This window comes from Cupressus sempervirens, chromosome 7, assembly GCF_028749045.1.
Source record: "Cupressus sempervirens isolate cs-2001-9-10 chromosome 7, ASM2874904v1, whole genome shotgun sequence".
NCBI classification, from domain to species: domain Eukaryota; kingdom Viridiplantae; phylum Streptophyta; class Pinopsida; order Cupressales; family Cupressaceae; genus Cupressus; species Cupressus sempervirens.
This window is the reverse complement of record NC_143124.1, coordinates 287,195,972-287,484,329: the sequence shown is the minus strand read 5'-3', so window position 1 is coordinate 287,484,329 and position 288,358 is coordinate 287,195,972. Positions and strand designations below refer to the sequence as shown.

Here is a 288,358-nt window from a genome sequence, read left to right as displayed (position 1 = left end):
ACTACAAAAGATTGACTAGATGTTCATGCTTTGCCTTTACTCTCTAGCAGTCAAGACATTGAGCTACAAAATCAAAAACATGATACCTCATCCCTACTTAAAAGTACAATTGCTTAAGATTGGCATGCATCTTCTTGATATTGGGATACATAGAATACGGTGCACGATGTGCTTTCAACACAATCAAGGTATGAAGATCATCCAATACTAGTACATAGATACACACTAAGTGTTGCAATAGTCCAATAGAATCAAGAATATAACCTAAAAACCTCCCCTTAAGGGTGCATTCAAACTTAATCTCTACCCTCACCTCTTGATACCATGTGTCACCAGGAAAAGCCTCAAAGATTTTCCCTCACAAATCCACTCCCAATGACAATATGAATATCTCATGTCACCTCCTACCCAAGGCATCCACAATGAAATTTTCTTTCCCTTTAATGTAGTGAAAATCAAAGTCATACTCACATAGGAATTCTATCCAATGATGTTTTCATTCATTTAGGTTTGGTCAAGTAAAGATATATTGCAAGCTCCTATGATCACTAGGCAACTCAAACCTGTGTCCCAATATAAAATGTCTCCAACAAATGAGAGCATGCATCATAGTAAAAAGTTACAAATCATGAGTGGGGTAGTTAAGCTCATGGTCCTTGAGTTTTATAGACTCATGCATAATCACTCGACCATCCTGCATCAACATTGCATCCACACCTTCCAATGAAGCATCCATGTAAACCATAAAATTGCCTCTAAGATTAGGTACTACAAGGACTAATGCACTATTGAAACACCCCTTAAGACCAATAAATGTTGCCTCACACTCATCCAATCAAACATACTTCTTCCCTTTCCACTATAGAGAAGTGATGGGATGAGCTAGACATTAAAAATCCTTCATGAAGCGATGGTAATAACCCACCAATCCCATCAAACTATGAACCTCAAAAAAATTTGGGTACTAACAAATCCATCATAGATTGGATCTTCTCTAGATCCATTGCAATACCATCATCATTGATGATATTCCCTAACTACTTCACCATTGACTAGAAGAATCCACATTTACTAAAGTTTCCATACAATTGATGGTCATGCAAGAACTACAACACTTGGCATAAATGGACCTCATGTTCGTCTGTAGTATTGGAATGGATCAATATGTAATCCAAGAATAAAATGAAACTCTAATTGAGGTACATGAAAAATAATTCATTCATCAAACTCATGAACATTGATGGTGCATTGATCAATCCAAATGTTATAACTGTGAACTCATAATGCCTATATTGTGTACAAAAAGTTGTCTGATGAATTTCAACCTTGTGAATACAAAGCTAATGGTACAGTGACTTAAGATGAACCTTCAAGAACACTCATGCTCTCTTCATCTGATTGAACAACTCATCTATCCTTGGAAAAGGATGTTGGTTCTTTACTGTTACCTTATTCACCTATTGGTGGGCAATGCATAAATGCAATGATCCATATTTCTTCTTTATGAAGATGACTGGTATACCCATTGTGGATAAACTAGGAAGAATATGGCCCTTGGACAATAATTACTCCAACTATAATTTTCTTTCACTCAACTCCTAAGTAGTCATGCAATAAGGAGCTCATGAAATCAGCCTCACTCTTGGTATGAGATCGATCCAAAATCATGAAATACATTGACATACTCATGAAGGAGTGGGTGATCATTAAGTGTCACTTTATAGCTCTTAGTCTCTTCAAAATCAATGATAGAAACTACAAACATCTAACATCCCTTCTACATACTCCTCTTCAATTGATTAGCTGAGATCATCCCGACTAAAATTTCCACCTATCCACTTGTGTCATCAACAAATTGTACCAAATTATGATGGAAATATATATTTTCCTAATGGGGGGCTAGCCAATCTATGCCCAACACAATGTCATAATATCGTAGAGGTAGGATGCAAAGATCCACTATGGTGATGAAGGTATCCAAGTTCAAAACACAACCACTAACCAAGGAGTCCACAACCACTTTGGATCCTATGATTAACTCAACTTTCCACCTATTGACCTAACCTATTACCATTAGCCCACATCTCTAAACAAGAGATGGTAAAATAAAATAATCTGATTCATTTGATTCAAATAATATTGAAGAGGAAATACCATGCAATGTACCTGTAGCCTAGACTATGATACATTGATGCTCATCTTGATAGTTATTAACCACCACAAATACTTGATGGCTTCTATCTACACCTCCCATATTAGGATCAAATCTAGATGCACCTTTACTAGATCCTAAAGATGTCTTTGGAGGACATATTATTTCCCTATGGTTGAGTTGGCCACAAGAAAAGCATTATCCTAAAAAGCTATCTAGGCCAATGCTAACCCTAAGTAGCACCAGAATATGGTACACTCCCTTTAATAGATTTTTGTTGACTACTTTGGGAAGGATGATCCTACTAACACTTGTGTCCATAGCTCTAGTCATCCCCTTTCTTTCTTGAGGTACCTGAATTCTGTGTACCCTTTGACCAAAACCCCTTTTGATTCTTGTGACAAAATCTTCCCTAAGAGGGTGTTGACTTTTTTTTGGCCCTTTCTTGTAGACTCGAGAGCCTATAAATCCTACCCTAAAGTTGTACACTATGGTTCTAAGAACCTGATTTTCCATTGAACCCCCTTGCCACATTTTTCTTAATAATTATTTCCTTCTCCATGACACGTGCAAGCATTCTTGGCCAGTGAATATGGACATTTGCAATAATAGATTCCCTATGGTCCCTAACAAAATTTTGAGTGAGGAGTGCTTCATTATTTCAATAACTCAAATACCACCTTAACCTAAGAAATTGCTTCTCATACTGATCCAGCATCATATTCCCCTGCTTGAGCTGCTTCCATAAGGTAATAAGGAAAAATAATTCTCCATAACCAATTACCATGTCTCACCTTTGAGCCCTATCCCTTGACCATCAAATAGTGGTGGTTTAGACCTTCAAATTTTCCACATCATCTCCACCTAGGTGAAGTCATCATCATCCCAACTATGGGCACTCAATTGATGCCCTCTACCACCAGGTGCTATATAATAATGAACTCAAGCTCATGGCCAAAATCCTCTTCCTCCCTATGATCTGACATATGGAAATATCCATGATGAGCTCCCTCTTCTAACCATAGTCCTATTGGCATTACTCTACATGAGGCCCTAACTAATAAATATGTAAGAAAACTTGCAATAAAAAATATAACCATTTCCACATAACCTGTAATAGATCTAAAATAAATATACAACTAAAATCCAAATGCGAGAGAATATGAAAACATACTCACAAGAATTGTGACACAAGATATACCTAGGAAAACTCTCATTGAGGGAAAAACTCACCCTCCAAAATCATTCATCACCATGTATTATTTAGCAAAAACACCATTGCAATGCAACCATGGAAGCCTTCAAATCTATTTCCATAACCAAGGAATTCATGTGAATAAGCATGAATCCACAAATCTCGTGCCATGCTTCCAACCTTCACAAATGCTCCCTTGGCTAACCTTTCAAGCCTTGTCCCGCTTGACTCTTTCCCTTTTTGCCTTTTTGTCTTCCCACACCAACAACTAGCCTTGTGGTTGCTTATATAGTAGCAAGTCCCACAAAACCACCAAGTGGTATTAAATGAACCATGTGCTACTTAACCCATTGAACCCACATTTAATATTGAAAATTTAATTCTTTTCCCCAATATTACATGAAATATTATCACAATGTTACAATACAACTCATCAAGTATATCCCATGGGAATCTTTACATGTTGCAAATCCATCTAGGTGAAACATTACATAATAAAATAAAATAATACTATATAAAAATACAATGCAATGTGTGCAAAACCCATTATCTCAACAATCTCTCACTTGTTGCATACATTGCAGAGAGTCAATCTATATCCACATAAATGAACAAGAGAACAATCCCTCCCAGCACATCCACCATCATGGATCAAATTATACCATGTGCTCCATCCTAGTACCCATAGCAAAATCAAAGTATCCCGCATCTCAAAACATGAATGATCTGACCTCTTATTATGACACTGCCACTGGTGACATACATGTAGAAGCCATCCAACCTATTGCATTAGAAGATCATAAAATCATGTATCATCCAAAGGTAATCACATTTATTTTTAGTTTTCAAAATATCCATAGCTAAAATAGCACCCACAACAACTATCAAACCCATCCAACTATCCATACCTCTAAAGATATACCAAGTGAATCTCACATCATCAACATATCAAATCTACAACCTTCAATCACAAGATTTCAAGAGAAATACCTGCCACGTATATTCCAAGAAGCTCCCACAATAAAAGATAATGTCAAATCTATAAAAAATTCATTCATAACATCTCAAAGAAGTGAATTCTGTAGAACAAGAATTAGTATGCAAAGAACATTAACAAATAAAGTAAATATTCACAAACCAAAAACTAAATTCACATATATGCTTAGACAAAGAAAGAAAACAAGAAGTGAAAACCTCACAAGAAAAAGTACTCCATGCTTTCTTGATTCTGTAGATGTGTCCTTTTGCTGTGGATGTATGCTCAAGATGCTCAAGATGCTCAAAAGCTGCTTCAATGGAGATGGGTAATGGAAAATTGGTAGCTTTGTGAGCTCTCAATTTGGCATTATAAGGGTATGGTTGATGGCTTTGGTTCTCAAAATAGCATGGTAACTTTAGCTCAAAGATTGTTGATGAAATGGCTTGGGATGGGATTCAATTTATAGGCTAAGGGGTAGAGAGATGGAGGGCTTAGATGCAATGATGGATGAAGGCTTAAGGAGGGCTAAGATGCACTCAAAGGGGAGCACATGGATTGTGCTTGTTTAGCACCAATGGGAAGGTGACACTTGTCATAAGGAGGATGAGTGTGAGAGGGTAGGGTAAAGGGTTGGTTAAAGGCATGATGAGTGGGGTTGAGTATGTAAGAGGGATGTAAGAGGAATGAGTGTGGAAGAGGGAGAGTGTGGAAGATGGGTGTAAGAGTCATGAGTGGGCTTGTAAGAGTCTTTATGTTTTGTAAGAGCACTCATGACTTAGTGGTTGGGTTTTTTGAGGGGAGACTTTGGTTTAGATTAGGAAAGTCTTAAACTTGTTTAAGGAATGTGACAACATTAGGGGGTGGATTAGGCTTGGGTTTAGGATTAGCTTAGGGATGTTAGAGATGTGCAAGTGGATGGCATTAATGAGGGTGGGTGAGTTAGTGGCTAAGCTTGGTTAGTATGGGTGGATGGGGTGGATTAGGCTAAATGGAGGATTAGAGATAGGTTAGGGGTTTTTGAATTTGAGGATTTTATTTATCAAATAGATTTATTTAATAAATGGGGATTTTTGGAATTAGATAGGAGAAAAGGATTTAATTGATAAATAATAGATTATTTGATTTATCAATTAGGACTATAGATGATTAATTAAATTAATCAACTAGGGGATGACAAAGGATTAATTAAATAGAAATTTAATTAATAATGCCTTTTTAGATAACTAAATAGGATTACTAAAATAGTGTAATCAAATTTAGGTGTCTACAAATTCATCTAGTATCAAGGACATCCACAGCACAAATACCAATAACCTACAAGAACAAATCCCATAACAAGTCTCCAACACTATCTCAAGTTCTCCACAACCAACAGAGAAAAGAGAAAAAGGAATAACCATGTCACATCTCACACGACATACATGAGCACAAACCAATAATCACAATCTCTAACCAATCTTATATCCAATGTAAAAAAAACCAAACATCCAGGAAGATGATCAAGACCAAAGAGAAACCATGCAAATCATAACCTGTAACATGTCCTTCCACACACACCTCTAGATGTAAAATATGCAAGTATGATCTCCTCCATAAATCTTCAACAAGAAACCTCAATAATACCCAAACCATACCATATAACTAATCATGAATGTAAGACTCTCACAAGAAGATCAAACCATTCATAATCCAAGGAATATTCCCAATATAAAACCATCTCCCAAATGCAACTAGCATAAAAACATATGCAAATAGAGATAACCAATGCTAAAAAATCTCTCAAATGAACCCTCTAGAACTAATTCATGTACCATAGCTCAAGATCTATATCCATGAAAGAAAACCATAAATATAATGCACCTGGGCTATACCTCTTAAGTAGCAAACTGTTGAGTAGACCAAGAGTGGGGAGTGAGAATGCTCATCAAGATATCTAAGTCTCCAACCAAGATTCATCTAAGAACAATCTCCTCTCAAGTCCATATTAGGTGACCACCCCTCAAACTTCCTATAGAAACCATCAATTATCCCAACAAACACATCTCTAATTCAAGAGAAATCAGCATCACCACCATCTCTAAGTATCCATGAGCACTTGTAACCAATCAATCCATGCCAATTGGAAATGCAACATAGTAATATCATGAATTATCTAGCTTATGATCAATATACTCAATACCAAGAAACTAAACCAAGATCATTGTCAAAGTTTGAACCATGGTCTTAGGAACATAAACATGACAACATGATCTAAACCATCTCAACCAAAGAGATAACATACTCCATATGAACATACTATAATATGTCAAAACTCTAAATGTGTATCAAGAGTATATCATGACATAACAATGAAACTATCCTCACACCAAGGATAACATGTCAAATGAAAGAATAAACTACACCTTTACCAAGAACCCCATTAATCCTCAAGATGCAACCATCTCCAAACACCATGAAGATAACCAAGAACCCCATCACTATCAAAAACTCCTACCAAACCATGTATCCAAGCTATCCATGATATCATGATGAAAAAACCATCCTCTAACCATGAGAATCAACCAAGGCATCAAACCATGAAAGAACTCAAAATGCTCCTCGAAAGAAACTAAATAATCATGATCCTGAATCAAGAAGATATACCACCATAACCAAATTAGGTATCCAAACTAATGAACATAAAGGATGTACCTATATATCTAATCATGTCATGCCAAAATCCATGACACCATGATCACATCCATGAACTAAGCATTTGATACTCAATATGTCCAACCTGTTAGCATAGACAACCCAAATCCAAGACATTTATCTGAATATGCATCAATAATGAAAGGTGAATGGCTAGAGATAACCCATAACCAAGCAATAAATGCAACCTATAAATATAGACCACTTACAATACTGCATAGCTTGTAGACCCAACAAGTCATCATAAATATTCAAACAAAACATTGGTAACCATATCAGACCAATCTAAAATATGAACTGGGTATACAATGACATCAATTCTTAAATCTATTAACATACAATGTCATAAACCTCACAATGCTACCATAGTCAATATATACCATAAATAGTTTAGATTAATATATCAGCAAATAAACCATGCCAAACCTACACCAAATCTAAACCAATATGTAAAGCTCTCCAAGAGGATTTTGTTAACTACTCAAAGTCCAAAATCTAACTTTGTATGCCCAAGTTACACCTTAATCTATGCTCAAAATAAATAACATCTAGCTTTCATACTCTTAAAACCTACCAAAACATCAAAATCACAAAATTAAACGTACATCAAGTTGTAGTGCTTTGAATTAGCTTTCCAATGCCTATAAGAAGTCTAAAATATGATATCGAAGAGAAATTTATGGCCATTTTACTAAGACAGTCTTTTTACCATTTTCATTGTGATTTTTTTTTGTTGGAACTTCCGACGGGATTAAATTTGACATCCATCATGGGCTGAAACTAAAAAACTCTTTCATTTCCTCTAAACATGGCCAAACTAGGGCATCTTATATATCAAAATTTATGGAAACATCGACCCCAATCCAATGGAGAGATTTTTTTTTATCTAGGAGGTCATTTCTACAAGCTCCCCCTAAAACCCTCATTTAAATGAAATATCCAAAAAAATCCATTTGTCCAGCAATTTCTCATGCCCAAAATATACCAATATACCATTATAACAACAAACCCCAAACCCTTAGATCTATAATAAACAACTCATATATCTTGCCCACTATTTTCTCCTCTCAATAATTCCGATGGATTCAATCTAGAGTTATTATAATAAAATCATAACTCTAATACCACTTTCAAGGAAACTTGCAATAAAAAAATATAATTGTTTCCACATAACCCATAATAGATCTGAAATAAATATGCAACTAAAATTGACATACAAGAGAATATGACAATAGTGTTATAATTCTTTAGAATAAATGAGTGGGGGGGGTGAATTAGTTATCCAAGGTCCAAATGCCCTAATAATACTTTTTCTACAAATCCTTAATGGCACATAACTGAAATTATCATGCATGCACTTGAACATTAAGCAATCATGAAAAGTAAACATGCATCACACCATAACACTAAGAATTTGATAACCAAAAACCCTTTAGGAATAAGAAGGTAAAACTGGAGCGGGGATGATACCCACAAAATAATTGGGCAATTGATTTTAACCACTTTTGATGGTCTGCCCTATTAAAAGCCTGCCCTGTTAAAGGCTACAACACATTATTAAATGTGACCTTATTAGAGGATTTCACCATACTATTAGGAATAGGCCTGGTTAAAGGACTTTGGTACATTCACTTGGAATGTCACCCTATTAAAGGATTTACAACATGGCTATCAAACCAACATAAGTCCATAAGATTTATTTTAACTGTTACAATTGCTAGAGAGTAACAATAATGGCTTTTGATCTGATACAACTTACAACATATCTTGTAGATTATAGATCACACTTTAGTTCAATCCTTTGCTTGGCTTTAATCACTGCAGCTCTGTAAACTTGTCATCTCAAGCTTCGTCACCTTGAGTCTTCTTACTCATCATACCAATGCAATTATATCTATGGTCACCTATTGAAGCAGAGTATCTGTGCTCTCTTTCATCTTAGCACCTTCTTTATCACTTCATGCTTGACCCTCTCTCTTTGCTTTCTGAACTTATGACTCCTTAAATAGAAATTTAGAATACCTTTCCTACTCGATTCTCCCTCTCCGAATTTAAGGTTTTAATAGATTAGGTAAAATACAATGTATCTATCCCATATCTTACTCTTATCTAGAAACTTTGTCTAGAATCCAATTATATTTGTCAAAAAAATTTTACATAGTGTTCTGTATCACAAGCTCATCATTCTTATCTTCTATCTGATTCACAAAATTCTAGATAACAACCATGTTAGCTCAGATCTAGTGAATCTTTGATTTTCAAAATAATGCAGCAACTCGGCATTATTGATTTACTAATGCTTGGTTTCTTCTGTGTTACTCAGCACTTGTATCTTGCTCGGAACTTATATCTTGCTTGGCACTTGTATCTTGCTTGGCACCTGTATCTTGCTCAGCACCTGTATCTTGCTCGACACCTGAAGACTACTCGGAATTTGAAAACTTACTCGGCACCTATTTCTTTTCTGCTACTCGGCACCTGAAGACTGCTCGGTACCTGATCTTTACTTGGCACACACTAAGTTGAACTTTTCTCAGCTTCAACTGACAATCTGTTAAGCACTAACTAGCTCACTCGGCTCTTTCTAATGAACTTTGTTAGGCTTTACAAATGACTTAGCTAAACCTTACATCTTTGATGTGTTTTAGTGTGCTCATTCTCTATGTCTGATATCAATGCACTATTTCATCAATGGCTTAGTTGATCCTTATACTTCATTACAACATCATAACTTCAACCTTTCTCTAGGTACTCTAGTTACATCTTATTGATTGCCACCTGCTTGTCAATCAATCAACTTATAGTATTTGGATCACTAAAGTAATTGTCATTCCTGCAAGTAGCAAGTTTGACATCAATGACAAAAGAATGATTGAAAACATTCTTTACCAATTCCATTACTCTTCATTCATGAGCTTTTCAATCATTTCCAACAAATAGACCCTCAAAAATTGTGATACAAGATATACCCTAGGAAACCCTCATTAAGGGAAAAACTCAGCCTCCAAAAGCATCCATCATCATGTATTATTCAACAAAAAAACCATTGCAATACAACCATAGAAGCAATTAAATCCATAGCCACCACCAAGAAATCTATGTAAATAAGCATGAATCCACATAGTGCATGCCATACTTCCAACCTTCACAAATGCTCCCTTGGCTAACCTGTCAAGCCTTGTCCCACTCGACTCTTTCCCTTTTTGTATTTTTATCTTCTCACACCAACAACTACCCTTGTGGCTACTTATATAGTAGTAAGTTCCACAAAACCACCAAGTTGTATTACATAAACCATGTGCTACCTAACCCATTGACCCCACATTTAATATTGGAAATTTAATTCGTTTCCCCAGTATTACATGAAATATTATCAATATGTTATAATAAAACTCATTAATTATATCCCATAGGAATCTTTGCATGTTGCATGTCTATCTTAGTAAAACATTACATAATAAAATAAAATAATACTGTATAAAATACTATGCAATGTGTGCAACACCCATTATCTCAACACAAGAATCTCTTGTAGCAATAGCATCAATGCCCCAATGCCACCCTAGTATTTGTTACTATGTTCTTCCCCACCAACCCAACATTCCTCCTCTCAGTGCTCTTCTTCATTAACAATAAGCTTTTTATTACCCCAGCCACTAGGTTTACATGCAGGAGGCATCACTAAGGAGTCACAAGATAAGGATCAAAATCATGTGTCATTATCATAAGAGTCACAAGCATGAACCAACAAGATATCAAAATAGAAAACACAAGATCAAAATATACACACTAAAGATGATAACTTAGTGGAAGCATAACACAGAGATCCCAATGTCGAAACATGGGCTCTAATAACAAATGTAATGCCCCACTCAAAGATCCTTGGAACAAGGATAAATATAATCCAAGATAATTTTATTCTTTTAAACAAGTATGGATACACATGAAAATAAACATACAAGGATCACAAGGATTGCAATGGAAAACTAAACAAACATCCAAACACCAATAAATCTCCAAATGCCACTACCAACCAAAATGACATATCACAGAAGTTACAAAACACACTCAAACCTCCCTGAATTCAAATTTTGATTCCTAGAGATTCAAGAACTCCATAGAGGGTAGTCAAAAAAACTCTTGAAAACTTTTGGACAAACCAAAAAGTGCTTGTTATCTACCCAAACAGGTTTTCCGATGACCAAGTGATATTTCCATGTAGCACTGGGCAATAATTTGCAGTATCATATGACATTTCTTCAATGCATGTATGATACTTTCAAGGTTTGAGTGATAATTTTACTAAGGCCATGAGATACTTTTATACTACTGTATTATGTTTCTCCAATGAGCATGCAATACTTTCTAGTATTGTGTGATACTTCTTCTTTAGATTTGCGATAATTTATAAGCATCTCCCAGTACTGGAACATTATCATCCAAGAAATGCAAGAACATATCAATTAACATTTAGAGGGGCAAAAAGAGAGTTATAACCTCCACACTAAGGATTACTAGATCAACAAGTCAATTCTTGGACACTCATCATAAGAGAAACATGACGGAACATAAATAACCATCAAAATTAAGGCAGCAACAAAAAGTACAGAAATCAGCATCACAATGTACAAAGAGAACTAAACTATGTGGTTCCTCCCAAATGTAATATCATCACAAGACCTTGAAGGTCCTAGCCATCCCCCACGTATAACATCCCAAATTTCCAACTAGATAGTCAAAGTTTTCATATGAGGGTGTCACTACTAAAACATAATAACATCATAAGAAAAAGAAAATCTAATAGAATAATCCATAAAAGAAATAGATATTGCAACTAAGTAAATCACACCATGTAATCATATGCTAAATATCATAATATAGGAATGTGTCAAATAAACTAACATCATCTAAACATGATATCCAAGCATTCTAATGAATACATAAATCACAAGGAAGCAAACTCTAGAATCTTGAATATACCAAGTGAAACATCAAGCACTGGTTGTACTAGAATAATAGATCATCTCTGTACATCAGTCCCTAGTAGTGGCATAGGTAGGTACACCTCCCAACCACATGGATCCCATAGGTCAACTCTTGTTGTGCTGATAGAGACAACGATCCAACCACAAACAGACATAAAATAAATGTCCATGGTTAACACTCATGCTAGATAATAGAGATGACTAAAACCAAGATCAGGAGATAATGCAATTACAATAGATCCTAGTTAGACTCTTAATGGGTCAACTATGTAGGGACTATAGTGGACAATAGTGTGCTTTGGACACCCAAGCTAATATAGTGTGGAAACACTCTCAAGGGACTCCCTTGGAGGCCATCACACTAGTGTGAAAATACTCACAAGGGAATCCCTTGGAGGCCATCATTGAGTGTTCTTAGAATCAAACTGCAAGATACTTACCCTTGAATAAACTATAATGGCATCTTATTTTATTATCTTAGTTGTATTACCTAGTATATTTTAGTAAATTTTTGGGCACAAAAGCCACAAGGCTGAGAGAGAAGCAACTCCACTACCTACCCTATATACCCATCCTTATCACATGGGAGTACCCTCAGGCATGCATATTCCCAACCCAAACCCAATGTACATAAATCACCAAAATACAACTAGGAGTTCAAGCCTCGCAAGTCACCTAACAAATGCATGTGTGGTACACTTGTTAGAAACAATAATTCACCAAGATAACTGAGAGGGCAGGGGGGTATGAATTAGTTATCCAATAATTACAAAATTTATCTTCCTTAAACAAACTTAACTATTCAAAAAAAGTAAACAAAACCATAATAAGATGCACATAGACAATTACACTAGATATGTTGACTAGGGAAACCCTTGATCAGAGGGAAAACCCTAGTGGGAATGATGCCCACAAGATGATGTACTAATATAAATATTCTTTGTTAGAGGATGGACCCTGTTAGGATTATATTACAACATTTAGTACAATGAGTCCCTATTAGGAGACTTTGAATCCCTTTTAGGAGATTCCAACCCTATTAGGAGATGTGGTATAGTGTATGCAAGAAGATCCCACTGCCCAAACATGTAATTTCAACTACAAGAAGAGTGCATTACTCAAAAAAGTAATTTACTATTTTCTTTCCTTTCCTTTCTTCTCTTTCTTCTATCCTATCAACTAGAAAAATCACTATCAGACCTTGTAAAATAGGTCACAAACCTTGGATCCAAATACTAAACTTCAGATCACTCAGCAAAACCTCAACAATGAAGTTTCCTTCACTTCTGCACTGCTCTACACAACTTCGCATTTGGCACTCTCTACTACTTATTATGGATCATAAAATCATATCATCTCATGCCATGAATAAGGAAAATATCCTTCCTTTATATGGAGTCCACAAAATAATTCTTTGAGTTGGTTGTTAGACCTTCTCAATTAATTGTACTAGGACCACATTAAGAACATGTTACACTTAGCGATAAAATTAATCTTCTGCCTTGAAATTTGAATAAGTTTTTTTACATGCAATATTATGATGAGCAAGCATAGCCATGTCATCCTCAACATTTCTTCTTCATGTCCTCAACTTTGATCCTCAAGATATTAACTCTGATAAGATATAACAAGTTTACTACAACATGCCTCTATAAACTCTGTCTCAAAACAGACATCACCAAAACTTATATAACCTCTTTTAGACTTATCCTTTCTTCTTTCAATGTTAATTGCATATACTAAATACTTAGAAGTATCTCCCATAACTTCAGATAGTTATAATGCTCAACTAGTCATCCATACTAACTTGATCTTTTTGTTGTTGTTTTGTCAAATACCATTGGAAACTACTATGTTGACATCAATGAAAAACTTAGTCATGAATGTAACATATTATCATAGTAGTCCCCCCCCCGCCCATAGGAATATCATCATCATTCATGCTTCCAACCAATCTTTTAATAATCTCCCTAATCTTCCAACAATCTCCCCTTTGGCATTAACGGCAACATAGATGAAAAACATCTAGTTCCAAGAATACCAACAAAAGACTGTTCATCTTCAAATCCTCTTCATTAATTATATTCCCCCATTGATATACCTTAGTGTGCTTAATATCAAACTGTTATTCTACATACTATACTTATGCCAAACATCTTCCCATAGCATAATGTTTTTCATGCCAAACTTCTCCCCCATTGACATCAATGTCAAAGGTAACCAACTCTACTGCATCGATCTCTACAACAACTTACTAGCTCAAGTTTCAAAAGACACTGCTCAAAATAACATCAACAAGAGTCCTAGATGACTTTGTCCATCACAGATACTCCCCCATACAAGAAGCATCAGCATTCAAACCAAACAATAATGGTGCTTTGTTACACTAGAGTAATGCACTCTTTCATCTTCTTACTCTAATGTAGGAAGGGGCATAACCCCAAGCATACCTTGCAAATACTCAAAAGTCTCTTTGGGAAGAGGCTTAGTGAATATATCTACAATCTACTCTTTAGTGCTTACATACTCCAATCTGATTTTCTTTTCTACAACTTTTTCTCTCAACATATGATAGTTAATAGAAATGTGCTTAGTCCTCAAATGAAACACTAGATTTTTAGACATATTTACTATGTTTGTGTTGTCACAATGTATAACAACAAGTTCACTAATTTCTATCCTTATATCCTTCAACATCTGCTTCATCCAAATGACTTGATTGTAGTTATTTATTGTTACAACATACTCTACTTCTGTTATATTTTGAGATGTACAATCATGCTTCTTTCTTAACCAAGAGACCAATATTCCTCAAAGAAAGAAAGCTCCTCCACTAGTGCTCTTTCTATCATCCATACTGCCTACCCAATCTGCATCAGTATAAGCACTTAGAGTAAAATTATTAGATCTATCATACAATAATCCAAACTCAGATGTTCTCTTTAGATATCTAAATATCCTTTTCACTACTACATAATGTGCTTCTCTGGGATCATCCTAGAATCTTGTAACAATTCCAACTACATTTGCTATATCTAGCCTTGTGTGAGTTAGATATTGCAATCCTCTGATCATAGATCTATACCTATTTTGCTCAATAATAGGTGTCTCATCCTTTGTAGATAACTTGTGTCTAGTTACCATAGGTGTTCAAACAGGTTTACATATTTCCAAACCAAACCTTTTCAATAAATCCTTTAAGTACTTAGTCTGAGAAATAAAGATTCCTTCTTTATTCTATAAAATTTGCAACCCTAGGAAATATTTCATCTCTCTTATCATATTCATTTTAAATTCTTTCTTCATTTCTTATACAAACTTCTTACTTTCTTCATCATTTCCTCCAAATATGATGTCATCAACAAATATTACCAAAATCATCAAACTATCATCGATTTATTTCCAATGCAAATTGCTATTTGCCATACCTTTGTTATATCCAAGGTTTTTCAAATGGTTGTCCAACCTTGCATACTAGGTTTTGGGTGCTTGCTCCAATCCATACAATGCTTTCTTTAGTCTGCATACTATGCCCTTGTCACCTATCAAAGGACATCGTTCAAGTTGCTCAATGTGTACCTCTTTTTCGAGTTCTCCATTCAGAAATGATGACTTGACATCCATCTGATATACTTTGAATTTCTTTTGTGCTACATAGGCTAAGAATAATCTTACTACTTCTATTCTAGCCACTAAAGCATAAGTCTCCTCATAATATATTCCTTCTTGTTGTGAGTCACCTTTATCTACCAATCTTTCTTTGTTTCTTACAACTTCTCCTTACTCATCCATCTTGTTCCTGAATATCCATTTAGTTCCTATCACATTCTTGTCTACTAGTTTAGGGACTGATTCCCATGTCTCATTCTTTACTATTTGATTCAATTCCTCTATCATAGCTTGCTTCCAATAGTCATCTTTACATGCTTCACCTACATTCTTAGGCTCAACTTGAGATATCAAGCATAGTTTTTCATTTATTCTACTTCTTTTCATCACACTTCTGTCCTTTCTTTTGATGATTTGTTTGCATGGATGATTATCATGTTCTTTCCTAAAGTAGGATTTGCTATCTCAACTCTTGTCTCTATTGAAGGTTTTGAGCTTTGTTCTTGCCTTAGCTCTGCTTCATTATGCAAATCATTGATAGTCTCAAGAAATACCTCATCATTCTCTGGCTTAGTAACAATATCATTATGTGAGTTGTAATTAACTATTCTCTCTTGTATTCTAAACTTCTCATCAATTCTCATATTTTTAGTTTCCATAATAGTCTTAGTTCTCTAATTATAACATCTATAAGCCTCTCTTTTCAATGAGTAACCAAGAAACATACCTTCATCACTTATGGAATCAAACTTGCCAATGTGTCATCTATATTTATGTAATAGTTACTTCTAAATATTCTAAAATACTTAACTGTAGGTGAGTGACCAAGCCATAGTTCATAAGTGTCTTCTTTATGTCCTTCCTGACTTGCACTCTGTTCATAGTGTAGATTTTTGTATTCAAAGCTTCTCTCCAAAATGTCTTAGATACATCATTTTCTACTAACATAGCTCTTTTAGCTTTTGTAACTTACTTGTTCCTTCTCTCAGTAATGTCATTCTATTCAGGGGTTCTCAGATGATAGCTATCTTTTAACTCCATTTACTTCACAAAACATGTTATACTCATTTGGAGTAAATATTCCTCCTCTATCTAATCTTAAATATTTAATCTTCAAACTAGATTCATTCTCAACTCTATTCTTGAATATCTTGAGCTTGTGAAATGCCTCATATTTCTCTTTAAGAAATGCAACCCATGACATTTTAGAAAAATCATCAACTAAAATCATGAAATACCTTTCACCATAGAGTCCTTTAGTCATTGTAGGACTATTGAGATCTATGTGTACAATATCTAACTTTGATGTAGTAGTGAACTTCTTGCTAGGAAAAGAAGTTATGTTATGCTTTGCCAAAACACACTCCTTGCAAATTGTGTTAGTAGGCTTTACAATCTTAGAAAAATCGCTAACTACAAACATTATACTTGTCCTCACAATACTGTCAAATTTTATATGAAAAAATATCTTATGCCCTAACCAACTATCATCTACCTTTACAACCAAACATGTTATTTTAGGAGGATTCAACTGAAATACATTACCTATAGATTTGGTTCCTATTCCAATTACCTTTCCATCTTTATCTTTGATCATGCATGTCTTTTCTATGAATTTCAACTGATAACCTTTTTTTGCTAGTTTTCCAACACTCAAAAGATTGTGTTTTAATCAATCAACAAAGTATACATCATTGGTGTTAGGTTTACCATCAAGAGTTAGAGATCCAATAACTTTTGCTTGGCATGTTGCATTGTTTCCAACTTTGACAATTCCTCCATCCTGACTTTTGGAGTTGATAAACTTATTCATGTCATAGTCATGCGATGTGAAAAACCATTTTCAATTATCCAATTCGATTCTTCTCAACCTATGATACTAAAGCTACCTTCTCTATAATTTCTTCTTTAATTGCCACAAATTAGATTTCATCATCACTAGAACTTAATGCTTGTTCATCAGAATCATTATCTTCATTTTCATACAAAAATTCTCTATCTTTTCGAGGCATATGATTTCCCTTATACTTTTTCTCACTTTTAGGAAACTTAGATGCATAATGACAATATTCATCACAAGTCCAACATTTAAAGATTTTCTTACCTCCTTTTTCTCTTCTTACTAGAAGGGCTACTACTTCTTCAATCTTTCTGTCTTCCTCGGATCTACTATTGCTAGCAAAATATCCTCTATCAATTTTGCTCCTTGATAAGTTAGCTTGAATATTCAAGGCACTAAAAGCTATCTCTATTCTAGTCAATTCTTTGGACTATCTAAGTTCATTCATAACTGCTTCAAATCTTTCAAGCAATGTCTCCTTTTTGAAATCTTTGGTGCATGATATCAACAACTATATCATTTTAACTACTAACTTAAATGGTGGTGTTAGATTCTTCAATATCTTCCATATAACCTCATCATCTTCTTTGTTCCTCCTTGAGCTTTAATGCATGCAGTAATTTCTAATATCTTGCCTGTATATGTTCTTACAGATTCATCTTCCATCATTTTAGCATCTTGAAAAACACAAATCCAACTTTGTAACCTTAGCTTCTTAGAACGTGCATCACCTTCAAAACTATTTTCCAAAGCTTTCCAAATCAAATGTGAAGTAGCAAGTGATTTTACCTGATTGTACTCAATTTCAAGAAGTGCAGCCAATAATGCTTCTCTAGCTCTCATGTCACACAAGAAAAGATCTCTTTCTGCCTTGATGCAAATTTCCAAATCATTTTCATCAATTATTATCTTTGTTCATATTGTGAAGATCCAATAACCCAGACCCATACACAAAAAATGTTTCTTCATCTTTCATTTCTAGCTATCATAATTTGTTCCATCAAACTTTGGACTATCTTTTCTAAACATGTTCACCATGGATCTCCCAAAGTTGTTAGACTTTTTCTTCAAGGACCTAATGCTCTGATACCAATTGTTAGAAACAATAGTCCACCAAGAAAACTAAGAGTGTGGGGGGGTGGTGAATCAATTACCCAACAATTAAAACTTTTATCTTCCTTAAACAAACTTAACCACTCAACAAAAGTAAATAGTAACCATAATAAGATGCACATAAAAAATTACACTAGATATGTTGACTAGTGAAACCCTTGATCAGAGGGAAAACCCTGGTGGGAATGATACCCATAAGATGATGTAATAATATAAATATTCCTTGTTACAGGATGGACCCTATTAGGAGACTTTGAATCCCTATTAGGAGTTGTGGTATATTGTATGCAATTTCAACTACAAGAAGAGCTCATTGCTCAAACAAGTAATTTACTATTATATTTTTTTTTAATCCACTCTTTCCTCTATCCTTTCAACCAGACCAATCACTATTAGAGCTTGTAGACTAGGTCATGAACCTTGAATCCAAATACCAAACTTTGGATCAATCAGCAAAACCTTGACAATGAAGTTTCCTTCACTTCTAACTACTCTACACAGCTTTGCATTCCATACTCTACTACTTATCATCAATCATAAAATTGTATCATCTCATGCCATGATAAAGAAAAATGTCCTTCCTTTATATGGAGTCCACAAAACAATTCCCTAAGTTGGCTTGTAGACCTTCTCAATTAATTATTATAGGACTACATTAAGAACACGTTACAATTAGCGATAACATTAATCTTCCACCTTGCAACCTAAATAACTTTCTATACATGAAATGTTATGACAAGAAAGCTTGGCCATGTCATCCTCGACATGTATTCTTCATGTTCTCAACCTCAATCCTCAAGATATTAACTCTACTAAGAGATATAACAAGTTTACCAGAACATGCCTCTGTAAACTCTATCTCAGGGTAGACATCTCCAAAACTTATATAACTTCATCTAGACTTATCCTTTCTTCTTCCGATGTTAACTACATATACTAGATACTGAAAAGCATTTCCCATAACTATGGATAGTTATAATGCTCAACTAGTCATCCATACTAACTTGATCTTTCTATTGTTCTTCTATCAGATACTATAAAAAACTTCTATGTTGACATCAATAAAAAAACTCAGTTATGAATGTAACATATCATCATAGTAGTACTCCTGCATAGGATTATCATCAACATTCATGCTTTCAACAAATCTTTCAACAATCTCCCCAATCTTCCAATAGTACCATCATCATGAATATCATAAAATAGGGGGTAGATGAGAACACAAGCAAAATAACACTCAACTAAATCCAAGTCCAAGAGGACAGATGCAACACACATCCCAATACAATATAAAGGTGCAAAATTGGTCTTACTAACATCCTATAGATAATCAAAGTCCATGACCAACATCATGCTAAGAAAACCTGAGAAAATAAGGCAGCACACAAATTGAGGTAAAAACTTTTAAAATTAAAATCTTCAAAATTAAAACTTATTTGATCTTAGGGCTCAAAAGAAATGAAAATCCAATAAAAATGGGTTCGGATACCATATGCAAAAAGGGCTAGCATAACGGGGTGAAACACCAAACCCTCATCCTAAAAATTAGGAAAATATTCATACTCATCCAATTGGGTAGAACTAGCTAATAGGAAATAGAAGGGAACACTAGTTCTCATCCTCCTAACATACAGCTACTAGAAACATAAATAGAAACGAAGCCGAAATGCAAAAATGAGAGAGCCCTACCTGACAAAAAAGGGGCAGAAATGGAAAACAAACCAATAAATAAAAACTCGTGGAAGCTGCTAAAAGTCATGAAAAACCAAGGTTTTCCTGAGCTAGATCCAATGACACTGATCTCGTGAAGATCCCATGCCCATAGCTCTCACAACGAACAAAAACATAATCCTTGAGAAGAGGATTTTGGAAAAAGCTCTCAAATTTCTAATTTCCAAAGGTGAGAAGTGAGGAATAAATTTCCTCTTTGGATACTTATTCACTTTTTGAGTGAATAAATGATTAGGATAAATAACCAACTAACCTATTTAAACCCCAAAATAACCCAAACAAAAATAGGTTATTCCAAGTAATTGGAAGTCATTTATGGCAAAGCTACCAAAAATTAAAATAAATCAATTAAAGCCTAAAATTCCCTCAAACCAAAACCATAGAATTTCTTAATAACCTTCCTAGTAATGTGAAACTATAAATGCACAGACACGCTCATAGATCTAGTCACATAATGAAAACGATTCTGAATTTAATAAATCATCAGAAGGTTTCATTTAAACAATAAATAAGATATGTTAACCATATAGGGATGACATTGGTAACATATGAATAGTTGAATCACTAACTCCATGTGTCACTACCAGGGATATAAATCTTGCACGCTAAAACACATGATCAAATGCAACTGCATATAATAACATTGCCAAAGTAATAAATGCATTAAATAATCTAACTTGACCATTTATTTAATTATACTAAAATAACTCATTTACATCACTCATGTTCTCATAACAATAAAAAAGCAAGAATGAAGTAAATTACCATAGCATTGAATCCAACATAAAACATAATCAGAGATATGTCCAAATATTAGATAACCAGATATCATCACAAAACATATTGTCATCTCAAAATGGCATCATCATGCAAATATGATCAACTGAACAACATAGAAATCTAACATCTATTTATACTGAAAATAAAAGTATAACATCTAACCATCAGGTCATCTCAATGTACAACTAATATGAGTAACAAGTATCTCTTAGATCAAAATATAACAAGGTACAAACTACAAACATGAGAGGCACTACACTATCCCCTAATCAAAGAAAAGGGAAAAAAACAAAAAATTACTTCAAAAAACATTGTACTTGTAAACAAACCAATCTTCACCTTTCCTAATTGAATTGAATGGTTTGATCAACATCTTCAAAGATTTTTGCCTCTCAATTCTCCTCTCTTTGTATATGCATGTAGCCTCAAATCGAGCACATCTTCAAATATAGAAAAATAAGAAATTATCATGAGGACAGTGGTGCAATCCATGCCCAGAGATATTCATCCCTCTCATGGAATCACCCTATGCTCATCTAGGATTGAATGAAAATATGTATAGAAATAGTTTGTGTACCCCTTAACATTCAATGTTTGTAATTTTAGAAGAAGCCTTGGTTGTTGCATATATACATTTACTATATCGTCTAAGCCTAAGCCAAATGTCTTCTACCCCTTGTCTCAAATTCAATTCCACCTATTGTTTTCTATCCATTCTCTCAACATATTGTACAATAGTTTTCCAAGAAAGTAGAATTCAAATCATTTTGATCAACAACTATCCTGAAATTTTGCTTTATTGATTTGCCAAAAAAAAAAAATCAAGAATTTTCATGGTATTTTTGACATTTGTTTATCTCCTAAAATGAAAGCGAAGGACTAGTATAGATCATTGTGGCGGGATGATTTAAAGAAGAGGAATTAAGTATTTAAAGAAGATATAGAGCCTCACTAGGCTAAAAGAAGGAATTAATAAGAATAAAGAATGACATCATAGTGATAAAAATAAAACTAAATATGCTAATGTTAATAGATACTTCTTGTTCATATTGAAATAAAATAAATCAATAAACAAATTCTATTGCAAAAACTTTGCAGCAGATTGCACGAAGTAAACATAGGTCAAGACAAGGATAGGCACCAATGTGAGAGAGATTTGGGTGGTCATGTTGGGCATTCTGAAACTAATTTTTTTGCACAAAAGTCAAATATAAACTAATTAGTATTATTATTTCTCTACTTAACCTCTATGAATGCATAATAAATTGGATTTTTAATATTGAAATATATTTTATTATTTAATTCATAATTTTCCTTTTATACCACTTTCATACTTGGTTCAAATTAATTAATTCATCGAATTTTTTCTTGCATATTCTTAGTCTTAGTCAAATCAATCAAATCATAGAAATTTTCTAATTTACAAAATTAATGTCATTGTAAACAAGACATTAATGCTTAGTGGGTGTGGAATGCATCTTACAAATCTCTAACGACATCCTTATTAGTAAGAAAGTGATTATATTTGATATTGAAAATATATTTTCTTGGTATTTTAATATACTAAATGAATTATGCTAAAATCCATACAATTTTAGAATATTTTGACATGCTATACATTATTCAAATATTTCCAATCTTAAAATGTTAATATATTTTATTTTTTAAATTATTAAATCTATTGAAAGTTCAAGTAAAATATTAATTTTGTTGAACAATTTGTAAACTCTTAGAAAGTGCATTGTTGTTTTCTATTAGCATTGATGGGCTTCCCTTGAACAAATTCAAAATGAAGAGACATAAATGAAATACAAATTATGACATTTCCTTCATTGCACTCATATCTTCTCTTTATATCTCTAAGCTAGACAATAATGTCTATTGGTTTTCATCAACAACTAAGATAATTAGTTCTCTGCCACTATCAAAACTTATCAATAGGAGAAAAATAGTCCAAATAAGTAACAAGTATGAAATGGGAGTTGTGTTGATACAGTTGATGGAGATATAAATGGAGCATATTTATAGAAGTGAGTTGGGTCGATCATTGTGTGAGAAATGTAATGAATAGGAAATGCAAAGGTGAGATACTAAAAAGGATTAATGGTCAATTTGAGCGAGGTGGGGTGAAATGCATTTTCCCAAAACTATTTTGAGTTTGCCAACCACTTATGAGTTTAATCAAACACCATATTTAAGTCTACCACTTATGAGTTTTGAGTAGGTTTTAAAAGACTAATTTATTCAATAATTCTACCATCTTCAAAACTGTATGTGTAGATATAAACATTAAGTACAACATGTCCAATATTTTTTCAAATATACACATTAATTACACTAAAATTTTCTTTAAAAAACCATATGTGTAGATATAAGGGTAAAATTACACACACATGTCACCCTTTTACAAAGGAAAAAGCTAACATCAAAAAAAGTGTTAAATTTCAACAATGTAAAAGTCATATTTCTGTTTTGAATTTTAAGTTGGTGTAAACTGATGAAATGTGTATAAAAGGATAAAGTTTATGTATGTTATTTTTTAAAATTTTAAAACATAAAAATAGTATGTTTTTATAAATTTCAATGACCTTTTTTTACAGTGTTAAAAATCAAGCAAATTAGGGGTTATAGTTCCCACCACATAAATAACTACAAATAAATGTATTTTCATCTAAGTTGGGTTATAGTTCCCATCACATAAATAATTGCAAATAAATGTATTTTCATCTAAGTTTGAACTACGTTGTTGATGACATGTGTACCTAGACCTATCAAAAATAAATTATTAAAAATATTGTATATTTTGTCTATTATAGCTATTTAAAGTTGAACTTTTCATAATTTAATGATTTTTCGTTCCCACCATCTTTTGCCTAGTAAATCTATGTTAACAATTACAAATGTGATATATTAATGAAGAGGACCCTCTCCTCTAGAATAATTAACCATTTTTAAAAAATTCGTTATCACCTACTAACTTTTATATTTTTCCGAATGTGCATCATCTTTAATGTTGAAATACCTACTTGCATTATTTTGTAATTATTGTAATCGATATTGGGTCACCTATAAAAAAATTATATTAGCATAATTTCAACTACAAGCTCTATCTAGTAGTATTTTTTATTTTTTTTGAAACCCTAATTTTGATGATAAAATTGGCTTCTGAAGTGTTAAGTTCTTCAGAATTGCAAAAACCATAAAAGAAAGTGCCACATCGAATGACACCTAAACAGTTCTGGTCGGATCATGTCAATACAAAAACCCACTTGCGCAAGGTTGCCCATATGAATTGGTTGGTAAACAATTGAAATAAAAAATCTAGATTATTATTTTTTTTAAATTCTAAATTAATTATAGTTAAATTAATCAAATAACAATATATCTTTTATTTATTTACATTGATTTATAATGTAAGTATTTCATCTGTGTAAGTATTTCATGTGTTATTTTAAATATATTTGATAAAAATAAATCAAGATAAAAATATACAAAATAAATATATATTTAATTAATATAATCATTTATATTTTCTAATTAAGAGATATATTTTTAAATATGTATTTATTTTGAATAGTTAATTTAATTTTTATTATAACAAGGCCCCTTGTATTGTTTTATTTTTTTATTAATTCAATAAAATAGAGTTTGAAATGTATTGTTTATCTTTTATTGATTCAATAAAAATAGATTCTTTTATTTTAAAGGTGAATTTTTACTTTTAAATTGTTAAATTTAATTGAATAGAGTCTAAACAATAAAATAGGTTTTATATTTGAAATGTAATGTTTTACTTTTTTTATTATTATATTTAATTCAATAAAATATGTTTTCTTATAAAGGTAAAGTTTTATTTTTAAATTGTTATATTTAATTGAATAAATTTTAAATAATACAATAGGTTTTCTATTTTATTTTTTCTAATTGTTGTATTTAATTCAATAAAATATGTTTTTTATATATTTAAAGGTAAAGTTTTATTTTTAAATGGTTATATTTAATTCAATAAAGTTTAAACAATAAAATAGGTTTTCTATTTGAAATGTAATGTTTTATTTTTTTTATTGTTATATTTAATTCAATAAAATAGGTTTTTTTATTTTAAAGGTAAAGTTTTATTTTTTAAATTATTATATTTAATTCATAATTACATTTGTAATAGTAAAAAGGTAAAGTTTTAAATGAAACTTTTATTGAAGAAATATTTAGAAATTAGATTTTAAAGTTATTTTTGTGTTGAAATCGATTAAGTAAATTTATTGTTTATTTAAAGTTTATTAATTAATTTGATTTAAATAAATTACTAGTATAGATATCTTAAATAAATATATCTAAAGAAATGTCAATAGATATCCACTGCAAAATACTTATAATTTGATTTACTAAATCTAAAATTATTTATGTTTTCTTTATCTCCATTTAATTAGCTTTTACTAATTTAAGCTTTTTATTTAAACTTCTTTAAAAAATGGATGATTTATATCTGCAATTATTATTTTAAATGAATATTTTATGTTCTATTTATTAAATTATTTTTAAAAGCATGTTCTATTTATAATAAGATTTATACTTTTGACATGTAGATGGTTGTCAAATTTAATCTAGAGAATAAAAATTAACATTAACATGCTCACACCATCCCACTCCCTCATTTTACCATTTTAGAATGCCTATCAGCATTAGTTAGAATGAATTAAGGTGTTTTAAAATATCATGAAAACTTTTAAAATCTATTAAATAGTTAAATTATTTAATTTATTTAATATATTTAATAAACTATTTAATCTAAATTTAGCAATGCTTTAATGCAACTACTTTGTAGTGTTACAGACAATCAAATATAATAACCTTCTAATGTTGATTTTTTTTTCTAAATTGTCTATTATCTACTAGTATTTATATGTAATTGAATTTGGAAGTCTTATGTAGGTGATATCAAGCTCTCTATTTGGATTTTTATGCAAAGCAAAAAGAGAAAAAAGATATGATCGAGTTAGAGATGACCAGAAGAAAGGATGGACAAAAAGTAATATAGAGCCACCAATTGAAGATCCATTGGTTGAAATTGAAGAAGATCCTATTGAAGTTCTAGGAAGTAGTAGGACATTTGGAAAATATGGTTTACGGTTGCAAAATTTGATGGAGATGGATGAAGACTCTCTTTCAAGAGAAATTGAATCATCTGAACACATGATGCCTAAAAGTACAATTAAGCTACATCTGAAAAATATGTGGGAAGAATTATTTGAAAATAAATCTCTGATTGGTAAAGCACAATTATTTGTCAGATTGTTTAGGAAAAGAGAAATGAGTCATGTCCTAGAGTTGTTAGGTGTGAACAATAAGAAAAGCTCTGGAGATAATGTGAAGGCACCAATAGTTTAGAATTTGAGAGATGCATTAAATGCTATTGATAACAGAAGTCAAGTAGCTAACTTAAGTGTTGCATTGAGAGCATTAAGGACTATGATTACGAAAAAGGACTTGTCACAAAAAAACCAAGTTCGAGCAATTTCTAAAATGCTCAATCTATCTAGAAGAACTATTCAAAGATACATATAAAGAAGAAATTTGCTTGATGAGAACATTGAAAAGAACTGGGCTAATGTTTGTCAACTTCCTCAAAAGGATATAATTTTTGAAGATGTTAGAAGACAAGTTGTTGAATATTGGACCAACCAGTCATATGTTTCTTCCAATAGAAGAGACACTATATAAATCAAAGATGAAGAGACATGTATGAAAATTGTACATCTAAAACACTTTGTAGACACAACACAAAGTGAATTATTTGAAGCTTTCAAAAAAGAATTTTCAAATGTGAAAATTTTCCAAAGAATGTTTGAGAGGTTGCGCCCATGTTTTGTATGCATAAATAAGGTATGTGAAATTTGTTGTTGTCAAAATCATGTTGAGTCTCATCTTTATTTGCAATCTTTTAGAAAAACTATGGCAACACTTTAGCCAGATGTGATAATTCCTAAAAGCACAACACAATTTTTCAAGTCTCTATTATGTGATAATGTTGAAGAGTTAGATGAATTCAATGTAGAATGCATAAAAAATGCATGCACAAACTTTGGAGAGTTGCAAAATTTTCTATATGAAATGGACAATATTAATGTTTCAACACCAATTGTGTGGAATAGATTTGAGGATGAGATCTATCGAACAAGGAATGGAGAAGAATAAAAAAATAGCTTTGAAGCAGAGAAATTTTCCATATGGTGAATTTATGGATAAATTCAAAACTGTGATTTATCCACACATCCAACATTGTCATGGTGCAATATGGCAAGCCAAATAGTTTCAAGATTCAAAAAATTGTTTTCCACAAGGATGTATTCTATCAATTATAGACTTCTCTGTAAACTATACTTTTTTCCCTCAATCTAAAATTCAAGCTAAATATTATCGCTTAGATCAAATTGCAATTTTTGTACAAGTTTCCTATAGACATGCACAATTTGAGCTGGATGGGGTAGAAAATATCAATCTGGATGAACACATTATCATCAAGGAAGTCTATTTTTATCTTAGTGATGATAGGGTTCATGATAAGAGCTATGTAGCTCATTATTTTGGAATATTCTTTGATGATCTCACAAATCATGGGATAAATGCTTCAGAGCATTGAATTTGGCCTGATGGTTGTGTTGGTAAGTGTATTTGAATGTTAAACTCTAAAATTTCATGCACATATTTGATTAACTAAATAATTAATTATATATAGATTCGATTGCTCATAAATTTATATTAATTTTTTTCCTAGGGCCATTTAAGTTTGCAAAAGCGTTAAATTGGCTTACAACACAACATGTGAGACAAAATGTCAAGTTTCTTTGGAACTTTTTTGAAAGTGGTCATGGAAAAAGGAGAGCATGATGGAGCAGGAGCCTGTGTAAAGCATGCACTTCACCAACATGAACTTTCAGGTATAATATTGTTATGTACTAATCAAATTTGACGTATATGACCATTTGCTAGATAATTCTTTTATATTTTGTTAAAATTGATCTACAGTTTTCTTTCTTATATAGGTGCAAAGATAGACAAAGCAAATCAAGCTATTGAATGGTGCAAATCTCATTTTTCTCCTCGTGATACAACATATAATAAACATTTTTTTGGAAAGTGAAAGGTAAGATTTTCATTTTTCTTTGACATGATTACTTTAATATTTTGATTGACATAGATACTTACCAATTTAATGTGTTATAGATATTGATCGATTGAATACTTACAATTGTTAACCCATTGTTGGAATTAGAAGATTGCATCAAATGATGACTACTATACAACATAAATCTCTAGTAATTCAAGCAAGAGAAAAATCATGTTTTTGTGATGTCTGCATTCAAAACAATGCAATGGGTCAATGCGAGAATATTGTGACTAGCTATGTCTCTGAATGGACATAGACAAACATAATCAGAAGTACCCTTTTATGAAGAAGATGACAATGGCATAGACATTCATAATCCTATGTATTCAATTGATTATTAATGTGTTTCTAATTTAGTTGTTCTAGGTGAGTTTCTACAAACATGTTTCATTTTAATATTAATTTATCTTCATATTTATCTATTTATAGTTTCCATTATTTTTCTACATTTGTAGGTGACATCTTTGCAGTCAATGTGGATCCTCAAAATGCCGAAGGTGTGGATTATTATTTACTTAGATGCACAAAAGTGAAAATCAAGTTGACTAAACCATGTACAGATGATGATAACTAGTCTTATCCAATTGGTTTAGTTGTTATAGAAGGTATAGATTATATTCTTATGAGATGTATAGAACTAATTAGAGAGTGATAGATTAATTGTAAATAATTATTTCTTTTTTATATTATTAAGAGTAATAAATGACTTGTATAAATCTTATTTTGTAGGCACCTATTATCAGCAAACAAAAATTGACCACAATGGTGTTCAATTTATTAAATACATGCCTAGCCAAAAAGTTTTGCATTACAGCCACTTGGTTTTAGCCACAAAAATTCAATTTGACATTATGCTAAAAAAAGATGTAGCAAACCAAAGTGGAGGTTAGATATCGAGCACCATGAAAAATTGTTGGAGATTATTAAAGATAAAGAAGATTCCAACCATATGTATCAACAACTTATTGATTGATCTAGATAGGTTTAATGATTCATAAAAATATTTCAAAATTATGTATACATTCATTTTTTTCAATATAGTTGTACATGTTTTTCATTTTCTATATTTATACACTTTTATAAAACACCTGAAAAATTATGTAAGATGTATTTTCATTAATTTATAGAACATGTAAATTTATTACACATTAACAATTATCTAAAAAATAATGTATTTGTTTATAAATTTACATGTACATTTGCTATATATACTTTTACAGCACACCTAGAAAATTATGCAACACATATTTTCATTAATTTATAGAACACATAAATTTATTACACATTAACGATTATCTAAAAAAATGTATTTATTTCTAAATTTACATGTACATTTGCTATACACTTTTACAACACACTTACAAGGTTATGTAACACATATTTTCATTAATTTATACAACACATAAATTTATTACACATTAACAATTATCTAAAAAATAATGTATTTATTTCTAAATTTACATATACATTTGTTATACACTTTTACAACACACCTACAAAATTATGTAACATATATTTTCATTAATTTATACAACACATAAATTTATTACACATTAAAAATCATCTAAATAAAAATGTGAGAGATATTTTAAAAATGTCTCCACATTTATGTAAAACATATTCTATAAATATAAATATCAAATATATCAACTACATATAAACATGGTCACATAACTCATGAAAAAATCTTATATGTCAATTATAAATGTAAATGTTCACATAACTCATCAAAATATCAAATATGTCAACTATAAATGTAAATGGTCATATAACTCATCAAAATATCATATATGCCTACTATAAATGCAAATGGTCAGATAGCTCATGCTAATATGAGATATGTCAAATATTAGTGTGTTGCAAATTTAAAATGTCCCATAGCTGTAAAGCTAGAAATGATATCATCATAAATCAATATCAAAAATCATGTATATGACATATATGAATATCAAACATGATCACATCATGCTCTACGATGTGATTGACTGAGACAAGATCGTGAACCCTGTGTTTAATATAAGAACAAATGAATCATGAGCATGTGTATAAATTCAATTTAAATAATAAGATAAGTACAATTAAATTTACTTGTGACTGAGGATGACTAGGGTTGACAATTGTCTGTCCATCTCCACCCTCACAAGCTGCAGATGCATTCTATATGTAATAGAAAAACAAATATGTCACAGGGTATACTTTACTAAAGTTTTAAACATAAGATCTATAGGTCCAATTAAATAGACAGTTTGTAAAGTTTTACCTGTGTCTCCTTTTACATAGGATGCGTAGGTGTCTGCAAGACCCCATATGCCATCGTCATCACAAATATATGCCTACCTATCTCACTCAAGTCTATATCACTAAAGGTCACATCTCCGATGTCAAGTGTAGGATCTATGAGCGTATTTGCGAACAATGAACATCATAGTGGGTGAAAACCTGCCTCGGTAGGGGAGCTGCATCCTCCTCAACTGTGGTTTGTGGTAGAGTTGTAGCTACAACATATTTTTTCTCCTACCCCTCACCACCTTGTGCCTCCAACGTACCTCTGATGATACTACCTACATATGATGGCACTGCACTAAGTGACTGTTCGGTCAACAACTGTATAGCTTGATAGGTTGAAAGAAGATCATTGGACAAACATGTATTCATAGCCCTCAAGTGGTCCACTGAAGACTCCACAAAGACATCTACTAGAGATTGGATGTTAACCTCATGATACATATCATCACCTAAAGATGATGTAGTAGTATGACCACCTATAGATGCAAATCGTGACCGTGTCATGTATTTGTGCACTTGGTCAGAAGATATCTCATGCACCTGGGTAGCAATAGAGGCAATACTCTCGTACACAGATCTCTATGTGTATCATCTACCACTCCATCTCTAGCTACACCTAACTCCAAATGTTTTGGCATCACCAAAAGGTTCGGATCAATCAATGCTCATTTATCAACGGGTGCAAGAGCATCTGGGTGTCTGAATTTATCTGAGAACCTGCCCTAACCCTTCCCAGCCTGCCCAAGGATATCAGTGTAATCAACCTCTCGATGAAGATGAAATTCTGCAAATAATTGTTTGCAGAAATATAAGGGGAACTCATCCTTTTGGGGTCACATGTGATGCAGCCAACGAATGAGGATACATGAAAGGTGCCACTAATGGATCAGTACACCTCATAGCACGGTACCCTCTGACCTTTTTAAAAGGTCAATAATGTGGGAAAATGTTCTTCACACTCTCCACTGAGACCATATCATCTATCTCTCTCCATCACAAACTACCACCAAGAGAATGGGAATAAAAAACTAACACTATCATAAGGGTTAAAAACCTCAACAATGTGCTAATAAGCTCATCTCTAATTGCAATCACCTTATCCCTATGTTGTAGGGTAGGTGAAGCCTGTAGACTCTGATCAATAGTATCAAGTGCACTTTGTAAGTGTTGAATAGTATCACTAAATAATGTCTCCCTATCTTGGGTACTAGTAGTCGATCTATGGGATGAACCACTATGAGGACGACCATGTACATTAGCCTCTCTAGAATCAGTACCCCCCGATGCCATAATGATGAAAGATATAAACAAACAAAACTAGATAGATGATAATAGATATCTACACATGCATACATATCCATATATACACAGATTATTATATAAACTAATTGAGTCAAAACACAATAAATGAATTTTTCTAAACAAACCTATTGTACAACATATAAATAAATGTTAACTACATTATATTTTTCAGGAGTTAGAGAGCAATTTAGGGTTGGGATAGATGAGGTTATGATATATATATATATATATGAAATTAGGGTTTACAAAGATGGGGTTTAGGAGTTCATGGGTGGTTTAGAGTTTAGACCAATGGAGTTTACGAGTTAGAGAGTGGTTTAGGGTTTAGAGAAATAGGGTTGAGTTAGAGAGAGATAGAGGGGAAAGATGGTCATGTTAGGGATTATGGGTTAGGGTTGGGATAGATGAGGTTATGATAGAGAGAGAGAGAGAGAGAGAGAGAGAGAGAGAGAGATATGAATTTAAGGTTTACAAAGATGGGGTTTAGGAGTTAGAGAGAGATAGAGAGGAGAGATAAAGTTATGTTAGGGATTATGGGTTATGGTTTAGATAGAGGAGGTTATGATATATAAATATGAAGTTAGGATTTACAAAGATGAGGTTTAGGAGTTAGTGAGTGGTTTAGGGTTTAGAGTGATGGAGTTTATATATATATATATATATATATATATATAAAGTTAGGATTTACAAAGATGACATTTAGGAGTTAGTGAGTGGTTTAGGGTTTAGAGTGATGGAGTTTAGGAGTTAGAGAATGTTTTAGGGTTTAGGAGTTAGAGAGAGATAGAGGGGAGAGATGAAGTTATGTTAAGGATTATGTGTTAGGGTTGGGATAGATGAGGTTATGATATATATATATATATATATATATATATATATATATATATATATATATATATATATATATATATATATATATATATATGAAGTTAGGGTTTACAAAGATGGGTTTAAGGAGTTAGTGAGTGGTTTAGGGTTTAGAGCAATGGAGTTTAGGAGTTAGAGAGAAGTTTACGGTTTAGAGCAATAGGTTTTAGGAGTTAGAGAGAGATAGAGGCAAGAGATGAAGTTATGTTAGGGATTATGGGTTAGGGTTGGGATAGATGAGGTTATGTGAGAGAGAGAGGGGGAGAGAGAGAGATGAGATGAGAGAGATAAAGTTATGTTATGGATAAAATGGGATTAGAGAGCAGTGTAGGGTTTAGAGAGATGGGGTTTACGAGTTAGATAGTGGTTTAGGGTTTACAAAGATGGGGTTTAGGAGTAAGAGAGAGATAGAGGGGAGAGATGAAGTTATGTTAGGGATTATGGGTTAGGGTTGGGATAGATGAGGTTGTGTGTGTGTGAGAGAGAGTGAGAGAGGTATGAAGTTATGTAAGAGAGAGATAGATAAGGTGGGAGACATGAAGTTACGTTAGGGATTAAATGGGGTTAGAGAGTGGTTTAGGGTTTGGAGAGATGGGGTTTAGGAGTTAGAGAGTAGTTTAGAGTTTATAAAGATGAGGTTTAGGAGTTACAGAGCGATTTAGTATTTAGAGAGATGGGGTTTAGGGGTTAGAGAGTGGTTTAGCATTTAGAGGGATGGGGTTTAGGGGTTAGAGAGTGGTTTAGGATTTAGAGAGATGGGGTTTAGGAGTTACAGAGTGGTTTAGGGTTTCCAAAGATGGGGTTTAGGAGTTACAGAGTGATTTAGTATTTAGAGAGATGGGATTTAAGAGTTAGAGAGTGGTTTAGGGTTTAGAGAGATGGGGTTTAGGAGTCGAAGAGATGAAGTTATGTTACGAATTATGGGGTTTAGAAAGTGGTTTAGAGAGAGAGAGAGAGAGAGAGAGAGAGGTTTTTATATTATATGGTTAGAGAGTGGTTTAGGGTTTAGAGAGCAGTTTAGGTCAACGTATTTGGATTTAAAGTTCAATGTAGGAGTTAGAGTCTAATTTGATTTAATGTGAGAGTTTGAGTCCAAATTTGATTAGGTTTAATGTTGTGATTTAATTACATTTAATGTTAAGTTTTGCTCCTGCTTAAGGTTCAATGTTAAGGTTTCAATTAGAATTTATTTGTGTTTACGGTAAGAGGTAAAGTCTGATTTAGTTCAATCTGATGGTTTTAGTTACCAATTTACAATTGTTTCTAAACCTTTACCTTTATAACATTTTCTAATGATTTGTAATAAAAATATTTAAATTTTCTAATTTACATCTAACTAATTTTCTATGTTTTTAAAAGTTTCAAAAATTTCTAATTATTGTAGCATTTTCTAAATTTTCTAATATTTTATAAAGTTTCAAATTTTTCTAAGTATTATAAACTAATTGAATCTAAATTTTCTATATAATTTCTACTATATTCTATAAATAACATTTTACAATTTCTTTAATAATTTATAAGTTTTACTAAATTTCAATACATTTTCTCAATTTCATTTCATATTAGAGTACTAAAAAATTTAAATGTATAATAATATTTAAAAATTTGAATTCTTTAAAACAATCTACATTAAAAACCATATTACTACCAAAGAAAACATAAAATAAAACAAACATATTAAAATATTAGGGGGATTGCTAACATGCCTGATCTGGCTGAATGTCTCCTATAGCTCTTCCCACTGTACAGTTCCCGAAAGCTCATATGATGAAAATGATAGGTGGATTTATCTTTTCTTAGGTTATATAATTTACAAGTTTTCAGTCAGATCCCTTTTGACCAAATCCATGCTGAGTTGTACATGCCACTTGGTGCACAGTCGACGCCACGTGGTTTCGATCGAATTCAGTCCCCCCGAAACTCATTCGACTAGATCTAGTCTGAATGGAGCTTAAAAGTTAGCCCCAAAGGTGATACAGATTTGTACTTTCACCCAAAAATATTAAGATACAAATCATACACAAAGTGTACAAATATATGCATGAAAACATGAAGTATGTGCAAAGTAAATGCATGAGTGCTTGCAGACAAAGATCATACACAAAGAAGACATGTTAATGCATAAAGAAGTGAAGCATACATGATGCATACACATATTTCAAGAATTGTTTTATTAATTAAACCCTATAATCCAATAAGTTGAGATTTATCATTTTCTTTTGGCCAAAATCATATAAGGTTTTATATATACTCCTATATTCCTGAAGATTAGAGCTAGAAATCATTATTTCTCCATTAATGAATACATTACTTGTGTTTATTTCTTATAAGATTAGTATGTATGTATAGGTTAGGTCATCTAGGGTTCACCAAGAAGACCTCATTAAAGCTTGGGTAGAACCTTGGTCCATTGTCCAAGGCTTCCCAATCATTCAATGGGTGCTCTCCTTTCATGCCTAAGTGGTCTACCATACTGGAGTATTTGGATGTTGTAGTGGGTCTCATAGCTTGATAAGCCTATACCCAAGGGTGGAGTACATACCCCTCTAACCTTAGGGATAAACCCTACCCTATTTAAGTGACGATCTTTTCTATTGATGATAATTATATTTTTTCTTATAAGAACAATATGTATATGTAGGCTAGGTTATCTAGGGGTGACTAAAAAGATCTCACTAAATCTTTGGGTATAACATTGGCTTTTCATCCAAGGCTTCCCCTATAGTGACTTCAATGGGTGCTCACCTTCCTTGATCATGTTTAGATGTTATACCATACCAGAGTATTTTTTATATTTTAATATTAATTTTAATATAAAATTTTATTATCATTAGTTATTTAATAATAGTCTATTATCTAATTATTATTTAATTATTATTAAAATTCTATCTTAAAATAGGGACATGCAATTGACCACCCCCTTTTAAAATAGATGCTAAAGATATTTGTTACCATACTTTTATTTATGTGCTCACATGGAACATGATTATTTTGACTAAATTGGTCAAGACATCATATATGTGGTATTGCTATAATATTTAATGATAAAAATAGGCATAAAAGAAAAATTTCAAATTGATTCTCCCAATTTCTCCTTAATTTGTTTTCCATCCAAATATCGCTTTAGGTCATGACCTCTTTTTCTCCATTAACAAATAGGATGAACGAATACAATTGTATGGCAAGCTATTATAGGTGATTAATACATCAAGAGGTGGATTGTGTAGAAACTCAATTAACTACATTGTATGATACATGGGGATGCATCCCCTATCTTTTCATAAGTATTCTAGATACTAAAATATTTTTGAGGATTTTTATAGGATTTAGTAGTAGCCTAGCACCATCCCCTAACCCTCAACTTTGCTCAAAATCATCACAAAAAATGTTATTTAAGTTCTTACAACTATTGATGTTAAAGATGTCCCTTGATCATATTGGAGACAACTAAATGAAATCCCTATGAAAAATAAAGTGAATAATATTTTTGGAAAAAATGTTCTTTTCTTTAAGTGCAAAATCTATATGAAAACAAAGCAAATAATATTTTGGAAAATCATCAAGTTAGATGTTGGAGATGATATTCAAGAGTTTTTATTGGAAAATAGAAGAATATTTTCATTTTAATTTAGAAACATTCAAAATTATTATTATATCATTAAGTTCGTGACAAAAATCAATATGACTCTATAACGAAGAATTTGAATTATAATAGCATAGCGGAGTAGAATGGGGGGTAATTTTGAATTGGAGTTCGAACATAAATAATGCCAAACTAGGGTAGGGCTACCAGTTTATGGGCCTCAAGCAGGACAAGGACAAGTGGAGTGGGAGGCTACAGAGGATGGGGACCCACGTGCTTTGCAGTCACACCTAGGAGAAAAGATTATTCATGTTCCATTACCAAGGACATCAAGAGGAGGGGCCCTAGGGGCTTGGGGGAGATGGAATAACCTATTTGGAGTTAAACTCTCAGGTAAATCCTCTTTCCCTAAGATCATTGATAAATTTGACAAGGACAAGGGGGTTTTTCCTTAGAAGTTCCTTCCAAGATTATTGACCATAACATTTTGGGTATGGCTACTACCCTGGTGGGCAAATTTATTGGCCCCCGACCTAATATAAATCTAGTTCGAATTTTTGCTAGAAAAAAATGGGAGTTGAAAGGGAAGGTTAAAGTAACGACTATGGTGCCAATAGTGGCATGTTGTGATGTTTAAGTTGTTGAGTTGTTATCCTTGCCATCAAGGTTCAAATCTAATGGGGATGAGGTCACTCGTTTGTTGCCTCAGTGGTTCATAGCTCCATGTCAAAGTGTTTACCCCTTAAAAAAAAAAAAGTAGCAGCTATGGCAAAAGGATTTATGTCTTTTGAGTTCACATGCTTAGAGGATTACTGCAAGATTCTTTGTGCGAGCAACTGGACTATGGGTAAATCTACTCTTATCCTTCAAAAGTGGGCATCCAACCTAGACCTAAATAATGATTTTCTAACCTAGGCCTTGTTCTGGATTAGGCTAACAGAACTTCCCTTATAATACTGGCATGAAGATGTTCTTGTTGGCATTGCGAACTCTTTTAAGGAACTACTTTCTATTGATCATGTCACTGTAGCCAAGAAAAGAATCACATATGCTAGAATCTATGTGGGAGTGGTTGAAGGACATGATATGCCTCAAGTGATTGAGTTTTAGTCTCTAGGTAGACGGGTGCAACAGATTGACTATGAGAATGTTCCTTTTGCTTGCTTCCATTGCAGAAGGGTAGGACATAAAGCGAAGCCTTGCCCAATTTTTAGAGAAAAGGAGAAGGCATGCAAAGCTCAATAAAAACAAGGGAAGCATAATGACAACCAACACAAATCACTAAATCAAGTTAAAGCACCTAGAAAGGTGTGGAAGGAAAAAAATTTACAAGGAAAGGCCTCAAGGGGAGAAGCCATCGACAAGAAGGTTCCCCCAGTGGAACATAACACTTTGGTAGGAATAAAGATTCTATAAAGGAGGTACATCAAAAGGTTCATTTGACAAATAAAAATAGTGTCTTGATAGATTTTGAGCCAATTCCCAAAATCACCTTGGAGGAGTATGGAGGGAAGGATGTGGTTGGTAATACAGTGGAAGTTGGAAATAAGTTCTTTGTGGAATCCACAAAGGTGGATACCAATGATGCCTTTTGTGTTCCTGATTCTCATGACGTGGCTCTTATGGAGGGGCTAAGACAATCTCTTTCACAGGTTTCTAACTTTAACACAAACAAAGTAGTCTCCCCTTCGATGGTCAACAGATTCCTCGAAAGGGTCTCGACCACCTCTCCTAGTCACTATTCCCATTTGGAGGCCCTTCTTGATAGCTACAAGGAATCTAATGAGAATCCATGGATGTCAATCACTCATAAGACAAAGAAACACAACAGAGATCCTTTGTTGGTATCACATGTAGCCACGAGGAGAAAGGTCAACGCTGATATTGGAAGAAATTCTAGTACCCCAAGGAGGAAGAATAGGAACCAAATCAGAAAGGAAGAAACAAGGAGGAATATTTTGGATGGGACTCAAAGAACAACCATCCAGGAATCATGCAGCCAAAATAAAGCATGAAGACCATTTCCTGGAACATTCATGGACCCAATGGAATCCACAAACAGGAAATTGTTAGGAATATGATTAGGGATCATAGGCCAAATTTATTTTTAATTCAGGAAACTAAAATGAAGAAGGAAAAAGTTGAAAAGATAGAACACAGCTACTAACTTGGATGGGGCTTTAGGTGGTCTACTAACAATATGGAAGGAAGCCTTTGAAGCCAACATCATCTTTGATGAAGGTAATATTTTTCTCATGAAAGTTTATGACCCTAAGACTTTGGGTAGATGGTTTCTTCTGAACATCTATGCCCCCAATACTAAGAATACTAGAATAATTTTTTGGATTTTTTTTTTTTTGATTTGGTTACCCAAATTGGAGAACATAAGGGCATTGTGATGGGAGATTTCAATACCTCTCTCTTGTCTTCTGAGAAGTTAGGAGGGCTACTACCTCATGTGGATAGCAGGCAACACTTGGCAGAAATTTACCTAGTGTAATAGGAGAATTGGTCTGGAGTGCATCTAGGTGAGATTGGATAGAGCCCTTTTAACTTTGGATTGGATGTGTCAATTTCAGTGCACACTTTTGTCTTTGGTTCATCTTGGATCGGACCACTCCCTATCTCTCTTACTATTGATAGAGTTAACAAAAAGAAGGCTTTCCCTTTTAGATTTGAGAAGATGTGGTCATCACAGCCTGGCCTTTTTGAAAAAATCAAGGAGTGGTGGGGAATAGATGTTGATGATACAACCATGTACAAGGTAGCCAAGAAACTTAGATTCATAAAGTCTGAAATTCAAAAATGGAACAAAATGGACTTTGATAATATTTTCCATACTAAAGAAACAATTGTGGAGGAACTTGCAGAGGTGTAGGAAGGGATCTAGACCTGGTGTTATGATGAAATTAAGATGAATTCTAAGAAGGAAATCCTAGTTGATCTTCACAATATAGTTGGGAAGGGGGAAATATTTTGGAGGTAGTAGTCTAGGTCGATTTAGCTTAAGTAAGTGTATAAAAACTTGAGATTATTCCATCTATCCACTATGAAACACAGGGCTACCAATAGAATCAGTGAGATAAAAAGGGGGAATGACACTATTAGGGAAGACAATGAGATCACGGAGGAGGCTATCAGGTACTTCTCCTCAATCCTTACTAAAGATCTTAACCTGGTTGAAGAGGAACAAAATGTTATTCTTAATACCATCCCTAGTGTTATTAGTGAGGATTAGAATCGGGCCTTAGTGGCTATGCCAAAGCTAGAAGAAATTAAAGATGCAATTTTTTCTCTCCTGGCTAAGAAGGCCCTCGGTCCTAATGGTTTCCCCACTTTTTTCTTCCAAATGTATTGAAAAATTATTCAATTTGATTTGGTTAAAGTTGTTTAGGAATTTTTTCGGGCAAGAACCTGCTGAAAGAAATCAATGCAACTTTTTTGGTTCTAATCCCTAAAGTCACCAGTGCAGATTCTTTTGGCTCTTTTAGACCAATTAGCCTCTGTAATTCTTTCTATAAGATTTTTGCAAAAGTTTTACCTAACAGAGTTATTAAATTACTCCCGGAGATTATTACACCTCAATAATTGGGTTTTGTCCTTGGTAGGAAAATTTTGGACTCCATCATTGAGGTTCATGAAGTTATTCACTCCCTTGAATTTGGCAAACAAGAGGGTTTTCTGCTCAAACTTGATCTGTCTAAGGCTTATGACAGGGTGGATTGGGGGTTTTTGGACAAGGTTTTTGAAGCATTTGGTTTCAATGCCAAAGTGAGAATGATTATATCCCAATTGATTTTCACCCCTACCATTTCAATCATGGTTAATGGGACCCCCTCAAACTTCTTCAAGTCCTCTAGAGGCCTCTGTAAGGGGCCCCATTATCCCCTATTCTCTTCATCATTATGGCTGAAGGTTTTGGCAAGCTCATAAATTTTAAAAGATGCAGAGGGGATTTAGTTGGTCTGGAACCTTCTTCTGGTCCTTTGGTTTTCATTCACCAACATTTCATGGATGATACAATTTTGGGGGGTGAGGGCTCGATTAGAGAAGAAAGGAGTGTTAAATGCATCCTCAATACCTATTCCAAGGCCTCTAGGCGGCTCATCAACTAGGATAAGAGTTCAATGTTCTTTCTCAACACCCCTTTAGATAGACATAAGAAAATTGCTTGCATTTTGGGATGTAATATTGGGACTCTTCCTTCCATTTATTTGGGCCTCCCCTTGGGGACTAAACCTCCTGATAGCTTTTGGGACAATCTCATTGATAAATTTAATGGAAATGTGGTAGGATGGAAAGGCACCACTCTAAGTCAAGCTGGCAAAGTGTTGCCGATCAAATCCACCTTGCAAAACTTGCCCACTTATGCTCTTAGCCTCTTCTATATCCCTTCTAAGGTGGCAAACCATTTGGAAGCTATTCAGAGGAATTTCATGTGGTCAAGCATCAATGATGTAATATCCTCCCCTGATTTGAACTTTGACTTGTAGAAATTTAACTTAAGGAATATTGTCAAACACTTTGTATGCAAACTCATAAAGCTGATTTCCTCAATAAATTGCTTTCCAATGAGTAGATTTACGAACAACTATGAAGTGACATTAAAATGCATAATACACATCATAACATTTTCACAAACACTTGGCACACATTCAACAATATATGAAAAATCTAGAAACTCTTTCAATCTGCTGATAAAGGGTGATTTTTAAATGTAGATGTGCACTTACAGCTGCCTTAAAGGTTGCAACAACTATTCAGACTTGTATTCAACAATTATTATGCAAAGTATCAAAATTTGACTGAAGAAACCTGGAATTAGTTGCTGTAGTATTTTGCAGATGTAGTCGGCAGCCTTCCAAACTTCTAATCAGCCGGAAAAACAAGTAAACTTGATACCAACACTGTTCACGCCGTACTGTAGAAAAATATTGTTCATGCTAATTGTAGCAAAATACTGTTCATGCGGCACTATAGCAATAACTAACTTCAGATCTGCACCTCAAACCCTCGTAAATTTCTTTATGCGAACGCCCCAAATGAAACCCAGTGTATTTCCTGAAGTGAAAACACCATTGATCGTCTTGACTGTGTCTTCCAACAGCGAAGAGAATGCTAGCAAAGAGGGATTCCGTCCTCCAAGCCCGATAATCAGATATCCAGCAACATAACATTAGTCTTCATCCAAGCATACAAAAAAAAAGCTCTTCCATTTCTTTTATAGTGTTCTCACAAGAGCTCAATCCTTCGTTTTCTCAATGTGGGATAAAACATAACTCCCTTTATGTACCTTATGTCTCCAATGTGTTATAAAAATAAAGGGAACTCTTTTAATTTAAATATTTCCCACAAACTATAGTCTATGCATTAATAAAGTTAAATATTTAAATTTAACTTTATAAAATGGCTTTATCAATGCATAACAAATCTTATCAATGATAAATAAGTCTTCCTGTCGATTTTAAACAATTACCATCGACATACCACTATGACTGAATGTCCGGCCATGTCCAAGATGACTTACTATAAATAGTAAGTATGCCCAAAGTTGCCTCAGAACCCCTCAGAAAGACCTGCAACTAAAACTGTCTAGGCCAAATGGCCTCTAAGCCCCTTTAAAGTCCTAGTTAGCCTACAGGCCTGTGGGAAAATAGGCTAACGACAACATCATGCTATGAATGCTAGAAAGGGGACATTACAGTCTGCCCTTCCCAAAATTGCTTGTCCTAAAGAAATTTCAGCTCTGGATGCTGCAATATCTGCTCATTTTCCCAAGTAGCATCCTCGACAGGTAGGTTCCTCCACTTCACTAGATACTCCCTGATAGTCCTCCTGCGAAGCACCCTCTCGCTGGAGTCAAGTATGGCCTCGAGAACCAAGATATGCTTTCCCTCATCATCAAGAGGTGGCAATACTACTAAAGGCACCACATTGTGACCCAATGCCTTCTTAAGGCATGACACATGGAACACATTATGCACTTTACTGTCTGCAGGCAACTCCAACTCATAAGCTACTTCGCCCACTCCTAATTACTTTGAACGGTCCATAGTAGCGTGGTTTCAATTTCTCTGCTCCACTCTTCTTGAGAGAGGACTGTCTATACGGCTGTAACATGAGGTACACCATATCTCCCACCTCAAAAGACCTCTCAACCCTGTGCTGATCAGCATATTGCTTCTGGTGATTTTGTGCCTTTTGCAAATTTTCCTTCAAGGATCGCATAATGTCCTGACACTCCTGCAAAGTATCCTTGGCCTTAGGCACCCTGTTGTCCCCAAATAACAAATCCAAAAAATTAGGAGCATCATACCCGTACAGTGCCATAAAAGGGGACATTTGAATGGACATATGGGAAGAGGTATTATAGCAGTACTCCCCTAGATGTAGCCACTTCACCCAAGCCTTCTGCTCTCCTACAATGTAGTTTCGAAGGTACCCCTCAACCCATTTGTTCACTATCTCTGTTTGCCCATCAGTTTGGGGGTGGTAGCTGGTACTCGGAGTGAGCTCTGTTCCACATAACCTGAACAACTCTTGCCAAAAGTGGCTCATAAATCTGCTGGCTCTGTCACTGACTATGCTCTGTGGTATCCCATGTAGTCTGAATACCTCTCGAAAAAATAGTTCTGTTGTTTGTGCTACTGAATATGTAGACGAAATTGCAAAGAAATGTGCAAATTTTGTCAATCTATCTACCACAACAAAGATACAATCCTGACCTTGTGCCTTGGGGAGGCCTGTGATAAAATCCATGGAAATGCTATCCCACTTCTTCTCTGGTATGGGTAGGGGCTGTAGTAAACCACCCGGAAAAGAATGTTCCTATTTGTTCTGCTGACACACAGAGCATTCCCTAACAAATTGAAGCAACTCTGATTTGAGTCCTTTCCAAGTGAAGCGCTCTCTCACCTGCCGATATGTCTTAAAGAATCTGGGATGTCCTACCATTGGTGAATCATGAAATGCCCTCAAAATCTTCTGGTTCATAGCAGACCCGGGTACTAAATAAATCCTTTCCTTGTAGATGATCAGATCATTTACGATAGTGTATCGACTATCTAGAATAGCTCCCTCAATAATGCTAGATGCCCAACTATCCTTAGCATATTCTACCAAGATCATCTCTCTCCAATCATCCATGACTATACCAACAGCAAGCAAATGAGGCCTTCTAGATAAAGCATCTGCAACAATATTTTTCTTCCCTTTGACATAGGCTATGTCGAAATCATAGGCCTGTAATTTACTCACCCATTTATGTTGCCTGTCATTAAGGTCCTTCTGTCCAAGGAAATGTTTCAAGCTATTATGATCTATTTTTACTGTGAATCAGCTTCCCACTAAGTACTGCCTAAACTTAGCTAGTGGGTGCATGATTGCTAGCATCTCTTTGTCGTAGATGTTGTAGGTTCTCTCCACACCTCGTAATTTTCTACTCTCATATGCGATGGGAAGTTTTTATTGCATGAGAACAGCTCCTATGCCCTCTCCCGAGGCATTACACTGCAGCTCAAAAGACCTGGTGAAATCTGGAATGGCTAAAACAGGACATGTACTCATCAGCTCCTTAAACCTGTCAAAACAATCCTGAGCCCTCTTTGACCACTTGAAACTATCTTTCCATGTCAAATCTGTAAGTGGTGCTGCTATCTGTGAAAATCCCTTCACAAATCTGCGGTAGAACCCACAAAGCCTGAGAAATCCCTTGAGTTGTGAAGTGTTCCTCGGTGGTGGCCAATCCAGAATGGCCCTGATCTTGTCTGGGTCAACCCGAACACTTCCTGCACTAATAATATGCCCTAGATAGAGCAACTCTGTCATCCCAAACTCACATTTACTCATCTTGGCATATAATGACTCCCTCTCTAGAATACTGAGCACTGTATCAATATGCTTCAAATGTTCCTCCCAAGTACGGTTGTATATCAGTATATCATCAAAAAATATCAACACAAACTTCCTCAACTGATCTTTGAACACTCTATTTATACAGGACTGGAAAGTGGCAGGGGCATTTGTCAACCCAAAGGGCATGACTAAGAACTCAAAATGTCCATAGTGGCATCTAAAAGCTGTCTTCTCCACATCCACCTCTCTAACCCGTATCTGATGGTAGCTGGATCTCAAATCAATCTTGGAGAAGTAGCATGCACCATGCAATTCATCAATAAGCTCATCGATGTGCGGGATAGGGTATCGGTTCTTGATTGTCTTCTTGTTTAGCTCCCTATAATCAATGCACATCCTCATTGTACCATCCTTCTTCTTCACCAATACTACTGAAGAAGCGAAAGGACTTTTGCTTGGCCGTATGTGCCCCATGTCAATCAAATCCTTAATTGTCTTTTCTATTTCATCCTTATATCTCTTCGGATGGCGGTAAGGTGTGATGATAATTGGCTTAGCCCCTTCCTCTAATTCAATAACATGCTCGATTTCCCTATCCGGGGGTCTCCCTGGAGGTATCTCACCAAACACCTTAGTATGTTTGGTTATTATTTTTTGTACATCAGGTGAATACTCTAGTTTATGTTGCTCTGTCATCTCAAGCATTACTCTAAACTCTGCTGCCCACTGCACCTAATCATGTCTAAAGAAACTCTGCATCCGCTTGAGTGACACCACTCAAAGTCTCCCATCTGACAAACCTCTGAGCACTATCTTCTTACCATTTGCCTCAAACCTCATTTCCATTTTCTCAAGGTTAAATGTAAATTCTACCAGAGACTTCATCCAGTTCATCCCAAGCACCATATCCTGATCAGCAATGTTGACCACAAAGAAATCTCCTGTCATGTCATAATCTCCCAAACGAAGCTGCAAGTTGGAGATTTTCTTGGTACATTCAATTTTGAAGCCATCGGCAACCATCACCTTAAATCCCCTATGCTCCTCTGTATGTAGCCCTCTGCGTGTCACAAAATTCTCATCAATGAAGTTATGTGTCGCCCCTATATCAATGAGTGCCACAACTCTCTGTCCATCCAAGGTTCCCCTAACTCTGAAAGTGACGGCCTCTTGTATACTTGACAACTGAGCTATCGTGCTATCACCGCGTGCTTCCTCCTATGAAGAACTATCATCATCTCCATCTGATTCGGATGACTGCTCTGAATCTCCATCTACTGACTCTTCAGCTGAAAAGTACTCCATCTGCTTAGCTTTTGCTTTCAATGGACACTTATGTGACAAATCCCAAGGCTCCTTGCAATGAAAACAAAGCTTCTTCTTCCTGAGATCATTAAGTGTCTCATTGTCCAACCTCTTACTTTCCTCCTTAGTTGGTTGAACCTCTTTATGAAAAGGTTTCCTGTCCTTATCTTTCCTTGGAGGGAAACTCTTTGCCTGGAATTTATTTTTTGAAGATGAAGAGGAATCCATGTCACGAGCTTTCTTAATGGCTTCCTGCAAAGTGGGATGGTTGAGAGCTTTAATCCACCCTCTCAACGGATCAGCTAACCCATCCATAAATAGAACTAGTATCCCCCGTTCAGATAAATCTGTTACTAACACTGCAAGTTTCTGAAACTCTGAAATGTATGTTTCCAATGATCCCCACTGTTTAAGCTGAGCTAACTCCTTGAAATGGAGTTCTGGATCCTTCCTATCAAAACGTTCAATTAGCCTCTCTGTAAACTCCACATATGAGGTAATGTGTGCATGTCCCATAGTGACCATACCATGATGTCACCACTCGTGTGCTAACCCATCCAGATGAATTGTTGCATACTTAATAGCTTCTTCCTCGGGCATAGGGTTCAATTGAAAGTATGTGTCAAGCTTTTGAACCCAAGCTCTTGCTATAGACTTTCCTGAGCCATCATAATATGGTAACTCAAGTCTCCCTACTTTCTTTCGTAGCTGATAGCTCTGGTTCCTGTCATGTCCACGTGGCATATGTTTCATCCGCACATCCATATACTCCCTAAAGGTAATTGCAGCAGTAAAATCTAGCCCTCCGGCTTCCCAATCTCTCCTCAACTGGTCCTGTATATCAGTAATTTGGGGCTCTGGTATGAGCTGCTCTGGAGCTCTAGGAGGAAATGCATGAAACATGGGCCTTGAACTCACTGTCCTAGCTCGCTGGGGTGCATGACCAAAATTGTTCCCAACTTGTTCATCTCCATTATGTGTCCCATCCTGATCATTTCCATTCTGATTGTTACCATTCTGATTATTTCCTCCACCCATGTTAGCATTCAACCCCATTTGACAAACCATCATCTGCATCATAAGATCCAATCTCTGATTCTGTTCTTGTGCCCTTTGTTCTGCTACTCGCTGACCCTGTACCAAGGTCTCTAATAACTGTAAGAATCTTTCCTCTCCAGGCTCTAGACCGGCATTCCCGCCTCCACCTAATCTTGTATTCCTGTCATCTCGATCACCCATATTGCTGTCTTGATCAAAGAATACCTTCGCTGTGTCTGTATGACTGGATTCTATACCCCCCTGTACGGATGAACTAGACTGTTTTCTTTGCAGGTCTGAACTCCTACTTTGCCTTGCTCTTGTATTGCAGAAATTATAAGGCCCCTATCGCATGCTCAAACATAAATGCTCTGATTTTAGTGTTTTGACATTTCATCAAACACTTTCCCCTCTATCCACCAGTTCCAAATTTCCTATAAGACCTCCACAGGATAGCAGGACTTATAGCTCTGATACCACTGTAATATCCTCCCCTGATTTGAACTTTGACTTGTAGAAATTTAACTTAAGGAATATTGTCAAACACTTTGTATGCAAACTCATAAAGTTGATTTCCTCAATAAATTGCTTTCCAATGAGTAGATTTATGAACAACTATGAAGTGACATTAAAATGCATAATACACATCATAACATTTTCACAAACACTTGGCACACATTCAACAATATATGAAAAATTTGGAAACTCTTTCAATCTGCTGATAAAGGGTGATTTTTAAATGTAGATGTGCAGTTAAAGCTGCCTTAAAGGCTGCAACAACTATTCAGACTTGTATTGAACAATTATTATGCAAAGTATCAAAATTTGACAGAAGAAACCTAGAATTAGTTGCCGTAGTATTTTGCAGATGTAGTCGGCAGCCTTCCAAACTTCTAATCAATCGAAAAAATAAGTAAACTTGATACCAACACTGTTCACGTCGTACTGTAGAAAAATACTGTTCATGCCGACTGTAGCAAAATACTGTTCATGTGGCACTATAACAATAACTAACTTCAGATCTGCACCTCAAACCCTTGTAAATTTCTTTATGCGAACGCTCCAAATGAAACCTAGTGTGTTTCCTGAAGTGAAAACACCATTGATCCTCCTGACTGTGTCTTCCAATAGCGAAGAGAATGCTAGCAAAGAGGGATTCCGTCCTCCAAGCCCAATAATCTGATATCCAACAACATAACGTTAGTCTTCATCCAAGCATACAAAAAAAAAGCTCTTCCATTTCTTTTATAGTGTTCTCACAAGAGCTCAATCCTTCGTTTTCTCCAATGTGTTATAAAAATAAAGGGAACTCTTTTAATTTAAATATTTCCCACAAACTATAGTCTATGCATTAATAAAGTTAAATATTTAAATTTAACTTTATAAAATGGCTTTATCAATGCATAATAAATCTTATCAATGATAAATAAGTCTTCCTGTCGATTTTAAACAATTACCATCGACATACCACTATGATTGAATGTCCAGCCATGTCCAAGATGACTTACTATAAATAGTAAGTATGCCCAAAGTTGCCTCAGAACCCCTCAGAAAGACCTGCAACTGAAACTGTCTAGGCCAAATGGCCTCTAAGCCCCTTTAAAGTCCTAGTTAGCCTACGGGACTGTGGGGAAATAGGCTAACGACAACATCATGCTATGAATGCTAGAAAGGGGACATTACAAATGAGAACAAGAAATACCCTCTGGTGGCTTGGGAGAACATCTGCAGACCAAAGAAAAAAGGGGGTCTGGATTAGAAAGTTGAAACAGTTTAACTGTGTTCTTCAAGCGATTTTTTTTTTGGAGAATCTTCAAAACCAAGGGTGAATAGAGAGATATTCTAAAGCTAAAGTATGCTGCTAATCTCAATCTCAAACAGTTCATCAATAGGGATCCTGACCCTAGGGCCTCTTATATCTAGAATGGTATCCTGAGAACGAAGAGCTTAGCTTTTGACAAAGCTAAATGGAAACTGGGTAATGGTGAAGATATTAATTTCTGGCATGATGACTGGCTTAGATCTGATTCTCTTTGGGACATAGAGCCTTTTAATAGATGGGCTAATATTTTTATTGAAAGAATTGGGAGCAGGTTGAGTGACTACAAGGTCCATAATCAGTGGATTGATCTAGCTGAGCGGTCCCAAGAGCTCAAGCCATTTATGGACATGATTAGGCATATTCCTTTATCACACAATAAAGACTCCATTATCTAGAGGGAGACTGTTAATGTCATTTACACTATGGCCTCTGGCTATGAGAATCTACAAATCTTTGGTCCGACCCCTATGTGGGCCAAAGCTTGGTACTTGGGGCTCATCCCAAAAATTAATATTTTCTTCTGGATTATGCTCCAAAACCATATTCTAATGGTGGATAATTTCACCAAGAGGAGAAATATGATTCCCAAAAGATGCATTTTATGCAAAAATCACTGCGAGAGTGTTGAGCATATTTTTATCCACTACCCTTTCATCAACACTGTGTGGTCTCTTTTCTTGTCTTTTCTCAACATGTCTTGGTGTTTCGCTCCCAACATGTTGGATCTCTTTGAAAACTAGCACCATGGGAGGTTAGGGAGTGACATCATTGATCTATGGAACTAGACCTTACACCATGTGTGCTGGGGGGTTTGGAAAGAGTAGAATAACATCATTTTCAGGAATAAGGAAACCAAGGTAGATATTGTTTACCACAAGTGTCTTAATGCCTTAATGGAAAACTACACTAATATAAAAGATCCTATCCCCTCTCTTGGTACTAAGGGTAGGGACAATAACAAGAGGGATGGGTGCAGATGGATGCTTCTGCTTAGGGGTTGGTATAAGGCTAATTTGATGAGGTGGCCAAAGGCAACCTAGGAAAGGCTAGGGTGGAAGGCATTATCAAAAATGTTTTTGGTAAAGAAATTATTGCAGTTGCTACTTCCCTTGGAATACAAACTAATCATTATGCAGAGGCTATTGCGGCTCACCATAATATTAAACTGGGAAAAGAAATGGGCATAAAATATCTTTGGTTGGAAGAAGATTCGAAAAATATTACTGACTACCTAAATGAGAAGAACAAGCCAACATGGATGACAAAGAATATAATTGGTGAATGCATTCATCATCTCAACATCTTTCAAAAAAAATCTGTGGCACATAAGTATCAGAAAGCTAACCAAGTGGCGGACAACTTGGCTAACTGGGCAGTAAAGTACAATGGAGTGGCTAAGTGGACAAATGATCATAATTTCCTATAAAAAATTAATGAGTTGATTGAAAGGGAAAGGATCCCAGGTAAATTGGGTATAATTAAAAGTCCATTATGATTGCTATTAAGTTATGAGGAGTGGTCGGAAATATTATGTGTAAATTTATTATGATTGTTAGTGTTTTTCTGGGGAATGTGCAAAAATGTGATGTGGAAGTACTATAGCACTCGTAATTCTCACATCAACCATATCTATCAACAGAGTTCTATGATCAAAATTCAGGCAAATTATTCATAAGGAAGGAAAAAGGTCCAAGAAAATGAGGAGCACCATTTATTTCTTGACTTGAAGGGCTTTGAAACTGGTTATTTAGCTTACATAGAGAAGGATAACATGGTAGGGTAGAGACACAGGAGGGAACCAGAGAAAGAAGCCCAAAAATGGTGTAGATATTTCAAGGTGTGGAACATTTTGAAAAAGGGGAAATCACAAATTTCATTGATTGGCTCCATAGTTGGACACCCTCTATTACCAAGAGTATGGTTAAGAGTTGGAATGACAATCTAGTCTTTTCAAGTATGAAGCAGATTTTGAAAGTTGTCTTTGTGTACCAATTTTTGACAACAAAGTTTTCATTCACACTCTTGTTGTGATTCCTCTGGAAGGAAGCTAATCTAGTATTTACTGATGTGATTCCCCTTTTCAAATTTAAGATCTCATTACGTTGAACAAAGGCCATTTCCTTTGCAACTTTCACTGCCTTTTCTTTAGAATTCCATCTCAAAGAAGTCTTAAACAGCTCCTGATGTCTTTTCTGCCTTCCACTGACCCTTTTGTTATGTCCATCTTCAGTCTCCAAAACGTAAGAGTTGATCCAATTAAAATCTAGTAAGTTTTCTATGTTGTTCCTAATCTCATTCTCATTTGGTTCAAAACATGCTTTATTCTTGGCACCTTCAATAGTGTTTTCTTTACACTTCCCTGTCTGAGGGGTCTTTAATAGTTCATAGTGTCTGGTCTGACTCTCACCAACCTTTTCAGTAGGTCCATCTTCAGTCTCTAATAAGCAAGAGTTAGTCAAGTTTAGACTCAACAAATAATCTGTGTTGTTCCTGTTATTCGGAACCTTCTCAGAAAATTTCATTTGTCCAGAAAGATGGTTCACATCATTGTGTTGTGTTCGCTGTGCTTGCATTATCTCTGTAGATTCTGCTCTGACTATCTTAAATAATCTCTTCTTTGCTAACAGCTGCAAGGTTAGACCAGGCAATTTTGGGTTACATTTGCTACTTGTGAAGTTGTTTTGTCTCTCCTCCTCCCTGTCCATCCCTGTTGATACATGTGCCATAACTGGCTCTGCTAATGCTGAAGGGGTAGAAATATTGCCAATATTTTGCAAAATCTCCTTCCCTGGAATTAATCCATAAACAGAAATAAGTTTCTCTTGATGCACTGGGCGAGATATTTTTGAATATTGTCCTTCAGACAACTTTGGATTTGATTCTATAATTATGGCGTTGCTTTGTAGAACCTCATTTCTTGGAAGACCTGTTGAAGTACTTGTTATTACTGGCCCATTATGAGCTAAAGGTGTCACAATATTGTAGAAAGTATGCATAGAATCCTTCTGCAGAGATATATGAGAAACAGACAGATATCTTTCTCTGTAGGCACTTGGAATGATTAATGGATCTTCTCTCTCTTTTTATAGAAGAAACAGATAGGTCTGTCTTACAGTAAACCTGGGGAGAAGCACAATTTTCATTACCAATCTTGACTCTCTGAATTTCATCCCGGCTTTCTTTTCCTTCTACATTTTGCTTCTGATAAGGAAGATTATGAAATACAGCAGTATTTCCCACAACAGGTAATCCCCTTCTTCTGGCTAGTATCTCTGCTCGTATGGTAGCAGCTCTTGATAAAATTTTCAAGCCTCGTAAATATTTAGTAAATGGAGACTTCTTATACTCATCCTTGTACCTTGAAATTGTTCTATTCTTTTCACCTTGTAAATCTTCCAAAAGGCTTTTATTGTGCATTTCCTTCTGAGAATTATAGGCAGAATTCATCTGTGACAAACTGAAATAATGCATTAAGATTTGAGAATTTATTTTAAGTTGAACAGTACTCTATACAAAACGTTTTGAGGGTTCAAGGCATTGCTAACTTCTCAACTTGCTTGTCAGTAATCTCATAGTCCTGTAAAAGATAAAATCCATCGAGCTCTGATTTTTATCCGGGAAAAGAAATAAAATTATGCATGAATTAACCTGTACCAGTGCTCAAAGACTTCCAAAATCATCAGATAAGTTCAATACTTGAAACATTAATATGACTTATACTCTAAAAAACCTGTACATCAAAATAAACTGCATGATTACATTAAACACCTTGCATATGTTCATTTCTGTTAATGGAAAATGCACCCAACATTTAAAATAACCAGCCAAAAAAAATTGAAATATAGGATTCACAGTGCTCAAGAACTGTAAGAAGTTTTGATTAAGTAAAAACAGGTTTTAAAGGACCCAAAACCTTTTACATAATAACAAGAGTCATAAAAGAGAAGCGTAAAGCTAACATCAGAGTATAAAAGCACAGATCAACAAAAGACAGACCTCCTAAAAGAGCAAAGAGACAGGAGGCCTACCAGAAACAGAGCTGAAAAGGATAGCAAAAAGACAGCAAAAGACCAGCTCCGGAACAGCAAAATAGCCTTTATCAGGTCAGCAGCCTGGTCTACTAGAATGTGCATATTCTCTGCAGTGGCCTTCATCTCTTCCATCTTGTTCATTTCCTCATTCTTCTTAGAATAAGCCCGAGTGTGTTTGCTAGGACCCTGCTTGTCAACCGTTGAAGTGGAGTCCTGTCCTTTATCTTGCTCAAGCTTTTTCAGGAGACTGCCCACATTATCTGCCATAGTCTTTAAAGAGTTGCTATTATTGTCTGCCATTTGCTTGATCATCTTTTCAATATTATTCAGCTTGGCCTCCAGTCTAGTCACCTTCTTCTGATTATCACTATTAGCCTTCTCCAACACCTTGCTGTTAGCTTCAATCTATGGAATCTTGTGCATTAGGTTTTTAACCTCTTCAGTATTTCCAATTACCTTAGAGAGTCGGTCAATATGTTGACCCAAAGTGCGCTCCCCTCTGGCTAGTTTGCTAACCTGCTCAACTTCCTTTCCAATAAGTTGCATTTGTTGTTTCAGAATTCCAATCTCCTTCAGAATGGTCCTAGGATTTCCTAACAAACCTTTGGTAGAACCAATATCTCCCTCGGTCTTATCAAAATCTGGAATTTGCTCATGATCCCCATCTTCCTCTCTTTCTGACTCCACATTCTTCATAGAATTCTAAATCTTCTCCTCTTGAAGCCTCAAAGATTTTCGCTTCCTCTCCATCCTGTGAGCAAGGGGTTAATCATCTGATGGGATCAAAACCCTATCATCATTGTGACCCTTAATTCCCTTTCCCTTACCACCACTCCTCTTCTTCTAGTAATCTCTCACCATTTCCTCCAAAAAATCACTTTCACGGTCAGAGTCACTCCCTTCAACAATCTTCTTCTTTTGAGAGCTACACCAAATACCCCCTTTCAAACTCACATTACCCCCTTCTGCATCATCTTCAGTATCCAAATTGTAACCTTTCTCTGAGAGACTACCCTCCGTATCATACTCCACAGCCTCCAAGTTGCCCCTGGGTTTCTCAGCCTTTTTGGATTTTAACACATTCATAATAAGAACCATAAAACCCTCATGACACACATGTTCTCCATTTGGATCATTTCGAATTTTTCGAATAGAGAAACTTAGAGACTGCCTCAAGTAAAAGGGAAAATTAATCCTTACATCATGCCTAAAGTGATTAGCTAACATAAAATGATACCCATATAGCTTTGTAAACTGACCATCTAGAGTAAGGTACTCCATAATAACAAACAACACAAATCTCCAAGGTCGAGAAACAGAGGCAGGATTGAAATATGATTTACCAATTTTCACCAGTCGGCTTCTCTCTTTTGCTAACTCCACAAATTCATCAATGGCCCTGTCCGACAGCTTCCTATCCCAATAGAAGTTGATGCCATCCATATCCAGCCCCATAGCCTCCGCAATCACCTCTTCAGTCATGTCCATTCGTTGATTTCCAACCAGGATAGAGCCATCATTCCAGGTTTTGATGAATTGTTGAGCAATGACAGGATTGTTACCTTTGAGCCTTTCCATATAACCAATAAAATTCTTGCGCCTTAAAATGTCCCAAACCTCCTTTTTCTTCATCCATTCCTTGCAACTTGCAGGTTCCTCTCTCTTCCTTTTTCCTCCCATATTCTCCCCTTCAATGTCACTAGATAGCTCTCTCTGTAAAACCCTATACACACTATCACCAATATCAATACTGCATACGAAGGAAAAAATGGTAGCAACAACCCATAATCCATGTGTAATAAAGCTCGACATTCTAAAAATCATCACCCACCATAACCCGAGTGTGATCAACACATAATTACCAATCTCTAACATCATCATTATTAAAACATTTTTGCCTACATCTCAATTTATCATAATCGATAAATTGGTGACCATCAGTAGGTAAAGGATCATTATTGTCCCAAATAACTTTATGCTCACTTAGGCATGCCACGTTAGCAGCCCAATCAGCAACACAATTAGCTTCCCTAAAGTTATGGGTAACGATACATATATCAAAAGATTTGATAATATGAATAGCTTCAAGAATAATATTACTAATAGTCCATGAAGGCTTAGTAATTTTATTAAGACAATTAATGATGTTAAGAGAGTCTCCTTCCACCCAAATCTTCCTCAAATTCAAACTCTCAGCATAAATAAGACCATGAAGTGCAGCACAAGCTTCGGCCACATGATTAGTTTGACTACCAATAGGAATAGCCATACATCCCACTTTGTCACCATAACAGTTCCTAATAACAGCTCCACAACCAGCAATGCCCGAGTTCCCTTTTGAGGCCTCGTCAAAGTTTATCTTGAACCAATTCGCCGGTGGACTGTCCCATCTAGCACTATCCCTTGGATTAGGGTCCTGCTTATCCTTACACAAGCTCCTAAGGTTCCATTTATGAAACACCCAATCTTCCCAATCATTATCAAGTTGCTGTCCAAAACCATTGGCTTTAATATTCTCTATTATTAGAGCCTTTATTTTACAAAACACTTGATCTGAATTGGACTCCACTCCTCTAAAGACCCTGTCATTGTGCTCCTTCCAAATACCCCAACAAAGATAAGGAAGAATAAAATCCCACAGTTTTAATATCAGAGCATTCTTGGAAGGAGGTTTCCAACTACTAAAAAACAATTGAATAGTGGCAGGAAAGAGCCAATCCATATTCAACAAATTATAAATCTTATTGTTACCAATTTAACATACCTCCTAAATTGCTATATTATATACTGAGCTAAGTGTGTTTTAGCTATTGAGAATACATATTACAGAATGAAAAGAACGCAGAAAGTAGAGTACAAGAATCAATAAATGAGAAAATTGATCATTTTTATTCAAAATACAAGTACCAAAACAGTACATTTTTTATTGAAATATTCAAAACTATTTTGATAAGGTACAAAGTGTTCAAGTTTTACACAGTACTTAAATACAATGCATTTAGATATCACAAGCATCCTCAGCTCCTAACATAATATCTAAATAAACACATTATATAAACAAAAAAGTACTAAAAAACATAAAAGGAAAGGCATCCATTGCCTGAACGGAAGATTTGTTGTCCTGAATGTTGAAGGGTTGAACCCGCATCTCCATCTAGGAATAGCTCTACAAAAAATAAAAGAAGAGAAGAGTTAGTTCATATGAACTGAGCAATGGAAATCATTCCAATCATCTATACTCTACTGTTCTTACAACATGGTTATTTAGATAACTATATTAAAAGACAAGAAGACAAGAGAGAAATTTGAAAAAGTAAAACATGTTTATGTTAATGAATTTGTTCCATGTGCAGATACAGGTATGAAGTTTGAGGTTGTTGAACGATCTTGCATAGATTACACGCTTGAAGCCTTTCGACTGAATCATGTAGGGGCCAAGACTGAAGGATTGAGGAGGCTGTTGAAGGGACACGCATAAATTACAAGCGTGAAACCTTCTGGCTGAATCATGTAGAGGCAAAGACTAAAGACATGGGGAGACTATCAAGGGCGCACATCTAAATTACAAGTATGGAACCTTCTAGTTGAACCATAATAGGAGATTGAAGACACGAGGAGATTGTTAAAGGGACATACATGTATTACAGGTATCAAACCTTTCAGTCAAATCATGGAGGGCATATAGAATTCTAAGTCTACAAGCTAAAAGAATTAGATCTTTACAAGTATACATTAAAGATAGATTTCCAAGCATGAACAAAAGAGAATTTAATAGCAAAGGGTTATGCTGTAGCTGTAATATGAATGCAAAAATGACGAATTGATAAGCGTAATACAATCTACAGCATAAATAGAAAGATGTTTATTTGTTGTTATTAAAAAAAATCAGATAAACAGAGCATAAACACAAATGTGGAAAAGAAAAATTTAGAAAAATAATACCACCAGAGTGAATGAGTGCAGTAATGTTCAAAAGCTACAGGATGAAAGGATGAAGGTTGTCAATACAAAGCTGCAACATGAGCGGGAAGATGTATAATCAATGATATGAAGAACAATGCATACATTAAGGCCATGTGTATAGAAGCAACTCAAGAAAACACAGGAATTAGATTTGATTAAAATTCATTCAGATGCAAAAGAAGAAAAAAACACAATATAATTCTAGGACTGCAGGATGATCATCTACAGGAACAGAATTTGGTATGAATGAAAGATTACACCTCACAGATATGTGCATGAGATCTACAAGATTATAATGTGAGAAGATGAACCTTTCAAGGCAGCAAAGTATACATCAGGTATTTTCATAAAGTTTAAATAAGCAAATAAATTGTGAGCAAGCATCAAATGCTAAAGCATGATGGATAGCTACAGCAAAGATATGGTGTATGAAAATGCAAATAGAAGTAATGTGTATTCAAAACGAAGTATAAATGCAGCCCAGAATCAAATGATACAGTAAGCAAATGAAAAGACAAGCATAATAGATGTGAGATGATAAATGAAGCAAAATGACAAGTAGCTTTAATGCTGAAACAAAGGGAAGAGTAGCACTTCATGTATATGATAATGTCAAAGAAAACAACAAGTCAAGGACAATCTACGATTATTCAAATGTTTTCCAGTCACAAGTGTAAGTACATATATATATCTGAATGAGCAACGTGAAATTCTCTAACAATAAGCATTTATCAGCAAGTAGAACGTATCAAATGGAATTATGGATTAAAAGAAGATTCAGATGTGACTGTGGGAATACAAAGTTTGGTGATAACCATTGCAAGCTACTTGTAGATAAAGATAGTAAGAATGATAGAAACAATTACAATCAAAACTAGAAAGGTTTGTACTATCGCCATGTCATGCCCATCACAACTCTCATCCCGAGGTGTCAAACCGTCCCATAACTGATGACAAGCACTAGGAACCAAAGTACATCTCTGTATCATCATCTCATCAACATGGTCATCAAAGGTAAATTGATGAGCATATCTCACAGTGTAATGCCGATAGAATGCGCCAATCTTAGTCAGTGGCTCAGACTGCAATCGATCATTAACCATGTTGGAACTGACTACTACCTCCGAAGACAACACCAAGGGAGTAGTATTACTAGCAGGAACCATGCCAACTATCGGCTCGCCAATATCACACATTATCTTTGATACAACATCTCTAGTCTCCGTGCCATCAGTACTAGAGGCCACCACCATGTCAGGCATACTACAACAATCTGCTACAACACCCAACTCAACTGATCTTGACTCTAGTGAGAACGAACCCGATATGCCAATGTTAGTATCAAGGATGGATGCATTCCCATCTCCACTGTCTTTGACAATCTCGACCATGGACATCCTCGGATCACCAGACACCACAGCTTGTGACTATACAGAATCTGGTAAAGATTGCAGTCGCTCTAACTCCATGGTCACCTTAGCCAAATGAAATTGTGACTCCTCGAAAGCCAACTGTGTACTCTCAAGAATCTCAGAAGTCACCTCGAGCTGCTGAGTAAGCTCACTCACCTCATCTTCCTTGGCCAATAATGCTTCGTATGCTATACTCCCCCACTCCATAAGATAATCTCTGCTGGCTACCAACTGCATATAATTCTATCTCAGAATTTGAATAGCCTCCCATAAAGAGTGGATATCTGTCAAGGAAAGATAACTGCCTCCCTGCTCATCACTAGTAGGAGAACCCCATCCATAAATTGCTAACAACTGGCGAGCAGCATCAAAATGTTCGCACGCAATAGCAATGTCTCTCTTGCCAACTCTCAGCTGACTAGACACATGATTGTGCCAATTGGTCGAACTCCTATACTCTATCCCTAGTACATTGTCCAAAGGAGTAACCTCAGAATAGCTATCATCTGTAATACTCAGATCTTGGGACTCTCCTATAAACTCTGTCATCTCTGAGAAATCATCAACACGTGACCTGACTGTAAGAGAAAACTGAGTCCCTGCTATAAGCGCTAACTCCCGAACGGAGCTAACCTCAAGACAAAGCTCATCCACATGTCTCTCAGAATCCTGGAGAGCCAACTGAATACACACCAAGGAATTTCGAGTATCCTCTAGCTCATGAGAAAGCTAGTCAACCTCCTCCTCCTTCTTCTTCAATGCATCTAAATAGATCCCTGCAAGATTAAGGAGATGATCGCGAGCTGAAATCAGTGTATGTAACTTACCTTCATTGCCTCCATGCCTTCCTTGATCTGCTGTAAGTCGTCACAAGAAGAACCTGTTGTGACTCCTTTCTGTCTCTCCTGCAGTTGAATCATCCAAATGTGATTCTCAATCAATCCATACATCCTGTCATGATGAGATAAAGCTGCGACAATATCCTTGTCCCTTGTCTTCAGCTGGCTTGCCAAACCAAGTGAAGAGCTACTAGCCTCTATCTCATGTGAAGAAGCATCCAACTGTGCTTGATACTCATTTTTTGCAAAGTCCTGAATGCTCACTTTCTGATCAACTGTACTATCCTCAAACATGACAGTATCCTCAACTGCTGTAACTTCATCCAGCCCAACTGTACTGGAATCACTATCTGTATCAATCATGCAATCTGGTGTGCCTATGATATCACCTTCTGATGCAACTGGCTCAACCTGCACAACATCTGAAACCCGTTCTGACTGTGAAGATGATGCAGATAAATCATTACCTGAAGATGTTGTGAAGTCTCCTTGTATCGAATATGCATGTCTGTTAAACTCCTCATACAAGTTTCTGCCTGTCATAGGGAAGGTATGATCCTTAGGCCTATCAAAGCGTTCAATCAGTCTCTCCGTAAACTCCACATATGAGGTAATGTGTGCATGACCCATAGTGACCATACCATGATGCCACCACTTGTGTGCTAACCCATCCAGGTGAATTGTTGCATACTTAATAGCTTCTTCCTCAGGTATAAGGTTCAATTGTAAGTATGTGTCAAGCTTTTGAACCCAAGCTCTTGCTGTAGACTTCCCCAAGCCATCATAATATGGTAACTGAAGTTTCCCTACTTTCCTTCGTAGCTCATAGCTCTAGTTCCTGTCATGTCCACATGGCATATGCTTCATCCGCACATCTATATACTCCATAAAGGTGATTGCAGCAATAAAATTTTGACCTCCGGCTTTCCAATCTCTCCTCAGTTGGTCCTGTATATCAATGATTTGGGGCTCTAGTACAGGCTGCTCTGGAGCTCTAGGAGGAAATGTGGGAATCATAGGCCGTGAACTCATTGTCCTAGTTTGCTGGGGTGCATGACCAAAATTGTTCCCAGCTTGTTTGCCTCCATTATGTGTCCCATCCTGATTATTACCATTCTGATTATTTCCTCCACCCACATTAGCATTCAACCCCATTTGACAAGCCATCATATGCATCATAAGCTCCAATCTCTGACTCTGTTCCTGTGCTTTCTGCTCTGCTAATCACTATCCCTGTGCCAAGGTGTCTAATAACTGTAAGAATCTTTTCTTTCCCTGATCTGGACCAGAATTCATTTTGTCAAACATTTTTCTCTCTATCTGGCTAATCTAAATTCCCAATAAGACCTCCACAGGATGGCAAGAAACCGCTCTAATACCACTGTAATAACCCTCCTCTAATCTGCTCTCAAAAAAATGCTGATGAAAGCTCAAGAAATTTCATCAAACAATTCACATGCAAGGGACGTATGACTGATATAGTATTTTAGTGAGCTTCAAATGACTTTTTTTTCAATTTGCATCAATGAGAATCTTGTGCTAGAAGACTACAATGGACTACACAATGACCTAACATGAGTGTACTACTAATTTTGACAATATTCAGTGCATATATATGATCTAAGCATGAGAAATGAACACCTACAGCCAACTAGCATTTTTACAAACAGTTGGTATGCAAACTAACTAGTTGATAAATAATGATATTAAATTGCTTAAATGACACCAGCAACTATTATCTTCTTAATTGCAATGAAAAATACAATGCTCATGAAATATGGCCAAGACTTTGGCATTTACATGGATTACAAAATGATAATGCTGGTATAATGCACACTTACAACTGAAAACTTATAACACCCTAAAAAGCAATACTAACAAAAGAACCTGGTTGTAGATGGCTGTAATAATTTCCTTCAATGCTGCCCCTTCTGCTTTGCTTTTTTCGAACTGCTTTTTTGGCCTACTTTTTCCGCTCTGCCTTTTTGGACTGCTTTTTGGTACCCATTTTTTCAGCCTGCTTTATCAGTTCCGCCTTTTCAGACTGCTTTTTTCGTACCTGCTTTTTTAGCTTGCTTTTTCGGTTCCACTTTTTCGGACTGCTTTTTCATATCTGTTTTTTCAGATTGCTACTATGTTGAATCTCAAGACCATATCTTTCAATGGCGTCAAGATTTCCAGCTTGAAGGGATTTTGTCCTTCAAACTATTGAGACATAATCTCCAGAAAATTCCTCAATTTCTTTGATATTTCCAACCATGTTAAAAAGAAGCTCTTCCATTTCTTTTATAGTGTTCTCACAAGAGCTCCATCTTTCGTTTTCTCAATGTGGGATAAAAAATAACTCCCTTTATGTAACTTATGTCTCCAATGTGTTATAAAATAAAGGGGACTCTTTTAATTTAAATATTTCCCACAAACTATAGTCTATGCATTAATAAAGTTAAATATTTAAATTTAACTTTATAAAATAGCTTAATCAATGCATAACAAATCTTATCAATGATAAACAAGTCTTCTTGTCGATTTTAAACAATTACCATCGACATGCCGCTGCCACTGGATGTCCGACCATATCCAAGATGACTTACTATAAATAGTAAGTATGCCCAAAGTTGCCTCAAAACTCCTCAAAAAGACCTGCAACTGAAACTATCTAGGCCAAATGGCCTCTAAGTACCTTTAATGTCCTGGTTAGCCTACGAGACCATGGGGAAAATAGGCTAACGACAACATCATGCTATGAATGCTAAAAAGGGGACATTACATCTTCATGTGGAGAAGACATGCAAGTTCGTGCAGGCTTTGGAGGAGATGTGACTCTAATTTGTCCTTCTTCATCTGAATCTTCTTTCTCGGATTTTGTTTCTAATTCTTCTCCTAATTCTCTCACTAATTCTTGAATTGGTTCAGGAACTTGAGATGATTTAGTTCCTTTTCCACCCTTTAATTTGAATTTGAGAGTACTCTTGATATTTGACGATGAAGCACCATCTTTCCCTGTAATTTCTAGTTGTGACTTCCTACCAGGAGGACCAAAGCTTCCACAATTCAGACCCATCTTAAGATTTACTCTTTTTAGGCCTTTACTTTTCAACCACTTGTTAGTGTTTGCTATGATGGATTGAAACCTGTCCATAATAGATGTACCTTCCTTTTGGTTCCATTGAATAAGAAAAAGGGCACATTTTTTCAAAACCGACTTGATGAAATTCCGGATCAAGGATGTTGCGGTCATCTTCAACATCGAAATCTGGAGGGATTTCCAACATATTAAGATCGATTATTTGTTGCAAGGTTAACCTGCAATAATCCATCTTCATAATATCAAGTTTTGTTCTCATGTCAATCCAAATATCTTCAATGCAATGAACATGAGTGTAGGCCCTCTTTATCCGAGAGTTCATCTCTCGATAATCAAAATCAAATCTAGCCTTGAACCTCCTCAATGTAATCAATTGCAACTCTGCTTCCATATTCTTCTCTTTAGGCACAGAAACAATTGAATAATTGCCAATAGATAAAGGCCTAGCCGAGGTGATGCCAAATCCAAGCCTATGTAACACATGTTGATCACTCTGCACGTCCATGAGTTGTCTGGCTAACTCCATTAGAATGATTTGATCTGTGGCATACCTAGGTAGGGTATACAACTCTTCTTTGAAATATCCAACTCTCAAGTATGTGAAAGTGGGAAATTGAAGAAAAATGCAGCCGTATTGATTTACCTTTTCCCATGCTACATCAGATACTCTTTTGATACACAACTGTTTGTCAAACAAACATTTGTAATGTCCAAAGAAGGCATCTTGGATTCTTCTGTAATGGTATTTACTATTAGCCAAAGTGATTTGGTCATAGTGTTCCCAAACAGGTACTTGAAGACAATCACCTTTGGTGGAAAGACCCGAAAAAAATCCCATAGCAGCAGCAATGTAAACTAGATATGAATTCATGTAAAAAGGTACTGATGTTCCTACATTGCATATCTTTTGACAAAGCACAGTAGTGATAACCTCTCCCCAAAAGATGTGTTCTTTGTTCTCTATAATTTGAAACATAAATTTGTACATCCATGGCTCAAAATCGGAAGAATCCTTAAGACCATAGATCCTGTTGACAAGGATGATGAAATCCTTGTATTCCTGTTTAAAATTGGACCAATGAAGTCTTTGGCCACCTGGAAAAATTGCTTCTTTTGTTGTCTAACCAGTAAAGATTGACATACTTCTGATAGTTGTTTTTTTGTTCATTCCAACAAGCCAATGATGATTCTTTGGTCAAATCAGCACATTCTAATTTTCGAGGAACATTGAAGATTTGTTCAATCACTTTAGGATCAAGGCTAACGATAACCTTGCCATTAGCGTCTTTGATATTCCTTGTCTTAGGAGTGAACAGCCGAGCACATCCATAGACAAAATCAGGTTCTATGGCCGCCATGGGAAATGTAGAAACCAAATGAATATTGCTTTTTTTAATATGTTTCATCTCATGTGTAGTTGGAGCTTCAATCCTTTGTAGAAAATCAGCTACATCTATGTGACCAATCTTGGTGTCTAGCACATTATCAAGAACAGATGTTACTGAAGAAGGAACTGCATGAGCCAATTCTTTGTCATATTGGTATTTCATCTTGCCCTTGGATTTGGATGGCGAGGACATTTCCTGTGTTCGTACTGCAACACAAAAATCCCAAAACACAAATACATCATCAAAAGGAATCTCCATGTACGTGAATTCTGGAACAACAGTGAATATTCAAAAAGGAGCGACTTTCGAAGAGAAAGCATATGCATATGCAATGGAATGAAAAGTGAAATGGAATGAAATGAAATGAAAGTGTGAATATGGAAAATGAAATGAAATGAAAATGTGCGAAGGTGAAACGCATGGGAATGTGTGCAAAGTGAAAGTTGCTGATTTTAAAGATGACTTAAAGTTTTCAAGGCTTTATTGAAAGAAAGATGCATATATGTAAATGCAATATGTAACGGAAGGTGGAAAGTGAAATGAGGTGTAAGTGCAAATGAAAGGTACACTTTACGTGTATATGCGGATGAAGGGTAACATGTAAAACATGTTATGAGGTGGAAACATATATGGAAACATGTACTTATTCATGTAAGTGCGAATGCGTATATGAAGATGGAAATGAAACAATGAAGGTGAGATAATGAATTATATAGTCATTTTTTGAGGAAGAAGTCAAAGTACACGGAAAGCGAAAATGACATCTTTTTGTCTTTTCAAAATATGACTTTTGATCAAAATCGGACCTTTGGATGCAATTACACATAAGGCATTTCGTGTAATCGTGTCATGCGAATGGAAGAAAAAAATGAGATGGATGAAAATGGAAATGGAAAATGGGATTATATGCGTGTGCGGATGGCGAATGAAGTGAAAAACATGTAATCGCATTTGTCAGATGAGATGTGAGATGTAATGACACGGAAACAGAAGGTGTAAAATGGTAATGCTTTCGCATGTAATGAAGGAAAATCAAGTTTTTGGGAAAAAACTTGCAACTTCTCCAAATGGAGAAAAACCCACAAAAAAGCACACAAAACCAAAACAAAAGAAAAAACATACCTTTGAAAACAACTCAAAACATGCCAAGATGCAATGCACTCCAAAGATGAAATTCGAATTTGGAACTTGGGGAAGAACCAAAACATCAAATTGAAGGAGAAATTCATATTTAAAGGAAAAATGCACATTCTAAGGCAAAGATTCTTACAAATGGCATCCATTCAACGATTTCATGCATAAAATCAGCAAAGATAAGCATGAATTAAAATGCAAGAAAGAAGAGGTCCACTTATATGAAGAGTATGTGCCAAAAAAGAAGGAAAAGATGCTCTTCGTTAGAAATCTTCTTCAAAAAATGGTGAGAACTTTTCAAATCTTCAAAATTCGAATGATGAAGGGCAGCAAACAAGGAGATTATTGTGCAAGATGCCAAAACATGTCGTAGATTGTCTCCTTGCAACATTTTTTCAAAAACGTGATTCTCCAAGTAAAACGATTTGATGTTTTAACACCACAATGATGATCACAATATGATGTAATCAGCATATAAGGTAAAAACGAATTGGTTGCAAGCAAGAACATGATCAAACTTTGAACATTTATGAAGTTTTATGCAAACTAGTGCCCTAGATTGGGAGTTTTGAACACGTTTTTGGGTGCAATAAACTAATTTTTGATCAGAGCAAAATGATCACCACTCCAAAATGTTTTGAATGCAAGTGATTTCATCCAAATCCATGGAGAAAATCAAGAGTTATGATCAAAATCAAAAGTTTTTGGAGCAAGAACATGTTTTCTTCACACAATAGGACATTTTTACGTTCATTACATATTTTAAAACATGTTGGAAGGAAAAATTGGACTTTTTAGAGTCCATTGCATGTTTTAAAATGTCTTTAGACATAATCTCACTTTTTGAAGCTCATTGCATATTTTAAAATGTGTAAGACTCCAAAATCGGACCTTTTGGAGTCACTTACATATTTTATAAACATGTCTCACCTTTCTGATGCACAAGCATAAAAATGCAACTTTTCATATCTTTGCATCAAAAAGGTCCACTTTTACAAGCTTTTAATGTAATAGCATGAAAAATGTCCTCAAAGTGAGTTTTTATATGCAATAACATGAAAAGTTTCCACTATTCATAGTGTTTTTTACATGCATATGCTTTTAAGTTATGTATTTCACTTATTTTTAAAAAAAATGTCATCAATATGAGTCAAAAAAATTATTTATGCATCATATTAATCAATATAATTCATAAACATTAAGTTAAACTGACATTTATATAAGTATTTGATTTAAAAATCAAAAATTTAAAAAGTTAACTATATAGTTATATAGTCACTTTAAGTGAAAAATCAAAAAGTAACTCAACTTAAAATTATAACATAAAGTGCACTATAGTCACTTTAAGTTATAAATTTAAATGAAAAGTAACTTCAAAACATAACAAAAAGTGAGTAAATGTTATATTTTTGAAAAAGTGAATGTCAAAATGAAAATATAACATCATTTTTTTAATTCATGCCATTGCACCTAAAATGTCCACTTTTGACACACTAAAATGACCATATCTCTTGACTGACAACTCCGATTGACCTCTAGGTTAAACCGAATCAAAGGTGAGAACGAAAAGCATGACATGAAAAAATCCAAAGGACCAAAAACAAGCAAACGAAAATTGAAAAGCAAAGAACGGACTATGAAGGCTTCAAAAATCAAGCAAAGGCTCAACAAAAAGAAAAACAAAAACGACTTGACGAAGGCCTTTAGTAAAACAATTTGATATTCGAATTGAAATGGATAAGTCGATCAAAATTAAGCAATTGAATATCAAATTCAAGCTCAAAGAAACGGGAAACTAGCTTGGAAAAGTTTCGTGTTGTTACCTGCATTTTGTGGTGACAAAATGCAGGACAATAGGCTTATTTGACTTAACTTCCCCGTTTTCTACTATCACATCAACTTTGCAAATAGTTGGACGGCTTGCTGATTTTAACTCAGAAAGCTCACAATGATTGTGCTCATCCAACTCTTGGCAAAATGAAAATTCATAATTGTGGGTCTTCATCCATTCTAACAAAATGTTATTTTCAAGGTCAATAAGTAGCTTAATCCCATTATCACAGGAGACAGAAAACGGAAACGAAGAAGGCTTGTTGGAAACTTCAGCAGATGAATGTGGACCATACTTTTCCTAACTTGACCATTTCCTCTGCATGATGGAGGTTGGTTGCATGGTTGATCATGTTTCACCACTTTATCATATATAACCATTTCCTTTGCAAACAAATCTTTTCTGGCATCAGTACTAAGCCTCTAGCTATTATTTTCCTCAACAGTTCCTCTGCAAGATGGTTGATTGCATGGTTGATCATGTTTCACATTTTCATCATCTATAACCATTTCCCTTGCATCAATGTTAATGTGCTCCTGGCTATTCATTTGTTTATCATTATCAATGTAATCCTCCAGCCTTTCACAAGATAATGATAGTGATGGAACTATATCATTTTCTTCCTGATCTTTTGTGTTATTTTCCTTATCATTTTCTCTGCAAGATGATGGTTGATTGCATGATTGATCATGTTTCACTGTTTTGTCATCTATAACCATTTCCTTTGTATCAACGTCAATATGTACCCGGCTATTCATTTCTTTATCATTATCAATGTGGGTTTCCAGCCTTTCACAAGATAATGATAGTGCTGAATCTATATCATTTTCTTCCTGATCCTTTGTGTATATCTCTTTCTCCTAAAATCCACAAGATCAACTAACTAAGAGAAACAAAACCAACAAATTACCAAGCAATATGAGAATGAGGTTGCTATTGTTTAAATATTGAGATACCAATACTGCAGCCACTATGTTATCTGACAGTCAAAAAAAAACCAGAATATGAGTTCAACAGGAAGTTCATACCACAAGGGAAGCAGCACAGTAGCATATCTCCCTTGCTATATACCTTACCTGATACAAAAGGTCCACTCCAATGTGAATTGACCTCTCCTCATGATCAGGGGAATTCTTGTCTTCATGGGTGTCACCCACATTCACTACCAGACAAGGAGAAAAACTAGACATGCAATGCAGGCATTCTTCATCAACATTTCTGGTAGCATATTTATCCTGTTGACAATGTTTTTCCTGATCATCAACAAACCAAAGGAGATATGTATAACCATTAAAAATGGCTGATGTCTAATATTCAGACCACTGAATTAGCTTCAAAAATAAATCTGCTGCACAAGACAAAAATGTCACATGATCATATCATCAAACAATGTTGTGGTCATAAGGACAAGAAGGAAAGATCATATTCTGAAGAAATAGGAGATATTTCTATTTCTATACAACTCACCTGACCCAAATGATCCACTCTTTGCACATCAATTGTTGTCTATTCATCATGAGTATATATATATATATATATATATATATATATATATATATATATATATATATATATATATATATATATATATATATATATATATATATATATATATATATATATATATATATATATATATATCAGCTTGATCGATATCTCATAAGTTCTCTTGCAGTCTTTGACTTCATCAAATTCAGCATAACTAAGAGCAGATGCAATATCAATCATCATGATGTTATGATTTTGGTATCATGTTCTCTCCTGTCATTCACATCTTTACAAAGAGAGGAATTGGACGTGCAACACAGTGGACATTCATCACCCTTTCTAGTAACAAGTTTAGCCTATTGGCAAAGTTCCTCCTAATCATCCAAGAATAGGAAAACATGGTTAGGAAAAATATGACCAAACATTATGAAAGGATCACTAGATTTATAACTTCAAAAATTAATTTACCACAAAGACTGATGAAATATTCTCAAAAACTCAAAGGGCAATCAAATGATATAAAACTATTATATAACAAGAAAATCCATACAACACATTCTCATAAAGGGAAAAGGAAGAAGAATAAGAAGTAAGGATCATATTCTGAACAAATTGGAGATACTTCGATTGATATGCAACTCACTTGACCCAAATCATCCACTCTTCGGACATCAGTTGTTGTCTTCCAATCATGAATATATGTTTTGGTATCATTGTCTAGCCTATCATTCACATCTTTACAGAGAGTGGAATTAGATGTGCAACACAGTGAATATCCATCACCCTTTCTAGTAACAAATTTAGCCTATTGGCAAAATTTCTCCTGATCATCCAAGTAAGGCAAACATAACGAGGAAAAATACAATCAAACTTTATGAAATGATTGCTAGCTTTATAACTTCAAATATTGATTTACCACAAAAGACTAATACCACATGATCAAGAATTCAAAAGGTGGCCAGAATATTTAAAGATTTTATCTGAAATGAATATCATTACCAACACATCTCCATAAAGGGCTATAGAAGTGTCTGGACTAGGTTCAATTTTCTGATAAGCATGATGGTAAACTTCTTTTCGATCATCTATTCTCATTAATGAAACATGCAATAGAGCTTGTTCTACTTCAAAGGTCTCGGTTGTATCACTATAATCATTTTTTTCTTTTTCTCTCTTCGATTTTTCTCCAATCGAATTATCAGTATGGGTGTCCAATGTTGAAGTGATAGCATCTTCCTCAATCAATTGTTTCCTTTGAGATCGAATTTTCAAAGAAACAAGCGTACTTCCATAAGGAACTTTTGATGCAATGAGATCTCCCCTATTATTCTATATTTTTAGTGTAGAAGGTACGGATTTGTTCCCTGCAAGTAAGTTTGTAGGAGTTGCTAAGCCAAACTTATTTGGCTTATCAACCTTCAACATTGAAGAGTTAGATGCATAAGTATTAGATGACTAAACAACCATATCAATGAAGCAATATTAGATAACTGAACAATGTTTACCGTATGGTGTAAATGAATCAATGCACATAGACAATAGATAAGAACAACATAACTCCTATTATTCACATATGCCAAAGACATTACATTATGCTTCCAATGACGAATACAATCCATCCTGGATGGTGTATATATACCTACCAAAAGGCCTGCCAGGAGGTTCCCGAAGGGACCCGTTGGCTACATAACAATTAATTCACGCTAATTTACCCGTCGGCTGCACAACATTTACCAACGCCATCATACCCCCCAAAAGAAAAAGTCGTCTCCGGACGACAATTACAAAATATCCGAGACAAATTAATAACCGATATACATTGATTGACTAACTACAACAAAATAGATCTGTTTTGTCATCTAACTCACATTCGTCCCATGCCTGCACCAAACTAATCTCCAAACCACGTTGCCTCTGTAGCCTCTGCTAACACAATACTGTCTCCTTAGTCAAGCTGACCTTGATAGCCACCCGTGCCGCTTTCTTTGCTTCCAACTCTGGGTACACTGAGCCAAGTGTCACTGTACTGCCCTCAACTGAATGATCAACTCCTCTCGAGCTCTCTATGCATCCACCAAGACAGCTTCACATCCAACACCTACTCCAAGTGTCTCACAACATATCATCAACTGGTTATACCTCCCACGACTAATAACTAAAGCAACTGGGGGTCTCGCCCACATCGGGGTCGAGGGGCAGCGCCCTCGCGGGCGCCTCAAAGCGTATCACCCCTCTTGAAAGGCTTGCTCTGCTATTTTCACCACCTTTGGTACATAGACACTACATGCCTGCAGCAGCTCCAGGTCTCATCAATTGGTCATACTTCCCACGACTGATAACCGAAGCGACTGGGGGCCTAAGGGCCAACGCCCCCAGCAGGGTCGAGGGGCAGCACCCTTGCCACCAAGACCAAATTAGCACTCCGAAACCCACACAAAACTACATGGAACACACTATTTTTGTGATTTTCTTCTAATCCCACACTTTCTAGCAACCACTGATGTTTTACTACCTGTTTATGTCTTTCCCTTTGCTTGGGCATCATGCGTTATTCATTCTAAACATTTTTTATTTGTCGTCGTTTTTTTGGCTCCTTCCTCTTCTGACTGCTTCCTTCTGCCTTCTCTTCACCTGTATTCACCACTTCAAATCCCCTACCATGCTCTCAAAACAAGCTCAATCAAAACAAAAATGCAGGTACGAATCGCCCAGGGTTTGAATCCAGTTGCCACAACACGCAACAAAATCCTCTGCAAAGCTTCACTCGGCCAATCTTCCTCTCCCAATTCGTCGTACGAGCATTATAAAATCCATAAGGGAAAGCTCTCTATCGATCCTTCAATCCGTACGGTCACAGCAACAGAATTATCTCCCTATTTCAAAAGCCATACAACTGCTATCACTAATGCCTTGTGTGCATTTATCCTAACTCCATACAGTCATGAAAAAAGTATAGCAAAATTGAATCCGTACCGTGTCTACCTGAGCAAATATCATATGGACACTTGGAAATTCTTCAAGGTCCAAATTCGTACAGTGTCAAACAGTCCAAATCCGTACGATGCCAAAAGAGAATTCAATCTCAAAATCCGTTTGGTGTCAAACAGGGAATTTAACATTTAAAATTTGTACGGTGCCCAAACAGAGAATCTAACCTTCAAAATCCATATGGGTATATAAAACATGACAACAATTACTAGTGCCTTCTCTGTGCGGTATGAGGGGTTTTGTAAAAGACCGTACGGCTACAAAAATCTTCGTACAGTGCCTTCCAAGTGAGCTTAAGTTTTTGTACAGTGACTCTCTCCTTCCTTTTCTCTCTCTTTTTTTTCTTTTTTCTTTTATAAGCTATTTTTTCCTCCGAGTTTCATCATTCTGTAATGACAAGGGATTCGTTCTGGCATGGTACATCTTTAGCTTCAAACCATTGACTGCCTCTAGTATTTCTTGTCCATCTAATTTTCACAACTTTATTGCTCCGTTATCACTTACCTCTCAGATCTAGTATGGCCCGACCCATTTGACTTTAAACTTGCCTGGTTTGATTTCGTTCCATCCGTCATACTTCAACATCAACTATCCTGGTCAAATATTGTTCAGTTTCAGGTGTTTATCATGCCACGCTTTGCACCTGTTCTGTGTTACCTCCATGGCCTTTTGTGCCTGCAATTGTCGAAGTTTATTTAAGTTACACGATCTCTCCCTCAGGTTTTCCATATCGCCCAATTTGTTCTCGAAACTCGGTACCATGAATCCTGTCAGCTGCCACTCCTTGCCGTCAATAATTGTATTCTTGATTTTAGAACCTTCACTCCGTATTGTTAAAGCTTTTATTAAACCCTTCCTCTTTGTTTCTTGTATAGACCGTATGATGTGTTTTCCTTACTGCCAGTACCTTCCTACTATATCCGTGGTTCAACATAACATTTTCTTTCTACGCGGTCCGTTTATTGCGTACCATATGGTGGAATCTTTCTTTTTTTTGGGTTCGTACTGTATGTTCTTCCCTTCAGCTTCATTCCTAACCATCTTTCCTTCTTCTGCTTCTCTGTATTCCTTCAGACATTCATTTTTCTCTTCTTTCTCACCTTCATGGACCCTTAACATATTACAGCTCAGAAAGAGTTCATAATCTTCCATCTGCCAGTGAAAAAGGTCGTTCAACAAGTCTAGGTCATCCTCATTTGACCCTCCTTCCAATCTCAATACTCCCTCTTCATTAGGTTCCATTCTCTTCTTCCCCTCGTCCTCTCCTCCACCTTCACCTTCAGAATTTGACAACGCTGCCTCCTCACCTACCATTTGTGTGTGCAGGTCAATTATGAATCTTCTACCTCCACGCTCCATTAATAGGGTATTCTTCTTCCAGTCATGCTTAACCTTTTCTTGTACAAGCCATCCTTGGCCCAGAATGGCGTCATATCCTCTCCTCTTCAGCAAGATGATGACGAAGTCAAGCAGAAACGATTGTTCCAATAGTCACCGGTTGTGTCATCAGGACTCCCAACGATTTGATCTCATGCTAGTCTATCGTTAATAATTGGAACATAGGTGGCCACAACGTCGACTGTTCCAACCTCTTCCAAGTGTCTTCAAGTAAGACATTCACGCCTAACCCACCGTCCACAATTGTGTCTCTCAGGACAGTTCCCAAAATTCCCATCTCGACGACTGTCGGATGTCGTCCGAATGAGAGGGCTAACAGCATTGGGTCCGCTATAATTGCTCCACTTTCCTTCTCCCTTCCTTGTTTTGCTGGCAATTTAGCAGTTGGAGCGATGTTTGTGAGTGTCGATCGGAGTTGAGGCATTGTGAGCAGCAGATCGTTTATTTTGACTAGTATCTCAGTTTGTAATATCTGTCATACGATGTTTGGTTCCACAGAATTCCTTGAAGAGGTAGCAATAGTGTCCTTCAAGTGTGCTTTCTCCGCTTGCGTTGCTTTCTCAATTTTCGTCTGCACTTCCTCCAGTCTCTTCTTTTCTTCTGTCGAGTCGAGGTACAGTTTTGCTTGCTTCCGTGTGATTGCTAGAACCTCCTGCTCGTCTGTCCCGATGCTGATCAAATTTACTCTTGATTTAGAGCACTTGGCATCTTCATGATCTCGTGGACCGCACCATCTCCATAATAACTTTGGTCTGTTGACTATTGCACAGTCTCGGGCAAAGTGGCCCCACAAATTGCATGTCCGACATTGAACCATCGGCCGTCCGTTCGCATCATAATGAATTCGACTACGGCTCCCATTATTATTGGCATTGTTGTTATTGTTTTGCCCTCGTCTATTATTGTTGTACCCTCCCGTCCTGGCACCCGCATTGCTTGTGTTACCGCTTCCTCCTGACGCAGAAGCCTCCTACGTGAGGAGCACTTGCTGAGGTCCTCTTGTTTTCATATTGAAGGGGCATTCTTTTGTGGAATGTCCCATGATCTGGCAGATCTCACAGAATTAGTTCTTTTGACAGGACCCTTTTGTGTGACCTTTTGTCTTACATTCCGTGCACCATAACTCGTTTCCCTTTGTTTCTTTTTGCACATTCTTAAATTCTTTCATCATTCAGATCATATCCTTTTGAAGAGCTCAGACCTTCTTGTTGCTCTTTTCGTCATCGCTGCTATCTTCTTTCGAAGACGCGTCGCCATCTGAATCGGATGAGCTACTCTTCTTCTTTTGTTTTGTTTTCTACTCACTTTCCAAATTCATTGCCTCACTATATGCTTCAGTGTATGATGATGGCAGTACAGTCTTCATCTTCTTCCGCAATTTCCGGTGTAGACCTTCAATGAACCATTGTTTTTGCAGCCCATCAGCTGGCTTACTTTCCATTTTATTTATCAAGTCTTTTAATTATCTAGCATATACTCAAACTATTTCATTTTTCCCTTGTTTTGTGTTGTATATCTCTGCTACAATCTCATTGTCATCACGCAGTAATTGAAATTCGGTAGTAAATTCCTTTTTAACATTGTCCCAATTGGTTAATTTTTGGGGATCCGTATCAGCAAACCAATCAATTGCTACTCCCCTTAGGGTTCCCGAAAATTGTCGAACCCATTCATTTGTATCTGTTATGCTATTCGCCTTCCAAATTGTTTCGCATGTTTTACAATGTCGGATTGGATCGGCTATTGCATCACCATCAAACTTTGGCAATTTCTCCTTTGGTCCTGCCATTACTATTCGAGGTTGAGGGGTTTGTTGTGTACCTGTGCTATTTTGCACTCCTATGCTGTTCTGCACACCCGCGTTGTTCTGAACACTTGCACTGTTTTTTGACAGTCGTGCTATTTGGTGAAGAAAGGTTTTCGTCAACCGAAGCTGTCCGTTCTGAAAGTGTATCTTAGATGAAGAGTTCACTCAACGCTCATGCTCCCTCTGCACTCCGAGTCGTGCGAGTTAATCCCCTTCCGTCTGGATTCTCTTCACTTGGCGTATGCAAGTTCAGAAACTCCTCCCTTGCTTCTTCCAACAAATCCAGCCACTATCGAGTCTCTTCCAACAATTCTTCAGTGCTTCAGTGTCTGTCGGCAATTTGCTGAAACCTTCGTCTGCGTTCAGCCTGTTGTGCCAAAATTAAATTTCCTTGTGCGTATTTCATCCATTTCCTTCAGCCTATTCTTATTTTTGTTCAACTGCTTCGGCATTAGTCTTCATTTCTCTACCTCTATGCCAGGTCCATCGAGCAACGACACCAAATGTTTACCGTATGGGGTAAATGAATCAATGCACATAGACAATAGATAAGAACAACAGAACTCCTATTATTCGCATATGCCAAAGACATTAGATTATGCTTCCAATGATGAATACAATCCATCCCGGATGGTGTATTTATACCTACCGAAGGGCCTTCTAGAAGGTTCCTGAAGGGACCCATCGGCTACATGTCGGCTACATAACAATTAATACATGCTAATTTGCCCATCGGCTACATGACATTTACCGACGACAAACAATCCAACCTTTTCCGATGACAAGTGAAATAACAATACAATTATCATTTATACCATAAAACATGTATAATTAATTTCAGACATTGGCTTCAAATAAATATGAGATGTCCAGAAGTTGAGGATTACAATTTTCTGTATTTCCTCAGATATACCCCTTATGCTCCACAAAATTTAAGTTTAAAAAGTATTTCTTTTAGATTATTCAAATAGATTCAAACAGAAATAGTAATGGTAAATACCTTCAAGACCAAAGTAAGAGCATCTGCCATAAAAGAATTTTTTTTATTTGCAGGTATTCCATGTTTCTTACACAGAGTTTGAAGCTCTTTCCGAGTAAGGCTGTAATAATCTACAACTGCCATCTGTGTTAGTGTCCTGCATAGACTTGCAGCATGCACAAACTACAGAGTCTGGAATAATGCAGCCTGAACCACACCAAGATCCTTCCAGTAGACCTTCCTTGAGTGCATACGGTAATTAATGCAACCAATCTGAACTATTGAGAAAATAACATGTCCTTAATTTGTCTTGCAAAATAATAAAACTCAAACTAACAATGTAAAATACGGTATCTGAAAATTAAAAAAACTTATGCTTGATTAGCCACCAAAAGCATGACACTGCAAATAATCATTAACTAGTCATTGAAAGTCCATTGTTTAAACACAAGATGTAAAGTAAAAATGTGGCACCATAACTCATATGCTCTCAAATTTATACTAGAAGGTTTTAATGGACTCTTCAATTTTTATAACTGAATTTGTTTCGCACTTCAACTCTGGCCTACATTCTTTGGAATCTATTGGTTTTTCCCTGACCCACTTCAGCAACTGTGTAAAGCAGTACCAGAGCAGATTGTAAGTGTCTAGGAGTTCTGTTTGGGGTGTAAGGGACCCTAGATATATTGGAATCATGTACTTTCTCAAAGCCATTAACATTTACATGTTCAAATGGAAGCAATGTGAAACTGCCCCAAAAAGAATAGTGTATAAAGATGTGAAACTGCCCCACTCAAATAATGTCTCTCAATAACTAAAATAAATTACCAAGTCTTTGTAGTCTGCCAGACTTTGGTGATTGTTAAATAGAGGGGACATTTGATGTTTTAAAATTCCACTTAAGCTGTTCCAATATTTCAGTCGTGGACGTGGGGCCATTTCAAGTGGCAATTTGTTTTTTCTTCTATATCCACTTTAATCCTTCAGCTTAGTCAAAGGCTTTCTTGACTTGGTGATTGAGAGGTCAAATTAGAAAGTTCCATCAGGTGGACTCCTAATTTGAAAGAAAGCAAAAATCAGTCTTTTTTAGTGCTTGGAGAGAAATGCATATTGCTGAACCTTGTTTATTTTTATTCAGGTTCTGCAAGTTCAAACCAGAATTGTGTTCACAGGACAATACCCCTGCAGGTTGCCTGGACGTTGTGCTCCAGTCTACATTGGCAGACGCATTTATCAGTGAAACAACAAGTTTAGGACAGAAGTAATTTAAGTAAGATTTGAAGTTCATGAGGGTTAGTCTATCAGTTTCTGCTGAGACTCTCAGGAAGATATTTATTTTCTGTAATCAGATCTGCAAGGAAGATTTGAGCATCCTCAGGTGCTGGCGTGCCTGTAGCAGCTATCAAGCTCATCAAATGATGCAAGTATCAAGTTAAATGGTGATTAAAGCAAGCTGGATAATATCTTATTAGTAGGTGATAAATTGTAATTGGTTGGTGGTGTTAACTGTTGGAGACTGATTAGCTAATTTTGGAACAAATCCTATATATGATTAGAAAATGTAGATATCATGTTGCATATGGAAAAATCTTCTGCTTGAAGCTATTCTATTGGAAATTTTAAGTTGTGTGGCTTATATCGATTAAAAACCTTAGCTAGAATATTTCAGTGGTACAAAGCCACCACCATTTTTGCCAGCCTGTGAGGTATTTTTTGTGCATGAGAAATTGAAGGTGATTTAAATGGTTGCATGTTGCTTCTTGCCACTTGCATGTCAGATTCCATGGTTGCATGTTTCATCTAATCATTCGCATGTTAGTGTGAATCAATTCAATGCACTCAAGAGGACCTGTATCACATTGGTACTTCACCAAGAGTAAGGCTGAACAACAGTGGGAAGAAGAAGAGAATCCCTGGTTTGATGAAGGCTATATGGCAGAACAGAGAAATGATGAACATAATGGACAACCAATTTTGCAAGACATCATGGCAGAGATGGAACAACAACAACAACAGATGCTGTAACTGTTCATGCAATCTCAGCAGCAGCTAATTAAATTGGGAATCTGAAGCACAAAATCAAGGAGAAGAGAGAAGTGTTGCCGGGAATAAGAATCATGCCAGAACAGCTTGTAATGCTATTAGGATCGTACACCAGCTGAGGAAGAGGCAATTGAGGAAGTGGAGGAAGAAACTCTTATTATTGATGATGTAATGGCAGCACATGATGAGTAGAGAATGCTCCCTGCTGAAGTCAGGCAACTAACAAACCTAAACCAATTTATGAAGTAAAGTTAAAATTGCCAAGACCTAGAAACAATAATGAATAAAGTCCTTTATCGCTAGCTCGTTGGCATGGAATATTTAAATTCTTAACCGCAGTGACCTAGCTAGCATTAGAACAAAACTACTTACCGCCAAATCTCATAAATTTTCTTTTACATCCACTAACTACCGAAAGTTGGAGATAACCTTTCATCCTTAAACCCTTAGCCACGTGACAAGTACTCACCAACTCTACACCTTAAACATAATTGCCTTTTTATTTGGAGAGCCAATAACAACATAAAACAAAACCTTCAACCAAACGAAATCTAAAACCTTCATGTGACATTCATTTGCCAATTCTCAATTTTAAAATGTAAAGGCCAAACCATCATTAGTCGTAAGAATGAGACATGTGGCTCACTGGCTCGCAACACAATAACACTTAAGACTTCTTAACCTCACAAGCTGGCAACCAAAACAAAGCCACTAACCCTTCACTTGCTAGCTTGTGGCTTAGAAATACTAACATTAAATTGACTAGACACCTAGTGACAACCACATAAAGATAACTACTCACTATTTCTCATAGTTAAAAAGCATAGCATCATTTAGACCGACGACATAGCAGTTAAACAATTTTAAAGGCACTCTCTAGCTCACTAGATAAAAAATTTAACTTTTTAAAAGCCGAAGACAAGACGAATAAACATTTTTGAACAAACACTCACTAACTCTCCAAATTAAAAGATAAACATAAGATAAACCCACGGGCTAGAGGCAAAACCAAAGACTTGTCTTACTAACTTTTTGACCAAAAAGATGATGACATGGACAAAATGTAACACTGACAACTCAAACTTTGAATTTTTGACGACCAACCACCTAGTGAAAAAATAAAACCGATAAAGCGTAAATTCCATGAATCAAGCTTTGTGCATGGGAGAAACCATTATTTCAAACATGAGGTAGAAACTACAACACGAAGCAAGGATTTCCATCATTAGGTAGCCAGATTTTTTACAATCCTAACAACACTTGGAAAAAAATAGCCTATAATGCTATTTAAAGAAAAATAGCATATAACCCTCCTTTAAAAAAAAGGATGCTAATTTTTATAGAAGATTGTATGATTTTATTTTTTGAGAAAAGAGGAAATAGTGACAAAAAATAGTGTATACCTCTTTTAAAATGTATGTATAGCACTCTTTATAAAAATGACTTTTTTCTGAGAAAATAGGAAATACTGACAATTACGTGGAGTGGTAATACATAGAGGATCACTGCTGCCACAATTCTTCTAATACCAACAAGGATCTTCTTGTGTTGCTTATTGTGCAAGACAAATAAAGAAACTATTGCAATGGTTCCAACGATTTCCAGCATGTCAATAGATTGCTACCATTGTTCTTTGTCAATGCACATACAGAAAATTACATACTTTATCCATAAGGTGTCGTCGGTAGATTTTGCATTTTGTAGCCGACTGGGTTATGCCGTCGGAGATTTTGTATTTGGTAGCCAACAAGTAGATTAGGATTGTTTTGTAGCCGACGGACCCCTTCGGGAAGGTTGGGTGGAAAGTATTTATACCCCGTCTGGGATCATTGTACATCATCCTATCTTATCCTATGCTCTATATGTAATCTGTTGGCATATGCGAATAAAAGGAGTATTGCTGTTGCTGTTCGTGTTCATTTTCTGTGTGCATTACTTAATAAATCTATGCAGTAAACATTTGGCACTATTGCTCTATGAACCTGGAAGAAGGGAGGAATGAAGCTTAATGCCAAATCAGCTTAACAGGGATCGAAATAAGATAAAGGGGAAAGATGACATACGTACTGCGCAAGAAAATTTAATTTTAGCACAGCAAGCCGAACGCAGGAGGTTCCAGAAGATTACCGACAGCGGGTGGAATTGGTGGAGAAAGCAAGGGAGGAGTTTTTGAATTTGTATTCGCCGCGGGAAGAGGGTCCAGACGGAAGAGAATTGACTAGCACGGCTCGAAGTGCTAAGGGAGCAAGAGCGTGGAGTGAACTCTTCGTCCGGGATACACTTTTGGAAAGGACAACTTCAGAAGATCCTTCTTCACCACCGTTCACAACTGTTAAGACCACCGTTGTGGGAGAACAGTCCACCGGTGGGGGAGTACAGACTGTCGGTGTGGGAGAACAGTCCACTGGTGTGGGAGTACAGTCCACCAGTGTGGGAGAACAGTCTGCCGGTGTGGGATTGCAGATCGCCGGTGTGGGAGTACACAGCCACAATGTGGGAGTGAACAACGCCAATGTTGCAGGACTGAACAACGCTCGTACACAAAATCCAATAACGATGGCAGGACCAAAGGAAAAGTTGTCAAAATTCAATGGTGATGGTACGGCCGATCCAATCCGACACTGTAAAACATGCGAAACGATTTGGAGGGAAAATGGCATAACAAATACAAACGAATGGGTCCGACAATTTCCAGCAACCCTATAGGGTTTTGCAATTGATTGGTTTGCCGATGCAAATCTGTGATGACCCCTTTTTAATCCTTTAACCTGATATTCAAATTTGGGCATAAATTAGGAAGTCATCCAAATTAAACAAGCCTATGACCCTCATTGCTAATAAACTATTTGAGGAGTTGAGCATTTAAAATTAATTTATTAGTTTGTTTGGAAGATTTCTTCTCATAGTACCAAACCATCTTCTCTCTCCTAGTTACAACCATCTCGAGATAGTAGATTGACGGTGCAGAGGGCGCGTGAAGCAAGCTACAAGCGGTTCCCTGGAGGACATCCATGAGGTGCTCGAATTTACTCCACCTCTCCCTCCACCAACTCCCTATCTTTGGATTTCGTAACTGGGATGAGAGATAGACTCTCTATACTATAATCGAAATGCAATCCAAATGTTCTTAAAATACATATGTTTTGTTATAATGTACTAGTATTTCTTAAACGCAATGTCTATTTATATATCATCTATTCATATCTATTTGAAGACATATATCATATATATATACATTTATATACATATATACACACACGCACACATCTATATATATATATATATAAAATGACATAACATATATTGTGCCTTTATTCAATTTAATGTATATTCCCTTTCATGCGAATTGCTTTAAAATAATCAATTTGAATCTATATTCTTAAATGAATAGAGCTGATGCAATTTACGCATTATGCAATTTACGCATTATGCAATTTACAATGTAGTGACCATACGTATCCTTTTTAATACTGATATCCTACGCAGGAATTTAATTAAAAGATTGTTTAATATCTTTCTAACTTCATCATATAATAGCGTATTGCTGTTCAAATCGTACCTGATAATTGACAGCATTCTATGTTGTCAGTTCTGGGTCAACGCTTGACTATACCTCGATGGGATACTATGATTGACACCGAAGTTTGATGTAGGTATTTAGTCGGATCTCCACGTTAGATATTAAAACGCTTCCTGCACTTAAATTGCTTTTTTCGTGCTTATATATTCTTACTGCACTCTTATTTTGTTGTTGCCCTTTTCACTCTTATTTGTTTTTTTGTTTTTTCCTACCTTACGTATCTGCCCTAACCCTATTAATATATTTTGACCTGGCAGAATGAAAGGTCGTGTCCATGACATTTCCAATGTTATGGAATACTTAGGGTTAGGTTTAGAGTTGTTATTGTTTTTATTAAAATGTTTATAATGTATAGTAAAGGTACAATTAATGTATTTAAAGTTAATATGTAGTTTTATGATGCTTTATTTAATTAATGTATTTTTAATATTCGTTGAAGAAAGCAATCAATTTATAAGATAAGAATCTAAAAGGTAAGGAGTAATATTTAGATTGTAAAAGACGTCACACATATAATAATTTCAAATATGGAATTAATTAAATATATAAAGAGATATTTGAAATGTAAGAATATTTCAAAGGAATATTAATCAAATACATTAAAGAAGATATATATTAATCTTGGTTCATGACAGTTCCCCCTTCTTGAATTTGCTTGTCCCCAAGCAATGCTGAGTGAGAGATGGCTTCTTCTCCAACCCATGAAGCATCTTCCTTGGGAAGATTTTTCCACTTTACTAAATACTCTAGAATAGTCTTGTTCCTCAGTCTCTTATCATGCCTCTAAAGAATAATCTCAAGCTCCAAGATGAGCTTTCCTTCACTGTCTAATGGTGGTAGATCATCACAAGGATTTATATGTTTTCTGAGGACTTTCTTAAGCCTGGATACATGAAAGATATTACAGATCTTACTATTTTCAGGCAGCTCTATCTCATAGGCTACTTCTCCTATCCTTCTTAGGATCCAATATGGTCCATAGAAACGTGGTTTTAGTTTTTCTGCTCCATTGACCTTGAGTGAAGATTGTTTGTAGGGCTGTTGTCTTTAAAAATACTAGATCTCCAACTTGAAATGACCTTTCTACTCATTTTCAATCAGCAAATATCTTCTGCTGGTTTTGAGCATGGTGGAGATTATCTTTGAGAGTTTTCATAATATCAATACTTTGTTGGATGAAAATCCTTGGCTACAGGTACCCTGCTCTCTTGAATGATCTAATCTCCAAATGCAGTGGCCTCATATCCATATAACGCTTTAAATGGACTCATCCCAATTGACATGTGATGGGTATTATTATAACAGTATTCTCCCAAGTATTACCATTTGATCCATGCATTTTATTGTCCCGTCACATAGTTTCTAAGGTAACCTTCTATCCATTTGTTAACGATTTCGATTTGTCCATCTGTTTGGGGATGATAACTAGTGTTGGGGGTTAATTCAATTCCTGCTAATCTAAAGAGGTCCTTCCAAAATAAGCTGAGAAATTTGCTATCCCTGTCACTAATGATATTCCTTGGCAACCAGTGTAGTCTAAAAATCTCTTTGAAGAATAACTCTGCTATTTGTGGTGCCTTATAATGTATGGATATGGGAAAGAAATGTGCATACTTGGTTAGCCTATCTACCACTACCAAGATGGAATCTCTTTCTTGCACCTTTGGTAATCCTGTAATGAAATCCATGGAAATGCTTTCCTACTTTTGGTTTGAGATGGGTAATGGTTGTAATAGACCAACTGGGTAATTCTGTTCAGACTTATTTTTTTGGCATGTTATACATTCTTGGACATATTTCATAATATCCTTCTTTTGGCCTTTCCAAGAGTATCTCTCCCTTATCTTCTTATAAGTTTTGTAGAATCTAGTGTGTCCAGATAGAGGGTTGTCATGATATTCCTTCATAATCTTCCTTTTAACTTTGGAATTTGCTGCAAGCAGTATTCTTCCCCTATATAGTATGAGTTCTTCAATAATTTTTATTTCATCATTGGTTATGTTTCTCTCCATGATCTCCTTAGTCCTTGGATCTTTAGCATATTCTGCAACAATTTCATTTTTCCAGTCGCCTGTGGTACTAGTAAGGGTATTCAGTTGGCCCTGCCTGGATAAAGCGTCTGCTACCACATTATGGGTTCCTTTAACATACTCAATACCAAACTCATATGCTTGGATTTTACTTACCCATTTTTGCTGGCGATCATTAAGGTCTTTTTGATTCATGAAGAACCTCAGGCTATTATGGTATGTTTTAATGTTGAACCTTCCACATACTAGGTATTGTCTGAATTTTGCCAATGCGTGCATGATAGCCAACATTTTCTTATCATAAATTGAGTAGTGTCATTCTGTCTTTGAAAGTTTTCGGCTTTCGAAAGCAATAGGGTGTTTTGCATAAGTACGGCCCCAATTCCTTCACCAGAAGCATCACACTATAATTCAAAAGGTTGTGAAAAATCTAGAACAGCTAAGATTGGGCAAGAACTCATTTTTTCTTTTAACTCTTTAAAAGCCTCCTGTGCTGCCTCATTCCATCCAAAATTTCCCTTTTTTGTTAAGTTTGTTAAAAGAGATGCTAACTTGGAAAAATTCTTCACAAACTGTCTATAATAGCTGCATAAGCCCAAGAATCCTCTAAGTTGAGTTAGGGTTTTGGGTTTTGGCCATTCCCTTATTGCTTTAACATTTTCTTCATCCACGCTTACACCCTTGGCACTGATTTTATGACCAAGATGGAGAATTTCTTCTAATCCAAATTCACACTTTGATGCTTTTGCAAATAAGGATTCAGATTCTAATATGCTCAGGACTTCTTCAATGTGTTGGAGATGTTCTGCCCATGACCTGCTATAGATAAGAAGGTCATCAAAGAAAATAAGGAGGAATTTCCTAAGTTGTTTCTGGAAGATATGATTCATACATGATTGGAAGGTGGTCGGGGCATTAGTGAGGCCAAAGGGTAGAACTAGAAACTCGAAATGCCCATAATGACATCTAAATGCTGTCTTGGGAACATCCTCCTTCCTCATTCTAATTTGGTGGTATCCCAAATGTAAATCAATCTTAGAAAAATACACTACTCCATGAAGTTCATCCACCCTAGGAATGGGATAGCGATTTTTAATAGTTTTCTTATTTAGTGTTCAATAATCTATACACATCCTCATTGTCCCATCCTTCTTTTTCACAAGTACTACTAGAGATGCAAAAGGACTGGAACTAGGTTGAATATGTCCCATTGCTAGGAGTTCTTGAATGGCTTTTTCAATTTCATCTTTATACTTTTGAGGATGTCAGTAAGGGATGGTGATCACTAGTTTAGCATCCTTTTACAATTCTATAATGCGTTCAAATCCTCTTTTGGGTGGTAATCCTGGTGGAATTTCTTCAAACACCCTTCGATGTTTCTTAATGATGGATTCAATATCAATATGCATGACTGATTCTTGTGGAGTAGATTTGTTTAGTACTAAACATTGTGCAACCCATTCTCCTCGACCATGCCGTAATATTCTTTCTATTCTTTTTTATGAAACTAGTTTTGCAAAGCCATCAGGTATTCCTTCCAATGTTATTTCTTCCCCTTTGTGCTCAAAATGGATTTTCAAATTTGGAAGGTCAAACTTAAAACATCCCAAAGAAAATATCCATGGAGTCCCCAAAATTATATCTAAGTCTAGTGGAACCACATGTAGGTCTTCTCTGATGGTGTGCTTTCTCCCTAATGTGATTTCTTGTTGTGGAATCACCTTTGTACATAGTACCAATGATCCTATGGCTTGAACAGCAGTAAAACCTTTGAACTTCTCAGTTTTTAATCTCATTCTGTTAACAAGTTTTTCATCAATGTAATTATGGGATGCTCCACTATCAACCAGTGCAATGACTTTCTGTCCATTAAGAGTGCACCTAATTCTTAAGACCTGATTTTTAGAGGGTTGAGTCATAGTGGCTATCACTCCATATTCTTCTCCCTCTATCTCTTCTTCATTGCTTTTGTTACATTTTGCCTTTTTGTTCACATTTTCTTCCTCAAGATCTTCTTCCATTCTTTGGATGTCGCCTCTCTTTCCACATCTATGTTCGGGCACCCAGTCTATTCCACAATTGCGACAAGTGTTTCTATTTTGGTTGCATTTATGGCCTAACTTCCATGGCTCTTGGCATTTAAAGCATAAATTCTTCTTCTTTAGTTCCTCTCGATCCTTTGTAGGAACGAACTTTTTGTAGGATTTATCTTTTTTGTGATTTTTTCTATTGGGTTTATTCCATGATTTGTTGTTTGTGGTTGAAACTTCCAATCTTAATGCTATTTCAAAAGCATCATCTAAGGATGAAGGTTTTAGGACACTTACTAGACCCTTTAATGAATCTTTTAATCCTTCTATGAACAAGTAGGTAGAGCGTTCATCATCTACTACTGCGACTTGGACTGAAATCTTTTGGAATTCTTTAATGCAATCCTCTATTGTTCCTTGCTGCCTTATTTGAGTTAATTTCTTAAAGTTTTCTTGAGGATGCTTTCTATCAAATCTCTTAATGAGTTTTTGTGAAAAATTTTCATAAGAAGTAATATTTTGGTGTCCTTGAGTAATAAGGCCATGATGCCACCAATCATGTGCCGTGCCTTCTAGGTCAAGGATCGCGAATTTAAGTGCATCTTCTTCCGTCATTGGACTAAGGGTAAGATAAGTGTTCAATTTTTGTAACCAACTGCATGCAGTAAACTTTTCTAATCCATCAAAATTTGGAAGTGTTACTTTATTTACTTTACTTCTAAAGTCTTGATTTGGATGTCTTTTTTCTTTCCTATGGGTTTCTTGCCTGTTGGCTTCACAGAATTCTCTAAATGTTACTAACTCTTTGATTTCTGGTTCAAGGTTGGCATAAACTCTTACATTCTCGATAACAATATTGGTTGTCTATCCCTCTTCTTCCATCAAGGGGCCTTCCCTAGGTAAGAAAGGGGGTTTGGGTACTTGAGATGATGAAGCTCCATTATTTTCTGAATGGTTTGAACTTATGTCTCTTCCACCAGAATTCTTGTTTTTAAGATTATTTATGGAATTTCCCATGTTTTGAAATGCTTGAAAAAGTGCTTGGTTTGATCTTTCTATTTGCTCTGCTAATGTTTGGTTTTTCTGTTCCATAACATTCCTAATTTCATTAGATAATTGTTCGCTCATTTTTGCTCCTTTTTCATTTACTATATTTTCAGGATGACAGGATCAGGGTCTGATACCAATTGTGATGACCCCTTTTTAATCCTTTAACCTGATATTCCTAATTTATGCCCAAATTTGAATATCAGGTTAAAGGATTAAAAAGGAGTCCTCACAAGATCCCCAGAACTTAACCACTTGGGATAACCTGAAGGAGTTTACAGCAGAATTTCAACTACTTCGCGACGACAACGAAATTGTAGCAGAGATATACAATACAAGACAAGGAAAAAATGAAACAGTTCGAGTCTATGCCAGGAAATTGAAGGACCTGTCAACAAAATGGAGAATAAGCTAGCTGACGGATTATAGAAAAGGTGGTTCATTGAAGGCCTTCACTCGAAGCTGCGAAAGAAAATGAAGCTGCGAAAGAAAATGAAGATCGTGTCGCCGTACAACCGGGCACTAAACCTGGAAAGTGAGCAAAAGACGAAAAAGAAGAAGTAGAGTAGCTCATCTGAGTCAGACGACAATGCATCCTTGAAAGAAGAAAGTAGCGATGAGGAAAATAGCAGCAAAAAGGTTCGAGCCCTCTAGAAGGACATGATCCGGATGATGGAGTTTAAGAACATGCAAAAAGAAACAAAGGGCAGCGAGCTATGGTGTACGGAGTGTAAGACAGAAGGTCACACCAAAGGGTCCTGTCCAAAAAACCAGTTCTGCAATATTTGTCAGATCATGGGACATTCCACAAAAGAATGCCCCTTCAACATGAAAACTAGACGCCCTCAACAAGTGTTCCTAGCACAAAAGGCTTCCGCGTTTGGCGGGAGTGGGAATACAAGCACGAAGGGTGCCACGTCCGGAGGATATAGGAATAATAAACGCAAGCAAAACAACAATGCGAACAATAACAATAATAATGGTGGGAGGAGTCGAATTCAGTATGATGCGAACGGGTGGCCGATTGTTCAATGTCAAACTTGTAATTTGTGGGGTCACTTTGCCCGGGAGTGCACAACAACAACCACATCAAAATTATTATGCAGATGGTGTGGACCAGGCAATAATGATGATGCCAAGTGCTCAAAGTCTGGCGTGAATCTGATCACCATCGGGACAGACGAAGAGGAGTTGTTGGCAATCACGCGAAAACAAGCAAGACTATACCCCGACCCCGCGAAAGAAAAGAAGAGGCTCGAAGTACAGAAGGAAATCGAAAAAACAACACACGTGGAGACATCCTAGTTGAAGGCACCACAGGCACCTCACCAAGGAACTGTGTCGAACAGAACATTGTACGACAGATATTACAAACAGAGGTACCCGTCAAAATCAATGATCTGTTGATCATAATGCCTCAGCTCATATCAGCACTCACACATATTGCGCCAACGACAGGAGAACCTAGAAGAGGGAAGGAAATTACCGCCTGTGGAGAAGACCCAATGTTGCTAGCACTTGCATCCGGACGACATCCAGCGGTTGTCGAGATGGGGATTCTCGGAAGTGTGCTGACTGACACAATTGTCGACAGCGGATCCAACGTGCACGTCTTACCCGAGGATACCTGGAGGAAGATGGGACAACTGATGCTGTGGCCATCTACATTTCAATTGTTGACAACAAACCAACATGGCATAAAACCTCTTAGTGTTTTGATGGCGCAATCGGTAACAATTGGCACACAGCCTTTCCTACTTGACTTTGTCACCATCCCGCTAAAGAGTAAAGGATACGACGCCAGTCTGGGCCACGAATGGCTTATTCAAGCCAAAGTTAAACATGACTAGAAGAGGAACACTTTATCACTGGAAAGAAAAGGGAGAAGATTTGTCATTGATTTGCACACTAAGATGGTGGGAGAAGAAGCTTTGTCATCAGATTCCGAAGAGCAAGATGAAGGGACGCAGCGTATGGAACCGGATCAAGAGGGAGTCCTGCGGTTGGAAGGAGGATCAACAAATGATGATTTGGATTCAGTCAACGGTCTCTACCACTGGCAAATAGAGGACTACGAACTGTTCCAAAGTTGCAATATACTAACAATTGAGGAAGGTCCGACGGGAGATGAATTTCCAAGAGAATTCACCGAGATAAAGGAGGGGGGTGCCCCGTTGGATGTCACACTTGCCCATACATTTAGTGAGGGGGAAACAATCAAGTATAATGAAGCCACACTGCAAACTATGAATTTGGGAGACGAAGTTGAACCAAGAAACATATTGGTGGGAGATAACTAGGATCCAGTATTGAAAGCAGCAGCATTCAAGATATTCCTGGAATATAAGGATGTATTTGCATGGACATACAAGGATCTAAAGGGAATACCTCCGATGTTGTGTGTGCACCGCATCCCACTAGTGGAAGGAGCAGTGTTGGTACGGAAGCGACTCTACAGAATGAATAAGAACTATGCGGCACGAGTTACAAAGGAAATCAACCGGATGCTGGAAGCTGAAATTATTTTCAAGGTGCAGACAAGTGAATGGGTGTCCCCTATAGTTATCTCACTGAAGGACACCACCCAGATCCGGATTTGTGTCGATTTCAGATGTCTTAATGCAATTACAATCAAAGATCCCTTTCCGATTCCATTTACAGATAGCATCCTCGAGGAGGTCACCGGACATGAAATTTACTCCTTTATGGACAGGTTCCCCAGATACAATCAGATCTCTATAGCGGAGGAGGACAAGTTGAAGACAACATTTGTCGTCGAATATGGGGTGTATGCATACAATCGGATGCCATTCGACTTGTGCAACACACCTGCCACCTTCCAACGGATCATACTGCACATCTTTGACAAGATGTCCGTTGGCAACTTCAAAGCATTCCTCAATGATTGGTCTGTATTCAGTGCGGAGGACAAACATCTGGGAACACTCGGCGAATGTATGGAGAGATGTCAAAGGGCGCGGCTAGCTTTGAACCCCAAGAAGTGCAGATTCATGGTCTCGCAGGGAAGACTGCTCAGACACATCATCTGTAAAGAAGGATTGAAGACCAACCTAGACAAAGTCAAAGTAATCTTGGAAATGCAGCCATCCACTAATGTGATAGAGGTAAAGTCTTTCCTTGGACATATAGGCTATTACAGAAGGTTTATCAAAAATTTTGCCAAGGTGTCATAACCGCTAGATAGGTTAACCTGCAAGGGAGAATCATTCAGATGGGAGAAGGAACATGATGAGGCATTTGAAGCGCTAAAGGTACGATTGGCTACGGCACCCATCTTGGCATATCCGGATTGGGATAAGGAATTCCACGTTCATGTCGATGCATCCAACTATGTGATCGTAGCAACCTTGGCGCAGACAGGTAACCATGGCTTGGATCACCCAATATACTTTGCCAGCCAACTATTATCTAAACAAGAATAGAACTATAGCACCACGGAACGGGAAGCATTGGGCATGGTATACACAGTACAAAAGTTCCGACACTAGCTGGCGACACCATTTTTGTTCTATGTGGACTATCAAGCTTTGTTTTACCTTGTCAATAAACCTGTTATTCAAGGAAGAATCAGCTGATGGTTGCTTCTGTTGCAAGAGTTTACCTTCAAAATCATTGTACAGCCGGGGAAGAAGCATGTTAGCGCCGACCACCTATTGAGAATCAAAACAGGGGAGCCCACGGACGGGGTGCACGACAATTTTCCTGACGCATAGTTGTTTCAGATTGAAGTACTACCGGAATGGTACAGGAGCATTGGAGAATACCTGTCGACAGGATAGTTTCCCATTGAAATGCCGACAAACAAAAGGCGCAAGTTGATAATCAAGAGCCATACCTTCCAATTGATCAATGGATTGCTCTACAAGATGGGGCTGGATCATATTCTTAAACAATGTGTGTTAGAGGAAGAAATACCGAAAGAACTGAAGGAAGCACATGAGGGACTAGCAGGTGGACATATGGGACCCGACACCGCGGCGAGGAAGATACGACTGGCAAGATTGTGGTGGCCAACGGTATACAACAACGCGCGGGAATGGGTCGTTGGTTGTGACATTTGCCAACGAGTCGAGAAGCTACTAAAGCAAGACTTTATGCCGCTCAATCCCTCACACACGCAGGAACTATTTGAGCAATGGGGATTGGATTTCATTGGACCCTTGAAGGTGAGCAAGACTAGACGGTGCCAGTACATTATTGTCGCAACAAAGTACCTGACGAAGTGGGTGGAGGCATGCGCACTACCAGATAACTCGATCGTCAACACATCAAGGTTTATTTATGAGCAGATCATTACCAAGTATGAAATTCCATTACAATTAACAAGTGATAGGGGTGGACATTTTGTGAATCATGTCATCGAACTACTCACCACCGAATTCAAGATCTGCCATTCATTATCGAGCCCGCACTATCTGAGAGCAAACGGACAAGCTAAAGCTACAAAGAAGATTCTGGTATCTATTATCTACAAGTCTTATGTAGTCGAAGGGGAGGATTGGGAGGAAAAGCTACCTTCTGCTCTATGGGCATACCGTACAGAATACAAAGTGACGACAGGGCATACACATTTCCAATTAATGTTTGGACAGGAGGTAGTAGTACCGGTGGAATTCATGATACCGAGCATGAGGATAGCCCTCGAAAACAAGTTAGGCAACATGGAAAGCTCAAGGGAGCGGTTGTACAAATTGAACAAGCTCGAGGAGAAGCGGTTATTGGCGCATTGGGCCACAAAGGGAACACAGAACAGACATAAGGCGTGGCATGATAAGCATCTGAAACTCAACAGGTTTCAGTCAAGGTAGTTGGTACTCAAGTACGACGGTCGGAATGAAATCAAACCAAGAAATTTTAAGGTTAGATGGCTCAGACCATACCAGATCCGGGAGGTCGGCGACAATGGAGTAATAAAATTGTGGACCTTGGATGGGCAAGAAGTGCCTCAGGCAATGAACGGATCCAAATTGAGGTTATACCACAGAAGGAAGAGTTTGTCGTCGTTAAAGAATGACCAAGTTCGACAGTCTCCCTCGTCATCACAGGTGGGCAAGATCGGGAGGGAAAATTGGGTAGCTGTAAAAGAAAAAGAAAAAAAATTGAAAAAAAAAACAAAAAAAAAGTAGGGAACGGAAGAGTTTCCGCAAGCACAACCCGTGGACTGTTGCTCTGCAGGATGGCTGTCCCGTGGACACCTGTCCTGTGGGTAGTTCCACGGACCCCTCCCCGCGGGTGTTTTCTCCCATGCCTAGCCTTTTTCCACGAGTTTTTTGTTGTTTTCCACGGGTGCTACTTTCTTACCTTCCGTGTACTCCCTGTCTTTTCTTCCCGCTAACCCTCTTACTTCCACGAATTGTGATGTTCTCCACGGACATCTTTTCTTGCGAACATCTTTTATTGGCACTTCTCTCCACGGCTTTAATTGCCCTCCGCTGACTACCTTAATCCCCATGGATTGACTTTGTTTTTTGGACAGGCTTGGAGCTTCTTCTTCCGTGGATAGTTTGACAGCAGCTATCCCCCACGGGTTTATTCCTTCTGTGGATGTTGTCTTCCCATGAGTCAACTCTTGCTTCCGGCTTATCTTTGCCTATAACACAAGCTACAAGCTCCCAAAGAGTGGATTCTTATGTGGATGAATTTGGCCTTGGCTGCTCAAGACTCGATTTTGTTGGTGTTTGCTTGTGTTGTTAAAATGTCAAGGCTTTCCGCGTGACTGCAATAACCATGGGTTATTTGAATGTATGAGGTGTTCAAAAGCAGTGTTATTACTAGATTGATCACATTGTTGTTCAATCTACCGCACTCAATGTATTTTTTTTTAATCCAATTCAATGGGGAGAGAAATCCTTTTAGAAGACAACTCAGCTGTTCCCTCGAGTGTCTCCACGTCATAAGAGGCTTTCCACGGGCCTTTCTCCGTGCATTCACTCTTCTCTATGGGGGTACAAGTTTTGTTGCCGTATGTACGAGAAGATTACTAGACTAAAATCGAGTGCAAGGAAAGACATAGACAACGGAACAATATCTTTAAAGGCAAGGAAGAAGCCATTATTGCATGGAATCGATAGGCAAATGGAAGCAGTGGAAGAGTTAGCTGAAGGCAAGTATGCAGAAGAATGCAAGGGTTTTAGCATCGGGAATCCGAGTTGCAGGGCCATCCGGTTCCAACAGCAAGAAACAGAAAGTCAGGGAGGAACTCACTCATCTCACCGTCCAATTTGAGGGTCTCAATAGCAACGAATGCCAGAAATGGTAGCAGGAAACTCCGAACGCTGACCTCGTTAAGAAAATTTTGGTACGGCACAGGTGCATTGGACCATCTAGTTTTTAGTTTTTTCTATCTGATTATTTGAATCAATTTTGTGGACCATGATAGAAGCATATAATCGGCACAACAAAATGAGCAGATTTTTCTATAAAAAGCATCGGATGACAGTTTCTTTTAAGCCTAGGGATTTCCCGAGGATTTTTGGCATCCCTGGTCTTGGAGGTAAGAAGGTAGAAATTAAGAATCACAAGCTCTCTCAAGAATGGAAGGAACATTGGATTCAATTATTGGGTCGCGATCTTACACCCAATAAGATGAAGTCGGTAATAAAGGGGTCTAAATGCAAAGGACTTCGGCGGGATCTTATTTGGGAAAGCCACTGGAGGTGTATTATGGACGTTATTAAGAGCAAGCTGACAGGGGCAACTCGGGTTTCAGATATAGCGTTGCCGCAAATAGTATTCATGAATGGCACAGTGTACGATTGGGCCACAGTTCTTGCTGATAGGATGGAGGAGTTCATGACACTCCAGCACCGCACATTCTTTATGCCACATCATGCAATTGGCTTATTTTTGGAGGCAGTGGTTAATTAGATACCCATGGATGATTTTGAGGCACCACCTCGGGGAAGCTGGCACAGGGAGAGCCTCCGATATTTTATTGGCGACATCTGGACAAGGGTGGGACAGCAGCGGGACAGAAGAAGGATTTTGGGGACACTGACAGTGGATTTCAGGAGAATTCGAAGAGCAGCGGAGTGGAGTATGAGGAAGAGAGTATTTTCGCGGAGGTTGGCAGCGAACCAGCAGATAATGAGCCCACATTTTTCACCTCGCCACAGTTGTCAACTTCGGCGCACTTGTCCGCTTCCACTTCACACATTCCTCCCTTTGGTCAACGTCATGCACTGGTCGTGATGACCCCACCGACGGTAGTAGATGTCCCATGAGCAGTGGCTGAGGGTGTCCCACTGGCACCAGATGTTGTTGCACCGACGACCACTCCAGGTGTTACTTTCTCCACAGCCTTAGCAGATGTTCCAATTGCACCAATGGAGCCAATATCGCAAAAGGTAGAGTTGCCAGCGCCGGAGCCCGAGCCCCAGGTTCGCTTGGATGTGATTGACTATGATGCAGTTGTCACCATTTTGTCTTCCTTGTTAGCAGCTGCCGAGCCAGTACAGACAGTCCAGTCAACCGAACCAGCACAGCACGAAGAGAGGATGGAGCCCGCATAGTTAGAGTAATCGGAGGTGATGGATAGAGTCAGTGCTTTCTTGAGACAGCAGTTTCGACTCATCCCTACCGAGGTTGGTCCGTCCATCCAGTCCCCCAGGCACCTAGGAGTATCAGCTACAATCTTAGAGCCTCAGGAGGTGGGGGTGCCACAGGTCCAGGTTGCGCCGAGAGTAGAGGAGGCCGCACTGGATATGGGTATGGTCCCCATAGATGAGGAAGAGAATAGTGATGCCGAGTGGACGATGGAGGGTTTTGCAAAGGAAGATTATGGGCTGGATGAGGACAGGTGCATGGACTACCTCAGGGCTATGAAGGTTGTGCTAAAGAAGGGACATGATGTAGCATTGCAGGCTATGACTCGACAGAGGGAGTGTCATTTGGTTCGCGCTTACATCAAGGGGATTTGTCCGCAGCGGTTCCGTTCATGTTTTGAGGAGTAAGGTTGGCCAACAGTTCAGACACTGGAGATGTTGGCAGATTGGGCCAGTGAGCCAAAGTTGGAGCCGTGCAACACTCCATTGGAGAAGCTAGCGCATGATAGAATAGGATAAAAAAGCCATAGAAGACAAGGCCATGATAGAATAGGATAAAAAAATTCTAGTAAACAGACTAGAAGAAAAGTCAACAGAGCTATGCAGGATCTCCAACATGCAATTGGATACACTAAGCCAGATGATGAATGTTCACCATGAGATAAATGTCAAAGACATTGAGATAACCACATTAAAATTGCAGAACGAACAACTACAAAGTGACTTGAAAAGAGAAAAAAGAAATCATTGAAAGCTTCAACAAGCCTAATGAAGCCACCAAGTACTTTGAGCATAATACTAAGATCCCCTAGATCTAACAATGATACAACAAGATTAGGCTACACAAGCACTGAAGAAGGAGAATCATCTAGAGTTGCTGAAGAAAGAGACATCAAAGATAAGAATTCTAAGCCCACTTGTCATAATTGTGGTAAGAAAGGACATATTGCTAATGTGTGCAGGAGCAAGAATACAAATCAGAATGCTAAGCCTAATAATATGACTCATTTTCATAAGTGTAACAAACAAGGACATCAGGCACATGAATGTAGAACAAGGACCATGCATGCACCAAGATTTGAAAGATACTGCTACAACTGTCAGAAGTATGGACATAGAGCCTTTGAATGCAGATCCAAATCTATGTGGTCATCAAACAAGTCAACAAAGGTAAGAACATATAGAAACTCTTACAATTGGGATTACAATGCAAGACATAGCTGTCACTATTGTTAGGAATATGGACATATCCCTGAAAATTGCATCGAGACATATTTCAGTGGAAACTACAAGAGATGGCTGAGCCAAACTACATGTTTTAGCTACTTAAAGATTGGTCACATCAATAAGTATTGTCCAATTAGGTCAAAGGTACCAAGTTGTGAATTTGATAAAGGCAAAAGCAAGGCAGATGTTGAACACATCAGGAATGAGATGAACAAGACATGGAAGAAGAAAGATGGTTGCAATACATCAAATGGAGAAAGGATCACTTCACCCAATGGGTCAGGTGGTCACACCTCATCAAACTAAGCAAACAAGAGGTCTGTTGGACTGACACTCAAAGTGTTATATCATACATCAATTCCAAAAGAAAATAGCACTAAAAAGAATGGACTAGCATGAATAAAGATGCAAGATGTTATGAAAAATTCAAGGTTAAATCTTCAAGTTTTCATGTTGTTGCCAAGCATAAAATGTTCTCTATGTATGCTGAGTGGAATACTAGTTAATGCCGAGCTGCCAAACTGAGTTAGTTGATGCCGAGCCTGTAGTAGCTGCTGAGTGATGGTCATATCAATAGATGCCGAGTGGATTAGAAATTGCGTTGATGTCAAGTTTACAGTTGTACAAGCACCAAGCGTTAAATGCAAAGTTTTGAAGGGTATATGGTCAATTTTCTGTTCATTATTCATCATTTCGAATTCAAGCAAGAGCAAGAGGAGCGAAAGGCGACTCAGAAACTCGTTCAAAGCATTTGTGAAGATATCAGTGACAATTTCACTCCAGTTCTTCGAATTTCCAAGGTATGTATCATAAGTCGAGCTATGCAGTTTGCATTTACATAAACCCTAGTTTGTCAAATGGCATCTAGTTCAAGGAATGTAGAAGGGAAAGAGGTTTTGAATGTGCAACTTGTCAGCAACAAGGTTAAACAACCTATATTCAAAGCCATCCCTGACATAGTGTATATGCAAGACCCCTTAGGCTCACTTTTGATGATCCTGCCCAAAGTGATTATGATTCAAGATGTTAGAAAATGCTACAATTGCAAGATAGGAGGAATAGGTGATATGGAAATTAGAGAAGCCTACAACAAATTATGTGAAAATGACATCTTGAAGGAAGAATTCAAAATTGTTGAAAGGAAGGGTTTGACATGTGCCCTAGGTTTTCCAAGCGTATTCAAAACTGAATGGATTAAGATAGTATTGAGCCAAATACACGACGGATCCTTGTGGCTAGAAGATGGACCGATTAAAATTTCAAAGAGGATAATTCATAGGGTAATTGGCTGCCCAACCCTAGATTGGCCAAAGACTCTGCGGAGTGATTCCAAAGAGGTAATAGAGAAGAATATAGGAGCAAAGTGGAACAAACGAGGAATGACAATAAACACTATCACTGATCCATTACTGGATTTTTCCATTAGGGTAATTTCACATAAGTTCTATCAGTCAAGCAAGTTGAATAGTGTACCCTATATTGTAGTGAATGTGGGATACAAAATTGTGAAGAAAGATCATACTTATGATCTAGCTGAACTTCAATTGCAACAATTAATGGAAAACCTTGGAGCAATTAGGAAGACCAAGAGTGCACAGTGCAAATCTGGAGCAATAATTGTATGTATATTTTTCTATGTACAAAATACATTCCCATCCTTTGGCACTGTAGGATGGAAGAAAAACAAGTTAGTAGCTGTTCAAATCAATGAATACATTGAACAAATGGGAGAAAATTTTGAAACATTGATGATAAGCTACTTTGAGGACTTTAAGAAATCAATGAAGCAAAGAATGAGGATACCTGTTTCACTGGTTGAGCAACACTATAATGATGTATGTTTTCTAGTTGATGTTGATTACACCTTCATACAGGCTGCTATACCAAGGGTCAGATGGCTAAGACCACTTGGTTATGAAATCAATGTTGATGAAGCATCTGCAACAATCACAACACTCCTAGTAGAGGAGATTGATAAAAGTGCAAAAATGTTTGGCAATTATGATGTGATGAAGTCAAGGATTGAGATGGAGTTAAAAACTGCCTCCACATTGAGAAAGAGAGATAAGCTGGTAAAGAATCTTAAGGCTAAATATGGTAAAGGTGCAAGTGAGGAAGAAGAGCAAAATGATGAAGAGGATGAAGAAGAAGAGCAGGAACAAACCCAAGAACCTCTTACATTAACCCAAGGCTTGGGAGAGGACAAGGATGAAGAAGAAATAGAAGGTGCCGAGGAAGAAGTCGAGGAAGCACCAGCACATGCTGAGCCAAAGAAGAGAAAGGCCAAGGCACAGCCTGTGGCAAAGACTAAGGCAAAGAAAATTGCAAAGCCAAGCCCAGCCAAGCCTACTGCCCCTACCACCAAAGCCAACACACGTGCAAGCACACAGAAGACCAAGGAAAAGACTAAGGCTACAGAACAAGGAGGCCAAGCGCAAAAGAAACAGAGTAGAAAGTATATTGCACAACCTGACACAGATGAAGAGAAAACTGAATCTGAAGACACAGGCCAATTCAGATTGGTAAGTCACAAACCACTTTCTGATCATGAAAATATCTATGGAAGTGTCAGAAATAATGCAGACTTATTTGGTTTGAAAAATACTGATTTTTGAAAAACTTGGAAGAGAAGAGAAGAACTTAGTGGAAGAGACAGTATATGCAATGATGTCCAAATTCAAGAACACTCCACTTGAATTTGACAACACTCTACCAAAGTGTCTATATAACATTGTTGAACAAAAGTGGAATTACTGTTTAAATTTAGAAAAACAGATAAGAGAATCCACTTTAGCCCAAGTAATGCCAGAGTTGACAAAAGGGTAGATTGCCAAAGCAAATAAGAAATATGGAGGAAGGTTTACACCTAAGTATAGAGCCTTCAGCATTCTTCAGAATAACATTGAAGATGTTGTAAAGAAATCTACCCAAATGTGGAAATTGATTTATGGATTGACAACTATCAAAAAAGGAGAAGAGGATCCCTTTGAGGTTAGGAATAACAATGGTGACGAAGATGATGACTAGGAGGATGACAAAGAAAAAGATAATACTATTGAGGAGGAGACTCATAAGATGGATATTGACATGGCAACAATTGAACAGCGGCAAGAAGAACAAAGTGTGCAAGACACACAAATGCTGAGTGTCAGTCCTCCTCATGACACAAGTATACCTGCAAAAACCATAAATGTTAAGGATGTCTCTGATGTTTCAACTCAAAAGATCAATCCTTTAACCATAGAAGATTTGAAAAAGATATTAGATCAATTTACCCTAAAAGAAAATTCATGTCAAAATCTAGTATTGGTTAGTGTAAATGAACTTCAAGAGGTAGTAGCTGATATCACAAGGGATAAGGTGAATACACAAGAACCACCTTCTGCCATCCCTTCAGTTACTAGTGATCAACCTTTGATCCAAACATCAACAGGCACATCTATTAAGGTTGACACAAGTGTTAAAGTAGATATAGTTGAACAGAGGCAGATTGTAGACAAAGAGACTACAGCAGAGCAAGCACGACAGATAGATTCATCTGTACCTGAAGAACAAGATCAAGATGCAAGTCATGTTATTGAGCAAGACAAACCTGAAGAGAGTGAGGAAACACCGAAGGTGAAGGAACATGAGGCCATCCAAGCATTGATAACTCTACCAACATCTGACTCTTCACCTACCAAAGTCCTTCAAAAGCTGAGCACGGAAGCTACACTCCTGCAAATCTCAGTGCCAGGCTCAAGTTCTTCTAAAGTTGAAAAGGTAATTCACTATGGAGATGTAACTTTGTATGAAGAAATAGTGATTCCTAAATTTGACTATGCAACAATGACATTAGAGCAAATAGGTATTTTGCAACAAGCCTTAGAGAAAAAGAAGCATCAAGATATACTCAGGAAGGAGTATGGGCAGAAGCAAGCTCTCCAAGAAATTAAAGACATCTTTTAGATGCATTCAGCTTGCCACCTCCTGAAGAAACCAAGCTACTACTGGAACAACTATCAGATATTGTGGAAAAGGTTAATAATGAAGACCTAGATACAAATGCTAAACTTTTAGAATGGTCTTAGAGAAAGTTTCAAGGGAAAGTAAATGAAAAGATATCTAGTGAGATAGCGCAGTCACAAGTTGCATTGGCAACAAAGATTGAAGATGTGAAGAAGGTAATTGAGAAAGTATTCTCATTGTACACCAAATTGTGTGATCCCACACTCTTCACTCAAGAAACCAGACATAGAATTCTGAGCCTAGAGAGGAATCTAAACATATAAGTTATATAGCTACCTCAAAACCCAACTCAAAGTGAGAAGCACTTTCACACATTGCTTCAATCATAGAGTTAATTAGCTGTGTTAATAGCAAAAGAGGCTAATATAAGAGCCAAGTTGACAAATATTCAAGCCTCCCTTACCCCACACATGGAAATTCTCCATAAAGAGCTAGGCTATGCAGAAACTTTATTGAAGAAAGACCCCAATCTACACTAGATAGCCTAGTACACCTTGTAGCAGAGCTAGCTATCCAACTTAAGTCATTGGATGTTGCATGTAACAACTGGGATGCAGCTCCAAAAATCATAATGGAAGTCCATTAATTCTTTTTGGACAAATATACTATAAGTGTATGGCCCATTTGACATGAGTGTCAAAAATGGGGAGATAAAAGAAGAAAAGGGGAGATAAAAGAAAACAATAGATAAAGCAAGGGGGAGAATAACCAAAGGTGAGATATCCATGAAAGGAGATATAAGGAGAAATAAAGAAAAAGGGAGAACACACCAAAGTAGGAAAAGACCAGAGAAAGGATAGAAACAGAACATATTAGATAAAAGAGTATAAGTGCATTGAAGTCAAAGAGTATCAGCAAAGGCAAATCTACTTAGAATGGAGCACAAATTTTGGATACAAAACAGACACATTAACTCAGGGGGAGTTATAACTTTTGAAGTATACAGGTTATTGCAAAATTTTGAAAATTTTGAAGTTTTGTATACAAACCGAGTCATGGATATGTTATACTCGAGAAGATTAGATTGATTATGTATATTCAAATGTTTTTGACACTCATGTCAAAGGGGGAGATTGTTGATCTCAGATTGGTTTTGACAAGTGAGTGTCAACACACTTGAGCCATATACTTAGTTCACGCCGAACTAGTAATGCATGCCAAGTACAACATGAAAATATTAGACCATGCCAAGTTACAATGAGTGTCGAGTCACTCAAGTGTCAAGTAGATAGACCATGCCGAGTAATTCAAGTGTCGAGTAGACAATAGATGCCGAGCAGTTCAAGTGTCGGGTCAGAAACAGAAATACAATGTATGCCAACCAACACAGATGTAATGCCCCGCCCGGAGATCCTTGGAATCAAGGATTCAAATCAAGCCAAGATATATTTTTTTTTTTTACAAGTATGAATGCACAAGACAACATCATACAAGGATCACAAAGATCGCAACGAAAGACTTCAACACAATCCCGGCAACCAACGAATCTCCAAATGCCACTACCAAACTGACACACACAACCAAAGCCAACAGGGACAACACACATGAGGGCACAAGAAACAACCACTCATCAACAAAACACCAAGCTGGGGTAATATGCAAAATCTCGAAATTTGGCTAAGCCTGAAATCCTGAAGCCCTGAAAATTGGCTAAGTCTAGATTTTTGAAGCCCTGAAATTTCCTAGAATCCATAACTTATCTCTGAGAGGTCTGAAACCTATCTCAAACGATTTGTCGCATATATTAAAATATATCTTAAGTACTTAAACGATATATTTTAAACCCCGAAGGACAACAACAGAAACCCAAAAACTGAATTTCAAAAGAAACCTCCTGAATTCAAAATGCAACAACATAGGCTCGAAGAACGCCCAAAAGGGTATCCAAAACCACTCTCAAAAAGATCGGATCACAAAGAAAAGTGCCCGCTAATGGCACGCGCAGGTTTTTCACAAAACCCGTGCGACACTTTTTACTAAGGGAGGGTGATCCTTCTCTTTAAGGCGTGCGACACTCTTCTAGTGTCGTACAACATTTCTCAAGAAGGCATGCGACACTTTTCAGAATCGTACGACATTTCTCAAGAAGGCGTGTGACACTCTTCCAGTGTCGTACGACATTTCTCAAGAAGCTGTGCGATACTTTACAGTGTCGTACGACATAGTTTGCATGGGCGTGCGATACTTTTCAAAGTGTCGCACCATGCTGAACAAATGTCGCCCATAGAAACACGAAAACACTCCCAGAAGCAAAAAGGACCAAAATAGAGCAAAGAACCTCCACACCAGGGAGTACCGGATCCACAAAGGCTCGAGGAATGAACACTCGAGTGCAAGAACAACACAGAATGAAGAACATCTATCCATCTAAACCATGAAAGAAAAGCACATACTTAAATAAACATCGCAAAGAACAAAAGCAACATCGCAATGAACAGAAATACATCTCAGGAACAAAACAACCAAACTAAGTACGCGGTTCCTCCCAACCGTCAATAGCATCATAAGACCATCGTGGGTCCTAGCCATCCCCCGCGCGTAACATCCCGAGCCACCGACCAGATCGTCAATACTGTCGTAATAGGGATGTCACTACTAAAACATGCATAAAAACAGCATAAGAAAATCTAACATGCTAGTGATAACGCATAAGATAATCCTACAGTAGATAACATCACCTATCACATGCTAAGCAGCAATAAGCAACAGATATGCTAATAGAACAATTCACAGCATCTAATCATATGCTAAACATCATAATAAGGGAATGCGTCAAATAAAATAACATCATCTAAACATGATATACAAGCATCCCAATGAAAGCATAAATCACAAGAAAGCATACTCCGGAACCCGAAGTACCAAGTGAAGACATCCAGCAATGGTCGCACTAGGACAAAAGATTGTCTCTGTACACCGATCCCTAGCAGTGGTGAAGGTAGCTACGCCTCCCAACCACGTGGCACCCATAGGTCCACACCCACCGTGCTGATGGAGATAATGATCCAACCACAAACACACATAAAACACAACATCCATGGCTAACACTCACGCCAGACAGTATGATGGCTGAACCAAGAACCTAAGACAATGCAAGGAGTACAGGTCCTGGTCAGACACTCAAAAGGCTACTAAGTAGGGGCTGACATCCTGGAGAGTCGCTTGGCATCCAAAAGCCCAAGCTCGGATCACGTGTGGCAACACTCTCAAGGGACTCCCTTGGAACCATCACACGAAAGTAGATCTTTTCATTATCTTTAGTTTTATTAATTCTCACAATTTTATTTAGTTATCACTTACTTAAAACTTCTTATCCTCCGTCAACCTCCGGCGCCATATGCCGAGCTGCGAGATAGAAGCCCCCTCCAGATGCTACCCTACCCTACCCATGCTCATCCAACGATGAGTGCCCGTAGGCATGCAAATTCCCAACCCAACCCCAATGATCAAAACTTCCAGAAAAGACATGGAAGGTCGAGACTCGCAAGTCCCCCGACAAACGTACGCGCACGTACTCGTGTGTGGCACACCACCATCACGAAGATCATAACACAAGGACAGGAATGAGAACACAATGCAAAGAAAACACCCAACCGAAAGCAACACGGGAAGGACGGATTCTACACGAATCCCAAAGCCAATAAAATCGTACATCATAAAATCACTCAACCAGCCTCAATCCGTGAGTATGGATTCTACACGAATCCCAATGATGTAACAAGACCAAAAGTCATGAACTTACTCAACCGGCCTCAATCCGAGAGTATGGATTCTACACGAATCCCAATGATGTAACAAGACCAAACATCATGAACTCGCTCAATCGACCTCACTCCGAGAGCATGGATTCTACACGAATCCTAGCGTTCATGAAACAGAAGCAAAGGTCCAACAAAAGCATAACAAATATAAAATCACTCAACCGAACACGTCGGGAGTACAGATGCAACACGCATCCCAATGCAACATAAAAGTACTAAAGTGGTCTGACTGATATCCAAACGGATCATCAAGGTCCACGACCCACATTGTGCCAAGAAAACCCGAAAAAACAGGGCGGCACGCAAAACGAGGTAAAAACCCCAAAAAATTGGAAAACTTCAAAATTAAAACCCATTTGGCCTTTGGGTTCAAAAACCCCAAAAATCCAAAAATAAATGAAATCGGACACCGTATGCCAAAACGGCCAGCATAACAGCGTAAAATCCCAAACCCTCATCTCAAAAAACAGAGAAATGTTCATACCCGCCCAACCGGGTAGAACTAGCATACAGAAACGGAGGGGAACACTAGTTCTCAGCCTCCAAACAAACGGCTACCAAAAACAGAAGCAGAAACGGAGCAGAACCAATAAAACGGGAAAGCCCTACCTCACAGCCAAAAGGGCAAAACGGGAATCTGAACCATAAAATAAATATCTCGCAGAAGTAGCTGAAAATCGCGGCAATCCAAGGTTTCTCCAAGCTGGATCCAACGAGCCCAACCTCGCGATGATCCCACGCCCGTAGCTCCCACAACGAACAAAACAGTAAATCCTCATGAAGAGGATTTTGGGTTTTACTCTCCAACTTTCCAATTCAAAAGTGAGAAGTGAGGAATTAAATTCCTTTTTGGATATTTATTCACTTTTTGGGTGAATAATCGATTAGGGCATTTAACCAGCCAATCCAGTTAAAACCCAAATCGATCCAAACGAAAACAGGCTATTCCTATAAATAGGAATTCATCTATGGCAAAGCTGCCAGAAATTAAAATAAATCAATTTAAAAAGCCCAAAAATCCAAAAACACATAAACCTCCTTAATAACTTTTCGCAACAATGCGAACCTCTAAATGCACAGACACGCTTACTGGTCTAATCACATAATGCAAATGAGTTCGGATTTAATAATCACCGAAAGGTTTAAATTAAACATTTTAATAAAGGATACGTCGACCATACAAGGACAACATTGGTAAAATATGAAAGGCTGAATCACTAACTCCATGTGCCACTGCCAGGGATATAATCCTGCACACTAAACAACACGATCAAGTGCAATTGCATATAATAACATAGCCGAAGCAATAATGCGTTAAATCACCTAATTTAACCATTTATTTAATTATATTAAAATAATCTATTTACATCACTCACGTTCGCAAAAGGCATAGCAACGCAGGAATGAAGTGAATAACCATAGCATTAAATCCATCACATAACAAAATCAGAGGTATGTCCAAATACCAAATAACCAGATAACATCACAAAACACACTGTCATCTCAAAATAGCATCATCATGCAATATGATTAACTGAACAGCATAGTAGTCTAATGTCTATGATACTGGAATCAAAGAGTAACATTTGACCCTCAGGTCATCTCAAATGTAAACATAACACGAGAACAGATATCTCTCAGAGCAAAATAAAACAAGGTAAATGTCTGCAGCACATAACCAAAGAATCCAACAAGAATAATCCATTCTAATTACTTAAGCATTTAATAATGATTGATTACTCTGCATTAAAAGGCATTAAAAACACATAAGCAAACTCAGTCATAAACATGACTAACCACTGCTACAGGAACCTAGTCCCATGTAGCATGGTAAAAAGTACACAGTGCAATCTCTGCACACATCTCAGGGTAATCACGGAACAACCTCATGATACCACATCAATCCTGGTAACCACTGGCACAAACCTCAATGAACCAAAAATCACATCATAATCTCAAAGACCAGTCAAAAGCATAATCAAAGCAACTGATATAGAAACATAAATCTAAACACCTCAACGGTGTAGACCACTCAGGGTCACAATCATGATCCATCACAACAAAAGATCAGCAAGGGTGCATCCATCAGGACGACTTACTTAGTTCACGCCGAACTAGTAATGCATGCCAAGTACAACATGAAAATATTAGACCATGCCAAGTTACAATGAGTGTCGAGTCACTCAAGTGTCGAGTAGATAGACCATGCCGAGTAATTCAAGTGTCGAGTAGACAATAGATGCCGAGCAGTTCAAGTGTCGGGTCAGAAACAGAAATACAATGTATGCCAACCAACACAGATTGGACATATTTGTTTGTAATGGCACAAACAATTATGTAAACCATTTCCAAGCCGACCAAAGGATAGATTACGATCTTTTGGATATAAGGACGAATCTATATGTAGAATCCCTATGCAATCACATGCAGCCAATCAAAAAATAGGAAGGTTCAAACGGCTATATAGATGAATCTCCACCATAGATTCATACCTAACCCTAAGCCACCAAAGTCTTTTTAAGGAAGACGAAGCTCTAAACTTTAGAGATGTCACAAAAGGTTATAGGAAGGTAACAAGGGGTGAATGACAGAGTTAAAGAAGCGAACAAGAGAGTCTGCAGAGCATTCAAGGTAACTTAGTAATGAGAGTGAATTGAAGAATCAGTTAGAGGAGAACAAAGGATAGAGAAGGATACAACATTGATACATCTGATCATAATGGATCAAGAAGGACATTGTGTGGATTTGATCTTTGATCAGGAAATCCAATGTCAATCACAAGATATATGCTGAGACATTCTAACAGGTGATTTCAATTAAATCTCCTAGGCGGAGTAGTCCTAACAAGCTATACTAAATCCTTTAACAGGGTGGCATTCTGAGTGAATGACCTAAAGTCCTCTAACCAGGCACACTTCTAACAAGGTGTTGAAATCCTCTAACAAGGTGGGACTTAACAATTTTTGTAAGCCTTTAACAGGGCAAGCCTTTCACAGGGCAGATCGTGATGCATGGTCAAACCATTGTAAGCTTAATTGACTACACTTTATTGTTGTAGGAGTAAAGATTTGTCGGTGTCATCCCCACCCCAGTTCTACCTTCTCATTTGGAGGGTTTCTAGGTGACCATATCTAGTGTTATGTGTGTTTGATTGCTTATATGTCTAAGATGCATTTAATTTACATGTTATTTCAGTATGTTAATGCATGTGATGTTTGAATGATAAAAGTTTTAGAGGTGAAGGTTTACACTTCTAATTCACCCCGCCCCCCCCCCCCCCCCCCCCCCCCCCCCCCCCCACCCCCCCCCCCCCCAGAAGTTTACTCCTTTCCTACTTGTAATTCCAACACGAATCATGTGCTTTGTGATCTATTTGCAGCCCAAAGTGTTTCATAAGGAAATAATGATGAGATATAAACCGCATTTTTGTGTAAATAACTTCAAACCATTTGACTTCTAGGACTCACGCATGAGTGCATTCTACATGTTGCTCTACTTTGAGCATGTCATCTATAGAAAATAAACTTGTCAAACATTACATCACAATGCCAAACTTAAATTTTTATATCAATATGTTTAAGAAACATTAAAATATTGTTTCTAGGCGGGTTTAACCCCACTGCTTGTGGTTGTTGTAGTAGGTCGCTGCCCACCCAACGTCAATGCTACTAAGACCAGTGGTTGTCATTGTCAATATTGCTAGGCATGCCACTTATATATATATATATATATATATTATGATAATTCAAATTAAATTTGTTTTAATAATTATAAAAAATTTAGCAAAACAAAATATTTATAAAAAATTTATAAATTTAGTTTTTTTTATATTGGGGTTTCAATTGGTATATCAAGGAAGAAGGCATTATGGTTTGAAAGTTGCTCATCTTATTCTTTTTGGGGTTTTCTTTATTCTGGTCTTAGCTTTTGTCCTAAAGTTCTTGCATCTCCCTTCGTCCTGACTCTCAACCTTTTGTCCTTTAGTCTTCTAGCTTACAATGATCCCTTCGTGTCTTTATGGGTTCAACAGGTTTTTGGGCTCTTTCTATGGCATTCAAGGGGTTCCCTGTGTTTTTTCTTCTTAGCCCTTTCCTTCCCTTCTATATGTCCTCTTAGCTCGTCTATCAAAGCTTAGCTAGTCTTTCTATTGGTTCATATCCTTTGACTCCTCAACTTGGATACAGAATGTAAATATGTAAATATAAATGAAAGGATAGTTTTATACACATTTTTTGACACTTTAATATGGGTTCAAATTCATCATTATTTGGTTTGGAATTCGTTTATTCTCTTAAATTAGCATGATACACTATATGCTCTATTATGAATTAAATTTTAGATTTATTAAGATCTTTAGAAGAATGGGCTTTGGCTCAAGGAAACTTATTTAGTTCATTCTTATTAATTTCCCCAAATTGTCAAATGGTTTGGAATATGAGATACTGGAATATGGGTAAATTTGATTTTAAGATCTGGACTTTTGAATTGGGTTTGTGTTTTGAATGTTTACTGATCATTAGGTCCCCTCCTTTTCTTCTTTTTTTCTTGTTGCTTTTAGTTTTTGTCCTTTCTTTTTTTCCTTATTTTGGTTTTGCCTGGTTTCATTCTTGTTTCCTTTTGTATCGCCTCTAGTTTCTTTCTCCTTTGGCTCATTGGTTTCTATCATTTGATCTCTGGTGGTTGTTATTCTCTTTGGTTGGTTGTCCCCTTTTGGGCTTCTGTCTGCTCTATGTTTTGATGCTCTGTATTGTCCTCTTGGGTCTTTTTTTTTTGTCTATGATCTGTTTTCTCTTCCTAAATTTATTTTGCTTTTCCAGAGTTGGCTATAGTCATTTCTATTCCCTATTTTGGCCAGGAGCCTGCTATTCTTAGGTAAAAGGTTTCAAACCTATAAGCATTCAGATTTAAAGTTAAATTTAAATCTTTGAATACAGTGATCTCATTATTCAAAACGGAAAATTGACAAGTAATCTAAATTGTTTCTGTTAAATGTTGTTTCTTTTGCGACTTAGTACTAAAGTAAGGTAGACAGTAAAACGGTATTAGTTAATCCTAGATAAATTCCTGAACAGGACTAAATAATTCAGAGTAAATAATTTCAATTTTGTAAATTCAATTAAGAAGTGGACAATGTGGAAACTCACGCCTAATGGAAAACATTCTATTAAATTAGATCAGAATGGAGTGGGCAATTACCTTCACTCTTATAGAATCCAACCCTTATTAGGATCAGCAAAATCTCTTTATCCAAAATCATCTTGTTGTCGATAACATGAATTAGTAGCATATTATTTGGGCCTTTTTCTCTCTTCCAAGCTCTGAGATCAGATTAAATTTTCAATTAGTTCTGACAATTTATCTAAAAACCAGAGTAATTAAAGGGAATTTCATAACAAACTAAAACTCAAGACAGATATTAATATATTGCTAAAACATACTTTGAGATAATAGAATAATAACTAAAATATAAAAATAGAATGCTGATTATCTGACTTAATAAATGAGATGTCAATAGAAGTTAAATGGAAAAGTTCAGATTTTCAGAAGATATTGCTAAGGGAAGATCGTTTTAGAATTGAAGTTATAGCAAGGAAGAGAGCAAGCTAAATTCACTAATAAATGGGTGATTTAGTATTTCTGAAGTCAAAAATCTCTTTGAATGGTCTAAATGAATACATTAGCTAATAACACAAAACTAAAACTTTCTAAATCAATCAAGTTTAAATTATAGCTAAGGCTTATAAGAATTCTCGATTCAATAAATAAATAACTGATTACAAGAAATGGGATTATCTAAAACATAGCAAGAATTTTCATATGTTTGATTCGTTTTTGTACTAACATTTATTGTGAGCTGCAAGTCTTCTTCGTTCTTGCAGAGATTTAAGAAAGGCTTCTAAGTAAATGTCTGGTACTTGAAGCAAAGAGAGGAGCAAAATCAGGATCATAACTCAACTTGTATGAAAAGTATTCATATAATCACTCAAACAAATCGTAAAGGAAGGAATGCCTTATCAAGACCCCAATTATGATAGGGGCCCATGTATCCAAACTTAAGCTTTTCAAGATGGCGGATTTGCCACTCATCAAGATTTAAAGAACTCGTGTATGTCCCTTTTAATTTTGTATTCTTGTATAGGACTTTGTCCGAAGAAAGACTTGGGGTTTTCTCCTCCATTCTTTCCTACCAATGTCTATTTGAATGAAGACTCTGTAAACCTTTCTATTTATTTATTAATTTAATATAATACATAGGGCCTTGGCCTTTTACCGATCAAAACAAAATATTGATAAGAGGCCAAAGCTGAAAATTATTTTATTAATAAACAAAAGAAAATTACAAATCGGTCTTCATTCAGTGCGGGAACTGATAGTAATAAACAGAGTAAAGAACACATCCGGTCTAGCCCAAGACTTCTACGGTCCGGATTATCAATTACATATTTTAACCCTCCCTAGACTAGCGGTTAATTTATGACAATGTAGCCATTTACATATTTTGGTGTTTGTATTACAATTCCATGTTCTATTAGGTAGGGGTAACAAAATGTATACAATGCCAATGAGATACATTACAAAGTCATTGTTACAGACCATTGCATCTTTGGGATTTTATATTTGTGTTAAGAAATTACAATGACAATTATAATTGAACAGCTGATTACAAACTAGTAAATTTTGGAACCTTTTCATTGTGCCCAGTATTTATTACCTTGGCTAAAAGACTTTGCCCTTTCCTTGTTTTTGAACCTGCAAAGTCATATTAAACAAGTTCCTTTCAATTTCCATGTTATTTTATCATATCCTATTGTTAGCATTAATCAGCATGTCATCTCTAAAAACTTTTATTTTTATTCCTACTAAAATGTTAAAATCCTATCCAGCGAACAAAAAGTAGGTTTTAGTTAACAAAAAAGACAGGACTATGCGCATGTGCATAGACTATAAGGAACTTAATAGGAAAACTATAAAAAATAGGTATCCAATCCCAAGATCGATGAGCTACATAGGGCATTATACTTCTCTATGATTGATCTCCAACTCTAGAGATCATCAAATATAGGTCAACGAAGAAGATATTCATAAAAAAACTTTATGTTACCATTATGGTATTTTAAGCTCCTAACCATGCCCTTTGGACTCACAAATGCACCTATGGCATTCTAGACTTATACGATTCACATCTTCCATGATCAGTTAAGGAGATCCGGTATCTTGATCCATAACATGACTTGGAGTGATCATTTGCATCATTTGGATGTAGTATTAGGCATTATGGAGGCTTAGTCGCTTTACGCAAAAGCTTCCAAGTGTCAATTTGGAATGAAACAGATACTATATTCGGGACACATTATTGGTGCAGATGGTGTGAAGGTTCATCGAGAGAAGATACAAGCGTTCCTAGACTGGCCTCCCCCTAAAAAAGTGTCAAAATTGAGAGGGATTCATTGGGTTGTGCTCTTACTATAGGAGTTTTCTGAAAGGATTCTCATAGTTGGCCTGTCTATTGACAAATTTGACTAAAAAGAGAGCATTGCTATGGTCTGAGGAGGCACATATAACTTTTGACAAATTCAAAGAATCTATGAATTCATGTCTAGTGTTAGCATTGTCAGATTTCACACAACCATTTGTTTTGGATTAGGTCAAGTGATCAATGCAGTATTGATGCAAAATCAACACCTAATTGCTTTTGAGAGTAGAAAATTAAGAGACTTAAAGAGGTTGTATTCTACATATGACAAGGAGATGCTATGCATGCGTTATTTATATTCAAACAATACCTAGTAGGATCCAAGTTTGTGGTTAGGACAGATCCCAATAGTCTCAAATACTTCCTTGAGTAGGACCTAAATGAGAAGCAACAGAAGTGGTTAAGCAAGATTAAGGGTTACTATTTTTATGTGAAGTATATAAAGTGTAAGAAAAATAATGTTGTTGGTCCATTATTTAGGCTTCCAACCCTCTATGGCCTCACTGAGATTTCAGTTTAGTAGATATCTCAACTATTGTTAGAATATGCAAAGAACTTCATTGCTATTGTTTTAATTGATGATAAGTAGAAGATGACATGTATTCAACATTGAATGGTATCATTTATTATAAGAAAAGGGTTTATCTTGTACCATATTCCAAATTGAAGGCCAAGATTCTTAGAGCAATGCATGATGCACCAGCAGGGCACCAGGGTTTTCAAGACCTATCACCACATTCACAAGATTTTCTCATGGAACGGGTTGAAAGATAATGTGTTGCAACATGTTCATCTATGTCTAGTTTGTCTGCAAAATAAATCAAAACACACTTTCCTAGCAGCCCTTCTAGTGGAAAGGAATATCTACGGATTTTATCACTGGTCTTCAACAGAATGACTATATTTTGTAGTCCTGGAGAGGTTGAAAAAGTATGGACATTTCTTTGCCATTGTTTCAGACTATATAGCACCCCATGTTGCAGATTTTTTTTCAGAAAGGCGTTAGTTGCATGGTCTCCCCAAGACCATAGTCAAGAATTAGGACAAAAATTTGTCAACATGTTCTTGCAAGAGTAGCTATGATTGGCAAGAACAAAATTGGCGCCAAGAATGAGCTACAATCCTCAAACCGATGGACAAACAAAAATAGTAAATAAATGAACTGAGGGCTATTCAGAGAATTATGTTTTAGGGCAGCAGTATACTTCGGTAAAATGGTTTTACTTTTGTGAGTATTTTTATAGTACAACATTCATATGTCTATAGGAATATCTACATTCAAATCTTTCTAAGTAGGATGCTTTATCATTTGTAAATTTGGCAGTTGATGATGGCAAGGTTCACCATATGAAGGAGAAAATTCCAGATTTCTTCCCTGTAGGTTCATTTTAGATATACCAGCCTACCAACAAAGTTTCATTGCAATATCACGTGTATTTGTTAAGTTATTGAAAATTTTCAATATTACCAAAAGGGTATAAAAACTATGAACTCAGTTTTGAAGGCTTTAGAGGCTCTAGAAAGGGGTCAAACTTTGGCTAACTGGAGCTTGAGCAAATCAAGCGTTGTTGATTGTTGATTAGGTTGTGGCATTTCCGAAATTGGGTCATAAAAGTCAATCGGAGCAACTATCGATGAGTTATGGTATGGAAGTTGAGCCACCTGAAATTGGCAAAAATGAAATTTCTTCATAATTTCTTTTGAGTTCCAAAAGTTATGGCCTCTTCTAATGTAATAAAATATGAAAGATAATAAATTAGGGTTAGTCGGCCACAGGGCCTTGGGTTAAATTTCTAGAACCTTCTTGGGTGGTTAGAAATTGTGTATTTAAAGAAAGCTCGTAGGGTTGTCTAGGACAGTTTTGGGATGTTGGTGGTGGCTCTGGTTTGCAGAACATTGTAAAGAAATCGGCCATGTCGCTTTGCATGTTTTATTTCTGAAATTTGTAATTCCAAACTTTGGAGATGAAAAGAAGCCAACTTTTTGTTCTTGCAGCTTGTTATTTTATCTGCTTGTGTTATTAAGGGGAGTACCCTTCATCAAGGGCACTCAGAGTAAGGAGGGTACAGATGAGGAGGTATTGCCAATCTCAATAACATCTACATCCAAGATGGAGATCCAGCCACAACAACAACACATTTCTAGGGCTAGACTACCTCCCACTCCAGTAGTTTTTATTAGAGATGCTAGATAGGGGAAGAGGAAGTTGTAGCCTATTTAGAAATTGTACTCGACACTTGTATTCGCTTATAGTTTTACAAAGACAATTTTCTATTTTTAGTTTGCTTTAGAGTTTAGACTATCAAGCTACGACTACAATTCATCATCATTCCACTAGTGGATGTGATTTTGTATCCTATTTGCATTTATATATACCTAGATCAGTTTGTTTAGTTTGTTTACACTGAGACTTCTAGGGAAGATATTTCTTCACTGTAATCAGGTCTGCGAGGAAGTTTTGAGCGTCCGTAAGTGCTAATATCATTGTACCAACTATCAAGCTCATCAAACTATGCGAGTATCTAGGGAGCAGGTCATTGAGGCGAGTTGGGTAATATCTTATTAGTAGGTGATAAATTGTAATTTGTTGGTGGTGTATGTGTCGGAGACTAGTTAACTCGCTTTGAAACAAAATCCTATTTGTGATCAAAAAATTTAGATTTCATGGTGCACATAGAAAAATACACTTGTTGAAGTTATTTTATGTTTGTTTCCTCATTTCTTGGGTCTATATCACCTCCTTTGGCATTGTCACATTGAAAGATAAGTATTTCAAGATGAAAACCAATATTTCCCCATAATGAATTCTGATTTGGATATGAGAGCATTAAGACCAGATCAGGTAAGGCTAAAAATCCATGACCAAAACTTGAAAATTGAAGATAAAATCATTGCAAGTACCAAACAATGAGGGAAGGACTTTTTTAATTGAAAAAGGAACAAAAGTTCAAAATGAAGGATCCTTGGATCTGTATCCTAAGGCTGGTTGGTTTCCAACCATGCCTTAGACAGCTTGTGTCCAAGACACCTCCAATCTCTGCCAAGTTTCAATGCAAACTTGAAACTAAATTGCTTTTCCCAAAATTTAATATTTTCAAAGAAATGCATGTCAAAATGGTTTAAAATTGGGCTAAAAGTAGTAATTTTCAGGTTGATTCCAATTATTTGATTTTATAATTTGAGGATGAGAATGTAATAGTTTCATAATCATTCCGTAAACTTAATGTAACTCTTTTTTTTTCTTTGAAGGTAATTGTTGAAGGAGGAGGCTTGGACAGCGAAAGATGGTGGCAAGTTTAGGCTCAAAAACCTCAAACAAGAAGGTGGTCCAAAATCATATTATCAAAGTGGAATTTAAAGAACAAATTTGGCTCGGAAAATTTATATTACATTCCTTCAATAATCATGAATAGCTCCACCATCATAAAACCAAGGTCTTCCTAACAAAACATGACAAGCAGTCATATCTACGACATCACATAATACTTCATCCCAGTACGAAACAATATTAAATTTAACCCAAGACTATTCCTTCACCTTAACCATGTGATCATCTTGAAACCAACTTATCCCATAAGGACAAGGATGCTTGATTCTCCTAAGTCCAAGCTTTTGTACCATTTCCTCATAAACAACATTTACCTTCTAATTTGCCAACAATTCAAAACAATTGTCTCCTCTAGATAGGATTTGGTTCTTTTCTACTCAAGCACTTGTATCTACAACATCACATAATACTTCATCTTGGTATTAACCAATATTAAATTTAACCCAAGACTACTTGTTCACCTTAACCATGTCATCATCTTGAAACCAACTTATCCTATAGCAATAAGGACACTTGATTCTCCTAAGTCCAAGCTTTTGTACCATTTCCTCATAAACAACATTTACCTTCTAATTTGCCAACAATTCACAACAATTGTCTCCTCCGGACAGGATATGCTTCTTTACTACTCAACATGACTCTTCTAAACATCAAAGATTCTCCCATCTTAGGCACAACTTCCTTAACAGGGTTTTTAATTGCTTGTTCCTAATGCACCACAAGGTTTTTGATTTCCTCTGCTTGAACCACCCAAACATTGGTAAGTCATGTGTCCAACATGAAAACATATGAAACAAGTTCCCCTGAACTCTTTGTTGCTACTACCCCTTCCATAAATCTTTTGATCGAGTTTTTCTTCAATTACATGTTTATCTTTCCCTTTGTCACCACCTAGTTTATGTAACTTGCCTTTTTTTAAACTTATCTTCTACCTTTAGAGCATGTTGATAAGTATCTTCAACTGTACTAAGACTTAACATACTCAATTCATCTTGAATGTTAAGTCTTAATACATTGAGATAATTAGCAACCTTTTCTTAGATGCTTCTTGGTGTCGAGATCTAATGGTCATCTTCTAGAATTCTTCGATAAACTCTTTAACTGTCTAATCCTTTTGCTTAAAGTTTGGCGACTTCTTTAAAAAGTCCAACTCATAATATTCAAGTATGAACTTGGATTTATGTCTATAAACATTTGTTAGAATGTTTAGAATAACTAGGGGGGGCGGGGGGTGAATCAGTTAGTCAAGCTCCATTAGTACCAATTGAATAAACAAAACACTTTAACAATTTTTATTCAACTTGGTCTCTACTATAATCTGAATAACAATATTAACTAGTAGTTTACTCTCCTAATACAAACTTGTTGAATGTAAACATTGGATATGTGAAACACCATAAAACATTCAACACAAGTTTGACACTAGGATTTAATGTGGAAACCCAGTTTGGGAAAAACCACCACCAACATGTCACCACTTTTTCACTCTTCTGAAGTGAGCCCTATTAGGAGCCAACCCTATTAAAGGTTACAATACACACTTTTAAATGTGACCTGGTTAAAGGATTTAATCATCCTATTAGGAGTGGCCTTGTTAGAGGACTTTAGAACATTCCATTAAAATGTCACCCAGTTAAAGGATTTACACAGACTGTTAAGTCCTTAATGACTGTTCGGTCAACCCTTGATTAAAAGGATTTTAATAAAAACTATTTACGATGATTAGAAAGAAAATAGTAGGGTTTGATCTATATGATTACAACTCACTTTGCAACTTCAGATCTCTTGTTCAGTTCATGTGTTGAATTCCCAATAAGCCTTCCTTGTCACCTTTGTCCTTGATTTGCTTGGCAACCCTTCAACCATTCACCCTTCTCTTCACAAGAAACTTAAGCCTTCCGCTTAGATTTCCTAATCAACCTCAGCAGCTTTGTTCCATCTCACTGGAAATCTTTTAAACACACACAGCTTCTTTTCTCTCTGTAATGTCACATTTTTAGCATTCATAGCATGATGTTGTCGTTAGCCTATTTCCCCATGGTCCCATAGGCTAACCAGGACATTAAAGGGGCTTAGAGGCCATTTAGCCTAGATAGTTTCAGTTGCAGGTCTTTCTGAGGGGTTTTGAGGCAACTTTGAGCATACTTACTATTTATAGTAAGTCATCTTGTGCATGGGTGGACATCCAGTGGCAATGTTATGTCGATGGTAATTGTTTAAAATTGACAAGAAGACTTGTTTATCATTGACAAGATTTGTTATGCATTGATAAAGCTATTTTATAAAGTTAAATCTAAATATTTAACTTTATTAATGCATAGACTATAGTTTGTGGGAAATATTTAAATTAAAAAAGTCCCCTTTATTTTATAACACATTGGAGACATAAGTTACATAAAGGGAGTTATGTTTTATCCCACATTGAGAAAACAAAGGATGGAGCTCTTGTGAGAACACTATAAAAGAAATGGAAGAGCTTCTTTTATGCATGCTTGAAAATATCAAAGAAAATTGGAAAATTTCTTGAAGATTATGTCTCAATAGTTTAAAGGACGAAATCCCTTCAAGCTGGAAATCTTGATGCCATTGAAAGATATGGTCTTGAGATTCAACATAGTAGTAGTTCAAAAAAGCGGAACCGAAAAAGCAGGCTGAAAAAGTGGGTACAAAAAAGCAGTCCGAAAAAAGCGGAACCGAAAAAGCAGGCTGAAAAAGCGGGTATGAAAAAGCAGTCCGAAAAAAGCGGAACCGAAAAAGCAAGCTGAAAAAGCGGATACGAAAAAGCAGAACCGGAAAAAGCAAGCCGAAATAGTTCGAAAAAAACAAAGCAAAAGGGGCAACATAGAAGGAAATTATTACAGCCATCTACAACCAGGTTCTTTTGTTAGTATTGTTTTTTAGGGTGTTATAAGCTTTCAGCTGTAAGTGTGCATTATACCAGCATTATCATTTTGTAATCCATGTAAATGCCAAAGTCTTGGCCATATTTCATGAGCATTGTAATTTTCATTGCAATTAAGAAGATAATAGTTGCTGGTGTCATTTAAGCAATTTAATATCATTATTTATCAGCCAGTTAGTTTGCATACCAACTGTTTGTAAAAATGCCAGTTGGTTGTAGGTGTTCATTTCTCATGCTTAGATCATATATATGCATTGAATATTGTCAAAATTAGTAGCACACTCATGTTAGGTCATTGTGTAGTCCATTACAGTCTTCTAGCACAAGATTCTCATTGATGCAAATTGAAGAAAAAGTCATTTAAAGCAAGCTGAAATACTATATCAGTCATACGTCCCATGCATGTGAATTGTTTGATGAAATTCCTTGAGCTTTTATCAGCATTTTTGAGAGCAGATTTGAGGAGGGCCATTACAGTGGTATCAGAGCTGGCTTGCAAAGTGTTTGACGAAATGTCAAACAACTGAAGTATAAAATTTTTTGGTGTTTGAAGAAGTTATAACCTATTGGGGTTATTACACTCTCTCCTCTTCTTCACATCTCTCTTCTTTTAAGTTTTCCTCCTTATATAGATATTTCTGGTCCTTTGCCGTTTTTCACAATAATCGTAGATCTTAGGGTTTGCGATCTAATCCAACAAATTCATTGTATTTGTGCATCTCCATCTCTTCTAGAAGATATCTTACCTAATCATCTCCTTGAATTAAATGATCCAACTCATTAATACTTATCTTCAATATGCTTTCCATCTCCCAAGAAATCAACTGTCAATTGGAAATCACAATTTCTCGCAAATAATTAAAATGTTCCTCAACCAACACTAAGTTCTGACACTCGATCATCACTGAATTGCTTGATCCCTATAGAGCTTCTAGCTCGGCATCAACACTATCACTTGGTCAATACTGATACTCACTCAACACTGGATTTGCTTGGTACTTACAATGGCTCAGTTGACACTAGCATCTCTCGGCATAGACCTTAAAATTCCTTGATCTTTTACTTTGTTGCTCGGTCAAGCCTTACATAAGTGATCATCTTGGCTTGCACTGTCAAGACTTGAACATTACTATCTTCTCCTTTGTTAACATGATTTAAAAAATCACTTTGTCTTGTCAAAGTCTAACTAATCAAATGTCCATTATAGATTAATTTTCGTAACTCGACCTTTTCTCTAGATGCTTTTATTATGAGCAACTTCTCAAATCCTCTTCATCCATCAAATAGATATCATATTTAGATTAGACAGCAACATGTCTCATCAGTAGATTTGACATCAATGACAACATAACAATTGTTTCAATTGTACTTTCCAATAATCTCCCTTTCTAGCATTGATGGCAACACCTCAGATATTTTATTTTATGAATACAATCCCCCTCTTTGTTACCATGCAATCCAAAAGAGTTCACTTCCATGAGTAACCAATATCCTTAGTTTCATTCCGATTTTCATCCATGCAATTGCAGAAACTCCCTCTAAGTTCTGAGTTCAGACTCCCTCTATGATAGATATCTCTATCAGTCTGCTTCTATAAATTCTCCCTCTTGCAACTTGTATACATACTCTCCCTCTTTGACAACAATGCCAAAGACACTATCTCTCTTGGCTTCTTTTCCTTCATACATCTTGATTGTGTAGATAATTACATGTCAAGGCTGAATTATGTCATCTATATATGACTGATATGTTGTTTTTTTCTTGTGCTTTACTTTACTTCACTACTTTAGACACCTCTTAAAGTAGAACTATTTGCATAAATGTGTAAGGTATTTTGATTATCACATTTGATGCAATGCCTCTTTATAGCTTAAGTAGCTTTGTTTAGGGCAATCACCTCCAATTTGCCTCTATGATATCCATGAGCATTTTTAGGTAGGGCTTTAATGAATACGTCAGCAATTTGTTCTTTCGTGTGTACATATTCTATCTTCACTTCTTTGTCTTGAACTAATTATCTCAATTAGTGATAGTTGATAACAATGTGCTTTTTTTTGTCTACATCACAAGATTCTGTAATATGTTGATAGCACTTGTGTTATCACAATAGATAACCACTGGATCTGTAATTTCTTCTTTCGTTCCTTTCAATAATTGCTTGATCCACATGATGTTTGAACAGTTCACTGCAGTTGCCATATACTCAACTTCAGTTGTTGATTGGGAAATATGATTATATTTCTAGCTTGTCCATGAAACCAATTTCTTTCCTAAAAAGAATGCACCTCCACTAGTTTTTTTCTTGTCATCAATATTTCCTGCCAAATCAAAGCCAGTGAATACATTCAGTTCAAATCTATCGCTCCTCTTGTAATACAATTCATAGTCTTTTGTACCTTTCATATATCTCAATATTGTTTTCATTATCGTCATATGGTGCTCCTTAGGATTTTTTGAAAACCTTGAAACTATTTCAACAGCTAACACAATATCAAGTTTGCTATGAACAACATATAGCTCATATTGCAGTTTTCTAATAATGGATTTGCAGAGTGTTTGGTTCACATCAGCAGATTCATCAATTTTAGATAACTTATGTCCTCCAGACATAGGTGTGCTCACTAGTCTTGATTCATCCATTCCAAATATTTTGAATATCTCCTTGATATATTTGGATTGAGTAATAAAAATATCAAACTTTATTTGATATACTTCCAAACCAACAAAGAATTTGATTTCACCAAAACATTGACATTTCAAATTCCTTCTTCATTTCATCAAAAAATGGTTTGCATAATGCTTCTTTTCCTCCAAATATAATGTCATCAACTAAGATTTCAGATAGCAGTACCTCATTTTTCTTGCCAATCTTCAAGTGTAGATTATTGTTATCATTTGTCCTCTCAAAACCAATCTTCACCAAGTAATTGTGAAGTCTTTCATACCATGCTCTTCGAGCTTGTTTCAATCCATATAGAGCTTTGTGCAATTTACATACCATATTCTTCTTGTTTGGGTCCACAAATCCTTCAGGTTGTTCTATGTATACTTCATCAATTATACCATTCAAAAATGTGGATTTGACATCCATTTGATATACCTTAAAGTTTTTGTAGGCTAAGTATGCAAGCAGAGTTCTTACTCCTTCCAATCTTGCTACGGGAGAAATAGTTTCTACATAGTCAACTCCTTCTTGAACATATCCTTTGCATACCAATCTTGCCTTGTTCCTTGTAACTTCACCTTTTTCATTTACCTTATTCTTGAACACCCACTTTGTTCCAATTACATTTTTGTCCTTTGGTGTAGATACTAGGGTCCAAGTGTTGTTCTTCTCAATTTGTTCAATTTCTTCATTCATTATTTGAATCCAATCTTCATTATCCAGAGCATCTTTTATTGATTTGGGCTCAAATTCACAAAGTAAGCGTGTATCACTTCTAAGTCTTATCCTTGTCATAACACTAGATTTTGTATCTCCAATAATTTGTTCAGGTTTATGATGTCTTCTTACATACTTAGCTAGCACAGGTGGTTTCCTTCTATGTTCTTCAACAGGTTGATCTTGTAAAATAATCCCAGGCTCATTATCTCTTTCTTGTTCAGGTTCAGGTTCTGGATCTACATGCTCATCGGCATTGTCTACCTGATTGTTGGCATTATCTCTTTGTGACTCGACATCTTTTTCTTGTTGCTCGGCAATCGATTTTTGCACCTCAACATTCCCTGTCTGTTGGGAAACTGCAATTTTGTTTTCTTGTTCGATAGGAGTGTTAGGAGTACCATCATCCTCATTTATAAATGTACTGTAATCTTTGGGTGCTTTCTTACATTCCAGATCATTTCTTTCTGCAAATTCATCAACTTTCATATTTGCAGTTTTCACAACTTTGTTAGTGTTAGAGTTTAAACACTTGTAAGCCTTACTCTTGGTAGAGTATCCTAGGAATATATCTTCATCACTCTTAGCATCAAGCTCTTGATTTCTATTATCTTTAAATATATAGCATTTGCTTCCAAATATTTTGAGATATTTCAAATTAGGAGCATATCCATATCATAGTTTAAAAGGTGTGGCATTTGTACCTTTATTGACTTGCACTCTATTCAAGGTATAGACAATAGTACTGATAACTTCTCTCCAATATATTTTTGATACATTCTTTTCCATCATCAATGTTCTAGCACAGTCCATTATTGATATGTTTCTCCTTTCAGCTATCTCATTCTGAGGAGGGCTCCTTGATGCCGACAATTGTGTCTTAATTCCTCTGTCATTTTAGAATGTATTGAACTCATTGGAAATGAATTCACCACTTCTCTCAGATCTCAGACTCTTTCCTGTTTCTTTTTCAACTCTGGCCAAATACCACTTAAATAACTGAAAAGCATCAAATTTATCTTTAAGAAACATTACAGTCATCATCCTAGAGTAATCATCAATAAACAGAATAAAATACTTATCTCCACAATAGCTTTGAACATCAATAGGTCCAAATAGGTCAATATGAACCAATTCCAAAAACATCACTGGATGTGTATGTTTTGCTCTTGAAACTAGACTTTGTCATTTTTCCCAATTAGCATTGTTTACACATAGCATTGCCATGCTTCTTTAGTTTTGGCAACCCTCTTACTTTCTTTATTTTACTAATGTTCACCAAATTGTCAAAATTTACATCACAAACCTTTCGTGCCATAATCAAACATCTTCTTGTTGTGCAAACAAATATTTCTCATTAAATAAATCTAGATAGAACAAGTTACCTCTTGTCTGATCACCACTTCCAATCAGCTTACCATTAGCATCATATATCTTGACCTTTATGTGATGGAATTCAACTTTGTATCTTGATTTGTTTAACTGTGAAACACTCAACAGATTATAGTTAAGTCCTTCCACCTAGTAAACATTGTCACACTTGAGTTTCTCAATCAATTGAATAGTCCCTTTGCCTTTCACAATACATGGAAAATCATTACCAAATTTAACATACCCACCCTTGTATGGTCCAATATCCTCAAATTTATTTCTTTCACCAGTCATTTAATTAGAGCAACCACTATCAATTATCCATCTGTCAATTTTGTTCACATGAAATTAAAGCAATTTTCTCATCTTTTTCAGAATCTTCTTTCATAGCAACATAGACCATTTCATCATCATAACTTTTAGATTCAGTATCAATTTCTTCTTCAGCAATGTAACAGTATTTCTTACCTTTGCCATCCTTGCTCTTCTTGTAGTCTCAGTCATCATTCCTTCATTTGTACTTGCTTTCTTTTCTCTTGTCCATGTCTTCTTTGTCAAGACATCTTGCAACAATATGACCAACCTTGTTGCATAAAAAAAAATTATCGGTAGTTTACCTTTGTATTTACCTCTAACTCTTCCTCATCTTTTTGTAATAAGTGCTTCAAGTTCATCAAGTTCATCATCAGAAGTGTCATTGTCACTCTTCACATGTTTGTCTTTTCTTTTGCTAAGAACCAGCATATTCAATGGTAGCAAGTGTGTAATTATCAAAATTAGACATCTCAAAAGCAATAAGTCTACCAATTATACTTACAAAGTCAATTTGTTACCTGGAGTGCATCTCAGCTCTTGTAAAACAGAAACCCTGATGACATATACATGAAGTAGAGTCTTCAATGTCATATCCCCATTTTAAGATAAAATTTTAATACTAATTAGATAATACTATGTTATTAAATAAACAATAATAATAAAGTTATATTAAAACTAAAACTAAAATATAATTCTAGGAAATAATTATTATTTAATCTATATTATTAATGAAATAATATTTAGTATGTCATTTTAAATAATCAATAAAATTTCAATATTGAGTTGTTATCCTTGCCATCAAGGTTCAAATCTAATGGGGGTAAGGTCCCCCGTTTGTTGCCTCACTGGTTCATAGCTCCAAGTCATTTTAAATAATTAATAAAATTTCAATATTGAGTTGTTATCCTTGCCATCAAGGTTCAAATCTAATGGGGGTAAGGTCCCCCGTTTGTGGCCTCACTGGTTCATAGCTCCAAGTCAAAGCATTTACCCCTTTAACAAAAAAGAAAAGAAAAAGGAAACTAAATTAAATACAAGAGACAATATTGTAGAAAGTATGTTAACTTTATAAATAAAATTTAATAATAAATAATAATAAACATAAATAAGTAAGTAAATAAATAATATTACATAGAATAATATAAATTAACTAAAACTAATGAAAAGTCAAGAGATGCTTAACAAATAGACATGACTCCTTAAAATTAAGATATAAAAGGGAGAGTTTATTTTACAGAGGGGCAAAAAAGAGGAGAAGAAGAGAGGGGTTCAAAAAGGAAAAATCGAAGAGGGAAGTAATATGAAGAAAATAAGGAAGTGACTTTTTGAAAAGGTGTCAATGATATTGAAAGGATGTGAACTTTTGAAAGGGTCATAATTATGAATAGTTGACTCTTCAAAAATATTGTAATTATGAAGTAGTGGGACTTTTCCAAAGGATTTAAGTTATAAGTGTTGTGACTTTTTGAAAGTATTATAACTATGAAGTGTTGTGACTTTTCAAAAGATTTGTATTATGAAAGGATGTAACCCTTGGAAAAGAAGAAGGTAAGAAAGGTATGTTTATGAATTATATTTTTTAATTATGTTTACGAATTTATTTATATTAATGAACCATACTTGTGGATAATATTGTGTTAGCTCATGGGCTTAACACCATGGATATTAATGTGAACTCGAAGCATGGAGGATGTGAGATACTAAGATCTTCATTCTCCGCCATGGCCGAGAATTGATATCGAAGCATGGAGCATGGAGATATTAAGATCTCCATTGTCCGCCATGGTTGATAATCAATGTGCCCGAATATTCTGATTTCGTCAAACATATCCATATGTCATTGGCCTTCGATAGAGGATGCCTGTCCAAGAAGAATCTTAAGGGGTGCGCTCCCGAGATGACGGCGAGGTAGCTATGAGCTAAGAAGCCCGATCTGGAGACATCCTTAAGATTGGGATTAACTTAGAGGGTAGAATAATATAGTTAGCTTTATTATCGTTGTGATTCTAACATTTATTTTGCAGTTATTACTTGTCCCCAACTAACCCTATTAGTGGGGACATTACACTCAATACCTTGCTTATTATTGTTTCATCTTCAATCGTTCCATTTGCACCTCGAATAGCATTTACAACTTCCTATATTCTTGTACAATATTGCACTATGTTCTCACCTTCTGTCATTCTGATTTCATCAAATTTTACCCTCAGGCTCTCTGATTTGGCACTCAAACATTGTCATCTCCTCCATATATGGTCTTCAGTTTTTCCCACATTTGTTTTGCACTATCACAATCTTTTATGTCATCGAACTCAACATAGCTTAGAGGCTGAAGCAATTTCCAACATTGCCTATGTTCTTTCTTTTCTTTCAATTGTTGACCAGTCATAAGAATGGTCATTATCTTCACATATTCATTGTCCACAAAGTTTATTGCAACATCAGCAATACAAGCTAAATGTAACTGTTATCTCTAAAAGTTGCACCCTAACTAAGTTCTTAAACTCAATCGCTCCTAGAAACATAGAAATAGTCCTAGGTCTGTGGGTTACCCAATAATGGAGTAGATCTCTGAATTCTAGGCCGGTTCCTATATGATACTTCACCTTAGGTTGATACGGGAATGTAAAATGCTTGCGAGGAAAAGGGTAAGGAGTTCTTGTATGAAATTTCTATAATGAAAAGGTAAAGTTTACTAGAACATAAGGTGATGCACCAAAACGTTGAAATGAAAAGTTTACTGAAACTAGCACGATGAAGGCTCTCTTAAACAGCTTGATATTGGCACAATATTGTTATAAAAAACTCATATATAATCACTTTATAAGAAGGATAGGATTTAAACAAAATGCTAATAGAAATAATGATATTCACAGATAACCTGAATGAAGCACAATTTCACAACTTACAACCTATATGGGTATTCCTAAACTCACTTGCAAATGTTAAAACTAAGACGTTAACTCAACGATTTAAAACAAATCACAAAAACTACATCAGATCAGTGACTTACACAACAAAGTAAACACAAAAAAGGCTTCCAAACTATTCTTTCAAGCTCCAAGGTAGCACCATAACATTCATCAAACTAGTTACAAAGTAATCTGCAAAAGTATCATGAAGGACTCCAAGAGATCACTCCAAAACTGCCTCTACATAAAATTGGAACCCACAAAATGAGCCTCAAGCTCATACTTATGCATTTTTGCATCCAATAGCATCATAAATGCAAACACCAACTCTTTGGTTAAATTCAGTCAACAACGCACATTTTGAGGCCCCAAAAAGGCTTCAAAGAGGTGTACAAAAGGCCCAAATGGCGTGGCCCCTAAATATCAACATAAAGACCTCTCATAAATGCAGTCACATCCCTCAAAAAGCATTCAAAAGTCGTGGCCCCTAAATATCAACATAAAGACCTCTCATTAATGCAGTCACATCCCTCAAAAAGCATTCAAAAGTCTCTGAATTTATTTTCTTTTGCTCACTTCCCATCCAATCAACATGATCTTGGAAGTTCCATAATTAACTCTAAAGAATATCTCAAATTGACTTCTAAAAGGTAAAGCAAATGTTTATTTTTATTTTTTTAAATCACATATATTCAAATATTTATAGTTTATAGATATCAAAAAGAAACCTTATTGAACAAATGAACTATAAAATATTCAAAATTCTTATTACTTAATATTTATTTATTACATAACTTGTAAGTTATTATTTTAGTCTATATTAACTATATTAATAACGTTTATTAAGTGATGGTTTAAACCACTTAATAATACAATTAATCTAATAAATATATATTCAAATGATAATTTATTTATTATGTATTAAATATTATTAAATAATAAAAAGTATTAGAAGTTCTATTTATAATGTTTTTAATTTATTATTATAAAAATTGATTGTATTGGTAATATTATTAAGTAATATTAAATACATAATAATATTATTAATGCAATCAAATTTTAAAATAATAAATTACAAACATTGCAAATAAAATATGCGATGTAAAAACTAAATTACATCTATTTACCTTCTATAGCCTAAGTTAGATATTTAAAAAAGTTTGCATATATTTATTTTACAAACCTTGGCAATTGGCAAAGAAACAACACCACATTTGGCATGGAAATAAAAGACTTAAAAAATAAAAATCTTTCACCAAATCTTGAAGCTTCCAAGATAAGACTACCCTAAAATAACCAGAAGGGATTCATTTTTCAAAGAAAATGTGAAGCTCTGCTGCTGCCACTGCCATGAGGGTTTCATACTAAACTTTTGGCAATTTAAGAGCATGTTGTGCATTTTTCTAGGCTTGAATTACCATGCACCTCACTCCCTCTTCCCCATGTATGACCTAACACTCACATAACCGTACGTCTACATCTAATGTCACTGTACAAACCCAACTGTACCTCATTCATTCTCCCTAACGTACGGCTATTTGGAATCACCATACATTCTCCCCACACTGTACGACAACTCCTATTCCATTGTACGAATCACCGTACAGATCCCATTGGAACTCATAGGCTGTCTTCTACTCCTGGTACGACCATCTCAAAATCTCCAACGTACAACCTACTTACTGCTTACGTTGCCACCGTACGAACTGCACTCCCTGCCGTATGGCTCCTGGCATGTGACCACCGTACAACCACCATTTTCTCCCCCTTCATACGGATATTGGTTTCACCTCCGAGTTCAGCAAAAGTCTATTCATAAGGAGCAATTTCACATCAAAGGAAGGTGATCTTTGGCAATTGCTGGAAAGGAACATTACAGTGGTATCAGAGCTAATTATCTTGCCAACCTGTGCACAGAGAATGAAATCTTATAGCCGGAAGAGAAGATCCCATTTGGTTGATAGAATGGCGAAACAAGAACCCACTGCTGTCAAACTCTTGGCGCCACTAAGAGATCTTTCGAAGAATCAAGCACAAATAAATGACACTCAGCATGGAAGAAACTCTCAAAAAATTGGCAAATAATAAAATATCTAGTGAACAAATGGTCACAGCATGGACTCTCCATCGGGTAAGGAAAACCCTCATCTAGCACACTCTCGACTTTCCATGCCATCTTTCCCTCCACAAACAGAGGTACCACATTAGACAACCTTTGAGCAAGTTCAATGATAGTTGAAAGAAGACTAGAAGAATGCAAATTTGGAGGATATATCCTACAAAGATTACGAAGAACTAAGAATGAGATATTTTGGAGACGAAAATCGAGGATATTTTAACAATGAACTCAAAAGAAAATTGAGTAAGGTAAATCTATTACCATTTGACAGATCCATATCCATATCTTCTCAAGCGTGAGTAATGAAGGTCGATACTTACTTCCATCTTAATCCAATGCCAGAAGAAGGAATCAAATTTGCAGCACTGCATTTGGAGGAAGTGGTGTATGAATGGTGGCATCATGGCACCATCACGCTAGGGCATGACCAAATAAATACTTATGCGGAATTCACTGAGAAATAAATAGATCTCTTTGACAGCAAAGATACTAAACTTAATTTCGAAGAATTGGCATAATTGAAGCAAATTGGAGCGGTTGACCAGTACATCACTGAATTTCAGAAACAAAAAACCCAAAATCTCCAAATGGCACCCTGATTAGCAGACTTATAATGGCCTCTGAGCCACCGTAATACAATCAAGAGGCTGTAACAAATTCACAAATATAATCCCTAGATTAAGCGCCAAATAAATGAAAATGGTTATTACTCCTTGTCACTAAATTCTTCAACTAGTAGATCACTTCTCAGTCATAGAAAATACAATAGAGAAGATTCAACCAATATCCCAAAATATAATTAAATCACTATACTTCAGCAATGATTCAAAACAATTCTTAGAAACTAATTCACAATACCTCAGCTGTGAATTACAAACCACTTCTCAACATCAAAACCCTTATACTTCAGCAAGGGCACAAAATAATTAGAACTCGAAAAAGCCACAAAGGCAACAAAAGAAAATAAATATTTGAGCATGCTTTTCCCAATGAAATGAGCCCATATTTACAATGCCTTTGTTGACAAAAGTTTCTAAATGAACTCAACTTCTGAATTTGTGAAAGTTTCCCAAACTCAACTCTTGAAACTTTCCAACTTAACTCTTTTGGCAACATTTAATACCTGGATTGGCATAATATTAATAAAATAAATGGCCCCTTCCAATGATTACTCAACTCTCAACTTAAGTGATAGTATAAAGTTAAATTATAACTTTATGATAAGTCATTTAATGATTTAATAATAATGTGGCCACTAAATATATTATCTCTTATAATACTCATCATTTAAATGTTGTCTGAAATAGGAGTCACGACTATTATTTCTCCATGTGACCAAATGCACTTTCCAAAAATAGAAAGGGTCCATCTCAAACAACACCCAACTTACCACAAATAGTAACTACACAACACTAAGCCCAAATGAAGTCTGATCTGAGCCAAACAAAGACCAACCTGAAATTTACTAAATTGTGGAGAAGATAAGACCCTTCCAAGCCAAGCCACTGCCTCAGAAGACCCTCTATCCACCATAATTAGCCTACAAAAATCACAATAATAGGCTAATCTCTCAAACTTTGATACTAGGAAAAATGGGGACATTACAGTCATCCCTCCCTAAGAATTCTTGTCCTCTAGCAATCCCATATCAAAATGAACATCATAGACCACCTGGATCCCAAGGGTAGAACTACGTACTATCCATGCTGTGTACAAGCAACTCCTATAGCACTAGTACCCAAATAACTGACATCAACATCAAAATCATCTTAAAATTGACTCTAGGCACTGAGGAAGGCAACAACACATCAGAACTCAACCCAACTGAAATACCAACTCTATCCACACCTGAGTTCCCATCAAACTGACACTCATACCCAACTGCACTATGGAGATGGTAACAACCATAGATACTTGAAACACTGGTATCGATTCCAACCTCTGCTAAACTATCCCAGGTATGTAGATACTGCAATCAGTCTAACTTGCAGTTGTCAATCCCATCTGCAAAAGATGGTGCTGCTAACCCATCCCATAATGGATGGTATGAAACTAGAGCCAACCCACACTGACGTGAAACCAAATCCTCTACCTGTGGATCAAAAGACAAATGTTGAGCACACCTTACTGTATAATGTCAGTAGAAAGCTCCAATCTCTATCGATTGCCCATCAGCACCAAACCAGAAATCAAGAGATGGCTCCAATCTCTAACTCCGAACTACAGGTCACGTAGGATCTTGGGTGACCCTCTCGGAAAACCCAACCTTAAAATCCCTAGGGGGAAGCATAATAGACAGTCTCTATAATCTTTCCCACCAACCTCGAAAAGGCACAATGTACGAATCCTCCTACACATCTCAACTCTCCAAAAGATACTCCATGAAAGACTATGTGTAGTATAAATTATATGTGGAAGCATCAACCTTCTTCCTTGCGACCATAGTTGATCCCTTTGCAAATGCGGCACTGTCATCTGTCCAATGGTACCAACTGTATGAAATGAAGAAATAGATTTTTTTTTAATAGAAGGAAGCAAATCACCATGAGAGCTCGTCTCCCCTGATGCTCTCACCTCCTCTCTACCTACTGCACCCATATCCTGGATAGATTTTTCGACCACATCATCACATACCTAATCCCCTACCATGGAAGCAAACTCACCACCAACTACAATATGTAACTGAACAGGGTTTGGGGTTGGTGTCGACTGTACCCACTCTAACTCCATGGTAACCTCATCCAACTGTGATTGTGACTCTTGAAGAGCCAACTAAGTATATTGAAGAGAGTCCACAGTCACCTCAAGCTCCTGGGTGAGCTCAGCTACCTCCTTTTTCCCTAATAATGTCTCATAACAGGTGCTACCCCACTCCAGAAGGTAATCCCTATCAGCAACTAACTTAGAGTAACTATTCATCAAGATTTTGACAGCCTCTCGAAGTGCATAAATCTCTACTAGAGAAAGAGTACTATCATTGCGCTCATCAGACATAGGAGCACCCCAACCAGATGTAGCTAGCATCTGACAGATAGCATCATAATGCTCAAGAGATGAAGAAATGTCACTATCACTCACCTTCAGCTGACTAGACACATGATACCTCTCTGTAACCCTTGACTCCTATGCAAGTTCTCTATCTCACCAACTACACTGTGATAGGAAACTGAATTAGAACTGCCCACCACAAGATCGCTCATATGTGTGTTATCATCCTCGCACAACTCCACATCCAGAGACAACTACTATGTACCTCAATCAACTCCTCATCTGAAGAAATGGAAGCCCTCGCAATACCAATCTCTTCGCATGTCTCAGCTTCCACCGCAATAGTAAGATCATGTAAACATCGATCCAGGGACTCATCCAAAATCTTCTCGAAGTCATCACCCAATATCTAACAAGGGGTATCATACCCGGTGCAACTCATAGCATCATCCAACAAATCATTAGAGGTGTCCATAGTATATGCATCCCCATCACCTAATAGAGCCACAACGCCTCACCGGGCTCTATACACTACTCCATGTCAGACTGTGAATTAAAACGCTAGAACATAAACCCACATCTATTGACTCCACTATAACAAAAAATCACCAACATCACAGCTGGGTGACTCCATACATGCCTCAGTCCCACCTAAGGAAGTAGCTACTTCCTGTACTGGAGCAACACTATGATAGTTGGCATATAAGTCTCCAATAACAACTCCCTCCTCGAGAGAGTTTGAACAATCAATGACAACTACAACGTTAGCTACCTTTGAACTAATAGTAGTGACTACTTTGCAAGGCTCAACCTACAAAAGCTCAATGTTGTTGTCCTCCAAGGGCACTAACACATCCACATGTCCCTGTGAGATAAGTCCATCATCAACACTGCAGATTGGACTAGCAGGAGTCGTACTCAATATAGGTACATCTGTATCGTGGACACCTATTGGGAGAAACTCAAGCTTCCTTCCCTGCAACCTAATGTTGGCTTTCTAAAGGTGGAAACCATATACCTCGCTGCCCTCTCAATTGTCTTTGGATCAGTCAAGCTCTCTACCAACCTTCATTGATAAAGCTAAAGTTTCTCCATACTCTCTTGCAAAGCATTAATTTTCATGCTAACTTCCTCATTACTCCACCTACTTCTAGAATTGCCAATCCTCCTATGTCTCTTCATGACTAGAAAAAGCTAGAGTGCTGGTCACTAGAAATGCAACAACAAATCTGAAAATAAAATAGCTGTCCTACCCCACAGGATGGCAAGAAATCACTCCAATACCACTATAAAGAACCCAAGCCAGCTCAACTAACTAAGTTGATGTTTTGCAAAGATGTCGCTTCTTTTTGTTTTCACTTTTTGGGGATATGTATAATTTATTGAAGAAATTTCAGAATATATATAAATATGCAAGCGTATGAACTACTACAAAATTGACTTGCATTTATTACTGAATTCAGCAAGGTAACAGTAGCAATTTACAACTTGACCGACTTTGCAGTCTATTCTAAATACCTCAACATTAACTACATCACATATAAACATCAAGAGCCTGGTAATTATATGCACTATAATTATCCAGCTCCTCCACCAAATTGTGCTCCCGATATGCAATGCCATAGCAGTCCAGCAGTAATGCCAATTATGGTGTTGGTTTGCAGCAATGACAGATGCCCAGGATTGAGATTGTAGCTGGGTAAATTAGCAAACCAATAGAGCCTTTAAGTGCAGCCAATCCTTGTCAAGAGGATGCCAAATGCAGGAGTAATGCATCCAGATTTATCCAATCACAAATGCCCAATTTGCAGCAAGGTAGAAGTCTGATCACAGGTTACAGGAAGACACCAGAAAGCAATGACTTCTAACACCCCAAGGCACTGAAAGAGAACCATGCCTAGCAGCAGAAATTTACAATGCCTAGATTGTAAACAATGATTTAACCACCAATGCTGAAAATAGTTATTTATTTGCAGAACTTCAAACCTTTCTAGAGCAATCAAATTCACTGTATATTCTGAGCACAGTTGATATCTTCCTGGCCACAAATATTTGTCATAGTATAGTGCATAAACCAAAAACCCAGATCTCCAAATGGCACCCGGATTAGCAGACTTATAATGGCCTCTGAGTCACAGTAATACAGTAAAGAGGCTGTAACAAACTCACAAATATAATCCCTAGATTAAGCGCCAAACACATGAAAATGGTTATTACTCCCAATCACTAAATTCTTTAGCTAGTAGATCACTTCTCAGTCATAGAGAATACAATAGAGAAGATTCAACCAATATCCCAAAATATAATTAAATCACTATACTTCAACAGTGATTCAAAACAATTCTTAGAAACTAATTCACAATACCTCAACTGCGAACTACAAACCACTTCTCAGCATTAAAACCCTTATACTTCAGCAAGGACACAAAATAATTAGAACTCAGAAAAGCCACAAAGGCAACAAAAGAAAATAAATATTCGAGCATGCTATTCGCAATGAAATAAGCTCATATTTACAATGGCTTTGTTGACAAAAGTTTCAAAAAGAACTCAACTTTTAAAGTTGTCAAAGTTTCCCAAAAGAACTCAACTCTTGAAACTTTCCAACTTAACTCTTTTGGCAACATTTAATACTTGGCTTGGCATAATATTAAAAAATAAATGGCTCCTTTCAATGATTACTCAATGCTCAACTGAAGTGATATTATATAGTTAAATAATAAATTTATAATAAATCATTTAATGATTTAATAATAATGTGGCCACTAAATATATTATAACTCCCATAATACTCATCATTTAAATATGTCGCCTAAAATAGGAGTCACACCTATTATTTCTCCATGTGAGCAAATGCATTTTTCAAAAATAAAAAAAGTCCATCTCAATCAATAACCAACTTACAAATAGTAAGTACACAAAACTAAGCCCAAATGAAGTCCAATATGAGCCAAACGAAGACCAACCTATAACTTACTGAATTGTAGAGAAGATAAGACCCTTCCAAGCCAAGCCACTGCTTCAGAAGACCCTCTATCCACAATAATTAGCCTACAAGGATCACAATAATAGGCTAATCTCTCAAATTTTGATACTAGCAAAAATGGAGACATTACATTCTCCGAGGAATGGCCAATGAGGGACCGAAGGAAGTTTCGGTATAGCGGATGGAAGTAATCTTTTGGCATGATGACATTGCATGGGCTGCACACTGTTTTGTTTTGGCGAATCCGGTAAAAAGACAACAGACACCTCACCAGGATGATGATCTTCAGAATATCTTGAGTGCTTATGATAAAGTTTTTATAGACATTCCTCCTAGCATACCTCCCCATCGTGGGTTTGAGCATACCATCAAATTGGAAGCAAGCACCAAACCAGTCATAACCACACCTTACTGCCATCCAAAGAAATTTAAAGATGAGATTGAAAAGACAATTCAGTAATCGCTTGAGAAAGGATGAATCCGTCCCAGTTTTAGCCCTTTTGCATCATCAGTAGTTTTGGTTAAAAAGGACGGAATGATGCGCATGTATGTGGACTACCGTGTGTTGAACAAAAAGACAATAAAAAATAGATATCTTACTCCCAGGATCGATGAACTATTGGATGAATTACATGGTGCGGTTTTTTTTCAAAAATAGATCTTCGATCCGGATACCATCAGATCCGCATGAGGGAGGAAGATGTAGAGAAGATGATCTTTCATTCTCACTAAAGGCATTATGAGTTTCTAGTCATAACATTCGGATTAATGAATGCACCTCAAAAGTTCCAGTCATGCATGAATCACATCTTCAACAAACAATTGTGTAAGTATTTACTCGTATTCTTTGATGATATCCTTATTTATAGTAAGACATGGGAAGAACACGTGAAACGTCTGGATGAAATCCTAAGGATCAAGAAGGCTCAATCCTTATTCCCCAAGCAATCTAGGTGTGAATTTGGGATGACAGAAATCTTGTATCTAAGGCACGTGGTCAGTAAATATGGGGTACAAGTTCATTAGGAGAAGATTTAGGCTATCCTTGATTGCACCCCCCAAAAAAATCACTCTTCGAATTGCAAGGGTTATTTGGACTGTGCAGTTATTATCAGAGGTTTGTAAAAGGATTCTCTCAACTCAACGCACCATTAACAGATCTGACAAAAAAGGGCTCTTTCCAATGGAATGGAAAGGTGCAACTCACTTTTGATAAGTTGAAACAAGTAATGAGCACTTGCCCAGTACTCGCCTTACCTAACTTCAATCAACCATATTTTCTAGAGTGTGACGCATCTGGAGAAGGCATTGACGCAATATGATGCAATAAAGACACCCCATAGCCTATGAGAGTCAGAAGCTTACACAAGAAGAGCGTCTATATTCCATTTATGACAAAGAGATGTTAGTCATCGTACATGCACTAACCAAGATCCGACAATATCTGGTGGGCGCCAAGTTTGTCGTCCGTATAAATCATAATAACTTGAGATATTTTCTTGAGCAATGGGAGTTCAATGATAGGCAACATAAATGGGTAAGCAAGGTTCAGGCTTTTGCTTTCTACATTGAATATGTGAAGGGAAAGAACAATGTGGTTGTAGATGCCTTGTCTAGGAAACCTGTCATCTACTTACTAACTCAAGTTTCAACTGACTGGAAAGCACATTTATTGGTGGAATATTCCAAAAACACATTTGCCTATGAGCTAATGGATGACAACACTCAAGACGATCGGTACAAATGGGTGGATGACATCATTTACTATAAGAATCAGATATACTTAGTGCCGAAATCCAAACTAAAGCAAAAAATCTTGAAGGAGATACATGCCTCCCCCTTGGTTGGACACCCAAGTTTCCTCAGAACTTACAGACAACTCAGGAAGAGGTTTTCATGAAAAAACCTCAAAGGAGACATATTGTAGTATGTAAGAGAGTGTGCAATCTGCCAACAAAACAAATCTGAACATACTCTGCCTGTCGGGTTACTACAACCTTTTCCTCTACTGAAATAGAAGTGGGAATGTATCTCGATGGACTTCATTACTGGACTTCCCAAGGTGAAAGGAAAGGATTGTATCTTTGTGGTAGTTGACAAACTGACAGAGTATGTGCACTTCTATGCCATCTCTTCAGATTTCCAGGCTGCACAAACAGCCGAATTATTTTTCAAAGAAGTCTTTCGTCTATACAGATTACCCTGTAACATTGTTAGTGATCAGGATGGTCGATTTATCAGTATATTCTAGAAAAAATTATTTCGATTGGCAGGTGCAAAATTGTCGCCAAGTACTAGCTACCACCCTTAAACAGATTGACGGAGATTGTAAACAAGTGGCTAGAAGGCTACCTTTAGAACTACGTTTCGACACAACGGGCATGGGTCGAATGGGTGCATCTGGGGGAATACTGTTGCAAAACCACTTACCACATGTCCATTGGGATGGCACCCTTCAAAGCTCTATACGAGTATGAACCCCTTCCATTTTTCGACATGGTGCTAGGTGATAGTCGCGCACCAAGGTCCAAGGACTGGCTTTAGGAAGGGCAAGACATCCTAAGATGTTTGAAAGAGAACTTACAAAGGGTGCAGAATCAATAGAAGATGTACACTGACAGACACCGAATCGAGAGAAGTTTCGAAGTGGGACACTTGGTCTATCTCAAGCTCCAACCATACAGGCAGTCCTCATTGAAGGCAAAGGGGAAAGAAAAATTGAAGCCGAAATTTTATGGCCCTTATCGTGTAGCTTGCTGCATCGGTAAATTCACCCATGCACTAGAACTTCTAGTGGGAAACCGCATTCATAACATTTTTCATGTCTCCTACCTAAAGAAAGTTGTAGGATAGAACATCATGGTAACTACAGACCTTTCACCGCTCAATGAAGAAGGGAAGCTCATATTGGAACCGACCAAGATCATTGATGTATGTGAGAAGACCCTACGGAACCGTACTTTGAAGGAATACTTAGTACACTGGAAACACTTGCTAATGGACAAGGCAACCTGGGAAGGCGAACACATTCTGCAACATTTGCCATTGCATTTGCTTGAGAACAAGAAACGTTTGGGACGGGAGGACTGTAATGTTCGTGTCATAATATAAATAATTAATCAAACCTTTGTTAATGGGCTGATTGATTTAGTATATCTCAGACCCATTTTATTTAATTGTTTTCATAGGTAGTTATGGTCGTCTGCTATCTTTGTACACCCTTGGAAAGGATTCCTCGACAGGTATTTAAGCACAACATGTAGGTAGTAGTTGGTATGCGATTTTGGAACATTTCTTTGTATTGTGAATTCCTATTGGAGTTCAGTATTGTTCGCCATTTCGGAAATGAAAGATCTTCCCTACTTGGCTTTCCGATTTCAGTGGGATTCAACCCTCACCCTATTTTATTTGTATTACTTGGCTTGGATCTGTCATATCAGAGCACCATCATTATTTGCAAATTCAATCTATATAAGTTCTATTTCATGTTTGGTGTACCTCCTCTATAATATCTCTATGCAATTGCAATTTGGATATTTTATTCAGCATTCGTAATCACTACAGTACACTTCACTCCCTCTTCCCCCCGTATGACCTAACACTCACATTACCGTACGTGTACATCTAGTGTTACTGTGCAAACACAACCGTACATCGTCCATTCTCCCTAACGTACGGCTACTTGGAATCACCATATATTGTCCCCACACCATACGGATCCCATTGGAACTCGTAGGTTGTCTTCTACTCCTTGTATGACCATCTCAACATCTCCAATGTATGGCCTGCATACTACTTGGGTTGCCACCGTACGACCTTCCCTTTTTACCATACGGCTCCTGCATGTGACCACCGTACAACCACCATTTTCTCCCCCTCCATACGGACACTGGTTTCACCTCTAGGCTCAATAGAAGTCGATTCATAAGGAGCAATTTCGCATGAGAGTAAGGCAATCTTTGGCCATTGTTGGAAAGGAACATTACACTAATTTGTTGGTCTGTAATGTTGGGACACTAACATGGAAGGAAAACAAGGGTTTTGCTGGAGATTTTCTAGGCACTTTCCTCAAATTTTTCCTCCTTTTCTCACACATTCCTTCAAGTATTTCGAGCTTTAACTGATAGCTTGTGGTTGTTGCTAATTTTAATGGCTTTTCCTTGTAGATTGATCTTGACATCTGAAAACCCTCCTTGCACAAAACATTTTTGTGGCTCTTAAAGATCAGTGAGTTTTGAAAATCTGAGCATAGATACATCTGTCTCTCTTATGAAGCTCTCATACATTTTATTTTATTTATCTAGGTATTAAAAAAAATAACATGAGGGTTTGATCTCTATATCTTCTTAAATGAATCATTGGCTTGCGACTTTGATGCATTCTATAATTTGTGCTTCAAACTGTTAGAATATTGGCCATGGTACCTATTATCTCAAGTTGCTGATCAGAAAAAATGCAACAATATAGCTCGAAAATGCCTTAAATATATCAAGATTTTGTGCACTTCTTGTTTTGACATACCACGTGATATGTTCTTTTAGAACTAATAAGGTGATTCTCTGCTAATTCCTCTATATGCTTCAGTTATGTGGACAAAAGTCTATTCTCTTCAATGCTACTTGAAAGTTGTTGCATTAATCTGTAGCTCGAACTATTAGTGATGGTCATCATTGTATTTGTAACATTCAACACAAAACTGATCCATCAAGCACTATGTAGTTGCCCCTCAAACAGATAATTTACACCATCTTATGACAGTAAATAATGTTGTCTGTTTATCCTTCATTTGTATACAAAAACTTGACTCTGTTGGCCTATAGATTTAAATACTTTACACCTAGCTTCAACCATCTTATCATGATCATTAATGCACAATACTCATCCAAATGCTTCCATTGTGTTGATGTTCATGTATGCCATTTCACATACTTGATTATCATGAATCCCCCTTCTCATTCATTCAATATCTTATGCATCCTTTTATTGAAGACTTTTATGCATTCTTGAACTCATGTTGAAGAATTATTACAATTTGTTTTCCTTATAGATTTTACTGATTGTACACCATATGCTCACATGTTGAAACTCTTTTTTATATGAAAAACATCATGCTTACCTTGTTGATTTATGCAATGAACACCTCTTATGGCAATAGGTACCACTTATATCAAACAGTTTAATGATTGTTGCTCACATATATATACTATGCATTTCACTTTGATTGCTGATCAATTTATGTCTTATTAGCGAGCTGGGCTCAAACCACATTTACCTCCACTCGCTAATCAGAGCATTTGTTGTTGCACATGAAACTAACTAGTTAAAAAACAGATCAAGGTTTGGGTTTGGAAATGTGGATGCATGTGTGGGGCGTGATGATGAGATTAGCTTGTCATTGCTTAGATCCATTGGGTCTAACCCATTCTTTCTTGTGATTACAAGATTTGGCATTGGAATGCTGAAACATGGGAGCAGCAAGGCATCAGGAGTATACATGGTCGAGGCGAGCAATAACATCGCCAGTCATTCAAGCAATGACTGGCCCCTATGACTCTTTATGCCCTTTTCCTTTTTTCACACATGCATTTATGTTTTTCTAAAATTCAAACTCTAATTTATCCTTTAGCTAGTTTCATAGCTTGTGTGAAACATTTGAACATTTTGATAAATATAAAGCATATCACATTTTCAGAAAAGAATCTTCAATATGTTCTTTTGCATTGTATTCTTTGCTTCATAAAATGTAATAGTTAATACTATAAACAATGGCTCAAATATTGGATGGCATATGATATAGAAAGCTTGAAAATGTATCTTCTTTGACTTGAAACATAAAGCTTTGCCCAATTGAGCTGGAAGGTGAAAATTTGGTAAGATTTTGGCAACATTGGCTATATGTCTGCCTACTAGACATCAAAACTTGTAGTCTTAAACATTTCATTGGGCTATAGATTCAACTTAAATATGTGGGCATGAATGATTCTTCTTTTAGCTCATCATGATTTTTGTTGCTTGTAATGATGAGGAAAGATCGTTTTTATCATTATGAGTTATGTTGATGACATTGGGTTGGAATGAAAGTTTGTGCATTCTCGCATAGCTGAAACACAAATACAGCATAGATAGGCAAAGTAGAGCAATGTTGGATGTGCGTAGGTGTCATAGCCAGCTTTTAATGTTTAGATGTATGCATATCGCTTGTATACGGACTACATAATGACTATAAGATGTGAATGCTATTGCATGAGCATATGTGTAAGCATGTTTAGCTAGTTATGCCACTTGCTTGCATGTAGCATTATTTTGCTTTGGCCAGCTCCTCAGAAGGCTTGGAAACTTGAAAACAAAAAAACATTAGGAAAACCTCGACAAGCTTGTGCTGGAACAGCACTTAGGGAACACAAAACAACTAAACTAGTATGCAGATGCATTTATTGGAAGCAAGAGACCTAACCTACTATATACACAAGGTGAGACTAATAGATCATACCTCAAAGCAAGGGTTGACGTGTATCCCATTCACAGGAATGGGCATAACATCTTCTTTCATAGTTGACAGCTAGTAGGCTTTGTGCTCTTTACATTCTAAAATTAGGAATGGTCCACTCCACATATTATCAAATTTGCTATGATGTATCAGCTTACTCTTTAGAATCATCCCATTTCAGTATAAGATCACTTGTCATGAAATTTCTTGTTCTTGCCTTCTTGTCAAAGGTTCATTTAGTCAACATCTGTTGGTATTCCATATTCCTCATAGCTTTAGCTCTGTTTTCCTTTTAACTCCATCAATTTGAGCATGTCTTACTTGTAAAGGATCCCCTTGTTTAAATAGAACCTGTTTAACATCAAGATCTAAAGCTGGTAATTCAGTTGAAATTGACAACCGTGCTTCTTTTCCATATACCAACACATAAGGTGATGTGCCAATCACCTTCTTGGGTATTATCATATCCGCCCAAAGAGCACCTCTTAACTTTGAATGCCAATCTCTCCAATTGTCTTGGAGCATCCTCTTAATGATATTGATCAAGTTTTTATTTGTGGAATTTGCTAGTCCATTTCCTTGGGGATAATAGTTTGAACTTTTATTCAAATAAATACCATTTTTAACTGCCCAATCAGCAACTCTTAACCCCACAAATGCCAGGGCATTGTCTAATACAATACAGTTAGAGACTCCAAATCTGTAAACCAAATCATGATAGAAGTTTAAAAAAATAGTCTCATTGGCTTCTTTAAAGTTGTTGCCTTCGTCCAGCGTGTAAACTAAATAGTGGCAATGACTATCCACTTATGGCCTAAGCTAGATGGTGGATTAATTACACCAATAAAATCAATCCCCCATTTTACAAAGGTTGTTCCACTTGTACGGGGTGTGTGGTAAGGCAGTCAGCTTCTCTTTTCTTGAAAACATAGCACACTTGACACATTTTCTAACATAAACATTTGCATCCTTAAAAAGACAAGGCCAAAAATAGCCGTCTCTCATGATTTTAAAGGCAATTGTCCTAGGAGAGAAATGACCTCCTGAAGGTCCATCATGAAATTCATGCAAGACTCCTAGAATCTGATCTGAATCCACACCTCCTAAGAAGAACACCATTATGGTCCTTTCTATACAAGATATCATTGATTAAAAAAAAGGGAATAGACAGCAGCCTATAGTGCCTTATTTTTCCTTATCCAAACTTGGTGGACACTCACTGGTTTGCAAAAAAAATGTCATGGTTGTGACCCAGCTTGCTGATTCCTCTTGTTCAGGCATATTTTGGTTAGCAAGAATGGTTTCTACAGGGCCATTTGTACTTGGCAACTTCTCATTTGCTAGCTGCTCACATAAGACTTTACCTCTTACAAGCTTGGTGACTTGGATGTCTACAACATACTCCATAACTTGAATGATCTAACCAGCTCTTTTTTCGTTGAGATCCTTGCTTAATAGAAATTCTTTCACACTAGGATGGGCCACCGTTAAATGTACATTCCTATGAGATAGCATATGTCTGAATTTCTTCAAGCTCTTCAAAATAGCCAATACATGCTTCTCAACAAAGTTGTACCTTTGCTCATAATCATCAAGGCCTTTGCCAAACAAGGCAATAGGTTGTTCAAAGCCTCTGTCATTCTGCTACATTAAAATTACAAAAATGACATCATAGCTGTCATAAGCATATAAAATGAAATCTTTCTTAAAGTTGGGATTTACCAATGTCGAGGCTAATGCAAAGGCCTTGTTGATCTCTTGAAAATTGTTCTTTCCTTCCTTTGTCCAGTTGAAAACAGTTTTTTTTGTCAACATTGTTGTCAATGGCTTCAAAAGAGCAGCTACCTCAGGCAGAAGATGTCTAACAAAATTTATTCTACCTATGAAACTTTGTAGCCCCTTCTTATGATGCAGTAAGGGAAGCTCCAAGATAGTTGCAACTCTTTCAGGATCAACAATAATACCTTCTTTAGAAACAACATAACCAAGTAACTTGCCTTCATGCACAACAAATACACCATTCCTAAGATTGAGGAATATACGGAATTCTCCGCACCTCTGAAAAATCTATGTAAGATGGTCAATATGATCTACAACATTTTTTAAGTAAACCGTGATATCATCAAGATAAACCAGCACAAATTTGTGCATTAGATTATCAAAAGCCATGTCCATGGCTTTTTGGAATGTTGCTCTTGCATTAGATAAACAAAAAGGCATCCTTCTATATGCCATTGTACTCCACTTTGTGGTAAATGCAGTCTTAAACTGGTCTTCCTCTTTATCCAAAACTTGGTTATATCCTAAATAACCATCAAGAAGCGAAAAAAACTCAAAACCAGAAAAAAATTGGAGTATTTGCTCCATGGATGGTAAAGGGTGACATTCCTTCAATGATGCTCTGTTGGGGTCTCTGAAATCAATGCATAAGCTTAGTTCCCCATTTTTTTTCTAACGGCAACAAGATTTGATACCTAACTAGTATGTTTGATAGAAAAAATTATACTATTCTCAATAAGCTTGAACACTTCCTTTTGCATTAAAGGTTCAAGCTTTGGGTTGACTGGACTTTGCTTCTACCTTATAGGCTTGGAGTTTGGCTCTAAATCAATGGTGTGTTGGGCAAGTTGTGAATCAAAGCCCTTAAGATCTGCATATTCTCAAGCAAAATAATCATTGAATTCTTGAAAAAGTAAAACATAAGACTGTTTTTCTTCAGCAGAAATTACCTTTCCAAATTATAAGTTTTTTTTGCAATTTCAAGATCTTCATAATGATCTTGCTGGACCAGTAAGCTGGTTTGATTCTTTCTGGCTTGACCATCTGTGTTGAAGATAGATTCAAGGGTAACCAACCCCTTGGGTAACTTATTGGACTTGAGCTATACTATTTGATTACCTTTACTTTATGTTGGTTGGACACTAAAAATATATCCTCTTCAAGCAAAAAATTCAGGATCTACTCATCACTATCGAACACTTGCCAATTAACATCATTATCAGGTATAGAAGGTCTGACTACAACTTTTATATGCTACTGCACATTTTCTTTATTAATATTTCAGCTATATCAAACTGTGCTCCCACAATAGCTAGTCCATCAGCATGCTGATTTAATTTTCTAGTGACAGCAACAAGGTTAAAAGCATCAAAATTTTCAATTTCGTCCTAAACTATGTGTTTGTAGCTCTTCAGCGTGTCATTTTTCGTCACATGCAACCCTCTAACTTGATTTATGATTAATTCACAGTCTCCAAAACAACTCTCATTCTAGCCCTTGAATTAAACCCTCATATTCAATTGTATTATTTGTACATGCAAAGTTGAACCAAAAAGTTGCATAGTAACTATCCCCTTGAGGAGATACCAACATTGCCCCTCCATTGGAACCATTCTTGCTTCTAGAGTCGTTAAAGTACAACTCCCAAACTTTGCATTGCCTATCATCAAGCTCATTTGCACTCTTGATGAGGTTTGGTATAACTGAGCCAGCTTCTTGAAATATATAATTTCCTAAACCAGCATCTAAAATAGTTTTGTTTTGACCTCTTAATGCATCCTCAGCTGCCCACTCATCAAGAAGGATATCAGGAATGTTCTCAACTTGGGTGCTTGTTTTTAAGATAGCAGGGTTCTCATTTTGATCAAATGCAACACAATTTGTGTTGGGTATATATGGCTCAATGTGATCCTTTGCAAGTCCCTCGAATTTGATGGTCATTTTAATCCCATAATGGGTTCTAAACAACATGTGGGACCAATCTGAGTAAAGATATCCTCCCATTTTTGTTGTAAACTTTGTTGATAAACAAAGGGAAAAATATGAAGGAAGATCAATCACAAAAATGTCTTGAGGGATGGAGAAGTTGGGGCATGCATGGAGAGTCAAATTAGCATCCCTAATAACTCCTAAAGTGTTTACAGTGGAACCATCTAACTGCACTACCCCCTTCTCTAAAGGCTGATAAACGAAACCCAGCTGATTAGCTATCTTCTTTGGCATTACAGAATTCGTAGCTCCACTATCTACAATGCAATTATGCACCAACTTATCTCCAATGATTAGAGATACATAGAATGGAGGTGGTTTTATGTTCTTACCTTGAATTTTGCCGTTGTCTTGAGAAGTAACTTCTAGAACAACATTTTTCAACACCACCTTGAGGTTCTCATCAGCCACTTCAATAGGAATCTTCTCTTCAGATAGAACCTTTTTAAAAAAAATCAAATTGTCCCGAAATAGCCAATGAATTCCACATAGACATTGTGATGTTCATTTTTTCATATTATCAACTATGTTGTAAGGCATAGCTGAAGGTGCCTTGGAATGTGCTTTGTCACCAGCCTGATTCAATTGTGATTGTGGCTGCTCTTTAGTTGGGAGGATAGGATTTCTTTGTGCCATTTGTATTTGGGTGGATGGTGGCTCATTAATTGCAAGTCCCTTACCCTTGTTTGCAACTTGATTTGTTTCCAAAGCTCTTTTCTTTGCCCAGGTATAGGGTAAGATTAGTGTGTCACAATTCAACTCGCAAAACTCTCTTTGCCAATTAACAAAAGCAGTATCGGTTGGAGTTGGGTCGTGTTGTTGTTCAATCACATCTCCAAATATTTCCAGTTGTGCATTTGCAGTATTTTGGACCATCAATGCTTGATTGATGACTCCATTAGAGCATGTTGCCTGATTATGTTGTTGATTACATGGATAGCACCAGTCATATTTAGCAGCTAAATTGTTCCAAGCTGGTACTATGTCTTTGATAGCATTTAATGGAACTGGTGCATATGTTTCAAAAAGCCTTAGGTTCACATTCTACCTATTTCCTTGATAATTATTTTGATAGGGTGGCCTAACACCTTGATTTTGTTGTTGTTGTCTTCCTATTTGTTGTTGATAATATGGGTTTGCACCTTGACCTTGTTGTTGGTAAGGTTGTCGTCCTTGGTATTGTGTCCTCTTGATGCTTACTAACTCATTCCCTATAGTCTGCAAAATATTTTCCATCTTTTGCTGACTACTTTCAATCTCTTGTAGCTCTTGTGATGGCCCTGTAGTAGCTAAATCACTTGTTGCAGCAATCTGTAATACTGGAACTGTTATCTCTAAAAGTTGCACTCGGATTAAGATCTAAAACTTAGTTACTTCAAGAAACATGGAAATACTCCTAGATCTGTAGGTTACCCAAAATGGGAGTAAATCTCCAAATTCTAGGTCGGTTCCTTATTAGATGCTTTCACCTATTTTCTCTTCAAACATAACTTAAAACTTGGGAGGGAAAGAGATAAAAGGATAACATAATTAACACCTAAGACTAAGGTGATGCACCGAACTTGAAATGGGATTGATATTCTTAACACAATGAAACCTTCTTGAAATAGTTCAAATATGACACAATTCTGATAACAGATTACACATTTTGCAAATGCTAAAAAGATGAAGGATTCTCACTTAGGACTCAAGATGAATCACAATAATGACAACAAATCACTACCTTTCATACGACAACATGAAACTCATAAAAGGTTTTCAAACAACTCTTCCATTCGAAGTTTTATAGGGTAAGACAATAACATTCTCATAATTGTTACAAAGCAATCTGTATGCAAAATATGAAGGATTCAAGAAGAAATCACAACAATAGATCTCTTACACAAAACTGGAAATGCTGGAATGCTTACAAATGAGCCTCAAGCCCATACTTATGCATTTTCACATCTAATTGCATCATGAATACAAACAACCACTCCTTGGTCGAATTCAATCTTCAAGGTCAATTTGGAGCCCCAAAAAAGTCTTCAAAAAGTATACAAGTGGCTTTGAAAGTCATGCCTCAACAATATCAACATAAAGACCCCTCATTAATGCACTCTTATCTCTCAAAATATCCCACAAAAAGTCTTTGAAAAGTAATAACTTTCCGACCTTCAAATCCCATCAATATGATCTTAGACACCTTGCCTTTTAGAGATTTGTTTGTTTGACTTTTAGAGATAAAAATAAATATCTTATCTTGCACTTTAAGTAATAATTATTAAATAACTTATAATCCATTTACTTAATAAATATCAACTATGTAATGAACTATTAACTATTTAATACATTTTTATAACAATTTTATTTTTTGGTGAAACATTATATTTATATTAATAATAATTAGTTCAAATAAGCTCCTGGACAAAAGAACCAAAAAAGAAAAACTTCAGTCATTACCTGATACACAAAAGATGCAAGAGAGAGTATCTATCAACACTAATGAATCTTGTCCTAGAGATTCCCAAATCAAGAATATAGTGATTACAAAGAGCCCAAAACTCATATCAACACAATTCATTGTTTGGTTGTAGAGACAAAACCAAGAGCCCAACCAAAAACTGTCATAAAAATTACCATCACTGATCTTCATCCAAAACTCCAATCGAAACCATGATATTAGAAAATCATTTAATGCAAGTACAATCCAAGACCTTGACCTGCATGCAATATCTCAAAAGAACAAGTGAGATCCATAAAAGAAAAAACATATGAAATCATAGAGAAGTCGTCATTTCCTATCAAATAAAATATGAGGACTCAACCTTATTCTAAACATATTATTTTCTCATTATATTAGCCAAGTTGGGGAGATTAAGGAGGTTAAGTGGGGAAAGTAAAGAGTTAACATAAACCCCGTCAATACCCAAATTAGCCAGACAATCAGCTAAAAGATTGCCTTCTCTATAACTATGTATGACGTAACATTCGGAGATTGAATCAAGAAGAAACCATACTTGATGTAATATTTATTTTATGGACCAATTATATACATAACGTTTAATACACACATTAATAATAATGGACAAATACCCTTCAACATGTAACTTAGATATAGAAAGTGATTTTGTAAGTTCCAAACAAAAAAGTAAGGCCAAGGCCTCAGCTTTGTTATTAGTACACTGAGGGAGAGAAGATGATTTTGCTGCAATCACATGACTTTTAAAACCTCTAACAACTATGCCATATCCATATTTGTCTAGATTTCCTCTAGAGGCTTCATCAAAATTGAGTTTGAAATAACCCTCACTTGGAGGAATCCACTCGGTTTGTGCTCATATAAGAGGAATCTTGGATGGACACAATGGAGCAGGAAGATGAGGACAAAGTAAACCCTTCCACCAATGAATAACATAGCCATCCCAAGGAGAAAAAACATGATTACCCTTATATTTACTTACTGAAACATTAACAAGCTCAACAGTTGATCTCTCCAATCCTTCGAAAAATTGAGGGATTGGAGATAATGTCTATCTAAAAATTCTCTTGTTTCTTTCCCACCAAATTGCCCAAACTACAAATGCAAGGATGCACTTTCAAAGATATGAAAACATTGATTCAGAGTATAAGATTGGCCATGCTTGGAATAAATCTCATAGAGAATTAGGTAATGGCATATGGAAATTAAGCTTATTAAGGACAAAATGCCAACAATCTTGGGCAAAAGGGCAGTTTAAGAGGAGGTGATTTGTTGTTTCTATAGCAGACAGAGCACGTAGCTAAAGCCATCAGAAATGTTCAATCTATGAAGACAATCATTAGTTAAAATTCAGTTCTTTAAAGCAAGCCATGCAAAGCATTTTGCTTTTGGTAGAACTGAGCTATTCCAGCAGAATTCAAAAGCACGATATGTGGTCTAATTAAATTGGTTGAATTGGAGAGCTAAGTATCCTAGTTTAATAGAGTATTTACTATCTTTAGTTGGAACCCAAAAGAGGCAATCTAGTTGATTAGACATAAAAACATTCCTTTCGGCTAGTACGTGTTTGAAAGAAGCAGCTTGACTGTGGGATATAGGAAGAACTAAAGGGTCTTGCCAAATGACTAGCCCTGTGAATCTATGAATAGTTGAGACATAAGTAGAAAAAGATGTCTCCCAAGCTTGAATCACTATGTTTGAGAAATCCTTTAAAGAATCAATAATGACAAGGGGGGAACCCATTCCATGAATCAATACAAACATTGACACTATCCCCATTGTTCACTTGCCATGATATGAATGAAGTAATAACTTCTCGAGAAGCCATCATGAAATCCCAAATGAAAGACCCCTTTGGCGGGTTTAGCACAGTAAAAATTCTAGAAGGTTCCAAGTTATCTAAATATTTCTCGTGTAAAAGGCAACACCATTTGGCAGAGGATTTTTCATACATTTGCCAAACAAGTTTAGCACCAAAAGCCCTATTCCTATTGGTAATGTTGGAAAGTCTGACACCTCGTATTCTATAAGAGGTTGACATGGCATGAAGAGAAATTAGCGGTATTTTCTTTTAACCATTCATATTATCTAACTAAAGAAAGGTGCAGATTAAAGTTTCAATTTGAGAGTTGATACCTTTGGGGGCTTATAGAATGGAGAAGTAATAATTAGGAATGGTAGAAAGAACAGTTTTGATAAGAAAAATTCTACATGAGAGGGATAACTAGCGAACCTTCCAAGCACTAATTCTACTATTGATACGATCAATCACAGATTTCCAATAAGAGGGTTTGTTTAATCCCATAAAAAAGGGAATACCAAGATAAGTATAAGGTAAATGATCACAGGGAAAATCAAGAAGACGGATTATTCTTTAAGTAACCAATTGGGATCTATTTAAAACATAAATTTTAGATTTAGTTGCATTGATACATTGACCAAAAACTTGTGTATATAGGTCAATGGATTTCTTCATACTTTGTGCTTCTTGATATATAGATGATCCAAAGAGCAAAGTATTGTCATCAAAAAGAGAATGGGTTATGGACAAAGATGTGCCTACAATTTTGATACCTTACCACAACCCTTTTTGATTAAAAGAGTTAATAATTTTGTTGAAGGCCTCTGCCATATTGATAAACAAGAATGGAGAAAGAGGGTCACCTTGACGAACTCCTTGGAAAGAGGCAAAGAAACCTGCTGGTGCACCATTAATAAGAAAAGAAAAATGTGCACCTAAAATGCAAGCTCTAATCCATTTACACCACCTAGAAGAAAAACCAAATTGATGGACTAGAAGAAGAAAAGAAAAATTCAGTTTATCGTAAGCCTTCATCATATCTAATTTGGCAACAAAGGCTACAATTATTAGATAATTTATTACTTATTATTTAAAGAAAATTAATTATATTAATAATATTTATTGAGTGATAATTAAAATCACTTAACAATATTATAAATATAATAATGTTCATTAAAAATATTAGACTATAACTTATTTGATAATTTTTATTAAATGAATAAAATATTTATTTTTATTTTAAAAGCCAATTTTTATATTTTGTATTTTTTAAATAATATCAAATAAATGATTTATAAAATTATTAAAATATCATTCATAAATATTATAAAAAAATACAATACAAACTTACAAAAAAAAAAAATTGGAAGCTTTTTATCATTTCCAAAAATTTAGAAGCTCTTTGTTGATTTCTCTTTAGATCTGAAACCTTGGGGTAAAGTTTTATATAGGAAAAACTCTGCTTCCTTCCTCTTACATATGTTGCAAATGTACTTTTGCTGGTGGTATTTGATTTTAGAGTCTGTAGCTGCTGCTTCATTTTTATTCCCTTTTATGACCAAAATGATTTATTGTATATGTATCCTTGTTGCTTTGTAACCCTTCAATTTGCTGCAAATGTGACTCTTATATTTGGTTCAAATAAAAAATGCACCATTGATTGACATAACAATTAATTCTAACTAAATTCAGCTAGGGGCGAAAATTTAGGTAATAGGAACAGCAGGTATTGGTGTAAAAGGAGGAATGATCAATGGCATATTTGGCTTAATATCAGGAAAAATAGGCGTTGGGGGCCTTAGTGCTATCTTCCCAGCCTGAATTAGGCAAATTTCGACCCTCACAGCTAAGTCATATGATTGTGGTAGTGAGATTTCTCCCATAGACTGGATTAAAACTGATATGTCGGTGTTTAGGCTCTTTAAATAGTACAAAAGAGCGTGCTCAGTTGATGGTCTGACTGGAATAGGAATTCTATTCCACGTCCTCTGGAATCTCATGTTAAAATTAGTCTTTTGTTCTTGAGGGGCCCTCTTGATAGTAGTTAGCTGCTCCACCAAGGACAAATAATTTGACTTATCTTCAAGATACTTGCTCAAAGCATCTCCTAAGTCATCACATGTCGTGATATAACCCATGTTTAGTCCTCTGAATCATTGAAGTGCTTTCCCCCTCAAAGAGGCTGCTAGCAATATTACAACTACATTATCTTGTGTGATATGATGGCCGTAACACAGGGTTGCCACATCTCTAATATGCTCGAATGCAGTGGTTTGCCCTTCCCCTATATATTTTGGTAAACTTTTTAACGCTGCAAGCGGAATATCATCATATTGAGCAAGATTTAAGGGGTTGCCTTGGCTAAAAGTTACAAAGGCAAGCTGCCTTGCCATTGCAACTATAGGTACCCATACTTGTTGATTTAAAGTTGTTGCAGCAACACTTGTTGAATGTGTAATATTTTGTACTGCTAAAATTGATGCCAAAAATTGTAATAGGGACCCTGTTATGAAAGATGGTGACATTGACTACCTTCTAACCTCTTTGTTTGAACACTTGCTTCTCCTTTCGCAAGACAAATGGGGTCTATCTCCTGTGCCAAATAGTGTAGATTGAGTTCTCCGAACTGTTCTTCCTCTTCTTTTTGGTGAAGAAAGTTCTAAATACTCAAAAGACTTTGAGCATCTAGACTCAATTCGTCTCATACAACACTACTCTTCATAACCATGAGTTTGAGTCGCGAGATATGCAACAAAATAACCTCTAAACAGGTCTATTTTTTTACTAACAGCATATCAAAATCAGCAAAATTATCAAATAAAATTGTTGTAAAAATCAGTTTTGAAAGAACTTAGTCAAAAGAACTGTCCCACCGAGCGTGCCAAAATTGTTATCTCTAAAAGTTGCACCCTGGCTGAGTTCTAAAACTCAATCACTTTGAGACACATGGAAATACTCCTGGGTCTGTGAGTTACCCAAAATAGAGTATATCTCTGAATTCTAGGCCGATTCCTATATGATACTTCAGCTAAGGTTGATGAACGAATGTAAAATACTTCGCCAGAAAACGGTAAGATGCAATTATTGCATGAAATTTGGATATTGAAAAGGTAAATTTTACTAGAACTTAAGGTGATGCATCAAAACGTTGAAATGAGAAGTTTACTGAAACTAGTATGATGAAGGCTCTCTTAAACAGATTGATACTAGCACACTATTGTTATCAAAAACTCATAAATAATCACTTTATAAGAAGGATAGAATTCAAACAAAATGCTAACAGAAATAATGATATTCACAGTTAACAACCTGAAATGAAGCACAATTTCCCAACTTACAACCAATATGGGTACTCCAAAACTCACTTGCAGATGTTAAAACGAAGACATTAACTCAAGGATTTAAATCACAAAAATTGCATCAAATCAGTGATTTACACAGTAAAGTGAACACATTAAAGGCTTCTAAACTGTTCTTTATTCAAGCTCCAAAGGTAGCACAATAACATTCATCAAACTAGTTACAAAGTAATCTACAAAAAAAAATCATGAAGGAATCCAAGAGATCACTCCAAAACTATCTCTGAATAAAAATTGGAATCCACAAAATGAGCCTCAAGCTCATACTTATGCATTTTTAGATCCAACTGCATCATAAATGTAAATACCAACTCCTTGGTCAAATTCAGCCAACAAGGCACTTTTTGAGGCCCCAAAAAGACTTCAAAAAGGTGTACAAAAGGCCCAAAAAGCATGGCCCCTAAATATCATCATAAGGACCTCTCATAAATGCAATCATATCCTTCAAAAAGAACTCATAAGTCTTTGAAATGCGATAACTCTCCGACTTCCCAACCAATCAACATGAACTTGGAGGTTCTACAATTAACCCTAAAGGATATCTCAATTTGACTTCTAAAAGGTGATGTAAATTTTTTTTCATTTTTATATCACATATATTAAAATATTTATAGTTTATAGATATCAAAAAGAAACCTCATTGAATAAATGAACTATAAAATATTCAATATTCTTTTTACTTAATATTTATTTATTACATAATTCTTTAGTCATTGTTTTAGTATATATTAACTATATTAATAATGTTTATTAAGTGATGGTCTAAACCACTTTAAAATAATATTAATCTAATAAATATTTATTAAAATGATAATTTATTTATTATGTATTTAATATTATTAACTAAAAAAGGTTTAGAAGTTTTATTTATAATGTTTTTAATTTATTATTATAAAATTTGATCGCATCAATAATATTAAATAATATTATTGATGCGATCAAATTTTATAATAAGAAATTAAAAACATTGCAAGTAAAATATATGTGATGTAAAAAATAAACTACATCTATTTACCTTTTGTAGCCTAAGATCTTTTAAAAAGTTTGCATATATTTATTTTACAAACCTTGGCAATTGGCAAAGAAACAATGCTACATTTGAAATGGAAAAGGTAGCCCACGGCATGGAAATAAAAGACCTTGAAAAATAAAAATCTTTCACAAAGTCTTGACAGGACCATGGGATTGAATATCAAAATGATTGCTTGAGGACAAGCAATTTTGGGTGAGATGGACTGTGATATCCCCATTTCTATAATAGAATTTAATAATCAATATAAAAATAAAATAATAATGTCCTATTAAATAAATAATAATTTTCTAATGAATAGTATAAATACATATCCAAAATAATTTATCATTGATCTATTATACAAAATAAAACATTATCATAATTATAATAATTATTATTATTCTTGTAATAATAATAACAAATAAAATAGAATCCTAATTGATATTTTAATTATAATTTTAATAATTAAATTTGAATAGCTATATAATAATATCAAACTAATATAAAGGAAAGTAATTATTAATTAAGTTTATAATGTCAATTATTATATATTAACCTTATATAAGGTGAGCGACTAAAGTCGCGACTATTTGAACGGAACAATCCATTTCCAATAGGAGAGGACAATTCCAGGGGGCTGCATATAGATTCAGATATATTCCGGCCAACACAGCAAGGTGGAAAAATATATACTCGGGGGAACATAGGAGAAGCGAACAGATATCGTCAAATGGAAAAAGGACTATCATCAATGATATAAATAGACGTCTTTTGCAGAACGATCAAACTGAAGTTCGATATCAATAACCTTGCATCCAAATAAAAAAAATTGCAGTGAAATCACAGAGAGACAAGTTATAAACCGGGTAAGGGCACCAGTCAAGCATATATCCGATTAGGGACTCTATTATATTATCCAATAGAATCGATCTTTTCCTTCTACAGTATTTGGAGAATTGGCCTAAATTAGTCGTCGAATACTGAAAGAACATTGGGGGAGAATCATCTATTGGAAAACATAACCATCGCTGCATAGAGAGGAAATCGCTGGACAAGAGATAAATGTTAGGAGGAAATATCTAAGTCCTTATTATCAAAGAATATAATCTATCACACTCAGCAACAATATTGATAACCAGACCACATACGTCTAGAGGCATTGAAGAGAATTGGTAATAAGCGGGAGAAAAATCATTTGGTTTCATTATCTTATGTGGAAAGAGAATTAGAAGGGGCGTGGGCATCTATTATATAGAGATCTGCGAACATAGGCAAGACTAAGTCCACAAATACGCATTCTTTTAAATTGATCTCTACAGACTCTAGCCATTGGTGAATTAAAATATTAATTGTATTGAATCTACAACAAGAGAGGCGTCAGGCATATTATTAGCACATAATAGATTTGAATAAGAACAAGTCACTTGCATACTTAGATTAACAAGGTTCACTGAAAATCCTTAGGGATTCCAATAAGTTAGTATTATTATCTAAGATCTAAAAGAAGCAAAACATTTTATATATATATATATATATAAGATTAGATATTGTAAGTGAAAGAAACTGAAGTAACTATCCTAATATTCTTGGATATCTTAAAGGGGACATTACAAGTTCATCTTTTTTATTACAAGTGGTGATTGCCCTAATCCAATCCAACAATCTACCGCCACCAACAATATGCCTCAAGCAACTTACTCTGGCTCGGTTGACACTAGTAGCACTCAACATAAACCTCAAAATTCCTTGATCTTTTACTTTGTTGCTTGGTCAAGCCTTACATAAGTGATCTATCTTGGCTTGCACTATCAAGACCTAAACATTAATATCTGCTCCATTGTCAACATGATTTAAACAATCACTTTGTCTTGTCAAAGTCTAACTAATCAAATTTCCATTGTAGCTTCCTTTTCATAACTCAAGCTTTCCTCTAGGTGTTTTTGTTATGAGCAACTTCTCAAATCCTCTTCATCAATCAAATAGATATGACATTTAGATCAGATAGCAACATGTCTCATCAATAGATTCGACATCAATGACAACACAACAATTGTTTCAATTGTAGTTTTCAACAACATTCACTCTCCATCTAGTGACCTTAGGATCTCCATTATCTCCCTATCTTTCTGTAATTTTTTTTCCATCACAAAGTAGGATGGCCTTCTAACTTAGTTTGTTCTAACCTAACCCTTTAATGTCTTTAAGCTCAAAGTAGTCTTCTAGCTCATTTATCCAATCTATCAAATCCTTGGGATGTAATGAACCAATAAATTTAGAAACATCAAGTCTATGAATCTTTCCCATTTATACCATAGCCTTTGATAGTATTTCTTCTTTTGCAAGAATCCTCAAGTTTGTTTGTTCTAGATCATTAGTAGCCTCTTTGAATTCATCATTAGTTTCAATATTTCTCCTAGCCCCAACTAGAGGATTAGGATTTTAGCTCTCAATCCAAAATTCCTCTTTCATCTTCTTTTAATCTTCTTTCAGATAGCAACATGTCTCATCAATAGATTCGACATCAATGACAACACAACAATTGTTTCAATTGTAGTTTTCAACAACATTCACTCTCCATCTAGTGACCTTAGGATCTCCATTATCTCCCTATCTTTCTGTAATTTTTTTTCCATCACAAAGTAGGATGGCCTTCTAACTTAGTTTGTTCTAACCTAACCCTTTAATGTCTTTAAGCTCAAAGTAGTCTTCTAGCTCATTTATCCAATCTATCAAATCCTTGGGATGTAATGAACCAATAAATTTAGAAACATCAAGTCTATGAATCTTTCCCATTTATACCATAGCCTTTGATAGTATTTCTTCTTTTGCAAGAATCCTCAAGTTTGTTTGTTCTAGATCATTAGTAGCCTCTTTGAATTCATCATTAGTTTCAATATTTCTCCTAGCCCCAACTAGAGGATTAGGATTTTAGCTCTCAATCCAAAATTCCTCTTTCATCTTCTTTTAATCTTCTAGGTTTCATCTTTTTAGGCGGCATGTTTACAAAGAAGCCAATCTTTAATTTCCTCAAGTTCATCTTTTTTATTACAAGTGTTGATTGCCCTTATACAATCGTACAATCTACTGACACCAACAATATGCCTCAAGCAACTACATTAGTTTCAATATTTGTCCTAGCCCCAACTAGATCATTTGGATTTTAGCTCTCAATACAAAATTTCTCTTTCATCTTTTTTTAATCTTCTAGGGTTCATCATTTTAGCCGACATGTTTACAAAGAATCCAATCTTTAATTTCCTCAAGTTCATCTTGTTTATCACAAGTGTTGATTGCCCTAATCCAATCCAACAATCTACCGACACCAACAATATGCCTCAAGCAACTTACTATGGCTTGGCTGACACTAGTATCACTCGACATAAACCTCAAAATTTATTGATCTTTTACTTTGTTGCTCAGTAAGCCTTGCATAAGTGATCTATCTTGGCTTGCACTATCAAGACTTAAACATTACTATCTTCTCCTTTGTCAACATGATTTAAACAATCACTTTGTCTTGTCAAAGTCTAATTAATCAAATGTCCATTGTAGCTTCCTTTTTATAACTCAACCTTTCCCTTAGGTGATTTTGTTATGAGCAACTTTTCAAATTCTCTTCATCAATCAAATAGATATGATATTTAGATCAAATAGCAACATGTCTCATCAATAGATTTGACATCAATGACAACACAACAATTGTTTCAATTGTAGTTTTCAACAACATTCACTCTCCATCTAGTGACCTTATGTAATGATCCCATCTTTTAGCTCTCACGTTCTCCAAAGTCTAAGTGGAGGATAAGAAGAAATTAAAATAATTTCTTATAAAGTCATTCAATTAAAATTAAAAGGTGACTTTGTATTTAATTAATTTAATTATTAATTACAAGGGAGTACCTTCTAAGGTATGTATTAATTATTGGAAGGACGGAAGCCTCTAGTGATTTAATTAATTATTGCTAGGGAGGAATTTCTAGGGTATGCATTAATTATTGGAAGGAGAAGCTTCTAGCTCTTGCAATTAATTAACGTTTTAGTTCCTTCCAGAAGGATGAAGAAAAAGATAAATAGGGCTGAAAGTCTCATTGCTAAGCATCGGATGATTATGACTTGCACTTGATAAGAGCTTGGATGTGTGAATCACACTCTTTTTTGGGCAATAGAGGACGTTCATTCTCTATTGTAACACTCTAGACGTCATTCCTTTAGGGTTTGGCCTTTGGAATACATCTCTTTGGTGCCCATTACAGTGGTATCAAAGCTATTTCTAGGGTAACCATTACAGACTATAATGGCCCTCCTCAAATCTGCTCTCAAAAAATGCTGATGAAAGCTCAAAGAATTTCATCAAACAATTCACATGCAAGGGACGTATGACTGATATAGTATTTCAGCTGGCTTTAAATGACTCTTTTCCAATTTGCATCGATGAGAATCTTGTGCTAGAAGACTCCAAATGGACTACACAATGGCCTAACATAAGTGTGCTACTAATTTTGACAATATTCAATGCATATATATGACCTAAGCATGAGAAATGAACACCTACAGCCAACTGGCATTTTTACAAACAGTTGGTATGCAAACTAACTAGCTGATAAATAATGATATTGAATTGCTTAAATGACACCAGCAACTATTATCTTCTTAATTTGCAATGAAATTTCTAATACAATGCTCATAAAATATGGTAAAGACTTTTGGCATTTACATGGATTACAAAATGATAATGCTAGTATAATGCACACTTACAACTGAAACTTATAACACCCTAAAAAGCAATACTAACAAAGGAACCTGGTTGTAGATGGTTGTAATAATTTCCTTCAATGCTGCCCCTTTTGCTTTGCTTTTCTGATTTGTTTTTTCGACTATTTTTTCGGATCCGCTTTTTGAACTGCTTTTACGGATTGCTTTTTCAGCCTGCTTTTTCGGCTCTACTTTTTCGGGCTGCTTTTTCATATCTGCTTTTTTGGACTGCTACCATGTTGAATCTCAAGACCATATCTTTCAATGGCGTCAAGATTTCCAGCTTGAACGGATTTCATCCTTCAAACTATTGAGACATAATCTCTAGAAAATTTCCCAATTTCTTTGATATTTCTAAGCATACTAAAAAGAAGCTCTTCCCTTTCTTTTATAGTGTTGTCACAAGAGCTCAATCCTTCGTTTTCTCCATGTGAGATAAAACATCACTCCCTTTATGTAACTTATGTCTCCAATGTGTTATAAAATAAAGGGGACTCTTTTAATTTAAATATTTCCCACAAACTATAGTCTATGCATTAATAAAGTTAAATATTTAAATTTAACTTTATAAAATAGCTTTATCAATGCATAACAAATCTTATCCATGATAAAAAAAGTCTTCTTGTCGATTTTAAACAATTACCATCGACATACCGCTGCCACTGGATGTCTGACCATATCCAAGATGACTTACTATAAATAGTAAGTATGCCCAAAGTTGCCTCAAAACCTCACAGAAAGACCTGCAGCTGAAACTATCTAGGCCAAATGGCCTCTAAGTCCCTTTAATGTCCTAGTTAGCCTACGGGACCATGGGGAAATAGGCTAACAACAACATCATGCTATAAATGCTAAAAAGGGGACATTACACCTTAGGTTCTCCCTTATTTCCCTATCTTTTTGTAGCTTTTTTTCATCACAAGGTAGGATGGCATTCTAACTTAGTTTGTTCTAACCTAACCCTTTAATGTTTTTAAGGTTAAAGTAGTCTTCTAGCTCATTAATCCAATCTATCAAATCATCGAGATGTAATGAACCAATAAAGTTAGAAACATCAAGTCTATGACTCTTTCTCATTTGTACCATAGCCTTTGATAGTCTTTCTTCTTTTGCAAGAATCTTCAAGTTTGTTTGTTCTAGATCATTAGTAGCCTCTTCGAATTCATCATTAGTTTCAGTATTTCTCCTAGCCCCAACTAGAGCATTTGGATTTTAGCTCTCAATCCAAAATTCCTCTTTCATCTTCTTTTAATCTTCTAGGGTTCATCTTTTTAGGCAGCATGCTTACAAAGAAGCCAATCTTTAATTTCCTCAAGTTCATTTTTTTTATTAGAAGTGTTGATTGCCCTAATCCAATCCAACAATCTACTGACACCAACAATATGCCTCAAGAAACTACATTTGTTTTGTACCCAGGGAACTACCAATTTTGACAACCAACCAATCCTACTTGGGCAACCTTCAGCAATCATAAGTTTGATCTAATATTCTACCACCCCACAACTAGGTTCAAAAATGTGATCGTTGATTTTCCAAGGCAACCAACCCTTCTCTTTCCATCTTGCACTAACCTCTGGTTGATGTAGATAACATAAGACAAGATAAATCTATTAATGTCCAACAAGAGACCACAAAAGAGTCTAAGGGACTAAAGAGCATACAACAAGGCAAAAACCAATAATAGGAATATCAAACGGTGCCTAAGGATAGAGCAGCAAGGAAAGAGGGGAAGAAAACCAACAAGCTTGAAAGAGCCAAATGGAAACAACTTCACACTCTAAGCTGAGGAAAACTAGTTCAAAACCAAAGGATATGGACTAGGGTGAGAATGAGGCCCAGACCACCTTGGAGTGGCACTGGAAGTGGGGTGTTGTTTTCGAGTGAAACCTTTGCTAGATCTCACAAGCCTGGTGTCACTAGAAAAAGCAAGGCCGCGTGAACAATGCCCCGAGCCAAAGACATGGGCTTGAAAAATGAAGTGACAAGTTGGTATGAAGCCTACCTTGATGGGAACTAAAGTTTCAAGTTATGATCAAAGACTAGATTTCAAGTGCTTGTTTTGCTTTGATGAAGAACCGTCCACTTATACCACTTTATGCAATCAAGGACAAAGAACCTCTGAAGGAGTTGTCCAATCCTTGCAATTGGAGATGTTATAGTGGAAATGTCAAACAAACAATTAGGATGTGAACAATGATGGCAAGAACTATCAATAAATTATCATCAAGTTGAGCAAATGTAGATATTACACAACTAAACCATGTTCTTTGATCGTTGTTGTCAATATACAACAGCTAACAAGTCAAATACATTCAATGTCACATAAACCTAATTTTAGTTGGTAGTTACTCAAAATTAAGGCACTTTTACAAACCCTAGTTACCCCTAGTTGATGAATCTACCAATCCTTCTCCTTTCTAACAAGGACTACTACCTTAATTATATACAAGATCGTCATCCACATATCAAATCATCAAATTCCAAGATAAAGGAAACCTATTACAAATAGATAGGTCAAGACCTAAGTTCATAAGAACACTTTCAAATAGATAAATTATGTCGTGCAGACACACAAGAGGGTTGGCCATACATAGAACATAGAAAAATGCACCATTAAGCATTGCATGTCGTGAATATTCATCCCAAGCCACAACTTGCCACCATAATCCTTACAATAAGTAAGCCAGAATAGGACTAGACAAAACTTAAGATAAGTTTATCTAAAAACATCGGAACAAGTTGCGAAACTAGGCGCAAGGTCTATATGATGCCTAGACCATGCCATAAGGATCACATAAGATAATGAGCCAATTAGATCAATTGCCTACCAAAATAACAAGAAAACTAACCAAGTGGACAGTAAATAGAAAATAAAAAGGAAAATATTTTTGGGTGATGCAAGATTACCAACAACCCAAGGATGCTCCCGCATCACTAATGTTCCTATATCGTGCCAAATTAACATTTATGGTTAAAATAAGTTCCCTTTACTTAGAACGGATAAGTTAGGAGGTCATATAAGAGGTTTTAAATACATTTCTACAACATAGAGTTAAATAATGGATATCAAAAGATTAGGATATGGGAGGGTAACGAGTTAAAAAATGAATTTAGAACCAAGGATGTATGGTTAGTGATGTCCTTTGGCTTAACCAATGCCCCAAGTAACCTCATGAGACTAATTTATGAAATCTTAAACCCATATATGGGGAAATTTGTTGTGGATTATCTTGACAATGTATTGGTGTTTGGCAAAGCTAAGGAAGAATGTTTGTGGCATTTTAGATATTATATAAAAATTGAAAAGCTTCTTTAAATATGAATTCCTCATTTTCAAGGATGGATTGATATATTTGAGTTTGTAACATTTAGACAAGGGAAAAAACAGTCATAAAAAATGTAGCTACAATTCAAGAGAGGCCTACACCAAGTGATATAAAGGTAAGAAGCTTTAAAAGGCTCGAAAGCTTTGATAGAAAATTCATTACATATCAATGGAATTTTTCCAACATTGCCTTTTTGTACGAAGTATTTATTTGTATGGACAAAAGAAGTAGGAGATGCTTTAAGCATTCAAATAAGAAGGTAATCAAACAACCTATATCGTTACCACCAAATTTTGAGAAAGCATTTCAAGGGGACTAGATAGTTTTAATAGAAAAATCATGATACTTCAATGCATTTTTCCCACCATTGACCTCTTGCATAAAGGATAAATTAACATAAACAGAAAAAGCAGATAAATTGCTCCAATCTTTTTTTTAAAGAGTCAATTGAACAGCCTATATTGGAGCCACTGAATTTAGAGAAAGTGTTTCAAGGAGATTATGATAAAGTGGTAGTGTGATTCAAGTTGTATCGAGTCAAGAGGGTTAGCCCTAAGCAATCTTTGTTGAGAAATTAAATCAGGCTAAACATAAGTAGTACGTTTATGACAGAGTTCTATGAAATTATAGCGTTGAGGAAATAGAGGCAATACTTATTGCCTAAAGAGACTGCTATTAAATAATTTTGTTACCTACTTTTTGACTCCTAGGCCAAAAATAACCTGCATAGGGGATCTAGATCTTGTACAGAGATTTTAGAAGGTTTTAATATGTGTTTTAAAAAAGGACATTGCTTCAAATGACTTATATTGAAATGTTAAATAGATGATAGATATATAATAATCTTTGATCTAGATAAATGACTAACGACTTTAAAACCCTGGAAACTGCAAGCCAAAGAAGAAGATCTGCAAGATAATAAAGAACATCAGATAAAGGAATTCATATAGAAGCAATGGTTTCCTCTAAAAGAGCAGATGCAATGAAGGAATGTCATTTTCTAATCAAGAAGTAGCAAACCCTCATCAAAGGCAAAGGACAATGAGTTCATCAGTTAGAAAGGAGCAGATTCAATTGAAAAATAGCAGATTTCATTAATAAGATAGCCAAAGGGCATCAAATCTATAAAAGAGTGAACAGTAGTTCTGTCTTTAATAAGGCAGAAATCTTATGAATGTAACAGTAGTATCCAAGTTTTCATCAAGAGAAAAACATTAATGATATAAAAAAAGATAGTTTCAAGCCATTGAATGCCAAATCCTGCAAAGGGCAGCGAGTCTTTCAAGTCAGAAACAACAGATGTGGCAGCATGACTTGATGGAACATATTTTAATGGGAAGCAACATATTCGCATTAAGAAAACATTAAGATATACAAGAAAGCTGCAAGAAAGAGCATTTTAATCAATGAAATATCATGTTATTAATTTAAAAGATGCTGAATCCATGGGTGAGGGCAGGGTTTTTCATTAAAGCTTTCAACCCTAGTACATTGATCATTTATTTTTGTTCTTTACCCAGTTTAATAAGTTTCATTCACCCTTGTAAAAGTTTCAGCATTGAACCCAAAGATACAGTGATCCCTTTATATTATCTTCAGTAACTATTAAGGATGCAAAAACTATCATAACATTTACATTAGTAGCTTTCAAGGAAGTTTTATTATTGATTGATGATTTTTGTTCACTATCTATCGTATATATTCACTTGTTTTCACAAGATTATATGTGTTTTTTACAGAGATTCTTCAAATTTCCTGAAACTGTACAATCCCTACAAATGAGAAGTGACTTTTGATGATGCACCAACAATAACAGAAAATGAATATTATAATTGTTTCTTAAATATTCATGGACAAAAAAATAGATCAAGTGACATAGCAGTATGGTACAAAGATAAAGGGTGAAACAGAGGATTTGATAAAGAGCAACAAAACAAGAGATAGAAGCATCTTTGTTAAAAAATAAGGATAAGTATGTCAAGGTAATGATGCAATATCTGAGGTATAGCAATGAATAAGAATGCAAAAACATAACGATGAATAGAGATGTGACATTCAATGTTTTAAGACTCTGATTGATAAGGAGAAAAAATCAATGTCATTAAAAAATCAGGGACCAAGTAGCATGATGGTGCTTTAATACAGTAAAATCGGTGCTTTTTGTACTGCAATAAGAGAGAAAATCAGAGAAGTTGACATGTTGGAAGGTAGAGCGACAGTTTCTTGACGTCATAGAGATCAAGAGATATTCATGTAACCTGAAACTTCTAGAACTTTGATATTCAATGTAGAAAGAGCAAAGAATGCAGTCATGAGAAAGAGAATAGCATAAAAATGAGGAAGAATGTCAGAAGGGAAGTGAAAGATACAGTATAAATCAGAGGATATCAAAATATGACATTGAACATGAACGAAGGATGAGCATGACATTGATGATGCAGGTTATTAAAGATTAGTGATAGCAATGATGTTACTGCAACAAAACAAATCAGAGACAAAACTTCCACAAACAGAGATGAAGACATCTCTATTTTCATATTAAGATAAAGAATGTAATGTGCAGAGAAAAGACAGTGAAAATTCAGTATTTTCAAAAATATCAATGTTATATGAAATTTCACAGGTTCAATAACTTGTGGCATCTCAGACTTTACTAAGTTTGAAATAAAGGTTGGGGCAGTCAAAAAAGAGCCAAAATGTAATTGATAAAATTGATGTTTGAAAACAGAGCACAGTTGCATAATTAAAATGCTACATAAGCACAAAGATAAAGACAATGACAATTATAAACTTCAAAACAGAGAACATCAAAAGACACTGAATGCAAAAAGGTGAAAAAACAGTAATGGAGGAGCGCTGGAGAAATGGTTTTTAGAGAGGGTTTATAGAGAATAGTAGGAATAGTGAGAGGTTTGGGAGGTTTCGAAAGGGCTCGGAACCTTTCAGAAGACATGAAGGAAGGTTTTACTGGGGTAATAGGAATGGGAGATGGCAAAATGGGAACAAAAACTACCAAGAAAGCTTTCAATGGAAAGAATGGGACAGAACAATGGGGAAAATGGCAAAATGGAAGAGAGAGGCAGAATGAAAATGGCTGGAGAAGACATCCGATGCAAAGATTCACATAAGCGAATCCTGGCGGAAATGTGGTTTTTGAAAATATAGCAAAAAAATGAGAAAACCATAGATAGTGGAAAACCAGGAGAAGCAAATGATTGAGGATCAGCAATTGACTCGATGTACAGTTGACAAGGTGGTGCTGGAAAGTAGTTGGATAAAGGAGAAGAGTGACTTTCTGGAGAAAAATGCATTATTTCTAAAGTGGGGAGGTCCAAGGCCAGCAATAGGTAAGATTAAAACCTGGTGTGATGAGAAATGGGTGGTAGTGAAAGACTTTAAAACATTAGAAAATGGTTTTTCTATGGTTACAGTGGATTTGTACAAGATGGGGACTAGATCTTGAATAGTGGCCCTTATCTTATGGAACGATATGTTTTATATGAAGAAACGGACCACAAATTTTGATCCAACAAAAGAGGTAATAAAGGAACTTCCTCTATGGGTAGGATTGACAAATATGCCCCAAGAATACTAGCAGGAACAATGTTATAAAGCGATTGGAAACAAGCTAAGAACATACATTGAAATCTTTAATGAAGGGGTAGTATGGAGACAGTCGGTGTCTCTAGAGGAAGGGTTGAAGATATATGAGTTTTGCCTTTGTGAGGAACATGACTCAAAAAGTTGTAAACAAGATTGACATCATAAGGGTAAAGAAAATGAAACGCTACTCCAAAGGGTTATAGAGATGGCCAGGATAAAAGAAGTCAAGAAGGATGAGAATGAAAATCTAATGAAAAGGGATAATGCAGAGGTGGAGAATGTTATGATGTTGAAAACAAGAGCAAATAACTGTCAAGAAAAAGGGTCTGGGGTATGCGAGAATTTGGAAGTGGGTCTAGAAAAAGTGTTAGAGGATGAAAGCTGTGAAGGCTCAAAAGAAACACCGCAAAGTGGAAAAAATGGTGCTGAAGATCAGCAAAGGAAGTTGGTGACCAAGACTGTCCAAATAAGGATAGAACAGAGGCAAAGGCAAGTTTGTGAGGATAGGGTTGAATATAGAACTTTGGATGGAAGTGAAAAAAGGGGTTGTAAGGAAGTAGATGGATGTCAAATATCTCGGGAGGTAGGATGCCAGGTGGTAGTGTTGTCAGAAAGGGCAGAAGAATCACAAAGGGAGTGGGAGGAAAATGAAGGGTATATGACTAGGTTGGAAGGAGAAATGGAGGGAGAGTGTTTTAAGAATATTGAAATTTCTCCAATAAGAAACTTGAAAGGAAGATCAGAAGAATCAAGCTCAGAGGAAAGTTTGAATGAGGATGATGAGGAAAGGGATGTTGATGGAGAAGAATATTTTTTTGTGGTGGAGGAAAATGTGATCCTTAAAGAAAAACAAACTATAGAGAAAACAAAAAGTAAAAAACATAAAGCACATATTGGGGAAAGCCGAAAAAGGGGAAGAAGAACCATTAATGCATTGATCCAAATTGCGGGAAGTACAAGAGGTCAAAGTAAACTGAAAACGGGAAGGGGAAAGAACCCCTCCCTGAAGAGATGAAGATCCTATCATGGAATGTCAGGAGTTGTAATGCCCCTGACAATATGCGCTTGATCAGGAGAGGCCTTGATCAAGCAAAACCAGATTTGGTGTTAATGCAAGAAACAAAGATAAAGTTGGATGATTTGGAGGGGATAAGAAGAAAGTTTATTAGATGGAAAAGTGAGTGGGTAGCTACAGAGGATCCTTAGGGGGAGTGTGTGTTTTATGGAATAAGGAGATAGTGAATGGAACTGTAATGTAGATGGGCAAGAATTGGCAGTGGATAAAAGTTTCTTCGGATATGAATTTAATCTTCTTAAAGTTTATGGCCCAATTTCGAGTAGAGAGAAGAGAGAACTCTGGAAAACACTAACAGAGGTTTTGGAAATCTTACAAGATGAAATCACTATTTTAGGGGGTGATTTCAATGCTATCCTCTACCCAGAAGAAAAAAAGGAGGTAAAGGTTGGAGGTCAACTACACAGGAGGACTTCTTGACTTTTATTATGGAAAATGGCCTAATTAATATTCCCTTTAAACAAGGGGATTTTCCATGGAATAATAGGAGGCAAGGGTTTGCTAATATTGTTGAAAAATTGGATAGGTTCCTTTTAGGGGGGAATTAGTCAAGAGTTGATTGGTCTGTCGAAGCTGAAATTCTGCCTATTCATGGCTCAGATCACTTCCCTATTCTAAGAATTCAGGAAGAACATACTCGTGACCAATGCCCCTTCAAATTTGAAGCTATTTGGACAAGTGCAGATGGATTTAAGGAGATGGTGGAAAAATGGTGGATGGAGGCACCTGAGTGGGAAGGAAAAAAGGCTTTTAAATTTTTTAAGAAGCTTCAGTACATAAAGGGAAAGTTGAAAGTGTGGAATAGAGAATCTTTTCAAAACATATTTAAAAGAAAAGGGGTATTGGAAGCAGTACTTAAAACTTCGAATGAAAGAATAATTCAGAAGGGGATGAATGAAGAAGATTTCCTAAAAGAAAAGAGGCTAAAAAAAGAGTATGATGGAATCCTGTTAACAGAAGAAGTATTCTGGAGATAGAAATCAAGAGAAACATGGTTGAAAGAAGGAGATAGAAACACAAAGTTCTTCCATAATTCAGTTAAAATAAGAAGAGTCCATAATAAAAAAAAATCTATTAAGAATGGAGAGGGTGAGGTGATAAGTGATCCAAAATTGATAAAGAAAGCGGCAATAGATTTTTTCAAAGACAGAGGAGAAGTTGAGGATGGGGTGGAGGCTTTAAATGAGGATGTTTTGGATTGCATTCAAGGATGTATTACAGACATGCAAAATGCAATGTTAAATGCTGAGTCTCCAAAGCAGAGGTGAAAAATGCTTTATGGGGTTTAGGTAAAGATAAGAGTCCAAAGCCAGATGGCTTTATAGGTAGTTTTTTTAGACTCATTTGGGAGTGTATAGAAGAGCAAATTTGGGAGATGGTGTGGGAATCCAGGAGAGGAGGGTTTGTTCTAAAATATTTGAATAATACTTTTATTGCATTAGTTCCAAGAAGGGATGAATGCAAATCTTTTGATGATTTTAGACCAATTTCTTCATGTAATACTGTGTATAAAATCATTTCAAAGGTAGTTGCCAATAGGCTTAAAGTGGTGCTAAATGATGTCATATCTAAGGAACAAAGTGGATTTTCTTCAGGAAGATCCATTTTTGAAGGGGTGATTATTGCCCATGAAATGATCCACTCGATTAGAACAAACAAACTCAGAAAAATGATGGTAAAGTTGGATATTAAACGAGCTTATGATGAGGTAAATAGAGATTTTTTGTTCATAGTTCCGAAAAAAATTGGTTTTAATGAGGAATGGATTAGCTGGGTAAAGGGTTGTTTAACCTTTGTAAGGTTCTTTGTGTTGGTTAATGGCAATCCCCAAGGTTTTTTTGAGCTGGAAAAAGGGATTAGGCAAGGGGACCCTTTATCTCCTTTCCTATTTATAATCTCGGTTGAAGTGTTAGGGAGGCTGATAAAAGAAAAAAGGGTTAGAGGTCTATGGAAAGAGGTAGGTAAGGGGAGTGGACACAATTTCACATTTGCAGTTTGTGGATGACACTTTTCTAACGAGTGAAGCTTCAGAGCCGGAAGTTAGATTGATGAAAAAAAAATTGGAAATCTATTGAAAAGTGTCAGGACAAAAGATAAATTGGGCAAAGTCTTAAATTTTCTTTTTTAACACCCCTCTTTATAGGAGAAGAGCTATTGGAAGAATTTTGAATATAAAACAGAGAAATCTTCCACGTAGGTATTTGGGAATTCCTTTATCCAAGGGCAAAATAGAAGCTAAGTATGGAAGGTATTGGCAGAAAAATGTCTGAGGAAGATGGAGGATGGAAAGGTAAGTGGTTGACTTCTGTAGGAAGGATTTTGATGCTAAAATCAGTGGTTTCAGCAGTGCCTATTTTCTCAATAATGTATTTAAAAATCCTGAAGAAGATTATTAACTTAGTGGAGAGGTAGATGAGGAAATTGTTTACCGTAAAGGTAAAGAAAATGAACGCATATAGACAATGAACATGAACAGCAAAATTATATTCGCAATAGTAGATGAATGATGCTTTACAATGATCCCAGACGGGATATAAATACTACCGCCGAACCTTCCCAAAGGAGTCCGTCGGCCACAATTATTCTATCTGCTACAAACTATTTACCGACGACGTCGGCTACAGAATACAGAAACACCGCCGAACCGTCGACTACAGAATACAGAAACACCGCCGGACCGTCGGCTACAGCATACAAAAACACCACCAAACCGTCTGCTACAGCATACAAAAACACCGCCGGACCGTCGGCTACAGAATACAAAAACATCGCCGGACCATCGACTACAGAATACAAAATACCACCGGACCGTTCAGTCGGCTAACACCATCCCCCCCAAAAAGAAAAGTCGTCTCCTGACGACTAACAAAATATCTGAGACAAATTAACAAACAAAATACATTAACAGAGTGACTACAACAAGAAAAATCTGCTTTTGTCACATCACTTCCACATTCATCCTGTTACATTTGGAGCCTCTGCTAACACAATATTGTCTCCTCAAGCTGACCTTGATAGCCACTTGTGTTGCTTTGTCTGTTTTCAATTCCTCAGTACCCTGAGCCAAGTGTCGCTGCACTACCTCCAACTGGATGATCAGCTCCTCCCGAGCTCTCTACGCATCCACCAAGACAGCCTCACAGCCAACACCTGCTCCCATTGCCTCTGGTACACAAACAATCCATGCCTGCAGCAACTTCAACTCTTTTGAACTGGTCAGACTCCTACGATTGATATCCGCAACAATTGGAGGTCCAGGGGGCAACGCCCCCGACGGGGTCGAGGAGCAGCGCCCCGGGTGCGCTATTAGCACTTCGAAACCCACACAAAAATGTATGGAACACACCATTTCTGTCATTATCTGCCGATTATGCACTCTTTCTGGCAACCACGGATGTGTCCCCTTCCCTTTGGCATCATCTGTCACTCATTCTGAAGAACTTGATTCTGTCGTCATTTTTTTTTTTTTTTTTTTAATACTGCTTCCTCTACAATCCACCAAAAATCCCTCTGCACACAGAAATTCTTCTCCTTCTGGCAGAACAAGAACTCTTCTTTATGTCTTTGTTTCCCCGCGGAAGTCTTTTCCCTTGTAGCGCAAAGGAGAAACTCTGACTGGCGGAGCTGAATCTTTTAATTACACCCGCGGCCTATCTTTCCTTTCTCACGGTCTATGTTCTCCTCCCCGCGGCCTTTCTTCTCCTACCCATGACCTGGTGGAGAAAGTTTTCTCTTTTTTTTTTTCATAAGAAAAAAAATTGTGCCCGCGGGGCTTTTAACAGCCCGTGAACAGACTGTCCGCGGGACCTTCCGCCAACTCCCGCGGTCTTCTACCTGCGGGACTTACACTACCCATGGGACTTTTCAGCTCGCAGGCCTTTCTGTCCGCGGCCCTTTTTTTTTTTTTTTTTTTAGTTTTTAGTTTTTTTCAATTTATTTATTTATTTATTTTTTTTGTTTTTTTCAATTTTTTTTTCTAAAGGAAATCAAATAACAGAGGTACCTCCATTTTGCCTCCAGGCATTGCCATTCTACAACGACGACGGAGTCAGCTGGCCATCCTGTGACAGCGATGGAGTCTCCCTAGCACCATATATTTTGAATTTGGATCTGTTGACTGCCGAAGGTATCTTCTGTCCGTCCAGAGTTGATAATATGATCGCTCCATTGTCGCCGACCTTCCGAATTTGATATGATCCAACCCAACTGCCCTTAAACATTTCTACTTTGATTTCATTTTGACCGTCGTACGCCTTACATTTGTTCTGTGCCACCCCCGTCGCCCACTGTGCCTGTGATCGTCGCGCAACTGGATTATTTCCTTGTTGTCGGTGCCCTTCCACTAATTTTATGCTGCAGTGTGACCTTTTCTTTCCGCGCGGTCTATTCACCATGTACCGGACAGTGGGATCTTTCATTTTTCTGTGTTCAAACTGTATGTTCTTCCCCTCAGCTTCAGCCATGGCAGCTTTTCCTTCTTCCGCTTCCCTGCATTCCTGCGGACATTCATTTTCCTCCTTTTTCTGATCTTCGTCGACCCTTAGCATATTGCAACTCGGAAAGAGTTCGTAGTCTTCTATCTACCAGTGGTAAAGGCCTTTCACCGAGTCCAAGTCGTCGTCATTCGATCCTCCATCAAGTCTCAATACTCTTTCATCCGGTTCCATTCTCCTTTTTCCTTCGTCATCACTCTCGTCTTCACTGTCAGAATCTGACAATGCTGCCTCCTCACCAACCATTTGCGTGTGCAGGTCAATTATGAATCTTTTGCCTCCGCGCTTCATTGATAGGGTATTGCGTTTCCAATCATGTTTTACTTTTTCTTGCACCAACCAATCCCGTCCCAAAATAGCATCATAGCCTTTTCTTTTTAATGGAATGACCACAAAATCCAATAAAAATGGTTGCGTACCAATTGTTACCGGTTGCGCTTTCAGAATTCCCAACGGTTTGATTCCATGTTGGTCTACTGTGAGCAACTGAAATGCAGGTGGCCACAGTGTCGGCTTTCCCAACTTCTTCCAAGTATCCTCCGATAAGACATTCACACCGGACCCTCCGTCAACAATTGTCTCTGTCAAAACATTTCCCAAAATCCCCATCTCGACGACCGTCGGATGCCGTCCGGAGGTGAGTGCCAGCAGCATTGGGTCTGTTGTCATCACTTCCCTACTATTCCTTCCTGTGTCCTCTGATGCTTTCAAAAACGGTGTATGATTCAGAATGGCCGTCCATAACTGGGGCATTGTGAGGAGGTCACTAATCTTGACTGGTATCTCCGTTTGTAAGATCTGTCGTACAATGTTTTGTTCTGCAAAGTTCCTTGCCAAGGTGCCGGTGATATCCTTCAACTGAGATGTCCCCGCCGACGATGCCTTTGCAATGTTCGCCTGCGCTTCCCCCACTTTTCTCTTTTCCTTCGCTTGCCTCCGTGTAATTGCCAGAACCTCCTCTACATCCATGCCAACAGTGATCAAGTTTACTCCATCCTTTGGACACTTGGAATCTTCGTGATTGCCAGGTCTGCACCATCTGCATAATAATTTCGGTGTGTTTGCCGCTGTACAATCCTGCGCAAAATGACCCCACAAATTACATGCTCGACATTGAACGATCGACCATCCGTTTGCATCATACTGAGTTCGACTTCGGCTCCCATTATTATTGTTATTATTTTTCCCTCTGTTATTATTCCTGTATCCTCCGGATGTAGCACCGGCGGTATTCGTGTTTCCGCTACTACCCGACGGGGAAGCCTCCTGTGTGAGAAACACCTGCGGAGATCCTCTTGTCTTCATGTTAAAGGGGCACTCCTTTGTCGAATGGCCCATGATCTGACAAATGTCACATAATTGGTTCTTTGGACACAATCCTTTAGTATGACCGTCAGTCTTACATTCCGTGCACCACAGTTCACTACCTTTTGGCTCCTTCTGCATATTTTTAAACTCCTTCATCATGCGGATCATATCCTTCTATAGGGCCCGAACTTTCTTGCTGCTGCCTTCGTCGTCATTGCTATCATCTCCGGCAGGCTCATCATCATCAGAATCAGATGAGCTAGTTTTCTTCTTCTTTGTCTTCTGTTCACTTTCAAGATCCAATGCTCTGTTATACGCGTCCACATACGACGATGGTGGCACAATTTTCATTTTCCTCTGCAACTATGAGCGTAGGCCGTCCACAAACCACCTTTTCTGCAATCTGTCCGCCGACTTGCTTTCCATTTTGTTTGTTAAGTCTTTTAATCTCCTAGCATAGACACAAACAGTTTCGTGCTTCCCCTGCTTGGTATTGAAAATTTTCGCTACGATTTCATTATCATCTCGCAAGAGTTTAAATTCCGCCAAGAACTCCTTTTTAATGTTATCCCATGTATCTAGCTTCTGCGGATCCATATCCGAAAACCAATCAATCGCGACACCCCGTAGGGTTGCCAAAAATTGCCTGACCCATTCGTCGGTATCTGTGATTCCATTTGCCCGCCAGATCATCTCACATGTCTTACAATGTCGGAGGGGGTCGGCTGTACCATCACCTTCAAATTTTGGCAGCTTTTCTTTGGGTCCCGCCATAACTCTGGAGGTCTGCACTCCTACACTGGTCAGCACTCCCACAGTCGGCGCTCCTACATCGGCAGTCTGAACTCCCACACCGGCGGTCGGTACTCCCACCCCAGCGGTCTGCACTTCCGCACCGGAGGTGTCGACAGCTGTGAACCTTGGTGAAGAAGAAGGATCCTCTGAAATAGTTTCTCGCGGAAGTCTATCCTGGATGAAGAGATCACTCCACGCTCGTGCTCCGTCGGCACTGCGAGTCGTGCAAGTTGATGCTCTTCCGTCAGAGTTTTCCTCCCTTGGCGAACACAAGTTCAAGAACTCCTCCCGTGCTTCTTCCACCAATTCCACCCGCTACTGAGTCTCCTCCAACAATTCTTCCGCGCTCCGGTGTCCGTCGGCAATCTTCTGAAATCTCCGTCGGCGTTCGGCTTGCTGTGCCAGAATTAAATTCTCTTGCACAGTACGGATTCCATCTTTTCCCTTTGCCTTATTTCGATTGCCTTATTTCGATCCTTGTTAAGCTGATTTGGCATTAATCTTCATTCCTCCCACCTTCCAGATTCAGAAGGCAACGGCGCCAAATGTTTACCGTAAAGGTAAAGAAAGTGAACGCATACAGACAATGAACACGAACAACAGAATTATATTCGCAATAGTAGATGAATGATGTTTTACAATGATCCCAGACGGGACATAAATACTACCGCCAAACCTTCCCGAAGGAGTCCGTCGGCCACAATTATTCTATCCGCTACAAACTATTTACCGATGACGTCGGCTACAGAATACAGAAACACTGCCGAACCGTCGGCTACAGAATACAGAAACACCACCGGACCGTCGGCTACAGCATACAAAAACACCGCCGGACCGTCGGCTACAGAATACAGAAACATCACCGGACCGTTTAGTCGGCTAACAGAAATTCTTTTGGAGAGGAGCGAGGGAAGAGAAAAAAGTTCATTACTTAAATGGGAAAAAATTTGCAGACCTAAGAAGTTTGAAAGAGTAGGAATTAGTCTGGAACACAATGAACATTGCTTTAGGGGAAAAATTGTTATGGTAGATGGCAAATGATGCAAAGAAAATGTGGATTAGGATTCACAAAGCCAAATATTTGGATTCTAATGAGAATATAAGGATTTTAACTATTCAAAATCCGATTAGAGGTTCAACAATATGGAACTTTATTCTTTCATGCAAACATGTCATGACAGACCATATTTCATGGGTCATTGGTAATGGTAAGAGGGCAAAGTTTTGGGAGGACTCATGGAATGGAAACAAATCTTTAGATGAGGAAACAGGGGATAGAGAAATGAAACAGATATTGTGTGATTTGTGGGGCAGGAAAGTGAGAAATTATATGGTGGAAGTTGAGGGAGTATTTGGGAAAAAATGGATGTGGAAAGATTGAAGAGTGGAAGGCCTATCTGAAGGACAGGGACAATCCCTAAGGGAGATCTTTAATAGAAGAAAGGTCTGCATAATTAATAGGGAAGATAGGATTAGTTGGTGTTCAGCAACTTTGGGTAAGTTTTCAATCAAGCTTGGATATGAAATCATAGACAATAAGGAGGAAGAATGTTTTGAAGCAAGGGATTTATGTTGGAGTAAAGAAATTCTTTAAAAGGCAGGAACTTTTGCATGGCTAGCAATACAAGGCAGAATCCTAACAAGGGATAAGAGAAGAAAATTAGGTTTCTAGTGTCTTACAAAATGTGTTATGTGTAGAAACGAAGAGGAGAGTATTGATCATTTATTGTTAAATTGTGACATTGCAGCACAGTGTTGGAGGTGTCTTCAAGGGAAATTGGGTTGGTCTAGACCTTGGAGCCCCTCTCTTAAGGCCTTCTTTATTTCATGGCCAAGAGTAGGAAGGAGAAACTTATTTGAATGCATATGGAGAGTGAGTCCCTCAATTGTTATACGGGAGGACTGGAAGGAAAGGAATAGAAGGATTTTTCAGGAACTATCAGAGACAATTGATCAGCTTTTAGAAAGGATTGATCATTCTTTTGAAGAAGTGGTTAATGCTGCAGTTTTTAGGAAAAATATATCAAAATGTGTGTTTATGAATTATGACAGGGCTATTCAGAAAATGTGGCCAGGGATTAAAATAGGAAAGACAAGAGCAAAGGGAAAATCTAATTATAAAGCTAATAAAAAGGAAGGTGTGAAGTGGGGAGTTCCCAAAGAAGGTTGGTTAAAAGTAAACTTTGATGGGGCATCTAAAGGAACCCCTGAGAAATTAGGAGCAAGATGCATTATCAAGGATTATTTAGGGGAAACTACGGCCTTTGGAGTGTTAAGGTTAGAGGATGGAACAAATAATGAAGCAGAGTTCCAAGCAGCATTGCTAGCATTAAAATGTGCAAAAAGATGTGGAGGAAATAATATTATTTTAGAAGGTGATTCGATGGTCATTGTGCAAGCTGTGAGCAATAATTCTATCTCTGTATGGCACTTAGAAAATCTATTAGTGTCTATTATTCAAGAGTTAAATGAATTTGAGGAATTTCAAATTCCCTATGTCTTTAGAGAAGCAAACAGAGATGCGGATGCTCTTTCAAAATGGGGATGGAAGGTCAGCTTTTGAAAATTGTAGCCGTTAGGAAGGAATTGACGAAGAGGTTTCATGCATTTATTAGTTGGTGTTCATTTTAAGATTGGTTGAGTCTTTTATAAAAAGAGATGATGGAAAGATGACTGACATCATAAAGGACTGTCAGAAAAGCTGATGGGCAAATTTGGAAAATCGGCAATAAATGGGTTCATCATGACAAGATGCGATAACAAGGATGGCATATCTTTGAGGAAGGTTGATGTGACATTTACTTTAATGTGGAAACTATCTGAAGGCATTATATAGTAAAGGTGGAAACGCTATTCTAACAACCAGAACAACGAATTTATAGAAGTGATAGTGACTGAATTGAAAGGCAAAATGGAAGCGACATTTACCTTTAAAACAAGTAGATAGTAGAAGGTGTTATTCGGACCGGTGTAGGACAAGAGGTTGAAACTATTGCTCAAATGCCCAATGCCAAGTGTGATAGAAGCCATTAAGGCGACGGTGGGGGAGTTGTTTCAAAAATCCTCCCATCGTGGAAAATAAATGTGGATATAGCGGCGATAATAATGGCATGGGGGTTGGAGATAGCATGCCCGGTGGAAGAAGTGGAATGGGTTATGAAAAATCTATTTTCGAATAATTTAATTGTGGGAATTGAATCCCTGTTAGAGTGGGCATGGCTGGGGAAAGGCTTTGATTATAGTGAATGTTATGAGAACTATGAAGAGGGCATGAGATTTGGAAGGGTTGGTTTTTTGTGGTGGCCAACAGGGTGGACAAGGAAGGTTATAAACCCAAGATAAAGTTGGCTTGGGCTAAGCTAGTGGCGGAAATAGGAGTTTTTCTAGAGAGGAGCGGAGGAAAGGTTATGATTTTTTTCATTGCCCGCCGAAGGAAGCAAAGAAGTGCGGGAGGGAGAAGGATTAGGAGGGTGGTCACGGTCAAATTCCCAATTAGGGTGGAGGAGTGAAGAAGGATGAGGAAAGCGAAAAGGGCCATTTTTGTTTGGATTCAGATGGTTGTCGAAGCACAAAATTGCTGAAGGAAATCTCGAGGATGGATAGACGAAACTATAGCAACACTGTAGCTCAATGCAGTGATATAGAAGAAGCAGTTTTTTGGTAGTTTTTGGAGGGCCGAGGAGGAAGATGCAGATAGGCGCGAGGTTGAAAAGAGATCGAATACGAGCCAAGGCCAAGCAATGGAGTTGAAAATGGAAGACAGGGAAAGAGAACAACATGACAAGTGGACGACATTGTTCATTTTATTTTATTTTTTTGTTGATGCCCAATTAAGAAATGCCAAGATGTATGTGTGTTTTTTATATTAAGGTTTAGGACTTAGGAGGAAGATATAAGTTTAAGAAGGTATAGAAAGATGGTTTCTTGAGATGAAACATGTATGTATAAAGGAAAGGCTATAATTTAAAAGCCTAGATGTAATATTGTAAAAATGATATTTTAATAATATAAAAAACTATTACTGACCAAAACAAAAAGACACTGAATGCATATGAAGGCGATAAAGAAGGGGGCAGTTAAAAAGAAGATTTAGCAGAGTTATGCAATGGGTTGTAAACCATTGACACTAAGGTTTGATAGTGCAAACAACAACAATCATAATATCAGTGCTAAACAAGGATCAAGGGTACACCAGAGAGCAAAGATGGAGAAACACTGAAAATCTGTGCCAAATATTGGCATATAGAACAATAGATGCATCATCCAAAAATAGAGGAAGCCAATGTAGTATAAGAATAAGAACACTCATTAATTGTTTCAAAGATAAAGTGCAGATATCATAAATGGAAAAGCGGCTGTCATAAGACATGAGAAGATGTATTAGTTGCAAAAAAGGCACGTCCACAACAAAAACCTTCATTGGATATCAGTTATAACGAGGAACAGTAAATTTCAACAATCAGAACAATGAAAGAGATACGTGTAATAAAGATTATAAAAAGCTTCATAGTTGAAGAGCGAAATGATGACCGCTGCCATGACATTGTTCAGAAGATTGATGACATAAAACAGTGAAATTGTCGATAGGGCAGTGCAATGTTGTTGCCTTTAAAAACATAGATTTGCAATGTTTAGATACAGTCATGATAAACAGGAAAGGCACTGTCATAACAGGGATTTTCAATAAAAAAGATTTGGTTTAAAGGAGATTAAGCAATCCTCTCAAATCAATCATGGCTAAATAGTACAATTACTCAACACACCTTTACAATCAGTTGAGTTATCAATTCGACAACCAATGTTTAGTTTGAAGCTTTGAAAAGGGGAGTTTTGGAAGAGTTAGCAGCAGTTAGACATCAGTTAAACACAAAGATCAAACATCAGTCAAGGAGGTTTTCTAGGCCTCAAACTTCATGATTCTTTTAGTTATGACCCCCTTTTTTGGAAATTTCATGCTTGCTCGACCCAAACATGATACTTTGTACAATTTGGAGCAGCATTGAAGGCCAAGACAGCTTTAGTTCAAGCAGATCAAATTCGATTTGTCCTTATTTCTAAGATTTCCATGAATTTGCAGTATATATGATTGCTTTAGCATGTCTACTTTGCATAGAAATAAGTTACAACCCCCCATATCATAAGAATGCCACCTCTATACCTTCATTTTACCAATTTCAAACCAAGCAAGTTGTTGTCCACGGCCGAAATAACTGATTGACGAGTTCCCAGCATCCTTATCATGCCCACAACTAAGCCGTCCCTGCTCAATCTCCTAATCAACCTCAAAATCCACAAATCCAAGAGCTGAAAGCAATGAATAAAATGATGCTGTGAAACTTGCAAGGCTTCACTGAGAAATTGAGTGAACTCAAAGAGGGCAAGAATAAGATCTGCAACAAAGAAAGATTGATGAGGAAGAAAGGTCTTATCAGGCTCATTTTCATGAGCAGGAGTTGGAAGCAAAATACAGGGAGTTTGGGAGAAGAAAATCTTGCAAGAGAGATGGAATCATAAAAAGCGCTATGAAAAAAAGTTGAAAGCAACAAGAAAAGTGATGCAAGTCTTACTTGCCATAGTTATAAAATTAGAGAAGCCCAATTAGCTCATTGCATTTCATATCAGCTGATTGAAGGAAAGCTTCATGAGCAGCAATCTCAAACACCAACCAAGATAACTCTCAAAGGTACCCATTTCTTCCATCTGGACATTCTTGTCCTGACCCTATTTCATTGTTTCCAGGAAGACCAATTGTTGGAAAATGAGATGGTTAAGTGACCAAGACCTTCTGAGGGGAAATATTGAAGGAAAAGGGGAGTATTTTCTTTTAGACACACTTATGCTTAGGAATTTAGGATCAAGAGGATATATTAGAATTGTTGCACAGAAATAATGGATGTAAGAAGTTAGAACAGCAGTGCTGTGAACATGAAATAAGTATTGAATCTAAGGTTCTCACTGATGTGTTTAGAGAGTTGCCTAATGATGTGGAGCAAAATGATGAGATAATGACTAAGTTATTTACAGAACCTCGTGCTAATACCAATGACAAGTAATGAACAACAAGAAGATTTGGCTAGGGCGGTGATGTTCTAGGAAGCAGATGAAGGCAGCTTTGTCCTGAGAGATGAAAATACTGATATAATTGAAAGTGCAAACTATGTTGAACAAGGAAAGAGGCAAGAGCTTGTTTTTAAAGGTAAGAGCTTTGCTGTTGTTAATTCAACAGAACGATCAAGTGATTGAGCTAGAACATATTATTCTTGAAGAAGGTAACTATGATGAAAACATGTTTCTAACCATAATAGTGGATTTTTGCTCAAGGTTTGATGTCAAGCCACCCCTTGCAAAATCAGATGCTTGTGAAGAAACCACTAAATCAGAACTTATTTTTCAAGAAGACACTTCTGATGTCTCATTAAGTCTTGGGCAGAGTTGCAATGAAGTCAAAGTTAGTCCTATTGTGCAAAGAACTCATAAGACAGTGATAAGCAGTTGTTTTCAGATGATTTAGAGAGATTTTGTTCAAATATGAAGATTAAACTAGCACCTGTTAAAGAGGTTAATCATGGACAACATCAAGAAGAAGCGCAAAAGGTCATAGTTCATAAAAAGGAGCTAGAGAAATCAAATGCAAACAAACAAGCTAAAGGAGCAGCAGAGCATAAAGGTGAGACCAACATTCTTTCAATAAATATTGTCATCTCACAAGGATGTCTATAAGGCATCTATCTAGAATGGAGACCAACAAAGTATTAGAGGTCAAGCTTGCACCTAAGCATGAAGATTTAATGAAAGGACAGCAATCTCAACTTTCTTAAGCACTTCCAACCAGCAACATTTGTAATCAAAATGAGGAGGTAGACGACACTGTTTTCATTCTAGAAGCAATATTGTAGAAGTTTTTGAATTATATCTCAGTTCTCCATTTATCGTCCTCAAGTATGTAAAGCATCATAAGTTGGGAAATAAGGTTTGTTACTTTCAAAAATCAGTCACTAGTTTCATTTGAGTCATCATCATGTCGATAGTTTAGGTTTAGGGTCTTTTTGTTTCAGTCTTTCCTTTCTTCCAAGTGCTAATGCACATGTTTCAATACAATTAGTTATGCTTTCCTTGTTTAGTTGGTGTGTTGCTTCTACTAATATTTCTAACAGCATGTCAATGTCTGATCCGAGTTTTCCAAGCCATATTTTGATTCCTATACGAAAAGGACCACACAGGGCTACTAGTCCTTCATGTCTAGAAGGAAAACACCCTTGAGATGTCACCAAAGTGTTACCTATTTTTTTACTCCTGTTCCAAAAATAGCCTAAATAGGAATCTAGGCCCTGTACAGAGGTTTTAGAAGGTTTTAAAATGTGAAAGATGGGAAATTGCTTTGAATGGCTTATATTGAAATGTTAAATAGATAGAAGATATGTAATATCTTTGTTCTAAGTAAAAGACTCTAAAAGATTTCAAGGACTCCTTTCCGTGTTAAAGAATGTCAGGTTTGAGTCCATTGTAGATTTTAGAGAGTCAAATGGTAAAACCCTAGATTTCTTGAGCTAAAGAGAAAGAGCAGCACGGTAATAAAGAACATCAGATTTAAGAATATAATAGCAGTCTTGAAGGAGATGCACGGCAGATGATAGGTTAGAACAACAGATGCAATGAAGTAGATTCTAATGAAAACAGTGGATTTCATTAATAAGACAGTGAGTTCTATCAAAGAGCATCGAATCTCTATGAGTGAACAATAGTTTTTCCTTCAATGAGGCAGCGAGTTCATGAATATAACAGTAGTATTCAAGTTTTCAATCAAAAGTGGCATGTGAATGATTTAAAAAAGAGTATTTTTAAGCCATTGAATGCCAAATCTTGCAAAGGACAGCAAGTCTTTCAAGGTGAGAAAAACCTATTTTAATGGGGAACAACAAACTTGAATTAATGAAAACATTAAGATATACAAGAAGGCTGCAAGAAATGTTCATGTTTGATAGCTTCAGTCAAATAAACCTATATATATTTATATTGGAGATCAAATTTATATTTATGCGTTCTTTATATTGAGATATATGGTCATTATTATTGTTATCCCTAAAAGTTGCACCTTGACTGAATTCTAAAACTCAATCACTCTGAGAAACATGGAAATACTCTTGGGTCTGTGGGTTACCCAAAAATGGAATAGATCTCCAGATTCTAGGCCGGTTTCTATATGATACTTCACCTAAGACTGATGCACAAATGTAAAATATTTGGTTGGAAAAGGGTAAGAAAGACTTCTTGCTTGAAATGTAAATACTCAACTGGTAAACTCAACTGAAACTTAAGGTGATGCACAAAAACAGTTAAGAATATTATTGACTTGACATAAAGAAAATTTACTAAATAGTTCAATATGGGCACAATACTTATCTCTGAAAACTCGTATAATATCAATTTATAAGAAGGACAGGCTTTAGACAAACTACTAATAGGAATAATGATATTCACAATCAGCAACCTGATAACAAGTACAATTTCAAAATTCACTTGCAGATGCTAGAACTGAGACATAAACTCAAGGATTCAAAACAAATCACAAAAGTTACATTAGATCAATGACTTACACAACAAAGTGAACACAAAATGGGCTCCTAAAGTGTTCTTTATTCAAGCTCCAAAGGTAACACAATAACACTCATCAAACAGGTTACAAAGTAATCTGCAAAAATATCATGGACCCAAACAGATCACTTCATAATTGACTCTCAATAAAAACTAGAACCAGGTATTTGTTGATTTAAAGTTGTTGAAGCAACCCTTGCTGAATGTGTAATATCTTGTGCTGTTGAAATTGATGAAGCAAATTGTAATAGGGGCCTTGTTCTGAAAGATGGTGATCCTGAATGCCTGCTAACCTCTTTGTTTGAACACTTGTTTCTCCTTCCGTAAGACAACAAGGGACTATCTCTTGTGCCAGGTGATGTAGACTGAGTTCTCTCTCAAGGAGTTCTTTGAAGTGTTCTTCCTCTTCTTTTTGGTGAAGAAAGTTCTAAATACTCAAAAGACTTTGAGCTACTAGTCTCAATTCGTCTCATACAACACTACTCTTCATAACCATGAGTCTGAGTCGCTAGATATGCAACACAATAACCTCTAAACAGGTCTGTTTTTTACTAACAGCATATCAGAATCAGCAAAACTATCAAATAAAACTGTTGTAAAGATCAATTCTAAAAGAACTCAGTCAAAAGAACTGTCCTAATGGGCATGCCAAAATTATTATCTCTAAAAGTTGCACCTTGACTGAATTCTATAACTCAATCACCCCAAAAAACATGGAAATACTCCTTGGGTCTATGGGTTACCCAAAAATGGAATAGATCTTCAGATTCTAGGCCGGTTCCTATATGATACTTCACCTAAGACCGATGCACGAATGTAAAATATTTGGTTGGAGAAGGGTATGAAAGACTTCTTTCTTGAAATGTAAATACTAAACTGGTAAACTCTAATAGAGCCCAAAAATTGTGTGCCTCCATTTATGAGGTTATGTTGTAGGTTCAAAATGGAATGGGTCCTTTTTTATGTCTTGGTGAAGCAACGATGTGCAAAGAAAGCAAGTTATTAATGTTAGACATTGAAGTTCCAAATCAACCACTTAATATGAGCATTATATTTGGAAAATGCGGCAGAGACACTTATCTCACTGTTCTGAAGTTTCAAGCAAATTATGATTGTTCATATATTTTGATTCTTCAAAATTATAATTAGCAGCAGAGAGAGTCAAATCTTGTCTTATGTGATAAGCCAAAATTATAAAGGTTTGCAAGTGCCTTTTGAGATCAAAGACAGTACTTTCTTCAAACTTTTGATCCTTTGTTAGTGGTGATACAGTGGCAGAATATGTATCTGGCATAGATAAGGAACGACAGGTCAAGTGAATGATAAATAAATTATGTACAGATATGACACATGTATTTTACAAAAACAAGGTTTCTATGCAATGAAGACGGGACTGGAGAGTCATCTATATGAAGATGTTTGAAGATTATAATAAAAATAAATATACACAGTACAATTCACAAATAATGAATGGAAGATTATTTCATACTAGATGTTGAACATTTAGAAAAATAAGGAAAGAACATGATGAATATGTATAATTGATGATAAAAGAGCAAACTGATATTACTACAAGCCTTGACTGTTCTATGGAGTTTTTGGCTTACACAAACAACATATGAACATCACTTATCATTTTATGGATAGTTCCCTATAATAATATGGAATGCACCGAGATGAAAGCATTTTTTAAAGCAACTAGAATAGAGCGAACGAGCATATGTGCCTCTAATATTGGAGAAGATGACTTTATTCTGAATCGGGTCAAATATTTGATGCACCATGTTTTCGTAAATTGAAACTTAAAGACTGAAAGCAATTATTTAAAAATACATATCAAGGAGACTTGTATGTTGCAGTTGAAGTTCAAATTGGTTCCTAAACAAGTTTTGAATTGTATGTGTACAAAGCCATCTAGAAGAGCCAATCATTCAGCATATACAAGTGGCATGAAACAATCATGATCCCTGTTCAAAAAGATGTAGGATAGTCATGATTGAGAGAATATGCGAAGAATTTTCCCAGATAGCAAACTATGCATGCCAGCATGCTGTTGTGTATATGCCAAGACATTAAAAGAGCCGAGCTCCAAAATTCGACATCAATTCACCTTTTCTGTAGACAATGTTGTCAGATGTAAATGTCATAACATCAATAGAGATAAAGTGCAATGTCTGCAACAATCCAATGGCGATAAGAGGACACAATAACGATGGTGATGTTTCTGGAAGTCTTCATTTGTAAAGATGGCATATGGAGGTCACAATATATGCAATCCTCTGAATCAAGTTTGCTCCTCTCAGCATTAGCAGTGTCCACAGGATCTTTTGGTAAGTATTTCCCATAAATTTTTTACTTATATACTTACTTATACTGCTTTATGTTGTGACAGGTGTACATTCAAATGTGGGAGCCATCACACACAGGAGAATCCGGAGAAGAAAATATAGAGTTCGTGGGATGTTTGACATTCAAATACCCGACAAATGGAGGAACCGTCAAAAATGGGCAAAACAACAGACACTTGGGCAGATAAATGATAGGCAACAAGAAATAGATGATTATTAATCAGATCATAACCGTGTATTGTTTCAAGGTGCTCGAAGAAAACCATATGAGCCCACATTATTTTGTTTCGTTATCATATATTAATTTAAAATGTTGGTTAGAGAATACCAAAATTATATTAACACATTATGTAAAAGATGAACAGTTTTGAGTTAGGAAGAGGTGCAATGTTTGAAAATGTAACCGATGCCTCTAATTACTCTACAAATATATGATGTGAAGTTAAACAAGGGAGCAATTACCATTCAATTAATATTTTCAAAAACTCTTGGCATTCCTGAAGCATACATATTATTAAAATTCCTTTTCTGGAAGAGATTGAAGTTGAACTAAGCTCTTGGATATCGAAATTATTGGCCATACATTTCAATATTGTGTGATATAAAATTGTGTTGAGTGGAACATCTACATTTGAGTGTCTTCAACACAAATTTTTCCACAGTATGATCAATAAGATTTTTATTTGCTTTAGAGTTAAATACTATATAGTTCGTCCTTTGTGATTTTTTTAATTTTATATTAATAATTTATTATTGGGATAAGTAGATCAAATTATTCACTGCTATTTAAACCCAACAAATATAAATATTGTGAAATATTGTAATTGTTTCCTTATTTGTATCTATTTTGTCCCTTTAAAGGTTAAAACATTGTAGACTGATTTACATACGCATAAAAATGAAATAATTTGACACATCGTGATGATTGAATTGTTTATAGATTTAATATACATAAACTCATAAAGTTGTATGTAAAAACACATAGTTTTGACTCTATCGCCCTTTTATATTTCAGCACTGATCATTATCTTGCTCATATTACTCAATTCATATGCTGGCAATATTCTAATCTTTTTCTTTTAAGGGTTTGATATCTATTTGTTTCAGTAATTCACTTTTATCTTATTTCAGCATTCACAACTCTATTAAAGTAATCAAATTTGAAGATTAATATTCACCATTCGCAATCCAGAAATTTTCCTTAAAATCTTGCCATTTAAGGAAATTGTTTTTGCATTATATCTATTCGCTATAAACATCTTGGATCCAAGTTTTGTTGTCCAGGATCATGTGTATAGCCCTTGGTTTTGTGGAGCCAAAAGCACAGAGGACCTAAATCGAATTGATTGATCCTGTCAAGTTGGCCACAACTGATTAGATATCCCAACATCGAGCAAGCAAGGCTCGTAGGATTCTAATCAACGGTTTTGATAACCAACAAACTCAACTGAAACTTAAGGTGATGCACCAAAACACTTAAGAAGATTATTGACTTGACATAATGAAGCTTTACTAAACAATTCAACATGGGCACAATATTGATCTCAAAAAACTCGTATAAAATCAATTTATATGGACAGGCTTTAGACAAACTGCTAATAGGAATAATGGTATTCACAATTAGTAACCTGAAAACAAGTACAATTTCACAACTTATCACCTATATGGGTATTCCAAAATTCACTTGCAGATACTAGAACTGAGACAAACTCAAGATTTCAAAACAAATCACAAAAATTACATCAGATTGGTGACTTACACAACAATGTGAACCCAAAATGGGCTCCCAAACTGTTCTATATTCAAGCTCCAAAGATAGCACAATAACACATCAAATAGGTTACAAAGTAATCTGCAAAAATATCATGAAGGACTCAAACAGATCACTTCAAAATTGACTCTGCATATAAACTGGAACTAGGTATTTGTTGATTTAAAGTTGTTGCAGCAACACTTGTTGAATGTGTAATATTATGTGTTGCTGAAATTGATGCAGCAAATTGTAATAGGGGTCTTGTTCTAAAAGATGGTGAGGTTGAATGCCTTCTAACCTCTTTGTTTGAAAGCTTGTTTCTCCTTCCTATTGGAAATATAAGAGGAGTAACTAAGAGAGGAGGGGTGAATCAGTTACTACAAAAATGAATCTCAGATCCCTTATAATATCAGTACAAAATAAACTCTAAAAAATTGAATTGATGATGCTCGACGTACACATAGTTAATGTTGTAACTCGGTAAATACTGAATATACTCGGTAATGAATTAACTTTGCAGATCTTAAGATGTTATCAGTGATTATCATTACGTTAACTTAATTGCAAGCATAAAAAGGAAATAGTATGAATACATTTAACACCAAGATTTAACGTGGAAACCCAATTTGGGAAAAACCACCAATAGCAACTAGTTACTAATTTTCACTCTTCTAAAGTGAGCCCTGTTAGGAGCCAACCCTGTTAAAAGTTACAAAACACACGGTTAGGTGTGACCCTATTAGAGGATTTAATCACCCTGTTAGAAGTGGCATTGTCAGAAGTCTTTTGACAATTCAATAGAACTGCTACCTTGTTAGAGGATTTACAAATGTCTGTTAAACCAAATCTGTTAAGAGATTTAGATCACTACTACAATGGTTAGAAAGTAACAATGAATTGACCTAATTTGATGCAATTGAATTGCTGATTATAGATCTCTATTCTAACTTGTACTTGATCCTTCCTGATCGAATGTATCCTTTCAACTCCCCAAACACATTCTTCTTATCTCTAGATTCGTTTCCTCAGAGCATTTATCAAATCTTCAATTATTTTACTTTCTCACATTCTATCCCACAGCTTGACCTTCTACTTATATCATTCACATTGTCAAGTCGGCTAGAATACAACTTGGAGTAAATAATATTCATTACCTCAATCAACTAGAATCAATAGATAAATCAATTAAACTCAATATGCCAAAATAGGAAAATCATTTGATAGTCGACCCTGCTCGGTAGACACTAACTCAGAAGCGATTTCCCCATGTTAACCAAGTGAAGCTCAATCAACACTGCGTATTGGCAAATTCTTTTGATAACCGAGTGAGCTCGGTTAGTACTGATTCCATCCAACATTTCCTTCATTAACCCAGTGAACTCGGTTAACACTCATCATCTGTATACTTTCCTTTGGTGCTTGAGTGAATTCGGTAAACACTGTCTTCGGAACTAGGTAAACTCTGGATTTCTCAGTAGCCACATAAAACTGTCTTCAATGCCTAAATGAGCTCAAAGACAATACACAATTAATCAATTGTATTCAACAATCTCCCTCTTTGGCATTGATGGCAACACATGTCATCAATGCCATAATGAAATTTTGATGGCAACACATGTCATAACATAATGAAATTTTGGAGCAAGAATAAAGTAAGGTTTATATCCTTATCTTCATTCAAATTTTTATTCATGAGAACTCCCTCTGTCAGTGCGAGCTATTCCTTCAGTTTTCTCCCTATCTGCTGGAACTCTTATCAAGTTCTTTCTCCCTCTTTGACAATTCTTTTCTTCATCTCTTTATCAAACTTTCTATAACAACAAACTTCTCTTTCTTTTCAACAAAATTTTATGAGATATGTCTGTATACTTCTCCCTCTTTGACATCTCATGCCAAATACAATGCTCAATGAATATTAATGTACCTCAAGTATAGATTCATTTGCAATGTGCCCTTGTCAATACTGCACCAACTGATTGATCTTTAATATGCTCTAGTTGATGCATCACTAATCTTCTTTTAATGAGCTTCAGATAGGGGAATGACCCCTAACTTACCTCTTAGATACAAAAATGCATCATTAGGTAATGGCTTTGTGAATATGTCTACAATTTGTTCTTTTGTATTCACATATTCTAATCTGACTTCTTTATCAAGAATCCTATTCAAAAATACAGATTTAGCATCCATTGGATAAACTTTAAATCCTCTATGAGCTGCATATGCAAGTAAAGTTCTAACACCTAGTCTTGCAACAAGGGCAAAAGTTTCACCATAATCAATACCTTCTTCTTGAGAATAACCTTTCCATACCAACCTTGCTTTGTTCTTAGATACTTTTCCATCTTCATTTAGCTTGTTTCTGAATACACATTTTGTGTCAATTACATTTTTATCCTTGGGTCTAGGAACTAGAATCCAAGGTTTTGTTCTTTTCTATTTGTTTTATTTCTTCATTCATTGCTTCAACCCAACTTTCATTATCCAATGCATCTTTAATATTTCTTGGTTCAGATTCAACAAGTAAACATGTACCTTTCAATTTGCTTCTTGTCATTGTTCCATCAGATTTGTCTCCAATGATCTGATCAGGTGCATGATGACTTCTGACATTTCTTGCTAACACAGGTTCCTTGGATTTGGAATGAGTTTCACTGATTTCATCAAGCTCAAGTTCCATTGTTTGTGACTCGAGTCCATCAAACTCGGTTTGATCTTGTGGTAGCTCGGTAGCCTTTGACTGCGACTCGAGTCCTTTAGACTGTGACTCGGGTTGCACTATCTGCAACTCAATAACTATTAAAGATTTTAGAGACTCAAGAGGTGAAGCCTCCTTTCTTGCAAATGGATTTGGCAAGGTATCGGGTTCATAGGAAACGAATCTTCTATAATCTTCTAGCTCTTTGTTGCTTTCTTCTCCACATTTTTCTGCAAACTCATCAATTCTCACATGTGCACTTTCTATAATTTTTTTGGTAGACAAATTTAGACATTTGTATGCTTTAATTCTGCAAGAATATCCTAGAAATATGCCTCCATCACCTTTGATATCAAATTTTTCTTTTCTAGATTCTTGCAAGATATAACATTTGCTACCAAATACTTTTAAGTAACTTACATTAGGTTTGTAGCCATACCATAATTCATAAAGAGTTTTATTGGAGTCTTTCTTCAATTGTACTCTATTTAAGGCATGAACTATACTCTATTCAAGGTATGAATTGTAGTGCTGATAGCTTCCTTCCAGAGTTTGATTGCAACATTCTTTTCTATCATCAATGTTCTTGCACAATGCATGATGAATCTGTTTCTTCTTTCAACTATACCATTCTGCTCTAGTGTACCAAGTGTTGATACTTGTCTTTTGATTCTTCTTTCAATACAAAACTCATTGAATTCATTTGAGATAAATTCACCACCTCTATCTGATCGTAAGCATTTTAACCATTTTTCAGTTTTTGTTTCTACTCTTGCCAAGTACCACTTGAATTTTTGAAAAGCTTCAGATTTTTCTTTTAGATACATTACAGTCATCATTCTAAAATAATCATCAACAAAAAGAATGAAAAACTTTTCTCCAGTATAACTTTGTGTTCCAATGGGTCCACATAAGTCTGTATGCACAAGCTCTAAGACTTCTTCAGAATGATAGCTTTTGCTTTTGAAACTAGTCTTTCCCATCTTAACAATTTGGCAATTTTTGCATAGACCCATATCAAGTTTCTTTAAACTAGGAAAGTTTCTTTAAACTAGGAATACCTCTTACTTTTTTCTGTTTGCTTATCTTAACCAGATTATCAAAGTTTACATGGCATAATCTTTTGTGCCACAGCCAGCTTTATTCTATATGAGCAATCAGACATGAACTCTCACTGAGATCAAAATAAAATAGATTACCTTTTGTTTGTTTTCTAGATTCAACCAGATTTCCTTTTTCATCCAACAGTTTTGCCTTTTCATTCATGAATTCTACCTTGAATCCAATGTTGTTCAACTGTGCCACACTCAGTAGATTATGCTTTAGTCCTTCAACCCAATAGGCATTATCACATATAAGTTCATTGGTTAATGAAATACAACCTTTTCCTTTTATGCAACAAGGTTCATTGTTTCAAATCTTACACTACCTCTATCATAATATTCAAAATGTTCAAATTTTGTTTTATCTCCAGTTATATGGTGTGAACATCCACTATCAATAATCCATGCATCATTTTTGCTAACATGAGAGATAAGTGTCATCTTATTTGCTTCATCATCAAATTCATCTTTTACAATAATATACACCATTTCATCTTCACTATTATCAGAATCTTTAGCTATAAAACAAGATTTCTTACCTTTGTCCTTGTAGTTCTTGTAATTTTTTTGAATTCCTTCTTGCCTTTGAGCTTGTGGCTTTTCTTTTCATCCTTTCTTTTGTTGTCGATAAAGTTATAAAATAGCCGACGGGTAGATTACCATCCGAAAGGACGCAAGACGGTTCAGTCACCCCTTCAAAATGGTATATGTACACCGTCCGGAATGGACTTTGGATCATTGTTGTAATCATCATTGGAAGCACTATGTAATCTCTTTGGCAAAAATGCAAATAATAAAAGGAGTACTATTGTGTTACATGTTCTTGTCTATTGTCTGCATACAAATAGCTAATGGGTAGATTAGCATATTGTCAGTAAAGTTATAAAATAGCTAACGGGTAGAATAGCATCCAAAAGGATGTGACGATTCAGTCACCCTTTCAGAATGGTATATGTACACCATCCGGAATGGACTTTGGATCATTGTTGTAATCACCATTGAAAGCACTATATAATCTCTTTGACATATCTGTGAATAATAAAAGGAGAACTCTTGTGTTACGTGATCTTGTCTATTGTCTATATGCATTAAACTATTTTACCTCATACAGTAAACAGCTTTCTCTGTTTGGACACCTAGCAGCAATATGACCAACTTTTTTACAAAAAAAGCAAATTAAAGGAATTTTACCTTTGTACTTTCCTCTACCTTTGAAGTATTTCTTTGCAAGTAGAGCTTCAACAATTTCAAGATCATTGTCAAAACTTTCTTCAATTTCTTCTTCACTTCTTGATTGATTAGCCTTTGATTTCTTGCTCTTTTCTTTGAATGAGAGTTTGGCTTAAAACGCAAACTTAGTATTTTTGGAATTAGGAACATAGTTATCATAGTTGTCTAATTCAAAAGCTGTTAGTCTTCCAACTAGAGCATCCAAGGTTATTTTGTTATTTGGATCACATCTCATTTCTTGAATAGCAGACACTCTAATTGCATAAATAGGAAAAAGTGTTCTAAGTACCTTGCTTACAACAGTTGTGTCCTCAATGTCTCCTCCAGATGCTTTGATTGCACTTATACTAGCCTTGATTCTTTCCACATATTTTGCAATATTCTCATCTTCTCTCATTTTCATTTGATCAAATTCTCCTCTGAGACTTTATGCTTTGGCTCTTCTCACATTGTCATCTCCTCCATAGATATCTTTTAGTTTGGTCCACATTTCATGAGCAGTTTTACAGTCTTTTACTTCATCAAATTCAGCATAACTGAGAGCAAATGCAATATCAATCATTATGATGTTATGATTCTTCTTTTCAGCAATATCATCAACTAATAGTGTTCCAGTGGGAGTCTTATATTCAGTATCAAGATATTTACAACCTAAATCACTGATAGTGGCTTGACGTAACCTCATAAGTCCTTGCCATGCTGCAAAATTGTCTCTATTCAGCTTAGGAATCTCTCTTTTATAAGACATCTTGATCTTTAGCTTAGGTCTTTGAAACCTTTTCTGTAAGCACCAAAAGCTCTGATACCAATTGTTGGAAATATAAGAGGAGTAACTAAGAGGGGAGGGGTGAATCAGTTACTACAAAAATAAATCTCCGATCCCTTAGATGTCAGTACAAAATAAACAATGAAAAACTGAATTGTTGATGCTCGAGATACACACAATTAATGTTGTAACTCAGGAAATACTGAATATACTCGGTAATAGATTAGCTTTGCAGATCTTAAGATGTTATTTCTGATTATCATTACTTTAACTTAATTGCAAGAATAAAAAGGAAATAGCATGAACACATTTGACACCAAGATTTAACATAGAAACCCAATTTGGGAAAAACCACCAATAGCAATTAGTTACTGATTTTCACTCTTCTAAAATGATCCCTATTAGGAGCCAACCCTATTAAAGGTTACAAAACACATAGTTAAGTGTGACCCTGTTAGAGGATTTAATCACCCTGTTAGGAGTGGCCTTGTCAAAGGTCTTTCGACAATTCAATAGAACTACCACCTTGTTAGAGGATTTACAAATGATTGTTAAACCAACTCTATTAAGAGATTTAGATCACTGCTACAATGGTTAGAAAGAAACAATGAGTTGACCTGATTTGATGCAACTGAATTGTTGATTACAGATCTCTATGCTGGCTTGTACTTAATCCTTCTTGATTGAATGTATCCTTTCAGCTCCCCAAACACATTCTTATCTCCAAATTTGCTTCCTCAAAGCATTTATCAAATCATCAATTATTTCATTTTCTCACACTCTCATTTACTATATGGGGTAAATAGATTAATGCATACAAACAATAGACAAGAACAGCAGAACTCCTTGTATTATTCGCATATGCCAAAGACATTACATTATGCTGGATGATGATTACAATCCATCTCGGATGGTGTATATATACTTTTTGAAAAACCTTCCTAAAGGGGTTCGTCAGTTATATGTCGACTATATACAACATTGTGATATTGCTATCATACATACATACAACATGTTGGCCACATAACAATTATCGACAGCAACAACCTATCGGCTACAAAATATTTACCGACGACATCATCCCCCCCAAAAGAAAAAGTCGTCTCCGAACGACAATTACAAAATATCCGAGACAAATTAACAAACAGAATACATTAACTAACTAACTACAACAAGATAAATCTGTTTCTGTCACATCACTTTCACATTCGTTCCGTGCCTGCACCAAACTGATCTCCAAAACACACTGTCTCCTTAGTCAAGTTAACCTTGATAAACACCCGTGCCGCTTTGTCTGCTTCCAACTCTGGGTACACTGAGCCAAGTGTCGTTGTACTACATTCAACTAGATAAGCAGCTCCTCCTGAGCTCTCTATGCATCCACCAAGACAGCTTCACATTCAACACTTACTCCAAGTACCTCAAAGCATATCACCCCTCTCGAAAGACTTGCTCTATTATTTTCTCCACCTCTGGTACACAAACACTGCATGCCTGCAGCAGCTCTAAGTCTCATCAAATGGTCATACTTCCCACGACTGATAACCGAAGCGACTGGGGGTCTACAAGGCAATGCCCCCAGCGAGGTCGAGAGGCAACGCCCCCATCGCCAAGACCAAATTAACACTCTGAAACTCACACAAAACTGCATGGAACATACTATTTTTTTAATTTTCTTCTGATCCCACACTCTTTCTGGCAACCACTAATGTTTTACTACCTGTTTATGTCTTTTCCTTCCCTTGGGCATCATGCGTTATTGATTCTGAACATTTTTTATTTATCGTCGATTACTTTATTTTTTGGAACTCTGTAAATCCAACCCTTAGTGACCAATGCAACAAAGTCAAAAGTCGAGACTTAAGGATATCCCAGATCTGCCTAGATTTCTTTTGACAGAGATGCAAAATTTCTCTAGAACTCCTCTCCTGTACTGTACGGTCTGCTTCTCCCCTTAGACTGTACGCTTCATCTATTTTGGAGGGTACAGATGCTGCTAACTCCTCTTCATATGTCATACGGCCTCTTCTATGCCTACTGTGTTGGGTATGTTTTGTTCTCCACAAGCCGTACGAACTCTACGAAAAACACTACAAAAACGTACAGAGCTAGGATGGAATTTGCCATACGGAAGTTGCAAGAGACACCAAGCACTTGGTGTGTTGTATGGTGGTTTCTCTGTTGCTCTTTTGTTGTACAGTGATCAATCTACACTCTACGCTTGTCGTACGGTTATGTCTTCATTCTTAATTGAACACCTTTGTATGGTGATTGCCTGAAACCGTACGGTGCCCAGCATGAGTTAGGAAATGTACGATGATGTGTCTCCTACGTATAATGACCATACGGTGACTATCGCACCCAATAGTACCGTACGCCAAGGCCTTTTAAATCATTGTACCATGCACTTAGAATACCGCACGATGGGCACATAAAACACTGTACGGTGGTACGGTGACCATACGATGACTATCTAAAAACTTTTTGTTTTTTTTTCAAATTTTCTTTTTTCCTTTTTTCCCAAATTCTCAATTTTTATTTTTATTTTACATTTTTGCTACTTCTCGATATTCAGCAATGACAAAACAGTTCAAGCATGATATGTTTTCAACTTGGAACCGTTCACCATTTTCAAAAATTTCCATCCGTCCAGCGCCCATAACTTGATTACTCCATTATCACCTACTTCTTAGATCTGATATAGTCCAACCCATTTGACTTTAAACTTGCCTGGTTTGATTTTGTTCCAGCCATCATACTTCAACACTAGCTGTCCTAGTTGGAACTTGTTCAATTTCAGGTGTTCATCATGCTACGCTTTGCACCTATTCTGTATCACCTCTATGGCCCATTGCGCCGACAATCATCACTCATCAAGTTTGTTTAAGTTACACGATCTCTCCCTCAGGTTTTCCATATCACCTGGTTTGTTCCCGACACTCAGTACTATGAATTTCGTCAGCTGTCACTCCCTGCCGTCAATAACTATATTCTTGATTTTAGAACTTTCACTCCATACCGCTAAAGTTTTTATTAAACCCTTCCTTTTTGTTTCCTGTAGAGACCGTATGACGTGTTTTCCTTGTTGCCGTTACATTTCTACTATATCTGTGGTTCAACATAACATTTTCTTTCTGCGCGGTCGTATGGTGGAATCTTTCCTTTTTCTGCGTTCATACTGTATGTTCTTCCCTTCAACATCAGTTTTAACCATCTTTCCTTCTTTCGCTTCTCTGTATTCCTTCAAACATTCATTTCTCTCTTTTTTCTCACCTTCGTTGACCCTTAACATATTACAACTCAAAAAGAGCTTGTAATCGTCCATCTACCAATGAAAAAGGTTGTTCACCGAATCCAAATCATCATCCATCGATCCTCCTCCCAACTGTAGGACTCCTTCTTGATCTAGTTCCATTTGCTGCTTCACTTCATCCTCTTCTTTGGAATCTGATGACAGAGCTTCTTCCCCCACCATTTGCATGTGTAAATCAATGATGAATTTTCGCACTTTGCTTTCCAGTGATAGTGTATTCTTCTTCCGGTCATGTTTAGCTTTGGCTTGTATGAGCCATCCTCAACACAAAATGGAATCATATCCTTTCCTTTTCAGCAGGATCACGATGAAGTCGAGCAGGAATGGTTGTGTTACAATCATCACCGGTTGTGCCATGAGGACTCCCAATGGTTTGATCCCATACTAGTCCACTGTTAATAATTGGAACGTAGGTGGCCACAACATCGGCTATCCTAGCCTCTTCTAGGTATCCTCCAGTAACACATTCACACCAAACCCTCTGTCCACAATCGTGTCTTTCAGAACAGTTCTTAGAATTCTCATCTTGACGACTGTCGGATGACATCCAGATGAGAGGGCTAGCAACACTGGATCCTCTGCACTTGCGCCACTTTTTTTCTCCCTTGTCCTACTGACAATTTAGCAAACGGGGTGATGTTTGTGAGTGTCGATCGGAGTTGAGGCATTGTGAGCAGCAGATTGTTTATTTTGACTGGTACTTCAGTTTGTAATATCTGTCGTATGATGTTTTGTCACACGCAGTTCCTTGCTGAGGTACCGATGGTGTCCTTCAAGTGTGCTTTCTCCGCTTGTGCTGCTTTCTCAATTTTTGTCCGTGCTTCCTCTAGTCTCTTCTTTTCTTCCGTCGGGTCAAGGTACAGTTTTACTTGCTTCCGTGTGATTACCAGAACCTCCTCTTTGTCCTTCCCGATGGTGATCAAATTCACTCCTGACTTCAGGCACTTGGCATCTTCATGATCTCCAGGACCGCACCATCTACATAACAACTTGGGTGTGTTTGCCATTGTACAGTTTTGGGCAAAGTGGCCCCACAAATTGCAAGCTCGGCATTGAACCATCAGGCAGTTGTTCACATCGTACTGCATTCAGATGCGCTCCCATTATTATTGTTGGCATTGTTGTTGTTGTTTTGCCCTCGTCTATTATTTCTGTACCCGCGTAGCACCCTCATTACTGGTGTTCTCGCTCCCTCCTGACATGGAAGTCTCCTGGGTAAGGAGCACTTATTGAGGTCCTCTTGTTTTCATATTGAAGGGACATTCTTTTGTGGAATGTCCCATGATCTGGCAGATCTCGTAGAACTGGTTCTTTGAACACAATCCCTTCGTATGGCCTTTTGTCTTGCAGTCTATGCACCATAACTTGTTTCCCTTCTTCTCTTTTTGCATGTTCTTGGATTCCTTCATCATTCGAATCATATCCTTTTGGAGAGCTCAGACCTTCTTGTTGCCCTTTTCGTCATCGCTACTTTCTTCTTTTGAAGAGGCGTTGTCATCTGAATAGGCTGAGCTACTCTTCTTTTTTGTTTTCTACTCACTTTCTAAGTTCGTCACCCAATTACATGCTTCAGTGTATGACAATGGCGGCACAATCTTCATTTTCTTCTATAACTTCGGGCGCAACCCTTCAATGAACCATCTTTTTTGCAACCCATCAGTTGGCTTACTTTCCATTTTATTTATCAAGTCTTTTAATTTCCTAGCATATACTCGGACTGTTTCATTTTTCCCTTATTTTGTATTGTATATCTCTGCTACGATCTCATTGTCATCACACAACAGTTGAAATTCGGTGATAAACTCCTTTCTAATGTTGTCCCAATTGGTTAATTTTTGGGGATCCGTATCGGCAAACCAATCAATAGCTACCCCCCTTAGGGTTGCCGAAAATTGTCAGACCCATTCATTTGTATTTGTCATACCATTCACCTTCCAAATTGTTTCGCATGTCTTGCAGTGTCTAATTGGATTGGTCATTCCATCACTATCAAACTTTGGCAATTTCTCCTTTGGTCCTGCCATTATTACGTGATTTTGTGTATGGGTGTTGTTAGGCACTGCGACACCGACGTTCTGCACTTTGGCACCAATGCTTTGTATTCCGACACCAACGCTCTGCACTCCGACACCAACGCCTTGTATTCAGACACCAACACTCTGGACTTTGACACTGATGTTGTTTCCAACAGCTGTGTTTTTTGGTGAAGAAGGGTCTTCGTTAAACAAAATTGTCCATTCTGGAACTATATCACGAAAAAAAAGTTCACTCCACGCTCGTGCTCCTTCGGCACTCTGAGCCATGCGAGTTAATTCCCTTCCGTCTGGTTTCTCTTCCTCAGTGAATACAAGTTCAAAAATTCCTCCCTTGCTTCTTCCACCAATTCCACCCACTGTCAAGTCTCCTCCAACAATTCCTCAGTGCTTCAGTGTCTTTAAGCAATCTACTGAAACCTCTGTCTGCGTTCAGCTTGTTGTGCCAAAATTAAATTTTCTTGTGTGGTGCATATTTCGTCTTTCCCCTTCAAATTATTCTTATTTTTGTTCAGCTGATTCAGCATTACTCTTCATTCCTCTGCCTTCGTTCCAAATCCATCGGGCAATGGCGCCAAATGTTTACCGTATGGGATAAATAGATTAATGCATACAGACAATAGACAAGAACAACAGAACTCCTATTATTCGCATATGCCAAACACATTACATTATGCTTGCTGATGATTACAATCCATCTCGGATGGTGTATATATACTTTCTGAAGAACCTTCCCAAAGGGGTCCATCGGCTACATGTCAGCTACATACAACATGTTGGCTACATAACAGTTACTGACGGCAACAGCCTGTCAGCCACACAATATTTACCGACGACAACTCTATCCCATAGCTTGACCTTCTACTTATATCATTTACATTGTCAAGTCGGCTAGAATACAACTTGGAGCAATTAATATTCATTACCTCAGTCGGCTAGAATCAATAGATAAATCAATTAAACTCAATATGCCAAAATAAGAAAATCATTTGATAGCCGACCTTGCTTGGTAGACACTAACTCAGAAGCGATTTTCCTGTGTTAACCAAATGAAGCTCGGTCAACACTACATACTGGCAAATTCCTTTGATAACCGAGTGAGCTCAGTTAGCATTGATTCCATCCAACATTTCCTTCATTAATCGAGTGAGTTCGACTAACACACATCATCTGCATACTTTCCTTTGGTGCCCGAGTGAATTTGGTAAACACTGCCTTCAGAACTAGGTAAACTCTAGATTGCTTGGTAGCCACAGAAAACTGTCTTCAATGCCCAAATGAGCTCGGCATATACTAACCGATAATGATATGACATTTGTGTAACATCAAAGACAATACACAATTAATCAATTTTATCCAACACTTTCGTAAGACAACAAGGGACTATCTCTTGTGCCAAGTGGTGTAGACTAAGTTTTCTCTAAAGGAATTCCCTGAAGTGTTCTTCCTCTTCTTTTTGGTGAAGAAAGTTCTAAATATTCAAGACTTTGAGCTTCTAGTCTCAATTCGTCTCATACAACACTACTCTTCATAATCATGAGTCTGAGTCACCAAATATGCAACAAAATAACCTCTAAACAAGTCTATTTTTACGGACAGCATATCAAAATCAACAAAAATATCAAATAAAATTGTTGTAAAGATCAGAACTGAAAGAACTTAGTCAAAAGAATTGTCTCAATGGACATGCCAAAATTGTTATGTCTAAAAGTTGCACCTTAACTAAGTTTTAAAACTCAATCACTTTGAGAAACATGGAAGTACTCCTGGGTCTGTGGGTTACCCAAAAATGGAATAGACCTCCGGATTCTAGGTCAGTTCCTATATGATACTTCACCTAAGACCGATGCACGAATGTAAAATATTTGGTTGGAAAAAGGTAAGAGAGACTTCTTGCTTGAAATGTAAATATTGAATTGATAAACTCAACTGAAATTTAAGGTGATATTATATGTTGGGTGGATATTTTGCAACCGACAGTTTTGGGTAAAAATTTAGTCGTAAAATAGGATGACCAACCACAGCGTGAGAGACAAAGTCTCTTCTACCTTTAAGGGAAGGCTCCCCTTCTCACCGTTCCTTGGATCAACTCAAGGTAAGCAAAAAATTGAGAGATTCATAAACAGGGTGTTACTATTATCCTTTCTTCTTAACTTTCAAGAAAGGACCCACTTATTCGAAAAGGCGAATAATGGGCAAGGTGAATCCCTAAATACACTTCTATCAAGAGATGGAAACAGTGATACCGATAAACTTTAACTAACTCAAAGGTTAGCCAAAATGTACCAGTTTGGCTCTAAGTCCCTTTTTACTTCTATATGGTAAAAGCTTTACAATTAGGGCACAAAGACTCCTAAAAGTAAGAACAATCTAACTATTTTGCGAATTAAGATGAAAATACAAGCTACAAACAAAGCTTCTAGCTATGGATTTTCACAATTGTTCCTGGTCAAAGCTCAGGCTTCAATTGTTTCTTAACTCTTTTCTATCAATTCACAAGATACAATATCAAACACAAAAGATAGTACGAATCAAAGATAACTTGAATGAATTATAGACAAAGCTTACAATTCACACAAGTAACAATTTCACTTAATCAAAGTTAAGTTTCAGATGCTCCTTTGTATTCACTCTCTCAAAATAATGCTCGCACAAACAAAGTTCTGCTGGCACAATTTCTCCAAAGCTCTCTTGCATAAAGATAATGATGATTTTACAATGAAGGGGCACTCCTTTATATAGGAAAAGAAGTTGAGAAAAAGGAAGAGGAAAAAGTGGGAGCAACTCAACCAACTTTGACCAAATCTAACTATAGAAACTAAAGGGTTACATGCATCTCGCATTACATCTTTTGTATACATGCAATTCACATTACATGCAATTACACTTTTTCATGTAATGCACTCTAAACAACTATGAAATAGAAATTATATAACAATCTTAGAGATTGCTTCTTAATGCCTTGAATTTCACAATGACGTCACGCACTGTGGGAAGATCAGCAATCTCCATGGCCTTTGATATGGCTTTGATTCTCATTGCATTTTCATATGCTGATTGCACAACTTTGGAATTTGTTGTTATATTATCTAACAAGTGTTTTGTCAAAGATTTGTACAAAACGAACTTGTTCATTGTATGCGAACCAAAATCTTCGGAATCTACATCAGCATTGAACCTGATTGTATATTTTGAATTCACTCTCTCTGCTGCCAAAAGATTACCAAGATTATCGGTAATACGGCATCCCAATTGCTCCAAATCACAAGGCTTGTTTCAACTGCTTGACAATCTTCAAGGGCCACTTGCAATTTTGTGATCAACTTTCTTAAGGTCTCTTCCTTGTAACTAATGAGTCCTTGAAATCTGAAGAACATTTCACATGACGGAAGAACGTCACATGAGACAATAGAATCCAGATCAAACTTAATCATTTCATCCCAATCCTCAAGGATTTCCTTCAAGTTATCTGCCTCTTGGGTCAAATAAGAAACTAAGCTTAGTTCCATTCTATTCATCTCTTTGACACGCCTTAAAACTACAAGTGTTTCTGTGATAGCTCAAACTCCTTCGGCAATGGTTTCTTGTATCTAAGACTTAGCAGCTTCAATCATCCTTCTTTCTTTAGATGTTTGTGATGTAACAATAACATTTTGAGAAGACTGCTTATAGATGACCTCATTCAAACGAGCTATTTCCTGTTTGAATTGATTCTTCTTCTCCCAAAGCTCATGACTGCTTTTTGATACATTTGTCAATGCATCTTGAGCATCTTGTAAACAACTCAAACGAGATTGCTTTCCAACTTCAACTTTACTATACTAAACTTATGATCAAAACTAGTAAGTTCTTCAACAAGTTTATCTACTAAAGGCTCAACAATCTCAACATATTTGGTTTTGTTAGAATCAACCAAAATTTTGAAAACAATCTTATCTTTCAGACATTTGGATTTAGTATTTTTCACAGGGAGATTATCAAGAGGAACAATTACTTTCCTTCTCTTTATAGTTGTTCTACTCAACCGTGCAGGTAAGCTGAAACTTTCATCCGTAGAAGTAGGCACAGTGGAGACCATTGGCATTGATCCTGATTGTATATCTGTAGTGACTAAACAGGATTCAGTTTGCATTGTTGTAGGCATAGGAATAGGTTGTGAAGATTTTGTCATGAAAAGTTCAAATCCTGTCAAAAATGTATCAAGTTGGGAAACTTGACCACTGGTAAGAGTCGGAAAATCTTCAAACACATTTGCTAAATGTTCATATTGATCATGTTTAGGAACACGAGGAGCAGCAAATGAAATCGGAAGAGTCATGTTGTTAACCTCTGAGACTAGAATGGTGTGAGTGAAAACAATAGAGAATGAATCTACATCATCATCAACCTCATGCAAAAAGGGCTCTTCATGTGGAGAAGACATGCAGGCTCGTGCAAGCTTTGGGGGAGATGTGATCCTAATTTCTCCTTCTTCATCTAAATCTTCTTTCTCGGATTCTGTTTCTAATTCTTCTTCTGATTCTGCCACTGATTCTTGAATTGGTTCAGGAACTTGAGATGATTTAGTTCCTTTACCACTCTTTAATTTGAATTTGAGAGTACTCTTGGCATTTGAAGATGAGGCACCATCTTTCCCTCTAATTTTCAGTTGTGACATCCTACCAGGAGGACCAAAACTTTCACAATCCAGACCCATCTTAGGATTTACTCTTTTAAGGCCCTTACTTTTCAACCACTTATTAGTGTTTGCTAAGATGGATTGAAACCTGTCCATAATAGATGTACCTTGCTTTTGTTTCCATTCAATAGGAAAAGGGCACATTTTATCAAAACCGCCTTGATGAAATTCCAGATCAAGAATGTTGCCATCATCTTCAACTTAGAAATCTAGAGGGATTTCCAACATATTAAGATCGATTATTTGTTGCAAGGTTAACCTGCAATAATCCATCTTTATAATGTCAAGTTTTGTTCTCATGTCAATCCAAATATCTTCAATGCGATGAACATGAGTGTAGGCCCTCTTTATTTGAGAGTTCATCTCTCGATAATCAAAATCAAATCTAGCCTTGAATCTCTTCAATGTAATCAATTGCAACTCTACTTCCATATTCTTCACATTAGGCACAGAAACAATTGAATAATTGCCAATAGATAAAGGCCTAGCTGAGGTGATGCCAAATCCGGGCCTATGTGACACATGCTGATCACTCTGCACGTCCATGAGTTGTTTGGCTAACTCCATTAGAATGATTCAATCTGTGGCATACCTAGGTAGAGTATACAACTCTCCTTCTAAATATCCAACTCAAGTATCTGAAAGTGAGAAATTGAAGAAAAATGCAGCCGTACTAGTTTACCTTTTCCCATGCTACATCAGATACTCTTTGATACACAACTGTTTATCAAGCAGACACTTGTAATGTCCAAAGAAGGCATCTTAGACTCTTCTGTAATGGAATTTACTGTTAGCCAAAGTGATTTGGTCATAGTATTCCCAAACAGGTACTTGAAGACGATCACCTTTGGTGGAAAGACCCGAAAAAGATCTCATGGTAACAACAATGTAAACTAGATAAGAGTTCATGTAAAAAGGTATTGATGTTCCTACATTGCATATCTATTGATAGAGCGCAGTACCGATAAGCTCTCCCCAAAAGATGTGTTCTTTCTTCTCTATAATTTGAAACATAAATTTGTACATCCAAGGCTCAAAATCGGAAGAATCCTTAAGACCACAGATCCTACTGAGAAGGATGATGAGATCCTTGTATTCCTGTTTAAAAATTGACCGATGAAGAGTCTTTAGCCACCTGGAAAAATTGCTCCTTTTGTTGTCTAACCAGTAAAGGTTGACATACTTCTGATAATTGTTTTTTTGCTCATTCCAACAAGCCAATGACGATTCTATGGTCAAATCAGCACATTCTGATTTACGAGGAACTTTGAAGATTTGATCAGTCACTTCAGAATCAAGGCTAATGATAACCTTAACATCAGAATCTTTGATATTCTTTGTCTTAGGAGTGAACCGTTGAGCGAATCCATAAACAAAATCAAGTTCTATAGCCGCCATGGGAAACGTCGAAACCAAATGGATGTTGCTTCTTTTAATATGTTTCATCTCATGAGTAGTTGGAGCTTCAATCCTTTGTAGAAAATCAGCCACATCTATATGACCAATCTTGGTGTCTAGCACGTTATCCAGAATAGATGTGACTGAAGAAGGAACTGCATGAGTCAATTCTTTATCATATTGATATTTCATCTTGCCCTTGGATTTGGATGGCGAGGACATATCTTGTGCTTGTGTTGAAACACAAAAATCTCAAAACATAAATACATCATCAGAAGGAATCTCCATGCAAGTGAATTCCGGAGCAGTAATGAAGATTCGAAAAAGGAGTGACTTTCAAAGAGAAAGCATATGCATATGCAATGGAATGAATAGTGAAATAGAATGACCAGAATGTGGAATGAGATGATATGAAACTGTGAATATGAAAATGGAATGGAATGAAAATTCGAAAGTGAAACACATAAAGATGCATGCAAAGTGAAAGTTTTTGATTTCGAAAGTGACTTAATGTTTCCAAAGTTTTATTTTATGAAACATGTGTATATGTAAATGCAACATGTAACGGAAGGTGAAAAGTGAAATAAGATTAAGTACGAATGAAAGTTACATTTTACATGTATATGCGAATGAAGGGTAACATGTAAAATATGTTATGAGGTGGAAACATGTACCTTTTCATGTAAGTGTGAATGCATATGTGAAGATGGAAATGAAACATGGAGGTGGGATAATGAGTTATATAGTCACTTTAGGAGGAAGGAATAAGTCAAAGTACACGGAAAGCGAAAATGACATCTTTTGTACTTTTCAAAATATGACTTTTGATCAAAATCGGACCTTTTGGATGCAATTACACATAAGGCATTTCGTGTAATCGTGTTGTGCAAATGGAAGCAAAAAATAAGATGGATGAAAATGGAAACGGAAAATGGGATTACATGCGTGTGCGGATGGCGAATGAGGTGAAAAACATGTAATCGCATTTATCGGATGATATGTGAGATGTAATGACATGGAAATGGAATGTGAAAAATGATAATGCTTTTGCATGTAATGAAGGAAAAACAAGTTTTTGGGAAAAAACTTGCAACTTCTCCAAATGGAGAAAAACCGAAAAACAAACATACAAAACTAAAACAAAAGAAAAAACATACCTTTGAAAACAATTCAAAACATGCCAAGATGCAATGCACTCCATAGTTTAAATTTGAATTTGTAACTTGGGGAAGAAACAAAAACATCAAAATGACGGAAAATTTCATATTTAAAGGAAAAATGCACATTCTAAGGCGAAGGATTTTACAAATGGAAACCATTCAACGATTTCATGCATAAAATCAGCAAAGATAAGCATGAAATAAAATGCAAGAAAGAAGAGGTCAACTTACATGAAGAATAAGTGCCAAAAATGAAGGTAAAGACACTCTATGTTTGAAATCTTCTTCAAAAATGGTGAGAACTTTTCCAATCTTGCAAATTCGAATGATGAAGGGCAGCAAACAAGGAGATTATTATGCAAAATACCAAAAAGTGCCCTAGCTCCTCTCCCTTTTCCAACATTTTAAAGATTTCAAGCTCTTGGGACCTTTTTTGCAAAAACGTGTTTCTCCAAACAAATTGATTTGGTGTTTTAACACCAAAATGATGATCACAATGCAATGTAATCAGCAAATAAGGCCAAAACGATTAGATTCCAGGCAAAAACATGTTCCAAATTTGAAGATTTATGGAGTTCTTTGCAAAATCGTGCCCTAGCTAGGGAGATATGAACACGTTTTTTGGCTCAATAAACTGATTTTTTATGGAGGCAAAATGATCACCAATCCAAAACACCTTGAATGCAAGAAATTTCATTCAAATCTATGGAGAAAATCTCTAGTTATGGCCAAAATCAAATTGTTTTGGAGCAAGAACACATTTTCTTCACAAAATAGGACATTTTCATGACCATTGCATATTTTAAAATATGTATGCATGTAAAATCGGACCTTGTGGAGTCCATTGTATGTTTTAAAATATGTCTTTATGCATAATCTCACTTTTTGAAGGGCATTGCATATTTTAAAATGTGTTAGACTCCAAAATCGGACCTTTTTGAGTCACATGTCTCACCTTTTTGATGCATAAGCACAAAAACTCAACTATTCGTGTCATTGCATCAAAAAGGTCCACTTTTACAAGTTTTTGATGTAATGGCATGAAAAGTATCCTCAAAATGAGTTTTTATATACAATAACATGAAAAGTTTCCACTTTTCATAATTTTTTATATGCATTTGCACATTAAAAGTCCACTTTGAGGCATTTAAGTTATGTATTTCACTTAATTTTATAAAAATGTCATCAATATGGGTCAAAAATAACATTTATGCATCATAGTATTCAATATAATACATAAGCATTATGTTAAAGTGACATTTATATAAGTATTTGATTTTAAAATAAAAAATTTAAAATGTAACTATATAGTTCTATAGTCACTTTAAGTGAAAAATTAAAAAGTAACTCAACTTAAAATTATAACATAAAGTGCACTATAGTCACTTTAAGTTATAAATTTAAAAGAAAAGTAACTTCAAAACATAACAAAAAGTGATTAAATGTTATATTTTTGAAAAAGTGAATGCTTTCCAGGCTTCCCCTGTGGAACTTTGGAATGCTATGCTTACAAAGATTACCAAAAAGCTTGATTATTGGATCACTAAGCTGCTTTCTCTTGCTGGTAAATTTTAGATTTGTTCTAAGATTTTGGCTGCCACCCATGTGTTTTATTCTTCTTGTTGGGCTCCCTCCAAAGCTTCATACCTCAAATTAGAACGTTTGCTCAGAGATTTTCTTTGGGCCTCTGGTTCTGACCATCATGGTTTTCACAGAGTTGCTTGGGATTTCTGTTGTCTCCCGAAGGAATCTGGGGGTCTCGGCCTGCTTTCCACTCGGAAGCAGGGCCTTGCCCTCTGTGCTAAATGGATTATCAGAGCTATTTCTGGAGATGAAGCTTGGAAAATTCTTGTCAAACATTGCATCTCTTCAGGCTTCCCTGCTAACAGACCGGCCTGGAAGGGAATTGGTTTTCAGACCCTTCTCACTATGCGAGAACCAGTGGTCATACAGGGCTCCTTCGTTATAAAGAGCATCTGGAAAGCCTGGGAAGCTGTTAAACCTTGGCTTCGTTGGGCTGGTAATGAGTTCCGCAATGGGCTGTCCTTAAATCAGCAGAACATTTGGTGGTCTCCCCTGTTTGCCTTCTAGGGTATTCCTCTTGCCAAGACTCAAGGTGCCAGTGCTCTGGGTTTCTATAAACGAGGCATTTGCACTACTAAGGATATTTTTTCAAGTCACCATGAATTTCAGGTCTTGGGAGGATATGCAAGTTCAATACCGCCTTGTTCGCGCCGATCGTCAGACTTATGAGCTTCTGTTGTCTTCCATCCCTGTGCACTTACTTCATAAAGTGGGGATTCAGTCTGTTCGACCTTGGTGGTATGATTGGAAGTGGTTTCCTGCCACTCCATTTACCAATTATAAGCCCAATATGGGATATAGATGGCTTTCGCCCCACCTTCCAATGGTAGACACGCTTAATCAACGGTGGCATTTGCAGTCTTCGCTTTCTCAATGGAGAAAACGGTTCGACACCATTTGGAGTGCCATTACAGAACCTAAGATTGCTCACTTTGCTTGGTGCCTTGCTTTCCAAGGTCTTCCCCTGCGGCCTCGGCTCAAGCACATTGGGGTTCCTGATCCCAGATGCCCCTTCTGTGGCCAACCTGAGTCCTTTTTGCATATTTTTTGGTTTTGCAAACGTGCTCAGAATTATTGGCACTGGATCCATGATTTTTTCAAGCCTTTCAGGCCCGAACCTTTTTCATGGCACATGATCCTTCTGGGTGACTCCCCCAGATTTCCTCGTAAGTTTTCCCACATTTGGCATACCTTCAGGATGAAAATTTTGTTTTCTCTATGGAAAGATAGGAATGCAGTTTTATTCACTCACAGTTTTTTGGATGTTAACATTGCAATGTACACTAAGGCATGCATTTGTAACAATGTCATTATGCAGATACAGGTGCAAGCTAATAAAGTTGCACTGGAGGTTGCCCACTTACAAGAATTGTTACACCACTGGGGCAATGCTCCTTGTACCATTTCCAGAGTGCCTCCGGAGGCCTCAGCTGATGCTTCCTCATCTCGCGGTCGCCGTTCTAGACGCCAGTCCTCTGGCCACCATTTTCACACGCCGCGCTCCCAGGGTCCCCGCCATCGCTCTCCCAGCGGTGGTCATGGCGGTTGGAGGCGCCGCTCCGCTTCCCCACCACGTGGTGGTGCTGGCTGGTCCCCGACTCCCCCCCCTGGGTGGGCTTCTGGCTGGTCTCCGGCTCCTCCCCCTGGACAGGCACACTCTGGCAAGTTTCCCCGGCTGGCCTTGGCAATTTCTCCTCCGTGGCCAGACAAGAAGGATGCGGAGACTGCAACTACCCCAGATCCTGCAGATACTGCTGACGGCTGGACTGTTCCTAGTCCGCCTTACAATCCCACTGATGTGTGGGGATTTCCAGATAAAGATGATCCTCCTCCCTCTGCTGGTACTGCCTTGGCAGCATCAGGTTGTTATATTTTTTTTTGATGAATAGTTTATAGTTGTTGGCTGCGGCCATGTTGTTTGCTCCGGCTTTGGCCGATTGAACTCATTCGCGGGGTGATCCTGTATCCCCCGGCCCTTTTTTGTGAATTGTAATCTTAGTAAATTTTATTAATTGAAAAGGACTATTCATCAAAAAAAAGTGAATATCAAAATGAAAATATAACATCAGTTTTATTAATTCATGCTATTGCACCTAAAATGTCCACTTTTGAGGCACTAAAATGACCATATCTCTTGACTGACAACTCCAATTGACCTCTAGGTTAGACCGAATCGAAGGGAAAAATGAAAGACATGACATGAGCAAATCCAAAGGACTAAAAACAAACAAACGCAAGCAAAGAACGGACTGTGAAGGCTTCAAAAATCAAGCAAAGGTTCAATAGAAAACAAAATGAAAAAGACTTGACGAAGGCCTTCAATAAAACAATTTGATATTTAGATTGAAATGGATCAATCAATCAACATTAAGCAATTGAATATTAAATTCAAGCTTAGAGAAACGTGAAACTAGCTTGAAATGGTTTTGTGTTGTTACCAACATTTTGTGGTGACAAAATGCAGAACAACAATATACCAAAACACTTAAGATAAAAAAATTATTGACTTGACATAATGAAGCTTTACTTTACAGTTCAATATGTGCACAATACTGATTTCAGAAAACATGTATAATATCAATTTATAAAGACAAACTTTAGACAAATTGCTAATAGGAATAATGATATTCACAATTAGCAACCTGAAAACAAGTACAATTTCACAACTTATAACCTATATGAGTATTCCAAAATTCACTTGTAGATGCTAGAACTGAGAAAGATTCAAAACAAATCACAAAATTACATCAAATTAGTGACTTACACAGAAAAGTGAACACAAAATGGGCTCCCAAATTGTTCTTTATTCAAGCTCCAAAGGTAGCACAATAACACTCATCAAACTAGTTACAAAGTAATCTACAAAACTATCATGAAGGACCCAAACAGATCAATTCAAAACTGCCTCTGCATAAAAAATGGAACCCTTGCAAATGAGTCTTAAGTTCATACTTATGCATTTTCACATGCAACTGCATCATAAATGCAAAACTAACACCTTGGGCGAGTTTAGTCAATAAGATACTTTTTGAGCCCTTAAAAAGACTTCAAAAATGTGTACAAATGGCCCAAAAGGCATGGCCCACAAATATCATCATAAAGACCCATCTTAAATACAGTCATATCCCTCAAAAAGACTTACAAAGTCTATAATATGCAATAACTCTTCAACTAACTTTTCATCCCATCTCTTTGTCAACTTGCCAAAAAAAATCTATCAATTATAAATATATAAAATAAGATATTTGAGAAATTATAATAACTTATTAATAATAACCATTAAATATATTGATTTTATTGAAATGATTTTCAAATCAATTAATAACATTAGCATAATCCCTATATTTATTCTTAATAAATTTATTAATACTAAATACAGAATATATTGATATTATTTAATTGATTATTAAATCAATTTAATAACATCAACAATACATATATTTATTATTATTAATAATTTGATAATAGTATTATAAAATATTGGAAATAAATATCGGTTTTTATATACTTTGAATATATATAAGTTTTAAAGCCAAATATTAATAAAGTGATTTATCATTCATCACTTTGATTAATATTGCTTAAATTTGTAAAGTGGGCGAAAATACCACTTTTGACACTTTGCACTTTTAAACCCATAATTAAATGGGTATGTAGGAGAATGGCAAAAACTAATAAAGGCAAAACATGCTGTCCATTATGCATCACACATGGATTCCTTTGAAATTCTAAAGGCAAAAGGTCTTTTTTCCTCCTCACTCCATATGGACTTAGCAAATTATTTGATTACTCCCACATGAAAATAAGAGGAAGATATTAGGGGTTTTAACCCTAAAACATACTCATTTTTTCATTTCATTTTTTGCTCTTGCATGAGCTTCAACCGCCATGGAAAGGATAAAAGAGGGTTTGAGGGGGAAAAGAATGTAGTAGTGCATGTCTTTGGGCTCAAATCACAGATTTTTGAGATTTTGTGAAGATTCGTGCATTTCCAATCATTCTTTTTGCTGCAACTTTGTTCTAAGATGCCATTACAGTCACTTGATGAGCTTTACGAAGCTTGTTTTGGAGGCTTTCCTGAGATCTCTCTTTGCTGGCTCGAACTTACAGAAAAGTCTGAGCATTTTCTACTGTAACAATTGCATCTTCTGGGCATATATGGAGCTCGAAATTGAACTTCTAGGCATATGCTCCGTTGATATCTTGACACTCCTGCTATTTTCCTTGCTGGGCCACCATTTTGGAGGAAGAAACGGAGGGTTGTTGAAGCTAAAAACATGAAGCCTTTTGCTGGAGTTTTGTTGCATTTTCTGCTCTTTTCTGGGTGTAAGCGACTGCTGCTGAAGCTCGTGATGCATACTGGCTGCCATTTTGGAAGGAAAGAATGAAGATAATAGAGCCCGAAATCGTAAAATCTGAGCGCTTTTTTATTGTTTAAACAGTAGTATTTTGCTTGGTTCAATTTGCACTTCTATATCTGTGGTTTATTATTAATGCCATCTTTGTGATTTTATGCTCCTATTTTGTGCTGGGTGCTGAAGCCTTTTTAAACAATTTGTAGATCGAATCTGGGCATTTTTGGGCATGACTGTAATAGCAGATGCATATATTTTTCTTCAGATTTGGCCTTTTTACCTTTTGTTAGCTGCCATGAAAGAAAATACAAGGGTTTTGATGACATTTTGAAGTCATTTGTGAGAATCCTTGTATTTGATTGTAATTGTCTCTTGCAATATTTACTGTCTAAAGTATTCATACCTTTATTGTTCAATGAAAAGAGAGCATATACCTTGCATTTTTCTGAGTTTGAATACCACCTATTTATTTTCCTGTATTTTCATGACTCTGTCTTCTTTAAAGATCTTGTGTCATGGATATCTTTCTGTTAGTCTCAGAACTTATGGCACTGCCCTTGCACTTCAAAATGAGTAAATCTGTATGTTTTTCTTCATTTTTGTATCTATGCCTGTAAACAGGAGGAAACATTTCCATGAGAAAATAAATCATCTTCAAAATCTGAAAGCTACATTCAATGCCATGAAGATTTTTGTACTTTTTCCAAAATCTCTTGCTCAAGTTTGAGCTTGTGGATGCACGAACCTGTTCTTTACAGTTCTGAAAATGAAAAGATAAAACTTTTCATGGCTACGTACATTTATGAAAACATATTAAAAGTGTCTCCTTGAGATTTTTCTGATTTTACAGTCATAGAGGTATGAAAATCTGGGCATTATCCTTACTGTGCTTTGCTGATGACACCCACTTTATTGGCACAAATACCTTTTAGAAAAGCAAACTGATTTCCTTTCTATAAGTTTGTTGAGAGCTGTCATGGTGCTCTTCTCTTTGCATTGATTAAGCATGATTGTAACTGATGTCATTGACTACATGTTGATCTAGTTATCTCCATTGATTTCATACAATGTTGTCTATGTATACTGTTTATCCAGCATCATTGAATACTTCATTATAAATATACATCATACAGATGTTTACTTGCTGATATGATGTTGACATACTTGATCTTTTCAAAATGCATTTCTGATCATTTTTAACCAGCTGAAATATTTGTTACTGCATATGAGACAAACTAGTTCGAGAGTAGATCAAGGTTTGGGTTTGGCAATATAGATGCATGTGTGGGGTATAATCATGAGATAGGCTAGGTATTTCTTAGATTTGTTGGATCTAACTCGGTTTGGCAATATGGATGCATGTGGGGTATAATGATGAGATAGGCTAGGCATTGCTTATAGATCAATTGGATTTAACTCTATCTTTTCATATGATTGCAGGATTTGGTGCTGGAACGTGGGAAAAAAAGAGTAGCAAGGCATCAAGAGCATGCATGGTCAAAGCGAGCGGCAACATCGCTAGTCATTTAGGCATGATTGGCCCCTATGACGCTTTATGCTTTATTTCCTCTTTTTCACACATGTACTCATTTCTTTTTTTGAAATTCAAACTCTAATTTGTTCTTTAGCTAGTTTCACAGCTTGTGTGAAACATTTTGGACATATTGATCAATAAAGTATTACATTTTCAAAAAAGCATGTAAAATTTAGTATTATGTGATGTTTTTTCTTCATCAAATGTAATGTTTCAGTTTTCTTGTTTTACATGAAATCAAAGCTTTTGTACTTGGCAAAACACAAAAAATGAGCCTTTGATTGGCATAACTATGGCTTTACCTGAATTTTAACCAGGAGTAAAAATTTAGGTGACAATTATATGAGAAATATTAATATTATGTGTGTGTGTGTGTGTGAGAGTGAGAGAGATTAAATTTGTTATTATTATTATTAATTATCTAATAAATGAATAGACATGTCTATTCATGGTGTTCTCTCTCTCTCTCTCTCTCTCTCTCTCTCTCTCTTTCTCTCTATATATATATATATATATAAATCTAAGAGGATGTTGCATTTGGAACACACATACCAACAAATGGCAATGCTTAGTACATTTGCAATAGATCCGAAAAATACCAACATGGTATCAAAGCCACTTGGTCTTAGGGATCTTTCAAAAGATCAAATCTGAATCAAACATCTACCTTAAAAAATTGCTATCGATGATGATATCTTGCCATTTGATATGCCTTGAATGGTATGAGATTTCTGTCAACAAGGGATAATTTTGCAAATGATATGGAACAGAGCCTGTAAAATTGCATCATTACAATATGATGACTAGAGATATTAATGTCTTCGAAAATGGACAAATGCTTACTTTTGGGAAATTTCTTCTATGACTCTTGTCATCAAATCATTGACTTGGGAGTAAATGGTGCTTCCGTGAAACAAATTTGGAAGGGGCTCAACGTCATATTCTTAAAGGCAAAACATAGTATCCTTTTGAAATGAAGCAATGGACAAGAAGAGTTGTCGACCCAAAGGGGGCTTTACTCATATTTCAATCACTCAATGTAGATAAGCATTTGTTGTTCATCAATCAAAAATCGCATTTAATTTTGTTTTTGTTGTTTTCAACTAGGCATCCACTCAAACCGATTTCAGTCACACTGTTAGCACTTTTACGGTAGAAGTCATGCATTGATCAATTTTGGACTAATGTTTTTTCAGAGTATTGTACAAGAAATGACAAATGAAGGCTACAAGATGTGGAAGAAAAATCTTTGGGAGGATGTTGTGGCTTTGTTTGTTCTGGCTAGTGATAAAAATAGGCCTTCCAGCCTAGTCTGTGGTATGATTTTGCACCAGTTCTCATTGTCTGGTAGTCCTAATGTTGATTTGGTTTATAGAGTATTAGAAACTTGAGAATGGCAATGGAAAATTTAGCAAGGAAAGATTTGATGTTGTTCATCAGTGTCTAGATTTTATGTTGTTCATCGGTGTGTAATGATGGTTGGTAGATTCAATGAGGCTGTAGGAGCTATGAAGATTATGGAGGAGGTTGGTTTTGTGCCTAATAACAACACTTATTACGGGCAAGAGCAGACATGGCATCCATGTAATACAAGTAAAGACTTAACATAAAAGAAGGAAGCTTCAAGGGTATAAGCATCAAGCCAGACAAAGGTAAACTAAGGTAATACGGTTCCTTTACATTAGTGAGATTATGTATATAAATATATGAGGCTTTATTTATATAAATATAAAGTGTCATTATATATACAATAAGATGTAAGTTAAAATATAGATTGAAGTATATATCTAGAAAATTGAATATGGGAACTCGCCTTTTTTGGTGTACTCTGCTCACTGGAAAAAACTCGAGGTTGGGTGCACTACATAGCTTTATCAGTACGGAAAACAGTTATATACAATAAGATGTATATTAAAATATAGATTGAAGTATATATCTATAAAATTGAATATATGCATATATGTTCAAAGTATATATTTAATTAGATATTTATCTATATTTTATTGAAATGATCTTATATTATGATGCAAATTTATTGAGGATTTTATGTATCTAATCATTGTAGGCTCTCCCTAACTTGTATTCTATAAGAATTATTTGCCTTGATCTTCCACCGAGAATGTTATTGTAGGAAGAGGGAGATTGAGATTCAGAGGGAGCCTGACATTTTGTTAGAGGCAACCTTGAAAGAGTGGGAGCAAATAGAGGATATGATCTAGTCAACCTTCGATAATCTCGATCATATTGATTTAGAGAGAGTAAACCATGTTGAGACGGATTCTCCAGTAAATTGGGGCAGTTAAGAGGACAGTAATTTATGAATATATCTCGTGACTGTGATTTAATTGGCCTACCCCCTGTGTACATCATGAGGAAGTGACAACTTCCAAATGATGTCACTTGTATTTGCAGAAGTTACTATAAGGTGACGATATTACAATAACTTTTATTATGAGATCAAACTAATTGAGTATATGGTGAATGTCTTGCATCTCAACATTCTAGAAGGTCGTTACCCAAAGTGCACTTGGTGAATATCATTGATATTCTGGGAGACCAATACTCTTGATATCAGATGTGATATCAAAACCTTTTTGAGTACATGGTGAATATCATTGACATTTTAGGAGGCAAATATTCTTGATATCAAATGTGATATCAAAACCTTTTGAAAACTTGGTGAATATCAATCATATTCTATGAGGCCAATACTCTTTATATCAGATGTGATATCAAAACTTTTTGAGTACTTGGTGAATGTCATTGACATTTTGGGAGGCCAATACTCTTGATATCAGATGTGATAACAAACCTTATTTGGGTACTCAGTGAATATTATATGTTGATATTTCGGAAGACCAATACTCATGATATCGGATGCGATATCAAATGAGATATCCTCAAAAAAAATATTTGTAATATTACGTTGAAGTTATATTTTTTCTTATGTGTTTATCCTTCTAAGCTAAGAGGGATTGTTGATGTTTGATAGCTTCAGTCAGATAAACTTATATATACTTATATATGAGATATAATTTATATTTATTTGTATTCTTTATATTGAGATATAAGGTCATTATTATGTGAGAAAAATTAATATTATATATGTGTGCGTGTATGATTAAATTTGTTATAACTATTAATTATCTCTCTCTCTCTCTCTCTCTCTCTCTCTCTCTCTCTCTCTCTATATATATATATATATATAAAAGAGGATGTTGCATTTGGAACACACATACCAACAAATGGCAGTGCTTAGTACATTTGCAGCAGATCCGAAAAGAACCAACAAGGAGTAGTCTCATCAATGAAATAGGATGCTATTAATTTAAAAGATGCCAAATCCATGGGTGGGGAAAGAATTTTTTATTGAAGCTTTAAAATCCTATTGTGTTGATCATTTCTTTAAGTTCTTTGCATGGTTTGATAAGTTTTATTCACCCTTGTCCCAAAGATATAGTGATCCCTCTAAATTACCTTTAGCAACTATTAAGGATGCAATAGCTAACAGAACATTTGCCTATGTTGCCAGATTTGGACCTTGGAGCTCGGGTCCGGGTCCAAATTCATCCGGGTCCGAATTCGAGCCCGGGTGCGGGCAGGGTCCGTGTTTTGGCCCGCGGGTCCACCCAAGAGGACACGCAAGCCAAAACGAGGACCCTACCCGGACCCGTCGCGGACCTGGGTGAATCCGGACGGACCCACGGCAGGTGGACCCAAAAAGTGGCCCAAAAAACATTAAAAATATGTTTTTTTTATTGTTTTTTTTGCCAAACCCTAAAGTAGGGCCTATTAGATGCATTTCATTCATCTAATCTCTCATTTGTTTTGTCATTTTGCTCTCTCATTTTGGTGTGGCCATTTTGCAAGTTTGAAGAGAAGGTTGTAGAGATTGTTTGTGGAGTCTCAAATCCTTCAAATAATCAGTGATGAGTGTTCCAAGTATGCATTTGATCCTTCCTTTTGCTTCTGTCATAGTTTGTTTTTATTTATTTTTTTTAATTTATTGTTCTAAATTTTTATCAAGTTTTGTATAAGTTTTGAAATATTTTTTTTAATTTGTTTTTATAGATTGCAAGAATCCAAGAATGAGTAGTCAGGGTTTAGTGGGTGGGGTGGGATCCCAAAGATTTAAAATTGATAAAGGCTCTATTACAATAATAGATAAGACGTCTATTATTAGTTAATGGTTATCTTCTAAATATCTTTAGCTTTAGTTTGCTTTCGTTTTTTGCTTTCTCTGGAATAGAATGTTTCTATTCTTTACGATCGTTTCCTAAGGAAACATCATCTCTTCCTTTTGTATAAATTGACCTTTCGGTCTCTGTTATTAATAAGCAAGTATTTACCAATTACCTTGTAATATGGTATCAGAGCTAAATACTTAAATTTTTTCGAAAAAATTTATAATTTCTTCTTGAAATTATTTGTTTAAATTTTTCCAAAATTATTTCAGCTAATTTCTCCAAAACCCACTTAGGGTTTTTCTGCTTGGAGAAATTCCCGAATTACGGGTCTGCAAATCGCGTGGAAATCGTGGCCATTTTTTGAAGACTCACGTTTTTGGGGTGAAAATCTGCATGTTTCTGTATCAAATCTTCATGCTCTTAGCCGTCTCAGTCTGTCATCATGCTCTGGGAAGCAGATTCGACCATTTTTCATCAAGAAATCTGAAGTTTTTTGAAGCTTTTTTCAGCTAGGGCCGTTTTTTTTCGAAACCCTAATTTTTGATGTCCAAAAAAATTTTTGTTTGCAGATTCTTGGTGGGTTTTTCGAGAGCTCAACTGGGTTGTTTGTTTTTTCTAGGTGCCTCGATTTTTGTGCCTCGATTTTCGAGCCAACAGATTCAGAAAATGACAACAGATTCCTTCTGGGTTTTTCGAGCTCTCTTTTGGGTCATTCTCTGATTCTTCTAGGTCTTCCGTATTTTTGCCTCGAAGAACGTGCCTTCACAGATTTTCACAATTTTTCATTGAAAAACGTGCCATGGCATCTTTGACAAATATTCTGCTCGAGCATAATTCCAAATTCAATGGTCACAATTATGGAACCTAGAAGCAGCGCATCATCGCAATCTTCGAATATCGAAACACCGATCAACTTGTTCTGGGTGTTAAGCAGCATCCGACTTCTCCGGGTCCTGATCAAGATACATGGGATCTGAACAATCGAGAGGCAGTAATGCTTCTCAAACTCTCCGTAGCTAATGACCAGCTTTCTCAGATTCCATCCGGCAAGACAGCGGCCGAAATCTGGACACATCTAAAAGGTCTTCATGAGACTTACGACAAGAGCAGAGCCTTCTTTCTGAAAAACACTCTGTTTTCTATTGTCATGGATGAGCGCACCTCGCTCCAGGCACACCTGAATCGGATTCAAGAAATCCGTGATCAGTTACTTGCCATTGGTCGCAAGATGGAGGAAGAGGATATTGTGGTAATCACTCTTCGGAGTTTACCAAATTCCTATGAGCATTTTATCGAGACTCTCAACATCACATCTACTGGTGTTGATCTAAAGTTCATTGATCTCTGCACCCTGCTACTTCAGCAAGATCGGTGGAAACAACAGTTCGGTAGCAGCTCCAGTTCCACCTCCATTGAGCAAGCCTTTGCTGCGAAATCCTTTCAGAAGGATAAGGGCAAGTTTCAGCAACCATCTCAGCAGAAGTCTTCTACTCCAGCATCCGATGGTACCAAAAAGAAGAACATTCAATGCAACTATTGCCACAAGTATGGTCACATGAAGGTTGCATGTCGGAAACGCTTAGCTGCCCAGTCTAAGCAATCAGGTTCGCAACGCAAAGCGAACAGTGCAGAGCACACTGAGCAGGTGGAATCTGCCTTTTATGCCTTCATGGCTAAAAGACCCGCAGATCATGTACAGTCATCTGCCTGGTACATTGATTCAGGTGCCTCTCGACATTTCACTCACCGCAAAGACCGGTTTACTAACTACCAGCCTTATTCAGATTCTGTTATCTTTGGTGGTGGAGAAGAGTACACGGTTGTTGGTAAAGGCAACATTCAAATTCAGTCTGTTGGGAGGAAGCTCATATTCCTTGATGTGTACTACGTTCCAGGGATGGAACTAAATCTACTCTCGGTCAGTCAGTTGCTGCGACATTCTCCACACTTGGCAGTCACCTTCAGTTCACATCAGTGCACCATCACTGATCGGGCGACTAAGTCTACTATTGCAGTTGGTCTTGAGGATCATGGTCTTTTCAGACTTACTGATTCTGGTGATTCTCAGGACTTAGCTATGGCTGCTCGACGATCTTCCATCAGCTCACTTTGGCATCAGCGATATGGGCACTTAAATGTGCATTATCTCTCACAACTTGCTCGGGATGAGCTTGTTCTTGGTTTGCCAAAGATTCAAACCCAACACCTTGGAGTTTGTGACGCATGTCAGGCTGGGAAGCAACATCGCACACCTTTCCCCAGTGGCGATTCTTGGCGAGCTTCTCAAGTACTTCAGCTTGTTCATGCTGATATCTGCGGCCCTATGGCCACTCCTTCTGTTCTTGGGTACAAGTATTTTCTGTTGTTTGTAGATGATTTCAGTAGAAAAATGTGGGTGTATTTCCTTAAAAAGAAATTCGATGCATTTATTGTATTTTAGAAGTTTAAACCCTTAGTTGAAAAAGAGTCTGGGAAATCTATTATTACTCTTAGATCAGACAATGGGGGGGAATTTTGTTCTAATGTTTTCTCCAGCTTCTTGGATACACATGGCATCCAATGCCAGTTCACCACACCTCACACGCCACAACAAAACAGTGTAGTTGAACGTCGGAACAGGACAATCACCGAGATGGCTTGTTCCATGCTCGAACACAGACATGTTCCGAAGCGTTTTTGGGCAGAAGCAGTTAACACTGCAGTTTATCTGTTGAACCGGTCACCCACAGTGGCGGTCAAAGGTAAAACTCCGGAAGAGGCCTAGTCAGGTCGCAAGCCCAGAATCAGTCACCAGAAGGTTTTTGGCTCTCTTGCTTTTGTTTGGATCCCTAATGCTTCACGCACCAAGTTGGATGCCAAGAGTCAGAAACTAATGCTTGCTGGATATAGCAGTCTTCACAAAGCCTACCGCCTTATTGATGTTGAGACATCTCGTCTCATATACAGCCGCGATGTAGTCTTTGATGAGCAGCGAGGACCATTCATGCATGTTTCTCCTGTTCCTGATCCAGCAGACCAGCCTATGCAGGTTAATGATTTGGGAGTTCGGCTTCCATTAGGTCCACCTGATGGGAGGGCTCCAGTAGCTCCTACAGCTCCAGTTCTGCCAGTGATACCTATACAGCCACCTCCGGCTTCTCCTGCAGGATCACCTCGTTTTGAAGATGCTTCACCTGAGTTTGATCCAGATTCTTTTGATCAGGATCCTGCTGATCAAGCATCTCCTAGTACTACTGTTGGTCATTCTCCTCTCCGGCCTAACTGGTGGGCTAAGACACTTGCTGATCTTCATGATGATGAGCTCATTGATGGGAGAACTACTCGGAAAAAGAGCAAAACTATAGATTCTGTTAACTTTGCTCTTATGGCCAACATTCACAGTGTGCTTGAACCTCAAACATATTCCGAGGCTAAAGGAATTCCAGAGTGGGAACAGGCCATGCAATCTGAACACCAGAGCCTACTGAAGAACAACACTTGGGTCCTTTCTGATCTTCCCCCAGGGAAGAAACCCATTAGCTGCAAATGGGTCTACAAAATCAAATATAAATCAGATGGTACTTTGGATAAGTACAAAGCTCGTTTAGTGGCAAAGGGCTTTTCTCAGTGTCAGGGCATTGATTATGAGGAGACCTTTGCTCCTACTGCAAAGATGAGCACCATCAGATTAGTCCTAGCTATGGCAGCACAGTTTGGCTGGAAGGTCCATCAGATGGACGTAAAGAGTGCTTTCCTGAATGGTGATCTCCATGAAGAGGTCTACATGACGCAGCCTCTTGGTTTCAAGGTTGCTGGTAAAGACCATCAGGTTCTCAGATTGGTAAAAGCTCTCTATGGTTTGAAGCAGCCCCTCGGGCATGGTACATCAAGATTGATATGTACCTCAATGATCAAGGCTTCAAGAGGAGTTCTTCAAACTCAAATCTGTACATCAAGACTACTGACAGTGACATCATCCTTCTGGTTATCTATGTGGATGATCTGATCATCACTGGCAGTTCGGCATCTTTGATTCAGGGAATCAAACAACACTTATGCCAGTCTTTTGATATGACTGACCTTGGGCTCATGCATTATTGCTTAGGTGTTGAAGTTTGGCAACAGTCTTCTGGTATATTCATCTCTCAGTCCAAATATGCCAAAGCCTTGTTAGACAAATTCCGAATGCAGGATTGCAAACCTGCATCTACACCTATGGAGAAAGGTCTCAAGTTATCAACCAAGTCTGATTCTCCTTCCGTTGATGATACTACGTATAGGCAACTAGTAGGCAGCCTCATCTACCTATCTGCTACTAGGCCTGATATCAGCTTCGCAGTCAGCTATATTTCACGCTTTATGACAGCTCCTAAGGCTGATCATTGGATGGCAGCAAAGCGTGTGCTTCGTTATCTGAAGGGCACTTCTGATTGTGGACTTTTGTATTCTCGGAGTTCTAATCCTAAACTCAGTGGGTTCATAGATTCAGATTGGGCAGGCTCTGTTGATGATAAAAAGTCAACATCTGGATATGTGTTCAATTTGGGATCCGGTGCAGTCACATGGACCAGCAAGAAGCAGCAGGCAGTTTCTCTCTCTTCTACAGAGGCTGAATATAGAGGGACTATTAAGGCAGGATGTGAAGCTGTCTGGCTTCGTCGGATGCTTGGGGATATGCAGATGTCACCAGCAGGACCGACTACTCTATTTGTTGATAACGAAGGCGTTATCAAGTTAGCACGGAATTCAGTCTTCCATGAACGAACCAAGCATGTAGATGTTCATTTTCATTACATACGACAGCTGGTTGAAGACGGGACTATAGATCTGCAGTATGTTCCTACCTCAGATCAGACTGCAGATATTCTCACCAAGCCTCTTGGTCCTGATAAGTTTGTCAAATTCAAAGGACAGCTTGGTGTGTTAGATAGATTAACCATTAAGGGAGGGTATTACAATAATAGATAAGACGTCTATTATTAGTTAATGGTTATCTTGTAAATATCTTTAGCTTTAGTTTGCTTTCGTTTTTTGCTTTCTCTGGAATAGAATGTTTCTATTCTTTACGATCGTTTCCTAAGGAAACATCGTCTCTTCCTTTTGTATAAATTGACCTTTCGGTCTCTGTTATTAATAAGCAAGTATTTACCAATTACCTTGTAATAGGCTCTCCTTTGTGGAAGTATACAACAAGAATTGAGCAATGTGCTGGTGGGGAGAGGGTATATATGGAAATGCAATTTTTGCCAAAATCAATATAGAAGCTCCTATTACCGGGTTAAACATCATTTGATAGGTCCACCAGGTCAAGGGATTTCCATGTGTGAGGCCCCCAGAGGGAGGTAAAAAAGGGTTGCCAGTTCCTCAAATAGCAGGCATGTTAAAAGAACAAGAAGAGGCTGATAGGTTAGTGTCAAAGGCAAAAAAAGATAAGTCAAAGCAAAAACCACCAACACCACCCTCTCAAACAATCAGTAAACCACATTCCTTCCTACCTTCCCCATCTATGGATGAAGATGAAATAGAAACACCCGCATCCCGCAAGAGAGGCCTATTAGATACGGCATTTGAAAATGACAAGAGAGAAATTGCTGACATAAAGATTGGGCGTTGCCTCATTACAAATGGTGTTTCATTCAATCTAGTGAGATCCCCTTATTGGAGAGAGATGGTGAAAGCAATAAATGATGCACCTCATGGTTACCAATCCCCTGGATATGAAAAGTTGAGAACCACCATATTGCATAAGGAGAGAAAGAATGTAGAAAACTTCCTCAAACCAATAAGAGATTCTTGGATCCAAATGGGGGTGAGCATTGTCTCTGATGGATGGAAAGATTGCAAAAACCGTCCATTAATAAATGTGATTGCTGTTTGCCCCAAGGGAGCAATGTTTTTGAAGGCGGTTGATTGTAAAGGGCAAGTAAAGGATGCAAATTTTGTTGCCCAACTTCTCATTGAATCCATAGAGTCTGTGGGAGCTGACAATGCTAAAGTTTGTAAGACTGCAGGTGCTTTGGTAGAAGCACGATATGAGCATATCTTTTGGACACCATGCACTGTCCACATCTTGAACTTGGTGATGAAAACAATGGGCAGCCAAATTGAATGGATGAAAAATGTGTATGAGGGTGAGCAGATCCAAATGTTTGTGACAAACCACCATATGTCACAAGTAATTTTCAAAACTTTCTCCTGCTTGGAATAAGTTGAGTAGTGGAGATGAGATGGATGAGGATGACGATGGTCTAGATGCTATGGCTATGCAAGTGGAGGACAAAGAGGCTCCACAATATGATGAGGATATATAGGTTCTTGAGGATATTCAGACTAAGTTGCCGATTCAGGTTCGGGGACGGATATCTAGACCATCGTCATCCTCATCCTTCTCATCTCCACTACTCAACTTATTCCAAGCGGGAGAAAGTTCTGAAAATTGCTTGTGACATATGGTGGTTCGTCACAAACATTTGGATCTACTCACCCTCCTAATACACATTTTTCATCCATTCAATTTGGTGGCCCATTGTTTTCATCACCAAGTTCAAGGTGTGGACAGTGCATGGTGTCCAAAAGATATGCTCATATCGTGCTTCTACCAAAGCACCTGCAGCCTTACAAACTTTAGCATTGTCCGTTATTACTTGGACAACATTGTCAACTCCCACAGACTCTATGGATTCAATGAGAAGTTGGGCAATAAAATTTGCATCCTTTACTTGCCCTTCACAATCAACCGCCTTCAAAAACATTGCCCCCTTGGGGCAAACAGCAATCACATTTATTAATAGACGGTTTTTGCAATCTTTCCATCCATCAGAGACAATGCTCACCCCCGTTTGGATCCAAGAATCTCTTATTGGTTTGAGGAGGTTTTTTGCATTCTTTCTCTCCTTGTGCAATATGGTGGTTCTCAACTTTTCAAATCCAGGGGATTGGTAACCATGAGGTGCATCATTTATTGCTTTCACCATCTCTCTCCAATAAGGGGATCTCACTAGATTGAATGAAACACCATTTGTAATGAGGCAACGCCCAATCTTTATGTCAGCAATTTCTCTCATCATTTTCAAATGTTGTATCTAATGGGCCTCTCTTGCGGGATGCGGGTGTTTCTATTTCATCTTCATCCATAGATGGGGTAGGTAGGAAGGGATGTGGTTTACTGATTGTTTGAGAGGGTGGTGTTGGTGGTTTTTGCTTTGACTTATCTTTTTTTCCCTTTGACACTAACCTATCAACCTCTTCTTGTTCTTTTAACATGCCTGCTATTTGAGGAGCCGACAACACTTTTTTACCTCCCTCTAGGGGCCCCTCACACATGGAAATCCCTTGACCTGGTGGACCTATCAAATGATGTTTAACCCGGTAATAGGAGCTTCTATATTGGTTTTAGCAAAAATTGCATTTCCATATATACCCTCCCCCACCAGCACATTGCTCAATTCTTGTTGTATATTTCCACAAAGGAGAGCCTTTATCAATTTTAAATCTTTGGGATCCCACCCCACCCACTAAACCCTGACTACTCATTCTTGGATTCTTGCAATCTATAAAAACAAATTTAAAAAAATATTTCAAAACTTATACAAAACTTGATAAAAATTTAGAACAATAAACATAAAAAAAACCTAAAAACAAACTATGAAAGAAGCAAAAGGAAGGATCAAATGCATACCTGAAACAATTTGAGACTCCACAAACAATCTCTACAACCTTCTCTTCAAACTTGCAAAATGGCCACACTAAAATGAGAGAGCAAAATGACAAAACAAACGAGAGATTAGATGAATGAAATGCATCTAATAGGCCTTACTTTAGGGTTTGGCAAAAAAAATAATTTAAAAAGAATATTTTTAATTTTTGGGCCACTTTTTGGCCCCACTTGCTGCGGGTCCACTTGGATTCACCCGGGTCCGCGACGGGTCCGGGCAGGGTCCGCGTTTTGGCCTACGGGTCCTCCCATCCGTGCCTGACCCGCAGGCCAAAACACGGACCCTGCTCGGACCCATCGCGGACCCGGGCTTGAATCCAAACCCGGATGAATCCGGACCCGAACTCGAGCTCCAGGGTCCAAATCTAGCAACATAGTATTCAGATGCATGATATAGTTGTAGGCAATGAGGTGCAAGACATTCCACATGATAGCATTACTAGATGGACAAATAGACTATGAAGGCAGCACATCAGAGACATGCTGAAGACAAGTTAGCAGTAGAGAAGGGTGCAGATCAGGTAGCTTAGGACACAGAGTGAGCAACACTCTTAGCACATTGAATAAGTTGATAATAGAGAGGGACACAGTGATAGCCTCTTAAGATACAACTTTGTCCAGAGGGCAGCAAAGGAGTCACAAGTCTTCATCAATAGTGTTGTAGATGGTGGTGTACTCAAGGTAGTAGCGATGTTAGAGGATGTTCAAGAAGAGATGAGGTACTACAAGGATATGTACAGGAAAAATGTACAGTGAAAATAATGGGCATCATACTTCAGGGTTTCTTCTAGCAGATCACACTCTTGGAGGACAGTAGACACCAAAGGAGTGATACGACCGAAGGGGACACCTAGGCCAAATCAGAGAAAACAACAAACGAGAAGGACTTCTTCTAGGCCGAGCAAAGATCATGAGAATAGTGTGTTAGAAAGGCCAAGGTTGTCGTAGTCTCTCTATTATCAACCTGTCAATGCCCAATATAACCAATAGTCTTATAGAAACACACGAGGTGATTAAACCATGTCGTGAATCCTTCGAGGTACATTGGCCCACTACCAACAATCTCCCTCCTAGTGTCACTCATCATGGCCTGCGAGATTCAAACCTACGCCCAAGCTCTGATACCAATTGCTAGAAAGGTCAAGGTTGTCGTTGCACCAAAAGATCGACCTGTCAATGCCCGATACAACCAATAGAACCATAGGAAGTAGTTAAGCCATGTTGTGAATCCTACGAGAGCCGTTGGCCCACTGCCAATAGTGTGAATCCTACGAGGGACATTGGCCCACTGCCAATAGAGAGAGCATAGGCTAATAGGAGACTCTCCCTTATGCAAAGCGGCATTCTTGATAGACATATGATAGATTGTATTGATCCTATGGGCCTCAGTATATAATTATAAAGACGCCTTGGTTTTTGTACTCCCATACTATTTCAATATATATATGATATGTAGCTAGCTTACAATACTTTTACATGAGATGGATACTTTTACTTTGTTGTAATATGATCATGCTTATATGATGCACCGCCTTCTTTAATTTACACTATGAGCATGTGATAGATGTCATGTTTTGTATTTTATCATGCAATATGATGGATAGAACATGTACTATGTTTTTATAGTTTCTGGATTAACAATGAATGTGGAATGCACTTATTTTTGTATAGCGGAGCACTAGACCAAGATTACTATAAGGGCTAACTCAAGAAGTGTTAGCAAAAGACAGAAATTTGAGGAGGAAATGTTAGTAAAAAAGGAGACTTTCTTTCTTAAGTGTATTCTTATCATAAGAGCATTATTTTTTATATGGAAAACAAATGTGGTGCATCATGGCATAAAGTGCCAAAGCAATAAAGATATTTTTTGGGTACAACAAACAAAATGCAAACAAGGGATGAACCTATCCACCCTAAAGTAGAGATAATATGTAAGGAGTCAATGTATATGCACATTCACGAAGCAAACTAACTTATCATAGACACCCAACACATACATGCCCCAAATTTCAAGAGAACATCCAATAGACAAAAGACAAACAAAATAATATGTAAGGAGTCAATGTATATGCACATTCACGAAGAAAACTAACTTATCATAGACACCCAACACATACATGCCCCAAATTTCAAGAGAAAATCCAATAGACAAAAGACAAACAAAATAATCATGGACCATCCTGGTCACTCTCATAATTTAATAAATACTTACCAAAACAAGTGAGCAAAAACCATTTTTATCCTTATGCTACTTGATTTGTGCTTCATTTTTTATTTTAGATGATTGCAATGTTGATTGAAGGATCGATAAGGACAATATAATGTGAAAAAGATCGAACAAGTTCAACCAGACTAACTGTTGGTTCAAATGATTCTGATTGTTTGTGAAAGCATGATTTCAATTCAGCACATTGTTTACCAATCTCCAATCAACCTCTACATGCATGTTAGTCGTGCCGCAAAAGAAAGATGACTATGCATAAATTTTATTGCAATTTTTTGAAGGAATATTTGAGTTTTTAGGGTTTTTTAAGGATATTTGATTTTTATTTCTTCAAGACATCTTGCAATTTTTAGGAGTTTTTCAAGATTGTTTACAATGTTAAAGATTTTTTAGGACATTTTATACTTTTAAGGGATTTTTTTCAACATTATATGCAATTTCTTTGGTCTTTTTTCATGATTGTATTTGTTTTTTTTTGAAAAACATTAAAATCTTATTTAGAATCTTTTTGGATTTTCTTTTTTTGGGTGGGGGGAGTGAGGGGGGGAGGGGACGGGATCTTTTTATGATCATAATTGATTTTTTTCAAGGTCTTATTTGGAATTTTATGATTTTTTCAAGATCTTTAAAATATTACATGTTATCTCCAATCCAACAAAGCGAGCAATCCCATGATTCAACCATGTTCTGAGACTCCCCCCAGTTCAAAATCAAATAATGAAAGGAATATGCCCCCAAACAAAGTGCAAACTATATTCAAAGGCCAAGGGCAAGATATGTACAAACTGGTCACATCAAGGGAAATTATAAGGAATATCAACCAGTTACAAGCCATATAGCAGCACTAGGGTTGAGTCATAGTGAGAGATATGGTCAATAAAACACAAGTAAATATCGAAAAGGGTTGAGATAGATTTGGTGCAACAACTATGTGTGGTGCATGTTTGCCAAGTTTTCACCATAGTACTTGCCCAAAGCGTTGTTTTCCAAGTTTTCCATTTTGGACAATTCTTCTTATTCTTTTTTTATGTTGCCAAGATGCCTATTTGCCAAGTTTTCATCAAGGCAATTAATTTTTTCTTTTTTTCATTTTCTTTTCTTTTATGATTTTTTCTATTTTATCATTTTTTGTGCTATTTTTTCAAGATGTATGGTACCTATAGAAGTGTATGTTAGTCAATACCTTTAGTAATGGTTATGTTAGCATGAATATTGAGGTATTCCAAAGGAAGAGACTGCTAGCATGTTTGGAGAGATGATTCAGTGGTCGGCATTCAGATTGATTGCTTATGTGTTGCTTTCATGACTTGGTTTATCATTGATGTCAACATATATGTATTATAGTTATGACAATCAAAGTTGCAAAGCCAAATTTTTTCAGCGAGGTCGGCAAGTGAAGAGTTATGTTTTGTGGGCTTAGAGTCATGATCGTGGATATGTCCGAATTCTATATCTATGTATGCAAAAAGTTATTCAAAGGATTGCATGAGTTATAGTTGAATATGTGAAGACTAGTCACAATGCAGTTTGTAGGAAACAATTTACTAGTAAATGAATTGTATCTGTTAAGCAAGATGGAATTTAGTTAAGCGGGCTTGGATTATGGTTGAAGACATCTTTGTGATGATGAGTTCGAGGTAGAAAAATCTACGGTTCACTTGTTGAAGGTTTTTGAAGGATAACATATGATTTACTCACTATCAACTAACTTTTTGGTTATATTATTTTGGGATATGTAAATTTAATGTAACATATATTGTAATATCTTGATGAGGTCTTATATTACTCATTGTATATTGGGGAAGCCTCAGCATTGACTCAATTAGTTATTACGACAAGGTATAAAGGAAAGATGTTTTCATCAGTTGAAGTGTCATAGTGTGATTATGTAATTGGAATTGATGTATTAATGTCGAGGATGCGAATTGGATGAGATCAGAGTAGAAGATGATTATGGAAATGCATTGAGAACTTCAAAGAAACTATATTAGCAAAGAAGTTGTTGTATTGGTCAGTTCGCCCTTGGATATGTTATCCTAGAGATCTATTTTGTGTAACAGTTCTTAGCAATTTGGACATTTTAACTTCCTATCAGCTCCTAACAGGGTTTGAATCTTCTAGCAGGGTTTCAAACACTCCTAACAGGCACTCACATAACTGATTGTATGAAATTGGCTCGTAATACAGTCACATCCTTTTGAAAGGAACTTTTATGTTAGTGCATCATCTTGTGGGCAACTTTCCCATCAAATTTATCCCTCTAATCAAGGGTTTCCCTAGTTAACAAATCTTGTGCTAATGTGTATGATTCTTATCTTGTGGTTGTTGCATATATTGGATATAAGATTTGGATTTGATAAGATAATAAGATAAGATAAGATAATAAGATTAATGTCCACGAAAAACCAAAGCAATTTATGGGGCTGAGCATATAAATAGAAGAGCCGGCCAAAGCAGAAGCACCAAATGGTGACTAAGAAGAAACAAAAGAAAGAGACAAACAAGAAAGAAGACAAGGTAAGGACTAAGGGTCCTTCCTTGCCACAAAGAAATCAGTAATAGAGAGGTACACCCGTGAACAATCCCCAACCTTAGAATGCCATGAAGAACCGCTATAGGACTGTCGCTGCCTGGAGAGACTGGTACAATGTCTGACTGATCTGGAATAAGTAGTGAAGGCCTTTTCAAACCCTGTGGAGGAGACAAGGGAGAGAAAAAGGCGATAACGAGCTGATCAGAAATATGCCCCTGAGGAATAAAAGACTGCAGGGTAATCTCACGAAGATGGGTGGCCTCCTGAAGAAAAAGTGCAAGACACCACTAATCAATATAGCTGAAGAACATCGAAAAAGAACAGTCTCTGAAAAGGCAATAAAATCTCCCTCTGGTCTCATAGTAAAGAGGAGAACGAAATATGAAGTGGATTTTAGTCTCAACCTCTGCCAAAGTACATAACTGAAATAACCTATCAGCCCAATCCATATGGTGGTCAGTCTGAACCTTGAGGCAATGAGAACCAACTCTAAATGAGCCTACAAAAAACCGTAGGGCATATTCCAGTGCCAATAGAGATAAGCAGGGCGAACCACAATACCATCCTAAATCTCATAATCTCCATCAAAGAACATTATGCCAGATGAGAGTATCTATGTTGGTCAACACATGTCTCCATAAAACCACGAAGCCGATGAAGAAACCAAATCAAGTCAAAAATGATGGCAAGTTTGAGAGGATGAGCACCAAACTCAGCCAAGATAATGTTGTGAGGGGTGAGTCTGTGACATCTAATGATACGTCGTAAGAACAACGTCTAAACCCGCTCAATAGAAGCCCAATCAGAAGTAATAAGAGAAGGCCCCCAAACAACTGAACCATAGAGAACTATCGAACGAACCAAAGAGTCGAAAAGGGACAGCTTGGACGAAATATCCTAAAAATGATGCTTGAAGCATTGTCTCTCCAGCAAGTCCATACCCCTAGTGACTCTGGACTGAATAGCAGGTCTCAAAATGAAACGCAATCCCGAGAACTTCACACCGAGATACATATAAGAGGGAGCAATCTCAATCTCCTGCCCCTGAAAGAAGAAATGAAGATGAGAGATCTTCAAACAGTTAAAGACCGAACCCATGTCTTAGACAAATTGACCAAGAGCTGCCGTTGAACACAAAAAGAAGCCAAACTATCAAGGAGTCTTTGTAAGCTGTCGAGAGAAGAGGCCAAGAGAACCACATCGTCAGCACAGAGGAGAATGGAGATCAAGACCTGATACAAATAACACCCATCTCCTGATTGAGAGGATTTCAAAAGGAAATCCTCCAACTCATCAATATACAAACCAAACAGTGTAGGAGAAAGAAGACAACCCTGCTTCACCCCAATGGTGCTCTGAATCGGATCAGAAAAGCCCTCTGGAGTCTTGAGCCTACAAGTTACCTTCTCATAAAGCCTCATACAAGCAGTCTATGACATATCTGAGATCCCAATCTCCTAAAGCTGCTAAAATAAAGCCAACCTAGGAACAGAAATAAATTTAATTTAAGTTGTTTAAGCACACAACCAATTTACCTCCCCTCTCAACTGTGTCGGTGGACTTTACTTTCTAACAAGTTCTCCCTTTGGTGTTGCAAACTGATAAACTATGAGCCTATATGTTGTAGTAACTACGTATGGTCCCATCCAATTAGGTTCAAACTTTCCCAGCTTCGGTCTTCTTTTTGTTCTTTTGGTTCATCATTAGTACCAATTCTCCTATCTAAAAGTGGCAACCTCGGACTTTCTTATTATTGTTTCACTTGAGACGGTTTTGGTATGCTTGCAAATGGACCAAGGCAACTTGTCTATGCTCATCTAACATTTCAAGCTCATACAATTTGGAAACTTTGTAGTTCTCATAATCAACGATGTGCCACAGTGATACTCTCAATTATGGGATTTCGATCTCAAGATATAGAATGGTCTCAACACCATAGACAAGAGAGTATGGAGTAGCACCAATGGAATGTGAATGTTAGTTTTATAGGCCCAAAGAGCTGGATTTAGTTGGAGGTGCTAATCTCAGTCAACATCATTAACAATCTTCAAAAGTATCTTGACCATTTTTTTTATTTGACACTTCATCTTAACAATTGCATTGTGGATAATACATGCTAGAAATCTATGCAATATTTTGAATTTCTCGCAAAATTCATCACCATCTTTATTTTAAAAAGGACTACCATGATCAATGAAAATGGTTAGCAGAACCCTATAGCAGCATATGATATAATTAAGAATGAATTTGGAAATCTTTTACTAGTTATGTAAGGCATAGGGATGGCCTCAGCCCACTTGGTGAAATACTCAATAGCGGTTATAATATACTTGTGGCCATTAGAAGAAAGAGGAGTCATCAACATCTTTATTTTTAAAAGGACTACCATCATCAGTGAAAATGGCTAGCAGAACCCCATAGCCGCATATGATATAATTAAGAATGAATTTGGAAATCTTTTACTAGTTATGTAAGGCATGGGGATGGCCTCGCTTGGTGAAATACTGAATAGTGGGTATAATATACTTGTGGCCATTAGAAGAAAGAGGAGTAATCTTCCCTATGAGATCAAATGCCCATTGAGAAAAAGACCATAGAGAAATGATTGTTTGAAGATCTTGTGCTAGAACGTGAAACATCGCCATGTATCTACCATTTATAGAACTTTTTAGCAAAGTAATGTGCATCTTGCTCCATAATGGACCAGTAATAACAACATATCACATCATGTACCTTGTGTAAAGCAATTTTTGCCTTTCTTGAATCGCCACATCTGCATAGGTTTTGGTCAAAGGATCTTTCATAGAGGGTATTTTTTGTTACCAAAACCGCAAATTGGAATCCTACGAGCCGTGCCTACTCGATGCTGGGATATCCAACCGGTTAAGGCCAACTTGACGGGATTGATTGATGTAGTCCAAATCCCCTACGCTTCTAGCTCTACAAAACCAAGGTGGGTGTATGTGATCCTAGACAACAACCTTATGTCCAAGATACTTATAGCAGATGAATTAGAATGCGAATGCAACAAAAGCTTTTCAAAATGGCAAGAACTATAAAAAACTTTTATCCTGCAAATTATGAACTGAAAATAAAAGTAAATGATTATATAAATGTGATAATGTTTAAAATAAAGAATACTTATAAATTAATACAACAAATGAATATATGAATTCCTCAAATGAAAGAAATGAAACAATTGCCAGCATATGCATTATGAATCAAGACTAAAAGACTAGTGCTTAATTAAATGGGCAATCAAAGTCAATATTATTAGTTGAAAAGTACAACTTTATAAAATTCAATATATTTAAACTATAAACAGTATTAATTATTCAGACGCGACAAATCAATTATATGAATGCAATTTTAAACTAGTCCAGAATGCACTTTAACTCCTGCAGAGACAAACTAGACATAAATATGAAAATAATTAAATATTTCACAATATTTATGTTTATCAAATTTAAAATGCAATAATGACCTAGTCCACTTATCCAAATATCAAAATATTTTTAAGAATTAATAAAAAAATTTATAAAGGACACAACTTAATAATAATTTAAAACTCTAATGCAAATAAATTAAATAGATATTACTTACTAATCTGGAAATAAAATTATACTGGAGACACTCCTTACGGATGATCCATCCAATCCAGTTCGACTCTAGAATCGCACAAGAATTCATTCGATAATCCACCATCCATAGGCTTGGTTCAAAAAATCATTTCTTCACCAATGAAAGAATATAATGTATCAAAGTATGCATACAATATGTAATACTTTAAAATATGAATATGAATCTTGTCCCCCCTTTTGATTTTTACATCTATTTATAGCCAAATAAAAAAGTGGGAAAGGTTCCCCAAACCATCGTGTCCCTTCATAAAATAATTAATCCTATGTCAAATTTACTAATACTATTTTATTAAGGTAGAAGATAATTTGTGGTTATGCTTCAATTCTTTACTCTATAAACCGTGAAGACATTAGTGATTTGGTGTTTTCATATCTGCATAGGCTAGTCTTTATTCTCATTGAATATCTTCTTAGACCTACAACAAATACGGTGCATCTATAGATGATTGTTCTCGAATTGGGAGGCCAGGCAGGGCATCGTTTCAAATGATTGTATATCTTCTAAACCTTCCGGCTTCTTCAATTTGCAGCACATATGCAAATCAAATTCCTTAAGCGAAATTAACTCTAAGACTCGGAAAGCCACAAAATTTTGAACTATCATGTATACGGAATGCCTCCAGTGATATTGTATTTTCAAATCCTTCTACTTTCTTCACCTTGTTTTGATCTGCATTGATGTGCAAATAGTTCATGCTGTTTGGATTCAAATCATTTGCATATAGCCTCCAATCATTTTTAACACGAAATGATGGAGAGTTCCTTCACATTTTTGGCAACTTCATCCATATGATCCATTCCAAAGATTGCTTAAATAAATAAAAAATGCTGCCAGCAACTTTAAGGTAAATATACAAATATCGAAAGGCTCTTATGCTCTGAATGTCACTGTACAATTCAGATTATACCCTCAACACTATATATTTTGCATATAATTGCTCACACTATCCAACTTGAGTGAAAAATCGGGTAAAATGTTGTAAATGGAAATTATAATTTGCAAACAATTTAAGGTTCCACCAGTGGCTCTCATCGGGGACACATGCTCCTTGTGAGCATAGTGAGAATTCCAGCTATCTCTAGAAGAGAAGACCAAGCATCCATGCTTAGCATGATGCAAGGTGAAATTGGGTGGCCCCTGGCCCCCAAAAAATTGAACAATACTTCTTTCCTCTATTGAACACTCGATTCTGATTGTGTAACACTTTGAACCTGCTGAATACGGTATTATATGGTTCCTTAATAAAATCTGATCCACTAACAAATGTTAGAAAACAATCATTCCATAACATGTGCATTTCATTCAACATTTGTCTTGACTTAAATCTTACCATTGCTTTATCAACAAAATCACTTGAAAAGAAATAAATTTCAGTGTCATCTAATCCTAACATCTGATCTCTTGCTCCTTTGATTCAATCAATATACGTGGGAGAAAAATCTTCAAAAGAAAGATGATGAAAACTTAGAAACACCTCCCTAAGCATATTGTTAACAAAAATTATCGTAGAGTCTTCAAGGATACTTACCTCGGTATGCTGCATATACTTCATACCTGTATCAAATGAATCATCCATATGAATATAATTTTCTGATTCAGCTTTATCAGTGCAATCATTAGCCTTTGGTAAATCATCAGTTACATTGTGGTCTTTGTTGGATAGAAGATCCTTGTAGTCATGCATTTGATCGATTATACAAGCATCTAGACTAATCTTTTCTCCACAATTTGCTTGTTCTCCATACACTAGGTGTTGTTCCTCATAACAAAAGGGCCTTGAAGACTGCTCACAATCAGAAACTATTACTCCTCTTTTATCAAAAATCTGATCACACATGACAGTTGGAGAATTTTCAGAATCATTCTCATGTGTTTGTAATTGCTGTTCATAAGATGAACCTATACATATTTCATCTTCTACTTGCAAATCATGAGTTTTATCCACTTCAAAACTGTCATCAAGCCTGCTATCTTCATTTGTAATGTCCCCTCTTTAGTTCGACATGACATTGATTATGGATTTGCCTATTCCAGACTCTCGTAGGCAAATGGTGTGGAAAGAGAGTCAATTCTGCGGATCAAATAGTCATATCTTGCTCTTGAAGAAGTGTTAAGAGGTTATATTTTATCATTATGTGATATTGGGGCCCACATGTTATAATTTTAATTTGAGTTGCACTTTTTATTTTATAAAATTACTTTATTATAAAAAAGTGCATTATAATGAGAAATTATAAAGGATGTTTCTAGAAGTTCTAGCAACTTCTTAGAAAAGTGAATAAATAGAGGGCTGGGCCTCTCATTTGGACATGCTTGGATTGGAGAACTCTTCTACTTCTTCATTGTGAAGACATTTGTGGACTTTGGATCTGCAAATTATTCGATCTTTGGGAACGAATCACTCCCTTGGATTGGCGACTTTGAGGGTGTGAAATATCACCTGAATTGTTGCATAATTGGAGTTGGTATTCAGCCATCTCATTGGAGCTTATTGAGAATTCGTTGTTAGGGTTTGTTTTTGGTTGGAATAAGGATTTCAGATTTGCCCTATCATTGGAGAAGCATTGGACAAGAGTTTGAAGACAGAATAAGTGCATTTTCAGAATTGGCAAAGCAGGGTTCGGAACCACATAATTGCTCATATCTCCTCAACCCCTTGGAGTTATTTTTTATGGTTTTACAGGGTTACTACCTAACCCTAGGCGCCCATTTTCCTTACATTTGGGGGTCCCAAAACCCTAATATTATTTTATTTCAGCAGCCGTACAGGTACGGCCTGGTACAGCCCTGCTAGTTTGGGCAGCAGCAGCAAATTAAGGATAGTTTGGGGGTGCGGTTGGAGGTCTTCATCAACGATCTGCAGCAAAACGTGGTGTTCTTCCATAGTTCTTCAAACCAGGTTCTTGCATTCTGAAATATATGTCAATTTTTGGGTAAATTTGCTGTCATACAGTCATTGTAATAATCAGACCAGAATTGGGAATAAAATAATTTCAGAATTTATGGCATTGTAATTGAAATATAGTTCAATGGCTTTATATATATTGTAATTCTGTGATTATATTCTGAAAGTATCAAATCTGAAATTACCATATTCTGAATATTGTTACTGTTACACGCCAAGTGTTTGACAAAATTCCTAAGTTCAGTTTGAGGGTTTCTGTGGCCTTTATAGAGAGGGCCATTACATCATTACAATGCTGATTTACTGGAGTCCATGGGAAATCACTTTCAGAAAATGGATTCGAGAACATAGAAAACTCGGGTATACTTCTAGGAGAATTTTCATCTGACATTTTCTCATGTTGTTCTACTTCACTTTCACAAAATATTATGTCCAGATTCTCTATTGTTTCATTGCATAAAAGATTTGAAATGATTTGGAAGTCCTCCTTGGATGCATTTTCTTCTTCTTCATGTACGTTCACATTGTCTTCAAAATCTAGATATATATAAGGGCTATATTCTTTATTCCCTTCTGCTAGTTCATCATATATAGGATCTGAAAATTCTTTGAAATTGTATCCAAACAAATCTTTTTCTATACTTAGACCACAATAGACATCTTCAAAAAATATGTCCTCATGAGAACTATATGCTTCTTCTAGTTCGTTGGTTTCCTCATGAAAATAATGTGGATTTGACAAGATGAATGAATTTTCTTGTTCACTAAATCTTTCATGGGACACATCAATTTGTTTCTCCTTGATCTGATTTTCTTTGTGTAGTGAAAGAAAAATTTGACCACCCCTTTCAACATACTTTTGATACTCCATGTCTAACAAGGTCAAAATCTCATCCACAATCCTCCTCATCATTTCCATTTTCTTCACAATCTAATTCCTTACTAGTCTCATCATGATCGGATTCTTCTTCAATTTCTTCTACATTTGAATCTAAAACATCATTATGTTCTTGTATTACTTTAGTATCTTTTGCTTCATCTTTAATAGCTTGATCCCATATCTGAAGAAGAAGCTCTACATCAAGGTCCTGCGGTGAGATTCTCAACTTGACAATTTTGTTTAGAAATTCTATGTAAGGAAGCTTGAGGTTTGATGGAATCTCATTGTAAGCGTTCATCACCCTCAAAAACATCTCAACTTGACAATTTTGTTTAGAAATTCCATGTAAGGAAGCTTGAGGTTTGATGGAATCTCATTGTAAGCGTTCATCACCCTCAAAAACAAATGTAGTCTCACCCTCATACCTTTCCAAATTGAAAAAGGCATCGAGTAGAGACATGTCAGGATCCTCTTCCATGTTGCAGTTTTGATTTTCATCTTGTTCATAACACACGTCATCTTCCTCGCTTGTATCAAGAAATTCATATAGGAACCATTGTTCGAATTGTTTCCAGGATGAGATGCATTGTGTGGGTAATGATTCATATGCATGTCTTGCATTGTGCTTCAAAATCTTGGCAAACAATTTCATTACTTAACTTCCGCACAAATCTCATAATCTTCTATAAATGTATAGAATGCATCCAAATGTCGAATTACCGATTCATCCCATTCTCCATGGAACTTTGGCACCAGTTGTGAAAGCTTTGGAGATAACCTGCTAGGTTCATAATCAAAGTTGCTGAAATCCAATGGCCTGATGCCATCTGGAATAAAAGGCTTTCTTTCAAATGATCGATACATTTGAAAGACCATCTATAATTTCCTTCTGAGTCTACTCCCTCAGCAGAGTCACTAATGATTCAAGCACTTCTTTTGTTAAAGTACCAATAAAAATACAATAGAGTCGCCACCTCCAAATGGAGGAAATGAATAATTTTCAAGAATCTGAGTTCTTCCTTCCAATAGAGTATACCTCACCTATGGTAAAGATTTAAAGAAGACATACAATGCTCTACAAGATACAATCTTCACAAAGCAATTAGATTTATAAAATAATTACAATATCAAAATCTTCAAGGAAATTAAAATGCACAATATTAAATGTAAAAAACTTATTAATCCAGATCAAAATAACAAATCAAATAGAATCTAACTCTTACTAGTCTACAATCAGAAACTCTTAGGGTTTGTTTTGCAACTTTCCCCTATAGAGTCACCAATCTGTTGGTTACCAAAACCGCAGATTGGAATCCTACGAGCCTTGTCTTCTCGATGCTAGGATATCCAACCGGTTAAGGCCAACTTGACGGGATTAATTGATATGATCCAAATCCCCTGCACTTCCGGCTCTACAAAAACCGAGACGGGTGTACCTAATCCTAGACAACAACCTTGAGTCCAAGATGCTTATAGCAAATGAATTAGAATGCGAATGCAACAAAAGCTTTTCAAAACGGCAAGAATTATAAGAAAACTTTTATCCTGCAAATTATGAACTAAAAATAAAAGTAAATGATTATATAAATGTGATAATGTTTAAAATAAAGAATACTTATAAATTAATGCAACAGATGGATATATGAATTCTTCAAAGGAAAGAAATGAAACAATTGCTAGCCTATGGATTATGAATCAAGAGTAAAAGACCAGTGCTTAATTAAATGGGCAATCAAAGTCAATATTATTAATTGAAAAGAACAACTTTATAAAATTCAATATATTTATACTATAAATAGTTTTAATAATTCAGACGCGATGGATCAATTATATGAATGCAATTTTAAACTAGTCTAAGATGCACTTTAACTCCTGCAAAGACAAACTAGACATAAATATGAAAATAATCAAATATTTTAGAATATTTATGTTTATCAAATTTAAAATGCAATAATGACCCAGTCCACTTATCCAAATATTAAAATATTTTTAGGAATTAATTAAAAACATTTGTAAAGGACAAAACTTAATAATAATTTAAAACTTTAATGCAAATAAATTAAATAGATATTTCTTACTAATCTGGAAATAAAATTATACTGGAGACAGTCCTTACGGATGATCCATCTAATATAGTTCAACTCCAGAATCGCACAAGAATTCATTTGATAATCCACCATCCACAGGCTTAGTTCAAAAAATCATTTTTTCACCAATGAAAGAATATAATATATCAAAGTATGCATAGAACATGTAAAACTTTAAAATATGAATATGAATCTTGTCCCCCATTTTGATTTTTACATCTCCTATTTATAGCCAAATAAAAAAGTGGGAAAGGTTCCCCAAACCATCGTGTCCCTTCATAAAATAATTAATCCTATGTCAAATTTACTAATACCATTTCATTAAGGTAGAAGATAATCTACGGTTATGCTTCAATTCTTTACTCTATAAACCGTGAAGACATTAGTGATTTGGTGTTTTCATATCCGCATAGGCTAGTCTTTATTCTCATCGAATATCTTCTTAGACCTACAGCAAATACGGTGCATCTGTAGATGATTGTTCTCGAATTGGGAGGCCAGGCTCATCATTTCAAATGATTGTATATCTTCTAAACCTTCTGCCTTCTCCGATTTGCCGCACATATGCAAATAAAATTCCTTAAGCGAAATTAACTCTAAGACTCAGAAAGCTGCAAAATTCTGGACTGTCATATATACGGAATGCCTCCAATGATATTGTATTTTCAAATCCTTCTACTTTCTTCACCTTGTTTTGTTCTACATTGATGTGCAAATAGTTCATGCTGTTTGGATTCAAATCATTTGCATATAGCCTCCAATCATTTTTAACGCGAAATGACGGAGAGTTCCTTCACATTTTTGGTAACTTCATCCATATGATTCATTCCAAAGATTGCTTAAATAAATTAAAAATGCTGCCAGCAACCTTAAGGTAAATCTACAAATATTGAAAGGCTCTTATTATTTGAATGTCACTGTACAATTCAGATTATACCCTCAACACTATATATTTTGCATATAACTGCTCACACTATCCAACTTGAGTGAAAAATCAGGTAAAATGTTGTAAATGGAAATTATAATTTGCAAAAAAATTAGGTTCCATCAGGTATCACCAATGATGACATATCAAGCGGCTTGTCAAATAAGGCTTGATGCTTGCTCTTAAATAGCTCAAGGGGTAAGATATGAGCATGCAAGTAATTATAAATATCTTGGTACCATGGGTAATCAAGACCAACAATTTCGCACACAAGCTCTTTTTGCAAAAATTTCTAATGTAAAGATCAATAACTGTTCCACTAGGAATTCACAACGTTCTTCATTTTATGGCATGTCAATCATGAAAGCAATACTCGTCGCAGCATCTGCTTTCTTATCTTATACCACTAAAAATTTGCAAATGTGATTGCAACAAATTTGGATTTTAGGAAATCAATCACCTACTTGTAAGGCACCAATTTTTATCTTTGGTCTCATTGTCATCATTAATCTGTTGGATGACTAATTGGAAATACCCTTTAGAATGCTGAATTTTCCACTGTATCACTAATTTAAGTCAAGTCACCGATGCCTCATATTCATCAATGTTGTTACTACACTTAGATGTTCTATTGTATGATTTAGGTATCACACCTCCTTGTGGTGTAACAAACATTATAGCTGCCCCTAATCCAGTTCTAACATATGAGCCATCAAAATAGAGTTGTCATTCATTAGATGTTATCGTGATAAAGATTAATTCATCAAGAAAATCTGACAGCAAAGGATGATCTTCTTGGACTAATTCTTCTACAGGTTAAACAATTATTACTTGGCCTTTAATTGCTTTGTGGACTACATATTCAATATCGAATTCACTTCGGATCGCCATTCATTTGGTCAATCTCCCTTTGAGAGTTGCTTTGCTTAGAACGTATTTCAATGGGTCTATCCATGATATGAGCATAGCTTTTTGATGGAGCATGCCGTATCTTAAGTTTTGAGCTGCAAAAACTACAATGGGGCATACTCATTCAATGAGTGAATAATTCAATTCATAGCTCACAAGAATTCTGCTAATGTAACTAGTGCAAGAGCACCCACAATGAATCCAAACCTTAGGTCACAAACGTCGGATCCAAATATCAAACCTCGGATCTCAAAATAAAACCTCGGAAAGATTAATCAAATAGGTATCTAGACCAAATTGTATGACCTCCAAGATTGGCACTTGTCAGCCGACTTGATTGTCATCGGTGATTTTGTACTTTGTAGCCGACATCGTCGGTAAATAGTTTGTAGCGGATATATTGTATGTGGCCGACGGACTCCTTCGGGAAGGTTGGGCAGAAAGTATTTATACCCTATCTAGGATCATTGTAAATCATGGGATCTTATCTTATGCTCTATATGTGACCTATTGGCATATGCGAATAAAGGAGTACTGCAGTTGTTGTTCTTATTCATTGTCTGTGTGCAGCAATCAATTAATCAATGCAGTAAACATTTGGTGTCATTGCCCTATGAACCTGGAAGGTGGGAGGAATAACGATTAATGCCAAATTAGCTTAACAAGGATCAAAATAAGGTCAAGGGCAAAGATGGAATCCGTACTGCACAAGAAAATTTAATTTTGGCACAATAGGCCGAGCGCCAAAGGAGATTTCAGAAGTTTGCCGACGGAAACAGGAGTGCTGAAGAATTGTTGGAGGAGACTCGACAGCGAGTGGAATTGGTGGAGGAAGCAAGGGAGGAGTTCTTGAATTTGTGTTTGCCGAGGGAAGAGAATCCAAACGGAAGAGCATCGACTCGCACGGCTCAGAGTGCTGAGGGAGCATGAGCATGGAGTGAACTCTTCGTCCGAGATACACTTCTGCACGGTACAACTTCAGAAGATCCTTCTTCACCAAGCTTCATAGCTATTGAGATCGCCGGTGTGGGAGAGAAAGCTGCCGGTATGGGAGAGCAGACTGCCGGTGTGGGAATGCAGACCACCGGTGTGGGAGTGCAAAGCGACGGTATGGGAGTGAACAGCGCCAGTGTTGCAGGATTGAGCAACGCCTGTTTACAAAAACCAATTGTGATGGCGTGACCGAAAGAAAAATTGCCGAAGTTCGATGGCGATGGTACGGCCGATCCCATTCGACATTGCAAAACATGTGAAACGATCTGGAGGGTAAATGGCATAACTGATGAAGACATGACGCAATTTTCGGCCACCCTACGAGGTGTGGCAATTGACTAGTTTACTAGTACAGATCCATAGAAGCTAAACAGTTGGAATAACATTAAAAAGGAGTTTCTTGCAGAATTTCAATTGTTGCACGATGATAATGAAATTGTTGGCGAGATCTTCAATACCAAGCAGGGGAAGAATGAAACTGTTCGCGTCTACACCAAGAAATTAAAAGATTTGATAAATAAAATGGAAAATAAGCCCACGGACGGACTTCAAAAAAGATGGTTTGTGGAAGGCTTACACTCAAAGTTGCGAAAGAAAATGAAAATTGTGCCACCGTCGTCATACATGGAAGTGTACAACAGAGCACTGAACTTGGAAAGTGAGCAGAAGACGAAAAAGAAGAAGAAAAATAGTTCCTCCAACTCAGATGACGACGAGTCCTCGGGAGAGGATACTAGTGATGATGAAAATAGTAGCAGGAAGGTCCGCGCCCTACAGAAGGACATGATCCGCATGATGGAGTTTAAAAATATGCAAAAGGAGACAAAGGGCAATGAGCTATGGTGCACGGAGTGTAAGACCGACGGTCATACTAAAGGATCTTGTCCAAAGAACCAATTCTATGACATTTTTCAGATCATGGGCCATTCGACAAAGGAATGTCCCATTTAACATGAAGACCAGAGGATCTTCGCAAGTACTTCTTACATAGGAGATGTCCCCGTTAGGCAGTAGCGGAAATACCAATAATGTTGGTGCTACGTTGGGAGGATACAGGAATAATAGACGTGGGCATAATAACAATAACAATGCAAACAATAACACTAACAATACCAGCAAAAGCCGAATCCAGTATGATGCGAACGGACAGCCGATCGTACAATGCCGCGCATGTAACTTGTGGGGGCACTTTGCCCGGGAATGTCCAACTGCAAATACACCCAAACTATTATACAAATGGTGCGGACCTAGCGACCATGATGATGCCAAATGTCCAAAATCGGGAGTAAACTTGATCACTGTTGGGACGGATGAAGAAGAGGTTTTGGCAATTACATGAAGGCAAGAAAAAGAGTACCCAGACCTAGCGGAGGAAAAGAGGAAATTTGGAGAAGCATGAGCGAACATTGGAAAGGCATCGCAGGCAGAAACATCTCAGTTGAAGGACACCACCGGCACTTCGGCAAGAAACTCCGCAGAACAAAACATTGTACGGCGAATTTTGCAAACGAAGATACCTGTCAAGATTAATGATTTGCTTATTACGATGCCCTAGCTCCGATCCGCTCTGACAAATATTGCACCAGCTTCAAGGATACTAGGAGAACAAGGTAGAGGGAAGGAAAGTGATGCAGGTAGAGAAGACCAAATGTTGCTAGCCCTCACATCCGGTCGGCATCCGACGATTGTCGAGATGGGGATCCTCGGACATGTTCTCATAGAGACAATAGTCGACGGTGGGTCCGATGTAAATGTCTTACTCGAGGAGACCTGGAAGAAGCTGGGGCAGCCAACATTGTGGCCCCCTACATTTCAGTTGCTCACAGCGAACCAGCACGGCATTAAACCTCTAGGCGTACTGATAGCACAACCAGTAACGATTGGCACACAATCGTTCCTACTGGACTTTGTCATGATCCCGTTAAAGAGAAAAGGATACGACACCATCCTTGGCCGCCGATAGCTTATTCAAGCTAGAGTCAGACACGACTGGAAGAAGAACACCTTGTCACTCAAAAGTAAAGGCCGGCGATTTGTCATCGATTTGCACACCCAAATGGTTGGGGAAGAAGCCTTGTCATCAGATTCTGAAGAAGAGGAGGATGAAGGTAGACAGCGTATGCAACCGGATCAGAAGGGAGTCCTGCGGTTGGAGGAAGGATCAACAGATGACGATTTGGATTCAATCAACGGTCTCTACCACTGGCAAACAGAGGACTACGAACTATTCCAGAGCTGCAATGTACTGACAATTGAGGAAGGTCCGAGGGGGGATGAATTTCCAAAGGAGTTCACTGAGGTAAACAAGGGGGATGCATCGTTGGATCTTACACCCGCCCATGCATTCAATGAGGGGGAGACAATCAAGTATAATGAAGCTACACTACAAGCAATGAATTTGGGGGATGAAGCAACACCGAAGAACATTCTAGTAGGAGATAATTGGGATTCGGTACTCAAAGCGGCAGCATTCAAGATATTCCTGGAATACAAAGATGTATTTGCATGGACATACAAGGACCTGAAGGGTGTACTGCCGAAGTTGTGTGTGCACCACATCCCAATTATCTAAGGAGCGGTACCTATATGGAAGCGACCCTAGAGGATGAACAAGAACTACGTGGCACGGGTCACGGAGGAAATCAACAGGATGTTGGAGGCTGGAATTATTTTCAAGGTGCAGACAAGTGAATGGGTGTTGCCTATAGTTATCTCACTGAAGAAAGACACCACCCAGATTCGGATATGCGTGGATTTCCAATGCCTTAATGCAGTCACAATCAAGGATCCTTTCCCGATTCCATTTACAGACAGCATTCTAGAGGTCGCTGGACATGAAATTTACTCCTTTATGGATGAGTTCTCCAGATACAATCAAATCTCTATAGCGGAGAACAAATTGAAGACCACATTTGTCGTCGAAGATGGGTTCTATGCATACAATCGGATGCCATTTGGTTTGTGCAACGCGCCGACAACCTTCCAATGGATTATACTGCACATCTTTGACAAGATGTCCATGGGAAACTTTAAAGCTTTCCTCGACGATTGGTCTGTATTCAGTTGGGAGGACAGACGCCTAGCAGCACTCCGTGAATGTATGGAAAGATGTCGCAGGACACGGCTAGCGTTGAACCCTAAAAAGTGTAGATTTAGGGTTCCGCAAAGAAGACTGCTCGGACACATCGTCTGTAAGGAAGGATTGAAGACTGACCTAGACAAAGTAAGAGTCATCTTGGAAATACAGCCATCCACTAATGTGACGGAGGTAAAGTCTTTCCTCTGCCATATAGGCTATTACAGAAGATTTATCAAAAAAATTTCCAAGGTGTCATACACACTGGACAGGTTAACTTGCAAAGAAGACTGATTCAGATGGGACAAAGAGCAGGATGAGGCATTTGAAGAGCTAAAGGTACGACTGGCTACGCACCCATCTTGGCATATCCGGATTGGAATAAGAAGTTTCATGTTCATGTCGATGCCTCCAATTATGCGATCGGAGCAACCCTGGCACAGACAGGTAGCCACGGGTTGGATCACCCGATATACTTTGCTAGCCGTTTGTTATCAAAAGCAGAGCAGAACTACAGTACGACCAAATGGGAAGCATCGGGAATGGTCTACGCTATGCAAAAATTCCGTCATTACTTGCTCGCCACACCATTCGTGTTCTATGTCGATCACCAGGCTCTGTTGTACATGATCAATAAACCTGTCATTCAAGGAAGGATCGACAGATGACTACTCCTGTTGCAGGAGTTTACCTTCAAAATCATTGTACGGCCGAGGAAGAGACATGTCAGCGCCGATCATCTATCGCGGATCAAAACAGGGGAACCAGCAGAAGGTGTGAATGACGACTTTCCTGATGCACAATTGTTTCAGATTGCGATGCTGCCGGAATGGTACAAGAGTATTGGAGAATACCTATCAACAAGACATTTTCCCAATGACATGCCAGCGAATGAAAGGCACAAGTTGATAATCAAGAGCCGTACCTTCCCGTTGATCAATGGATTGCTCTACAAGATTGGGCTGGATCACATCCTCCGATGGTGTGTATTAGAGGAAGAGATACCGCAGGTGTTAAAAGTACATGAGGGACCAGCAGGAGGACACATGGGACCTGATACCACTGCACAGAAGATATTGCTCACAGGACTCTGGTGGCCGTGTACAACAACACACGGGAATGGGTCGTCGGGTGTGACACTTGCCAACGGGCCGAGAAGCTGCTAAAGAGAGACTTCATGCCACTTAACCCCTCCCACATGCAGGAACTCTTTGAACAATGGGGATTGGATTTTATTGGACCCCTGAAGGTGAGCAAGACTAGACAGTGCCGGTACATTATTGTCGCAATGGAGTACCTCACCAAATCGGCGTAGGCATGCGCGCTGCCAAATAACTCAGTCGTCAACACAGCAAGGTTCATTTATGAACAGATCATTACCAAGTATGGAATTCCATTACAGTTAACAAGTGATAGGGGTGGACATTTTGTTAATCATGTCATCTGACTACTCACCACCGAATTCAAGATTTGTCATTCATTGTCGAGTCCGTACTACTCGAGAGCAAACAAGCAAGCCGAGGCTACAAATAAAGTTCTGGTATCAATCATTTACAAATCTTGCGCGGTTGAAGGAGAAGATTGGGAGGACAACCTACCATCAACCCTTTGGGCTTATCGCATAGCGTACAAGGTGATGACAAGGCACACGCCATTCCAATTAATGTTCAAACAGGAGGCAGTGGTACCGGTGGAATTCATGATTCCGAGCCTACAAATAGCACTAGAAAATAAGCTAGGTGACATGGCAAGCTTAAGGGAGCGGCTGCATAAATTGAATAAGCTCGAGGAGAAGCGATTGCTGGCGCAGTGGGCGATGGAGGTGACACAGAACAGATGTAAGGCATGGCATGACAAGCATCTAAAACTCAATAGGTTTCAGCCGAGGTAGTTGGTACTAAAGTATAACAGGCGGAATGAGATTAAGCCAGGAAAGTTTAAGGTCAGATGGGTCAGACCATACCAGATCTAGGAGATCGGCGACAATGGAGCCATAAAACTGTGGACCTTGGATAGGCAAGAGGTACCTCACGCAGTGAACGGGTCAAAATTGAAAATATATCATGCCAGAAACATGTCTCCAGCGTCATAGAATAGCGAAGGCCAAATTCCCTCGCCATCGCAAGTTGGCAAAGTCAGGGCGAAAAGCTAAGCTGTATGTATTTTTTTTGAAGTTGAGTTGTATTTTTGTTAGAAAAAAAATTAATTAATTAATTAAAACACAAAAAAAAAAAAGAATAATAAAATAATAAATTTAAAATACAAAAAAAAAAAACAAAGTTCCCACAGGCAGGTTGTCCCGCAGACACCTGCCCCACGAGCGGTGTTTGCATGAGGACCCACAGGTGGTTGATGTTTCCCGCGGACTCCATCTCCACAATCTTCCCTTGTTGTCCGCAGGCGTTGTTCGCATATGGTCTCGCGGGTGGATGTTACCCGCGGACTCTTTCCCCATGGTCTTCCTTTGTTTTCCATGAACAGAGTTCTTTCATTCTCCACGGACTCTTTCCTTTCCATGGGTTGTCTGTTCCCCACGTCAAAACTTATCTTCCGCCAGTTGCATTCCATGATGCTCCCCTCTCCCACGGGTATCTTCTTTCGCCAGGCGCGTTCCGTGTTCCGAGGATAGATTTCTTGTTCAAAGCTACGGCCCTATGACTGAAACTGCAGATGCTTAATTCTGAATGCAGGCAAGGATAAGTTAATCGCAGCCTTCAGTTCCCTCACATGGCTTCAGCAATGAGCAGACGTTGTCTTCCTTATGCCCAATGCTACTAAAACCCCATGAATTGCAGCACAAAACAAATACTCCTCAAGATTGTAGGTCTATTTTCCTAGCGTTCAGTTCAGCTTCAAACTAATTTGCAAGTAATTCTTGCTTGCAAGAATTTAATTTCCTAGATACAATTGATTCAATAGGGAAAAGTCTACTCAATTTGTTATACCTCAGCAACAAATTGAGACACGCTCCAGAATCTCTTGTTCAAAGTCACAGACTCCTGTACATGACTTTCGGTGGGTGCCTTCTCAATCCTTCCACAGCCTAGTAATTCTTCTCACCAGCGGTCGTGACTGAGCAAGTTTTGTTGCACGGTTGCTTTCTCACGCAAGCTACAGATTGTGCCTTTTCATCAACGGATTGCACATACCGGCGGATGCATTCTTCAACCACGGCTTTCTTTTCAGCACTCATATAGCCTTTGAGACATGAAGTAATCACCCAGCAGCAGGTAGAATCTGTGGCAAATAGGTGTTGCCCGCGGACTCCATTTCTTGCACGGATGTTATTGTTCTACGAGGGACGCTGTAGACGTATAGCTACAGCTGGTTGGTCGAAGGAGAACCGACAGGAAAGGGAAGCGGCATTGGAGGGGGAAAGTTTTACAGCATATTCTCCATAGGAAGGAACGCTATATTATATAAGGAGGAAAAAAGTCGTTATTGCATGGAATCGGTACGGAAACGGAAGCACTGGAAGAACCAGCTGATGACAACTATGGAGAAGAATGCAAGGGTTTTAGCTTCAGGAATCCGAGTTGTAGAGCCATTCACTTCTAGCAGCAAGAAATAGAAAGTCAGGGAGGAATTCACTCATCTCACCGTCTAGTTTGAGGGTCTCAATGGCAACGAATGCCAGAAGTGGTGGTAGGAAACTCCAGACGCCGACTTGGTTAAGCAAATTTTGATACGGGCACAGGTGCATTGGGCCATCCAGTTTCTAGTTTTTTCCATTCGGTTATTCGAATCAGTGTTGAGGACCATGATAGAAGCATAAAATTGGCACAACAAAACAAGCACATTTTTGTATAAAAAGCACCGGATGACAGTTTCTTTTAAGCTTAGGGATTTCACGAGGGTTTTTGGCATTCCTGGTCCTAGAGGTAAGAAGGTAGAAATCAAGAATCACAAGCTCTCTCAAGAACGGAAGGAACACTGGATTCAATTAGTAGGCCGCAATCTTACAACCGACGAGATGGAGTCAGTTATCAAGGGGTCAAAATGCAGAGAACTTCAGCAGGATCTCATTCGGGAAGGCCATTGGAGGTGTATTATGGACGTTATCAAGAGCAAGCTGACAAGGGCAACTTGGGCTTCAGATATAGCATTGCCACAAATAGTATTCATGAATGGCATCATGAACGGCACGGTGTATGATTGGGCTACAATTCTTGCTGACAGGATGGAGGAGTTCATGACACTCCAACACCGCACATTCTTTATGCTGCATCATGCAATTGGCTTGTTTCTGGAGGCAACGGTTAATCAGATACCCATGGATGAATTTGAAGCGCCACCTCGGGGGAAGTTGGCATAGGGAGAGCCTCAGATATTTTATTGGAGACATCTGGACACGGGTGGGATAGCCGCAGGATAGAAAAAGGTATTTTGGGGATTGCAGGCGGCGCACAGGGACACTAACAACGGACGGGAGGAGACTTCGGAGAGCAACGGGGCGGAGTATGAGGAAGAGAGTACTTCCGCCGAGGATGGCAGAAAACCAGCAGATAGTCAGCCCACATTTTTCACCCCGCCACAGTTATCAACTTCGGCGCACTTGTCCGCTCCCACGTCACACATTCCGCCTTTTGGTCAATGTCATGCACCGGTCGTGATGACCCCGCCGGCCGTAGCAGACGTCCCCTGAGCAGTAGCCGAGGGTGTCCCACCAACGACAACTATTGTTACACCGGCAACCACTCCAGATGCTACTTTCTCCATGGCCATTGCAAATGTTGTTCCAGTTGCATTAGTGGAGCCAGTCTCACAGAGGGTAGAGTTGCCAGCGCCGGAGCCTGAGCCCCAGGTTCGCTTGGATGTGATTGACTGTGATGCGATCGTCACCGTTTTGTCCTCCTTGTTAGCATCCGCCGAGCCAATACAGACAGCCCATCCAGCACAACAGGGGGAGAGCATGGAGCCCGCACAGTCAAAGCAACCGGAGGTGATGGATAGAGCCAATGCTTTCTTGAGACAGCAGTTCTGACTCATCCCTGCGGAGGTTGGTCCATCCATCCAGTCCCCTGGGCACCTAAGAGTATCAACTACAATACCAGAGCCTCAGGAGGTGGGGGTGCCACAGGCCGAGGTTGCGCAGAGAGCAGAGGAGGCTGCACCGGATTTGGGCATGGTCCCCGCAGATGAGGAAGAGAATAGTGATGCCGAGTGGATGATGCAAGGTGTTACAAAGGAGGATTATGGGTCGGATGAGGACAGGTGCAAGGAGTACCTTAGAGCTATGAAGGTTGCGCTTAAGAAGGGACACGATGTGGCATTGCAGGCTATGACTCGGCGAAGGGAGTGGCATTTGGTTCGAGCTTGCATTAGGGGGATTTGTCCGTAGTGGTTTCGCTCATGTTTTGAGGAGGGGTTGGCTAGCACTTGAGACACCGAAGATGTTGGTAGATTGGGCAAGTGAGCCAGAGTTGGGGTCGCGCAACAGTTCGCTGGAGAAGATGGCTCATGAGATTGTGGGACTGTATAAGGAGGTTTATTATGCTCGCAGGCACGCGGAGGCAGACAGGGCAGCAGATAGGATTACAGCGGAGAGATCTATGGCAGTTGAGAGGGAGGCTAGGGAGAAGTTAGCAACAAACTTGGCCAACCAGTAGGCAGCATGGGCAGCTGAGCGGACAGCACTGTTGAGGGATAGGGAGGCGGTCGTGCGGGATAAGGAAGCAGCTGAACAAGAATTACAGTTGGCAAAGACACAGGCTCTGAATGCAGTGCTTCTTCTGAAGGAAGCCGTAGAGGTTAACACACAAATTCAGAAGGATTTGAGCATCCAAACAGAGTAGGTCTATGAGTTGCGTCATCAGCAGCATTCTTTAGGGGCACCACCTTCTCTCTAGTATTTTTTGTTGTATATGGGTTGTCTCCTATTTTGTTAGTCATCAAGAGACGACTTTTCTTTTGGGGGGGATGATGTCAGCCGACTTGATTGTCGTCAGTGATTTTGTACTTTGTAGCCGATGTCGTCGGTAAATAGTTTATAGCAGACATTGTATGTGGCCGACGAACTCCTTCGAGAAGGTTCGGCGAAAAGTATTTATATCCTGTCTAGGATCATTGTAAATCATGGGATCTTATCTTATGCTCTGTATGTAACCTGTTAGCATATGCAAATAAAGGAGTACTACGGTTGTTGTTCTTATTCATTGTCTGTGTGCATCAATCAATTAATCTATGCAGTAAACAACACTGTTATAAGCCCTTGGTCAACTATGGTCAAAGATGGTCAAAGGGCCTAGAATCTTAGGATTTTAGATTATTTCATGTCTTATCATGTTTAGGACCTATTTGGGTCATTAGATTTAAGCTTTCATAACATTTGCTTATAAAGCGCAAAAAGTGCAAAAAAATGCAAAATTGCTTGAAAAGTTGTCAAGCAACTTTTTGCAAATCAAAGCAAAACTTCCCCAATGGCCATAACAAGTTTGAAATGTTGTTATCGTTAATGTTTGGTAGCTTCAATCAGATAACTCTATGACTGTACACTTAATTATATATGAGATATAATTCGTGTGAGATATAAACTTATTATATGAGAGAAATACGTTCATATTTACACACACATACACACACACACATATAACAATAGTTAAGTTTACATATAATAATTATTTGATTATTGAATAAGAGGTCTATTCATGACTTATGTTTAATATAAATGAGAGGATGTTGCATATGGAAAATACATACCACTTATCATGGTAGTGCAAATACATTTGCAATGATCCTTCATTTTCCAACATGGTATCAAAGCAGGCTGCAAATGTGAAAATTTCAAAGGACAAAGACTGGACAATGGATGTCAGTCAACAAGGAAAGTTTAGGCAACATATAAGGATATATGGGCCAACACAGACATTATTAAGAAGTGCAGGGAAATATAAGCATACAACATTCAATTAACTTGTCTCATCAATATTGAGAAACAATAGATCGATATTGATTCACAGGATATCAATGTTAATTCCTAGCAGATTGATATTGTTAAGTATATATTTGTGGATTGAAAGTAGCAATCCTTCAAGATCATCGAAAAGTTTGGGTTTTGATCTTTACTGATCATATATACACATCTGAATATTCAGAGTACAACAACATAGAGAACATTGACATCAAGAAAAAACGGTTCAGTTGCAAGGAAAGAAATCGACTACTTTCGAGAGTGCCTTTGCAGGCAGGGCACCGTGGTTTATGTTTTTAAATTTATAGAAACTCATTTTAAAATTTATAATGAATAGAAAATTACAATTGGATGAGCGTCTATTTGGTGGACTGTATGCATGGGGACTGCCTCGTTTGTTTTTGAATCGAAATCAATAAAAGCTATTAATGTTAGTGACAGTTGGTCAAGGACATGGACAAAGAATCAAACATCACAAGGATCCAACAGAACAAGGTAAATTAGGGAAAATGGAATTGTGTGTCTATGTCCACCCCCAAACTTGAGGTGACATGCATGACATCATCTAGCATGAGAAGGGCTCATAAAGCACTATGAATAGTAGGGTATGGTTGCTACTTATTGGAGCTAATTATCGGGTTATCCTATGTCAGAAATAAGGTGGGCCGCACACTAAGGTATAACCTTGGAATGAACCAATTAACATATAATATTTTGAATACAATAAATTAAGTTTGGAATAGGGCAGTCACAGGTTATATAAGGTATTAGAAAGATTATTTTAAGTTGTTTTCATTTATTAATATGAATAATGATGTTCACATATTTTTATAAAAGAGTGAAATTTAAAGGCTTTATACTATAAAGAGTAAACTAATATGTTTAAGATATTAGTATAATTTCTTATATGAGAGGTAGGCTCCACAGTAAGGTAAATATTAAATATGTTTTATTGGAAATATATCATTTTGAGAATCACATTAGTCTCGCTCTTATTTGTATTTCAATATGTATTATATGAGCTTTTGCCTTTACCTTTTCCTTCAAGAATGTTATTGCAGGAAGAGGGAGATTAAGATTCAGAGGGAACTTGATAGTTTATTAGAAACGACCTTGGAAAGAGAGGGAGAAGACTGTGAATGCCATTCAGTTAACATCCGTTATCTTGGTCTTATTGATTGAGAGAGAGTAAACCATATTGATATGTATTCCCTAGTGATGTATAGATTGTGACAGTCCTTAGGACTGTGGTTCATAAATTGTGAACATGTAATTTTAATGGGCCTACCCTTGTGTAAATCATGAGGAAGTGACGACTTCCTAATGATCATCACTTGTATTTGGGAGAAGTTGTTGTAAGGTGACGATCTTACAATCAATTTGTATTATGAGATCTAATAAATTGAGTAAATAGTGAATGTCCTACATCTCAACATTCTGGGAGGCCATTACTCTTAGAGTACTTGGTGAATATCATTGATATTTTGGGAGGCCAATACTCTTGATATCAAATGTGATATCTAAACGTTTTGAGTAAGTGGTGAATATCATTGATATTCTGGGAGGCCAATACTCTTGATATCAAATGTGATATCTAAACGTTTTTGAGTAAGTGGTGAATATCATTAATATTCTGGGAGGCCAATACTCTTGATATCAAATGTGATATCTAAACCCTGTTTTTGAGTACTTGATGAATATTGGATGTTGATAGTCTGGGAGATCAAGACTCTTGATATCAAATGTGATATCATACCCTAGTTTGAGTGATTGATAAATATCATATGTTGATAGTCTGGAGATCAATACTCTTGATATCATATGCAATATTAAATGGTGAAAAACTTTTGAGATATCCTTAAATTCCTAATATTACCAATGGTGTAATATTTGTCTTGTGTTTATCCTCCCTTGTTAAGAGGGAGTGTTAATGTTTGGTAGCTTCAGTCGAATAACTCTATGATTGTACACTTAATTATATATGAAATATAATTCATGTGAGATATAAACTTATTATATGAGAGAAATATATTTATATTTACACACACACACACATATATATAACAATAGTTAAGTTTATATATAATAATTATTTGATTATTGAATAAGACATGTCCCATGAAGGGACATGTCTACTCATGACTCATGTTTAATATAAATGAGAGGATGTTGCATATGGAAAATGCATACCACTTATCATGGCAGTGCAAATACATTTGCAATGATCCTTCATTTTCCAACAGTTATGACTGTTGAAGGCCTATAATAAGCCCTTTCAAGCGGGTGATAGGCAGAGATTATCTATTTTCAACTTTCAATCAATAAAGATACCCTGCTTTTACTGCAAACAGCCTGCTGTCTTGTGTTCTAATGGTTCGTACGGATTCATGTAGGGTTTAAAACCTACATTTTTGGATAGGTGGATGAAGTAACTTTCAAATGCTTCTAGTTTGAAGTCTCTATCTATTCTCTAACCCAAGATATTCACATTTTTGTGTAAGTAGGTCTGGATTTCTTGCTAACCTAGGGTTTTGAGGCATTTTCAAGCATAGAGGAGGATTTCACCGTGGGAATTTAATAGCCTCTGGTGAAATCCTAGTATTGCATATGTATTTTAAGATGCAAGTGGTTTTAAGTTTGTACTTGCAGGGATCCTTGAGAAATTTGATGCCCTAGGCATGCATTTCCCATGTGCATGCTAGGAAAAGAATGCAACATCTTCCACGACTCCAACCAGACTTGGCAGCAAAGCTTGAAATCAAGTTTGTAACTTGTCTAGGGTTGTCCTCACATGTTCCCATCATTGTTTTGTAGGATGGAGTCCTATGACATGTACTTCCTTTGTAAATGGAGGCCTAATTGCCTTAGTTGCCTAAGTGAGAAAGTGAACAATAGCCCATTTGTTTGTGTCATCAAACCTTGGTGCCTTAGTATGTTTTGTAAGTCCCAAAAGGTTGTCTAAAACTGAGTTTTGTTCCCCGGGTTGTATGTGGAGATATTTCCTTTAAAATCTGATTTTCATCGAAAAGGGCTACTAGCCTTTTTGGATGGCTTAACAGAGCACCTATGTGGAAAAAATTACATAGTTTGGTTTTAACCATTGTTTCATATCATTGGTGACCTAAATAGACTATTCCCATGTATTAGAGTCTTCCTTCCTCATTTGAAGAAGTTTAAGGTTGTTTTTGCGAAATTGGTCAATTTGTGCATTGTGAGCAACTTGTGATAAGTTGTCTTGTTCATAGGGTCCCCTAGTGATTAGGGTTTTCCTTGTTTGGGTGTAGGGTTGTGATAACCTAGTATCATCCTTCTAGCACTTGTGATTGGTGCTTGCACATTTGATCATCACTTCAGTGAAGAGAGTTTTTGGACCAATTGATCACCATGAGATCAATCCCACTAGGCTCCATTGCATCAGTAATAAATAGCTCTTTCTCTACCATGTTCATCATGTTGCACTAAAAGGAGTCCTAATGCAGCCTCAGTAGGAGAACTATACAAAATGAATGGCTTTCCCAGAATAGGAGACATCAGAATTGGCAAATTAAGAAGATAATCTTTTAGTTGATGGAAAGACTCCTTATGTTGTTAATTCCACTTAAAATTCACGCCCTTATGTAGTAAACGCTGAAAAGAATGAAACTTGTCTTTTAACTGAGCAATGAATTTGTCAAAAGACTGTAATTTGGCCAACAAACTTCGTAGTTATTTCAAAGTGGCAAGATGAGGCATTTCCAATATTGCTTTTACCTTTTTAGGATCTACTTCAATGCCTCAACGAGAAACAATATAGCCCAGGAGTTTTCTTGATACAACCCCAAAGAGACATTTCCTCAGATTAAGCTAGAGTTTTCAGCTTTCCATTCTCTCAAAGATTTTATCTAGAATGGTCAAATCATCTCTTCTTGTAGAGGATTCAGATAGTAGATCATCAACATAATATTCCATCAATGTATGCTTGAAGTCATAGGAGATTGTAGTCATTATGCGTTTATAGGTTGCTTTAGCATTCTTTAGGTTGAAGGGCATGACATTCCAATAGTATGTTCCCCAAGCACATGTAAAAGTTATCTTGGATAGTCTTTAGGAGCAATTATAATTTGATTATAACTGAACAAAGCATCCATCAATGATAGCATCACATATCCAATTGTCATGTCTCTGCTTATTAAATTGCTCCCTACAACTCTTCTTATGCACCTTCCATTGTTCTTCAAACATTGACGATCACACCATTAAATCCCTTACCCCTTATCTTTGTTTATTGTAATTCCATGCTCCTTCATAGCACCAAACTCTTCATAGCATACTGCTCTACCATGTTGATCTACTTTTTTGCTCATGAATATTCTATGAAACCATTATAATCTTGTTCTTCTTTTGCTATTGTTAAAATACATTTCGGATTTTAGGAAATCGGTCAGTTACTTGTAGGATACAAGTCTCATAATCATCATTAATCTATCAAATGACTAATTATGAATCGCCATAAACTTTCAAATGCTGGATTTTCCATTGTATTGTTAACTCAAGTCTAGTGATCAACACCTCACATTCAGCAATGTGGTTAGTACACTCAAATGCTATCCTATATGATTTAGATATCACATCTCCGAGTATGGTAACGAACATGGGACTGCCCCCATCCATTTTATGTAAGCCATCAAAACAGAGTTGTCATTCATTGGATGTCGTCATGGTAAAGATTGATTTATTTGGAAAATTTGGCAGCAAAGGATGATCAGCTTGAACCGGTGCTTCTACAAGTTGATCAGCTATTACCCGGCCTTTAATTGCTTTGCAAACTACATATTCAATACCAAATTTAATTAGGATCATCACCCATTTGGCTAATCATCTTGTGGGAGTTGCTTTTCTTAGAAGGTATTTCAATGGGTCAATCTATGATATGAGCATACTTTTTTGATGGGGCATGTAGCATCTTAATTTTTGAGCTGTGAAAACCATAGGAAGGCATGCTCTTTCAATGAGAAAATAATTCAGTTCATAGCCCACAAGAGTTCTACTAAAGTAATAAATAGCTTTTTCTCTACCTTGTTCATCGTATTTCGCCAGAAGGGCTCCTAATGCAATCTCAGTAGCATAAATTTATAGAATGAATGGCTTTCTCGGAATAGGAGGCATCAAAATTGGTGGATTGAGAAGATAATCTTTTAGTTGCTAGAAAGATTGCTCACATAGTTCATTCCATTTAAAAGTCACACCCTTATGTAGTAAGTGCTAGAGAGAATGGCACGTGTTTGCTAGTTGAGCAATGAATCAATAGATAGACTATAATTTTCCCAGGGTCTTTGTAGCTATTTCAAAATAGTAGGATGCATTTACAATATTGCTTTTATATTTTCAAGATCTACTTCAATAATGCCTTGACGAGAAATAATATAGCCCGAGAGTTTCCCTGATACAACACCAAAGACAGATTTCTTCAAATTAAGCCAGAGCTTATAGCTTTCCATTCTCTCAAAGATTTTATCTAGAATGCTCAAATGATCTTCTTCTCATAGGGGATTTGCGTAGTACATCAACATAATCTTCAATTAGTATATGTATGAAATCATGGCAGATTGTAGGCATAGCCTATTGATAGGTTGATCTAGCATTCTTGAGGCCAAAGGGCATGACATTCCAATGTCATGTTCCCCAAGCACATGTGAAAGTTGTCATGGGTTGGACTTCAAGAGCAATTTTGATTTGATTATAACCGGAGAAGCCATCCATCAATGGTAGCATCGCATATCAAGTTTTCATATCTACTATAATGTCAATATTTGTCAATGGAGAATCATCTTTAGGGAAGGCTTAGTAAGGTCACGAAAAATGAAAATGATGAAGAATTGATTCAGCAGCCCAGCATATATTTGCATAGGACTAAGAAAAGTTGATTTTCCTTTTCTAAAAAAATTGACAAACTCTTCTTTCTCTTCTTTTGATAGTGATTTTGCAAAGTGTATGATTTATGGATTATTTGGCATTCCCAAATTGACTTCCTCTGTCATTTCAATTAATAGTGGTGACTTTTCTCTTTGTGGGGGTATAATAAATCTTCCATCCTCGGACAGCTCAAAGAGGGTTTCACCCTCGGATATGCACATTCAGTTTTCACCAAAAGACCATTTTTTCTTTTTTTGTATTATTTTCAAATTTGCGACTGGAAGATGAAGTTATTTCCCCAACAAATACTATGGTATCAAGATCAATGATAAATCCTGCTTTGTGATCACCAAATGCATGCCTTCTCAAATCTCAAAGAATTTTGATATTGCTTCATTATTTTCAATAGTGATCTAAGCTTAGTGATTCTTGGTGACCCCAATCTATTAGTTCAGGGTATACTAAGGGGATGTCATCATCAATTTTACATATGTTTTAGGTAAGGATAAAGATATAGACATTTGTGTCGTTGGCATCTTTCTTAGAAGCATAAGGACTACGATCCCAAAAATTTGTTCCAAGCTTAAGGACAGGTTTTGATGGGTTTTGATCTAATCGAATCTACATAAATGCAATTTATAACCACCATTTGTTAATTGCAAGTTGAAAACATTGCAAAGCTTGGACTAATTGAATAATATATCAATCAAAGATTGCTATAAAACAAGGTGAATCACATTGTAGATTTTTTTCCTAATCAAGCTTGTGAGAAAACTACAAAGATCATTTCAAACAATAAGAAAATGTTCACAAATCTGCCACTTCTTTCTTCATGGGATATCCATCCACCCATTCCATAGTGTACTATGATTATCATAAACCATAGGCAAAATATGTCTCTTATATTTATAGCTCCCTTGATAAATTAGTCATTTAGAGTCTTTCTCATCCAAAGCAATTTGGAAACTACTGTTGAATTTTTGTGTGTTGCACACATTGCATAATATTGTTATATTGTATTTTTTTTAATGTAATATTGCACCTAGGAGCACCTTGATGGATGTGCAACATATTAAGATTCCCATGGGATATATTTGATGAGTTGTATTGTAACATTGTGGTAATATTTGATGTAATTATTTAATATAGGGGAAAAGATTTAAATGTTCAATATTAAATGTGGGGTCAATGGGTTAGGTAGCACATGGTTTATGTAATACCACTTGGTGGTTTTGTGAGATTCGCTACTATATAAGCAACCACAAGGGTAGTTGTAGAGACAAGATGAAAATGCAAAAAGACAAGATTTGAGCAAGATAGGGTTTGAAAAGTTAGTCAAGGGAGCATTTGTGAAGGTTGGAAGCATGGCATGGGATGTGTGGATTCATGCTTATTCACATGGATTGCTTGGTTGTGGCTATGGCTTTGAAGGCTTACATGGTTGTATTGCAATGGTATTTTGCTGAATAATACATGGTGTTAGATGCTTTTGGAGGCTAGGTTTTTTCCCTCAATGAGGGTTTCCCAGAGTATATCTTGTGTCACATTTTTGTGGGTATGTTGTCTATTCTCTTGCATGTGGATTTCAATTATAAATTTATTTCAAATCTATTATGGGCTATGTAGAAATAGTTATATTTTTCTTGCAAGTTTTCTTACAACTACCATTCATCGGTTATAATTGCCTTTGTTTGACCAAGGAGACCTCAATCCAGCTAGGGAGGATTTTCACATGGTAGATTTTCTTGCTAATCAAGCTTGTGAGAAAACTAAAGAGGAGGTCAATTCAAACAATAAGAACAGGTGCAGAAATCTGCCACTCCTTTCTTCACGGGACATCCATCTGCCCATTCCACAATGTATTATGATTACCATTCAAGCCTAGAAAACCATAGACAAAATACATCTGTAATATTTATCAGCCCTATTGATAAACTGGTCATTTAGAGCCTCCCATCCAAAGCGATTTGGAAACTACCATTCACTGGTTAAAACTGCCCTTGTTTGACCAAGGAGAGCTCGGTCCAACTCCGAAGGATTTTCAAAATTGATACAACTTTAGTTGAGACAGCAATTAGGAAGGTGATCAATTACAAAATCTTAAAATATGGTCACATTAATGAGAACCACATAGTGAACTCCTTCCGATCACTCAGTTACTAAGTCTTGAAGAAAGTGCTAGGAGAAAGTACCAATGGTTGGTTACATCATAGATCCTTTGAAGCCCTTGGTACTGTTTGCAACTTTTGTGCTCATCAAAAGGCCAAGGACTGGTACTCTCAGTGGCATAATCAAAATTCTTATAGCAAGATCAAACAAAGATTTCAAACAAGCAATCATTAGCTCAGTTCTAGAAGGACTCCAAAGGAATATAGAAGCATTCAATTCTTCTTATTCATCACAAGCCCAAATAGAGAAATGATTATATATAGAATTAAAATGCACAATTTTTTCAAATTTCATTTCTCATTGTGTTTCCAATGCTGTCAAATTTCAAATCTGACTGCAGCAGAGCTTTTCACATTGGATACATATTGATCAGCTGCCCAAACTTTAAGGCAGAGTATTTGTAATATCAACGGAAGTTTCCAAGCATTGTGAGCCTATGTATATGGGATTTTCATCAGTTTTTTATTTTGTGCTTTTTTGTAAGTTATTGTGACTGGCTGCCACAGCCTGTATAATTGTATTTGAGTCAGGACAAAGACTACCCTGTGCTAAGGGTAAGCTTTATTGGCCATGTATTGAAATATTAAGTCTATAACAGACTTTTGTATTCATTTTTTTCATTGAATCATTTTAAGTTTCTTTGGTTTGACTCTGGTCTCACTGCTTGCAGACTGTTGGCTTTGCCTGACCCACTTCAGATACTGTACCAATTTTTGTGACATGGTAATTTTGAAATCATAAGATCCAACGTCAACTCCTCCCAACATACAATGCAGAGAAGCCCATTAGTTTTACGTGTAAAGCAAGGTTGTATGCATTCAAGAATCTGAATTAACAATTAAGGCTATGTAGTAAACCCAAAAAAACGCCAGTATCCAACAAGAACGAAATTATCAAATTTGCCAACTACATCTCAGATCATAAATATAACAAAAATGTCAATCTGAATCAATTAAAATTGACCTTAAGTGTTCAAGGGTTTCTTTCTGAAATTGTAATAAGGAACAGTAATCAAAGCCTGATCCAATTTTGAATCATCTCATTGTATAACGCAAATTGGGTTTCATGGGATACATTTACTTAACCCATGTATATATATCTCAAGATCGTCAAGATTAAACAAACGCTGTAACTTTGAAAGACTCGCCCCAAATTTAATAACAGAGAGGTCGTTATAATAAAAAATAAAGCGGTATATTGTAATAAGAAACCCGACACAATCAACAAAGATCACAGTTAATCGCTTGCCCGTGCTAATTGAAAACCCTAACGTAAAACGCTTATTATAATCATAACAAACGCAGAAAACCATAAAAATTGCCAAAGCAGAAGCTTACCTGCACAATGAGACGGAGACGCCCCAGATAGTAATATTTTCTCATCAACAAAGCCCCGGATAATTGAACTTCGCTAAAGATAGCAAAGCAGTTATAATATTCCTTCTTCAGCAACACGCCCAAGATAATTGTACTAACCTCTGAAAATTCCTCCTAAATTATTAAAAATTCTACAAATTCTGATTTATCAATGCAAACACCCGTGCAGAAAGAAAAGATATCAGCCCTGCATGGACACAATTGCTGAGCGCTCGATAAAAAATTCAAATACAAATACATTATATTGTCACCCATATATAAAATGTGATTTAAAATAGATGTTTCAAAATGGAAATGACCGTTGGGCTGTTTAGACTATCCCAGCTGACACCAACTTTAACTATGTGATAATTAACACCGCGGCTGGTTATTAATCAAATATTGAGGTTTTATTAGTAGGCAGGAGACTAAAGTTTTCAGATCTCTATTTTACAAGAGTTCAAATCTCAATAATGATGAAAAACATCTAATATGTGCTATATCTTATAGTCTCATAATTGGGTTCTATTAAAATAAATTTTTTCTATTTCTTGTTCAAAAAAAATTTCCAAAAATGTGAGCTTCTAGAGTTGTCAATTGTCGGCAATAGACATTGATGTGTGCCTTGTCAATGTGTCCACATTTCAAATGCATGCATGATAGGTGGGGAAACTCCAATTTAATATAAAACAGTTTTGGACTCTTTGATGGGGTCGAGGCTTAGACTAGTAATGAAGCAAGATTCTAGGGCTTAGAGTAGTATTGGAGAGCTTCTATAGTTTCATTTCACATTTTGTGTTGTTGAAACATAAATAGAAATTGTTGATAGTTGGAAGTCTAAAAAGACAATTTAACTTTTTTTTCTTGCAAGTGGAGAAAATATTTTGTAGAGATTGTTTCCTGTAGAATAGTAGCTTCGTCAAATAGAAATCTTTATAAAGGGGAGTTTAGCATGGTGATAGGTACTTTCTTCTTTTAAACTAAATTAAAATTTCAAGTTGGGTGAGATGGAATTGTATAGTATAAATTCCTAAAACATCAACTGTGTAGATTTGCTTTGTATTTGTAGGGACCTAATGATGTATCAATTATACAATTTTGCTTATCAATTTAAGAATAGATTTTGAACATTTTTCATTTTCTAGTTTACATGCATGATATTTATGGTTTCTATGTTGGCAGATAATAAGCAACAAAAGTGGAGAGAACAAAACAGTTACATAAATACAAATAGGTACAAGAGCTCAATAGTTTATCTTCTGATTTGTTCCTATAAATGAGTGGTTTTAATAGATATCTATATTTTATTAGAAACCACACTCATCTACTTGAGAAATTTGTTTTCTAGATATCTAGAATAACGGTCTTACACAAGATATATTACCTGTGTTCATATAGCTTCTATAAGAAGTTTTCATCTGGAGTGTAGATTTTTAAAAGCCTTTTATTGATAGTTATATAATTTTTTCACAATCTACTTTCTTAATATTATTTCTGAATTTGTATATTTTTCCCTGAATTGCTTATGACGAATCAGTGGAGAAGATATGAATTATCAATTAGAAAAGTATGAAAAAAAAAATTCACTTATTCATGATTCAAATTACAAGCTGAGCTAAACATAGTTCAACAATTTCGTGAGAGCATTAATCACTTCATCATAGGAATCGATGGATGACATGATCTGCTCAGTGTAGCAAAAGCATAAATAGTTCTCAATTATTTCTAGCACAAATCTAAATATTTATATTATTATCTCTAGTAAGCATCCACTTTATATGGACTAAAAAGGCACGAATCGGGCTAGTAGATCCAATTTCTTGTAGATTAGCATAATTGTACTGAAGTAGGAAAAAAATTGAAAATCATTGCAAACATGATTAATAGAAATTTTGACACTAAATAAACAATCACATAATTCAACCTCATACAACATCATCTATAACATATCTGAGAAATTTGTTGAGAGAAAAATTACAGGGCAACATGAATTTCAGGGGGTTGTAAATGTTTTTTTCCCATTCTTATTAATAATTTAATATAGTTATACAATACATGTACTTAAAACTACAGATTGTTTCTTTTATAGAAAAATAGAGTTGTGCATTAGGTTTTCCTTTTTTATCATAATCTTTCAACGATATATATATATATATATATATATATATATATATATATATATATATATATATATATATATATATATATATATGAAAGCAAAAGGTTTTCCCTTTTTTATCAGAATCTTTCAACAACATTTTTTTAAACTAAAAAAGGGGTAAAATTTTTATTGAATACCAAAGAGAGTAGAACAACACAAGAAGCAAAGATAACTACAAAGCTTTATCCTGGTCCACAAGTTGAACCAACATCTGAGATAAATCAAGGGGAAGCATCGTATTATTAATAATGTTCCAATCTGGTCCATGCTCAGAGGCCCATTTAGCCAAACAATCAGCCACACCATTCCACTCTCAAGGAATATGCATAAAAGAAACAAAATCCAGAGAGTTGCATAACTGAATGATCTACTAAATAACCAGAGCCAAATGCCAATCCACATGCACAAGGGTCCAACTATTCAATAAATTCACAACCACTTGTGAATCGGTCTCACAAATAATTTTGTTCCAACCATGTTGACAGCATTGTTCCACTGCAACCAGGATAGCTAAGGCTTCCATGAGGTTATTAGTATGGTGGCCCTTGTGTATAGAGAACAAAAACTGAATATCACCAAAACTATCACGCCCAACTCCCCCAACACCAACCGAACCAGGATTTCCCTGAGAAGAGCCATCAGTGTTGATTTTAAGAATGCCCGCCTCAGGAGGAGACCAATGCCCCTCACGATTAACACGCTAAGAGTGTTGCCTAACTCTATTCCCAAAGCGGTTGTGGGGGATCGAGGGAGTGTTGCCCTAAAAAGGGAAGCATAGACGTGAGTAAATACCAGCATCTCTAGGATCCAAACCTCCACCAATGTCACATTTAGCTAAGAGCGTTTCATGAAGAGAATTAACAATTTTCTGCCATAGGTGCCTGATCTCAAGCTGCACATCATGAAAGATCCTCCTATTCCTCTCAAGCCAAACATGCCATAATATAAAGGAAGGGCCAATATTTCAAGCAACCTGAAGAAAAGAAGTCTTGGAAGGAGGATGGCCCATACGGACCCAGAATTTAGACAAAGAGGAAACATGCCAGCATGTGCATCCCCACACACTCCACCAGAAGTGCCAAATCTGTTTGGCAAAGGGGCACTGGAAAAAAAGGTGAGAAAAAATATCTTCACTTTTGTGGCATAAAACACAGATGGAAGGCCCTTGGAAGCCTCGCTTGCAGAGATTCTCCCAAGTAAGACAATGATTGTAAACTAGAGTCCAGAGGAAAAAGTTACACTTAGGCCAAGAAAACCTATTCCAAACTTTCTTCCACAAAGAGACCTCCACCTCACCAAAAAGTTGCTTTGTCAGCACAAGGTACTCTGAAAAAATAGAATACTTACCAGAAGAAGCACCTCCCCAAGCCAAAACATCAGGGTCCTGCAGAGAGCTGCACTCCCTAGAAGCCAATATCTGAGATAGTTCCAACCTAGCGGCCAATCAAAAGAATTCTTCCATCTGTAACCCACACCAAGGCCTAGATTATAAGCCTCCTTATAATGAGCCACCTTATTCCATCCAATAGAAAGGAAAAAATCACAAAGAGACTGCAAGTGTGGATGAGAGGATAAGAGAGGAGGATGCCCATTCCAAGAATCACTCTAAATTAGAGTCTCAGTGCCTCTGTTACAGATCCAAAATAAACTTATCTTCACCAGGTGAGCACCAATCTTGAGGATATTCCACACCATAGAACCTCTTCCCTCAAGAGAAAACCTAGAAATATTTGAAGGTTCAACACCAGGTAAATACTTGTGTGACAAGATACGAGCCCAAAGTTGAGACTGACTAGAACATCATCGCCAATAAAGCTTGGTAGCAAGAGCTTGACTACACAAGATAGCAAAACGAAGGCCAAGGCCTCCTTCCTTTTTTGGCCTGCAAACGGTATCCCAATTGATGAGGCTCCATTTGGTATTTTGTAAATTGCCACTCCAAAGAAATTGGCGAGAGAGAGCATCAAATTCCTTAAGAAAATACACTGGGGCTTTTGGGATTTTCATGAATGGTGTTGCTTAATATTGAAATTTAAGAATTTTTGTCAATTTTGAAATTTAAGAATTTTGGTTATTTAATTTCATTTATATTTTGCCATGATTTTTCATTATTTTTTGAAATGTTGGTAAATGGAATGTACTTTTGAACTAATATTTTTTGAGTAATAGACTACCTTGGAAGGGCTATCAACATTTCTAACTTTATGGCTTATATTTTTTCTTGATATATCTTAGAAAATTTATGTCATTTTCTAAGCTTAATAGAAAATCAAACTTAAAAGAAGGTCAAGCTTCGAGTATCTCTCAATGTAATTACCTTTAACTAACCTTAGTATATAGTTTAGTGATTCATTTATGTTATAGGACTATTTTTAAATAGTAATAAACAATATAAATACAAAGATATAAGAAATTAAGATTTGAACTTCTTGTTAATAGTGAACTTCTAAGAGTAAAAAATATGGACCCTTAGCTATCATTCACTCTTTATTTCTTCATAAGTATTTTAGTTTGTAAACATTATATAGTGATTGGTATTTCTAATGCCTATTGTATTTTTTTTCTATAATACTATTTCAATGTTAATTATTGTAAATTTGAAAGATTTTTATCTCTATAAAAAAGGAAGGAACTAATAATGGGGTTTCAATGTGAATCTACTTGCCTTGAGCATGCAAACTATCATGTAAGGACAACACATAATATGAGACTAGAGCTATAAACTCCACTAATCATGGTGCATAATAAAGAAAAGTTATGTTGAAAGAGAGAATGAGGGAGGGATTATGACTACCATGATTATGAAGGGTGTTGAGGGAGAATTCCAAGTATGGCCTAAAAGACTATGGATATTTTTTAGTACTAATTGTAACACTATAATCACAATTGGGTGTAGGTCGTATCCAAAAATACTATAGTTGTAAGGAAGTAGGCTATTGTGGAAATGTTAATCTTGTCCAATAGATTGAATGGTGTTTGAGAAAATTAATATAGTTATGAGTAAAATTAGAAAAGTGTTGTTGTGTATAACACACTTATAGTCAGAAATATTGAGCCTATGCATATAAACAAATAATATTTTAAGAAATATATAACCTAGTTTTTGTTGTCAAATCTTTTGAGTTTTCAATATATGTATCCCTAAAAGGTTTTAAAATCATTGATCGCTAATTTGTATGAATTTATCCACTAATGTTAAACTGCATACACTAGTAGACTTAGGGCTTTTTCAAAATTTTGAAGGCATCTTTAATTTTGTTTTGACCTAGGTTCACAAGGGAGGGATAGTATTTTTTCTCTATTGCTTTACAAAAAACTAAAACATGTTTTAACAACTCATTTTTAATTTGAAAATACAAAGTAGTGTTAGAATTTATACAATCCAAAATTTCAAAATGCAAATCCATAAGAATATGAAAATTTATATATCATATAAAATTCAAATGATGAGATGTAAATTCATTCAAAAAGTAAATAATTATTTATTTTTTATTTGATTTACTTAGTATTGAATTATAGTATAATATGATTTCCTCTGGTTATGACAATACCAAGGCCTTGCTAATGATCATAATTGTTTTTGCCAATTTTACATAGTATTGTCTCTACCAAGTTTACATATTCTCAAACAATCTAACAATGATTCTTATTGCTTCTTAGGAGAGTGCTCCTCTCTCTTTATAATATCCTCTTTTGTTGCTTTTTCTTCGTACTCCTCTCTACACAAGGCAGCGACGCCAGCTCGACAGAGCCCTTGTTAATTTATAGTTACATGTTATAATGAAAGTAATATTGAGGTTTTATTAATAAAATCCAAATATTAAGCAATAAGTATCAAAGTGGCGTCCATAATAAATATATTTTCATTTGTATAAAGTGTATAAATAGAAATCAAAAAATTATGAATTAACAAGATTTATAAATCAAAGTGGCGTCCATAATCAAAAAATAGGTTGGAGTAGTACTGGGATAGGTGACCTCTCGAGAAGTCCTCATGCTTCACCCTTGTAAGCATCACCTAGATCCAATGAGTGCTAAGTGTTCCATTTATTCTCATGAGAGATGGATTCATATTGAATCACTACTCATGAAACATGGGTCAATGAGTTTGACTCAAAAATCATATAGTTAAATCCTAATAGCAATATCACAATTTAACTTGCTCTAGAAATTATCTCCTACTTATCATTTGATGAGCTTAAGGGGGTTCCTAATGAATGGTTCATAAGGCACAACACTTGGTGAAGGTTTTGCAAATGGGGTTGCAAGCTTTGGGTTTAACCATGGAGGAAACTTCATAGTTAAGTGTGCTCAAGCTGGATTAGTACTAGGATGAGTGACCCCTCAGGAAGTTCCAGTGCTTCACCTCTGTGAGCATTACCTAGATCCAATGAGTGTTAAGCGTTCCATTTATTCTCATGAGAGATGGATTAATGTTGAATCACTACTCATGAGACATGGGTTAATGAGTTTGACTAAAAAATCACACAGTTAATTCCTGATAGTAGTATCACAATTTGACTTGTTGTGGAAATTATTTGCTACTTATCAAGATTTATAAAATTAGTTGGATTTTAATTATAATTAAAGTTCTCATCATCTGTCAAGTGAGCCTTTATCTTAATTTTCCCACTTTTGTAATGTCTTCTCTTAGAACTATGCATCTTGTTCATTTGAGAGAACCTACAAAATGGTCAACTCACTAGATAGAGAAACTTGACCTAATCACTAGAAGGACAAGGGGAGAGGAGGTACTTGTTACTTAAAGGATGCTAAAACAAGGTACTTATGTGATGATTGTCCACTTGAATGGCTAGTACGTACTTCATCCTTCTTGAAGGTTGTCCAACTAGTAACAAAGAAAGTCATATCCAACATATATAAGTTTGGCATTATGATGAATCTAAATGTTTGTGCCCTTGCCCCTAACAAGGAGATCTTACACTAGAAGGTGGAGAGGGTAGGGCACTACAAATAGTGCATGGAGCATTCCTCCAATATTTAGTATGAATTGGTGCTAAACATAAAGGGACACTTTTTACTTGCCTAAACTTGTATTTCCATTCAAGAACATTAGAAATCAATAATGATTTGTAGTGAGCAACAAATTTGGAATCCACGGAAAATTAGCAAATGTATAATAGATTATATTTCAAGATAGAAGAAATGATATTCCCAAAATGAAAGCAACCCATACCTAGGAGAACTTGGTTAGAAATTTTGTGTCATCACCCACCAAAATATTGCCCCAAGTGATGAATCTCTCGATTGTGCTTTTGAATTATAAATTATTATTATTATTATTATTTATCTCCAATGGGTTGAAGCCTAGATTAGTTATTATTATTTGTTGTAATTAATTATTATCATGTTTTAAGTTTGAGTAGACTTGAACCCAATACCGTCGACATGAGAGGCTCACACGTTATCATTGTGTTGTAGCCTCTTGCCTTGAACTATAAATTATTAATCGTTTGTATATTGTAGATATTAAGCACTAAACACAATTATTAATGAAATTTGTTTATAGGTGCTTGATCATAGGTTAAAATATGTTGGGATTAATCACGAGGAAAAATATTTCCACTGACTAGCTCATTCTATAATAAAAGGTTTATGGATATGATGAGATGGGTCCCTAACATTTAGTTGAAGAGTGTAGTCTTGTAATCATCTAAAAGTGGTCTAGCAAACTAAGAACCACTAATTTTGATCAATCTTGATCTAAATGCTAGATAAATACCCAATTATGCATCTATCAATTTGCATAAGTAATCAATCATCAAATACAATCAAATCAGACATCAAGCATCACACCCTAAAGTCCTAAATGTTATTTTCAATGATTTCTTAGTTTACTTTATTAAAATTCAATGCATCTTTTATAAAAGTGAACCCGTTTTACATGAGAACACATTAATTAAGAAAAATGAATAAAAGAAAAAAAAGGAAAAAATGTTAAATCATTCCAAAAGACAAAAGAAATAGTTTTGACCTATAAAGTGCAATCACATGGATCATGGAAGAGAAATCCTAATCATTTGTACACTTTTGCATCTTACTCATTCATTGCCTCTCAAAATCTATAAATGAGATGTTTTCTCTAGCTCAAAGGATCCATCATCTTGTATTTTAGTGTTATAATGTCATTTTGCATCTAGATTTCATTGTGGAAATGTCATTTAATGTTTTAGCTTAGTTTCATTAACTCATTGTATCTACTTTCATAGATTGTAATAAGTTTGCTTATAACTATAATTTTAAATGCATTCAACCATGATATTTGAGTTGTTTATTCAATGAATGCATCCAATATCACTTGCATCTTCCATTTTAGAGTGACTAATAATGGTTATGTTTATAAAAAATGAGAGCCAAACTTTCACAATCATTGTTTTCTCTAACTAAAAAGCGATAGATCAATTTCTTTTGGGTTTTAGTTATTTATCAAGTTTTCTTTTGTTTGCTACTAATCCCCAATAGAAGTAAGGATTTGTTGAAGTGTAGGTGTTTTGTATTGGAGTACATATTCACACACACATTTTAGCACCCACCATGATGCTAGAACAAGTTTCTAGCTCCATTTGGCACTTTTGTGCCTATATTTCATAAAAACATGTTGTTTATTGTACGAGAAAACTTGCTATTGCATGCAATAAATCAGTTTTAAGTATTTCATCACACCACTACAAAACATCATGTCATGTAATCGAAGAAGTTGTGCATTGTATCACATCACTTTAGAGCATTATATCACACTTTACTAGAGTTTATTGCATACAATAGAGACATCTTGTCATGCAATAATATGGTGAAGGATGTCTCTGTTCTATTTTATGGCACCAAATATAGTCAGCATATTTTGAGGTCTAAATGTTAGATTTTCTTAATTTTGATTCTTGATTTGATATCACAGATGCCTTCTAGCATTTTGTTTTGACTACTAACTCATCTTGGTATCTTCTATTTTTGGCGTAGTATAACACTAACTTGAACATTTATTTTTAAAATATGTTGCTCAACACCAAATTATTTCATTGATGCCTTGTCAATGAAAAAATAACATGCAACCATTTAAAATAAGTAATTTCTCATTTTTTTAGGGATATATAATGGATATATTGTCTATAACTAACCTAAATAACCTCTATGGTGCCTCACAATCCCTTCTTTTTTTACTAGCCTCTTTATTTTATGTCATTTCTAGTTTACGAGCTTGATCTAAAATAACCATGAGTTATTTTTCCATGGGTTATTCTGACCCCATGTTATTTTTTCCTTGGGATATTGTGACAGGTTTATTATGTCTGGGGTTATTTTAGTTTGATTATTATGTCTGCAAACCCAAATCCATTAGGTTGTTCTATGTATACCTCTTCTTCTAGTATTCGATTCAAAAAAGCATATTTCACATCTATTTCATAGATAGTAAATCCTTTGTAAGCAGCATATAGTAGTATTTTGGCTCCTTCCAATATAACAATAGGTGCAAAAGTCTCACTATAATCTAGTCCTTCTTCCCGAGCATTTCCTTTGCAAACTAGTCTTGCCTTGTTCCTTATCACCTCTCCATTATCATTCAACTTGTTCTTGGAAATCCACTTAGTACCTATAACATTTTTATTACTAGATCTAGGTACCAATGACCATGTCTTGTTCTTCTCAATCTAATCAATCTCTTCTTTTAGTGCTTTCATCAAATTATCACTTTTAAAGCATATTTTACTATCTTAGGTTCAACCTCCAATAGAAAGCGTGTAGTTTCTCTAGTTGCTAACTGACTTCTAGTTAATACTCATTCACTTTTTTCTTGAATTATATTAGACAAACTATGATTTATCCTTATATGCCTTGGGGTTGTTGGTTCCACATTCTAAATTATTTCATTTTCATCAGATCTACTCTAGTATGATTCTTATTTACTAGTTGACACTAGTTTGCTCTTGTATTTACTTGTGACACTATTTCAGGTTCCACTGGCTTGTAATATATAAGTTCACTCTATCATTTTGGTTTCTTCACTTTGTTCTCTCCAATTATCTTGTTATTCCTTTTGTTAAAGTATTTATAAGCATTCCTTTTACTAGAGTAACCAAGAAATATTACTTCATCTCCTTTACTATCAAAATTATCATTCATTTCATCTTTCTTAATTTAGCATTTACTACCAAATAGTTTGAAATAACTAACATTAGGTGTATGTCCATAGAAGAGTTCATATGGTCTCTTGTTTAAGAGTCTTTCTTGACTTGTACCCTGTTCAATGTGTAAACATCAATACTAACTACCTCTCTCCAAAACTTGTGTGCCACTCATTTATGTTTTCACTAGTGTTCTTGCACATTCCACAATGGATACTTTTCTCCTTTCTGCACTTCCATTTTATTGTGGTGTTCTTGATGATGTCAACTATCTCTTAATTTCATGTTCATCACAATACTCATTAAACTATTGTGAAGTAAATTCACCTCCTTTGTCAAATCTAAGACACCTTAGTGCCTTACCTATTTTTTTCTCAACTCTTGCCTTATACATCTTAGACATATGAAGAACATCTGATTTAACTTTTGGAAACATCACAAATATCATCCTTGAATAGTCATCAACAAATAGTATTAAGTATTTATCCCCATGATAACTTTCAAGACCAATTGGACCTACACGTAAATAAATGTGTACCAAATCTAGAATATTTTCTATAGAATAGATTTTATTGGTAAGGCTTGAGGTAACCATTTTTTCTTGATTGACATTCCTTGCATATTGCATTCTTTGGTTTAGCCAGCATAGGGATTCCTCTAACACTTTTATTCTTACTAACTTTAACCAAATTATAAAAGTTAACATGACATGTATTTTATGTCATAACCACATTTTCAATCAAACAATGTCGAAGAGAAGAAATCAACTTCAAAATATTACCTCCTCTCTATTAACCAGCAACAATCAATTTGCTAGATCTTCTTGATATCTTGCATTTTCCATTTCTGAAATCAAATCTAAATCCTTTGTTATTCAACTGAGATACGCTTAACAGGTTGTATTTTAAGTCATTTCCCCAATAAACATCATCATAGGTAATGTGATCAATAGGAGAAGTGAAATATTTTCCTTTGGTAACACAGGGAGAGTTGTTTCCAAATCTCATTGAGCCTCCACCACAATCTTCCATTGTAATGAACTTCTTCTTATCTCCAGTCATATGGTGTGTGCATCCACAGTCAATAATTCAATCATCATTTTTGTTCATGCTTGAAATTAATGTCATTTCTTCACTATTTTATGCATCACCGGTAGAGGAATGTTCCTTTACAAAAACAAAAACTATTTCCTCATCATTGTCATTTCATTCAGAATTGTAATCATCATCTTCATAGTCCTTAACTATATAGCATGCTTTCTTGCTTTTCTCCTTTAAGTTTTTGAATTTCTTGAACCTATCATTATTTCCATCATCATTATCCTTCTTAGGTTTGTTAGTGCATCTGTAAGCAAAGTGATTTATCTGTCTACAATTCCAACAAGTGATAAGACTCTTTCTTTTGTACCTTCCTTTTTTGTTAGGACCTACTCCTTTTTATAGGGTAATCTCTAAGCAAATGCCTTTCTTATTATTAATATTTTGGATATGGCTGTCATAAGAATAAAAAATTGATGACTTGAATGTGCTTGATGTAAATACAAATTGTTTTATTTTGTAGATAGAATGGAGAAATAAAGGATGTAAGAGGATGAGACTATGTGATTTGAAGGTGAAGAATGCGAGTGAGCCCATATTGCAATGTGAATAGAAGGTACATAAAGGAAAAGTCAAATTCAACTCTAAAATTCTCAGATACATAGAGAAGCACCTAGAGAATATAAGTAGAGGAAAAAGATACTTAAAAGAGAAGTACCACAAGTTATTCATTGTAAAGAAATAATACTATATAAGCCAGATCAAATGTAATAAAGAAAAGTAAAAGTTGCAACTTCCCATAAATCTACTCTTTTGTCTTATTCCACCAAGACACCTTGGAAAGTGTGTCATTTCCTCCTCTATTCTATGCATCAAACTAGACACAAATATTAAATGAACCCAATTAGGGTTGATAAGAGTTGTAATTTGAGCCCTTGGTGTTGAGATGGTCTTTACCATTCTTTTTGTAAATATTTTGTATAAAAAAATAGCATTCCCTTCTTTGTAAAGCTAGGTAGTTGCAGTAGTTGGTAGTTAGTAGCTATAGAAGTAGAATTAGGAATTGTCAATACAAGCAAAACATTGAATCATGATGTATGTTGTCTTATTTCTTTGATATGAGCATTGTTTCTAATCTTCCATGTTAGTTAAGTTCAATCATTTTGGTGGTAAAGTGTGAAGACATTTGATGGATTTCTTGTCCATAGCTCTGTATCTTTATGATTATAAGTTGCAGTGTATCATTGGTTTGAACCTAATCTCAACATTAGTTCAACTATAGATGCATGTTTAAGTTGCATTAGTCTTTGGGTGCTTGCATGCATGCTTGCAATTTGACAATTTTTTGTTTCCTTAAATATTGCACCATTTTTGTGGCATTGTAAGTAATTTGGCTAAATAGGTATTAGTTTACGAAATTTATTTATCTAATATCATTGCCTTCAATATTTCTCAACTTAAAACTCTTTTTTAATCCTTGTTCCATTGAAATTTATTTCTAAGTGTTGTGAAAGCTTTACTTAGTCTACTTTTGCATTGAGAATATCTCAAATATCAAAGTCAGAGAGCTTATTGAAAAGAATATTTGCAATGAAAATATTATAGTTTGAGAAGTGTGTATGTCCCTTTGCGAAACCAATAAATCACATCAATACAACTAAGTCTTATCCAAATAACAATCAAGATCTGACACTTTTGTATTGAGAATATTTCAAGTATCAAAGTTAAAGAGCTTATTGAAGAGACTATTTGCAATGAAAATATTATAGTTTGAAAAGTATGTATTTCCCTTTGGGAGACCAACAAATCACATCAATAAAACTAAGTCTTATCCAAATAACAATGACAGAACTAGATAGAACTTTGGGAGTATCTCATATGATCATATCCAATAGCACGTAAGATTTCCTTATTGAAGAGAGAATATAATATGCCTAGTATATTTAATCTTGTGTTGGTGGAATACAAAACCGTCATCAACAATTATTTTCCAATATTGGAATTGCTTGAGTTGGCAAATACTGACATTAGGAGGGATTTTAAGGCCCGCCTTCTTTCAAGAGGTTCAATTTGTCAATGCCATTTCTTTGGACGCCCAAGTTCTGGTTTGGTGTGTTCATCAAATTTAGAGTTGTTTAATAAAGGCAATGCCTCCCCAGTTTTAAATGGGTCACTTTACTTTTGGTATCATTTTGTTACACACTTATATAGGGAGATTTTTCTTTTGTTGTCTCTTGATGACAACGCATGTTGTTGTTCTTTATTATGCTTGTGGAGTTCCTTGTTCTATTATGGACCGTGTTTCTAAATACTCATAAGAGCTACTTATGCAACCAAAAGCTGATATGAATTACGATCCAAGCAAGAATGAAAGCAGTCTACTACAAGGGTTCACACAAAACTAAATTACCATGATAAATTTTGAAGTCTTGAAGCATGGGGATTATCCGAGTTTATGGGATGCTTATAGATTTGATACGTGTGTGTTCAGCAAGTTGGAAAATTTCACTATTGTGGTAATTGAATGTTTATGTGCAAGAAAGAAGTCAATTTCCTCCTTTCATCCTGCTCATCTTGGTAACTTAATCCGTGTTGGTGAGCACTTCGTTAATTACTGATATATGGTGGAAAGCAAAAACTTTCACATGATAACATTATTAAGATAAGCTTACTAAATGATTGGTAGACCTTGAATCCTTGTAGAACATAATGACTGAATATACAAAAGAAGGATTCAGCATTGAATTTGTACGATCCCGTGCTCTATCCCCTGTGAAGGTGGTCTACTGTTTTAGCCGACTGGTGAATCTATCACACAGAGAGGGGTAACAATCAAGTCATCTCGTACGAGCTGCTCCCCCTTTTCCAACCGTTAGATTCACCTTATGAATTCGTCGAACAAGCAACACTCAAACTCCAATTTTTAGTCTAATGAAGCGGTTCAAAAGGCACAGAAAATCCCGTCCATGAGAGCAGAGACATTTCAGGTACCATATACAGTTGAAATATCAGATTTGGGTAGAGTCCGAGACATTGGATGATTGTAGTCGATGTTGACTAATGTTTTATACTTTTGGGTTAACTCTCATTCCGATAATAGATCAAGAGTGCGATCTGAAATACTAATACAAATAAATGCTACACAGTTGATCCCAGAAGCCCAACACATTAGGTTAGACTTTGTTGTAATATGTATATAAACTCGAAGTATGAAATCGTATGATGCTGGGAGTTTTCATCCAACGTACCGTGAATAGTCTGAATACCAATAATCCACATTGCAAAAACTCAAGATCAGATTCGGCACGTCAGGCCCTTTGATCTAGTATCTGAAATGGCTTCCTCTTGTTCGTCATACCTCAAATGTGTGTAAAAGTGCACCCCGAGGTCCAATATTATGAAGAATCAAACTTTACAGCCAGGTTGAAAGCACATATTAGTTAGTATGCGCCTCAGCTTCCAAGGCGTCTCCAAAAGAATATATGTACCAATTCACCATTTAAAGAGCCAGAATAGATAGAAAACAACAGGCTAAAACGAAAAGGGTTTAGAAAATTGATTCATCAACCAATCACCAACCACCAAGTATCTCTTATCTCCTTACAGTTTGAATTTGCACACATAATGTACACCTGTTATCATGAACATCACCAATAGTCCCTGCAGGAACACAGTCCATCCTTGACGTGATGGAAACGGTTTGCATCTCTCATGATAATCTCTCGACCAACAATCTTGGTGATAAATTTAGTGGCAGTATGGCAGTCAGTACAAACACGAAGGTTTTTTGTTATACATATAGGGATTCCAGGTCTTGTGTTCAGAATCCCAAAAGCAATAGCTAGTTTCTCGCTGTGACATGAGAGCAGATCTTCCTTCAATTCTTCCTCTACATCATGCAACACAAAATCTGTGTTAGGCACATATCCCATCTCTTTCATCTTCTTAAACATACTCTCGAGTAATGAATATATGTTATCAGATTGAGGATGAGATCTATCTCCAACTAAGAAAGAATGAACCCTGTTATTCACCTCAATCCAACTGCACCCAGGTGTCTTTTTCAGACCTCTGTCTTTCATCAGTTGTCTTACCTTGACTATATCATCCCACCTACCAGCTGCAGCATAAATGTTTGAAAGTAATACATAATATCCAGCATTACTAGGTTTCAAGTCAATTAGGTAGTTAGCAATACATTTTGCTAGCTCAATGTTATGGTGAATTCGGCAGGCACCAAGCAAGGTTCCCCATATACCAGGAGAAGGTTTTATTGGCATATTTTCAATGAAGTTTTGTGCCTGATTCAAATGGCCCGCACGCCCAAGAAGGTCAACCATGCATGCATAGTGCTCTTCCTTGGGTGTAATGCTATAATCCCGAGTCATGGAATCAAATAACTTCCAGCCTTCTTCCAACAAGCCAGCATGACTGCATGCAGAAAGAACAGAAACGAAAGTAACATGTGTAGGCTTTATGCCCGCCTGAAGCATTTGGAAAAATAGTTCTAGAGCAACTTTTTCATGTCCATTCATCCCATATCCTGCAATCATTGCACTCCATGAAACCACGTTTCTTTGGCACATCTTATCAAACAATAGGCGTGCAGTGTTTATACGTCCACATTTGGAATACATATCTACGACTGCAGTCCCCACATAAACGTCCGAATCAAATCCATTTCTAATTATGTAAGCATGGATCATCTTGCCCCGTTGTAGGGATCCAAGATGTGCATACGCTGGTAGCACACATGTGATGGTTACTGAATTAGGCATCACACTTTCTAGTTGCATTTGATGAAACAACTCTAAGGCCTGGTTGCCATGCCCATTTTGTGCATAGGCTCCAATCATGGCATTCCAGGAAACCAGATCTCTCTCAGATATATTGTCAAACAATTGTTGTGCTGTCTCTGGTTCCCCACAATTGGCATACATTGCCACAAGAGAAGTCATTACAGTAGTATTAGTTTCAAATCCGCTCTTTACTATGTAAGCATGGCTCCCTTTGCCCTGATGTAGGTTTTCTAAATCAGCACATGCTGGTAGCATACTTACTATGGTGATTGAATTCGGTTTCACATCTTCCAGTAGCAATGCTTTAAAGAGTACCCACGCCTCCATGGCATGTCCATTCTGGGCATACCCACCTATCATTACATTCCATGAGATCACATCTCTTCTAGACATTTTATCGAACAACAGGCGCCCAATTCCTATATTCCCACACCTAGCATACATAACTACTAGGGAATTACCCACTGAACCATCCAACATAACCCCATTTCGAATTACGAAAGCATGAATTGACTTGCCCTGTAGAAAAGCTCCTAATCCAGCACATGCCACTAGTGTACTCGAAATGGCTACTGTGTTCAACCTGAGGCCTACGACTTGCATTTGGCAAAACAACACCAAGGCCTTACTAGCAAGTCCATTCTTAACATACCCATCGATCATTGCATTCCACGAAACCTCATTCCTTTGCACCATTCTTTCAAACAATTGACATGCACCATCTATGTCCTCACATTTAGCATACATATTGATAAGTGCAGTTCCTACAGGAATATGTTGCTTGAATCCTGCTTTAATTATAAATGCATGGATCGATTCACCTGCTTGCAGAGCTCCTAACTGGGCGCATGCGGGAATCACGCTCGCAACACTTGTAGAGTCTACTTCCACAGCTTCAGAGTGCATTCTACAAAACATCCTCAATGCCTCCTTACCACACCCATTCTGCACGTATCCAGCAATCATTGCACTCCAAGACACTGCATCTCGCTCATGCATTTTGTCAAACACTTGGAATGCATTTTCTATACACCCACATTTTGCATACATATCCAGCAATCCAGCTCCCACAAAGACATCGCCTCCGAGACCAGTTTTGACTATGTTACCATGAATCCTTTTTCCCTCTTTCAGAGCCGGAATGCTGGCACAAGCCTTCAATACCACAGGAAACGTATACTTGTCTGGCCAGAATCCCCGCTCTCTCATTTCTTTATAAAGTGCAATTGCCTCATCAGAGAGACCATTGGTTGCATAACCCTTGATTATTACATTCCATAAGAGAACATTTGTTTCGGATATTTTCTCAAATACCCGACGAGCATAATCCATAGAACCCAAAAGAGTACACATTTGAACTAGTTTCGTTTCTAGAATGGTGTTCTGATTATGGCCAGTTTTAAACATATGAGCGTGAACTTCCTCCAATTTTTTTTGACTGGTACACTGCTGCAACAAAGAAGAGCAGAAACTCTCCCCATAGATAGCGTTTTTTGCCATTGGCGAAGAAATCCTTAATGTGGGGAGAATTCTTGTAATGACAGGAACATGAGACATGTATCTCAGTCAAATTGTTGAAGTTTTACATTGCTTAAAAAACCAAAATACGGCTCTGAGTGCAGTACCCACCAGTAGATCGCGCTGTTGAAGGTTGCAAAGTTGCAAAACAGAAAAGCTGCCTCCACGCAGGATCGAACTACGGACCTTCAGTTTACAAGACTGACGCTCTACCACTGAGCTATGAAGGCAGATTTAAGTTGGTATCAGAGCCAAGTTTATATCTTATTATTATGTTGTACATTATCTGCACTTGTCAATAGAGCTTCTCGTGTTTCTGTATGATTCTCGCGTGAAGTAAGTCCTCGTTGTTAAAGCCGTGTGAAGGCGTTAAGAGGCAGGGAAGGTAGCGCACTTCGAATCACCTTAACAGAAAAGAGATCGAGATGGCCGATCCCCGAGATCAACAAGATGCAGATCAGACAACAGAACTAGTAAGTCTAAGTTCAGTTTTTGATTCCATTCAAGATATCAATTTGGATGAAGAAGCATCAACTTCTGAGGCATATTCTATGCCTACAGATAGATATAAATTACCAGTCAAAAAATGGAATGAAATTTACAGTGATTTGGGTTTGTTAGCTTATTCCATGTCAAATTTCCACAATTTTATTTATTTTTAAAAAAAATACAAGAATACACATAGATATAAAAGATGACAGTAAGAGCTGTCAATGGAAAAATTCGAAAAGACACTAAAACATATGCAACTAGACTTGTTCAGTCACAAATTTCACAATTAGACAACCTTGCTGCACCAATAGTTTAATTCTTCGTTATTCCTCCCATTGAACCATAGCGACATGGCAAAGAACATTCTTTGTATTTGTAAATTTGATTATTATATTTGCTAATTTTCTTGCTATTATTAATTAATATTTTAATGGTGTGGGGCTTCTACATATTGCAATTCTTGAATTAAATTATATAATATTTTCAAATCTCTTTTTAAATCTTGCACACAAACTAATTAGAAAATATAATATCTAGATATCATGGGTCATGGAAATTTCTTATCATTTGGTGTAAGTTTTGGTAGGGTTGAATTTTGAATTTATTTGACATGGTTTATAATAACGAGGGAGGAAGAAAGCGAGGGAGATGACATTGTCTATTTTTATTGTGGTTGATCAAGCTGACATTTTTGCATACTTTTTTTTTGTCTATATAACTTAACAATTGTTAGAATCAAAGGTGCACAATAATAGCTCACCTACTCAATTATCCCATTAAGGTTTCCCCAAGGCATTCCATAAGATACACCAATTAAAATAGCTTTGAATGTGGTTCTTACCAATGAAGTTTGATAGTATATGTTCTTGTCTTAAAGAATATAAGTTAATAAAATATTTTGTGTGGAGGTCTTCACTTAAAGCATGCTCAAAGAATGTGCCACTAAGGCTTGGGTCTCACATGGGATCCACCTTGATGTTGTGTACAACCTGACTAAATTTTTTGTCCCTTTCCTCTTTGTTAAAGCCGACCATACACAAGCTATTCCAAGCATGGTCCCTAATATATTTGTTTCTCTTTGCTTATGTTCACACCAAGCCGATAAGATTTTTTGTTTGTTCCAATGATAAATTTGATGTCCTTGTATAGATTGAGCTTCTTAGGTTATGTTTGGCATCCTAAAATTTCTTAACCAGGATACCCTTTTCCTTAGGTAATGTTAATTATGTCTAACTAGACAATATATGTTTAGCTTGACACCAAAAGAAGACGTGTTGCATTCAACCTCTCTAAGAGTCTCAAGAAGATGGTAGATAGAAATCATCCATATGAGACATGTGTGTGGTGATACGAAATTGGTTCTTGCGGCGGTATTGAGCTGTAAGGGATTACGGATTGTAATCAGGTTGTAATCACTGGATTGTAATAAGATCGGACTTGCTGTTTGGTGGACATAGCCCAGGGATTGGGTGAACCACATTAAATCTTGGTGCCTTGTGTTTTTTTTTCTGTGTGTTCTATTATTTTCTGTTATTGGTTATATTTGCATGTAGTTTTTATTTCTGTCCGTGGTTTATCCCAACAATTGGTATCAGAGCCTGGTTTTGGCCTGATCATGGGTTCAAATCTCCTCGGTGCCTTCCCGACCCGCGTAAGCACCTGGTATGCACATCGAGGGGGAGATTGTTGGGTGATGCAACACGCTCCCCTGCCCACAGGTGGTTAATTATGTGGTGTTCCATGTTCACTAATAGTCATGGCTTTTGGTGCATCGGCAAATGGGCCCAACAACATGTCCAATGTGTTCTCTATCTAAACTGACCTAATGCTTAGTATCATTGTTATTCTACTAAACACAAGATCTCAAATTGCCCTTCAATTACTTCTTCTACTAAACTAACATATTACTCTGACTTATAATCTTCCTTAAAATAACAAGAGGAAGGGTAGTCAACTATAGTCAGTCTCAAAGCTAAGAATAATAATGGTACTCTTGTTGATCTTGATGATGGATGACAAAGTATGATTGGAAATGCTATGCTAAAAATATACACAAAAGAAAATCATGACACATTAAGAGATAATCAAGTGGATTATGGAAATCTGATAAAATTATTCTTTTTTTCAAGAAGTTAACATTTAAAAAAAAAAATTGTTGCATTTTGTGTTATGTGTCCCACTGATCATGTTTTATGAAGCAAGCATTGATATAGGTCTTCTTATAGATTTATCATATTTTTATCTTCTACATGGATTCAATGTGTAGTTGAATAGGGTTGTGAATACATTGACCAAGCATTATGATCTCTTTTCAATAGCAATAGTCATTATTTTGGTGTTATTAAATTTCTATCTTAAATGATATTATTGAATGATCTAGCCTTTGGATATGGATTGTGGGTTAAATGGATAATTCTACTTATTTTTTTGTATAAGGATCATAATAAGATTGTCAAGCTATGATAAATGCAAGTCTCTACCTATGAGATTGACAAGTGGTGAAAGACACAGTTGGTGATGTATGAAAAATGAATTGGGCCTTGTTGACCTCAATGTTGGTACATAGCATGATCAAATGCCATGGTACTTGTGGAGTACCTTATAGAAGGTTTCAACTAGGTCTACATGAGGCTTGATAAAGTCATGTTGTTAAGTTGTTTTTTCTTCTTTTTACTAGTTGGTTTTTCTTACAATTTCATTCTTTATTAGATGTTGTCCTTCAAAACCACCTTCTCGCATAATTTTTTTTATTAATAAAAACTTGTTAGAGTAAAGCATTAATTTCATTTCATTTATTAAATTTGCTTTGCTCCCTTCTTAAGATTTCACTTTATGCACTTTTGCATTCACATTTAATAATTAATTAGTAATTATTAAATGACTTTTACCTTTTAGGTCAGCCTTTTTCAGGTTTCGATCTCCTTCTATAAAGATAGGTCTTTTGTAATTATCTCTCATCTTTTTCATTTCTAAGAATACAATTTGCATATTTTTCAAAGAAAACCCTTGTCTCTTCTTGTCTTTTTCTTCTCTGTGACAAGTTTTTACATGCATGTATTCTTTGAGCTTTATGGATTTGTATTGCTCAAATCCTTCATTGTATTAAAGCCAAATCATCTGTAACTTGTGTAGTATTTGGAGAAAAAGAAGAACGAGGGTTTGATAGAATAAAACTGGTGTTTTTTGGAAATTTTTTTTGTGAAAACAAGCGGGTCTCTAATTTTTGGAGCACTTTGAGTCCAACAAACATCACAATCAGATTCAGAAGGTGTCAAAACCCTCATTTTCATATAAAGTTTGTTGATTTTGGAGAACATTAATCTGGGAGGCAATTTGTTTGCCCAGCAGGGTCGTATAGCCTCCTACACGCATACCAAGGGTTTTTTTTTTAAATTAAAAATTAAAATCGGCTTGCAAAAAGTTTTTACACCTAGCACAACAGTTTCACAACACCATTTTCCGTCGTGCTCCAGGCATTGTTTCACCTTGTCGATGCTGCTTTAAAGTTTTAGTGCTGACCTCCTTCCTATGGTTGTCACTCCTCCCCTGCACCACTCACTTGCCACCATGGCTCCGCCACCCTCCTCTTTCCCAGCCACCACTACCACTTTGCCATCAATGGCAAATTTTATTTATTTATATATATTTTTAAAATATATTTTTTAATGCATTTCTAGGCCCTATCATTTTTTCACAATATCTTGACCATACAAGGGCCTTTTTTTCAACCTAAAAGAAGCGCCAAAAAGATGATTCCAAGACGGAGATGATGGAGTAGGTATTTTATGGATTGTTTTCTAGTTTGGTACCTATTTTTGTGCTTGAAGTCCGTTGATGAATTCTATTTTTCCAAGGGCATAATTTCTTTGTTATAGCTCCATTTTTCGATTCGAAAAAAGATAGAAAGCTCTTCTTGAGTACTTTTCAAATTCTCTATCATTTGACCAGTATTTTGTACCAGGTATTTGTGATTCATATCTGAATCTTTTTTTCTTTTCTCTCATTTACACATTCCTTCTAGCAAATGGGGTTCAATTTTTTGCATTATGGGGGGCGTTTTGTCATATTATTTTTATTATTTACTTATGTAAACCAAAACTACATTAAAAAATAGTTCAACACATTCTAAAACCATGGATGAGACCTTTTCTTGTCTAGAACTTTTGACCCCTCATAACTATCATGCTTGAAAGACCTTGATGACTCGGCTTCTCTGATCAAAAGGGTTGTGGTCTTATTTAGATACTAGTAAATTTGGACTTTATTTTTCGATGCATGAACATCAAAATTATGACTCACAAATGTTGAAAATGACTGTCATTAAACTGGAACCACAATTTGGACATACAAGATAGTTTTTTTAATGTCCCCGTCATAAAATAAATATATTTAATTAAACTTTTGTAATGGGTCGATTGATTTAATGTATCTCAAACCCATTTTTATTTTGTTTTCGTAAATTGTGTCACTGTCGACTATCTTTGTACACCCTTGAAAAGTTTCTCGATGGGTATTTAAGCACAGCTTGCAGGTAGTTTGTAGGTATGCTTTGGATTATATTTCTCTGTACTACGAATTCTTGTTGGGGTTCGGTAGTGTTCACCATTTCAAAAGTGAAAGATCTTCCCTATTTGGTCGGTGCAGTTTCAGTGGGATTCAAATCTCACCCTATTCCATTGTTGCATGTAGTTCTTGTTTAGATTTGGCAAATTGGAGCATTCTCTTCTACAATTAATTGTATTTGAGTCTCTATTATTGTGTGGATTTCATCAACATTCTCTGTGTATGAACAAGATTGTGTCTCAGATCCCTAACAATGTGTTCTTCGTATTGCTCATTCCCCACATCCGTGAATAATGATCATTCATTGTTGCATTTTTTGGTATCCTGACATCATCGTACATTCACCTTCATTCCACATTTTGTACACTATTCTCACCTTGTCATCATGTTGTCCTTTCGCTATCCGTACAACCATCTTTCCATACCGTACAACTTCATCTATCATCCGTATGAACATCCCTGTCATACCGTATGACTTATAGATTCAAGTGTTTCCTTTCATCGTATAGATGTTCCCTTCCTACCGTACGACCTGCACCACTTCCACCATATGGCACATTTAGTATTAGTCATACGGACTAACCAAGCCTCCAGTACGAACTTCTTGCATTGTCATTCCTAGATACTAAGACCGTACATATCCATACATTCTCTTCAGTAGGATACACATGCCATTGTTTTTAACATTGTTTGATAATTAGGAGTACATGAACATTACAGAGGACGAGAAAATTTTAGTGGTATTAGAGCAAAAATCATCAGGAGAATCTCTGAAATCGTTCGAGAAAGTGGCCATGGATCATGGGTAGTGGTCACACAGCACGGGCAGTAGCCGCACAACATAGGAGCATCTATGAAACTATTCAAGAAAGTCGCCATGTAGCATGGGCAACTGATGCTATGCAACACAGGTTGAGGTTGCGTAGCACGAGAGCATCTCTGAAACTATTTAGGAAAGTGGCCATGCAGCATGAGTAGTAGCCGTGCGACATGGGCAACTGAGGCTGCGCAACACGGGCTATGATTCTGCAGCATGGGAGTATCTCCAAAACCGTTTAGGAAATTTTTTGAAACTTTTGGGAACATTACAGTGGTATCAGAGCCTTTGATCTTGCATGTCTATGGAAGTGAATGCAAGTTTATACTCGGAGGAGAAGACAAAATAACCCTATTGATAGAATGGCAGATTATTCGGATCATATGGAAGAACTCATGGATCTTTTAAGAGAGCTGAACAGAAATCAAATGCAAATCAACGAAACCCAAAGGCTTATGTAGGAAACTATACCAAAAATTGGCCGAGGGAAAGACAACAGGATAACAAAATGGGCATAGCAACAATTCTGTTTCATGAAGGACAAACTTTTAACCCCCTTGCTCTTGACCCTCGATACCCATCTTCCTTCCAAGGATGGAGGCACCACACAGAGGAAGAGAGCCCACTTTTGAGGAAATGTAAGAAAAACTTAGGGAAGATTGGTGGAACACAAATATGGAAGGTGATATATCTCACAAAGACTATGTTGATCTAAGAATGAGGTATTCTAGTGGAAGAAATCATAGATATTTTAATGATGATCTTAGGGGAAAGAACGGAAAGGTAAACTTATCACCATTTGATGGATCCGGAGTCATTATCATACAGTCATGGGTCCTAAAGGAAGATACCTATTTCTAACTCAATCCAATGCCCAAATAGGAAGTAATCAAGTTTGCAACACTTCATCTAGAAGGAGTGGCCCATGAGTGGTGGCATCATGGACTAGTCACTCTCGGTCATGACCAAGTGAACTCTTATTTTGAGTTTACTGAGAGACTCATTGATCATTTCGATGGGAAGGATCTTGAGCTAAACTTCAAAGATCTAGCTCAGCTAAAGTAAATGGGCATGGTAGAAAACTATGTCACTGAGTTCCAAAGGCTGTTAGTATTAGTCATAGACATCTTTGAAAGATATTGAATTGTGTTATTCATGGATGAGCTGAGAGAGCCTTTGAGAGGCTAGATCAAAGGGTTCAACTTGGGTTCACTCAACGAAGCTATTAAGAAGGTGCGTGACATGGCCACATCTTCCTCCAAAACTCATGTAGTTACACCAACACCATCCCCACAAGAAGACAAAGACAAGGAGCCAATTCAAAAAAAACCTCAGTTTGATGAAGACTCTTGGCAAGAACTCCAGAGGAAAAAGCTCTATTTCACGTGTAAAGAACCATGGGGTCCTGGTAATTGCTACCTCAGGAAGGAGAAGATTCACTACATTGAGGTGATGCTTGATGATAACGAAGAAAAAATACCTACAGTGACTGACGAAGAAATTACCCAGTAGGAGAGAATAAATGCCTTGATACAAAAAGGGGGTTCTATTGCTACCCTCACTACATCGGCTGGAGGTGGTATCTTCAGAGTTCACAACACACTTCACGAAAAATGAGTCCCAATCATGATTGATAGTGGCACCACACTCAATTTCATCAATTCATTTTTGGTCATTGGTAAAGGCCTGTACACAGTTGAGCATGGAGGGATTGAGGTTAAGGTCACAGGAGGAACCTTGTTACCTTGCACTCATGTGATCCCACAACTACAAATTTCCATGGGAAACTATACCTTGGCAGATGATTTATTTGTCATAGATTTGGTTGATACAGATATCATTTTGGGCATCCAGTGGTTGGAAACTCTTGACTAGTACACTCAAAGTTTCAAAAGGATGGATTTTTCATTCGAGACGAATGGCAAGAAGGTGTTGCTAAGAGGAATGTCAAATAAAGGATTGAGGGAAGTCACAATCAAGAAGATGGAGGCCATTTTTAAACAGGATTTGGCCTTAGACGCTACAAGTAAAAACAAGATAGTCAACACCTCACTACATTGCTTGGATAATTGGCGGGCCCATCTATTGGCTGAGTATTCCAAGAACACTTTTGCATGTGAGTTGATGGATGGTTATGTATGCGATGAAAGATACAAGGTTATTGGTGACATCATTTACTTTGATGGGAAGATCTACTTAGTGCCTGACTCGAAACTGAAGGTTTCCCAGAATCGGGTTTGCATTTGCTTGAGGACAAGCAAATTTTGGGATAGGAGGACTATAATGTCCCCATCATAAAATAAATGTATTTAATTAAACTTTTGTAATGGGCTGATTGATTAATGTATCTCGAACCCATTTTTATTTTGTTTTCATAATTTGTGTCACCGTCGGCTATCTTTGTACACCCTTAGAAAGTTTCTCGATGGATATTTAAGCACATCTTGTAGGTAGTTTGTAGGTATGATTTGCATTACATTTCTTTGTACTGCGAATTCTTGTTGGAGTTCGGGGTGTTCGCAATTTCAGAAGTGAAAGATTTTCCCTATTTGGCCGGTGTAGTTTCAATGGGATTCAACCCTCACCCTATTTCATTGTTGCATGTAATTTTTGTTCGAATTTGGCAAATTGGAGCATTCTCTTTTGCAATTAATTGTATTTGAGTCTCTATTATTGTGTAGATTTCATCAACATTCTTTGTGTATGAACAAGATTGTGTCTCAGATCCCTAACAGTGTGTTCTCCGTGCTGCTCATTCCCCACATCCATGAATAATGATCATTCATTGTTGTGTTTTGTGGTATCCTAACATCACCGTACATTTGTCTTCATTCCACATTCCATACACTATTCTCACCATGTTACTTTACTGTCCTTTCTCTATTCGTATGACCATCTTTCCATACTGTACGACTTCATGTAGCATCTGTACAGACATCCCTGTCATATCGTATAGCTTATAAATTCAAGTGTTCTCTTTCACTGTATGGATTTTCCCTTCCTAGTACACAACCTGTACCACTTCCACCATACAACACATTCAATAGCAGTCATACAGCCTAACTAGGCCTCTTGTACAAACTTCCTACATCATCATTCCTTGATACTAAGATCGTACAGATCCATACATTCTCTTTAGCAGGATGCACATGCCATTATTCTTAACTTTTTTTATAATTAGGAGTACAGGAACATTACAGAGGACATGAACATTTTAGTGGTATCAGAGCATAAATCATCAGGAGCATCTTCGAAACCATTCGAGAAAGTGATTGCATAGCATGGGTAGTGGTCACACAACACGGGCAGTAGCTACGCAACATGGGAAACTAAGGCCACATAGCATAGGAGTATCTCTAAAACTATTTGGGAAAGTAGTCGCACAACATGGGTAGACGTCACACAAAACAGGCAACTGACACCGCGTAGCACGAGTCGTGGTTGCGTAACATGGACAATTGAGGCCGCGCAACACGGGCTGAGGTCATGCAGCATGGGAGCATCTCTAAAACTATTCAGGAAAGTGGCCACGCAGCATGAGCAGTAGCCACACAACATGGGCAACTGAGGTCGCGTAACACGGGTTGTGACCATGCAGCACGGGAGCATCTCCAAAAATTTTTAGGAAATTTTTTGAAACTTTCAGGAACATTATAGTTTTTAATGTATCAACGATAATATTTGTCAAAAATTATTGCCATCATTGTCACATGGTGACACCAGATAACTAGTTCAGAATGTCGAAATATCAACAACCGTAAGAGATCATTTGATGGGTATTGCACAACGTCAATGATAGGATGAGTTAAAATATGGACAAATGCTAGAGATGATTCAACGGGTTGCTCATATCGTCGACGACAAGACGTATCAAAATATCAACGCTAGTCAAAGTTTTAAAAAAAAAATCTTACCCTTTGATTTGCATCAATAGTCTTTAGTTTAGAAGATGCTTCCATCTCCACTTCTATCACTTGTAGCCCCCAATAATCTTTTGGATCCAATTGCCTTAGTTTTCATGAATCTTCTATTGAAGGTTACATATAGTAATTAGAGAATTGAAGAATAATTTACAACCAAAGAAGCCCTATAGAGTATCATCTAGGTCTTAACATTATGGCAATCAACATCACTTTGGAAACATTATGGCAATCAACATCACTTTGGAAACATTATGGCAATCTACACTTGCAATTTGAGTTGATATTCTTAGGTTACCTAGATAAGGTGTTGACAGTCTATGGATGCTATCCACTTCTAGATTAAAAAATTTGAATTCCTCAAAAGATATTGATTACAACATTCTCTTTTATCTCTTTTACATATTTGAAACTATCAAGGATATGAAAAGCACATGATTTTGTTGATATAAGATAACAACTAGGCCTATTTAAGGGAGATTTAGACTGGCTCTATGGCTCGTATGTAAAAATTATAATAAGAAAAAAAGAGCATACAAATTTTTTCTTGTGTTTGACTCATGCAAATCATGATGATGTCAAGGAGGCCACTGGCACTAGGAAATGAATGTAATAGAAAACAATGTGTTGATATAATCTCCATGAAAGAATTTTAGTGACCCATAAGAGATAAAAAAGGAAGTTGGTGTAGAATGATATGATTTGAGCCATCATGAAACCAATTGATGTGTGTGAAATGTAGAGTGAAAGGTTGCCATTTTTATAAGTATGTTCATGAATGAATTGACAAGTTTACATGAATATGAGGTACACCATTTGAAGCACTTATGTAAGTCAAATCGAAGCATCCAAAAAGAACTTTAATGGAGAATCTAAATTCAAATAGCTCCCTAGAAAATGAAGTTTCATAGTGCCCTATCCACAAGGTGCTCATCAAGACAAAGATCCATATCCACCTAAGACAAGGGCAAAGTTGGAAGAGGTATCAATATAAATTCAGTTTCATATATTTTAGCAATGTTACTATGCTTGTGCATTCTAAGGCTCTTAATAAAAATTTCAACTTTGATCTCCTTTATGTTTTGTAGTAATTTCATTCATTGCAGATGCAGTAGCTTAACTTCTACAATACCTACCAAAATTAGCTAATTATTAAACAAACTTGGGAGCACTCCATTGCACTAGGCAATTTCTAGGGAAGATGAACATGTAGAAATGGTGCAAGAGCTATTGAAAGTGGATTCTTCTACTTATAATGAATTCAATGTGAATGGATTGATTTTGATTGGTGTTAAAGGGAAAGAAAAGGCATTCTTGCATACTTCAAGATATATTGAACTATGGACTAGGTTGTATTCATCCAAGTCATTAAAAGCATAAATTAAATATTCTATACTTGGAAATAAGGAGTAATCAAACCCAAATGGTTAGATATTTTTTGAGGCTGAAGAGAATAGAGATGTAAATAGGATACCATGTCTATCTAAAAGAAGAGAATGATATATTTTATAAAGTAGGTAGTTTTTAAAAATAAAGTTGAAAAGTCTCTTAAAATAAATGTCTTACAAACCCGATTTGATAAGAGAGGATTATGAGTGTTGATCATTAAGAAGTGATAAACACTTTCCAAGATATCAAATTTAAAAATACAAATGATTTTTCTATCTAAAAGGTGATTTTTAGACTCTTTGTCATTCAAAATAAAAATCACATCTCCACTTACAAAGTTCATTAACTTGATAACAAACATCACTTAAAGATCAATTAAATGAAAATTACTTACATTTTTTTTGTAATACTAATATTTAACTAACTAATAACATTTTCATTAATTCATTCTTTACCAGATTATCATTATTTTTAAATTCTCTTTCACCACCAAAATATCCTATCATCCAAGTGAGAGGAAGTGATTATTGTAGATTTTGCATGAGGAAAAAGTGTGCAAAAAACTAAATACATGCAGTATCTAGACATGTTTTAAATAATAACACACAAGCTTTAGATAAAATACTGCAAAAAATAGGATAAAGTAGAATCTGGCTTACTTCTCAACATGTACAGTCCCAACTCTCGCATATAACTTCAATGTATGATTGCATAACTCTTGCTGTACATAGCCAAAAATTAATAATGTCAATCAAAGCACTTTTACAATTTCAAAAAGATAATGCAAGAACAAGTCTAAATATGCTTGATTATACCCACCTCTTCCCAAGCCTTTAAAATTGTAACCCATGACATAATAGACTCATTCTCAAATGACACAAAGAAGACAACTGCTCATGATAAAATATTGACAATCAAATATTTTCTCCTCCTTGGTGGACAAGTGTGATACACAATCTCTTGCAAGAGTAACTCCATGTCTGCATACAACTTATATAGAAAGTAGCATGTTGTCCATTTCTACTGGAAAAGAAATTGGTAATCAACAATAAATCATAATCTGCATAGAACTTATAGAGAAAGAAGCATGTTGTAATTCATAGTACTTATGTTATGACCATTTTAAGATGTTCACCTAGAACCTACTATGTTCACCACTAAAAGTAAGTACCATGTTGGAGACTTCAAAGTTTGAGCATCCCCATCTACAATAATGACAATAATGCATGTGAGAGACAATAATGACATGATACAAAAATAAGTTGTAACTAAAATGCTTTTAATGGGTTTAGTTCTTGTTAGAGTAATTAGATATTTTCTGATTAGCTCTAGTTGCTTAAGCTAAACTTTAGGATTCTAATAATTAATTCTTTTATTAATTATTTTGATGCAATCTAGGTTAGACCTTTTTAGGGTTTTGATCTCCTTTATAAGCACAATCTCTCATTATAAACATTGATTATTGAGATTAATTCATTATTAATATTTGTAATCTCTTTTTTGCTCATTAAGAATGTCTCATCTATGGATCTGGTAATTCTTGCCACCAGAGCTTTTTGCTTCTCTTTCTGTGATAGGTTTTTGTATGCAAGTGATTCTTGGGAGCTGTGGAGTTGATCTTTCATCAACTTCAACATGGTATTAGAGCTTTAGATCTTCATGCCTTTATTTTGTTCTTGAGAGATTTGGCATCGATTTTCAAATCTGAGCTTTCAACATTTTTTTTGGGTCGGGGGGATCACTAATTTTTGAGGCACTTTGAGCAAAAAAAAAACATCACTGTTGAGCTCAGAGCAATCAAAAACCCCCACTTCCATATAAAAATACATCCAATTTGGATGTTGTTGAAATCTAAGGAAAATTTTTTTGCACTCAAGATGTTTTAGCCTTGGCACACAAAACAAGGCAACAATTATTTTTTGTTGTAAAAAAAATATTTATCAAATCCTTCACTTTTTCAAGCCCTGGTATTTTGTCTTTTATTTCAAAAAAAATCAATCAAAGGAGAAGCACCTTTTTAAAGTGCATGATTGAGGTAGCATTTTTTGCTTGGAGAGTGTGAGCTTTTATAAGAGGTACAAATTTATTGGTCCCATGCTAATGCCTCCTATGCCTTTGAAAGTGATTTGATGGTGTATTTGTTTTGGGCCCTCCACCATACACACCCCATGCATGCTTTTTTTCTTGGAGGGTACACTTTTTCCTTGGAAAATTTCATGCAAAATTTTGGAGGAAGCATTGTGGTTTTTTGGCTCTCATGCCATCTTAGAAGCAACCCACGTGGATATGTGTTGGTGCATTTACATTTTGGGAAGCAACCCCATGTCATCCATAGGTGCGGTAGAAGGGGCTACTTTGGAGGAGGTTTTTATAGATTTCAGGGCCCGCTGAACTACCATTGTTCGGGTTGGGTAAGTGCACCAAGTTGTGGTGCCAAAAGGGGGGTCTAAGTGGACACCTTTTTCTTGAAATCTACAAATTTTGAACTTCAACAAGAATTTGAAGATAGTTACGCTCAAAATTTTAAGACATGACAAAAACAAAAGTCTTTCTAAACTACTAATTTTTTTTCAAAATGGTTTAGTTTTAGGTCCTCAAAAAAGGGGGCCACAAAAAGTGGTACTATTTATTCCAAAAAAACATAACAC

At 36.6% G+C, this 288,358-nt stretch overlaps 2 long non-coding RNA genes, 1 other non-coding gene and 1 pseudogene across 4 annotated transcripts; 1 reads left to right on the top strand and 3 right to left on the bottom strand.

The window, feature by feature from the left end:
* Positions 1 to 55,198: 55,198 nt before the first annotated feature.
* LOC149546554 (uncharacterized) lies at positions 55,199 to 257,305 on the bottom strand. 2 transcript variants are annotated; one of them, XR_016354356.1, is made up of 3 exons: positions 256,856 to 257,296; positions 107,128 to 107,249; positions 55,199 to 55,494 (listed from the first exon to the last, which is right to left on the bottom strand). It is a non-coding gene; the product is annotated as an uncharacterized LOC149546554 (long non-coding RNA). The 2 variants fall into 2 exon arrangements; XR_016354357.1 differs by lacking the exon at positions 107,128 to 107,249 and having other exon boundaries at positions 256,856 to 257,305.
* Positions 206,253 to 208,654, top strand: LOC149546555 (uncharacterized). Its single transcript, XR_016354355.1, has 2 exons — positions 206,253 to 207,012; positions 208,400 to 208,654. It is a non-coding gene; the product is annotated as an uncharacterized LOC149546555 (long non-coding RNA).
* Positions 257,306 to 270,866: 13,561 nt separating the features above from the next.
* Positions 270,867 to 274,702, bottom strand: LOC149546553 (pentatricopeptide repeat-containing protein At3g26782, mitochondrial pseudogene; annotated as a pseudogene).
* Positions 274,688 to 274,759, bottom strand: TRNAT-UGU (transfer RNA threonine (anticodon UGU)). Its single transcript has one exon. It is a non-coding gene; the product is annotated as a tRNA-Thr (tRNA).
* Between the last annotated feature and the right edge of the window lie 13,599 nt (positions 274,760 to 288,358).